The 220484-nt window shown below is 44.4% G+C and overlaps 3 protein-coding genes across 4 annotated transcripts; all 3 read right to left on the reverse strand.

The window, feature by feature from the left end:
• Nucleotides 1-10868: 10868 nt before the first annotated feature.
• LOC119176921 (uncharacterized) lies at nucleotides 10869-12581 on the reverse strand. The gene is made up of 2 exons (XM_037428260.2): nucleotides 12486-12581; nucleotides 10869-11793 (listed from the first exon to the last, which is right to left on the reverse strand). The coding sequence occupies exons 1-2, from the start codon at nucleotides 12564-12566 to the stop codon at nucleotides 11041-11043; spliced, it is 834 nt and encodes a 277-aa protein (XP_037284157.1). The 5' UTR covers nucleotides 12567-12581; the 3' UTR covers nucleotides 10869-11040.
• A 17118-nt stretch (nucleotides 12582-29699) lies between these two features.
• LOC119175528 (arylsulfatase B) lies at nucleotides 29700-65766 on the reverse strand. Its single transcript, XM_075878106.1, has 11 exons — nucleotides 65580-65766; nucleotides 51665-51776; nucleotides 50035-50086; nucleotides 49831-49934; nucleotides 43416-43602; nucleotides 41660-41828; nucleotides 39078-39175; nucleotides 36253-36389; nucleotides 34803-34979; nucleotides 31005-31135; nucleotides 29700-30002 (listed from the first exon to the last, which is right to left on the reverse strand). Exons 1-11 carry the CDS (start codon nucleotides 65725-65727, stop codon nucleotides 29818-29820), a joined length of 1500 nt encoding a protein of 499 aa, XP_075734221.1. The 5' UTR covers nucleotides 65728-65766; the 3' UTR covers nucleotides 29700-29817.
• A 3036-nt stretch (nucleotides 65767-68802) lies between these two features.
• On the reverse strand, nucleotides 68803-181923 carry LOC119176922 (beta-alanine transporter). Of its 2 annotated transcripts, XM_075878108.1 has the most exons (13): nucleotides 180076-181923; nucleotides 174874-175173; nucleotides 111344-111447; nucleotides 108914-109068; nucleotides 107913-108081; nucleotides 106979-107099; nucleotides 100297-100421; nucleotides 96296-96507; nucleotides 91605-91786; nucleotides 80357-80511; nucleotides 76950-77015; nucleotides 75847-75969; nucleotides 68803-70440 (listed from the first exon to the last, which is right to left on the reverse strand). In XM_075878108.1, exons 2-12 carry the CDS (start codon nucleotides 175162-175164, stop codon nucleotides 75879-75881), a joined length of 1671 nt encoding a protein of 556 aa, XP_075734223.1. In that variant the 5' UTR covers nucleotides 175165-175173; nucleotides 180076-181923; the 3' UTR covers nucleotides 68803-70440; nucleotides 75847-75878. The 2 variants fall into 2 exon arrangements, with proteins under 2 accessions (XP_075734223.1, XP_075734222.1); XM_075878107.1 differs by having other exon boundaries at nucleotides 174874-181923.
• Nucleotides 181924-220484: the final 38561 nt, after the last annotated feature.

The raw sequence follows: 220484 nt of genomic DNA on the forward strand, positions 1-220484 counted from the left end.
GAACACGAGAAAATCAAGCACTTCATCAAAGGAGTTGACGGTGATACCTTGCAGATGCTCGTCGCTAGGAACCCACAGACTGTCACCGACGTTGTCCAGCTTTGTCAGGAGTATGACTAGTTGCGTAAACAGCGTGTATCGACGCGCAGGGCCGCTGAAGATACAGCTGAAGTTTCCGCCCTCATGCACGACGTCGCTGCTGATCACACCGCCTTACTGCACCACATCAAACAATTCATTCGTGAAGAAGTTGCGCGTCAACTTTCTCTTGTGGCTGAAGCATCCGAGCCAGTGACCTCGTTAGACCCAGGTCTACGCCAGGTCATTGAGACACAGGTCACCCAGGCACTGTTTTCAACGCCATCTGTCCCTACGCCGCTGACCTACGCTGCCGTCATTGATAGAACCCCACCCCCACCTGTGTCAGGCGCATACCGGGGCACAGGGTCCTCGTACCCTACAACGCTGCCTACATACACGGCACCCCATCCTACTACGCCCCCTGCACCTTCTGTCGTTAACCCATGGCGCACCTTCGATAATCGACTCATCTGTTTTGCATGCGGGTTGTGGGACATATAGCACGCTACTGTTGCCGTCGCCACTTCCAGCCTCCGGACCGTGGGAATTCTGCAAATTAACAGGCTGCCCAGAATCCCCAGCGACCATCTTCCCCTATAGCCGACTCGTTGTCCCCACGTTGCCCTGTCGACTCTCGCCGGTCATTACCGCCCCGTCGCTGATCTGTCTCCCCAATGCTTCGGCGCACGATCCCCGCTTGAGAGGAAAACTGACAGCCGCAGTTCCGGAGGCAAGAACTGCGTCGTCGTCGAACTCTCCAAGACCTCCTCTTTGTCCGCCCAACCAAATTGATGTGCTAGTAGGAGGTGTTGCTGTACGTGCACTTGTCGACACAGGCGCCGTCTTTTCTGTAATTAGTGAAAAACTGTGTCGCGATTTGAGAAAAGTTACAACGCCACTTACGAATCTTTCTCTGCCTACAGCCACCTCCCATTTCATCGCGCCGACGGCTCAGTGCACAGCACGTGTTCTTATTCGACACGTTTGGTACGCTGTCAAATTTGTTGTTCTTTCACGTTCATCTTACGACGTCATACTAAGATTGGATTTCCTTTCTACCCTTCAGACCCTCGTCTACTGTGCTCGTGCTGAACTTTCGTTGACTTCGTGCCTTGATATCGACCACCACAGCCCCTCGAAAGTGTTTATCGTAGATGATGTCCACATCGCGCCTTTGTCCGCCGTCCTAGTGCCTGTGTTTTCCCCTGCTGCCACTAACTCGACGCTCCTGTTCCAACCAACTGCAGCTAGTGCGCACCACCGAACCATCGTCCTTCCGTTTGCTGCCATCAACTTTTCTGATGGTTCAGCGGTACTTCATGCGTGCAATGTCTCTGCTTGTCCATACATCCTGCTACGCTGCAAGTGTCTGGGGAGCCTCGAGACCTTAGATTGTATTTTCGAAGACCCGATGTACCCAGACAATCTATTTCTACCGACTTGTGCCATTACACCCGCAACTGACGTCAATGACCCTATGGGTGTATTCCGCAAGTCCATTGATCGCCACCTCACGCCTGGGCAGCAGGAACAGCTGATCAAGCTCCTCCAGCGTTTTCGAGCCTCGTTTGACCACAATCAGGCTTCCTTAGGTCGAGCGTCATCTGTTGTTCACCGTATAGATACCGGTCAAGAGACACCATTACGACAGCGTCCATATCGTGTGTCAACTGCCGAACTCCGTGTCATCAATGAACAGGTCGACGATATGCTGAAACGTGGCATAATCGAACCGTCAAGCAGTCCCTGGGCCTTTCCAGTTGTGCTGGTGAAGAAGAATGACGGATCCATCAGGTTCTGCATAGACTACCGACGTCTCAACCGAATCACGCGCAAAGATGTCTATCCGCTGCCACGCATTGACGATGCCTTCGACTGCCTACAGGGAGCGGAATTTTCCTCCTCTTTAGATCTGCGCTCTGGATACTGGCAGGTACCCATGGCAGAGCCAGGTTGCGAAAAAACAGCTTTCGTCACGCCCAACGGGCTTTGCGTATTCACAATCATGCCTTTCGGCCTCGGCAACGCGCCAGCTACGTTCGAGCGAACGATGGGTTCTATCCTTGAAGGTCTCAAATGGAACGTGTGCCTTTGTTATTTAGATGACATTGTCATCTTTTCAACTGATTTCACAACCCATTTAACCCGCCTCGAGAATGTCCTCGCTTGTATCTCCACCGTGAGGCTGCAACTGAATCGGAAGAAGTGCCATTTCACCGCTCGAAAGCTTACGATCCTTGGCCCCCCGTGGTTTAGAAGGACGGCATTTTTCCTGACCCTGCCAAACTTACAGCCGTTTCAGCGCTTTCCAAACCGACCACCATAAAACAGCTCCGAAGCTTCATAGGCCTTTGCTCCTACTTCCGGCGCTTCGTCCACACTTTCGCGACGATCATCGCTCCTTTAACCAAGCTCCTTGCCGGCTCTAGAGACCTTTTGGCCTGGTCTGCCACCGGAGACGATTCTTTCAATGAACTGCGCTGCCTCCTCACGTCACTGCCTATTATGCGACACTACGACCCATCGGCACCCACAGAGATACACACCGACGCTACTGGTGTCGGGCTGGGCGCTATTCTTGTGCAGAAGAAAGCCGGCTTCCAAGAGTACGTGGTTGCCTACCCAAGCCGAACTCTTAGCAAAGCCGAAATTAATTATTCCGTAACTGAAAAGGAATGTCTCGCCATTATTTGAGCGATAGAGAAATTTCGACCTTACTTTTATATGGGCGCCCCTTTTGACGTCGTGACTGACCACCACGCCCTCTGCTGGTTGTCGTCACTTAAGGATCCGAGTGGTCGCCTTGCCCGATGGGCGTTACACCTTCAAGAATAAGATATTCGCGTGATCTATCGCTGCGGCCGGAAACATTCGGACGCAGACGCCCTCTCCCGTTCGCCGCTACCCCCTGACCCGGCCTGCTGCGAAAGTCTCATCTGTGACGCCACTGCCGTCACCATCGCCGACATGCCATCTGAGCAACACAAGGACCCTTGGATTGCTTCGATTCTAGACATCCTGGCTGGGCGGACGGCTTGTCCCCCTATTTGCACCTTGCGTCGGCAAGTCTAGCTCTTCACCGCTCGCGACTACAAGCTGTACCGACGCAACTACGCACCCGGTGGATATCAGTGGCTACTCGTGATTCCACGTCATCTGTGATCTGAAATTTGTTCCACGTTTCATGACGACCCCCAATGTGGCCACTCAGGTTTCCTGAAGACTTATTCTCGCATACGGCTCTGATATTACTGGCGTGGCAAGTACCGTTTTATACGACAGTACGTTGGGGCTTGCTCGACGTGCCAGAGACGAAAGACTCCCCCTCATCACGCCAGTGGTACTTTATTACTCCTACCATGCCCATCTCGACCATTCGATCGTGTTGACATTCGACCGTGTGCACATTATTTATTCTGGTACTTGAATTAAAGTGAGCGGGAAGACCTGTAGATGCGTGTATCAGCAGCATACAGAACGAACGAGATTGGATGGTGACACATTCAAAGTCACGGGATCTGAAGACATGGGATCTCAAGCTAACCTCGTACCGTATTCTGTCTACAGGAAGCTTCGGCCAAATCGCTTATCAAACACACAGCACAACCACTCTGCGGTCTTACGATTGGACCATCATCAGGCACATAGGTGTCAACAGTCAAAAAGTAGTCATCGGTTACAGACGCCAGCTCTTTACCTTCTACGTCTCCAATAAAGAAAGACCGGCAATACTCGCGCTCAAAGAAAGTGAAATATTACGGCTAGTTACCCGTCGTGTCGACGCAGTAGCAGCCAACAGCTCAGAACAATTAAAGCGAGAATTCGGCGAGCTATTCGAAGGTACACACTAAACAAAAATGACCTGAAATAACCTCAAAAACTGGGTAAACCATTTGTCCTCTAGCGCATTACCTTTCCTGGGTTTTTTTACCACCTAATATCGAGGTAAAAATTTACTCTCGTGCTAACTGAGTTTTTGAATGTAGGGAGAGTAGTAAATATTTACCCCAGTGAGGTCTTGAGCGAGTATATAGAGAGTAAATTTTTACTGCCTTCACAAGGTTTTTGAGGTGATTTCTGGGAGTTATTTCCGGTGGTAAAAAAAATAAAAATTGACGGGTGCATTCGCTCAGAGTCGACAAATTTATTAAATAGCAGAATTGATTGAATTTATTAAACGGCAGAATTGGTGACACATAGATTCACATACAGCCAAACACGCACACACACAACAAATGCAGAATAATACACCACTAGAACAGACTGCACGCGTTGCTCAACTATACACTTTGACAATACGGTATATATAGGCACGACTTTTTGACCAGCCCTGTAGTACCGGTAGGAGAGCTCTTTTTTTGCATTGATTAACAACAACGGTTGACGGTGCAAGCGTAAACTTAAGGTGGGCTGCAGGGCACTAAATGTCACACCGACCTTTTATAGTAAATCTACCCGATCTCACCTTTTTGAGTATCCAACAATTACTTGGCACACCAGGCTCATGGCCCCACGCGTGTTAGCACTGCTGATGCACAAGTCCACAAAATATACCTAAGTACGCACAAACCATGGTAGCTCAATGATTTTCATTGAGCGACGGTGCACAAATACAGTAGCAGCACGTATTCATCACAACGGGCGTAGAGGAGTGGTGCACGCCTGCACACAAGCTTCTTACCGACGGCGCACTAGGCCTTTTCGAAGAGCACGGCAATCCGATGAAACACAGCTGGCGATCACAGAACTCATATCCTGTGCGAATTTCGTCGTCATTTCAGACACAAATGAACACGTGACCGCTATCTTACGGGGACGGGGCGGTGTATGCATACTTCCAACGAAAGATCACCGTCCGGGTTTCCTTCGTGCTCACCGGCAGCTGCTAGTTGGTTCCGTCTGCCTCGTATCGGCTTCGCGCTACATGTTTGAGAACAGTTGGTGCATGAGATGGGCAATTCGGGTGGCACTTTACTCACGCAGACATCGCCTACTCTGGAACAAGATATATGCGATGCTTCTTTCACCTGACCCGGCGACACACTCCCACTGGTCACTGGCGGCCGCGGCTCGGTGCCGCCGACAGAGTGAAGCATTTGGCTTATTGCTTCTCCATTACGCAAGCACGGACGATGACACCAGATTGATTTTGTTACCACTGGCAGATCTTCGCGATTCGGCTCGGAAGCGAGATATCCGCGACGTGCAGGTTCGGAGGCGCTCGGAAGCGCAAAATCGCTCGATGATGTAGGAAACACGTGAGATCCATCAGCCCAACGAGACACACAGGTACCGAGCTTCTTGCACCGCCGTCTGTCTCCAAGGCCAGCGCCGAGCAAAAGCCAACAATTTACGAAAATATGCAGGACAACTTTCCACAGCAGGTTTTCTTTCTTTTTTTCCTTCTTTTGAGATCTCTCCCCCCCTCCCGTCTTTTTTTCTTTTTCACTCGCAGAATGCTGTTCTCGCTTGTTGTGCTTATGCTGCCCCCAGTTCCAGTGAAAGTGTGTTAACTCGAGGTCAGTCCTGAGGCACGGCGATACCAAAAAAAAAAGATCTGTGGTCCTCGCGTACCTTCATGATTAACTGAGAGCGTCACAATGGGGGGCATGGGGCAAAAGCCACCGAAGCAGCTGCACTTTGCAGTCACGTGGTAATAAACTCTGAAACGCAGGTTAAAAATCACGTGATAGAAAACTCCCTACGTGGTAAAGCTGGATTTTGACATCCTTTTACTACTTGCCTGACCGGTGGTGGTAAAACTATGTCATGTACCATCTTTTACTCCTACACGAGGTAGTAATTTTAAACCCGAGAGAGTTTTCAGAGGTCATGAGCCGCAAAAACCCCAAACTTGGATAGTTTTTGCTTACAGTGTACCAGCTGCGCGCAACGACCATACTCGATGGTACTCTTGTCGGATGCTATCCTCGTGGTTCAAGCCACCCGCCGAGTCCCTTTAGCCCTGAAGGAACAACTTCGCAGCGAACTGAAGCGAGTGGAGCAAGCTGGCAATGTGACTAAAGTGAACGAGCCAACTAAATGAGTAAGCCAATTGGTAAGTATCAAAAAAAGGAGGAAAGTCAAGGGTCTGCATGGATCTCAGGCCAATAAACGCTAATATAAAACGGCAGCATATTGAGATACCAAGGCGGGAGGATGTCGAGGCAGAACTAGCTAAAGCAAAGGTGTTAAGTCGAATTGACGCGAAAGCTGGTTTTCATCAAGTGCCTCTTGACGAAAAGCATCACTCTTTTTGGGAGGTATATATAGGTTCTTGCGGATGCCTTTTGAAATCACAGCAGCATCACAAGTATTTCACGACTCTATACGAAATAATTCACCCTTTGCGGGGGGCGCATGTGTATGTTGATGACTGGTTGTTTGGGAAACCTCGCAAGAACAACACCACCAGCGCTTGAGACCAGTCCTCGACGCTGTCTTGGTAGGCAAAAGATGCTCTGCCTACCGCGGTTTTGGCTGGGTTTTCAATGGTGCATGTGGTGTTCTCAGTCAAGCAACGACCAAAAAAAACGGTATGCCAACGAACTGCGTTGTGGTTGGATGTGAGTCCCGTCTCACAACTTAGTCTTGTTTGTTGGTGCACATCGCAGCCCTCGGCACTTATGGCGGAAGTTACGTGCGGACGTCGCTATAATTTTGCCCATATTGTCGACACCGGCCTAACTGTGTTTCAAAACATGGGATGGGTCTATAAAACCTAACCATCGGCTGATAGAGTGTATGAAACAAACACCCATGCCGACAGATAAACAGGGAGTGCAGCGTCTTTTAGATGTAGCCAATTAATTTTTTAGGTACCTACCATCTTTGTCGCAGAGAACGGTTTCTGTGCACAGCCTAATCAATCATCATTCAGCATTTGCATTGACTCAAATCCCACAAATGAATCGCAGAGTATCTGCGACTGTTCCAGTAAGCAGCCATTGCTGGGAACCTTTGACCCTCAGAAGGAAACGACAGTGACGTCAGACGCGTTATGAGTGGTCTGAAATCGGCACTTCTGCAGTATCACGGAAGTGAATGGTGTCCTGTGGCGTACGCATCAAGGGCGCTGACTGACGCAGAACAGCGCTATTCGCAGATTGAAAAGGAGACATAAGCAGTGATGCTTGAATGCCAAAAGTTTCGTTATTTTATATATGGTCAACAGAAAATATTGGAAACTGATCATTGGCCGTTTATAGTTATAGTGAAAAAAACAATAGCTGATATGCCACCTCGATTACAAAGGTTTCTTTGCGCATCTGCTGAAGAACGATTATGTTCTTCGCTACGTCCTAGGGAAAGTTTCAGTTTCAGGAAAGAACTTTTCTCGGCGTACATGTTATCGTGAGCCACAGCCGTGAAGCCGGACGAGGACGATGTGGACGCTGACGTGAAAATACATGTTATGAGTACGGTTGCTGCTCTTGTTAGCAATGTTACCCTGAAATGGCTACAAGAGGAAACTGAAAAGGATCCATATTTACGCTCAGTAATACAGACCGTTCACGCTGGCGAAATTGTTGAAGGAGGGCCGAAGCCTTTCAGGGGTGAACTATCAGTCGTGAAAGGTATCTTACTGAAAGGTACCAAAGTTATAGTGTCTATATCCTTGAGGAGCTAGATAATGGAGCGAGTCCACGAAGGAAACATGGGCCTCAATAAGTGAAAGGCAAGGGCAAGAAGATTCATTTTTTGCCGTAGGTTAATGCAGAGATCACAGCCATGATCCTTAGGTGAGCTGTTTGCAAGTGCGCCCTCGCGCTTTTCGTCTTGCTGCAAAGTGCACGGGGCTGCCTGCTTTGTTCGGCTCCGGCAGCCCGCATTGAAGGGAGGCCCGGCGATCTTACCAGTATCTACGTATTTTCTAGTAAAAAAACACAACACCTAATACTTACGTATTGATGTTGCGCCTCATGTATGCGTAATATTTCTTTTTTATTGACAGTGTTCACAAGCATGAACGCAGCCACCAGTTCAGGATGACTGGGCGTTCAGTAAGGGCTTATACTTTTGCTGGATGGCTGAATCATGTGACAGACTCACACTTCAAGACATTAATTGCTTTGAAAGCACACCTTTTATTAAGTAAGCTTCAATTGAATTCTGATCCGCTGAAGTTATACTCACCCGGGTGCTCACTCTTAGACGAGTACTTATCAAAATTAAAACTAGCGAGGCCCCCTCGAATTCTTATATACTCAGCGTTTATATAATCCTACGCAGTTGAGCTCCCGTTCACTGAATCACACAGATATCGTATGACATAGGGCTTACTAAAGCGTGTACTCAAAGGTCGGTCTGAGTTCGAGTGAGACAGAGTCAGTCTACCGAAAAGCAAGTTTGCCGAATGATCGTCATTGCCACTACCAGCTTAAATCAATTCAGCAGCCTACTCTGGTAAAAACACGAATGCTGATTGGGTGAGAAATTCTGCTAATCGGTTGAGAGATTTTTCGCCATGCGAAAGTAACTGCCACATGTTCTCGTGGTCTTTTATGGTCGTGTAATTATTCTTGAAGTTACGCTGGAGCCTTATTGGCGGAAAAAGTTAGCTATGCAAGTGGGTTTCTGTGTGTTAAAATTCTTGCTGAACGTAGTGTACGGAGCAAAATTGATGTAATATATATATATATATATATATATATATATATATATATATATATATATATATATATATATATATGTAATATATATCAATATATGTTTTTCCCATATATATACGTATATATATATATATATATATATATATATATATATATATATATATATATATATATATATATATGGGAAAAAACTCTATACTTAAGGAATCGTTTTTCCGTGTTTTGACACAATATAATGAAATATAATAGAAAATTACACCAAAAAATATAGGGGACGTTGTTAGACCGAATGGTAAGGTAAATATGAAGAAAGACATGTAGGTGAAAAGATGACTTGCCGTTGGCAGGAACCAAACCTGCGACCTTTGAATAACGCGCTCAATGCTCTACCCCTGAGCTACCACGGCGTCTATCCCCCCAGCCATTTTATTGGTTATATATGTGGATTTAGTCGTGGGAGTGTCAGTCAGCGCCATCTGTAGCCATGGTGGCGAGTGTGGCGCACTTTTCATGAGTCTGTGTAGCGTCACGTAGCGCGTCAACTTATTACGAGCTGGAAGCTCACGAATAGTCCCTCGTATACAACCTAAGGCACCAAGTCTGCCAGTATGAGACCCTCGTTAATGAATAAGGGAAAGAAGTGTATACTCAAGGGCTCTTTTTTCCGTGGTTTAACAAAGTAATAATGAAATCTAACAAACAATAATGCCAAGGAAAGTATACAGACAATAATGCCAAGGGAAGTATAGGGGAGGATGTTACACCAAATGGTATAGTAAATGTGAAGAAAGAAAAGTGGGTGAAAATGTGACTTGCCGTGTCAGGAACCGATTCGGTTTTTGCCCAAGGCAAGTCATCTTTTCGTGCTTTCTTGGCAGGGCAGCTACGATGGTGGTGGCTTTACAATAAACACGTTTTGCTATCGGCCACAAAAACGATAACCACTCTGACTTCTTATCGCTGTTATGAGCCGGTGTGAGGGAAGCGTGGCATTCGTACGCGGAACGTTAGGGAGCACTAGAATCATCATGCGAACGTAGGCTTGAGCGGGTTTGTCACATTATATTTTTTTATTTCGCAGGCATTTGAAATTAGCAGAAAAACACTAATACTTAACAGATATAAAGTTCAAAACTATCTATTTGGACGTTTTGCAAATCGGTGTACAACTTATTCCTTTAAATTTTTTAATCATCTTCGTTCCTTCAAAAGTTAGTTAATTAAGGTAATCTAATTGAACAATATTTGAGACACAAAAAATAGGCTGACTAACTACAGGCATTGGTGAGCAACATGCATTTGGTCGCGTCATAATTACGTGTTACGGCATATTTTTAAACTCTGGCTAATGTTACGTGGTACACTCTGTATACGTGTTATGGCATTTCTAGAACCACTTGTAAACTCTCTTTCATCTACAATACAAGTACTCGCTTGCGAGGTACCCACTACGCCATTATCTATGATTATGCGGACAAACGGTGTACCTGCTGCACATTTTAAAAGCCATTATGTGCACCTAGTTGATGCAGCAGCTGATGATGATGAAGTATTACACCAGCACCCTTCCTACTAAGTTGGCATAATTCAACGATGAACTCGTTGCGCTATTCATATTGTGTGACACCTGGCTGCTATTTTGCTCTTCCACCACGCTATATCAAATGTGTTCGCGTGATTCCTTTTTTTTACGTAACCCCTGTGTAGAGTTTATTTGAAAGGAAGTTTTGAGCGCAGTCATGGTTCACTGGTAGAAAACTGGCCAGCCGTGGAGAGCTCCCAGGTTCTAATCCTGAATATTTATCCTATTTTGTTTTTGTTTTGTTTTTTTCCTAAAATTTTGTGCGAGGCCGGTTACGGACACCAGTGGCGGCGTCTGTGGCGGCGGCGGACAACTATTGTGCTGAAAACGGCCCTGTGAGGCATAACAGGTTTCGCTGTAAAATACGATCAATAAATACGCAATTCAAATTTATCAGGGTAGACGTACATTTGAGAGTGAAGTGTAAATATGAAACCAATGCCTGAGCACTAGATCACCTCTTTTAGGCTAAGTTTTTTATTGTGTGTGCATATTCAAGCCATGCTCAATAAAAAGTTCAGTGGCGTTTTCGAAGGAATGAAAAGCACTATTTAAAGACAATGTAGTTCAAATAAAAACAACACCAGCAGATATTTCCACCGAAGAGATCAACCTAGATTTTATTTTGCGACTAGCCATGTCATGTTCGAAATGAGGGTGACATTTGAAAAAAAGGTAGAAAGTGCAATACGTTAACATGAGCGATTTGTGCCGCAAGGCTCTGACGCATACGACGTTCAGGTAAACGGAGAGCTCATGCCGCATCTAACGACGACGGCGAATGTATCCCTTCTTGACACCTACTGGTCCATAGCCATAGGTTAGCCCAGCGCCGAGGCCTCCAGCTCCGGTTCCAAGTCCGAGACCATCAAGACCGGCAAGTCCTCCTCCGAGACCGTATCCGAGGCCACCTCCTAGACCTGCCAGACCAAGCCCATTGGTCAGACCCAGGCCTCCAAGACCCCCGGCACCTAGACCGCCCAAAGCAGCAGCTGCCCCGACACCCCCTGCGGTGTATGTAACCACGGGTCTGATAGTGTGTGAGACTGAAGCCACCGGTTGCCTAACGTAGTTGACCACCGGCTTGGTCACATAGCCAACGCGCACCACAGGCTGCTTCACGTACGACACAGTTGCCACGGGCTTAGCGACAGCGACAGGTGCTGCTACTGGGGCTGCCAAAGCGACTGGTGCAGCCACCACGGGCCCAGCTTCGACAGCGAGTCCTGGACCAAAGCCGCCAAGGCCAACACCTCCTAGTCCAAGACCTCCTAATCCCGCACCTCCGAGTCCCGCACCTCTGAGTCCCGCACCTCCGAGTCCCGCACCTCCGAGTCCAGCACCTCCCAGTCCAAGACCTCCGAGTCCAACGCCTCCTAGTCCGAGCCCTCCGAGACCTAGTGCACCTAGGCCTGGACCGGCACCACCGAGACCAGCGGCCCCAAGTCCGGGACCGTATCCGACGCCACCCACGTCACCAGAATAGGCGCACGCCACAAGGGCTGAGAGAAGTGCGAGCTGCGAAAATCAAAGAACAATGAACGCCCTTCTGATTATTGAAAAGTTTTAATGACATTCGAACGAATAACAATGAAGGGTACTAGCCTTCAATTTAGAACATTTCTATGGCTCACCGATCAGCATGCTCCGGTTATTGCTTGTGTTGTTAGATATGTACAAAAAGAATGTTAGCGCCTGCTAATATTTTCTCGCAGCGTGCTTAGCTAGTCTCTGAAAGTAAAGTACAAATAAAAAATCATACCTTACAGTACAGGTGCGCTTGAACTATTAAGTAGTGTAAGTTAATCGACCAGAAATAGATGCTGCGCCGCAGCTAGCAAAAATGAAGGAAGATGTCTCTATAGTACATAAATGCACCCGTAGTAGCGCTAAAAAGTGTTATCTAGAATTCATTTACTCGGGAATGATGCCACTGTAACGTTCTTCACCAATGGAAGGATGTTTCTTAACCTGGTGTCAGGTAAGGGCGTCAATTATCACAGGAAGCGGCATTGATAAAAGTACGATAAGGCTATACTGTTCTTTATTAGTTAGCTAATGATTTGTCGATGCTTCCGCATTGATGTTCAATGTCAGTGCGAAAACACCCAACCCGCACTCACGATTCCCGCAACGCCAAATTACTAATCCAAGGTCATGTTTAACTTTCTTCCAGAATATCGAACCGTTAACACAACGTCTTTACTTACGTGTGTGTACATGGCTGCTGCCCTGGTCAGTTCTCCGCAGGTCTTAAGAGAATGGTGTTCTCGCCATCGACCTGTGCGCATCTTTTATACGGGCGTGCACAGTACGTCACCAGACAGTTGAGGCTTCCCATTCGGTGCCGGGGTAGAACGACTAAGCGAGGAGAAAAAGCGCTGCGTCGAAAGCGGTCCACGCACTGTGTGGAGCCAGCAGATTGTACTTTAAAGTTCGGCACGTACGAGGCACGTACGAGGCCTCACCAACGAGTATAGGAGCACGCAAGCGAGTCACTTCTATATCCGTTCTCATCTGGCGACAGCTACGCTCTTTTTTTTTTTACTTCCGCGACCACGATACGGCCCAAGTTCTCCCAGACGCTGGTCGTTTCCGCGCTTCCGCCGCATATTCCTCCGATACTCACCTGTGTGTCCAATGATTCTAGTCCTTCTCAGGTATGCAGCGGGCGTTTCCTCGGTGAGTGTTTCCTGCTGCGTAGAGCTCTTCGGAGCGATATAGGTGTACCGTTAGCATTGAATTACTAAACGTCCGTAATGAACGTTCTCTCAACTGCGTCGTGAATTTCGGGTTCCTCTCTAGAAACGGGAAAACGTGACGATGGCCTCCTTCATCCTGCAAGAAGCCCTTCGCGACTTGAGCGGAAGTGTCAGAAAGGCAATTTAGGAACAACTACATGCAAGTGACTACAGGCACAACTCAGCGAATGAAACCCTGCGAATCTAAACAGGGCGCGAAACTGATGCACTCACTGGTGGTGGACGCTCGCACACGAACCAAGGTCGTTTGACCATGTACGAACACTACGATGTGCAAATGCATCTGATAAGGCATTGCATCTGGATTCGGTAAGTAAAACATCACAGATAAATGTGAAGAAGAACAACATGCGTCCATTGGCGACATAGCAGCATGCTGACGACGAGCCTGTTTTCAGAGCGCGATGAATGGCACCTCAGTAAAGGTCAAAGCTTCTCCTCCACCATCGTTTAAGCTTATCTGGTGCCATCGCAGTCTTTTGATGCGTGTATGTGCCACTGTATGTACCCACACACACACACGCACGTGCACACACGATAGTATATATATATATATATATATATATATATATATATATATACCGAAACTGTCAAAATATACTATTTGCAACGCTACGGCCACTTTCGCCACCAAAGCCTGCACACACACACACACACACACACACATATATATATATATATATATATATATATATATATATATATATATATATATATATATATATATATATATATATATATATATATATATATATATATATACGTAGTATATGAAGAGTCTGGCTTTGGCTGTCGTAGAAATAGAAAAAAGTAAATATACGATTCAAAAAACTGTTTATTTGTGACGTTTTGATCGGAGACCAATCTTCATCAGAATAAAAATTTACTAAGCCCCTATGCGCTTTTATGTCATCACCGAGCCGAGAGAGAGAAAAAACAATGTAGGGTCCACACAGATAATAGGTCACACAACCACGTGTGCGTGTGCGTACTTCCACATACCTGATCACGTGTATTTCGTGCAAAGAAAAAGGTAGACACACAAACGTGTTGTCAAATAACCCATGCATGTGCATAGACATCTAGATAATTTTTTGAGAAATATGGGTAAAAGTCAGTAAAAAAGAGAGCAGAGCAAAATTACCAAGTGGACCACTAAGTACGTCCCTGTGGCGCCCCCTGCATATACTCAGGTGTAAAAACCGAACATGTTTCCGAGAAGACAACTGAACTATCAACAAATATGTATGAGATATACATCTAGAGTCCAGGTCGATACATTAAGCACATCCCAGTGGTACAATGTCAAGTTTCACTTCTCAGGCTCACCCCTCATCATCTGCCCCCGGTAGCTTGATCGAAACACCAAAGTACATTCCTTGCGATCATTGTTGCGTCCCACTGATTCTACCAACCGCTTCCTTAGTTGCCTTGAAGCCTGTGGAGGAGGTTTGTGTCCGAACGAGGTGGTAAATGCTTAAAAAAAACACTGCTCATGCGTGTCAATTCTCAGCGCAAGAAGGAAAAACGTGAAATATAGCCACAGGCCAAGCAGCTACGATATCCGGTCTGTGGTTCAAGAATGTTTGAAAAACAATAGAGTATAGGTTTTTTTTAATTTTTTGCTGAGGGGGGGGGAGGGGTCGCATAAGTCATTCACTCGGTTGTCTGAAGAGTAATTGCATTAGGGGGGCAGGGGTAATTGAGGATTTTTCGACAGTTGCCCACCTTTCTTAAAATGCGCGTGCATATGTTGTAGGCCTGGACACGTGCTCAGGCTAATACCTGAAAAAAAAAATAAAAAGAAGTTTGGCTAGAGCCATTATAACCTTGAATCTTGAATCTGCAGAGCGCGAATTGATGACAGTATGCCTGGAGCGATATTTAGACCAGCTTTTATTCTAATAAATTTATAAATAACATACGAGTCGCACTGTTCACGTTCACTTGTACTGGAGAAATCGCTTTGTAAGAGTGTAACCTTAATTGAATCAAATTGGTGGTTTTCGGAGTTACAATGCCGAGACAGAGGCAGATCCGGAAGCGGATGGACTTGTGAATGGTGTTTATTGAAGTGAGTGCTCAAGGCCCGGTAAGTATGTCTTATGTATTGAATACTGCATATTCCACACTCGAGGAGGTATATTACATTAGAGCTGTCACAGTTTAAGCGTGAGTAAATGGAGTATTTGAAATTGGAATGTGTGCTTTCAGCAACGTTGGTTGCCTGTATGTGCTTGGACACATTGCAACAGGCTTTGCCGCATGGCTGACATACAGTTATGAATGTCTTATCAGTTTTGAACGCACAAAATAATTTTTAATGTTTTCCAGGCGTCAATACACCACTCGTGGAGGGGGAAGAGAAAATTTTAATAGCCGTTCACTCTGTTGAAGCATATTAGTGTCTCTTTGGGATTTTGTTTATGTTAGGGAGGTGGCTACCAAATGTTAAAACAGAGTTTTTCCGTGCCTCTTGTTTTCATTCTTTCTGCTAGTAAAGTAGGTGCTGACGATCTAGGTTTGCCGTTTTATGTATGGTGTCGTTCTCTTTAGAGGAAGAATACTGTGGCTTTGCAGGTACATTGTGCAAGTTCTCTGCGTTGGCCTCATAGTCTTCGGGACGAGAGCAAATTATTTCGAATCGATGGGCCTGGGAGTACGGGATGGACGTCTTGCAGTGACGAGGGTGACAGCTATCAAAATCAGGGTATTGCTGCCTGTCTGTAGACTTTTTGTAAACGTTAACAGTTAATAACCCGTATTTTAATATTACGCGGACGTCTAAAAATTTATTTTAGTGGTTGAGTTTGCATGAGTGAATGTTATATCTGGATGACCATCGTTGAAAGATTCTATAAAATAATTGGACTTTCCTGTGTATCCGTCCAAATAACGAAATATAATCGAGTAAGCGTCTGTAGAGAAATGGCTCAATTTTTGGGTTGATGAAAACTTAGTTTCAAAGTCATTCATCAAGATGTTTGCGTAGTTAGGTGCCATACGCGAACTTGTTCAGTTGAAGTACCAACTTAGCAAGGATATCAATGATTAATGAGTTGGGTTTGGTGAGTCATCACATTTAGGTTAAGTATAGGACTTTACTAATGCTATTTTGCCGATCATATATATATATATATATATATATATATATATATATATATATATATATATATATATATATATATATATATATATATATATATATATATACGGTGTTGACGGCATAGTTGTTGAATTTATATTTGTAAACGTTCGCTCAAGAAGTGGTGCAAGGAAAGAGCTCAATTATAATAGCATGGCAATGGCCACTGCATGGATGTATGAATGAATGAAAACTATATTGGGGTCCTGAAGGACTTCACCCCTGTTTTATAGGGGGGGGAAGCAAGATGTGGGGTAAGTGCTTGCGTAGCTGCAAGAAAAACTGCAAACAACAGCAGCACCAAAAATATTATGCATGCATTAACAGGAAGCAGGGGGGGGGGGCGAGAACAAGGACAGTGCTTCCATAGTGGCGACAAAGACGACAAATAACCACAGCAGGAGACAAATAACAACAGACATAGCCACGGGCATTCGAGAAAGAAGACTCGACAGTGTACGTACGTACATTTATGCCAGGGAGCGTTCGTTTTGAAACGGCCGGACGTGTGTCCGGGTGCTGCCTTGCGTGGATTTTGGTGATAAATAAAAGATTGGGGCGACTTTTTGTCTTTATATTCTATAACTGCTAGGTTAATAGCTGAAATAAAATAAGACAACTTTATGGCCGAATATGCTAGCTGATCAGTCATAATGCTTTAAAAGCCTAGTCTATCAGGCGTCAGGCAAAATAACACCTCTTATCGTAAGAAACACATGTTTCTTACATCGACTGCATATTACATCTTACAATCTTACATCGGCTGCATCTAGACGGCAGGCATACAAATAAGACAGGCTGAAATTATAGTTTCACATGGCCTTGCACTGAGTAGTAAGCGATAAAACAGCTTTTGTTGCATTTCGGTACACTAGCATGCACGTCTTAAAAATAATAAGCGCGAAACCAACGTAAGTGAACAATATGCATTCTTTTTTCCGTGTTCTCATGAACAAACTAAACGATAAAATAAAATATTTAGAACTGTAATGATGCTGGCTACTTTTTTTTTGCATAACAGTAACACTTTAAATATTACTGTAGGGAGAATATTCAAAGAAAAATATAACTGAGAAATGGTGTTAGCGTAAAAAAAAACCAATGAAACACACATACGTCTAAATTATTTGTACCTAAATGGAGTTTCTAGGTGTCTCACAATTTTATAACTAAAGATATGTCAAAGTTCCTGCGTGCGTAGTCTCAAGATATATAGTTTATAGTTTGGGAAGCTGAGCCATAAAGTTGCTTGGACGTGGATTCAAATGTAAACACACAGCGCCAGAAGGCTAGGCATTCCTTCGAATCAATTCAGTCTCCATGACCCCATTCGAATTCCAATTAGCGCTGACGTTGAAGCTAAGTCAGCATGCCATCAACTCATCCATACCACGTAGGTTGAAGTTGGGTCTTCAACCTGATCCTTCTTTCATGCATTCTTGGGGAGGATCACAATGTTCATCATGCTTACTTCATTTTGTTTTTTCTCTCTCTCTCTCATCTTACCGGAAGCGGATGGTACCTGCTTCTGCGCTTACCTGCATCTTACCTGCTTCTGCGCGATACAGGTTGGTGACAGCCAGCTCGTTTCAAGGACGATCACCTATCCGCCGGTCGATAACGTTCATTCAGCTGCCTGCTGATCGCAACTGCACGGTCACTACACGTGTCTGGGAAACCTGCGTCATCTGCGCTTGGTTACCCTCACCACCGACGGAAAAGACGTCACTGGACAGCTTGGCCTGCCACCCATAGGCGCCTTGGACCCTACATAAGGATTCCCTCTAGTCCTGGCTCGTCACTTTGGCAGCAGTGGTTGCGGCTAGAGGACGGCGCTCTAATTCCCTGCTTCTGCGCGATACAGGTTGGTTCCTTACTTATTGTTTTGTCTTGGAACTCCTTGCCGCTCCCACTGCTGCCAGCAGTTTTTGTAGTTTTTAGCGTTGTCTTTATTATACTCTTTTTTAGTGTTTTCTACTATTGCTGATGATTATTAGTGTTCTAAGCATTGCATCATGCCAACCACGGCCGAGCTTTCGAGGCAAATTGAGCTACTTCGTGCTGACCTTGCAGAAATGAAGAATAGCTTGCAAGTGCATAGCCAACTCTACGAGTCCGTTAAGAGCAGAAATGAAGAATTGTCCAAAGAAAACAAAGAACTCAGGGACGAGAGTAAACAACTATGTAATCGTCTGGCTGCCTTGGAGCAATACTCACGCTTAAACAATGTTGAGATAAAGGGTATCCCTGACACGAAAGGTGAAAACTGCCTTGCTATAATGCAGGCAATTGGTGAGAAAGTTGGGTGCCCCGTTGAGCCGACAGACATCGATGTCGTCCACCGTGTCCCGGCGAAAAATGGATCGAACATTATAGCGAGATTTTGCTCCAGGACAAAGAAAGCAGACTTTGCTTCCAAAGCACGGAAAGCACGAATCACGACGGGTGTCATTGGCTTTCGTAAAGAGACGGAAAAACCGGTGTTTGTTAACGATCACCTAACCCCAGAAAACAAGAGATTGTTTGCTCAGGCTTTGGAACTAAAAAAGGCGAAAAATTGGAAGCATCTATGGACAGATTCCTGCGTAATAAAGGCCAGAAAAAGTGATGACAGCCGCGTCTTTCGTATACGTGAAGCAGGCCATCTATCTGTCTTTCAGTAGATGGCTGCCTCTAAGATATCTGGAACAACCATGGATTCCTCTGTTTTGTCTTATCAGCAAACTAAAACATTTCTCAAGAATAAACCCCCAGCTTTATCATTGATTCATTTCAATGTCCGCAGCCTCAGAAAGCATCATAATGACCTCATACACTTCCTGACAGCAATCAATCACACGTTTTCAGTCATATGCCTCTCTGAGACATGGTTAACAAATAACGATGGTAATCTATATGGCATGTCGAACTATACCTCTGAGTACTGCAACCGCGATTCAGCCCGTGGTGGTGGTTCTGCGGTCTTTATTGATTCGTCATTGTCATATAGGCGTCGTCACGATCTTTCTTTTACTAACCTAAACTGTGAATCGGTCTGGCTTGAATTTGACCAAACGGTTTTTTCACTGAACGGCAGAAACACCATCATTGCATCAATCTACCGCTCTCCGTCTTCATCTATTGTTCATTTTTGCTCGCAACTTGAATCCCTTCTAAACCTTCTCGTTTTTGAAAACAAAAACGTCATCATATGCGGCGACATTAACATTAACATACTTGACCTTTACAGTCATTCATGCTCGGATTATGTTCGCGTTTTTCAAAGTTTTGGCTTCTCATCGTTAATCACAGCTCCTACTAGGTGCGATCCATCAGGCACGAATACACTGATTGACCACATTTTGTCCAGTTTGACAACGAGCGCCTCTGCGGCTGTAATAGACTATCAGTTTAGTGACCATTATCCTGTTTTTCTCAGAATAGAATCCGCTCTCTTGCCCCGTGCCACAAATCATAAACAAGTCATGAAAGCGGTGTTTAACACAGAAACATTTGTTTCCTTGATTAACCAACTAGACTGGACTGATGTCACACAAAACGAATCTGCTGAGCAAGCCTACGACTCATTTTCTGCTCTAATAGCAAACTGCATAACACAGAGCACATCGCATGTCCCTATTTCTTGGCGGTTTAAAGAGCGAAGAAACCCATGGATCACCAACGGATTATTGCACTCAATTTCAAAAAAAGATAAAATGCATAAGAAGCTTAAGGACCAACCATTTAACACAGTGCTACAAATTCGCTATAAAAAATATTCGAATACGCTTGGTGCAATTTTGAAACGTGCTAAACGTGACTATTTTCAAACGCGCATATTGCTTAATGGAACTGATACTAAACGAAACTGGCAGCTAATTAAAAAGTTTCTGAACAAAACCGATTCCCATGCACGGTTAACGAAAATAAGTACTGCATCCTGCACATTCACTGAGCCAATTGACATTGCCAATGCTTTTAACGACCATTTTGCCAACACTGAAAACAATCAACACCGGCCATCACTTTCCCACTTATCGCGCTGTCCGCAATCTTTTTACTTATATCCTACTTCTAGCGCTGAAGTTCGCTCTGTCATATCATCGTTAAAAACAACCGGGGCGGGTTTAGACTCCATTCACCCTTCACGAGTTAAGCTGATAATCGACTATGTTTCACCTGTTCTTGCTAACATCATCAACAAAATGTTCAAGGATGGCACATTTCCAACCTCCCTAAAAAACGGCAAGATAACTCCCGTCTTCAAGAAAGGTGACCGTGAATGCATTAACAATTACCGTCCTATTTGCATTCTTCCTTTTTTTAGTAAAGTAATCGAAAAGATTTTGTACAAACGCCTCATGTCATATTTCAAAAAATTCGACTTGCTCTCTCCCCATCAGTTTGGTTTCCGTCCAGGTTTCTCAACCGAACTGGCGCTCATTAGTTTCACGGACAAAATCAAACTAGCCATTGATGACGGTTCACTATTTGGTGCAGTCTTTGTTGATCTTACTAAAGCTTTTGACACTATTAATCATTCCATTCTTTTTCACAAGCTCGCATCTTACGGCATTACAGGACCAGCCTTGAGCCTTATTAAGAATTACCTAAAAAACAGGTCGCAAGTTGTACAAATCGACGGTAGTGTTTCCTCTCCCAAGGTTACTAATACAGGAGTGCCTCAAGGATCTATTCTAGGCCCGCTGCTTTTTCTACTCTTCATCAACGATTTGCCCCTAACACTTCGCCATACTGACTGCTTGTTATATGCGGACGATACAACCATATATTCATCTCATAAAAGCATCGCCGTACTGTTACAAAATCTAAATGTTGACTTAAAAAATGTAAGTGATTGGTGCAGTCGTAACTGCCTGCACATTAACCCCACAAAAACTACATTTGTAATATTTCATTCTCCATTATCAAAAGTGCCACCCGTGGTGCTCACGATGGGGGACAATGAAATACCCGTTACTAACAGCGCCAGGTTTCTGGGTGTGACATTAGATGAGCACCTAAAATATAATATTCATGTTCATTCACTAATGCATAAAGTTTCTTTTGGCATACACGTAATCATTAAATCACGTAATTATTTCGAAAGGCCCATTATTCGTTCACTTTATCACTCTTTCATTCATAGCCATCTGTCTTACTGTGTATCATCTTGGGCTAATACTTACTTTTGTCACCTCGATTCCCTTCAACGCCTGCAAAACCAAGCTATACGACTAATGACCTTCAGTAATGTTTTTACCCCCTCTAAACCGCTATACCAAAATCTAAATATTTTGCCACTCTCAGAACTACTTAAACAAAAACTATCTCTATTTATTTTTCGGCTAAAGAGATGTGGCACCTCCATTCCGGCTTACTCAAATGAATTTTTTGTCAACACTAACATTACGAGGTTCTCTTCAAACGACAATCTACTTCTTCCCGCCGCTCGAACAAATTACGCGAAACTAACAGCCCTTTTTTCAGGCATATCCATTTGGAATTCGTTACCATACGAAATTAAATCAGCATCCTCTGTACATACATTTCAAAGCCTTCACAAAAAATACTGTCTCGGCAAATTATGTGGGCAGGCACACTAACTCAGGGATCTGCCATTTTTTTTTTTTTTTTTTTTTTTTTCCGCGCATGCTTGATTTGCTACCATTACCGCTGAATATTTTGCTATCATTTGCTGAATATTTTGCTATCATTTGCTGAATATTTGCTATTATTACCGATATGAATTAATCTTGCTTTTGTTTTGTAGCCGTAATTATTATAGCGTTTGGTATTCACTATTTTATATGCTGCTATTGTGTTAAAACTTACTATGTTCACTTTGTTTTGATGAATTCATGACGCCTGTGTCATGAAGATTTCCCTTATAACTGTGTTTTTATTTTCCAGCGTATATTACAGTCATAGACTTAAATACCATGCCAGTTTTTTTGTTGCTTTTTGTCTTTTTTTTTTTTTTTTTTTTTGTTCATTTCTTGCTTTTACTCTTCTTATGTAGCTCCTTTAGCTTTCCTGTAAATTTTATACATGTATTTTTTTTTTTGCTATCAGAGCACGCTTTTTTCATGCTGCCCACGTTATTCAACTTACACATGTTCTAGTATTAGGAGGTCCCCCCGTCAGTTCCTGAAACTATGGGACCTCCGAATGTATTACTTACTACTAAAGATGTTACATTGTATCCAAAGAAGCTGAATAAATTGATTGAATTGATTGATTGATTGATTACCACATAACCATATTCTGATTCTAACGTTACAGTTGCCATATCACTGAGAGCGGAATAAGCATTGTGTTTTATGAAACAAGCGTTAATTAAGAGGCTTGTGCAACAAAGTGCGATATGTCAACAAAGCATATGTTGCTTAATAAAGCTGGGCGCAATGATAGAAATATTCTTATAGAATTCTTAATTTTAATCAGCCTTGCTAGATGTTCTAATTCTCATCAAACCTTGCTAGACACAATCTGATCATCTTACACTAGTCGCTTACAACCTAATAATACACGCTCCGCCCCCAGTAGTGTAGCACACCCATCATTCACCTGCACAACAGAGCGATGACTGTGATTTTCGTTCTAAATATAAGCACTCTTTCGCTGACAATGCAAATGCTAAGCATAGTATGTATTAAAAATTCATCATTTCTTGTTAAATGGTACGTTTGGCTCAGTAGAGAAGTCGACATTTTTTATTATTCTTCGAAAAAATAAAGATTTCCGGCTGAAAACTATCAAAATGAACACGTGCCTGTATGGGCAAGTCATATACCTAAAATACGTAGGAGGTCCTGACGACACGTAACTAAGCGACTGCTATTAGTGGGACACTTGCGAAAATTCTCTCTGGGTCTGACGATGACCAGTGTGTACGGAGCTCACATTAATTCTTACGCTGTAACCTACAATAGTAGCAGAAGGCGTGCGTTTCATAAAGACTTTGACCTTCCCTATAACACGAACAAACACCTGTTGACCTTAATAAACTTGAAACATATGTATCAAAATCAAGACGGTATGTAATTTCTTCATATTCGTATTTTGAGTAGTCATCAGCCTCATCGCAATTCAAGGTTGAATTGGGAACAACCTTGCAAAGTTCTGTCATATTTGTTCATCTATTTTACGCATTCTTGCGTGCACTGTGCAAAGTTCAAGTTTTTTGTTAGTTTTCCGGATACAACTGCGTTTTTTAGTAGTTCATGAATCCACTCTTACCTAGCTGTGCAAATCATAATTACTGATAAATCCTGGAAGGTTTTCTTTTCTGGCCAAAACCATGATATCGTTATGAGGCGCGCCCTAATAGAGGGCCTGAGAAAGATCGGCCACCTGGAGTTATTTAACGTGCAAAACAAAGCAAGTTACAGGCCTCTAGCATTGATCGAAATGCGACCGCCATAGCCGTGATCAAAACCGCGACATTCGGCTCAACGACCGAGCACCGCCATCACTCTTCCATCGCAAAAGCTGAGCAAGTTATGCGTAATGCGCAATAAATAAATTGTCTGCAAAACGCGCTTCAGAAATAGCAGTATATATTGTGTCATAATTGAACTCGTAAGCGTGGCTTTTTCTGTTGTTTTATGTTACACGACCGCGCACAATTTTTTTTTCTTTTTTTTGTCACCGAGGAAGCATTGTTTAGGACTTGATGTGGCGGTTAACAGCAAAGCAGATTGATTAGCTTTTTTCCTGATCACTAATTATAGCTGACTTTGAAGCAGCAACATGTAAATCTGTTCTATTTTGCAATCGCCGTCTGAGTTGCTACTGTATCACTTCATGCCATACGAGCAATGACAGATTCAAATCCCGGCTGCGGCGGCTGCATTTTCGATGGAGGAGGAAATGTTGTAGGCCTGTGTGCTCAGATTTGGGTGCACGTTAAAGAACCCCAGGTGGTCGAAATTTCCGGAGTCCTCCACTACGGCGTCTCTCATAATCATATGGTGGTTTTGAGACGTTAAACCCCACAAATCAATCAATCAATGACAGAACTGAACCTGCAGCAATCCCGACATCAAACTTGCAGTATCCGATTTCTTAGCATAAGCGCATTTCACCAACCAGATGTGTAGAAATTTTTATTTAGGCAAAGACTGCTTACTTCATGCCAACTGATAAAGGAAAAAAAAAAACACGTGCTGACCCACGAGAAGAAGGAGGAAGCTTAAAATGTGACGTCTGATACAAAAAAATGCTTTAAAATCAGCATGCGTTGCAATATTTAGGTTACACATTCCTGGTTTGAAAGTGTGTGTGCAAAACAAAGAAAACTTCATACAAAGGCGCCGAGCATCACGGAAACGAAAAGCACGGTTTGCAGCACCCCAGAATAAAGATAAGCGCCGAGATCACGTTGACTGCGCTCTCAGCTCAATGTGGGTGTTCTTAGGAGGCGGTGGCGAGAACAACCCTTTGGCGGTGTCGGCAAAAGGAAGCGATAGATAAGCTGATGCTCGTTTTGCTTCGTTTTGCTTTTCGTTTCTGTTTTCCCTCCTGGCATCGCGATGGCGCAGAACATGCTCTTTCCGAATCCAAGCAGCAAGTGTAGCGACCTTTTTGGAAATCCCTTGTGGTTAGCTAGCATCCGGCACTTCCGCAGCGCATCTTGAAGACGCTGCAGTCACATTCGGAAGCCCTGGCCATCTGACTACCAACGCTGCTGCCGACTCGTCATCGCAGCAAGCCCGAATGCCAAGTATTGACAGCCGTAAGCGGTCTCCTCATTCGAGACCGTAGTCATCTTTCGTTATTCCAAATATACGGCTCCCATAAGGCTACTTACAGCAAAGTAAACCCCTATAAAACCTTCTTGTCTTTGATGTTCTGCTTCTTGTCCGTTGTTTGATGCTCGGATTCCATGGCCGGATTCCATGATCAGTATGCGAAGACTCATAAGGAATTCAGTAACGCTCCCGTATATCGGGTAAACTATATGGTCATCGCTTCCCTGAAGTCTTGGGGCAAGGAAATGGTGACGACTTAAAAAAAAAATACGCTGAATGTAGTACATGGCTTCTATTTTTGATCAATGTCGGGGCGACATCAAGATAAAGCTCAATGCCACTTTTCTTGTTGAACATATTTGTCTGCGCTGGTGAACTGGTGTGGCAGCCGTACCGTAAACAGAATCGTCAGCGTCAATCTCGATAGACGTTTATATTTTCTTGTGGTACGGCTTTCGGAGAAATTGACGGCCATGACCGATGTCACTCGACCTAATGATTCTTCCTCTTCCCTCTGCAGTAACCACACAAGGTCGCGGGTTCGATTGCTAAATGCGATGTTTGTGTCATGTTGGAGATAGGATGTATGAAAAAATGCTCATCCAAAGCTCACTCAGTGCATGTTAAGCAGCGCCACGTTGTTAGAATTGATGAAGATACCTGCACTAAGAGATGTCACAAGGCCTTTTCAGGAAGCACACTTTCACTTTTGAGGGGAAAAATATTCTGCTTTCTTCAGCAAATCAGAAAGGAAAGGAAACAGAGGTTCTCGAAGACTATAAGCGTTGTACTTTGATATACGCATGAGAAAGAGAGATTGAGGAAAAGGCTGCTAGGGCAACCAGAATTGTAGAATCTAGATTGCAACCATGAACTCAAAACTCTAGATTATTGTCGCGGGTTATAAACCACGGTGGTTTTATTCAGGAAAGTAGTACTGGGTGTCGTACTCGGAGAAACGCTACAAGAGAGGGCCGCCAAGCACGTCTTCTTCATCACTAATTTGTGCTGTGCCTCTCAGGAAGATAAGTGGCATTTATAGTCATCGCTAGCGCACACCTAGACACCCCGATGAAGGTGACAATATTGCATAGAAAGACAGTGCCAGTGGGCTACCGCGGCGAGTGCTGGAAGGCCAAAGAAGCTAGATTCGGAATCAACAGAAAAAAAATATGTATGTATGTCAGTTTCAGTTTCAGGTGTTTTTGAGATGTGAGATTCTGGTTGTGCGCCTACCTGCATGCCTCCTACAGACAAGGAAGAAGCGAATGGTGCGGCAGCATCACTAGGTGGAAGCTGAAGCGGGCGCGGGGGGTATACGGCACGCGGCAGTGTAGGCAGATTAAAGATTAGATGCCACAACGCTTCAACGTATGTTGCCATTGTTCGTGATCCCCCACTATACATGCTAGCGCTACATGTACGAGTTACGACGAAATTATTCACGTATTCACAGCGTCGTTTTACAATGAAAAGAGAACATGTTCAACAACACAGTCGTGCGGTCGTTGTCAGACATTCTGTCGCGATGTTGCACCCGTCCGTGTTATGCGCCAGATCTAAACCTTTTTACCGACTAAGAAGACAACGAGCACAAGTCCTTTGTTACCATTTTTTGCCCTTCAGCTGTAAAAAAACATGGAACACCAACTGGCCTGCTCCCACACCTTGCTTCAGTATAGATCTGAAAACCCTGATTTTAATATCGCAAGCCCAGATATTTCATATCGAAACCACACAGCTCGAACGTGATCTGGATTATTTTAGGAGCGAAGCTCCTTAAGGCGTGGCTCGTGCATCCAGTTGCCGTATGTACTCATCTCCAGTTAATTTTTGAAGCGGCGGTAGAGGGTGGTACTTGTACTATATAACGAATGCATATACGCTGAAAAATGCCAGATGGTACATTACTAAAGGGTGTTACTTGTAGGAAAGATAATAATGAAAAGTGAGGTTTGTGAAAAGAGAATTTACATCACAGGTACAGAAGGAGAGAGAAATGTTTGCGCCACTGCGATCACGTGTTCTTCGGCGGCGCCGTGTTGGCGCACGCGCCAACAGAGGCTCGTCGACGGAGGATGAACAACGCTGCCCAGCGGCATGCGCGCAGGGCGGCGGTGGCTCGCGCTCCAAGAAGCAACCCAGCCGTGTGGGCGCGGGAGGCCGAAGCTAGACGTGATTCTGCGCGGCGATGCCGTGAGAACCCTGCAGTACGAGCGTGGGAGGCCGGAGCTACCCGTGATTCTGCGTGGCGGTGCCACGAGGACCCTGCAGTACGAGCTTCACCCACTCTCCATCATTCACACCATGGATATACTGGCAATTGTTTGCTTCATACCCCGCAAAGATCTCCTGGATCTGATTTACGATGACAGGGGAGCGTACTAGGCCCCCTTCTGTTTCTGGTCTACATTAATGACATTGTCAATGTATTTAGCACCCCGGTACAAATTCGTTTATTTCCTGACGATTGTGTTTTGTTTAGAGATGTAACCTGCATTAGTGACCAATGTGATCTTAATACTAACTTAGGCAATGTATCAAAATAGCGTGAACAATGGGGAATGCTTCTCAATGCAAACAAATGTGTGTATCTCCCCATAACGCGCAAAAAAGTCCCATTAGACTACACATACAATTTAGCTGAAGCACCTTTACTTAAAGTAGCCTCCTATAAATGCTCAGGCTTAACGTTAACAAGTACCTTATCCTGGAATTTGCACATAAATAACATCTGCTCTGCCGCTTTACGTAAATTATGCCTTCTCCGCCACAAGCTCAAGACTGCTCCGCCTAGTGTTAAACTCCTCTCCTACTTTTCCTTAATTAGGCCTAAACTTGAGTACGCCTCCATAATTTGTGATCCCCACACAAAAATTAACGTTCAAAACCTAGAAAGAATTCAAAGAAAAGCAGTACAATTCAGATATAGTAAATTTATGCCAACCGACTCCCCTACTGCATTACTAACGGTAAATGGTATAGAACTATTACAAATTCGAAGAAAAAAAAGTCGGCTACAGTTTCTTTCAGACATAGTGAACCACAGGCTACCCTTAGACACCGCAGCATACGTATCTCCCTTGTTAAGTAGACCCACTCGACACCACTATCCTTATTCCCTAACGCCAATCTTCGCAAGGACTGGTACTTTTCGGTACTCCATCTTCCCACAAACAATAGATGATTGGAATAAACTAACCGAAGCATTTCCTCAACGCCCTTGACCATTTGTGTAAATACTCTTCTTCCATGACTTCCTTGAATTGTATTATGACCTTGTTGTTCAATTGTTACTTTTTTTAAGTCATAACCCCTCTGTCTTATAGCAAAGAAATTGTGTAAAAAACGCTTTGCAACCTTGTTTCATTCTGTTATTTAGTGTGTTTCATGTATGCTCACCCTGCTTGGACTTTTTGTCCGCAGTATTGTATAAATAAATAAATAAACAATATGACAAACCTTTAATAAGTACGTCATGTTTCAAACCAGCATCCTTCAGAGACTATACCGTTATATTGAGCAATATTGAGAACCTCGCACGTGGGTATTGATTGATTGATTGATTTGTGGGGTTTAACGTCCCAAAACCACCATATGATTATGAGAGACGCCGTAGTGGAGGACTCGGGAAATTTAGACCACCTGGGGTTCTTTAACGTGCACCCAAATCTGAGCACACGGGCCTACGACATTTCCGCCTCCATCGGAAATGCAGCCGTCGCAGCCGGGATTTTAACCCACGACGTGCGGGTCAGCAGCCGAGTACCTTAGCCACTAGACCACCGCGGCGGGGCCGCACGTGGGTATGGTCAAGAGGTGAGAAAGTGTAGTCATAAAGGGAAAAAGAACCGTTTAACAGCAAAGTTCTTATCATCGAAGGTTGCCGTGTGTCATAGATAAAAAGCTACCGATCTTATGAACCGGCCATGCTTCCTTAATATTCTTCGTCTTCTTTTTATTATTCGGCTTCGCTCACAAAACACGTGCATCGTTTTGTCCGTTGTGAGATGCAATTACTTTGATGGACGAGAAAAGGAGTAAAAAGAGAGAGAGGGAGAAAAAAAAAGAAAGAAAGAAAGAAAGAAAGAAAGAAAGAAAGAAAGAAAGAAAGAAAGAAAGAAAGAAAGAAAGAAAGAAAGAAAGAAAGAAAGAGAACTTTAATGAAAAAATAATTCTTGGCGAGATTCAAGCCCCCCTACCTACAGTCCGCAGGCGAGTGTCGTAGACGCTCGGTTTCAAAAGTACGCCAGGATAGTATAGCATATAGACTAGTATAACGTAGAATGACAAAGGAATCAGAAAAGAAATTGAGGGATAGGGGGGTATGGGATGGTGAGAGGGAGGGAAAGAAGGAGGGGAGAAAGTAAAGCATAGCGCAAAAAGTAGGAGGGAAATGGAGATACAAAGATGTAAAAATACAGTGGAAGCAAGAAATTGAGAGAAAGAGAACGAAATAAGAGAAACAGAAAGACAGAAAGAGTGAGTAAGAGAACGAAAAACAGATGCGAAAAACGGCAAGCATAGCCACGTAAAGTATAGTATAGCAAGTGGTGGGAAAGGGAGAGGTTAGAGGGTAAAAGCCTAGCCAAGCCATCACCGGCTAGGGGCCCACTAGCTCCGCTGTGATGTAGCCCTACGTGAGTTAGTGCAAACTGCGCTAATAATTTTTTTTCAATCCGACTGCCGTGATTTTCTTGTGCAAAGAAAGCGCTATTCAAATACATCGCACCTCAAGTGTCGTAAGCGGACGTTGACACAATCGGCGGACGACACAATACGTTGTGTCTATACGTATTTATTGTCTCTCAATATCCTCGCGTTTTCCATCATTACTGGGGCACGGGCTCGTCTCAGAAGAGCTGTCACATCTGCGCACTCGTCACTTGAAGTTGCCGCGCTACCTGCGCGGCATGCACCACCCGGGCGTGTACACTCCGCCCCACCGCCGAGGGTCACCGCGTGGATCGGCGCTTGGGTTGTCCTCGGGAACCATGCTGCGCGCGAGCCTCCGCAGCCGTTTTTCGAGCAACTTTACGAGCTGTGGCTGCGACGACGACAGGTCATGCTTCTCTTCCGGGTCGGCTGCATGTATGAAGGAGATAGGAGTCAAGTTCGCTAATAACCAACGCAACAGATATGACCCAGGCCACAAAAGACTGTATTGCACAGGCCAAAGATTGCGGAGATCTGATAGAGCATGTGTGCATGGAAAAGCTGGTATTCAGCCGCTCTGCGCCACAAGCTCATTTTGAGTGCTCGTAATGGCTTCAAGCGAATATGGGTCTAGCTTGGTCGTGTCTTGTCTAGTCGGGAACAGTCGCTAAAAAAAAAAGGAGGCAGCATTCTTTGCAAACAGTGATCACAACTTAGCTTGATTCGTACAACATGTGAGCACTTTATTTATTCATTTTTCAAAACGACAAATATCTGAATGGTAAAGTATTAGGGGAAGGCAGCTGCTATGGTGTGTTATTTTGTTACAGTGAAATAAAAAGGGTGCCAAAAAAAGGAAAGGGAGGTCCACCAAAAATATAGTTTAGTTTGTCCAAACATCTTTTATCAGAGTGTCTGCACATTCCCCGTGCTCTCGTTCTTACACTGGCCTGTACGAAATCTTTTCCTTAGAGACATCAGGAGAAAGACGAATATATAACAGAACATTCTTAAAAGACGGTTGCAAGTCTGGTGAGGGACTAGAAGAGAGCAAGAACAAGAAGAAATATGCACGAAACCAAACTTATGCTTTGCAGTAAGGCAGAAAAAGATCACCTATAAAATCGTACTTTTTAATATGAAATATTCAAGTCAGATAGGGGAGGCAATAGACCAAACTATACATTTAGCATAGTGGCCCACAGGCTCCCACCGAGTTTCAAAGGGACGCCCACGGCATCATTTCATCAATGAATCCTACACATAAAGGGTAATCTACTTCCTGAGATAATAAAGTGAAGGGAGGACATAAAGACGTAAGCTAAGAACAAGTTGAAGTATTGCGTTCGCTAAAGAGAAGGAAACATGAAACTATGATGCATGTCTGATGAGCTACAGCATAAAGATATTTGCCGTTACTTCTTTACTTACTGCGAACATTGAAGAGGGCACGCGATATGTTCCCGAAGTCTTGCTTTTTAAAATGTTCATCGAAATCAGGTTCCGGATACCAGCCATTCGGGTGGCCAGCGTCACCTAAGATGAACTTGTAGTCGCCGTCTCTAAACAAAAGTATCAAACAGGTCATGCATGAGGCACAGTTCATGTCGCAAGTGGACAGCGCTAGTAAAAGTGAAAACGCCTTGGCTTTGTCTTTTATGCGCTTTAATTACAGGTATCTTGCCTGCTGCTCCAGTACAGTACAGTACAGTACAGCACCCTGTTTATTCAAGGGAGAATAATAATCATTTTTCTGCGTGAGCACGAGAACATTACTATATATTCAGGAAAATGCAAATTTCTTCAACACTTTGTGCTAACCCTGGTTCCCTGGACGAATTGGGCCTAGATCTTTATCAACATAACAGAGAAAGGAGTCGTGAATTTTACATTATAAAGGAATTACCTTTTTTTAAATACTTCCAAATGTGTTTATATCATGATCATTCACACTTCCAACAAATACGTTATTTTCACAATGACACATATATAATATAAATGAATACAACTGCGTCAAACAACAGGCATTTAAAATGAAGCTCATGTTACGCAGAAGTCCTAACGTTGCTCCTGATGAACATTGAGAAAAAAAAGTACCACAGTGCGTACACGTCCACATATATAAGCGTGAGTGTGTCTATACACGTACATACTTTGCATATATAACGCAACACGCTGCAACCAAAAGAAACGAGCTTCAACGGGAAAATAACGCCGTGCAATTATTTTTCGCTTTTGAATTGCCATCAAATGAACCGTGCTGTGAACGTACGCCGTGTTTACGGCACACGGGCGACTAACTCGCTGCTCGTGAGAGCACTTCTAAGAGCCTTTGGCTGCAATAACCACAAATCCATATGAATGAAACGAAATGGTGCCTCCGGCAGTACGTAGGTGGGGTGCTGGCATGAACGCTGTGGCACGCACGTTATCCAAAGCACGCGACCAATTTCTGTTCAGCACATATGTGTATGCTCTGGTCTGAGCAGTAACCGTCGAGGAAAGATTATCTCATATTTCACTGGTTTTACCAATTACAACGCTTTGCCGTCGTTCTCATTTTGTGCAATTTATGAGGCGTCTAGATCTGGAGTAAACGTTTGGAGGCATATGGCTCGTCCAGGGCGCCCTTGCCTCAACCCAGCAACAGTCCTCTTTCATGCTCAATCGCACCAGTATTCTCGCACTGATAGAAAGCTGCCTGGGGAATCGGTGCGATTCTGAAGCTTGCTGTAGCTGTCAACGATTAACCATTGGGTGAGACAAGCAACCCTCTAAAGAGGAAAACCATAAACTGGAAAGTTTGTGTCAGCACTACTTTTCACGTCTTGTCAAAATAGTATCGATACATATCACATCTCGAGGTAGTTGTGATATACCGTATGGAGAGGTAAAAGTTCATGAGGTTGACTTTAAGTCAAACTGGGGGCAATGTAACATTCTAGCTTCATTTGCTAAATGGTTACTCGGGAATCACAAAGTTTTCTGTTGAGAACATGCTCATAAGAGGTACGTTCTTATATCACTTTTAAAAAGTGCTAGTTTGGCCACAAACTTCATTTACATTGTGCTATGTTTTTGAAGGTTTTCTCTCAATTTAGATTCGCGGATGACCACAGGTTCTACAGTCAATGTAGCATATTTGTACGTACTCCTAAAAGAATACCTTGCCTGTTTTTGTTTTTGTTTTTTTGTAGCGGAGAGGCAGAGAAAGAATGAGCATCTGCTATATTGAGCTACAAAAACGAATTTATTTGGTTGGTTGGTTGGTTCCTCAACAACGTGGCGCAAACCACCAAGGGGGATAGGGCATGAATGGGACGATGGCTTAATTTTTAAATTATTTTACTTCTTTAAAGGAAGGGTTGAATTCAATAGTTATTATAAATAATATTTTAATGGTGTTGGATTTCAAACAAACAAAGAAACAAAGAAAAGCCTTGAAAAGGATAACATATAATAAACTTACACAAAAAAGAAAAAGGCTATACATAAAACAACTAAATTTATCTATGTTTAGTATTGCATTCTTTTAGATTCTCGTAGGAAATTTGTAACAGCGGTAAAAGCGCTCCTGTGGCTGAAACCAAATGCAATTGCACCAAATGAAAGAATCACCCGAAGTGTCAAGTTTAGGTCCAACTTTCGTAGAGGTTCTTCTAGCAATTTTTTCTTTTGACTTTTGAATTTTCGGCATGACAAAAAAAAAGTGCTCCAAAGATTCTCTCTCATTACAGTGAAGGCACAAAGACGACAGTGAAAGACCCGACCTGCGAAGGTAAAAGTTCAATGAAGAGACTCGACAACGCAGCCTTGTAATCACTATTTCTTCTGTTCTTTATGAACAGCACTTGTTCTTCCAAAGAAACTTTAGCTGTGGATAGTATGATAAAAACAAAGGAGATTTTTTGAAGTTACTGATTTATTCCACGGTTCCCGCGCACCTCTTTCGACTAATGTCAACTACGTAGTCGTCGCTGAGCCAGCACGCCAGCACCCAACATTTTTAATACTATGCTTGTAAAATTTGCTCTAAAAACTCTAACGTGGGCTAATTACAGACCGCATGAAGAGGGCCATGACGTTGTCACAGAACAGTTTGCGGTTTTCATGGAAGCATAGAAATAGAAAGTTTATTGTGCCTGTAAATGCTTGTAAAATAGACTGTAAAAAATACCTCAGTGCAAAATAAGCCCTATATAAATGTATATACAAGTAGATAAGACTGTTTAACGCGTGGGTTTCAGTGCGACCATGTTGGGCTGCTATCCTTTGTGTTTCTTACCTTCAGTAGCTAAATTCAAAGTGTTGCGGTAGACGCTTACGCATCAATACGGTTGGGTGTTTGCTTACGATGTTTCTTACCTTCATTGATTCTCGCCTCGATATGGAACGATCTTCCTGCTGACATCGTGCACCACTCCAGCATCGCCCATTTCAAAGAAGCCATCGAACAAATCATCTGTTTGTGAACTGTCTACCCCCTCATGTAACACCGCTTGACTGGGGCCCTTGAGGTATTATAAATAAATAAATAAAAAAATATTCCAAAACAAGGAATCATCGACTCAAGCTAAAGATGGCGGAGCCCAGGTGTCTTACGGAAAAGTCTATAAACCCAGCCTACCACAGGCGAACGTAATTTTCTAATGGCGTGAGTGATGCGCTGCATGGAGCGGAGCCACCAAAGTTTTTCTCGGTGCAAATTGTTCAATTTAAGCCAAGTTTAAGAAAAGCTGAAATAGCTCAACTGCACGCGCACCTGACCACAGAACTAAATCGATCGCCGGAATGCAGACACTCGCAGAGAAAGCAGCTTGTTAGGTCGTGTATGGCTGACCAGTCAGCCAGTGTTGCTCGACTATCGGACCATTAGTGCTTGCATAAATACGGTCAATGGAAAATAATTATTTTGTTTAACAAACGCATTAAAGTTTCGCCAGGTTCTTTGTAAACGCACAATAATGAACACACAGAACACGCATTATTTTCAAAAATCTAGTGCCATTGCCCCTTAAAAACTGCTTTATGCCACACAAACCGGGGTAATTACATTATAGGAAGCAGAATTGTCCGTGTCTTTGACAACAATATCACGAATGAAGTGTACCCAAAAAGATACCGAGCAGTCTGAATAAATGTAGACAAACGTTTGTTTCTAGTAACTCAGTTTCTCCACATCGAGACATAATGATATCTTTCAACAGAGCGTATCAATATGACCCAAACCTGATCGCTCCTTCCAAATGTGCGCGCTTTCGGATGTTGTAGACGAATCGGTGGCGCACTTGAGCTGCATCCTCGCTCAAAACCTTCCACTGGTTCACTCCGTCGATGCTTCCGGGCTCATCTCTCTTGCCGGCCGCGTCCAACAGGGTCGGAAACCAGTCGACCGCGTGCACTACTCTGCGACAAGTGATGCACAACCATATAGACACAGAGGTCTAACAGCATGATGCGTGTGCTGCGAAAAGCAACACTTCTTTGTGTTGACTTGTTGCTAACAGTGTCCAAAAAGAAGTATATATCACCGAGGCTTGTGTTTTATAGAACTAGTCTGACATGTATCATAAAATAAATGAAAATACGGATAGGCTTCAGCGCGATTCAGACGAGGACCATAGGAGACACACAGAACACAGATGAGCGCTGACTTACAACTGAGTTTATTTGCACTTTAACAAGCCTTTTTATGCAGCAAAGCCGGCCTGCTTTACCCATGCACAAAAGAGCAAGATATTCTTTTTGCTTATAGATGTTAGGTTCCGTTTATATTGTCTTTTATGTTGCGTGTATATGTAGGTAATACAAGCAGGTTTTGGCGCATAAAAATGCTTGTTCAAGTGCAAATAAACTCAGTTGTAAGTCAGCGCTCGTCTGTGTTCTATGTGTCTCCTATGGTCCTCGTCTTAATCACGCTGAAGCCTATCTAATAACTTGAAAACTCACCCAAGTCGAAGTGATTTTGAAAATGCGGGTTGTCTCGTTTAATGGTAAATCCCGGATACCTCCAATACTAATAAGAACAATGAAGAATACAAATATTTATTTATTTATTTATTTATTTATTTATTTATTTATTTATTTATTTATTTATTTATTTATTTATTAGGTGGTTGTACTCTTAGTAAGATGAAAAAAAGAACAGTTCAAGCCCGACAGGCATTCAACCGGAAGTCTCGCCACTTTTTTTTGCAATATAAAAGTTTCTGTGAACATATTAAACAATTAACTCTTCAGATTACAGTATACAAAATCAGCGCAAGTGAGGAGGGACACGAAGACGAGCTAGACTAAGACATGTCTGTCCGACTTCATTTGCACAAATTTCACAAATTGAAATTGCAAGACCAATTATATTAACCTGCTTTATTGTACCATGGCACATTACGTACGAAGGCGGGCTATGCAAGTTATTAGACCACCTATCGCTTTAAGCTGTAAAGGTAGTAGTGTAGGGTTTTCACGACGCCTGTCAATATTTCAGAAATAAGATGGGTTCAAGGTATTCCACTTAACTCTGCCGCCCTGACATGAAAGAAAGAAAGAAGAAAAGGAAGCCTGTTTGCAGCTTTATTATTCTGTTGCAGGCTGTGTTCCGCTCAAAATTATATCAGTAAGGTTAGCATGTCTACTATATTTACCACTTGAAACTTGCTTCATAAGAGCAGCAACATACTTGTTGTTTGTGTAGCCGGACTTCTTGAGTACTGGTCCTGCTACGAAAGCCGGCACTCGGGTACCACCCTCCCACAGGGTGTTCTTGTTTCCCCGCAGCGGCCAATTGTTCCCGCCGAAAAGAATTTGTCCACCATTCTGTAAATTGAGATTCTAGTTTTGATGTTAGGCACAACAGCAAAAGAAAAATTGAAGTATTGCGCGAAAGCTCCAGTAGCAAGAAACCGAGTACAAACGTTGGTAAATCATCGTGCGCGAATTTCGTGCGATAGCGTGTTTTTTTCGCAGCTAAGTCATGATTGATATGTGGGTATTACGATACCAAAACCAGCATATAATTATGAGAGGCGCCGTAGTGGAGGGGTCTTAAAATTTCGACTTCCTGGGGTTCTTTACGTGAACCAAAATCAGAGCATACGGGCCTACAGCATTTACGCCTCCATCGAAAATGCAGCCCTGATGATCAGGAGCCGTGACCTGAGGGTCAGCAGCCGAGTGCCTTAGTTACTAGACCACCACGGCGGGGCCACAGCTAAGTGGTCCGTACGCCATTATTCGTATACGTTTTTACGTTACATTAGAGGGTACACATTTTCGTAATTCTGCTTTAACAAGAGTTCACACATAAGTGATCTGTGTATCGAGAACCCTACCTCATAGAGCGACAGCACTGACAGTTACATTTGTCCAATGTCCAACATCCCGTATATAGTACTATATTACAAAGAAAAATATCTCCGCTTTTTTCAAGACGTAAATATTACTGCCCCGACGACATTATTAAATAAGTCACGAGCGTAAAGTTTTTCGGTGAACAAACAATCAGTCGATTCTTTATGCCGATTTGATAAATACGAATTACGCTTATAGAGCTGCCACGAAATGATATGTTAATGGGCCAGTGCCAAGCCAATCAACGGTATCGCCAGCAGAGAGGTGTCAAGGAACGTTGGAGCGAGCGTTACAGGAGCCACTCTACAAGGCCAGCGCACCGAACTAATTCCACGTCAATCCTTCCTTCTTTTCTTCGTGACGTTTGAAGCTCGTTAGCGAGAATGTACCAGAATGTGTTGTGTGCATGCACGCACGCGCATTGTGTACTTGCATACCCTCACGATTGATTCGTATGCCACAGCACGTTTTGCCATCGCTGTTATTCTCGTTCAGGCTGAACGGGCCCACAGCTACATCACGTGCGACCCAAATCCTTGTGCAACTAGCGCACGCGCAACTCCGTCCCTCTTTTCCTGTTTCCTATGCAAGATAAGATTGCACCGTTGAGACTTTGTATCAAGGATTCAAAGAAAAATAGTGTCGCGATCTATTATCATAAGTAAAACGATGCCAGAAAGCCACATTGATACCTGCAGTTTCTCCACCATCCAAAAAGAAACCAAGAAGTTTCCTCAAAAAGGTTCAGCCTCCTAATCTGGTAGTAAAGAAATAGGAAAAACACTAAAATAAGAGTAGCTAGCTAAGAAACTACCACGTTCGCTTCTCATAGTCCACGTAGGGTTTCGAATTGTGCTTCCTGTATGAAAGCCAAGCATAAGTGGCTTTACACAACTGTTGCATCAGAACTGTCTTGGATTTGATGGTTGGCGCCCTACAAAACACAAAACTGAAAACCCGCTTACATAACCCATATTGTTTAAATAACATTTTTTAAATGTCCCTTGCGCACTCAGAGATCTGTCAAAATACAGTATACCACACGAACTTCGAAATCGTGTAAACTCCGCACGACTTCGCTAACCTTTGAGTTCAAAGCTTCGTATGGTAAGAAGTTGGGAAATAAAGCTTGGACCGTCTCTCCAAACATAGGATGCGAAGCAGCAGCGGTGCGTCGGGTGTTGACCACGTTGAAACGGGCGTCGACGCAGGTGCTGCAAGAACGGCTCAATGCGAAACGCGGTAGCATCTACTCGAGTAAACGACGTTGCCATTCGCGAACGCGCTCGGCTTCGCTAACCCTCGCAACGCCGGCGACGGCTGGGTAAGGCGTAATTGCATCGGCGGAAATTTCTGCGAGCGCAGGAGTGTTGTCTTCCGGCGTCCTCTCTATCGTAGATAAACGAGCCGAAAGAGTGTTACCACTGGATGTGCGCTCGAGCGTTGCGAGTGGTGGAGAGGGTGAAGTGAGAAGAGGTAACCTTTAGAGCCATTTTTCAACGCGTTTGTTAGGCGCGCGTCAGGCTTATTGCACGTGAACTGACGAGTCGGTGGAGTAGCGAGCTGCATTCGCGGTAGCAGAGCCAGCGCGCGAAAGGCGAAAGAGTGACGTCAGCGCGCACAGCAAGGGGCGCGTGACGTCACTCGTATGGAGGGAGAGCTGCTTCGCATCTAACAAAAGCTGGAGGCTAACATGCGAAGGGAAGAGAAAAAAAAAAGAAGCCTTTCTTTTCTCCAGTTTTCCCGCCTTTTGTCTAGACAATCATATTTTTATATTGACCGCATGGGCATGTCCAATAGCATGGGTGGTGGGGTCACGTGTTATTTGAAAATGCCGTTATTAAAAAAAATTGATTATAAGCAGAAGAAAAGTTCAGAATGCGATTACTGGGTTGATTCTCAAAGACAACGGAGTAATTCATTATTTTTCATTGAGAAACAACCACCGATCCGGGAAATAAGCGTATTACAATATCTTTGTCGCCCAATTATAAGAGTTTTAAAGTAACTCACGTGAGAGTTAATGGGATTTATCTTCTACGCTTTGAATCCTTCACAGCACTAGTTTCTCTTTGACTTTCTGTTTTGTTTCTCTTAGTTTGGTTTGAGCCATAGAACTACCTGGTCATTTAGTTAAGAGTGAACATTACTTACATCACTGCTAAATACCAGCAGCGTGTTATTCCAGTATCCGTAGTGCAGAAGAGCCTTCTCGATTCTTCCTACAGCTTCGTCTAGTGCATTCAGCATGCCTGAAAACAATAAAAAAATATTTTTGAAGTGTGTCTTTCTCTGTTGTTATTACTTACAAATGTTATCACTATGGAGGCGCTTCACACATCTCTTCTTTCTAATACCACCTAAGAAAGGTCTGTCGGTTCGTGTAGAGTGTTTCATGTCCTTGCATCGGCATGGTGCCCTGAATATGCAGTATGAGCTTTTCGAATGAAGCATTATCTAAGAATGAGAATATAACACAAAAAAGGCGAAAAATATAAATTTCGCCTTTTTTAAGCAGGGAAAAAAAATTGACAGATTCCAAGTAAAGTGGGAATAGGTGATATGCGAAGCACGATTGAGGAAGGCTGATACGTGACTTTAAAGTCAAGACAAAAACTACAAGGTGGACGTAAGTTATGCCATACATGAATTTCATGTCATAATGATCATGCTTGCGCCTCGCATATGTGTTCGTCGTTCAATCGCGTCACATAATACCAATTTTGGTGTATATGAAGTTAGCGAAACGGCTGCGAGTGCGCTATGAGCGTGGCATGTAGTCATGTTTTTACATGACAAGCATGTCATGGTCATCATGTCTGCACCGGTCATATACCTTTGTCATCCAATCACGTCACGTAATACCAAATTTGGTACATGTGAAGCTAGCGAAACGACCGCGAGCGCAGTCATGCAGTCATGGCATACCATAAAAGTTTAGCAATACGTCATGTGAACGAAACCACTGCAAGAGCAGCAAGAACATAACACTTAAATCATGACAATCATGGCATACATGTCATGATATTTATGTTAAGATTATTCACTTATGCTCGTCATATAGTCATGTTATGCCACACCAATTTCGGTATGGATTCCATTATCAAACCGGACTGGAAAGCTAAATGTCGTAAGCGACTAGATAGATAGATAGATAGATAGATAGATAGATAGATAGATAGATAGATAGATAGATAGATAGATAGATAGATAGATAGATAGATAGATAGATAGATAGATAGATAGATAGATAGATAGATAGATAGATAGATAGATAGATAGATAGATAGATAGATTCACCGAATTTCGCTAAGAAATGCTTTGCAATTAGCAATTTACGCTGGTGAACAAGGAGAGCTTCTCAGCTAAAGCAACACGTTCTCTCAATATCGTGACAGATTAAAGTATATTACATGTGATTAGTGGCATGGTATCTTGCATCAATGCTGTATGCTCAATTACAAGAGAGTATAAAAAAACTCTAATGGCTCTCTACAGACAATGGCCTGTGAGGTAAATATTCTAAATGAGCACCAAAGTATGAAGCATGCACATTTACTCTGTCTGGCACATCGTATCATTTTTAATGTGTAGGGTTATTGCCCGACGTGTTTTGTATTATATAGTTGGTGATGTATCAGCGCGATGCAGTCTTATCAAAGCACGTCACTGCAACGTAACATGCGCTTAGTATAAATGCAAGTGGCTGAATAAACCATCGTTCTTGTTGTGTTATCTGGCTTTCTTGTAGTATCTGGACAGCGCTATAACAGTTGGAAGAGGACTGTGTTTATTTTGACAAAACAAATGCTATCATGATTTGTCATGATGAGCATCGGACACGTCATTCAAACGTCGGAGGTTCGGTTGCTGCCGGTGGCAAGTTATTTGTTCGTTCCCTTTTTTTTTTCTTCCCATTTACACTACACATTCTGCAAATAACATCTTCTACACTTTTATTGGCATTATTGTCCGTTAGTTCTCTTTACTATTTAATCTAACGAAAAATGAGCCCTTAATTTTCCATTTTCTTTCTGCACAGTCTAGTTGTAGTATAGCTCTGTCACCACAATGTGTTGCTTAAAGTTGGTTGTCCTGATGGCACTGTTAATATTTGTTGTTTGATCCGTGTACTCTGTTTTCTTTCCTGCACTTCCATGTACCCAAGGAATACGGGAGCTTCGCCAAACTGATTTCCAGATATCTTTATTCTCATATGCCTTTAAAGTATATACATAAACGTGCTGGCTTTAAATATTCAAAACTGAACTAAAGAGTATTGGTAGAGCCGGAAAGACGCAATAGGGCTGTGCAATTCCCTTGTTTTGTGTACTTTGAGAGTTCTCGCTTTTAGTAAAATATGTAATTACTCGCATGGGATTAACGTCTACATGTTACAGCTTTTTACTGCGCTCTTTCTTTTATTTCTAGAATCAATGGCCCAACAATTCAGCATTAACAATGAAAAAGCGTCGTATACCTAAGCAGTGAGTGAGCATGTGAATAACGGGAAGAGCCCGATATTGTAAGGCGAAATTGCGCTTTCTGCTCGCCTTTCTCTGCGACGCTATTTTGCTTGGTGCGCTTGACCGTTAATTTCTGCATTCGCGGTGAAGCTGCAGGCATGGAACGATTCCCTAGTAAGCTTGCCAGGCAGAAGCTGCATGTAGCCTCCTCCTACTACCACCAACGTCAGAAAGTTCATCAGAAAAGAAATAAAGTAAGAGTGTACGTGCCACAGAGTATGCGACGGTTCGTGTTTTGGTACTTGGTGCAGGGAACTTCGTATTCTGGTGGGACCTCGAGCGGCGCGTGTACGGCTTGGAAGGCCACGTACAGAAATAACGGACGATCTTGGCCTGCGTGATCGGCCAGCACTTTGATTGCGTTGTCCGCCAGGAGTTTCTGCAGCAGGAAACACGAGTGTGCGAATTTTTATGCTCAGGGGCCAGATCAACAGCACAATCATGCCTGCAAAGTAAATGAGTCAGAACTGCAAGTAATGATGGCCTGACGAGGTGATCATATCCTTCCACATGCGATTGTCATGTCTGCATCGTAGCGAAAGAGTACTGAAAAAATTGTCATTTACTACAAACAAACGTATGCGAAAGTGACAGGCACGACGAAATTGATCATGATTGTGACGTACAGCGCAACGATTATTTTAGCTTTCTACTTCGTTTATGCTTTCCGATTGCTTTCTAACTGGCCAGCTGGCGTGCAATGCCACGCCCTCGCTAGCCCAGTATAGAAAGAGAGCGAACGAATAGTAGAGAATGAGAGACAGGGTCGTTAACCAATCCCGGGAAACCGGTTTGCTACGCTACACGTGGGAACGAGATGGAGATATTGAAAGAGGGTGAAGAAAGAAGGAAAAGAGAGAAAAAGCACGTAACACAGCACACACACAAACATGCAGTCAGTAACACGTGTCTATCACGCTCGCGTGGTACGCGACATCACTGTCACAACCGCTTGTCTAAGTTAGTTTTTATTAGAACCTTCAGGAGTTCCTTGGTCGTCTACAGCTGCGATGCCCTCTGTTAAAGACATTCAATAATTGACTGAACAGAGATTCTTCTATTGTCATGGTACTCTAGAAAGACGCCAGTGACTGTCTATGAACAGCATATACTGGACTGTCCCACAGAATATGGCGTAGCATCTCCTCGTTGCGGCAGGTATCGCAGGAAGCGTTGTCGGCCATCCCAGTGTGAAAGGAATAAAATTTTATGAATGTGACACCTAACCTTCAACAATGAACCAGTGTGAAATCGCTTTGGTGAAGTCCAGTTGGCATATTGAGATTCCTCTAAGAACACAGGCGGTGTTGACGGTTGCTCTGTATGGTGAGACTGCTTGGTGAAATTAGAGAGAGCGTGGTCACCTCTGCAAGCCTTCAAAAACTGCTGGTACCATCAGACCTTCAAAGTAGTATGGCATTTTCCTGTGTGCCTTCAAGAGCTGCCTGAGTCGTATTATCGATGTGATCGTTTCCTATGTCGCCGCAATGATATGGAATCCACTCAAATGTCACCTGGTGCCCTTCCTCGTGGGCTGTATGAAGACGTCAAATTTCAAGTACAAGCTGCTCGCATGGCCCGCGAAGCAGTGCTGATAGAAGAGTTTGTGGGGCTGCCTTATAAAGCAGCCCCAAAAACTGTGCTATCAGTCTATAGACTCGCTAAAGAACGACTATGGCTGACGTGGTTCCTGAGTGACCAAACAAAGTGCCGTGCGCAGAGCAGCTAATTCCGCAGCTGTCGACGTCGTGGGAAGGTCAGTCCTTAAGCTGATAGTAGAGATTGACGGAGAGCACAAGGCTCCTTTGTTTCTCTTAGACACTGGAAGAACCCTTGAGCGTGTTTTCTAACCGACCACTTCGCAAGGCAAATAAGGAATAATGAACACAATTAAAGGAATTGGATCACTTCAGAGTAAGCTCACTGAACCAGTGAAGGACAATTTCGGCAGGAGTGCAGGACGCACCGAAGAGTACTGGTTGCGAGCATCCCAGTCGGGGCTGGCATTGGCACGGTAGTCGAAGCCTCCCGTATCTTTGCTGACCCAAGCAGTGTGTGAGTAGTGGTCCTGCGAGCCAAGATAAAAACCCGAGAACGAGTCGAAGCCTCGCGCTGTTGGCGTGTATGACCAGTTGCAGTATCCAAGGTGCCACCTGTGCCACAAAAATGAAACCGCTATCACAGCAAATATGCGTAATAGACGCTGCACTTTCGTATAGCTACTGGGCGATTCCACGTAAGATCGCTCAAAGCAAGGCCAGTCAACCTCTTGAATTTTTCTCACAATTTTATATATTGTTGTCTGATGAGTGTAAAGAAGAAAATTCACCACTGGTCTTGCCTGAAATTTTTTTGAGCCACAGTATATCAATAATGACCATGAGGTGGATTGCCACGCTTACCTGCACGGCTGTTTTCTTTTTCGATTTTGGTGATTCATGAGTTACGCAAAAAGATAATAAACCTCAAATTTGTCCACCTAAATCTGTGCAAGTTATCGCTTGCGTTCAGTTATTTTTTTGGGGTAGGGTATACATCTTGATAAAAGATCTGAAATTCAACAAAAAAAAAACGTTTTCATTTTTGCCGATTTCGAATGTTTTCATTTAAAAAAGGGTATATGTCTGAGCAGCGAACATATCGCATTACGTCCTCAGCACGCTTATTTAAAAAACTATCAAAGGTTACAATAATAACAAAGTTAAATAAAGAGATACAATTCCGCTAAACTGAAGAAAACAGCGCACATTAAAAAATTCCTAAGACGATTACAAAAAAGTTTTTTGGATATTTACTGTAAACTTCTCCTACTTATTCTCTTGCATATCAGCTTTGACAATCAATACAAATATGTTGCATAAATTGGTTTTACTTGCAATCACTGCCCATCAAATAAGGCCCTGACGGAATAACAGGCAATGATAGATTGGACTTCCTGCCCGCTAATTGTATGGAATGCAGGCTTCAGTTTTTTTTACGAGGCAAGCAGCCCTGAAATTACTGTCGGCTACACTGAGGACGCCAATTTCGAAATGATTTGGCCGTGGGAGCGGTCATGAGTGCCGGATTAACGAGCAAGCAAGTGCGCACAGTCCGGTGTGTTTCCGTGCCAAGAGGGCTCGTTTTCGCGTTCATAGACAGATAAGTTGCGATAGAGCCCAAGTAAGTTGAACGCATATGTGCATCAGAGCGTTGCTGTTTTATGCGCCCTTTGCTGGCATCGCAGCCACACGCTGTTTACACGGTGGAGGTAGATGTGCAGACGTATAGGACACTGTGTGGCTTTCTGTGTGTTCAAAGTGAAGGCAAACAAAAGCATGTCTACAGTACAAATTTGTATAAAGTTTTCTGAGGCGACTTACGTAACTAGGGCAAGGCTGTCAGGATCCCAACTCACGTGCTTGGCGCGTAAACAGAGGCGATCGGCCAAGGTCACAGATTCGCTGGCTGTAGCTCGAGTTCCCCAGCCGCATTCGAAACATTTCAATGCGTCGACGCGGAAGTTGAAATTTGAATGCGTTCGCTCAGTGATGCTGCTGTGGAACCCGGATGAAAACTCTGTCAGGAAGCTGAGGGAGCTCGCTTCCCACACGCGTACGACAGCCGCTTTCGCCAAATAAACTGCGCTGATTTTGATCTAAGGGAAAAGCATAAAAGTGCTACTCCAGGGGCCAAATCAAAAGGGAACAGACATAAAACTCTACGTAGCCAGATGCGCCCGCGCATCCCAGATGACGGCAGTGGAGTGGCCTGCACATGGTCCGCAGCTCACACTTCATTTGACTCCGATTGTGCTCTCGCTTTACTCCTGTGTGTCTCATGGCAGCAAAGTATAGCTCTGAGTCAAATTATTGTGCAGACTACCTTTCAAAGCCTTTCAATTATTTTGTTGCAAAAAAAACATTCACCGTGTTACCAATTTATACATCACGCCTCTATTCCACAGTGCATCAAGGAACCAACATGTCCGAAACTGATTTATAATCATTCACTACCGTGTCTCTCACAGCTATATTGCAGCATTGACATATAATTACTCCACAAAATATTATGCCAAATTAAAAAGACGATCACGATCAAAAATGTCATACAACCTTCAGACCTGCATGTTGTGCTCAGTCTAGCACGAGGGTTTTATTCAGCAGGCCCTCTTAGCACCGGAGCGCGCCGGACTGTGCGGGCTCGCTCGCTCGGTAATCATGTCCTCATGGCCGCTGTCGTGACCAAATCATTTCGAAATTCGCGTCCTCAGGGGAGCCGACCACCATTTAAGTGCTGCTAGCTTTTTGAGAAGCTGAAGTATAGGCCCGCATTCCATACACTTAGCGCGCAGGAAGGCCGACCTACAAATCCCTATCTTTGCGCAAAGTCCTTATTCTATAAGTCGTAGCTAGAAGAGAAACCAACCATGAAACATGTTTTTATTCGTTGTGAGAACTGATCTGCAAGAGAATAAGTCGGGAAAGTTTACTAAATATCAAAAATTTGTTTTTTTTTATATTTGCCGTCATCAGAGGTTTCCATTGTGTGCTGTTTTCTTTAAATTAGCACGATTGTGTCTCTTTATTTAAAAGGGTTAGTAATATAGGTTTTGGCAATTTGATAAACAATTATGCTGAAAATGTAATGTGGAATTTCAGCCACTGTGTCATGCGTCTTTCTTTTTTTAAATAAAGACCGGAAAAGGTGGCAAAAATATTTAAACATTTCCTGAGTCGGATTTCAAACTTTTATAAAAAATATCTTCTTCGAGAAGCAGGACATAACCCTGCACGCAAGCTAATATGTATATAAATATATATATATCTATATATATATATATATATATATATATATATATATATATATATATATATATATATATATATATATATATATATACCTCCACGTTTGAAATTCACATATTGCCGATGAAGTGGCTGGGAGGATAGCCGCTGTGGTAGCTCAGTGGTAGAGCATCGAACTCGTTATTCGAAAGTCACAGGTTGGGATCCTGCCCACGGCAAGATATCTCTTCACCCACATTTATTTCTTCATATTGACTTTAAAATTCGGTCTTATAACCTCCCCTATACTTTTCTTGGCATTATAGTCTGTTAGATTTCATTTTTATTGTGTCAAAACACGCAAAAAAACGAGCCCTTAAATATAGACATTTTTTCCTTATATATAAATATATATATATATATATATATATATATATATATACATACATACATACAACTTAGACATATACTTGGTACAACTCATCACAGAAGTCGAAAAAAAGAACAGGGCAGCGGAGCGTGGCAGTGCACCTTTTCGTCATCATTGATTCACTGTGCTTCGAAATGTTTTTCCTGGCAAAACTAATTGAGGATCTATTTTTCCCTCGTCAAGCAACAATATATATAACTAAGATAAACGTAGGTGGTCAACTGGCCATGCTTTGTTCTATCTTACATCTAATCATCCTACTATTCATTGCTTTCACTTTTGTAACTTTACCAACAGATCCCGCAATCAACAATTGTAATTGACAGTTTTTTCTCTCTGTTTTCTTCTTTTCTTGTCTCCTTTTAACTTTTTATTCTCTCGTTTTTTATTTTCCTTTCTTTCTTTTCTTCAACCGGAGGGGGGGGGGGGGTCACGGTTTAAACTTGAAAATATCGCAGGTTAATGTCCACGCGAGCGATAGGTGAATAGGTTTAATAGGTTTAGTGTGTGGATGCTTGAAGGTAAGGTGGTTCATGCCGCTTAACCTCCTGTATTCAAGGCAAAAAAAAATAGTTATGTTAGTTTTGGGATATTCTAGTTGAAATGAAAATACCCATCACAGCAGCTGCCTTTTAGCAGGTGACACCGCTTTCTAGTTTTTTCTTTTTATTTCGACAGAACGCAAAGAGAGGGAAAATTTGGCGGGCTATGATCTTAGCTAGAGCAGATACAGGTTCGCTATCCTGAAAAGGCTTGAACTTAAGTAATACAATACCTATTGATATATAAACATAGCAAAATCAGTAAAATAAAACGTAACCATTGTGCGCAACGAGACACCTTAAAAAATATGCATAGAAAAGCAGGACGATTACATTAAGGTAGCCTTGTACGGGGGAGAAAGGTAGAGTATATAAACAGGAGAATAGTGGAAGCCAGGTATATACAAATGAGCACCAACAATTTAACTGGGTCTGTTATAGGTAAAGGTCTATTACAAGGAGGAGGCCGTAGAGCCCACAAACTTTAGAGTGCAAATAAAATTTTCTGCACGTAATTGATTTATTTTCCACGCAGTAGCTTCCAAGGCGATTAAACCAAGAGAAGTGCAATATATATATATATATATATATATATATATATATATATATATATATATATATATATATATATATATATATATATATATATATATATATATATTTATATATATATATACTTATTTATTTGTCATACTGTTAACCCTCACTTGAGTTACATGCTTTTTCACTCAATATATTTACAACATGATCTCTATGGCCAATGAAACATTTCTAAAGAAACATACACATGAACACTGAGAACTATACATTCTTAACAAAATGCCTATCAAGAGCAACCTCAAAATCACTCAAAGTTCTTACTTGAACCATATCGTTCGGTAATTCATTCCACATAATAATAGCATCGGGAAAGAAGGAAAATCGGAAGATATCTGTTCGAGCATGTATTGGTTGTATGAATGTAGTGCATGTTGTTCTTAGAAACCTTTTGTAAGAATGCTTTAAATAATCATCCCTGTTTATTTTCACCCCGGCATGCAGGATCTGAAAAAGAAGTTTCAACCTTTGTTTCCGCCTTCTTAATTCTAGCGATTATAATTTACATACTTTTAACATTTCAGTAACAGAATCCCTTCTTCGATATTTGGAGCAGATAAAGCGAGCTGACATTCTCTGAATGCGTTCTAATTTATTTTTTAGGACCTTTTGGTGTGGGCTCCACACAGCGCTAGCGTATTCTAATCTGGGGCGCACATACGTTTTGTAGGCAAGCAGCTTGACATCTTTTGTGGCTCGGCTTAACTTCCTTCGTAGGAAGCACAATTTTTGACATGCTGATTGACAGATGTTATCGACATGAGGACGCCAGCTCAACTTATCTGTTATAGTTACACCCAAGTGTTTAAAATTACAGACTTTCACCAGCATATTATCAACAATGTTATATGCAAACGAAAGCACTTCCTTCTTTTTTGTAATGTGTGTGTAAGTGGATTTTTAATGTTAATTTCCATACAACATTTAGAACACCATAAGTTTAAGGTTTGTAAGCACTGAATGATATTCACTTGATCTTCTCTGCATGATACCGGACAATAGATTAGGCAGTCATCAGCAAACTGCTTAATGTTTAGTGGTGGTTGGACAACTGATGATATATCATCTATGTATAAAAGAAACAGTAGGGGCCCCAATACAGATCCTTGAGGCACTCCCGAATACACCTCTCGATTTCCCGACATGCACCTCCCACTCTAACTGCTTGTTGTCGATTGCTTAGATAAGCTCTGATCCAACTGAGAACATTCTCACTATCACCGACATTGCGAAGCTTGAATAGCAGCTTACGGTGTGAAACTCTGTCGAACGCCTTTGAAAAATCAATACATATAACATCGATTTGCATACAGGCATCTACAGCTATACACAAGTCAGGTATGGTTTCAACCAGTTGTGTGACTGTTGAAAGGCCATTACGAAATCCATGCTGAAATGGGCATAATAATTCATTTTGTTGTAAAAATTGCCGAATATTTTTGCCAATATATGTTCAAATATTTTGCAACATACCAACGTGAGTGAGACAGGCCTATAATTGTTCAATGTTGTTCTATCACCATCTTTAAAAATTGGGACAACAATTGCTCTACGCCAATCTTGAGGTAACGAGTGGCATTTTAAAGATTTCTCGAAAATAATCACTAGGTAGTACGACAGCCAGTCAGCAAATCGTCGCAAAATTGATTCGATATACCGTCAGGTCTACATGACGTTTTGGTATTTAATATATATGAGTACACAACACCAGACTTCCTGTCCTGTGAAGAAGATCCTTTGCTTCCTAATGATTTGACGTGCTTAAGATAACTCATGAATTACAATTTGAGTCTTCTGAGCCTGTAGTGTACTGGCCTAGCATTAGCTCTAGCAGAAATGTTTTTCAGGGGCACAGAAAGTGAGGCACCACTTTGATTTCAAGTGCGGGCCGGAGAAGCACGTGCGGTTGAGTAGGTGTATCTTTTGTTGCTCTGCTATGGCGAAAATATTTGAGGGGAGGGTGAACACGGGCCTGGTATGTTTTCCCCTGGCCACTAGCGCTTGCTTAATAGTTGTGACTGCAATTGCAATTTTTTTTGTGCCTACTTTCCCAGAGCATGTGTGGAGTATCCCAGGTGTGACAGCTCCTCTGCCAGAAGCGGCACTGTCGTTGTTAGCCCAGTGGGTTCCAGATGATCCAGCACGTGTCCCTAAAATATAAAGAAACAAGGTGCAAAGATGGTGTTACGAGAAGTTTTCCGTGTATTGGAGAGTAGGCTGATAGAAATTCCAGCTTCAAGAAGTGCTTACCTGCCGCCCAAGTTTGTACGGGTATCTGCCGGTCAGAATTGCTGCTCTCGTTCTGTGGCAAGACGAAGAGATGGTATTAATACTGAGAATACAAGAAACACATAACATATACGTAGTGATTACTTCAGGCTCTGTGTCCCTCCATTAATTTGTTCCTCATTCCGCATACCTTACGCAGCAGTAAAAGCTTGATTTATTGATATGTGGGGTTTAACGTCTCAAAAGCACCCTTGGCTTATGAGAAATGCCGTAGTGAAGGGCTCTGGAAATTTCTACCACCAGGGGTTCTTTAACTTGCACCTAAATCTGAGCATACGGGCCTACAACAATTCCGCTTCCATCGGAAATGCAGCCGCCGCAGCCAGGATTCAGTCCCGAGACATGCGGGTCAGCAGCCGAGTACCTTATCCACTAGACCACCGCGGTGGGGCGGGACATTGAAAGCGGAATGTCTACAAGATTAAGAGAGTAATGAGTATGCGTTAAAGACCACCCAATAAATTTGTATTCTGTCTGTCCGGGTATTCGTTATTGCATGACTTGTGTTGGAAGCTGAAGAGAATACAGACCGGCAACACTTACAGGATTACGTTTTTCCCGTTACTTATACGCGTGTATATATAGAACAAAAAAGGCAGTTCTTTCTTCGTACTAAATTTTGAACAGAAGGAAAACATTAGCAGCCAAACCATGCAATTCATCGTACACCAAGGACATTTAACCACGTCTTTATATTTCCCTCATCAGTTCACTAGTTTCTTTGAATTGGCAATGTTGGAGGCACTCCAAATACGTTTGTTTTTACATTTCTTGAAAATTGGTCTTGTGCATGTGCGACTAAACGTCCCACTTTAAGAGTCCACTTCTCTCTCGGTGACGCTGTTAAATAATTAGTTACGCAGCCTTTCTTGTGCAGCGTGCAGTCGGTCGTCGCGAAGGTCTTTCAAACAGCCAGCAAGATTACCTTCCTTGAAGTACTGAAGCTGCCGTATGAAAAGAATTATCTTGAGTTTCACATGCCAAATTACCATGTGATGACGAGGCACTCAATAATGTGGCACTCAGAAGTTTACCAGAGAGGGTTCTGAACCATGCACCTTATAAGCACGCGCGTAAATTTTCATTTTGCTCCCATATAAAGGGGCCGCCTTGACTAGAAACCAAACTCGTGTCCTCGAGCTTAGAATTTCAACGCCTTAGCCTGCTAACCTACCTCCGTGCGTGTGAGCATGTGAAGAAAGCATCGCTGGGAAAGGGCTGCTGAGATTCAGCAGCTGGGTAGCACCACCACTTAGAGCGTTAACCCAGAGCTAACGGGTCATGTAAACACGCATCCAGCCGCCGTTGTTCACAGAACCTGCGCTTAATATAACACGAAGTATAGAATATAATAGAATGCTTAAAGCTACTACATAAATTCGACTGTAACGAAGAAGCGAAGCATGAGCGCAGTTTTGGGAAGGTTGGAAAACAAACTCCTACGACTTGCAAAGCGTTTCAGAATGTGATTACACATAGAGTATCAGTATCTTTGATTTACGAGTGACATGCCGACTGCCAGGCTTCCTTCCTAAATATCCGTTCCTGATGCGCAGTGTTCATGCATATACCTACATCGAGCAATACTAACGGTGTGCAAACGGGCTGCGCGTAGTACTGCTCCAGGATGACGCCACCTGATGCAAGTCTGGCCAGATTCGGGCTGAACAGGGCCTCGTTGTGCCACGGGACATCATTCCAGCCTGCATCAGTGATGTCCAGTTCTTTATGAGTAACCAGGAATACACGATTTATGCTCATACTTACGGTCTTCTTTGACACTATTGGCTGAGGTGTGTACTTACAGAAATTTTTAGTTGTTATTTGTTGCCCAGCAAAAAGAGGCTAGGAACGCAGTGATTATTTTTCATTCACTCTTACTCTTTTACTAGAGCACGATAACCAACCTGATGGCCCTCTCATTAACCTCTCACCATTTATTGTTGTCCTTCCGATGTTATTTCATTCTTTCATGCCCTACCAGGCATTGATTTATAGTTGTCGACTACAAGAGAAATATTGCGAATTTGTACACTTCAAGCAAAACAATTTGTCTGGACTACAACATAACGCTATAATGTTGGGACAAATAGTTCAAATTTTAAACATAGTTGGCTTCAATCTTGAAAAACCAACACAGTTGATTTGTGCTGTGTTTTATTAAAAGTCGTAATTCAAGGTTAACTATGAATCAATGTGCATTTGACCCAAGGAGGGGGAAGAATAGGAGGTGTCGTGCTTAGTGTATACAGAAGACAATCTCCTCTGAAGCCGCTTGCTTCTTATGTTCATGTCACATTTCCTATTATGCTTCTATTTCATTTCTTTTCTTTTCTTTTGTAGGTTCTGAAAAAAATGGCCCCGTATCTGCATGTAATCCGTAAATGTCGAAAAATGATAGTCTTGCGTGTAGAGCGAGTGAACGATTAATTTGATGTTCTACGCAAGAAAATCGTTGAATGGTATTTTGGAGGCGCTGCGTTAGAGTGCCTCAAGCGTGCAGCGTAGGAGAACGAGCGCATCAAGTCACGTCACACGTAAGACATGAGCGCCACCTGGCAGTCTTCTTGGAAAACGTAGCGCGTGGCTTTGAGACGGGTTTGCGTGCCCGTCTCAAAAGGGATACGGTGAGGAACGCAAGGCGACGGGTAGGGGCCACCACCATCGCGCCTTGGCAAAGCGTTGGAAACAATCACCTTTTCGTGCAAGCATTACATGGTTAGCGCAGCGTGATAAGCGCCACGGTCCTTAAAATTACCTATGTAGGCATTTTCCAGTAAAAGATTCACATGCAGAATATATACATGTTGTTATGGTGCCGCAGACTTGCGCAATAAGTGTGTATTAATTGCCAATTGCGCAAGTATGAACGCTAAACCTTTAGCAACATTGGTGGGCGCTGTGGATGGGGTCGGCCGTTTCAAGAACCCAGGGCCGTTAATAGTGGACAAATGGACAAATGCACAGAAAGACCAAACTTTTTGCGTTGAAGGTCCCCAAGAAAGACTATCGTCTTTAAAATATTGACGCTAGAGGCGTAAGCCTCTAGCGTCAAAAATACAACCCCCTCAGATGCCCTGGTCAACATCCCCAGCATGCTCCGCTGTCAGTTTTTTTTTTTTTTTGATGGGCTTTCAAATTTGCACGTAACGCTCTCTGCTAGTTTTAGGAGCGATGTACCTTTGAGTGGAGACTTGTTCGTCCACGTCTGTAGCGAGGAGATGCGTGAATGTGAGACACACAAGTACAAAAAGAAGTTTAACGGTAGGCTCATATTAATAATAATTGCGACGGAACAATATAAACCACCTAGAAGCACGAGCACCTTTTACGAGTCGGGGATTTCAACATCGACATCATCCACCTTAGAACTACTCGCTTCGCCTACTCGCCATCATTCACATCGTATAGATGCGTAGATTTTTTTTTCATTTTTAGCACGAAATAATTTTATTCCGAGGACAATCAAGACTTCATTGATGTATTTTGGTCGCGAATATGATATTGTAAGATGTATACTAACAGACGACAAAGAAAAAACAAGAAGAAAAAATTTGCAGCAAATCTGTGTGCTGTCCTGCAAAGGACGCCGAAAGATGATCGGCTTCTGTATGTAGAGAGAGAATAAAACGTTTATTAGACGTTCTGTGTGAGGTCATCGGCCAGTGCTACTGCTACGTGAGACATGGCGCCATCTGGCAGTAATGTACATACTGCCATATCACATTTTCCGATTATTGGAGCACGGCACGCCGCGCAGACGCTCACTTTGAAAAAAAAAAATTCCCGCGCATGTTTCTTTCTCCTGACCAATCTTTCTCGTACGCGCAGTGACGCAAACTTGTCCATGGGTTACCCATGGGCAGTTTACGTACCACTTAGGTCGTTGATTGGCCATTTCTCCTACGAAACAGGGCCTTGACCCTGCAGTGATGCAGTTTCGGCTACGAAGTCTGCATTTTCGATATCCTGTGCTGCACTGTGCCGTATTGTAGGGCCTGAGACTATCGGGAGGAGTGGTATAGGCAGAAGGACAGCCTCCGAGATAAAGGGGCATCGCGATACTTTACCGCTAGAGGAAGGGTGCTCCTTGCATCGCGCCTCTTTCCCGCGGCCCTATGACACGTGCTCATGGTGAAGGGGGGTAGGGGACGCCCTTCTTGACCATTGGTTGCGCGCCGATGACGTAAGCTTACGTCGTGTCCCGTTGCTTAAGTAGGCTAAGTCACGTCGGATGAATGGATGGATGGATGTATCCGGCTGTGACCTTTAGATCAGGCGGCGGCTCATGCCACCTAGCCATATATTTATGTATTATCACTATGTGTTGAAGGATTTAATTTCACTCACGTCTTGATTGTAGCCAAAATCAGTAAGCCTCTTCCTGGTTATTTCTACCAATTTAAAGCCCATTTTGCCTTCACTGTCCCTAAACCCCAATTCATTAAAAAATTCCACGCCATTATCTTGGACTATAGGATGGATTGCTTTACAAAACATTATCAAATGTTCAGCCACTTCCTCATCCTCTCCACAGGCACTACATAACGTGTCTGCGCCTTTGTCTTTGGCTTGGTACGTCTTGGTCCGCATTGCTCCCGTTCTGGCCTAGAACAGCAGAGAACTGCCGCGAGAACTATAGTAGATCTTTTCTTTTGCAATTTCCTGCTCTAAAGTTCGATAGGTCTCCAGTGATGATTTCGTAAGCATTTAAATCTTTCACATGTCACTCTCTGTTTTCTCCACATTCTTCTTAACCGATGTTTCCTTTTGGCTTGGTATTCTGCTGTTGTCCAAATACTTGCTTGATATTTTTGTGTTCGCTTACTTCATTTAATATCAACATTTACCGCTCCTCAAATTCTATATTGGCGATAGATTCCCTGCACTGGAGTGACATCCATCCCATGTCACCCTGTACTCCCTGATTTCGGGTATTACGATGTGCTCCCAAAGCAAGTCTACTTATACCACGTTGTTTAATTTCTAATCTTGCTTGAACCTCTAATCTCGTGCACAAAACCGCATTGCCGAACGTAAATTTGGTACCACGATACCTTTTCTAATCCCTCTCACAACGTCATACCTATTCTAGTTCCACAGCGCCCTATTTTTTTTATTACAAATGCATTCCTCTTACCTTTAGTCATTACGTATGTTTCGTGCTCCCTCAGGTACTCAGCCCCATTGTTTATTCATACGCCCAAATATTTGTATTTATTCACTATTTCTAGCGTGACTTCCAGTACCTTATGCTCACTGCCTTAGTTATCATCAAAAATTGTAATTGCCAATATTTCCCTACTGGACTTCAAGTTTAACCTATCTCCCTAATTACCGCAGATGTCTGTTAATCGCTGAAGATTTTTCTTGTTTTTGGCTATTATTACTATTTCACCTGCATTCGTCAATGCTGTTATTGACTGTTAGAAGTGTTTTTCTTGCTTGGCAAAAGAGAGGCTGAAACCGAGTCAACTCCCTTTGAATTTGACTTCTAGTCCCTGTAGATACAGCATAAATAACAAAGGTGACAAGGGACAACCCTGTCGAAGCCCACGTTGTATAGGCATGTATAAGTCCGAATACCTGTTCTTTCTATTTTAAAACTACCTTGTTGCTTTTACAGATAACTTTTAGGAGATAAGTTATTCTGTCTTCCACATCTAGTGTGTCCAGTATTCCCCACAAGTCTTTTTGAATCACACTATCGTAAGCTGCCTTGATATTTAGAAATGCCAACTACAGGGGCCTTTGTTCTTCTTCCGCTATTTTAATACAGTTCATCAATGAAACAGATTGTCCTCCAACCTTCTTCGTTTACACAACTAATTTTGTAGTTCTCCCAGCAATCCTCATTCTCCACCCATGTCTGTAGTCTTCTTTACTATATGCATCACCAGCCTGTAAACTACTGATGTCACTGTTATAGGACAGTAGTTATCCATATAAGCTTTGTCCCCTTTTCCTTTATTGATCATGCTTATGCTGCTTAGTTTCCACCCATCGGGGGCTTCGCCATCTATTATTGTTTTGCTCGCTGGTTCTCTTAATGTTTGCTTAGAGCTTGGTCATAGTTTCTTTATTAGCATTCTTAGTATGCCATCAGGGCCTGTTGATGTGCTATTGGAACCCTGTTTGCCCTTTCCCACTCTCGTTGTCACAGTGGAGCCACTGCGCTAATTGTTTCATTGTCATTCGGTATGGTGCATGCAGCGCCTCCTTCGTGTTTAAAAGTTTCTGTCACCAATGTTTTTAAATATGATGGAGGTCTTGACTCCATCATATATAAGGTTATTATAGTGGAGGTCTCCGAAATTTTTAAACACGGTTCTTTAACGGGCATCTTATTTAGAGGGGCCCTGAAACATATTTCAAGTAACCACGGAATGAATACACTGGAAGAGCGTATTGCCTAACGAATTCAATGCCGCAAAAATTTTAAGAATCCGTCCACTGCGAGTGGAGTTTGTCGCATGCTTCAATTGCATTCTCTCATCTCTAGTCCCGACGAAAGCGCTGGAAGCTAAGCAGGGAGGAATGACAAGGCGACAAAAAAACGTCACGCACGCCTCGTGTCTTTGAGTATTTTTATCTTTTTGTTTTATTCGAATGCGCGGCCTTGTCTGTGCGATAGCGGCTGCACGCGGGGACAAGTAGCGGCCTCCATTGGCGATCTCTTTAACGACCGAGCATGCCATGTTCAAATCAGCCAATGGCTGATAGATGGGCTTACTACGAGTGATTTTTGGGCTTATTTCGTGATTTGTTGACAGAAGAGAAAGAAATTTTTAGCTGACTTTGATAATTTATTGTGACTTCCAGGCCGCGTGTTGCGCTATAATATTTGGCTCGCGTGTTGTCAGGGGCCTCTACTACTGATCGGCAGCGTTTTCTGATCATGTTGAAAAAGTCTTGCAAAGCCCCTTTTAAGACGCAGACCTGAAGTATTTTCACCTTCATCGAAAATTTGGCCAAAGTGGTTATAATTGCTGCTTTGAGCCACATGTTAGGTAACACCATATTAAAAAGCGGAAGTTCGTGGCCACATTTTGATAGACGCCATCTGCTTGAAGCCCGTGTGCTCAGCATAAGAAGCACGCTAACTGCACGTAGTTGAACTACCAGGCCCTCCACTACGGCATCTCTCACATTCAAATCACGTTTTTTTTGGACGCAACACCACCAACAATTTCAGTCATACATACGTACATACATACATACATACATACATACATACATACATACATACATACATACATACATACATACATACATACATACATACATACATACATACATACATACATACATACATACATACATACATACATACATACATACATGCATACTTTATTCAAAACAATTTACAATTGTCTTGGGAGATGCTGAGAAATGCCCGAATAGTGCCTGACTACGCTACATTACTCCGCCAGCAGTTGTCACAATACGCTGTTTGATTCACAACTTACATAACTGCAATAGCACTTGTATAGGAAGTATAACCGCTTTCTCAGCCCCTAGAGAATGCTAAGCAGTAGAAAGAAAGCTCGAAAAATACGCGTACGACAAGTTAACCTACGCTGCAAGCTAAGTAACCTAAACTCAACATTGCCAAATGCAATGTTGAGTTTACGACTGTTAAATCGACTGTTAATTCAAGAAATGTATGCCAACCCCTTCAAGATCAGCCATCAGCCTAGCCTGTCGACACGGTAAAAATTTGCTCAGCTTTCGACGAGCCGTGTAAGGATGGAGCAGAACAAGGCTAGTTTTCACTGGCTTGGTCGGGTTTGACTAGGCACACGTTCACTCACATGCTCACGCACAAAACGTTGACGCGATCACATTGCGGTTCACTAGTAATGACTAGGTATCGATCGGGTTTCAATGAGAATCGCTTCGAGATTGCAGCACCAAGTATTTTATTTCTCTAAATAAGTTATTGGCCTATTTCTCATATACGAGTCTTGACCTCGATTATATTGCATCTTATGGTAACCTAAGCTTAATTTGGCAATTACCCAAATTAGCACTAATTAGCCTCCGCCTTACTTTGCATTAGATTAAGCTCCGCACATCTTGCGTGGCACGAGTAGGCATACCAAAATTGCAGCTTTGCTTAAATAGGGTTTGTTACGGTGTAATTTCATTATCCTATTTATACATAGCTAATTAGATTTTAAAGTGCTCAACATGGCTTTATAAAGCTAGGATGTGGATACATGGATTTAGCTAGGCACAGCTGTGCTTAGTTTTTCTGCCACGCCAGCATGATCATGGTTTCTTTTCTCTGTCCCGAACTGTACAAATGGCGGGCATATAGACATTGATGTAAAGAAAAAAAGAAAAAAAACGACAGATTCCACAGTGAGAATCGATTATATGCAAAGTACGAGCGAGGAAGGTTGATATGTCACTTTCAAAACGGCACAACGTTACTAGGAAGACGTAAATTATACCATACATGACTTCCATGTCATGATTATCATGTTTGGACGTGTCGTTTACCGTCGTCCCTTATTCACGTCACGTGATACCTATTTTGGCATACGTTGAGCTAGAGAAACGGCCGCGAGTGAACTATGAGTGAAGCATGTAGTGATGTTTCACATGACATGCATATCATGTTTATTGTGTCCCGACGTGTCATTTACTTTCGTCGTCAATTCCCGTCATATATTAGCAAATTCGCTTTATGTAGAACTAGCTAAACGGCCGCGAGAACACCATGAGCGTAGCATGTAGTCATGTTTTACATGAAACACATATGGTTATCTTGTTTGGACGTGTCATTTACCATCTTCGTCTGTTAGCGTCCCGTAATACAAAATTTGGTACATGTGGAGGTGGCGAAATGGCCGCGAGCGCATCATGAGTGGGGCATGTAGTCATGTTGTTTAATGACAAACAATTTGTGATTATCATGTTTGCACCAGTCACCTGCGTCATCCGTTCCCGTGACGTGATACCAACTTCTGTATATGTGAAGCTAGCTGAAAGCCGCGAGAGCATCATGAGTGTGTTATGTAGTCATGTTGTTACATAACACGCATCACATGATTATCATGTTTGCACCAGTCACATACCTTCGTCCTCAATTCACGTTCCGTAATACCAAATTTGGTATATGTGAAGCTAGCGAAACGGCCACGAGCGCATCATTAGTGTGGGATGTTGTCATGTTGTTACATGACACGCATGTGATGATTATCATGTTTGGACGTGTCATTTCCTTTCGGCGTGAATTCACGTCACGTTATACCAAACTTGGTGTATGTGAAGCTAGCGAAACGGCCGCGAGCGACTCTTGAGCGTGGTATGTTGTCATGTTCTTACATAACACGTGTGCCATGATAATCATGTTTGCACCAGTTGTATACCTTTGTCATCCATTTACGTGCCGTAAGACCAAATTTGGTATATGTGAAGCTAGCGACACGACCGCTAGTGCACTAGGAGCGTAGCATGAAGGCATGTTGTTACATGACACGCATGTCATGACTATCCTGTTTGAATGTGTCATTTACCTTCATCGTCCGTTCACCTCATGTACAACACATTTGGTACATGTCAAGCTAGCGAAACGGCTGCGAGAGCGCATCATGACCGTGGCATGTAGTCATGGTGTTACATGACACGAAACTCGTGATTATCATTTTTGCACCAGTCACATACCTTTGTCATTCATTCACGTCACGTAATACCAGATTTCGTAGATTTGGAGCAAGCGAAACGGCCGCGAGCGCATCATGAGTGCGATATATAGTCATTTCCTTACATCACACGCATCTCATTATTATCATGTTTGCACCAGTCATGTACATTCGTCCTCCACAAACATCGCGTAATACTAGTTTTGATGTATGAGAAGCCAGCGAAATGACCGCGGGCGCACCATGAGCGTGGCGTGTAGTCATGACTTACATGACACGTATGGAATAATTTCCACGTTAGGGTCTTCCACTTGTGTTCGCCATGCACTAGTGTCATACCATACCAGTTTTTCAACATTTCATGTGAAAGAAACCACCGCAAGAGCAGCAATACCATGAAGTGTAAATTTCTGACATACATATCAGGATTTTCATTTATGCTCCTCATACAGTCCTGTTGTGCCGTAACAATTTTGGTATTGATACCATTAACAAAACGGCCAGGAAAGCTAAAAGTGGTAAGCTGCAAGATAGATAGATAGATAGATAGATAGATAGATAGATAGATAGATAGATAGATAGATAGATAGATAGATAGATAGATAGATAGATAGATAGATAGATAGATAGATAGATAGATAGATAGATAGATAGATAGATAGATAGATAGATAGATAGATAGATAGATAGATAGATAGATAGATAGATAGATAGATAGATAGATAGATAGATAGATAGATAGACAGACAGATAGATAGATAGAAAGATGATAGATAGATAGATAGATAGATAGATAGATAGATAGATAGATAGATAGATAGATAGATAGATAGATAGATAGATAGATAGATAGATAGATAGATAGATAGATAGATAGATAGATAGATAGATAGATCCACTCAAAGTCGCCTAAGCTCACTAAGAAATGCCTCGCATTTAAAAGAAAAGCATACGTTTGCCTGCCATTGCTATATTTCCGGTGGAACACGGGCAGCTTTTTTTTTTCCTGATGCGTAGAACGCTTTGTTGCCGTAGAATCGGAGAACGACTACCCTCCTTATCACTACAACTCGCCGGTCTTATACCCGTCGCTGTTGACGACAAACGGCAGAAAACCAAACCATGTCTTGAACTTTTCTTCTTTTGTTTTTTTTTTCTTGCCGGGACGCATTTCCTGGCACCGCGCGAGATTCGAAAAGGTAAATGTGATGCGGCACGTGGTGGAAAACAGGTCAACTAAACGCCGATGTCCATGAAAGCTTAATATGTGGGGTTTAACGCCCCAAAACCACCATATGAATTGGACAGACGCCGTAGGGGGGGGGGGGGGGGGGGGGGGCTCCGGAAACTTCTCCCACTTGAAGTTGTTTAACGTGCAACCAAATTTGAGCACATGGTCCTACAACATTTTCGCCTCCATCGAAAATGCAGCCGCCGCTTCTGCATAACTTTTAGCATTCCAACATTGGTATGCTACGCCCGTGGTGGTCTAGTGGCTAAAGTGCTCGGCTGCTGACCCGCAGGTGACGGGATCGAATCCCGGATGCGGCAGCTGCATTTTCGATGGAGGCGGAATTGTTGTAGGCCCGTGTGCTCAGATTTGGGTGCACGTTAATGAACCCTAGGTGGTCTAAATTTCCGGAGCCCTCTACTACGGTGTCTATCATAATCATATGGTGGTTTCGGGACGTTAAACCTCCTATATCAATCAATCGAATTTGACATGGGAGGACATCAGGCAAGCCGAACGAGTTTAGCACTTGAAAAATTGAATTGCTGCACAAAATTGAAGAAAAAACAAGGGAGACAGGAAAGAGCGCAGATTGAAGCAATACTTTTTTGGCAGACTAGTTGGTTCATACTTGAAAAATTGAATTGCTGCAAAAACTTGAATAAAAAACAAGGGAGACTGCGCTCTTTCCTGTCTCTCTTGTTTTTCTTCAAGTTTGTGCAGCAATTCAATTTTTCAAGTATGAACCAACTAGTCTGCAAAAAAGTATTGCTTCAACTGCGCTCTTTCCTGTCTCCCTTGTTGTTTCTTCAAGTTTGTGCAGCAATTCAATTTTTCAAGTATGAACCAACTAGTCTGCAAAAAAGTATTGCGTCAGTTTAGCACGTAATAACGAGAATAACGTGGCATGGCTATTGCCCTCATCAATAAACCCTTTTTATGAGTCGCATATGGCACTTATCCGTTTATCAAGGCCTTTGGGATAGAGGTGTGCGACACATGTAATTCGAAGTCAGTATCAAGTCAGAAACACTGAGAATACTTCAAAAATTTCCAGTCCTAAGTTGAGCAGGGCTCAGTCGGTCGCGCTCGCCGACGCGAAAGTATCTCACCCTTGGAACTCTTAATCGTCTCCATCCTGACTTTCCTTAGTCATGCTCTAAATGCTGACACGAGTCCTGCTCTTTTGACCATATCCTCTTAAAGTGCCCATTTAATGTGTGCTCCCAGCAAGACGAAGTGGGAAGAACCCTTTCGAAAAGCGGAAATCACTCAACTACGGCAGTCCATAGTGCCCGGGTCGTCGCCAAGAGTCCCCGCCCTCTCGCTACAGTCCTGGGTGCGACCATCTACATTGTGGGGAGCCTTAGTCCTCCCCCTTCTCGCATAAACTTTTTCAGAACTACTCAATAATATTTTGGTCACCGTCATAGCGTTAAGGAGCCGTGTACCCCAGAAGATGTGGTGCATCTGGAGCGTTATCAGTAAGAAAAAAAAATGAGATAAACGTAAGCAATAAACACCACGTTTTGAGCTGAAATCTTATCCAAGCATTCTGCATGACAGTCGAGCCTTCTACTCCAGAGCCATGCCAGAGCTTGTAACTATGTTTGGGAAACACCCTGTAAAGGCGTGATGTCGCGTCAAAACCAACTGTGTTTAGAAACTGTTGGCTATCAACTGTTATAACAGCGTAATCACCATTTTACATCTTCACTACCTACGACTACGCCACTGTAATCTGTTGCTCAAACGGAAAGTTGCACCCATAACCACTACCTGTATTGGGTCCATCATCTCACGGATAGCGTGCTCTACTTTTTGAAAAACTGGTATTCAGGCTCGAACCTGAGTGCTGACGTCATATCGGACAATAAACTTCCCTTCGGGCGTTAGTGTAGTTGATTTGTTTTGTAAGCTCACGATATATGCAGAACCAATCAAATTCCGGAGAAACGCCGATCCACCTCGCAACGCTGAACCTAAAGCAAAAAGCAAAGAGTTATGCGAGGTAGGGTGCTACTCACTTCCTGCTTCGCATCACATCAACTCCCGCAAAGCGTGAAAATAGCTGTAAATTTTTCTAAGGAGCTTCGCAGTTGTTTTTGCGCAAAACCAACAAATTATAATGGCAGTACGCACGTATCACATTTGGAATTTCCAATTTGTTCATCATGAAAGTGCCTTCATTTTTCTAAGTTTTTGTCGCCGGAGCTCTTGACCTCCGTTTTTTAGGTTATTCAGCAACACTATTACCAGGTACTTGTAAAGACAAATGGTACTGTTTGAATACATAACTTTGTTTTGCATGCTACTGTTGTTATAATGCTTCTGAAAGCTTCATGCTCATCATAACTTTCAGGCCATATTACATAAGTCCTGCATTCTTGTATTCTTTTGTTGTAATTATTAAAGAACCTTTTAAAGATAACTCGTGTCAAGTAAGCGAATTACACTTCTTTTCTGTCTGAATTACTGTCAGAAACGATCAACATTTGCTTGAAAAATAATGTGCATATTTTCTAATTAACTAAGTTTTCTTAAATTAATTTTGTTTTATTTAGGTTGCAGAAAATTTTGAACTTTCTGAGCTGCAGTGAAATCCTTCACAGATCATGTCAATTTTGAGCCAATCTTGAAGATTACATCCTTATAAAAAGACGTTCCTAAAGTTTACAATATAACACACGAGTGTGTAAATAATCTTTCCTTAGTATTTATTGTATCAAGCAGTGTCTTGTTAAAATAATATAGATCTGCGGCAGTGAATTTTTGTACCATATCTTTGGCTGCGCCTACCAGGAAACTTTCGATACTTTCCAAATAATTTTTCAAACCGATGTGCTTGCCAGCTGACTCACTTCAATGCGGAAAGTGTAATAATGTGATCTATAAAATGTGATCAGTGAATATCGCTAAAGATTAGTTTTATTTCAATTTCCACTGTAAAGTGCTCCTCTTAATAATATAGCCCAGCCGATAGATTTATGGCACATGATTTTTTATTTATCCCAATCATAGGATAAAACCCTTGGTCTATACGGTGCCGAAGTGCTTCATATATAATCTCCTAATGCATCTTGTAACATATAAAATCTCCTCAGGCATAGTTACGTTACGTCGCGAGGCTTTAGATTATTAGGAGTTTCATTTACAAGCAATCACCTGTTTCTAAATTCACTTTGCAAATAATCACTTCTTATCTAATAAAAAAACAAGCTACAACCCGCTCGCAGTTGATTTGAATGCAACCCTGTGACATGAAAACCAGCGTACTTATTCTTTACTGCTATGCTATCCTGGTTTATGAGACACGTTCGCTAAATACAGCTCGATCACTGTCAGGCCGGGAACACGCACCTTAAACTCCCTCTAATTCAAGCATCAATTATGAAACTTACTTCATGCTAAGGAAGTTCACTTTTATGCCAATGACAATTTTTGGCCGTCCTTGTTTTCCCCTCACCACACTCAGATGCTTATGTCGCCCATCACTCTCGTTTTTTTTTTAAAGACAGAGAAAGAGATGGTCTATTTTCTGCGGCAGATGTAACCAAGCAGAGCTATGTGATCGTATAGGTAGGCGCTGGAACGACTTTGGGAATATACGTCTCGTTCAAGTACTTCTGATACCATTGTTCTCAAAGTTATAGCGTTATATGAACGGGAAAATTGTGTGGAAGATAACGCTTCCCGGAAGCCACTTTATGAGCTATAGCGATCAATTCTTTCTGTGTACATAAAAAATGATTGCGAATATTGGAAATAGTACCCATTGAGTACCAGGAATTAAACATACGAATATTGGAAATTGGAATATTGTCAATATTGGAAATAGTACGCCTTGAGTGCTGAAATGCTCTGGTGCCGTCCATACGGTAACAGCGTTGGTGCCACAATAACAGCTTACAAGGCAACTGACCATAGTGCGCGACATTTAGCTTTCGCAATAATAATTTAATAAGACAGTTGTGCAAGAAAAGAACAAATGAGAATAAGTAAGTACAGTGATGCTAACTAGAAAGCTGTAGGAATACCTAATTCGCACTAATTAGCACAGAAATGACGCTATACGAGATAAATAAACATTCGCGCCAAAACGCTGAACCTAAACTGAATATTGACTTCGTGAAGCGTACAACTCGACGCATGGGCAGCACCCTCACTCAATGCATTTGAGATTTGTCTCAACTCTGCGATTCACACCAACTGCAGCTCCAACTTGACTGTGTCACATGAGCAACAAAAATGGTTTTCTGCGCTGCGAAAGTGAAAATTGATTTAAATGGAGAGTAATCGAGAAATGGTGTAGCAACACGAGAATCGGTGCTCTATGAAAATAATGGAGAGAGCGAGTAGCAATCCGGAAATCGGTGTTCAGTGAAAAAAAAGTATCGTCAAACAATTGCGGCGCTGCAACAGAGCACCCATTGCTCGTAAAGTATTTTGTTTCATCAAAATAAAATGCATGAAACCTTGGAGTAAATTTAATATAAATGATGAATATGCTAAAGAACTTTTGTACATACAGACGTTCTCACAAGGCCCAAATAGGCAGTCAAGCTGGGGCACGCTGCGTTGCTACTGGGGAGAAACTGTCGTTGGGGTCATTGTACACTTACCGACGTCGTCGGCAAGGATAAAGATTACGTGAGGTTGGCGGGCACCGCGAGCCGTTGTTCCGGAGGCCAGCAGCGCTGCCACCAGCTGGCACAGGCTCAGCAAACAAGGCCGGACTCGTGGCCACTCGTGGGTGCCGCGATTCGCCATCTCTGAGCCGCAGCCCAATACTCTACCGAGTCTTCACGAACCGCCGATTACGATAACGGCGTTTGTTTTTTGTGCCTGCGCCGGATAAAGACACGCCGATTCCCTGCAAGTGCGGTTTCCTTCCGGTTGACAATGCGACTCCTGCTAGGAGGTTGCGTCGCAGTCGGTTTCGTGCGGAATAATACAAAAACTGTTATCTACAAAGAACAGTATGAAGTATTTTAATTATGTGGTTTTACGTGCCAAAATCATGACTTGGTCATATGACATGCTCTGGTGGAAGGCTATTATTGAGTGCCTGGGCTTCTCCGACAAGCACTTATTATATAAGTACACAAGATTTTTCTCACTTCAATCCCACTGAAATGCAGCTACCGCGACAGCGTGTTTGTATCTGCGAACACAGCAGCACTCTACGCTATAGCCACCAAGCTATACCAGGACAGGCCAAAAGGTTACCAGATTTGATCTCTTGATATCAACTTATGCACTCGAAATAACCGTCTAACGTTGCTCTCTTGAAAACTATTTCAACATCAATAGATCGCACTTTATTATGTGCTGATTCCACTTTCAACAATCATTCATTAACAAAACAAAAAAGGTAACAGGGAATACCTTATTGTTGCAATAACAGTTAATCTCATGCTTTTAATGCGCTGCAGGGTATGGAAAGAACCAGAGACGACACAAAGTGGTGACGTCGTGTAAGACGTCTAGCCATGGTGTAAAATCAGTGTACGCCACGGTGTAAAATGTGCGTCACTCTGTGTCATATCTGTTTTTTTTTTCTTTACCCTGCAGCGCATCACAAGCATGAAGACGTACCATCTGGCACCCACTGCCGCCTTATTAGCCGGCATTTATTCTACACCGAAGGAGAGACTTCCGTTGCTTTTTCCCACATGTCGTCATAGAAGACCGTTCGCACTTTCGCCCAGAGTCAACATTTCTTTTCGAAACAGCTGCTCTCTACCGTTCATCCATCTGAAATGTTACTGAATTTTATAGCTCCTCAAGCACCGTCAATCCAACATAGTCGCATGTAGTAGTTCATTCGACGCATTTATTGAACCCTTCTTTAGGGTTGTTGCATTTCTAGAAGTTGTATTGACTCACTGCAGTCGCTCCATTTCCATTAAGCACTTCTGCATCCGTGTGCTGCATCCAAGTGCTGCAGTGCTGCATCCAGTTGCAAGCAAGCAAGTGCTCCATCCATGTTACTCACAGAAGCTTTTTATGCGCTTCCTTCGTTTCTTAACAATGTAAAAACCCTACGGCAATCTCAAGTTTATAACTTCTGGTGATATGACTAGGGTACATGCATTCAGCACAACCTCGCGTCCTGCCCATTACGAGTTGGACATTTTGGCTGATAACCTAATCCTCTTCAAATTATTTCATTCTTGCAATATACATGATTTCGTACAATTTCGTACGGCCCTTTCTTTAAAAAGTAATTATTTTTCTCGTTTAGTAACAGATTGTCATCCGGAAGCTCTGCAGCGACTGGCCAAGAAAATATGGTCGCAGACAACGCAGGTTGGTATCACGCTCGTGCTTGCTATCGGCGAGACACTTCCTTTCGTACCTCAATGTTTTTCTCGCATCTTGCTTTTCCTAGAGTGCAGCAATATATTGCGCATTTTATTCAGTACTGTGACACTTATACGAGCTTACGTAGGGCGTATTAAAGGAGAAAAAAAAGCGCATTATCACATGTCGCTGTATGTTACGAAACCATCTCGGCCAATATTGTGTTGTAATATTGCGCGATACCCGCACCTTTTCAGAGGAAAAAAGTCGTTTTAGGCTGCCGGAGGCGCAATGGCGCGCGTACAGAATCATATCTGAAAAATGAGTGAAAAGTTATTCAAGTAATATTTGTAGTAACAAAGCAAATGGCTCTTACATTTTAGACCACACAGATGTTTTTGTGTGTGTGGCTTCCCTTGAGGTATTGATGTGTCCTTGAATAAATATTCGGAAGTTTCTGCACGTGAAGTTGATAGAACTTACTCCCTAGTCGCGGGATTGAATCCCGGCTGCGGCAGCTGCATTTTCAATGGAGGCGAAAATGCTGTACGCCCGTGTGCTCAGATTTGAGCGCACGTTAAAGAACGCTAGGTGGTTGAAATTTCCGAAGCCCTTCACTATGGCGTCTCATAATCATATGGTGGCTTTGGGGCGTTAAACCCTACATATCAAAGAACTTACCCCGGTATTCAGAAACGCACCTTGACTTGAACTTGACTTTCCACCATAGGTCGGTGAACTCGCTCATGAGCTGACTCACTCAAGCTTACTCAGACTCAGATCAAGCCGCGAGTCTCAGTGAGTCCGGGTGAGTAATATTTTTGTAAGCGTGAGTCCGAGTGAGTGCAACTCAGGGTAATTTTTGTCAGTCTGAGTTCGAGTGAGTCCAAAGCTCAACATATATTTCACGAGTGAGCCTGAGTGAGCTCCACAAGTTTTGCTGACCTATGTATGTTTGCCACTGCTTTCTATGCAGCACTAACACGTTTAGAACGCACTGTCTTCAGGCGGTGCCAAAGTACCACACGCGTTTCAAACGCACTGCATTGAAGGCGGTGGCAAGTCGGGATCAACTAAATGAGCGCTTCCGAATACGGGGGTTAATATCAATGAGCCAACGCCGACACATCACCCATCTTCGGCTTTTAGAAGCTCCTGTCAAACCCTCGTTCATCGACGCGTGTTTCAGTACACTAAATAGGGCAGAAATAGAACTTCCAGCGGCCATCACGAGCTGGGGAGTCACACGGCCTGTTCAGTGACGTCACCTATGACGCCATGTCACCACCAAAATTTTAACGAAAGGGACATGGTAAGCCTGCCACTACATAGGTTTCACCATTTTGTTGGTGTCAGTGATTGGCCCGCGTCACTAAAGGACCAATAACCAACGCGGTTCTCACTATTTTGCCGCCATCACGACATCATGAAGCATGGTGTACAGCGGCGTGTCGTTCTTCTAATGATGTCATACGTAACGTTTCTGCTTGAGTCACGTGAACAGTGCCGTAAACGCAGAAAAATCACCAGGCGGGCAAATATCTTGCCATGGCGAGCATTTTATTTTTAAATGAATACAACAGTAACAACTAATGAGGTTTTACGGGCCACTACCATGATATGATTACGTTTTATAGAAAAAGTTTTTTTATTTTATAAACATTTTACTCGTGCACTGAAATCAAACGAAAAAAAAAATTAAGCATGTGCTTCAGTGCCAGTTCGGGCATCTGAACAGCACTGAGCTGCCAATGCTATAAACGATGGCAAAATTAGTTTAGGTGTATATCATAGGTAAGTTCTAACGTGGTTCTCGCAAACGTCATTCATGTTAAACTACCAAATGAAAATGCTAGCACTTTTTTTATAACCTTTGCACAGCGCAGTTTTTTTTTTTACTTCAGCTTCATTCCTCATCGTGCATAGCTGTTCAATACCCTTCCATAATTTACTTCACGGATCTCTCTTGTGAAGCATATTCATGACAACGAGTGATTTTCGGTTAAATAACCCAATATTAGTCGAGAAGTTGTATTCATGCCTCAGTGCGAATGGCTTCCACCAAATCGTGCACATACTAATGTGAACGAAAATTCTTTATTTGCGTGGTATTTGTAAGCAGCTCCTCCCTTCCCCCTCCTTCCATAAGCATTTGCGGCATGTAAGAAGTATCTTGTAGCATACATATTCCTCTTTTGCCCGTCGTTTCTGCTCTTTGAAAAAGCTTCAGAGTTGACTTTATGGAGAGTGTGCTACTTACTTGTAAACCAGTATGGTGCTTGAAAGAAAAACCTCAAAGGAGGGACACTTATAGGCACACTTATACCCCACATAACCTGAACACACGGGGGGAGGGTAAAAACGCTCAGAACCCCTTCCCCCCTAATGACTTTCGCCCCTGCACGTGGCTCTCCAAAATGTAATGGTGACAGAAGTTCTGCTGCTGCGCTTTTTAGGGCAATGAAACGGGTTTTGTCGACAAGTCCTGAGCATTTTCAGTGGATGTCCGGTGCAGATCATGCAGTGCTAACATTAAACGGCTCATGAGGTTTTCATAGTTTTAGGCCCCGGGAGTGGAATCACGCAACGATGCGTATTCCGAAGCTAATGCCTTTAATGCTTATAGTAAAAAAACAGTGCGAAAACAACAAGGAAGAGACAGAAAAAAACAGGACAGTGCGCTCTGTCCTTCTTCTCTCACTTATTGTGAACGCGCTGTTTTTTTACTGTAAAAGTGTACCAACCAACTCTAGTCACACGCCTCTCAAGACCTTTTATGCTGTTCGTGCTGGCCCATTGGTCAGTGAGACTGGTAGACCATCACTCTGACCAATGGGCAAGCGTGAAGCACTTTAAGCTCTACTTTTCGGGAAAAGTAACCGTTTCTAGAACGCTCCTGTCACGTACGCAAAGGTGTTGATTGCCGACGCAAATGCACACCGCATAAATGAGTAGGAGACTTGCCCAGTTTCGCGCTGTACCCATGATGTATACAAGATAATTTCGCGTGTACAGAACAAAAGTTTCTTCAACGTATGCCGTAAACACTGGACCCACAATGACTCAGCACAATGTATGAATTGGCAGGAAACAAAAGCTTCTGTTTGGTTCTTATTTGCTTCTTCTTTGTATTTCATTATCTTGGTGTTGACAGTGAAGATGGCAGTGCGGGCGTTCCTGCAAACAAACGGAGGTCGTATGAGCGTCGTGCCATTTACTTCCTGGCCTTACATTAGAAGGCTGCCAAAATTTGGAAATTATAAGAAAGCAGTCCAGTGAATTCTACGGCTGGCCAGCAAAAGAAATGGGGCAGGCATGTGCAAGCTGTTACACGGAGCCCTCTACCACTTTTAAACATGCCCTAAACAACAAGTCTCATATACATGTTTATTCAGCATATGTTGCACAGGATACACAAGATATGTTGAATCAGTACTGGTTCTCTTTATGTGTTTTAGTGACTTTTTCCAAGGTACTGATTACCATTGAAATGCATCAATTTGTAGAGCGTATATAGTTGGCGTAACAAAAAATATAGCGCTATGCCAATAATAGAGTAGATCTAAATGACTGCCAGTCACTGCTTACACTTCGTGTATAGATGAACAAAAAAGGATGTGATCCTGGAAGCCAGCATCCACAGTGGCTGCAACTTCAGTTTTCATGCCAGTCAGAAAAAGAAATGAACTGGAGCATAGACACAACTGACGCATAGACAACTGGCGCCTAGACATGTGTCAAAAGAACAGTCACGAAAATATGAAAAACACCACTCGTCGACTGACAGGATATTTCCTGTTTTTCGTTACGCTTCTCAGCAAATCGACATGCAGAGCTTAACTATAGAGAAGTTGTTCAACTCGTGAATACACATATTGCTACTGAATTCGATTACCTCAAGCCATACAGCGCTCGCACGCACTGCGTGTAGTCTGCAGGCATATAATAGCGTGCAGTGACAGTATTTATTTTGACCAGTAATGCTACTAGTGCGACACGGTTACGACTCGAAATGGCCGTCCCCGTTTCCCAAATCGTCTGCGCAATTACTCGCTCTGTTGGTTGTTTTAAAACGCCGTGGCCCCGCAGTTGAACCTCCCGTTCGCGCACCCAAATTGCTGATTTCCGGGTACCGCTCGGTGCTGTATAGTCACGCAGATTCATCCTCGAATTACATTACTTTCTTAGATTTCTGTAGATTGTCAAGGAAGAATCTGACGCACACTGTGGCCAAGACGAACAAACGTTTTCCTGGGATGCCAGCGACAACGTGATAACAAAACTTAGAATAAAATGCGTATACACTCGCTAGTGGAGGAAAACCAATTAGGGCCACATTCTTCGGCTGAATTAATTGATATGTGTGGTTCAACGTCCCAAAAACACCATATGATTAAGAGAGACGCCGTAGTGGAGGGCTCCGAAAATTTTGACCACCTGGGCTTCTTTAATGTGCAATCAAACCTAATCACACGGGCCTGCAGCATTTCCGCGTCCATCGGAAATGAAGCCGCAGCAGCCGGGATACGATCCCGCGACCTGCGGCGTCGGCAGCTGGGTACCTTAGCCACTAAACCACCGCGGCGGGGCATTCTTCTGCTAAACACATCCTTGCTTGATCAAATTTCAGGGGTGGTTAGATCATTTTTCGGAACTGCCGTCTATGAAATGCGACGTTTTTCTTTGCATTTCAGTGTAACCGCACAATGTTCATTGTTATCATGGCACTCACACAGAAAAAAAGTTGATAATGGCGAATAAATAACATCGCCCTTACATTACAAATAGGCTGATGGCGGGTGCCATTGAAAAGGTGAACTATTGAGTTTGTGTTGTGATAACGCGAAAGTAAAGACACAAAAGAGCGAAACACAGCAAGCACAAATCTTTTAGCCAGATTGTGCGCGTTCCCATACCCCAATTTTACATGAACCATCATGATTGATTGATATGTGGGGTTTAACGTCCCAAAACTACCATATGATTATGAGAGACGCCGTAGTGGAGGGCTCCGAAAATTTTGACCACATGGGCTTCTTTAACGTGCACCCAAATCTGAGCACACAGGCCTACAACATTTCCGCCTCCATCGGAAATCCAGCCGCCGCAGCCAGGATTTGATCCCGCGACCTGTGGGTCAGCAGCCGAGTACCTTAGCCACTAGACCACCGCGGCGGGGCCAAAAAACCGTCATGAGGCTCCATTGCGCTGAAAATTATGTTTGATCGTACTTCTTATAAAATGGGCTAGTCACCTGACATTGAGGGTTCTGGATTGGCTCCGCCCAATGAAAATTTTGTACATCGTGAGCAAAAAGAAAGAAAAAAAACCTTTTTGAAGAGATGTCTGTCACCGGTGTGCAACACAATGCTGTTGGATTAACTTTCGCGCTTCAGTACTAAGAAATTCTGGAGACATCTAGTAATTTGGTTAAAGCGGTCTGTATCGATAGAAGTATATCTGTTTGCATCCAGGCCAACACCACAACTCCTTAAATACGAGTTTGCTGATCACATAAAGCCTATACAATTGTTTTAGATTTCTCAAACGTCTTATTTTTATATACAACAGACCCACACATATATGTTGCTACGTTCTTTCAAGTTAAGTGTGTTAGTCGTCTCAATCCGAACTTTCTCGTTCTGCGGGCGAATTGCGAAATTGGTGTTACCTTCTTTAGACGTTCTGTGCTTCGTTCTATGGATGTAAATACTACAGTTTTCTTTTTTTATCAGGGAGACCGAAGAACAGCTATAAAGTATTTTTTTCTTCAAACGTTGAGTTGGAGAACACCAGAGAATGAAGGAGAGAGCCAAGGAACTTGGAAGGCCGCCACACTTCCTCTGTCTGAATTCGCACGGCAGCGACATACCCTGGAGCGTTCGTATGATGACACTCGAACAAGCAAAAACCTAAGGCTTGGCTTAAGGCTACGCGGGAATGGGCGCGCGTGCGTGCTCAGAGGCGACTATTGCGTTCCCAAGCGAGAGATAATAATCCCACTGTGCTCCACATTTCGTTATGTAGGCTCAGACCGCCTCACGCGTCGCGAATCGTGCATGCATGGGTGTGCGGTCAGAAACCGAAATGAAGTTGCGTCAATGAGGTTGACAGAAGTGTAAACCACCGTGCTTATCTGGAAGGGGCAGTATCGCCATGTGGTCCTAGCAAAAGACCCTGCATTCGGAGCTTGTTGTGTTTCCGGAGAGTACATAGCTGTAGAGCGTACACTCCACTGGACATCCCGTGCTCGCATGATAATTCAGAGTGAAACTTTCCCAAAAAATTTGAGAACTACGACTTGAGTGACCGTTTGAGTGCCATTGTAGGTTGTCTTCCTAAGAATCGAGAAGGCGATGCGCGCAGAATTTTTATTTGCAGAAGTTCGTCGAGTGGGATCGCTCCTCACACTCAGGTCCTTGCTCTTAAGGCTTTCTTGAAGCATAAATGGCTAGTTTGCTGCAAGCACTCCCCGCCGCGGGGGTCTAGGGGTCAAGGTACTCGGCTGCTGACCCGCAGGTCACGGGATCGAATCCAGGCTGCAGCGTCCCCATTTCCGATGGAGGTGTAAATGCTATAGGTCCATGTTCTTAGATTTGGGTGCACGTCAAAACCTCCGATGGTCGAAATTTAGGGAGCCCTCCACTACGGCGTCTCTCATATTATTTGGTGGCTTTGGGACAATAAACCCCACATATCAATCAACCAAATTATGCTGCAAGCACTTGCTGCTTAAGCTCAAAGTCAATGGTATTTCGGTGCATACATAGCCTTTCGTCGCAAGTCCGACACACAACTGTGGCTGCCTTACTTTATACATTTGAGCACACGTTAAAAAACCACTTTGTCAAGATTAGTCAGAAGCCATCTACACTGTTTTGTCACTTTGAGCCTAGGAATGAAACTGTGCTGAAACATTTATTGATTTCCATTTCAGCGAGTAAGGACTCTTTTTGAAAGTAGGTCTGATTGCCTCAAATATTTATGCATGCTCGTGTACCCTACGTCGACTTTTTGCTACCTACGTCGTACGATCTAAGTTGATTTTCTTGGAATTTAACTTGTGGCCCTATACCAATAAATATGAGCAACCTTGTACTCTTTCTCGGCGACATTATGAATTGCTTTTTTATTGCTAGCGACTACTTGGTAAATAGTGATTTCACTGTTTTCGGTTCCCAAGCAACACTTCACACAAAGCCGAACACGTACCCTTTCAAATCTTTTGAAGTAGTTATTAGATAAGTAACTGTGTTGATTCCCATAAGTTGCTTTACAATACGACAGTCTGATGCTCGATCCAAGTTTAGGACTGAATGTCCGAAGCCCAAAGCATTATCAACTGTTTCCAGATATGTAAAAGGTAGACGCCTCTAAGTTACACGGGTTAATGTTATTGGCGCATTTCACCCACGAAACAGAAAGTGAACCACTGAACAGCTGATTTGTCATGTTCTCAGCAGCAGCCCATGATTTACGACACGCTTTTACCTCAAATGATTCAGCAAACTTTTAGCGAATGTGAAAAGACCTCGACAATGGCACTCGCTTCAAATCGACTAGCACAAACGTGCCCCTAAATTAGCTAGAATCAAGAAATTTTTATTAATCGATGCTAATGAAAGTAGATTAAGTGAGTACTCAGTTATTGGAAGTTAATGCGTTGTCATTATTATTCATAGAGAATTAGTGAACGTACAACGTTAATATAACCGGTATGGTGATCAAGCGGTTATGGTTTTTGATAGCTGAACCGAAGGCTGCGCAATCAAATACTGGCCGCGGCGGCCCCATTTTCAGTGAAGACGAAAATGTCTGAGGCCCGTTCATTTATCTTTAGGTAGGCGTAAACCTTGAGACCACCAGATGGCCTAAAATTTTCTTATGCCTTGACTATGGCATTCATCACACTCATATTGTGGTTTTGGGACTTTAAACATAAAAGAGTTATTGCTATTACGTCAATATAACGAGGCTAATAAAAGAGCCACAACATATGGCTCTCGCCTATAGAGCAGTAGAAGCCGAATTCATAAGGCATATTGTAGTATGTTTCCTGAACAACACGTTGGGTTGTCTTCGATTGAGGTCAGATGCAAAACAAAGCATACACCGCGTAAAATTAGGAATTTTTTATAAAATTGTGAAATGATAAGCAACGACAACATGCGGCAGAATAACTATGCGTAAATACTCCTTATAGATTCAGGTATTGCAAGCCGATGTGCAAGCGAATGTATGATACGATCGCACGTGTGTTCATCAAAGTATGCAACGTGGCTAAAAGAAAGAAAACAAAACAAGACGCTACGATACGCCTGTTTAGTAGTTTTGAAATGGTCATATGAAATATATGGACTCGTCTCTAACGTTTTAAACGTTTTAATCAAAGATTTGGCTTCTGCAGGGCGTCATTGCCACCAAGAAAAATGATAAATTAACGCTGTATTCACCAAAATGAACGTTATTCATCAATGCATAGAATTGCCACTCAAAATACAAATATAATGGCGAAAGAGTTACGAGTTATCGAGTGAGAAATGCATAGACAAGCTACCTTTATCTATGCAAAAATATACCGACCTGTAAACGGGGGTGCGTTTGCTTCTTAATGCTCAAACGACAGTCACCCTGACGACCTCCGCCAAGCGTAGACGGACACTGTAGTGACCATCATGCTTTCTTTCTTCTTGTTTCTTCACTAGACTGTGGCGAAAAAAAAGCAATAAAGAACAGCGGTGAAAAGCGGTACTTTTTACGCTTTATAGCCTCCACCCTTTCCCCCTTTTTTTGACCATGATAACTGGAGCTCTCATATTAGTGTCAAGCGTATCTCGTACAAAAAAAAATTGACGGTATGATTGCATATATGTTAATAACCTTTCCCTCTTTTTACTTCATAACAAGTGTTAGCCTATAATTCACTGTGTCGCAATGTTCGATAATGTACAGTGTCGGAATACGCATTAAAATATGCTAATCCAGGAAATGTTGAAAGTACACGGGCGTCTATACCACCGCCTGCACGTTCTCTTTCACTTGAGCACGTAGAATGCACTTATCACGTATTTCTTATGCGCCGCAATGCAACTGCCTCGGCATGGAGCTTAACACTTCAGGAACAAGCCACCGAGGCCGCGAGAGCGCTGTCTGCGTTTTTACGTCATTCTGTAGTGCTCGCTTTGTGAGAGCATCGAGCGAATCGCCGCGATAGCACTCCGCAAACACCATTTTTCAGTTGCGGAAACATCGCAGCTCGCGCTGGAGGCGCTCCCTCGGCGGCACTTTGATGCCCGCAGCGCCACAAAAAGACCGGCACTCGCAAAAGCGCGCTCGATGTGTTTGAGAGTCGCCCTGTCCAACCACTGGAAAACTCCTAGAGCTCGAGGACGTAGAACGAAAGTAGGCTGCTCGGCTAGCCGATAGTGTGTTTCTTACGCTTCCAAAAGAATATATGTGCTGGAAATGTTAACGTGCCGTCTCTCAGTGGACTACAAGCAGCGAATCTTGCTTGCCGTTAGATAACACGAGAAAGGCGCTTTTAGAGACGCCAAGTGCCAACACATTAGCAATACTATATACCGAAACGACCGTGAACTCGGCTTTAAATTTCCAAGAAGGACCCGCTAAGGCACCACATTTGCTGCAGGGTACGCGTACGCTCCATTATTGCTGTAAATGCATACCTTGGAATGGGGGACGGAACCTGCGGATACTTGAACTGCCAGGCGATGCTCCGACATTTCACGTCTCTGCAAAACAGAAGTACTCACAAAATTTTACTACACCCGCTTTCGAAAAAGCTTTCGTAAACTTGTAGAGGAACGCTTGTTTATTTGTTTGTGTGTGCTATTAGGTGTGACCAGGCCCATGGATCTCTGCCAACTTCTTTGAAAAAAACCGATTCGACCACACGTTTATAGACATTTTTCCATGCGGCTATTCGTTTGTGTTCGCGTGTGAGTTTTCTTTCCTCTTTTTTCTCCTTTTTTCTTCCCTCCTGTGTTCCTTTGCTCCATGCCTCCCTTTTCTAAATGGAGAGCAGACACGCGGTGCGCCCCTATAGGGGGCAGTTGCCAACCTCTTCTCTTCCGATTTCTAGAGTGTCTTGTGTGTTGTGTTCATACAAACTAAATATTAGAATAATTTTTTATGTTTATTTAAAGCATAAGTTGAACACGTAAAATTAGTCGCAGTGGTTGTTAAATTGCATCAACCCGATAGTTTCTCCTCTAGATACGTAGGAAGTCGTTTAAACTCGAACTGCTTCCTCTGTCATGACACCAAACTCACAAATTTTCTGTGTCCTGATGCTGCGTTTTTGCTATTCGCGCAAGATAATATATGCATCAACACTATCTAAACTGCACAAATTTCAATGTCTTTTCGTTGAGCTTGACATAAGCAGCGTTCGTATTGCAGCCGGATGAACAAGATCATTTCCGTTCATCCTTTTTTCGCGCAAAAATTTCGCGCATCTATCGAAAGTAATTTAGTTGGTCGTTCTGCAAAAAAAAAATGCGTCGAACACACAAAACACAATTGCGATGCTTAAAAAAATTAGACTTAAACTGCAGTCGTTTCTAGACAATTGTTCGTCTTTTTTTCGTTTCGGACAATCGGAATGGTAAGTTCAGTGTATTGGTGGTCTTTTATAGGGTCCAATGCCTTACTTGGTTATGTCAGGTAGACATCAACTGAATGATGTTAGACAGTATAGACGGCAACTAACTTGGAAACATTGCGAAATTGTATAGAAAAAAATTTTAGCCCTGATATTATTCATCTACAGGTGTCAACTCGATAAATAGTTATCGCTAAAAAGGTATAATTTTGAGCTTGTTCACATGAACTCATCGTAAAAACGGTGCGGTGATACAAAAAAAAAATTCCTCTTGCCGTTCTTTTCTCGTATAACCACGCTCTTTACAATGAAATATTTATTGTTGCGTCAAAACAGGGCAAAAGAAACGCACAGCCTGTTTTGTCACGGGCGTGTATAATTTTTGAAAAAGCTCGTCAGATCTCTGTCACGATAGTGAAAAAAACATTGGGGAGGTCGTTCGCTACTGGAAAATTCTGAGACTCTCGTTATTTTACGAAATTCAGAAGAATATGGCAGGTGGCTATAGGAATCGGTATTTCAAAAAAAGTTAGGGAATATCACACACTAGAAAAGTGTGGCACAAATTTGTAAAAGTACAGATGTTATGCCTATATGCATGATAGCAACTTATTTTCGAAACAATTTTTTTTTCTTTCCTACCTTCGTCTAAGTTCTTTTTAGACTAATAGCACGGCTTTGAAAAACATAAACTCAATGCATTCGCTACATTCGTTTTATTGCCGTGGCTTATCACTGTCGTACTGTTGCCTTTCACCTTTCCTACTGCAAAAGAAAGCACTCCTAAGTTATTTACTGAGCACTCGTGCGAAAAAAAAATATTGAGTAAAACAAATAATAAATAAGTTATAAAAAATTATTTTTATTTACACTTTTATTTAACCAACCCATACCGTAGTTTCAAGTTTTTCCAGCAAATCTGTACGCGAGAAAACGCTGCAGCAGCTGGGTTAGAAATTCTCGCGACCCGGAAAAGGGGTGGAATTTTGAAGGACAAATTCCTGTCTCTGCCACGCTCCAGTATTACACGTTATCTACAGTCATATACCTGCACACTCCTTGAAGCCGTGATGTGTATTCGTGATAAGTTGGTAGGAGAGTGGCGACATGTGTCGTGAGTTGAGAACGAATTGACCTATGGTCCTGTGCCGTACACCAAAGATTGTATGATACTGGGGCTGTTCGATGTGTAAAGCAACCACTTTGTCGAAGAACGCGCCTTACATTATGCGACACTGACACCGAAGGTACGTGAGACAACTGCGCCTAACTTTGTTTCAAGTAAAGGGCGCAATTCCAAACTCCTACCACAGATCATTTAACAAGTTCAATTGCTCGAGCTTGCAAGGCACCTGGTCACCCATCTTAATCTGAAAGTGGCTATAAAAATGCCAGAAGAACTTGTTTCTCTCTTCTAGTTGTCTGAGTGTACACAATAAAAAAATCTGTTGTGCGGCAAGGGAAGCAATGAATGAGATAACAGCAAACTGGAATCTTATACAAAAAATATAGCGTTTAACTGTATTGAATCCGATGTCGCGTAACTCTGCAAACGACGCAGCACCTTCGCCACTCCGTAGCCACATACACACGGGTGCCCCTTCACGCTCCTTCACTAGGCTTTGCACGCAGAAGGCATGCATGTGCTCTCCGTAAGCGGAGGTGGCCAGCTCGTTTCGTTTCTACTTGAGCCGTGGTCATTCCCAACTATTGCGCGCTTTTACTAGCGCGTAGAACACAGAAAGTGCAGGCTGATGTTATTAATTTCTAGATTATAAGAAACATGATGGTGACCGCATTAACCCGCCGAAATGGTCCATGCAATTGCTGTTGCAATATTCACGATGTCGAACTGGACATCGATTTAATTCGCCACAAAACTTCCTCTTGGTGCACTTTTTGCGTATCACCATTGTAGTATATTGTGTACGCATGAAAACAAAAACGCTACAACTGTCTAACATTGTTGGCTGAGTGATAAGCAAACTTTACATATTCAAGGTAACAAAAGCTTAGGGTAACAAGAAGACGTGTCTGTACAAGGCAATGAAAATTTTAATAGGAAGCATTTCAGCAGCCCAGCACATGAAAGAACGGATGGCATATTTCACGCCACTTATAATACAAAAGCGAAGTTACCCTCAGTCACATGCAACAATGAACCAACAAAACAAACAAAAAACAGTTAGTCCAACTTCTGGGCCTGAATAGAACATCTTAAGGTGAATGTAAATTTCTCAGCAATACAAATATTTCCTTTACGTGAAAAAGAAAAAAAAGCGTTTTTGCATGCTTTCATTGTGGACTTTGCCCTTCGTCTTCAGCCTTCCCCCTTTTCTCTTTTCTGTCCTTCAGGGTTTTTCCTCATATACGATATTTTTCTCGAGAATCTAGCCGCCTCACTGTTTGCTTCAGTTTTCAGTACATTGTGCACCGTAGGTGCGTTGCGCGCAGCCGCGTTTCTCTCACCTGCTCTTGTCCCAAGACCAGGCTCCCCAGGGCCCATCGCGTCGCCACAGGCACCAGAGGCCACGGACCCGTCTTGTGTCGCAAGCGAGCACCGAGAGGGCACAGCTAACCGCCAGCAGCGCGCTCAACACGGCCAGCGTTGCCTCGGGACGGTCCTGCGCAACGCACAAGCACCTTCTTTGACCCGGCGCCGGGAAATATCATTGCGTCCGTCACGCCGATTCACAACAACGAGCCAAAGTATCCCGCTTTGCGAAAGAGGCACGCACGTAGAAAAGGTCTCTTCCCGCCTGGAACGTTTGTTTCCGCAGACAGTTAACCCCGTGCCTGACTGCGTTCTTTCTCTGGTAGGCTCCCTGTTCTTTTCTATGCTGTACCTCCCTTATCATCTCCTCTAAGCAAAATATTGTTATCACGCCTTTGTAAGATCTGATAAGATATTATTCACGGCAACATAGTTATCATTTCCTTCAAACGAAATCACTAAAGCCGAAAGAGATGGTATATGAAGACGGCAAGGTATGGTGCCTGATAAGCATTGGGTTTCGTTAGTTTATAAATAAAATCCGAACGCCTGATCAGAAAAAAATGTTTTCATCTAATATAAAACAAATATATTGGGATCACAAGCACAAAATGCTCGTGCCGTTCATGAAACTGCTGCACAACTCTATTTATTTATATGTATGTTGCCACTGTAGAAAGGGATCAAAAATATCTTGTATAGATAGAGGTTTTATTCTTAAAAATGTGTTTATTTTGCAAAGGACACATATCTGACAGTGATAGCGCAAGAAAATGGAGTTCATACGTGTCTCTAGTCGTTCCAGTTTTACAAACACAAGAATCCCTGCACTTTATGTACCTCCTTAATCCTGACTAGGAAGGACGATGCCATCAGACAAACTCTTGAAATACGAGTGGTGAGCGTGTCGCTGACACAAGCAGAACCTTTGCTTTCAACACAAAAGGTACCATCAACACTCTGGCAGCTGTTTCCTGCATATTCCGAAAATAGACACTCACCTGCGCAAATCATTGCGCAAGCTTTTAAGAGCGTAGCTCCCTCTCAGCACTTTTGTTGCGCAGAGTAGGGGGAACACAAATTATCGTCACCATGAACCGGTACGGGTTTGCTCCATCCTCTTTGACTCCTGCTTCGCTCCCACAACACATGAGCCGATTCTCCAGGCGTGGGAAACAGTAAGTATGATAGCGTGTCTGTTACGTGGCTTAATATCATGTAACATCCCGGAAAACTAGTTAATGGCTAAAACTACATAACGTCACGTGAAAACTAGTCACGGGACTAAAAATCACGTGACTTCACGCACCAACTGTAGTGAAGTCGCTAAAATCATCTAATGCCTCGCATCTAGTCACCTCACTGAAAATCACGTAGGATCACGTAACACCTGATAACGTGGCTAAAATAATTATCACGTTACTACACTTAGGTCATTATTAACCAAGTAAAATCACGTGACTAGTTACGTGAAATGTGACTAAATTACGCAAGCACACGTAGTAGCGGGGACACCTCAGCGTCTGCATTGAACTTTAATAAACTTGTACTCTTTCTCACGATGTGACTAAAATCTCATCAGGTAAAACTACTCTCGGGACATGTTCCCGTTATAGACAATGTAACAACTAGTCATATGACTAAAATCATGTAATGGCCGCTGTGATATCTCAGTGGTTAGAGCATCGAACGCGTTATTCGAAGGCAAAATCATGTAATCACACGTAGCAGCTAGCCACGTGGTAGGTTCCTCTAACACCACGTAACAGATAGCCACGTGACATATTCTTGCTAAAACTTCTACATCGCACTTGCAGAATCGACCAAAACTAGAAAAGAATAGTCAAGTCTACTAGCAAAATCTTCTCATCTCCAGCAAAATCTTGTTATTTCTAGTAAAACCTAGCTTGATCGAACACTTACTTCACCCATAGTTTGATCCCAACTTCCACCACAACTGAACGCTGAGCAGTTTTACTATATTGAAAAATTGCCGTGGTTCACGATATCTCAATTTTGGTTCTTATGGGAATGGACAAGGCCATCTGTTTGCAGGGATTTAACTTCACTGCATGCCTTGTTGTTTTAGGCAGACAGCCCCTTTGTTGCAGCAACTGTCACATCTACATTTACACTACAAGACAATACGCAGGCGTTGATCGGTGCCGTCGACGCAAACGCGCCGGGAGCTTCAATCTATCCAGCGCTGTACTGGTGGAGCTCAAGCCACCGTTTATCTTTGTGATCTCGCCGCACTATATATTTTCGCTGAGGCCATTCGGCCAGCGCTCCAAGAACGTACGAGGTGCGTAGAACGAAACACGTGATGAACGTGTTGATATCCTGGAGAAACGGGGCTTAATAAAAGCTTTTTCTTTAATTTCTTGGAGGGGTGAATGGGAGGGTGACGAGAAAAGGAGGAGTAAGTTCAGATTTTAAAGCGAAAAACTACATCGGCAGTTCTGTTATTGTGTCACTCTCCTTCGTTTTGCGCTGTTCTTTTTTTTTTCAAAATTGAGAAAAGTAGGCGCTAACTTGTGGATGAATAGATGGATGCTATGAGCATCCGCTTCCTAATGGGGCGGAGTTATATGCACTACCAGGTTCCTCTAATAAACAGCTCTACGAATTAGTGGGATGCAATGGGCCCTAAATACAACTAAGGTCCCCATTCGGTGCCCCTGGAGCTTTTATCCGGTACCCTATCATGTGCAATGCCTCAAGACGTCACCCAGCAAATGCCTACCGTACCGACCGCATGTCCCCGTGTTCCTCGTGACCATGACTCGACTGTCTTCACTGGCACGGATGGCACCGACGTGGAGGACTGGCTCGCGATTTACGAGCCTGTAAGCGCCCCCAATAAATGGAACGAGGCAGAAAAACTGCGAAACTTGGTCTTCTACCTACCACGCGAGGTAAATCTGTGGTACAAAAATCATGCGTTGGATTATCCGACGTGGTGGCTATTTCAGAACCGTCATTATCGACGAGTTTGACCCACCAACTGTTCGTAGGCTGCAGGCAGAACAGCATTTACGTGAATGAGCTCAGCAGGCCAGCGAATCCTTCAGTAGTTACTTCGAGGACATTTTCTACTTGCAAGAAAGCAAACGCGACGATGTCTTAGTCTGAAAAGACTGGGAATATTATATGAAAGGAATCGACGACAAGGCCTTCACCATTTCTCCCCAACAGCCTTCGCACTGTGGCAGAGGTAATCAGGCTGCGTCAATGCTACAGGGAGCTGCGCCAGCAGTGATTGATAATCCGTCGCCTTTCATCACGCGACGCAGATCTCGCTGCCTTGTCGGCAATTTCTGACTAATTCTCTTTGCTCGCTGAAATTAAGTCATTTGTGCGCGAGAAAATCACCCACCAGACCTCTCTACTGGCCTTCATTTTCGCCCACAGCCCGTTGAACAGCCGTCCACCAAATTCCTGCTTTCCCTCGGCCAAGCAATTGAGTCGGAAATTGCGGAGATCATGAATGGATACCACCAGTCCGTCCGATACTTGTGCCACAGAGCTACGTGCTAATTCTAGCTAGATTTCCGCAAGCGATCCCTATGGCTACCCCACTTAAATACGTCGAAGCCGTCGCCACAAATGAGGCCGTCGAAGCCAGTGTGTCGCCTTCCTTTATACGCTGATGTCGCGACGCCCTCTTAGTGACAAACTGGTGCATCGCCAGGCTGCTCTCTTTTTTTTTTTTTGTAGTCGGCCGTCCTTTCTAGCGCTTTCTAATGGATTATCTCTACGGCTCTTTTCTCAGCGAATGCCAATCGTGCTGGAAGTCCGTGCTTCCACTTGACTGTCGCCATGGCGCATTCTAACAGAGTGTTGTCTAATAAACACCATTACACTACATTAAATCAGAACAGGCTCTGTCAATTTCACAGCTTCCCCACCACGTATACACTTTTCTTAAGAAGGACAGATATTTAGGAAAGTTCATACTGATCCATGTCGGTATTCAAGAGCACAAAACAGACAAGATACAAGAGAAGGACTACATGCAACGAGCGCTCACGTCAAGCTAAAGCTTATTCGCAGAAGATGGTCAGCGTGTATCTTATGGCGCGTTTACACTAGAGAGACACGACACTGATTTGGGTCTCCGGTCTGTCTTTAGGAGATTCTTTTCTCTTCTTGACGGCATATGTACACTGCAAATACACAAAGATTTCGCCGGTGGTCTCTCAAAGACCCCGCCCGTGCTTTGTCGGGCTCACAGTCTTTCGTTGGCTAATTCTGTGGTCACATTGAAGGCACACGCAGGGACACCGATAAAACATGCACACCTGCACCTCATTTTCAGCCATGCTCCCTGCTCTGCCATATTCGCTCTCCGGCTACGCGGTGCTTCCCCCGCCATAATCCATAGTGACGAGGGACAGGGGTAGTGAACACAATAGAGAAGCGAAGGAACGACTTCCGTTGGGTGTTCAAGCTGCATATTCAGACGCTGCGGAAGCCTTGGAGAGGGCATTATCAACTCCCCCAAGAATGCCTGCCTCGTGGTCGTTTGAAGCAAGACATGGGCCAAATTTTCGCTAAGCTACAGATCTTCTGAAGACACGCCGACGGCAGGTCTGCGCATGCGTTTTGCTGGTGTTTTTGGTCTGCCATCATGTTACACTACAATTAAATGCTGTGTTTTGAGGCGGCGTCGTCATCGTGTGCCTAGTGTGACCATGGGGTCTGGCGACTTTGTCGTTGGGCGACTCGTTTGCCGATTATTTGTGTCTGCCTCGTGTCTTCGTCGGGGTCATGTCAATGTCGTGTCTCTATTGTGTAAACGTGTCTTCACACCCATACATGGAAACTCCTGCGGGAAACCACACTCTTAACAACTGGAGAACAGCTCTCAAAGTTAAAAACGAAACAAAAAACAATGAACTACCTTCTGCTCATAAGGTTCATAGAACAGATAAGAATCAACAAAGGGCGAAACCATAGAGTTTACTACATATCCACTAGAGGAAACTCTGGCACTAGTGTCTATGGAAGCTGCAAAGCATGGCACTTCAGCGAGCATGGCGATGATGGGAAGTACACGGATTTGTCTAATATTCGTACTTCTGGCTCGGTATGGCTTAGAGATTTTCTGTCACGAAATAAAAATCAGCAAAGGTTCAGCAGTTATGCTTCACCACCTTATTATTTTAGGCTAACCATTTCAAATTAGGTCACGAAGTTTCGCTGCCCGCAAGTACGAAGACTTGGCGAATTCGTGTACTACCCACCATTCCAAGGGTCACTGAAGTATCGCAGCGCAAGGGTCTCCTCTAGTTAATTTCATGAATCCCTATGGGCAAAACGACACTGCTCATGCCATGCGAGCGCCCAGAAGTTGCTGGTCTGTTCCCAGTGGCGCAAACTTATTTAGGTAAGCTTTTTGACTGTTTAGCAGGTTAATGAATGACTGACTGACGCACGCCCAAAGCTTAGCAAAACCACCGTTCTTTTGCGGCACGAAAACAGGATAACAAGAGAATAATGGACACCTTTCATATCCACAAAAAATGCTTCCACGTGCATCAGCCAGCTGTCCACTAATCCACTAACCAGTGAAGCGGCTTACCTAGATATATCAGTCGTCGACTCTGAGAACAAACCAGTGGCAGCCACGCGAACGCTTGACATGACCACTGTCGTTTTGCCCTCTGTGAGTTCTTATCTGTTTTGTGAACCTCGTTTACCAAAGGTGGTTGATGGGGTTTTCTTTTTTATGTTTCAAACTTTGTCAGCTATTCTTCAGCTGTTCATTAACATGATATATGAAGTTTTACGTCCGAAAAGCACCATATGATTATAGGAGACGCCGTAGTGAAGGGCTCCAGATATTTTGACCATCTGGGGTTCTTCTACGTACCCTCAAATCTGTGCTCACGGGCCTACAGTATTTTCTCGTCCATCGAAAATGCAGCCGCCGCAGCTGGGATTCAATCCCCCGACCTGCAGGTCAGCCACTTAGCCATTGGACCAACGCAGCGGGGCAACAGTTGTTAACAGTGTGGTTTCATACATGCATTTCTATATATCGGTGTAAGATGCCATCTTCTGTGACTAAACTTTAGCTTAAGTGAGCGCTCCCTCTGTGTCGTTCTTGTCTGTTTTGCGCTCTTGATAGATATGTGGGGTTTAACGTCCCAAAATCACCATATGATTATGAGAGACGCCGTAGTGGAGGGCACGTACTGCACGGTATCTAAGCATGTGTTGCAGCCAAAATGTAAGACTGGGCAGCATATTTATCTGGGAGCACAACACGCACAGCCACTGAACGGCCTACGCTGCATCGGGAAGGAGTTATGCTTTCTCAGCCTGCCAGCATAATTGAAACAAATGGCCCTAATTTAGCAGTATGGAATGGACATTGAGTGAAAGTAACAGGGTCACTTTATTGAATATTGAGGCTATGGCAAATGTGTTTGAAAAAAAATTGTGCTGATTTAATGCACTAAAAACAGTGAACTGCTTGAATAGTTCGGAGGGAAAAAAGTTTTTGGTCACGTGGTTGCCTTTTAAACATTCCAGACTGTTGTTTGAGTGTTGTTTGTGAAAGAAAATTACAAGTATCGCTCCTTTTTTTATATACCAAGTTTGGTACATGTTAAGTAAAGAGGCTTATGTAAGGTGTTTGAAACTCAGTAGTATTATTACAAATTTTCGGCCACATATGTCTGCAAGAATTTAGCCAAAATGTGTTATGTTTGCTTTTTCTCATTGCGATACTGCACTTTATACGAATATCTCAGCTGTGACTACTTACTTCACAGAAAAGATATTTTGATAAAAAATTATTTTTAGACATCTTAAGCTGTTAACCTCTACGAGAAAAGATCACTCATTTCACAGAATTGCCATTTTTGTCCGTATTGAGGCGCAAATTGCACCTTGTGGTTGTCCAAATAAAAATCATCTTTTATTTAAATTGAAAGCAAATGAACAGTTCTTTGTATGTGACAAGTTTCATCATTACAATTTCTATTTCAAGGAATAAAATATTTTTTGAATTTTCTAATCAACAGCAATGGGGAACTTCGAGGCGTCGGCTGCCGTATGGCCAAATGGAAAATGGGGAACGTGGAACTTCGAAAATCATTTAGGCAGCCCTTGAGGCCGTGGGTCGTTCGTTCCCTTCTCTGTAGTCGTACTTGTATTATGTAGCCACTTTATGAGTTGCACAATAGATAGCGTTAGTGGTTTTCACAGCATATACACGGACAAAATGATGATTCGTGGGGCAAATCGTTCGTCCGTACATTTGTGATTTCTGCCGTTCGTCTGTGCATCCATCAGTCCGGGCTTCCATGTGTTGGTCTGTCCGTGAGTCCGCCCGTCTTTCTGTCCGTCTATACTGGCGTCAGACTGTCTGCCCATCCGTTTGTGCGTCCGGATGGACGAAAGCTATGCCCCACTCATCATCATTCACTCTGTGGACATGCTGTGATCTTGTTCTCAAAACATAAATTGCTATGACAAAATTTGGCACATAAAAAGAACTGTTTATTTCCTTTCAATTGAAGCACAAAGTCTATTTTAATTCAACCACCATATAGTGAAAGTTGCGTCTGATTATAGACAAAACAACTATTTTGTGAAATTAGCAATTTTTTTCTCGAGAAGTTTGACAGCTTGAGAGGTCTAAAATATTTTTTCCTCCAAATATAGCTTTTGTGGATTAAGTATTCACTCCTCAGGTATTCATTCAAAGTGCAGTACTGATATAGAAAAATGCAGATATAGCACATTTCAGCTAAAATATTTGAGGCGTATGTGGTCGAAAAATGGTAATAATATTACTGAGCTTCAAACACTTTATGCAAGCCCTTCACTTAACTTGCACACCGAATTTGGCACGGAAGAAGAGGAACTTACGAAATATTTTTTGCACAAACATCCAGACGAGATTCCGGGTAGTTCATGAGGCAGCCACGTGACCGAAAAACTATTTGTCTGCGAAATATAGCAGTTGCCTTTTTTAATGCAGTAAAATCAGCGCGATATTTTAATACATTTGAGATGGTCGCCGAAATGGCTGGGGCGTCTGACGTGGAATGATCCAATAGCCAATTCTTCCATTATATAATCGTGTCAATGTGAGCCAGTTCAAAAACACTAGTATCATTCGCATTTTAATACGTAACTGTACGGTACCTATTTTACAAGTTACCTGCACTGAACGCATACATGACGGTATGCGCTTCTCAATGCGCATACCATCATGTGTGCTCAGTGGCATTGTGCTTTTGTGCAATACAGATAAAATATGTATATGTTGTTGCGCGTCGTACTGTATTCCTTATAATAAACTAATCGAATGAGTACCATGGTAGATCTGCAGGAATACACATGCAGCTGTGTTGATGCATACTTAGGCATGGAGGCTTGACATTCACTCAGATTGGTCGATGCATGCAGCTAATGGAACATTATCAACTTGGAGCAGCACCTTTTTATTTGCCTGGGCGAGCAACCTGAAAGGGTAAAGAAAGGTTCATATCTCCGGCACGGAAGGTATAATGATTCTGCCACAGCGCGCTTTTTATGGCGTTTATCGCTCAGCATACCTTTTCTAGCATTTATCACTGCAGTGGAGCCCGTTGCCACTGAATATGCTTGCTATGCACTCAATTTATACTTACAGATAAGAAAGCAGTTTGTTATGCAGGGTGCATACTGTGTGTTGCACTCTTTGTGAAATTTCAGTCATTGTTTCTTGTGTATTTATTTCAGGTTTCCGGGATTGAATTTCCTGTACAGAAAGAACAGCTTCGCCCCACTTCTCTCTAAGGCACCAGTCATCTCAGCAGCTGAAGATGATTGTGCAAGCAGCAGGGACGAGCTGTGGTTTTGCAGTTACAAGTATACCAACACTGACATTACATTAATACAACCCCAACTACACCACTTTGTCGAATGTTCCCATTTTTTAATGTCGAAATATATACTGCGAGATATATTAGGTTGTAAATGGGACTCCAAAAACTCGCTTATTCTTTCTACGTGTTTTTTCTATTGTATAGGTGTCAATCAACGCCATACCTCTCAGTCGTTTGCCCGACTAGCGCAAAAGTTTTTGAAAGTTGTGGGGATTTATTGTATTGAAAACAATGAATTTCTAGTATAGAGAGAGAAAAAAACTTGGTCACGTGAGATATTTCAAAATTTTGCAGAATGCCATCAGACTCCTGTTTGTCAGACTTGAATTTTTTCTATATTAAAGGCAGATGTTAACATATGGGCTTAATTGTTTTTTGCTTCGGCGTTATGTTCGGTTGAACCTTACGCTACAGGTTACTGCTTGCACTACCATGGTGCGTGCGTGCGTGCGTGTGTGTGTGTGTGTGTGTGTGTGTGTGTGTGTGTGTGTGTGTATGTGTGTGTGTGTGTGTGTGTGTGTGTGTGTGTGTGTGTGTGTGTGTGTGTGTGTGTGTGTGTGTGTGTGTGTGTGTGTGTGTGTGTGTGTGTGTGTGTGTGTGTGTGTGCGCGTCTGTCTGTGTAAGTGTCTTCCGCGTCCTACTTTGTCGTTTTCGGCCCAGTCAACCTACACATATATACACTGGTCTTACGCAGCTCATTAAAGACCACGGCCCCTTATTTATCAGCTGCATGCATGCAGGTATAAGTGCAGTGGGTGACACCAGTATCTTCCCTCTTTCCTGTCAGCCGCAGAAAAGGTTCATATATGCTTCTCCCCGAGAACAATTGAGGTTTGGGCCAGTCGGTGATGCATATTTGATGGAATGATGTGCTATGAACGGCTCTTCTCAACACACAAGACTAAGCGTCACCTCCTGTGTCTGCTTTTGTTGTCCCATTAATCGCGCTTCATTTGATCGAGTATGCTTATCCATATAACTGTCATCGTTTCAGGGGGGTTTTTAGTGTTACACCCCACTCGCATGGGTGTAACTTCATCGAATACCCATAGTTTAGGGGTGTTCATAAACATCTATTGAAGTAATGTGTAACGTTTCTTTACACCCTACGGTTTCAGGGTGTCTAAACACCCTATTGTTTAGGGTGTTCCTAGACACTCTAAAAGGGTGTTGCCCATGGGACAAAACAAATATACCCTTACGGGCGTAAAAATCTTTAGAGTGCAGGTGGTCGAACTTTCCGGAGCCCTCCGCTACGGCGTCTCTCATATTCACATGGTTGTTATGGGACTTTAAACTCCACTTACCACCACCACGATACCACGAATCAACAATAAGTTCAACGTATAAAAGGGGCCGACCACACTATCGCATGCTTTTTAGGGGCGAACCTCTTTAGGACGTGGGTTAGTCTCTCGTACATCGTAGTAGCCACCCTTGCTTCTTCCAATGGCGAAGAGAGGTGGCAGGTACGTTGAAGACGCTTGCACTAGGCTTCGTTTGCTGGCGTCTCATCGGTGTTGTTGGGGTGCTCGCTGCCTCTGTCGTAGACACCTGTTGTACCCAGGTGGCATAAATTTCCGGAGCCCTTCACTACAGCGTCTCATACTTATATGGTGGTTTTCGGACGATAAACCACACATATCATATCAATTTTAGTCGTCTTAGTCGTAGTAGCCAGTTGCAACGCATTGCATGTCACTAAAAATGGTGTCACAGCATATCTATGGAGGGAATGATGCTGAATGGGGCGAAGCGCCCATCCGTGCATCCGTCGGTAAGTCCGTCCGCCACCCATCCATCTGTGCTTCCATCCATGCATCCATCCGTCCGCGTGTCTGTCCATGCGTGCATCCGTGCATCAGTCCTTCCGTTCATGCGTGCGTCCATACGTCTGTTCGTCCACTTTGCCCCACTCGTCATGATTCACCTTGTGGATATGCTGTGATTTTTCGTTCAGTGCTAAACAGTTGACAGTGCTTCTGACGGCCACAGCAGTTATCGCAGTCGCGCCTATAAACAAGGACGGAAACCGCAAGGCAGGAACATCACTGGCGCCACGCATGCTCAGATATGGGCCATTTTGAACTCAAGGTGCCGCTCGTGTTGTTCCGAGCCCGACGCTCTATCAATATAGATACGTGTGGTTACGATTGCATCTAAGCGCCAACGTGTGCAATCTCTTTATACAATTACAAACTATCTTTTAAAGCAGATGCCAGTGAATCATGATGCTCGACATATTGAAAGCATCTGGCCAAAAATGAAACAGCAAATGTGAGCAAAAAAAAGGACTTCGCGAGTCAAGTCTTTAATGAAAACTAGCCCTCACCGCCGGGAAGATGAGCGGCACCACGGGGAACGCCACCAGCTCCGCCACTTGGGCCAGGTGAGTGAGGTGATGATGCCTGGTGCAAGGCGCGCCCTCAAGAAGCCAGGCAGGTAGTACTGCCAGCGAGCTTCCCACTGATGCCTTGGCCACCGCAAGCAGGCACAAGCTCAGGCAGGGACGCCCTGCTCAAAGACGCCCGCCACACTCGTGTTTTAAATGCGAAACATTTTTGGCGCGAACTTAGGCGACATTGAGCGTATCTATCTATCTATCTATCTATCTATCTATCTATCTATCTATCTATCTATCTATCTATCTATCTATCTATCTATCTACAACTTTAGCTCTCCTGACTGAACGTTTCGATAATGGTACAGATACCAAATTTTGTATGGCATAACATGACTGTATGAAGAGCATAATTGACAAGTCATAACATGCAAATCATAACATGTATGTCATTATTTACGTTTTATGAGCTTGCTCCTCTTGCGGTGGTTTCGTTCACATGACATATTGCAAAACTGGTACAGTAAGACATTAATGCATGGCAAACATAAGTGAAAGACCCTAACGTGAAAATCGTGAGATGCATGTCATGTAAGTCATGACTACACACCTCGCTCATGATGCGCGGCATTTCGCTAGCTTCACATATACCACATTTCGTGTTACGGAACGTGAATAGATAACAGGTAAATGAATAGTGCAAACACGATAATCATGAGATGCATGTTATGTAAGAACATGACTACATGTAACGCTCGTGATGTGCTCGCGGCTGTTTCGCTAGCTTCACATATACCAATTGTGGTATTACGTGACGGAAAGAGACGATGAAGGTAAATGACACTTCCAAACATGGTATTCTTGATATGCGCGTCGTGTAAAACATGACTACATGCTGCGCTCATAGCACTCTCGCGGCCGTTTCCCTAGCTCCCCAAATACCGAATTTGGTATCACGTGCACAGCGATTGACCAGTCCTGATTACTTTGAACAATTTCAGGTTCTTTGCATCCCACTTTTTGCATGTTCTATTAACTGGAAAACCCGCTTCATTCGAATATTTTTTACAGTTCTAGTAACTGCAAATAAACATGCAACTAACATGTATGTTTTATTAGTCATACAAGCAAGGCCTTTGAAGCCTTATAGCTTCTTTTCGGGGAGCGGCGATGGCGTAGTGGTTAGAGCATCCGCCTCGCATGCAAGAGGTCCGTGGTTCAAATCCCGGTGCCACGCAGTTCCCAACCGGATTTAAAAAAAAAATCCGCGTGTTGATGGAACTGCATTAAGAGGCCTGGGGTGCGGCCTCACCGGTAACCACAGCGGGAAACGCACTCCCTCACCAGAGAAGGATTGGCCACCTTGGTGCAGTATCTGGCCACTACCTCCCACATGCATACGTCAAATAACTCACGGCCCTCAGTCCCCAGCAGCTGCGAAGCAACTGACCACGGCGGCGGTCAGATCTGCAACGCAGCAGAGGGTGCTAAGAATCTCTGGATCCGGACAGGCCGCCATTGGAACCTGAACTTGGCAACGTTTAACGCTAGAACCTTATCTAGTGAGGGAAGTCTAGCTGTACTATTCGAGGAACTAGAGGGTGTTAAATGGGATATAATAGGGCTCAGTGAGGTCAGGAGGACAGATGAGGCCTATACTGTACAACAGAATGGGCACGTCCTTTGCTATCGGGGCTTGGCAGACAGAAGAGAACTGGGAGTGGGGTTCCTAATTCACAGAAACATAGCTGGCAACATAGAGGAATACTATAGCATTAATGAAAGGGTGGTAGGTATTGTAATTAAACTGAATAAAAGATACAAGATGAAGGTAGTACAGGCTTACGCACCTACATCCAGCCATGATGACACTTCAGTTGAAAGCTTCTATGAAGACGTGGAATCGGCAATGAGTAAGGTAAAAACACAGTATACTATAGTGATGGGCGACTTTAATGCAAAGATAGGGAAGAAGCAGGCTGGAGACCAGGCAGTAGGAGATTATGGCATCGGCACTAGAAACGCCAGAGGAGAGCTACTAGTAGAATTCGCAGAACGCAATATTTGCGGATTTTGAACACCTTCTACCGAAAACGACAAAACCGCAAGTGGACATGGAGGAGCCCTAATGGCGAAAATAAGAACGAAATAGACTTTATAATGACTGCACACCCAGGAATCGTGCAGGATGTGGAAGTGGTTGGCAAGGTACGATGCAGTGACCATAGAATGGTGCGGTCTCGAATTCGCCTAGACTTGAAGAAGGAACGACAGAAACTGATACGCAAGAAGCCAATCAATGAGCTAGCACTGAGAGGGAAAGCACAGGAATTCAGAGTGTCGCTGCAGAACAGGTACTCGGCTCTTAGTGAGGAAACCAACCTTAGCGTAGATACAATGAATGATAATCTGACGAGTATCATTACGGAGTGTGCAGTGGAAGTTGGAGGCAGGGTAGTTAGACAGGACACTGGCAAGCTTTCTCAGGAAACAAAGAACCTAATTAAGAAGCGTCAAATCATGAAAGTGTCAAGTACAACAGACAAAATAGAACTGGCAGAGCTTTCGAAGTTGATTAATAGACGTAAAGTATGCGATGTAAGAAGGTATAACATGGAGAGAATTGAACACGCTCTGAAAAACGGAAGAAGCGTCAAAGCAGTGAAGAGGAAACTTGGGATAGGCAAAAGTCGGATGTATGCACTAAGGGACAAAGAAGGCAAAATAACTACCAATATGGATAGGATAGTTAAAATAGCGGAGGAGTTTTACAGAGATCTGTACAGTAGCCGAGACAACCACGACCTTAATACTATAAGAACTAGCAGTAACCCAGATGACACCCCACCAGTAATGATAGAAGTCAGAAAAGCTTTAGAGAGCATGCAAAGAGGCAAAGCTGCTGTGAGGATCAGGTAACATCAGATCTGCTGAAAGATGAAGGACAGATTATGTTAGAAAAACTATCCACCCTGTTTACGAGGTGTCTCCTGACGGGAAGAATACCAGAGTCTTGGAAGAATGCTAACATCCTAATACACAAGAAAGGAGATGAAAAGAACTTGAATTACAGGCCGATCAGCTTGCTCTCTGTAGTATACAAGCTATTTACAAAGGTAATTGCTAACAGAGTAAACATTAGAATTCAATCAATCAAAGGAACAAGCAGGATTTTGAACAGGCTACTCAACAATCGACCACATTCAACCTATCAATCAGGTAATAGAGAAATGCCCAGAATATAACCAACCACTATACATAGCCTTCATAGATTACGAGAAGGCGTTTGATTCAGTAGAAATATCAGCCGTCATGCAGACGGTGCGGAATCAGGGCATCGATGAAGTATATATAAACATCCTGGAAGAAATCTACAGGGGTTTACTGCTACCATAGTGCTTCATAAAGAAGGCAACAGAATACCGATCAAGAAGGGTGTAAAGCAGGGGGACACAATCTCCCCAATGCTATTTACCGCGTGCTTACAGGAAGTTTTCAGAGGCCTAGAATGGGAACAGTTAGGCATGAGAGTTAATGCAGAGTACCTTAGTAACCTTCGCTTCACCGATGGCATCACATTGCTGAGTAAGTCAGGAGAAGAATTGCAACTCATGATTACGGAGTTAGACAAGGAGAGCAGAAAGGTGGGTCTTAAAATTAATCTGCAGAAAACGAAAGTAATGTACAACAACCTCGGAAGAGAGCAGCATTTTGAGATAGGTAATAGTGCACTTGAAGTTGTAAAAAACTATGTCTACTTAGGGCAGGTAATAACCGCTGAGCCTAACCACGAGATTGAAGTAACTAGAAGAATAAGAATGGGATGGAGCACATTCGGCAAGCACTCTCAAATTATGACAGGTAGATTGCCACTATCCCTCAAGAGGAAGGTATATAACAGCTGTATCTTGCCGGTACTTAGCTACGGAGCAGAAACCTGGAGACTTACAAAGAGGGTTCAGCTTAAATTGAGGACGACGCAGCGAGCAATGGAAAGAAAAATGGTAGGTGTAACCTTAAGAGACAAGAAGAGAGCAGAGTGGATTAGGGGACAAACGGGGGTTAAGGATATCATAGTTGAAATAAAGAAGAGGAAATGGACATGGGCCGGGCATGTAGCGCGTAGACAGGATAACCGCTGGTCATTAAGGGTAACTAACTGGATTCCCAGAGAAGGGAAGCGGGTTAGGGGGAGACAGAAGGTTAGGTGGGCAGATGAGATTAAGAAGTTTGCGGGTATAAATTGGCTGCAGCAAGCACAGGACCGGGTTAACTGGCGGAACATGGGAGAGGCCTTTGTCCTGCAGTGGACGTAGTCAGGCTGATGATGATGATGATGATGATGATGATGATGATGACGCGAATAGACGATGAAGATAAATGACACGTCAAACATGGTAATACTCTCATGGAAGTAATGTACGATGTCATTTACGTCCACCTCGTATCGTTGTGCTGATTTTAAAGGGACATATCAACCTTCCTCATTCGTGCTTCGCATATCATCGATTCCCACTGTCACGTGAAATCTGACAATTTTCTATGCATTCAGTGCATTGGATATATTGTGCGCATTCGTTGAATATGATGGAAATAGAGAAACATGCAGCCGTGCTCCACTTATGAATACTTCATCACATACGAGAGAACCCTCAAGATGGCGGCGAAGCAGGGATTCGTACCGGCGAAAGCCAGGTGGGCAAGACAGGCGGCTCCACCGGACAAGCAGCCACAGAAGACGACCAGGCCACAACCTGCGCGCTCGAGCAGTGTCAGTGGCGCCACACAAGCGGACAGCTCGGCACACGACATGAGCAGCAGGTGCAGGTACGAGTTGCCGGCTATACTTGCTGCCAGGTACACTTGTGTCAGCGACACGGCACCCGTCAGTAGTCTGCGAAGAATCGATGACAAATGGGAAAATTTGTTCAACTCTCAGGCGTGAGGACGCTGCTTGAACTACTTTGCGTGTAGTTTACACTACTTATTCCACGCTTCAAGCGTCGTATTACGCTGCCATTGAATATTTTGTGCTGAAACAAAACTGAGATTCGGCCTAGTTGTACAAATTCATCTTAAAGATTATTGTGTGAGCGCAACCAGTTTGGTAAATGCGCTACAGTTTTGGGATTTTTTTTTGTGGCTTTGTGCTATAAACAGGGGGTTGTCGTCTTTCCCTTTCTTGAACCTGAACAACCTTTGAAGGTTGTTCAATTGGCTAAAAAAGACCATAGCTGTGGCATTGCACGTACGCGTCCGCTTCAGCTACGGGAGGTGCGGGGTTCGATCCCCAGTGCCGGCCGGCCACCCACCGGTAGCTAAACAGGGTAGAGGCGGGCTTCGAGGGGCTGTGACGCGTCGCCCCAGTGGTGAAGCTTACTCTGCCTGGATACTCCCAACACGCTGCGTGGGGACCCCGGTACGAATTGGCTAAAAAAGAATCGTTGGTTGTTTTAGTGGAAACATTGTATTTTGAAAAAGCTTCTGCGGTGATGAACAAGTGCTTAAAAAAATACGAAGTGAGTGTGGAATGCATAAAAAAAAGTGGTGTTGAGCAACTAAAAATGAAACCTAGAAAATATTGCTTTGAGTTTAGAAATGCTAAAAGAATGAAACTGGTGGCGTTCTTCACGCCAAACACCCATAAGCGAGAAATCCCGTTTACGCTAATTGTTTCTGAAAGGGGAACGTAACAACGCCTCGTAGCGGAATGTCTGCAAAGAAGTTAATTCTTCGGACTTGAAGGATCTATTTTTGCTGGCAGTCTTTCAGAGGCCTCGTGAATTTTCTGACATCAGATAGTAGAAGAAACAATCAGAGAATCAGCATATATTTTCATGACTTATATTACTCGTTGCCGCATGCGCTTTTAATGCACTGTGTTCTAAGAGTGCATCACACAAGATAACGATGAGATGACGTTTTTCAACACGTGAGGGATGCTCACTGAGTCTTTCCTTGTGCTACTGTACTATGTTTAGAGACCACTCACGTGCTTAGTAACATATTTATAGGAAGCATAGATAGATACTTAGGAAGGTGTTCACAAGGTGTAGTTTACAAGGTCTGCATATATGTAGACGACAGCTTAATTTTATGATGTGCAGTTCACAAAGAGGACTTCAGAAAAACCATGGTAAAGTTATTCAATAATCTAGGCAAGGCATTAAGTTTCATTTGTAAAATACCGATGAGACAGCAGTTGAAATTTATGGATATCAAGCTACAGTTTTTGGCAGACCACCTGTATTGCACCTTTTTGTCTCGGGCTAAGAAGCCACTCATAAACTTCGCTTTAAATCACTTTGAGATTGTAAAGAAAGAATTTAACAAAAAATTGTTTTTTATCAGCCGTGTTAAAATCTTGTTTTCACACTGCTCATAGCGCGTTTCATGTTCAGGTGGTTCGGCTGCAGGACGCAGGGTACCTATTGTCTGTGATGCAGACTATAGGCACCAGGCTAATAAAGATGCATAAAAAGAAAAATGACACATTTTTGGAACAAGAAAGATTGATTCTTGCCCGAAACTGGTGGTGATCTCATATGGGCGTGAGCAAGCTATCTCACACAATAAAGCCAAAGTGGTAGCTGGAAGTTACGATGTCAAGGTGGTGTTCTCGGCCAAAATCGAAATTGGAGGTGTGTGCGCGTTGGTTAATCAGAAACGTGATAACGTGGACAGTGTAAAGAAAGACTGTGGTATTAAAAAAAGTTTGTTGAATGTGCGAACAATGGAGTGTACAGTATTCTTTTCACGTGTGGTTGAGTGACTGGCGCATGAATTAAAATGAGGCTAAAAGAACACATGACGAGTCTTAAAAATTGGCCAACTAGACATTTAGCACAGCATTGCAATACTTGTGCATGCACGTCATGTTTTAGTAGTGCCACCATCAAATACAGGCATCGCAATCAAACTTCAAGAGAGATAGTGGAGGCCATTTTCGTTGACAAGCAAAATAAAATTAGCGCCGTATTTTCTTGTTTTACTGCAAATGTCGTCGAAAGACGACAGTCTTTCGCGTGAAGAGAGTGCATAAAGCGTTTATTTGATGTTCTGCGCGAGAAAATCGGTGAATTGTATTCTGGAAGCGCTGCGTTAGAGAGCCTCGATCCGTGCAGCGAAGGCGAACGAGCGCATCGAGGCACGTTAGACACGAGCGCCATCTGGCAGCTATCTTAGAAAACAAAGGAAGGCGTGCGCGTCCACGGAGACAGATGCGTGCTTGTCTCGAAGGCGATAAGTGCAGAACGCAAAGTGATGGGCAGGTGTCACCACCGTGTCGTCTTAGCAAAGCGTTGGACACACTTGCCTTTTTGACCATCGCGTTGCACTGCCAGCGCAGCGTGATAAACGCTGCAGCCCTTGAAATTACTTGTGTGTGCCTTCTCTAGTATAAAGACACACATAAAAACATCAACGTGTTGTTAGGGTGCCTCAGAAATGCGCAATATTGGCTTTTTAGTAGACATTGACGCAAGTATTAACGCTGAAACTTGAGCAATATTGGCGGGCGCTGCGGTGGGGGTTGGCCGTTTGAGGTATGGTGCATTGTCGTTTGGAATATCGTTACCGCGAACAAACAGACAGAGAGACAGACCAAAATTTTGGCGTCGAAGGTCCCCTAGTAAGAAAGAAATAGTGTGTTAACTACCTCTCTGTCGCCTTGCTTGAGAAAGCAATTCACCCCTGTCATCTGTTCAATAGGGCATGTGATCAAAAGTTGTGCCATGTGCGCTGTTCATCAGTTTTTGTTACCAGATTGCGTAGATTTGAGAGTTAAGTGAATGTTCTAAATAACAACAATAAGAATCATAAATCAGTTGTTAGATTGCACCCGTTCATGTGTTTCTCTTTTTTGTCTCTGTGTGCACAAACATTGTAAAGAAGACAATATGCTAAAGTTTCTGAGGATGACGTCGGTTGTATTCGTGAATGACGTTTCTCTGAGAGTGCCGGCAGTGTGCTTCCGCTTCCGGCAAGGATCTTCCTATAGGCTGCAGCTACTGATGCCACAGTGGTAACACGCTGACAAAAGTGGTGGCTCCGCTGACAGCGAACACAAGCATGACCCATGGTTCTAACGCCAGGCTACATCATATTACAGCTCTTTATTTAACTCTCTTGTTTTCTCATGCCGCTACAAACAGCCTCTATATTTCCCCTTACATTTTGGGATCGACAAAGGGAAAGTGCGCTCAATAAAGTACTATCACGTTTTTGTCTTTCTTTTGTTTTTTGTTGTTCTTGCACGCACTATACGTCTCACTTATAAATGTAAACTTTTGTCCCCTGCGTTTATATATGAACCAAAATTAAAACGATAAAAAGCAATGGAGCATACGCGCAGGGCCCACATTTGCTTACTCGAACTTCAAGGCTAATTACGATACGTCCGACTGCCCTAATGCTGCAAACTCGGAAAGTTGGCAGCGATCCATGATGGCGACTGCACGACGGGGACAAAGGCACAGCTGTCAACCACTGCCCTCCTCCCGTCCCCGTTGCGTCTTTCTTTTTCTTCCCGTCAGCCGACTTTTCCTCGAGATGCGTCGTCGCCGTCTCCCTGTCGCCGCTGTCAGCTCGCTTGGCCGCATCTACTGTCGCGTGAAAGAGCGCGTCTCAGCCGAGACCGGTGCTCCTCTTTAGCGCACGAGAGGCGCCCTAGCGTCTTGCATACCCAACGATGAGGACGACGACGACACGCCGCCGCCTCGCGGCCTGGGCCCTGGCTGCTCGGAAGTAGAGGACTGCGGCGCTGTCGCTGCCGCCACGACTGCCCATGTGCGTCAGGGATGTCCGGAGCTAAGGGGAAGCAAAATAAGAAATGTGGAAACCGTGGTCAAGTATGATACACAGGGAGTAAACTCCGCGGAGCTCTCAGATTGTGCGTAGTTAATTCATTTTCTAAGCAATTTATTTTGTAAGCAGTAGGGCAAGTAAAATTTATTTTTTAAGCAGTAGGGAAAGGAGGAGCACTAAACTGCTTAAAAACAAAATGTTTTTTTTTTACTCGAGTTAAGTGAAAAACACGACAAAACCAGAAGTGGACGACACGAGCGCACCGAAATTTGGAGCGAAGCCCACGTATTTCGTGAACTCTCTTAAACGCCGGAAAAAAAATTGGCTCGCAGCATGTGCACTGCCACACATAAAAAAATTGATTGGTCTTTTTGCAATGTCTTCAACATGGTAACGAAATGTACCTGACCTAAAGTGAATGCCAGAAACAGCGCGTAATCGTCCTTAGTTAAGTATTTATATTTAATACAGAAGAAAAACCCTTGCGAACACCACATGATGGCGAAACCTATGTCTTTGGTTTTACTCAATTACCTCTAAGCACTTATTTAAATGTTTGGCTCTCACTACGCTAAACACCTCGCATATATTAAGTAACGAAAACAATGGTGAGATCATCAGTGATGACTGTATAACGAAAAGTTCCACAGCTCCAACACATAGATACAAAATAAATAAAGGTACAGAAGCTTCGCAAAAAAAACAAAAAAAGCATATACAGAGCAAAGAACATGCAGACAACATTTTGAGCTTCAATAATAACAATTAATAGGATTCAATGTCCGAAAACCAGGCTATAATTTTGAGAGACACTTTAGTGGAGGCCTCCAGAAATTTCGACCTCCTGGGGCTCATGGGCCTCGATCAATTTTACCTCCGTAAAAAACGCCGCTGGGATTCGATCCCACGATCTACAGGTCAGAAGTCGAGCACAATAACCACTAGGCTGCCATGGGTGGTCTTAAGAGCTTCACAGGTGGATGAGTAAAGAATTACTCCAAGACTTGCATTACGCTAACAACGATAATTGATTGATATGTGGGATTTAACGTCCCAAAACCACAATATGATTACGACAGACGCCGTAGTAGAGAGCTCCAGAAATTTCGCACACCTGGGGTTCCTGAACGTGCACCCAAATCTGAGCCCACGGGCCTAACCAAACAACGAGAGGACCAGAATATTTTCACATATCTTTATTTCTGAACTGCGTATACGGATACTTATAAACGCTGTTCCGATTCCCCGCATCGCTACTTCGAATGTATAAAAGTCAACCGACACATTGTATGTGTGTTACTAAAGACACGTCGTATCGCTTTGCCAGTATGGGAATAAACTTGCAAAATGAGGCACTGACCGACATTGCACAAGTGCTGTATGATGCATGAACGCAAGCAGTCGTGTGAAGAGGCATTTTCCGAAGATCTTCTTGTACATGAGACATGATTATTTTTTCGGAACAGCTTTTTAAAAATATATTATTTTGGTGAATGGAAAGAATTCATCGACGTGTTTTCATATCCTTCTTTTATTTCTCCCCCCCTTTTTTTTCCTTATGTGTGGCACGCCATTTATACACAACCATTATTCCTTAGAGACACACTTTAGTATCTTAATTTATTTAATTATGCTCTTCTGATTTTACTATCTTCGCCTTTTCTTTCTCTCTCTGTCTTTGTAACATATTTTTTCCAACATCTTTTACTTCCCTTCACCAGCACAGGGAAGCCAGCCGATCTGAAAACTAACATCCATGTCCTTCTACTTATTTCTTTTCTCCTTCTCCTCCTCCTCCGCCTCCACCGCCTTGTCAAACGAAAACAAAAGCAGGCTGTTGCCGACCGTGGATTCGCTGCCTGCGGACAGAAAAATGACCACACTCGATCGTCGAGTATGATTACGACATGCGGCTGTACCCACGCAGCAAACAGCACGCAGAGGTCGCGTGTGGGCCTCGCTTCATCAAAGCACACGAGGAAAACATTCCAGCTCCAGCGTATATATACCTATGGGCACATTTGCAACGAGAGCGCGATAAGCACCTTTCGGGTTAACGGCACAGGAAGGGCTTACGAGGGAGTCCGAATCGTACAACCAAATTTAATGGGTGGCACAGGTCCTTGCCTATAGTGATAAACAACACACAGATACCATCTATACAAACATACGTACGCGCAATGCCCGTCTATGCTTTAATCCCCTCCAACCCCTCTTGAATTTAAGCAACACCTTTGAGCGAATGCATAACACTGGTGCCACTAATACCACCCATGGTTAACATGATCGCAAGACCCCTTACTACACTTTCAGAAAGTCAATAAATGGTGTGGCGGAAATGGCATACGAATTCGCGCCCTCGTATCTCACTCAATGTTTTTTCTTCTCTTCCACCGGATGTTCGTTTGCAATAATGAAACTTAAGTACCAATATTGTCACGTGCATTTAGTAAAGAATAATCAGACTGCGCTGTCGTAATGAGTTCTTTACCAGCGTCACGCATGTGATCTAGTGCAGCCGTGCGGCATCATAATGCCCGATATGTTGCGACCACGGTGATAACAGTTACACCTTGGTTGCGACGCAGCGAACAGATAGGGGACCACTGCATCCACTGCCGAGCAGTCTGGTATCCAGTGTTCGGGCCCGCTATCCTGTATTTTTCACCATCACTGAGTTCTGGGCAACGATTCGGGGCCAACGGGGCTGCGGAAAACAGGGACGCGCCTGCCACGTATACGAAATAACAAAACATTTTTACCTCGCGCGAATACTATATCTACTCCCTCATCCAAAACTTAATATGCCACAGGCCTTTACACTCAGACTAATGCAGACTGACGCGTACCTTAACCTGAGGTCCCTTCACGCTATTTATCCTGACGTGTTCCCCAATGACACTTGCCCCGCATGTGGGGACGTAGCCACGCTGGCGCACACCGACACCAATTCAATCAGGTGGGAGGCGGCCCTACGCAGCTCCCTTTTGGCCGACCAACTTGGGCCGTCCAGCAGGCTCGTGGAGCGGCCGATAGGCTTGGCCTAACGGTCTCGACGTGAGACTTTCTCGCTGCGCGCTAAAGCGCGCCTTGCAGGAACACAATAAAGTTTCGCACCAACCAAGCAACCGAGTGGTGCGTGATTGATATGTGGGGTTTACGTCTCAAAGACACCATATAATTATGAGAGACGTCGTAGTAAAGGTTTCCGTAAATTTCTGCCTCCTGTGGTTCTTTAACTTGCATCTAAATCTGAGCACACAGGCCATCAGTCTTTTCGCCTTTGATTCCATAACCTGAGGGCCCGCAGCCGAGTTCCTTGGGCACTATAGACCCCCACCGAGGGGCGAGCGATTCGTGTTGGCTTCGTTTCAAGCGCAAGTCAGCCCAATAAATTACTTTTATTACTGTCGTAATCTCCATTTCTACTGATCCGTCTTATGTATTGCGTTCTGGCACTTAAGGCTTCAATAAATGAAATGAAAGTCTCTTCACCGGCCATGACATATGGAGGAGGTGCCGATTATTAGCACACCGCCATCACACCACGACACCATCCCAAGTGCCTCCCAAGCGGCGAACACTGACGAAGCCACCAGAATAGGCCATTTGTCAAGCAATCCCAGAACCCCCCGCGAGTGCGCAACGCACTATGGGAGAAGTGCGTACGTCGAACCAGTCGAGAGCAACGACTGTTCGCCCGCTGCTCCTTGGCGCCGCGCCGTAGGAGAACCAAACGAAAAATAAAAATGAAAGGCGTCCCCGATTCTCGACTATCATTACATTCGAAATACTATACATGTCTGAACGCACCTTCTTGTACATATAAGCATGAAATGCGATGCAGTCTGTATTCGAGCGGTTGTGCACGAGATGTAGCTGTTAAGCGGCATGTGAATGAATGATTGCGTGCCGATACACGAAGTCAAAACGTGCCATCGTGAGCTATGGGAGCTGACACCCAATTCATTGTTATTCAATGATTACTTGTTCATAAGTTGAACAATTATTTAATTGTTTGTGATCGTATGTAACCAAACTGCAGAGGTGTTTTACGGTGTTCAGGTACAATTAATATTTTATTTTAATTCACAAGCCACGCGCTATACAAAGAAGTGAGCACATTCTCAATTCGCTTCAAAAAAAAAAAAGAAATGGGACTTGCATTTATTTGTGAGCTTCCTTTTTTCTGATAATTTGCAGTTTCTTAGTACATGCTTCACAGTTTTTTGCGAGTTTATCGAAGCCAGCATTTCACGTCGGCGCATTCGAATATTGTTGAACAAGGCATTGTGACGTTATGCTACTCACGGCATCGGAAGTAAGGTCCGCTACAGTGGAACAGTGGCTATGGTGCTCTGCTGCTGACGCAAAGTTCGTGGATTCGATCCCGGTCATGGCGGCCTCATTTCGGTGGAGGCGCAGTGGTCGAGGCCCATATGTACTATTCAATGTTAGTGCATGGCAAAGAACACCAGATGGTCGAAATTTCCGGAGCCATCAACTACAGCATCTTCGAATGATATTTTGATGCGTAAAATTCTCTATATTTATAGTCTGCAATGACAAAAGAAAACTTCGGTCAGAGTGATGTCAGTTGTTTTGTTAGTTGTTGTGTAGCAGTTAAATGATAATTTTTCTTGCTTTATGTCCACATGTATATCGGCTAGACTTGTCGATGAGTTATTACGTGCGCCAACGAGCAAATGGAGCCGTCTCATCTCCCTTCGATATGTTAGTTATGCAAATGTGATACTGTCTTCAAAACCATAGTAGTTTTGTACCATCAACCTAATCAGCCAAGGGAGATATTCCAGCGACATGTTATGTTACAACCAGGATGATATCGTAACAGGCAATAATAGCCCAGATGAATTTGACATCCTAGCAGTAACTACAGCGGAAGCAAGGAAAGCTCCAAAAGAAATGTAAAGAAGCAAAGCCGCTGGTGAGGATAAGGTAACAACGGACCTGCTGAAAAATGGCGGAGAAATTGTGTTAGAAAAACTGGTCACCATATACACTGTCTCTTGACGGCAACGGTACCAGAATCTTGGAAGAACACCAACATCATCCAAATTCATTAGAAAAGAGACGTCAAGGACTTGAAAAATTACAGGCCAGTCAGCTTACCGTTTGCCCTCTACAAACTATTTACAATAGTAATGATAGCTAATAAAATTAAGGCGACATTAGAGTTAAATAAGCCAAAGCACCAAGTAGGATTTTGTGCAGTCTACTCCATAATAGGCCATATTCATACTGCCAATCAGGTAATAGAGAAATGTGTGGAATACAACCAGCCTCTATATATACCTTTCATAGATTACGAGAAGGCGGTTGACTCAATCGAGACATCAGCAGTGATGCAGGCACTACGGAATCAGTGCATCGATGACCCCTACATAAACATATATGGAAGAAATATACGGTGGATCTACAGCCACCACAGTTCTTCATAAAAAAAGCGACAGAATCTCAATAAAAAGGGTGTAAGGCTGCAGGGAGACACGATATCTCCAATACTATTCACCGCATATTTGCAGGAAAATTTCAGGGCCCTAGATTGGAAAAAGGGATAAGAGTTAATGGAGAGTATCAACCTGTGATTCGCTTATGACATTGCTTGATGAGTACTTCAGGGAATGAATTACAGCTTATGATTACTGAACTGGACACGGAAAGAAGAAGAGTAGGTCTAAAAATTGATATGCACAAAACGAAAGTAATGCGCAACAGTCTCGGTGGAAAGCAGCACTTTGCGACAGGTGGAAAGACGGTGGAAGTTTGGTAAAGGAATATGTCTACTTAGGACAGAAAGTAACCGTGAGGGCGAACCATGACAGCGAAATAACTAGAAGAATAAGGATCCCTCGTCAGAATTGCCTTGCGTGTGGGAATAAGAGGACCTAATTACTACTTTGGATGAGCTTACCAAATATCATAAATTGCAGAGGCGTGTTTACCTCTCACCTCACCATGTACTCAACCGGGCACGGTCTGTCCAATGGCGGCAATTACAAACCAGATCCTATAAGAATCCAGTGCTACTACACGCTATGTATCTTGAGATCTACACGACCGCTCAATGCAAATATTGTCAGTCACGAGCTTCCTTAGAACATATCCTATGGGAATGTCAGGGATTCAAAAACAGTATTCAGAACGCGGCCTCCACAAACCGCCTCCGCTCACGTTGGCGGGCCGTAATGCTCAGTTCAGCCTTGGAGAATCAACTCGGGGCAATCCAGTGGGCTGAGGAAGCCGCTAGGAGGAAATACCTTTCTAGCCGACACCTGGGTGGAAACCCAGCCCATTAACACGCCGGATACAAAATAAAGTTTTTGTTTTTCAAGATGCACTTTTGATAGTGCCGTTATCCTCGTTTCTTGTTCAATACGACTTAGATAAAACATAGAGGCTCCAGCTTAATGTCAGAGAGCTCCCATGGTTCACGATACAATATATTCGGCTTTTCGCCCTATAACTCAATTCACGGCACTACAGGACACGCGTCATACAAACACATTTTTTATAAAACACTGTATATCTCAGCCTACCTTTTCGCAGTACAGGTAGTCAACCTGTCTTCCGTTCGTATGGGCGATGGCGACCAGCAGTTTCTCCACATGGTCGAGCTTTCCGCGTGCAAGAAGCCACTTTGGGGAGTTAGGTATGATCCTAAAAAAGAATAATAGTTTGTTATGTAAGGCAAGAACTTCCCACGGTTCGCGCTCGGTAATCATTCGTGTCTTTGTCATTCTTTCAGTTAGCCGCATCTTCCGCTCACACACTGCTTAAGCAGGGTGAATGTTAATACCGGGATAAGGATATGAACAGCGCTTAAGTTTTGCACAAGTGAGAATATTGTTTTATTATTTGCGTTCATTCGAACGCTTCATGCATATACCCGGAAAATTTAGAGTTCGTGAAAAAAAAAGAATACGTGGTCGTTTTCGCCCTTTTCGTTTGTTGCGACCTCGGTATGTTTTGGCTTGGTGCTTATTTAAGTTGTCGTTCCATCAAGTGAGATTGACTTCTTGATTATTTCTTTCTGTTTTAGAGCCAATCGGCCGAGACATATCGTTGCATTGTATCCTCTATCTCGTCCCGTCGTCTGAATTGTTTCACCATGGCAAACGCAAGCCAACAAGCTCAGCTCAAAACTTGATTAATGGATACCCGTTCAGTAATATTTATTGGGGTTTAACATCCCAAAACCATCATATTAGTATGAGACACGCCGTATATAATGAAGGGCTCCGGAAATTTTAACCACCTGGGGTTCTTTACCGTGCACTAAAATCCAGGCACACAAGCCTCCATCGAAAATGCGGTCACCTGCGGGCCAGCAGCCGAGTGTTTTAGCCACCAGACCAACGTGGTGGGTGTACCGGTTATCAAGGCCCCAAGTGTTTTTCATCGGCACTCACTCGCAATGTGCACCGAATGACCGAGTGAACGGAGATGAGGAAGGATGAAATGGCAGGGCACCTCCAGTAGACGAGGAAGGCGACGAAGGGCACCGACGTGGCGGCTGCTAGGTGTCCCCAGCCTCGGACGGCCAGTGACACCAGGCCAAGCAGCAACAGGCCCAGTCCATGCGCCAGCCGCGAGCACACCAGGGCACCGGCCCGATGCCTCCGGCCTGCCAGGTCGCCCACTGCGAAGAAAACCATGCTCTATGCAAGCACTTTCGAATGTGAATATGACACAGAACTCCCGCAATAGGCAATAAAAGATGTAAAACAAGCGCGCGGAAGGTTTTTGTCATGTGTTTTACACATGACAAAAACACATACCTCCGGGACCTCCCGCTCATTGGCAGTGGCAGCGGGCTCGAAAAAAAAATCGACATGTGCTGGGAAACTTGAAATTTGTCAAGTATACATATCAAGAAACAGTGCATAAGTTACAACATGGTAGAAAAATTGCTGGAGCTGTTAGATGGAAGGAAGAAGAAAGCAGAGATTCCACAAATGATACATTAGTTTACCTTTTTATATATATATTCCGGAAATTCTGGTTGCGCAATTTGTTTCTGAAGCATAGATTTTACTCGTAATCACGTGCTTGTGTACATGTCCATTAAAGGACAGGGCAGTTAATTATTTGTGAGCATGCCTAAGTCTTGTGTTCATTGTTGGTTTGCTTGTATGTTTTGCTTGTTTTTGTTTGTTTGTTTGCTTGTTTGTTTGTTTGTTTGTGGGTAGCTAAATTGTATTACACCGAACAGGAGAATTCTACCTGTGCAAGAACGTCTAGCTCGAGCACCTGTCTTTTTCTACATGGCGCATTTTACTTATACATTGATACGCATCATGTAAACTGCAACTCGCTTGGCCAGAATCAAGATTTCGTAGCGCCGTTGACGAAATGTGCAACGACGAAGTATCCCACACTATAACTTGAAATGGTTGCTGTTTATAGTTTTGCACAACTTGTCGCACTTTGCAGATGGAAGCTAGTCTCTAGCTTGAGAAAAACGCACTCACCGAGTATAGAAAGTGAAGTCCACGTCCCGGCCGTTCCAACAGCCACCAGTGTTCGAAACAGCAGGAAGACAAGAAACTTCGACGACAGAGCAGCTATCATGCCGAATAGGCATTGGACGAACAGGAATGTCGTAAAAGAGGCACGTTGACCCCACCTGTGGAGCATTTGAAATCATGATTATATGATTCAGTTCTCGCGCAGGTGGAATCATTGCAAACACCTGTTATAGATATCTGCACGCGAGTATTTCAGCAGCAATACGCTGAAACATCTTGTACGCTTGTTGCGCAGCTCACTAAGAAGTTTCACACTACAGTGCATTATTGCTACTCTCACTGCAGCTTTGCTTCCTGTTCACGTGAATATGCGCCTTGGAAATCGATTTCGTAAAGTAGTGAGTGATAATTTATTAGAAGGCAGAGAGGTCGGCCTGAGCTAGTTCGCTCTAGCCTGCTACTCTACACAGGGGATAAGGGAAAGGGGAAAGAAAGAGGGATGAAGGGTGATGATGGGGACAAGAAGAGGTGGTGCGTATGTACAGTAACCACTTAGTATAGTACCCTACAGTCTAGTTTCTATTGCTTTCGTAAAGACTATCGCTACAACGCTGTGGGGGACGAATCTTTCAAATACCTAACGCATTCTATAGTTTAATTTCAGCATTCTTGGTTTTTTTTTCTTTTCTACTATCTTTTTTATATAGTTCCCGCTCTCAGACGGTAGTTACAGAAAACAAAGTGTTTGAAATGAACTTTAAAAAATGGTAAAGAGTACAATAAAGAACACCGCTCTCGGGTGTTTCTTAATTAACGCTATGACGACTGAAGGCAAAAGCTACTATAGGCATCTGTTCAAGCGTGCTCGCTGGCACTGCTTGAAAACTCGGTTATTGACGGGCACAACGTGTTATGCATGCTGCACCGGCACGTTACAACAAATATCTTCTATCTGGGGTTCTATAGGTTCCCAAACCAATAAAGACATACAAAAATTTAGGGGGGGTTGGGGGGAACTACATGAAAATACCCTGGTCCACACCACAAGTATAACAAGCTCACCAATGAGGACGAACAGCTAGATACGCAAGTTCGCGCAAGAATATATTTTTATTTCTATTACGTTTTTACAAAACCACCTGACGCTTCTTCTTTATCACCTCGGTTTGACGTTTTGTCTTTTAGCTTATTTCTTATAACTCTTTAAACCATTCGTGTTCACGCCGAATAGCTGATAAGGCATACGAGATTTAAACTTTAATGAATAACAGCTCTGAGACATGCAATGTGACAAGCATTGGCACTCAGCTAATGCTGGCCCGTTTTTAGGCGCAGCAACAATGCGCTGAAACTTCTGCTAACACGACTGCAACTGGAATTCACGGTCGTACTTCTTTGAACAACAGGTTTGAGCGAAAACACGTTGCTAATAGTAGACTTAATTTTGGCGAGTTCGTCGACACGCTATTGCTGTTTGTCTTCCCTTAAACAGAGAGTTTGTTTCTAGAAATTATATTTTCTCATACGTACATGTATTCGTTACTCTTGTTACACATATTCTATTGTTCTCTATTTTGTCTTGTTCATCGCTCTACATCCATCTATGCCATTTAATATATATGTTATGTACAAGTCTATCTGTGTCTTGGGTTAGGGCCTCCGAAACTCACAACCTGTATTGGGATTCTTTTCCTCTAGTGCATCCACCAAGTATTACGCCGGAAATGTAATGTTAATCATTTATTATTTCTGGCGCCTTGAAACACAGCTGGTGGTTGTTTTATTTTTTTCCTTTTAAATAATAATTACTGAAACCTAAAAGTTATAACTTTGTCTACAGAGAACTCTGAGATGGCTACATTTCCGCTCAACCGCAAATCAACAGCTCATGCTTTTCTGATGACTGTGTCCTTTATCTTCTTCTAATAAGCGTCAAGTCAAGAATGAAGTTGAGGCCACACCAACCCTCTCGTTAATAAACATTGTTGTACCGTCCAGGTGCGTGTACGCTAAACATTTTGACTCGTTAAGCATTGTCAGTCTGCATAAAACGATTTACAGGACAGAGTGTTTTGAATGACCGAACCTAGCACGATGTTATCGAAACACGAGAAACGTCCGAGTAAATTGCCTCACGTCCGCGTGTTCTTTGCCAACATTTCGACGTCGTTCATGCCTTCATGGCCCGATTCGCATCATAGACACACATACAGAGTGACCACGTCGGCACTCTTAAAGCGATTCGTCAGCTCAACGGATCGTGGGATAGATCTCATTCAACGCTCATTCCTTATTCTAGTACAAGGCCGGATCTAAGTGGCTCATGGGGTGGTTCAATGTCCTCCCTTCATTTGCCAAGCGTGACACGCTTGTCTCTCAGTACGCTTACTTTTGTCCGGCGAAGGAGAAAAAATAATAAGAAAGTGCCTCCACCTGTGTGACACGAGGACCGAGAGGCAGTGGCCCGCGAGAAGACCGGTGCCGAAGAGAAACATGCTGAGGGTCGCCAGAATTCTCCTGTTGCACACGAGGTCCCACTGAGTGCGAACAGAAACGAGGACAAGCTCCAATTAACGACTTGCTCAGGTCATCGACTCTGTAGTTTACCTCTATTCAAACCACTCGCATGATTACAATGGATTGAACAAAGCATACTCCAATAAAACGCCCCATAAATTTCGTGAAGTGACTTATTCGTCATCACTTTTCACTGACGTCCACTCTGAGTGGAATGGTCACTGTATAAATTGTGGGTTCAGCGAATAATGTGAACTGGCGAATAATGTGGAAACTGGCGATGAACTGGAGACTTCTGTCTGAAGCAATTCTTGGTTCACGCGCGCCAAAGAATGTGAATCAATCGAGGTCATTAACCATAGTAATATGACCGTAGCTTTTAACAGCCTATACAACACCAGCCTGGAAAACAATGAAAAACGAAATTTATTCCATCAATTCTAGACATGCTATATGTGCTTCGCGTGCCGTTCGTCATCGTCTCTATATATTCTGAGTGATTATTAAGCACGGTGAACCCTATAGGTGCCACATCGGGACAACACGAACTGCTTATAAACGCATGCAAAAGGCCTCCCCGAAACAGAGGCTTTAAAAGAGGAACGCCAGTTCGCCTGCACTTCATTTCTGTGCTTTCTACATAAAACTTTGGGATTTCTGTCTTATTCATGTCAGTTTTTCTTTCTTTTCTTCGGTTTCTTCTTTTCCTTTTCATTCTCAGTGCCGTTAGCTTGAAGTTTTTCGACTCCATCAACTCTCTCCGCACATTGAATGGGCGGCACATCATTGCCCGACCACTTCGTGCAGTCGTGCGTCCCCGCGAAAACCGAGGTCGCTTTTTAGGGCGAGTTTTGCGGCTCATCACCCCCCGTTCTGGCTGGAGGTTTACAACCAGTAAACTCAATTACGCAAACCACCGTGCGCTCACGAGTACCCTCTTCTTTCAGCGAAAGCGTCAAGTAAACCGGCACAAAAGCCAGCACCGTTTCTTCGTGACACTGCTGCGCCACAAACAGCCGGCGTTCTTTTTCTCCCGGGCTGAGAGAGATAGATAGATGATCGTATATTAAACCTCACACTCACTCGATTTTTTTCCTGCTCCCGTGAGGGGCTCCTGTGCGCAAGAACGTATACACAGATATGACGCGCGGAAAGGACAGCGAGAATGAAGTGCGGCACTTTTTTGTTGTTGCCCCTCGTTCATTCGTTCCGGTGGCTCGGCTAGAAAAACTTCGCAACCAACCGCCCCTCGACGAACCGACTGTCATTTTCTCTGGCTTTGAGCTAGTGCTGCGTGGCGTGCCGGTAGAGGCGGAATCGCAGCCGCCTTGGCCCGGGTCCAAGCACTTGATCGGCGTAACCCTCCTCGCACCAGTCCTCTCCCATCTCCATTTTCGCTTTATCCCCAGAGCTCTACTACACTGCGCACCGTGTCCGCTCCCTCTCTTGTCACCAATCATCTGGCAGCGTGACGCTGACGGCGGAGGAAAGATACCATCCTCGATTGCCACACTTCCGACACATGCGCGTCCCTATCGAGACGAGCTGAAATGTTACGCATTACAAGTGCGAGCAACGGGGGAGCGCCATATATTCTGTAACACTTGTGCTCGTAATCCGTGGTCGGATAAATGAATAGGAAACGCGGGAGGCTGCCGGTGCTTGATGGAGGGCCATCGCATGGCTGCGAAACGAGTGGACACAGAAATTTTCATCTTGATAACGATCATGCGAACTGAACTACGTAGTACTTAGACCGCTGGTAGTACTTAGCCTGTGGTGCAGTGTGTGTGATGCGTGCGCACGCGCGTTTGTGTGTGTGTGTGTGTGTGTGTGTGTGTGTGTGTGTGTGTGTGTGTGTGTGTGTGTGTGTGTGTGTGTGTTATTAGCTTACGTCAAAAATCAAACTCTATAGTCTCCGTCATGTCCTTATTTCGGCACCATGGGCAGAGAGAGAGAGAGAATTAACTCGTATAAGCGCCAATAACTTTAAACAGCCAACTTTGACTCTCCCCTTCACCACTTCCCACATCGTTCTGAAGCATACATCAAGTCTGATAAAACTAGTCTCTTGCTGTTGTTTGAACGCCCAGCTTTTATACTTTCAAGAAATGATGAATACGGAATGTATTGCTATATAGAAATCAAATTTAAAAAGCCGTAAGCTAGCTTCCCAGAGAATGCTTCGGAGCACTTCCTAGTATTTCGCCAGTTGCAGTCGCTACAGGCGAAGTGCTCAGAAGGCCTCGAAAGAAGGCTACATTACACGCTTATTCAGGAAGGGTGAACGAATCTTCAGATAATCTGCTAATCTTGCCCGCCTACCTAAACGAAACGAGTATCTTTCTTGGTCTGTGCTTCAATGAGGTGACTATTATGTGCTGTTGTTGTTTAGGCCAAGGAAGCAAACATAAAGGAAGAAGGCAGGGAGGTTAACCAGAAAGACTTTCACTTGGCTACCGTAAACACAGGGGGATATCAGGGGAGGGAAATAGAAAGATCAGAAAGAGAACAGAGAAGAGAAAAGAGAAATAGGGGTGGTAAATCACTCATGTCATCGTATGAAGTTGAATAATAATAAGAAAAAGAAGAACAAGAACAAGAAAAGTCTTAGTTTCTCAACATTTAGGTAAATAGCAGCGATCCACATAAAATTTACGGTAGTCAAGAGTTTGACAAAAGTTCGTCTTGTCAGGTATCATCATGATGATGAAGGTGTGGTCATTGACAAATTAAGGTGAAAACACAAAGACGTTTCGGGACCTGTACGGGGTTCCTTGATCACACTCTTACACGGTGATTTGCTGTGATGGAATTAGTGGAACTATATATAAAGTAAAGAGCGTAATGTTCAGAGCGTAGTGCGTGTGTGTGTGTGTGGGGGGGGGGGGGGACTGGATTCAGCGTCATCGTTTCGCCAGGCCCCAGACACTGAGCACTAGTTTCACTTTCAAGGAACATGCACGCTCGTAGCGGTTGGCGGGCATATTAAGATCCGATTGAACAGAGTGAGGTTGATGTGAATGTTCACATTTATTGGCTTTCGAAAGTTTTCACAAATAAAAAAAAGATGATACCCCTGTAAAAAGTTCTCTTCTTTGCGTCTTTTCTTATTCCTTACTTTCTGAATTTTAAATCAGGAGAAGCGCGGGAAGTGATTGACTTGCGTTCGTAGTGATTGCCTACTCTCCTTCTTACACCTCGATCAGCTTTATTAAAAGTTGCATCACGCTCTGTTATCTCTTTTGGTTGGCGTGTCAACTACGCGAAAGATAAATAATTTATTGATATGTGGTGTTTAACGTCCCAAAACCACCATATAATTATGAGAGACGCCCTAGTAGAGGGCTCGAGAAATTTCGACACCTGGGATTCTTTAACGTGCGCCCAAATCTGAGCACACCGGCCTACAGCATTTTCGCCTCCATCAAAAATGCAGCCGCCCCAGCCGGGACTCGATCCCGCGACCTGCGGGTCAGCAGCCCAGTACCTTAGCCACCAGACCACCGCGGCGGGGCTACGAGAAAGGTAAAGACAGCAAGTTGTGGCTGCAGAGAAGGAAGCCGCAGTGATCTACGCTGGACAGGTCGGTCATGCGTTCGCCAAAAATTACTCAAATGGACAACACATGTTTGGCGCGGCTCTGCGGTGTGATAACCCGGAAATTGCTAGTTCCACGAAGGTTCTTCAGCATTTCCTAAAGACAACGGGTAAACACAGGAATTCGGACCAATTTTTTGAGCAGCTATTGATTTTGCATGGGTACATATATAATTAAACCCAGTTCTCTGCAAGTCTGACTGCACTGAAAGAAGTGCAGTATCGCTTGTATAATTGGTGAAGACGACAGCTGAGCTCTCTTAAAAGAATGCATTTATTGAAATGCTTCGATTCTGGCTTGGCTACATAGTTTTATTTTTTTTTTATTTTCGGCGTGTATAATTCAAATGATGCCAAGTAAATATAGGTCGCTTAATGAAATTCTTCTAGGAGCAGTTTGAAAATGCGTGAGTCTTCACTTTTAATAGTGTAACTCGGACACACGTGATGGACTAAATGCTTCTAAAAAAGTATTACAGAGATTGTCGTGGAGGCTACGTTTTGACAAGCGAACTTTACTTCGTCAAAGCAACGCTGCTGCCCTTACGAAGACAAGTCATCTTGCCGAAACACTGTTTCCAGCGACGTTCTTTCTCGATAAACGTCTGATCGCTTCAAGCCTTTGAACTTCAGTCTCATTTGGTACTCAAGTTCGGTAAGAAAACTGTGCGCATCCTCATAACTAACGTCATTGAATCAAATACAACGTGTCCTACTCGCGATTGCTCGTAATTTTTTCATTGGTTCGGATATTGTGGGCTGAACGATTTCTCATTATGTCCGTATGCTGTAAGTTAAAGCAGCTTTCATATATTCACACTTTCACACTACGTTTATGTTTGTTTTTATACAAAACGTGCAATAAAAATCATTTTATTTGTGTTGACCAAGTTTTGTCTTACTGAGAAATCAGTCAGCTTTACTTTAGTCTCTTCAGAAAACACGAACGAAATAAAAGTTAAAAAACAGATTACGAATGGATTACAGATTACAGATTACGATTAAAATTTTACGAATGGTTGTATTGCCCGAGCAGCCAACGGACATGAAAAAAGGCACGAGTGCATTCCGCTTGCACGCCACAGTGGCTAAAATAGGCACTGTATGCACGCGAAGTGGGAAAAGGCGGCTTCTGCGGCAACCATCCAGCTCACGGTTTTTCTCCCTTTCCCTCTATTTCTTAACGTCACCAGTGACGTCAGGAAATACATTTTATGTTCCTGATTTATTTCTAGTAGGATGTCTGGCAGCCACCAGGGCTAAAATTGGCACTGTCGCTGCCGAGAGCTAATACGTGGGAGGTATAGGGAGTTGCCACCCCCTTGTTTCGCCTTAAAGTAGATGATTTGATGCCGGTAGCAATCTGTTATTCAACTATGCGATTTACGTGACATTCACTTTCTATGTAACGAAAAAAATACTAGGACCATCTCCCTGAAGGAAACCCTAATCGGATGCGAAGCAGCAGCGGGTGCGCATGGCGTTGACCCGGTCGAAACGGGCGTCAACGCGGGTACTGGGAAGAATGGTTTGAAGTAAAACTATGTGTAGCGTTTACTCGAGTAAACGTTTCTTTGAAACGCAAAGACACGGGAGGCGGGACGCGTTGAAGACGCTGGCGCTCGGCTTCCTTGGCTCGCGCCTCGTCGGTGTTACCCGCGCGCTGTCTGTTTTCTCGACCGCGATCGTTGTTCTTGGCTCGCACCTCGGCGGGTGTCGCTAGTCTTCCACTACTGACGCTTGCTTTCGGCTTCCCTGGCTCGCGCCTCGTCGGTGTTGACGCTGCCATTTGCGAACGCGATCGGCTTCGGTAACTCTCGCAACGCCGGCGACAACAGGGAAAAATTTATTGATTGATTTGTGGGGTTTAACGTCCCAAAACCACCATATGATTATGAGAGACGCCGTAGTGGAGGGCTCCGGAAATTTAGACCACCTGGGGTTCTTTAACGTGCACCCAAATCTGAGTACACGGAACAGGGAAAGATTCACGCACACTATTAGGAAGCATGCCACGACGGCGTCCCGCCCGTCAGCGCAACTGCGCGGCAAGCAGCGGCGTGCTGCCCACATTATCAGCGCTGCGATATTCTCGAGGTGCGCGCACACCCGAAGGCTCGTGGCTTCTTCTCGCCAACAGATGGAGAGAGGGGGCACGGGTGAGATAATGCCCACGGGAGGAATGGGCTTGAGCGTTGCGATTGGTGGAGAGGGTGAAGCTAGTGAGAGCTGACACGCAGTGAGCGCGTGGCAGGCGAGGGAGAGAAACGACACTGCGCACTGTTGGAAGGGCGTGAGCTACTTGGCACCGTTCCAACACCTGCGGTGAGGGAAGCGGTGTGGACGGAGGGACAGCATTACACAGGCTGGTCAAAGTGCTGCTTCGCTTCTAAAATGGTTTGACGCGTGTACGGTAAACGCATCTCTCTCGATGATCTTGAACTTTGAATGTGGCAACACGGGTGTCGAGAATGGCGCAAGGGGAAGTGAGCAAACGCATCGCGTCGCCTCTCGTTTCAGTGCATCTCCGTAACTTTGCAATAACGTGGCCTCCAGCGCTGAGCTATCAGAAATGTAGCTCACACGGCTCGTTGCGGGGGAATAAAAAGGGGAAGAGTGTACGAACTACATTTTTTCATTTATCCGCTGTTACAATCGCTGCGTGGAGCAACGGCGCTGCCTTGCCACGCGGAGTTCACTGAACCACGCTTCGCCTGCACACCTCCCAATACTCCGTTCGTGCCACGGTGCAACAATACTTTAGGTGAGCGAACGCCGGGACAATCCTCTGCCCGATAAGATTCTGCTTCACTAGGAGCCTGGTAGATGGCGCTACAAACTATGCGCCGGTATAGCCCCATTATCTTGGGGGCTTTATGTCTCGGTTTCCACTCCCCCCTTCTCGGTGTAGGAAAGCCCCGTGACGTCGGAAAGAAGCGGTGCTGATTTATCGTCGCCACTCGCCAAAACACCCTCGCCACATCGTCAACCTCCTCTCTTATCACTTTCTCTTTCGCGGCGCTGCTCTATGCGTGTCGCGTGGTTAATATCGCACAATTACCCGGTTTTCTCAGATTTGGAAACCGTCGCTCACGTGCCGGATGTGCTTTGCGTAATTTTCCGGCAGCCCGCCACGATCGTCAGTCCGGTGAGCCATCTATATCGGCACGCCACAAACGAGAACATAATTGGTCCCTCCCCGGCAAGCGCTCGCTTCGCGTCGTTCACTCACCTAAAGTATATACTGGCGCCATGGTTCAAGCTCACATTTTCCCACGATCCCACAGCGTACCCGTGTGTAGCAACGGCAGGATCTCACTGCACCCCCAACATTGTGCTCTTTCGGCAGATTGAAGGAAGGGGTCAAGTGTAAAGCTAAGCAGCCTCACTTTTTGTGATATACCGTGTAATATGAACCAAAAAGCCCAATATTACTATTTTGTATCTTACTCCAGTTGAACTTTTCAGGAAAGGCATGGCTTTGGCGAATTTTCGCTTGGGCCGTACGCGTACACTTGAAAAAACTCGGAGACCAGAAAAAATGTTTCTCATTCGTCACGTTTAGACTCAACTTGCTAATTTTTGTCAGTCAATGGCATCCAAAAGTATATTTACCTGCGTGCCCGATAATTAAAAAGAAAACAGAAACATGAACGCCTGCATGTATGTCGCTCCCGATTTCCCATGCATACCATAATTCTTGCTCACGCACCACTCAAACTGATAATAAAAGTACCTCAAAAAAGCTCTTTTATGACTTTTTTGACAGTGACACGAAAAACTGCAATGAAGTTGTAAGTATGGCAGAAAAAAGAGGAACAAAATAGTGTAAAAGGCAGTTGTAACGATAGCCCGAGGTACTACCTAACTTGAGATCATGGGCCGCCCAACTCTACGCGTGGCGGGAATACATATTCACTGACTCGCTCACACGAATTCGCAAGGCACAGAACACGCGGGTCTGACTAGTGGACATGTTTACAGTAGTCGTCTTGCCCGCAAGTCACGAGCAGGCTTTGAATTGGAGATCATCCTTGTTTCTGAGCGCATCAACATGCACCACCACGCAATGCGTCATTGCCACGTCAACGCTAACAGGCGAAAAACTTTTTTTATTTGTCTATAAGAGAGCGACGGTGCCGTAACACGTGTCTTCATTTCCGTTGTGCATTCGGGACACGTTGTGGCTGCAAGCTTGGCCCGTTTGCTCTCACTGCGTGTATACATAGACACCCTGACCGGACGCGCGACCCGAAGGAACATCCATCATTGGCCATGGAGGTGTCCCGCCACGGTGCCTTCCCCTTTGCCGCCACTTCGCTATAGGAACGCACACTATATTCATAGATATATCTACACGCAGAGGTTTTAGATAGGTGCAATTCATCTTGAATTAAAACACTGATAACTGGTACATAGCTCTACAATCAGCGTTGTCATGGTGCATGTTTCAGCATATACTGAAGATCAATTTATCAGTGTAGCCTATAAATGTTAGGCTGCCAAATACAAGACACCAACATTATTATAAGCATCCAAACTAAACAAAAATGATTAAGTGTAAAATAATAGCCCCTGTTGAATTGACATGTGAAAGCTAGAAAAGTGGCTTGAAATAGCTGTCTTTTTATTTTTACAGAAGTTACTGAAGGTGCCCCCAAGTACTCCTAAGTCGGATAGCATGTCCAGATTCTTTGAAGATAACGTTGCAGGGTGGAGCTACCCAATGAGTAGGCCATAAACTGCCCATTTTAACGCGGGTGAGAATCGAAGTTGTTTTATAAAAAGAGGGATGTTGAAATGATGTAGTGAAGGGATTATTAGGGTTTTATGTCCTAAAAGCACAATATGATTATGAGAAACGCAGTAGTAGAGAGCTAACAAAATACTGGCCATGTGGAGTTCTTTGCAGAGCGCTGCGCTCTGCGAAGGTGCGTGTGTGTGCGTACGTGCGTGCGTGCGTTCGTGCGTGTGCGTGTGTGTGCGTGTGTGCGCGCGCGCGCGCGCGTGTGTGTGTGTGTGTGTGTGTGTGTGTGTGTGTGTGTGTAGCTTACGTCAAAAATCAAACTATAGTCTCCATCATGTCTGTACGTCGATGCCGAGGGCACGCGGTGACATTTCGGAAGCTCTGTTACTCCCCCATCTCGTTCTTTCTAACTTTCTTCGCTAAAATAAACTGAACTCATTTTATGACTTTATTTAGCTCGGCAGCTTCATGATCCCCTGAGGATTTCAAAAGAAAAGGGTGGCAAGTTTTGCCGCTTCGTTCCCTGTCGTTTAGTCTTTTTGCTTTTTTTTTGTCTATGCTGTGAACACTTTCGACGTCACGGACCCAAGAGTTGCGCTCCCTGCCTTTCAATTGCTTCATGCTTCTTTTCTGCTTTCTTACTTATTACTTCACTTGCTGTTTGTTGCGTACAAGGCTCGCTGCAAACAACCTTACTTCGTTTTCGCGCCTGTCTGGCAGCCAGGCATTGTGATTTGTGGCGACGACTTTCATTATCCCTTCAAAAGTAGCCATCCTAGTTTTTAGTTTTGTCTTTCCATTTTAGTCAGGCTTCTCGTACGGATAACTTGAGTCACTTCAAGTCGCTGGTGTGATCTTGAGGGGACACGTCCTGTCGTCGTTGATGTTCACTTTTTTTTGCGAGTTGCTATACACTCTCAAGCAGCAGCCAACTATTTCGATCAATGACGTTACTGCAAGGCTGCATCGAACAGCCAGCCCAAACAAGGTATTTTACGCATTTTTTTCTTCTGCCAAGCACATCGATACCGGGCTGGTTTATAACTTGGACTTGTTGTGTGACTGCTCATACTGTTCAGCTTATTGTAATTAAATGCTTTCGGGACCCAAGCGTGACATAAAAGATTGACAGATGCCACATACCATGGCAATTGATGTCATGTGAAGCATGTGTAAGAAAGGCGACGGTGGTGTAACTTTTTATTGAGCGAAACAATACTAAATAACGCTAAATATATGTACGGATGTCCTACGCACCACCTTATGTTGAAAAGTCGCATATAGTTTATATAACAAGTTTCCAGTTGGGTAACGATGCCAACAGCAACGTGGGCATTACGAACACTGGGAGAGGCAAGCTGATAAGTAGCGCTTGTGCTTGCTAGGATGGTAGACCTGAATATCACTACATAATCCAACTTCAGCGGATGGCAGTTAATTATACTCTTGACGTAAACTCGACGTGACGCCTGTGTCACAGCAGTACATATTGTCACGGGGTTGTTACGTGGACGAAGGAAGCAAACTGTAGATTGAAGATCAAACTGTTTATTTGGGGCCGTCAGACGAACAGTAAGATTACAGCGGTACACACTGACACCGATAGTGGCGAAAACAGCGCCGGCCGTCGATCAACTGGCAGGCGGTTAAGTGCGTCGGCCTTAACACACGTCCCGCCAAATATCCTAAAGTTATCGTGAACGGCCACGTAAATTCTAAAATAATCTGGAATGTTCGCGAAGTGGGCGTAATCTCAACGAAATTATCTACTTACAGTGCCGATGCTTCTCTAACACTGCGGGCGCGCTGTGCACTGAGAATTACGTATGGTGTAACAGGGCGATAACAAAACTTGAGAAAATAACGTGGTGTTACCCCTCTCTGAAAATGTCATCGTCCAGATGCTATAACAAAATACGAAAGTACAAAAATAATGCAAGAAAATACAAGCAAGAAATTACCGTACAGAATAACAACAAAATGCACTCCTTCAGTTCGCTAACGCCTATGAAACGGCTTGAGGCACACGACATGGACGACTTCAGGTCACAATCGGCGTCGAGTTCGTGACGCCGTCTGGACAACCTCGTATTCGAGTGAGCCGAAATGTCGAACTACCTTGTTTGGTCCGAAGTATACCGTCGCAGAAGTTTTTGACGTCGGCGTATCGGTGTCTACACCCAGACACGTTAACTGAGCTGGTATTCCGTGAAGCGTCGTCGAAGATTGTAACGGCAGCTGTCGGTCATTTATTGGTTCTTGATACGCGGAGGCGGTCGAGTTGTCGGGCTTATTAAGTGCACTGAAGGTACTCACTCACCTCAAAGTTTTTTTTTTTTTGGATAACATAGCGTCGAGCGTCGTTGCCGCGGTCCTTCCATAGACCAACTTGTACGGCGTCATTTAATGTACGGCGGTGTTGGATGTGAAGGTCACGTATGGAAGGACGGCATCCCATGCACGTCTTGTGTTTTACGTCGACGTACTACATGCGCAGCATATCGGCGATGGTCTTGTTTAGGCACTGGGTGAGGCCATTGGTTTGTGGGTGGTTCGCTGTCGTATACGGCGTTGGCTTGTCTGGCCATATATCAAAATTGCTTGGGTTAGCTAGGCAGTAAATGTAATACCTCAGTCGGTGATGAAAACCTCCGGGGCGCCGTGACGCAGGACAATGTTTTCGACGAAGAATTTGGCTACCTCAGATGTACTATCTTTGGGCAGGGATTTTATCTCAGCATCGCGGGTAAGGTAGTCGGTATCTACGACGATTCATTTGTTTCCGACAGCCGAAGTCGGCAACGTGCCAAGTAAGTCCACACCGATTTGCTGGAACGGATGGCGAGGTGGTTCGATGGGCTGCAGAAGTCCTGCTGCCCTTGCCGGCCGTGTCTTGTGTCGTTGGCAGTCCCGGCATGTCCTCACGTAGTGAGCGACATCGGCGGCAAGGCGGTTGCAGTAGTATTTCACTTGTACTTTCGCGAGTGTGCGGGAAAAACCATGGTGGTCAGCCTTTGGGCCGTCGTGCAGAGCCTGCATAATTTCTGGTCGCATTGCCAAATGCACAGCGATAAGATCACTGGCTCAGACCGGAGAGAAACCGGAGAGAACCTCTTCACGAGGATGTTGTTCTTCAAGAAAACTGATGCCAGTCCTCGCCTGAAGACTTTTGGAAGGACACTCATCCGGCCCTCGAGGTATTCCACTAGCCTTCTGAGTTACGGGTTGGCTCGCTGTCACTCGGCGAAGTTGTTGGCACTCATGGTTCCCAACAAGTGCTGCGGTGGTGGGTCGAAAGGGGCACGAGACAGGCAGTCGGCGTCGGAGTGTTTCATTGCAGACTTGTACAGAGGGGTCCACTGTTAAAGGGAACATCAGAGAGTTTGTCGTCTGCCCGGCGCCACCGCCGGCCGACCGCGGCTACTAGTTTCGCGCAGGAGCTGTGGGCGGCACTTCATTGTCGTCTGCTACAGTTGCGGCCACGCGAAGCGTAGTCAAAGTCGCGAAATTTTAAAAATATTCGCCCTTTTTTCAGATAGGTTGAAATGTGACCTGACACATCAGCCAGATTGCCATCTTTCGTTCGCCTTCTCGCTAAAAGAGTTTTCCGCTTTGAGAAAGCTCTCTGCTGGCGTCAGTTAAATGCGCTATTTGCTGAGCTTACGCACTGCAGCAGCTCAAATCTGCAATAGCGCACATAAAATACGCGCTCCACAAGGAAAAAAATATTCTTTATTATAGTTATGCTAGCTCTGCCATGGTGGTCTAGGGGCTAAGGTACTCGGATGATGACCCACAGGTCGCGGGATATAGTTACGGCTGCGGGGACTGCATTTTCTATGGAGGCGAAAATGCTGAAAGCCCATGTGCTCAGATTCGGGTGCACGTTAAAGAACCCCAGGTGGTCGAAATTTTCGAAGCCCTCCACTGCGGCCTCTTTCATATTCATATGATGGTTTTGGGACGTTAAACCCCACATATAAGTCATCAATATAGTTATGCTAGAAAAATACATGCCTAAAGAAGTCATGCTTCTTCAACAACTAAAACATCAATGGGGTAGCAATGAACGTAATCTAATTACCTCTCAGCTTTGTCATAGATTTCCATCTGAGTGTGGTCATGCAGCCTGCGGACAAGTTTGATAGTGTGAAGATAGTTGGCTTCGCGACGAGCTGAAGCGTGGCCGCCGATGTAGCAGACGACAAACGAGCGCCGTCCACTGCTCCTGTGCGAAACTATAGACGAGAGCACGCCTATCTCGCACCCAGGTGCCTTCGACGGTATACCCTCACTCCCAGAGACGCGATATTTTGTTTGCAACTGCGAAGGCGCGCCTCGCTACCATGGAATGCAGTGGCTCTGGCCGTTTAAAATGCGAAAAAGCGCCTGTTCACGCTGTGCCCACTTATAAGATGTCATCTATGTACTACTGCTCTGTCATCTGATACGACAACAACCAGCGCAAGAGGAAGAAATTGCTGAGCACTGCCTGTGAAGTTCACAGGGCATCGCGGGAATTGTGCCGGTGCAGTGTTTTGCGATTGCACAGATTTCCGTCCACAAAGAAAAACGCCGAACTCCGCCGCCTTAGGATATAATCACAATCAGCAGGAAAAACTACGAACCCAGTAAAGTGTACAAGTAAGTATACCCATTGCGTTTATTCAAGCGCGACTCCAGATGTTTCACTTTACAGCAGCGATTTGCGTGCAGTATGCCTATATTATGAGGCACAAAACTATTGCCGTACTCTTTCGTAGGTCACATGTCAATACTAGGATATACGTATTACGACGGACGCGTGGATGTACGCACCGCGCATGTTTAGTACAACTGCAACGGCCTACTATCGCGATGCGTGAACGGCGCGGAAAGCATGACTTTCGACTCGGTCGAACTGCGACATGCCCTGACTGTCACTAGGCAAATCTACACGTGCTTTCGGCCAGCGTCACCATAGCATTTCAAAATCTTGTTCTGGCTGGCACTGTTGCAGCGCGTGTATGTTCGAGTGCCCGGCAGGACTGGTAATTGATACATATGCGGTGCATGAACGTAAGTTGGAACCAGATTCTAGCGCTACGTTGACGCCGGCTTACAGAACAAGTTCTACCTTGATGATGATGATGATATATGGTGTTTTTTGGTGCAAGAGCCATTTAATGGCCAAAGAGCGCCAGTTCATGGGACAAAGAATGTGGACAATGATTGTGATTAGCGGCTGTATAAAAGCCATAAAATTTCTCGCAATAAGGCGGGTAAATACATACAAGTAATAAAATCATGACCATGCGTGAAAGGTGTGGGTGGTGTGAATAGGTGACAAAAGTTGGTGATAATGAAAAACGATGGTGGAGATGTATGGCATTAGCACAAGTACCTCACTCGTTCATACCCTTGCGTCCAAGGGCCGTGAGGCAAGTGCTTTCCTGTGTAGCCACCGCAGCAATAACCTCTCTAGAGAGGCCGTGCTACAGTATGCCCGGGTATATGATATGAAAATTATGAATTTTCTTTAAAAACGCTAACAATGATTTATGACTAAAAAGCGGTTCCCTACCAACGAACATTGCAGGGTGTAAAGGTATATGTTGTCGGTAGGGTAATGGAAAGTGTTGTCTTCTTAGAGTGTCTAACTGCTTACATTGAATAAAAACGTGAAGAACTATTAATGCCTCACCACATTTATCACACAATGGTGGATCACCACCGGACAAAAGATGTGTGTGTGTCGTGTATGTGTGTCCTGTCCTGAGTCTTGTTAGTGTTACCTCTGTTAGGCGTGATTTTTATACTGGTGGCCAATGGCCAAGGTGTGGCTTCATAACGTGTAGTTTGTTTTGTGTGTGTGTATCCCACTTGCTCCGCCAGTAGTCCCTGAGGTTTCGTTTGAGAGACGGCTTAAGATCAAGGGCCGGGATTAATATCGGTGTAGGGGCAGTGCTTTCGTGGACGGATGCAGCGAGCTGATCCGCCCTCACGTTGCCTTGGATCTCACGGTGCCCTGGCACCCAGCACACTACAACATGTTGTTTGAGTGTGTAGAGTGTGCACAAAATAGAGTAAAGTGAGACAAGGACCGGGTTTTTTGTTTTTTAAGACTGTGCAGAGCCGTTACCACACTGAGGGAGTCTGTATAAATTACTGCTTTTTGTATTTGTAATTGCTTGATGCGTTTAGCTGCCACAAGTATCGTGTAAGCTTCCGCTGTGAAGATAGTTGTGCCTGGATGTAGAGGGCCAGCATCCAAAAAGGATGGGCTGACAGCAGCGTAGGACACAGAGGAGTTAGTCTTGGAGGCATCTGTGAAGAACTCAGGACGTGTGTATTTGTGTTGAAGTTCCAGAAAGTATGTTCGGATATGGGCAATAGGTGCATGTTTTGTAACTTCCAAGAAAGACACATCGCAGTCTATAGTCTGCCACTGCCACGGTGGCGGGTAGGCTACAGGAGCCATTAAACTGTGTTCAAGTGAAACTTCAGTTTCTTCAGCTAGACACTTAAGGCGAACTGAGAAGGGCTGCCTCATCGAAGGCCTGTTTTGAAAGAGAATGGAGCTCGACAGATCATTAATAGTAGAGTACGAGGGGTGATTCTTGTCTGCTTTCACCTTAAGAAAATATACAAAGGAGATGTAAGTTCTCTGTAGATGAAGCGACCATTCATTTGACTCAACGTAAAGGCTTTCTACAGGGCTGGTGCGAAAAGCACCCGTAGAAAGGCGAATGCCCAAATGGTGCACGGGGTCCAGCATTTTCAAAGCACTTTGAGTTGCAGACTGATAAACAACGGCCCCATAATCTAAGCGGGTGCGAATGAGGCTTCAATACAGATTCATCAGGAATTGCCTATCACTACCCCAAGTAGTACGTGACAACACTTTTATAACATTCATGGCTTTTAAACATGTTGTTTTTAAATACTTGATGTGCGGTACGAAGGTCAACTTGTTGTCTAAGATCAAGCCTAAGAATTTATGCTCGGCTTTGACGGACAGACGTTGCCCGTTCAGTCGAATGTCAGGTTCCGAGTGCATGCCTCTCTTTCGAGAGAACAAGACACACGTGCTTTTTTGTGGGTTAAGCCGAAATCCGTTCTCATCTGCCCATTTGGAGACCTTATTTAAACCCAGCTGAACCTGCCGCTCACACATGGCCAAGTTGCATGAGTTGAAGCCAAGCTGAACGTCGTCGACATATGTAGAATAGAACATATTGCGGGGAATGGACAAGTGAAAAGAATTCATTTTGATAATAAAAAGTGTGCAACTAAGCACACCACCTTGTGGCACGCCTGTTTCCTGGACAAATGTTTGGGAGAGCACACTGCCCAGACGGACACGGAAAGTCCGGTTTGACAGGTAACTTTCGATTATATGAAACATTCTTCCGCGCACACCAAGGTGGGACAAGTCTCTTAGAATTCCGAAACGCCATGTTGTATCATAAGCCTTTTCGATATCGAGGAACACAGAGAGAAAATATTGTTTATGGACGAAGGCGTCTCTGATCTGTGCCTCGATACGAACAAGGTGGTCTGTGGTGGATCTACTTTCTCGAAACCCGCACTGAAATGGGTCGAGCAAATTGTTTGTTTCAAGGATATGTACAAGTCAGCAGTTTATCATTTTTTCGAATACTTTGCACAAGCAGCTTGTAAGTGCAATAGGCCTATAACTTGAAGCTAAAGAAGGGTCCTTGCCCTCTTTCAAAATGGGAATAATAATAGCTTCTTTCCAGGAGGTAGGGATAGTGCCAGAAAACCAGATAGCATTGTACAAACAAAGTAAGGTTTTTCGTGTTTCGGCTGGTAGGTTTTTTAACATTTCATACACCACACGATCAGAACCGGGGGCAGAAGTACTGCAGGAGTTTAGAGATGTTCGGAGCTCAGCTAGACTGAAAGCTTGGTATATGCCTCGTCTCTAATGGATTTGTGTTCTAGTTTCTGCTTTTCTATTGTTGTTCTGTATTTTTGTAAAGTGTCAGTATAGTGGGACGAGCTGGATACCCGTTCAAAATGTGCCGCGAGGAAGTTTGCCTGATCTTCCAAGGTATCACCTTGAGTGTTTACGAGTGGAAGTGTGTGTACTTTTTTCCCTGCTATCCTACCGACCATGTTCCAGACTTTAGCCTCCTTTGTGTATGAATTGATCCCTGACAAAAACTTTTGCCAGCTTTCTCTTCTGGCCTGCCGACGCGTTCTCCTTCCTTGAGACTTTATTTTCTTGAAGGTGTCAAGATTTTCGGCTGTTGGTGAGTTACGAAGCAATCTCCATGCCCTGTTCTGTTACTTTCGCGCATTACGACACTCTGTGTTCCACCATGGGACGTGTCGTTTGCCGGGCATTCCAGATGTTTGCCGTATGCACCTGGCTGCTGCGTCAGTTAGAAAAGCTGTGAAGTACTGCACAGCTTCATCTATGTTTAACCTACATATGTCTGTCCAGCTCAAGCGTGTAGTGTTGTGGAACTGTTCCCAGTCTGCTTTGTTTATCAGCCATTTGGGAACATGTAGAGGACATTCATATGTTGTTTGTGAACTCAACACTACAGGAAAATGGTCACTTCCATATAGATTATTTATGATTTTCCATTTCAGTAGGGGTAGGAGTGAAGGTGATAGAATGCTGAGGTCTAAAGACGAGTAAGTTTTGTTGGCAACGTTATAGTATGTTGGCTCTTTCCTATTCAACAAACAGGCACCGGAAGAGAAGAGAAATTGTTCAATGAGACGACCTCGTGCATCAGAGCGAGAATCGCCCCACAGTCCACTATGTGCATTTAGGTCCCCAAGAAGCAAATAAGGTTCAGGCAGTTCGTCTATTAAGGACTGGAATTCACGTTTTTCAAGACGTTGGTGGGGAGGTACATACAAAGAGCAGATGGTGACGAGTTTGTTTAAAAGTACCGCTCGAACAGCCACCGTCTCAAGGGATGTCTGGAGTGGTAAATGTGTACACGCTACTCCTTGGTTAATAATAATGGCTACGCCACCGGATGACGCCACAGCATCATCTCGGTCCTTTCGGTATATGACGTAAGCACGTAAAAAATTTGTATTGGAGGATTTCAGATGTGTTTCCTGTACACACAGCACTTGAGGTGAGTGTTTGTATAAAAGCTCTTGGACGTCGTCGAGGTTTTTAAGCAGGCCTCTGACGTTCCAATGTATAATTTGTGTTTCCATATTGGAAGTAAAGTAGTGCTGTGTGTACGTTAAGGGAGTGACTTGTTTAAGCTGAAAGGTTGAGCTCAAGTAGCAGGGCTATTATCAGGCCCTGTTATGAGCTTTTCAGTTTTCTTGGTGCGCTCCAGAGAGCCGCGCCGCTCTTTTGGCACCAGGGGTGCCGCCGTATCCATTGCCTCCTCGGAGGCACTGGATGCCCGCTCATGCGAGCTGGTTTTACGAAGCTTGGGCCTCGCCTGGCGAGGTGAGGCCTTGAGACCCGAGGACCCTGGAGTCCCTGTTCTCTGTTCAATAGTAGGCGGAGTAGACTCAACTACTGCCGCCTTGGGGGCAGGCGCCACAGCCTATGGCTCGCTCTGCGCAGGCCGAAGGAGTGGCGAGGGCTGGTGCGACACTGCCCCTTGGCGCGGCATCAGCATATGTGGGGCCATAAAATGGCGAGACTCTTTTTCTTGCTTCTTTAAATGTAATGTTTTCTTTTATCTTTAAAGTGGTGATCTCTTTTTCTTTTTTCCAGAAAGAACAGGAACGTGAGTACGCGGCATGATTACCGCCACAATTCACACAGTGTGCAGGTGCTTTGCAGTTGTCGGACGCATGGCCCACGACTCCACACAGAGCACAAGTTTTCCGGCCACGACAGCTTTGCGAGCCGTGGCCATATCTCTGACATTGGAAGCAACGGCGGGGGTTGGGAATATATGGCCTCACAGATGTCTTCGTATACCCAGTCTGAATTGTTTCCGGCAAATCGCTCGAAGCAAAGGTCAGTACTAAGTGTTTTGTTGGTATTTCCTTTTGATCTCTTCTTATCTTAATACGCTGTACGTTTGTCACGTTCTGGCTCTTCCATCCTTCCAGAAGTTCAGCTTCGGTCAGGTCAAGCAAATCTGCGTCCGATACGACCCCGCGAGATGAGTTCATGGACCTGTGTGGCGTAATACTGATGGGTGTGTCTCCAAACGTTGTGAGGGTGTTCAGTTTATCGAATTGGTCTTTGTCACGTATTTCAAGGAGTAGATCTCCACTGGCCATTTTGGTAACCTTGTACCCGGCACCGAGAGTTTCGGTTAAGTATCTAGCCACTACGAAGGGGGATACTGTTCTGGCTTGCTTGTTAGTTTTTTCGCAGTGTATAACGTGGAAATGAGGAAAGGTTTGTCTTGGCCGGATGAAAAAATTGATATCTTCGGTGCGTACCCTCTTTGAGGAGGCACGATCACTAAGTAAAGGGAATGCTTTGTGCATGCTAATTGTATGTTGTTCAGTAGCGTTGGCGGCCACCCACCACGGAGCCCAACGAGGGGACGCTGCAAGTTTACGGATGCTGAAACCTGCAGACGCCAGCTGTACAACGTCACTATAACCCAATGCGCCTAGACCAAGGTAGGCTATTTGCACAGGGTTAACCCTAGCCGCCAGGAAGTTTGGAAGTAAACGGAAGAGAGTAGAAGACAGGACAGATAAATAGTAAGAGATAAAGACGAAGATGTAGGGAGAGAGAGATAGGAAAAGGCGACTGCCGATTTCCCCTGGGTGGGTCAGCCCAGGGGTGCCGTCTACGTGAAGCCGGGGCCAAGGGGGTGTGTTGCCTCGGCCGGGGGGCCTTAAAGGTCCAATCACCCAGCGTCAGCTCAACCCCCAGGATCCCCTTTTCCCCGGACACGGCAAAGCCACGCACGGCTAGGCGTGGGAGGGAGTAGAAACTCCCTCGTTAGCTCGGGTCCGTGGTGTCGCTACACACCAAACGCTTGCTTGCGCAGGCGCCCCTGCGGGGAACAAATTCTACCTTGTCACAGCCAAGGTACGCCACAGTTCGACCAAGTCGAAAGCAACGCTTTCCGCTGTTTGCGTTTTTTTTTTCAATCGCAATAGTACGTACCTGATGAAGCTGCTTCCGTAGTCTGCAATTCACGTGCTGCAGATTCTGGACTGTCGAGAAAGGTCTCCTCGACGTTTCACACGAAGTCAGCATAAAATTCCCGAACAGGAAAAGCGCGAAACATGCTTACAGCCGAACTCAAGTTGTAAAGTTTCGCGTTTGATTTGCAGAGCGTCTGCTCGCCTGGCAGTTGAGAGTGTTGCTTCGCCGTGCTTGCAACAGACAGCGCCACACGCTTTTCAATATGGCAGCAAGCAATGAACTCGCTGTGTTCTGATATATAGTTGCCCGAGCGGGCTGGCGGTGACGCCAAGCAGACGACACTCGTTCCGGGGTTCCCTTTATTAGTAGACCCTCCCGTACACGACGGTGATGTCAAATTCATGAAGTCTTAAGCTCCACCACGCGAGGCGACGTGAAGGATCCTTCAAGTTAGCTAACCAACACATGGCGTGGTGGTAGCTCACAACTTTGAAAGGCCTGCTGTATAGATAAGGACTAAATTTCGACGCTGCGCAGATGATGGCAAGGCACTGTTTCTGTTGTGGAGTAGTGTATCTCGGCCTTGGATAGTGACCGGCTAGCATGCATGATCACTCCTTCCTGGCCGTCAGTCTTTTGCACAAGGACGGCGCCGAGTCATACGGTGCTTGCGACGGTGTGTATTCTGTTTTTGACATATTCGTAAAAATACGCAAGTAGCAGCGGTGTCTGCAGGCGTCATTTAAGTTTCTGGAATGCATCAATTTGCACCGTTTCCCACTTGAAATCGACGACGGTACTCGTGAGCTGCGTCAGTGGCTCGGTAATATGTGAAACGTCCTTGACAAAGCGTCTGTAATACGTGCACAAGCCGGGAAATTGGCGCACAGCCTTCTAGCCGGTCACGGGGTGGCGGGAAGGCGGCGGTGGCAACTGTTTTCTGCGGGTCTTGGCGCACTCCAGTCTTGCTGATCTCGTGACGCAAAAACAGCAGCTCATTGTACGCGAAGCGACATTTCTCTGGCTTTAGAGTAAGTTCAGAGTTCCTGACTGCTTGAAGTACAGATTCGAGGCGTTGGAAGTGTTCGTCAAAGTTCGACGACAACACAGCGGGGTCATCCAAGTAAACGAGGCAAGGAATGGTGCAGGTGGCACAGCTGTTGTCAGTGTCGCCGTGGTGGACGTCAAGGTTTTGGTCTTCGGAGTCTTGTCAGGTAGAAGCCAGTACTCCGGTGACAGGCCTTATTGCCTGCGCCTAATTCGCTGCTCGTGGCTGGCGTCGGGGTCCTTGCGACATCGGCTGGGTTGACGTCTTCACTGGTGTGTCCGGTATATGAAAGAAGCAGCACCTCCACTAGATGTCACTGGGTAATGACGCGATCGAAGGGAACAGACTATAAATCAAAGATGAAACTGTTTATTTTGCCGACCTTTTAGCCGAGAAACAAAAAAGTAAGATTACAGCGATACAAACTGGCACTGATAGCGATGAACAGAGCATCGGCCTTCGATCGACTGACAAGTGGTGGAGCGCGTCGGCCATTATACACGTGCCGTCGAATATTCTAGCATTATCGCTAGCGGCCACGTAGGTTCCAGAGTAATCTGTAATGTTCGCAAAGTGGGCAGAATCTTAATGATCTACTACAGTCCCGAAGCTTCTGGAACACTGCAGGCGCTGCTTGCACTGAGAAATATGTACAGTGCAAATGGGCGAGAAGAAAGCTTGAAGAAGGAACGTGGTAATATGTATCGTTTATATAATTACATCGCCAGCACTGCTCCCACAATCGACGTTTAACCGACACTACATCTGCATATGGTGTTTTTTCCAAAGCCGTATCGAAACCTGGCGTGCCTAAGTGGTTTAATACGTGCTTACCACGCAGAAAGCTTCGGTTAGATTGTCACTTAGACCCTGCTACTTATCATTTGCGATTGTTCGGTCAACACTGCCAATGTCAGTTTTTCCTAACACTTTCGCATCTAAATTACCAAAGTCTGGCCTTTCCATTCCTGCGTGGCGGTAGTAAAAACATAAATATAACCAGCGGCGCATACCCGCGTATTGCGGCCCGAGGTAAATAGGTATTTGACCTGCGTGTCTGAAGAAGCAGCTTGACGACGTACGGGACAAGGTTGTCACGTTATTGATATCATGAACAGCCAGGCATATTCATCAAACCCTCTTACCCTCTCGAACTAGCTTTGGTCTACCCAGGGGAACGAGGTGATCACTAGAGCATCAAGGTATAGGTGGGTAGATAGATAGATACTAAAATGGAAAGTGCTCGAAGAGTCTGCAGTTCACTAAGTACTGCCTCGAATTAAAAAAAAAACTGTTGTACCTCGCTGGGAACCCTTACTTACGTTCAACGAAACAACAAAGCACTTCTATCTCACAAGAAGGATATTCTCTCTTCCACACCCTGCCTTGTGCAGGGCGCAGGCAGTTACCCTTAGACTATCGCAAGCCAGTGCGTATCCTTACCCTGCGGTTCTTCATGCCATGTACCCTGAACGGTATCCAAGTGCGAATCGCCCCACCTGTGTACTGTTAGCAACATTCAACCATGTGTCGTGAGATTGTGAAGCCATTGGCTCCACCCTCAGCGAGGACAGGTGGGCTGCGCTCTTACGCAACCCCGAACTTAACAATCAAACCTTGGTTGATTGATTGATTTGTGGGGTTTAACGTCTCAAAACCACCATTTGATTATGAGAGACGCCGTAGTGGAGGGCTCCGGAAATTTCGACCGCCTGGGGTTCTTTAACGTGCACCCAAATCTGAGCACACGGGCCTCCAACATTTCCGCCTCCAACGGAAATGCAGCCGCCGCAGCCGGGAATCGAACCCGCGACCTTTGGGTCAGCAGCCGAGTACCTTAACCGCTAGACCACCACGGCGGGGCAACAATCAAACCCTGGCCGTCCAGAGTGCCCGTGAACGGGCCGCCAAGCTCGGCTTGACGGTCCCTACGTAGGATTAGCCGGGTGGCGCGGGGTCTCCCCTACGTCTTCTCAGAACCAAAATAAAGTGTACATCAGTCAATCAATCAAACAGATCACTACATCCATTACTGAATTCGAGCAGTCAGAATTCAGTTCTGTTCTACAAAAGTAGCAAATACAGAGCATGCCAATTTATATATGCACGTCTGTGCGGCAAATGAAGAAAGAAGCATTAAATTCCACAGCTTCTTCGTTCCAATGATATACATTAATTTATTTGTTTTTTTTTTGCCACACCACATATCTGCTTTGTGAGCATTCATTAGCGATGACAGGCTTCTGAAGCAGGGTTTAGCATGTTACATGGGTATGTTATAGCCCTAAGATCGGGTTATAATTGGTAGCACCATCCCCACGTGAGCACGGATAAGCGGTTCGCAGTGCATATACAGATATACAGCCGCCAGCACCTTTAACTTGAACGCTCCGACGCTTGGCCTCGGCTCGCTTGCACCTAGGTCAACGCCGCCAAGCATTGAAAATGATACGCTTGCTGCAGTTAACAATAGATGCAGCGCACGTTGGTGTCGTTTTTTTTTTGACCACCTGAGGTTTTCTAACCTGCACCTAAATTTAGGTACACAGGCCCAGAAATTCAATTCGTGCTTGTTCTGAGCAAGGAAGATGCATGGACACGCTTCTTGAACCACACACCTCTTTTTAGCGAGCCTGCCTGATATTTTTCACTGAGACATAGGTTGAACAAAATAATAAATGCAGCTTTTATCAAAAGTAGACAGAACCTTTTGCACGTGCCACAAAATCGCAGGACCTTTCATTAAAGATATTCGCATGTATCCTTAGGAAAACTAGTTCAAAATGAAATGGTGGTGGTGGTGGTAGAAACATTTATTGACCGAAAATGGCATCAGTAGAAAACATGCATTAACAAGCTTTCTTCATTCTGCTGCTATTAAATATATGTCCAAGTATCGAAAATTGCTACCATTGTTCGCCCCGCCACAGTTGTCTAGTGGCCAAAATACTCGGCTGCTGACCCGCAGGTCTCGGAATTGTACTCAGGCTGCAGTGGCTGCATTTTCAATAGAGGCGAAACTACTGTAGACCTGTGTGCTCAGATTTGGGCACACGTTAAAGAACCCCAGGTGCTCGAAATTTCCGGAGTCCTCCACTGGGGCGTCTTTCATAATCATATGGTGGTTTCGGGACAATAAACTCCACATATCTATATATCTATCTACCATTGTTTGAGCTTCTCTTAGAAAAATAGCCTTTTGAATCATCACGACCACGCGGTGTGTGGGTGCGCGCACTTAACAGGAAGATGCGACGGGGTGACGAGTTATTGTAGGTGCACATTCACAGTGCAACTTTCTTGTTTATTCCTCCTATGATCAATAATTTTTTGCTCTTAATGAGTCGGTATTCTATTAGATAACATGGCAATTTGAGCTTTTACGTGATAATTTCGCACTTACATTGTTTTGTTTGTTTTGTGTCTTTGCGTCTTTCTTGTTGAGAACACGCATAAACATTTCGCTCCAAGACCACATCTTCCGTGATGCCTCAACCGTATGGGAAGGCACACTCCACATTGCTAGAACTGTTCAATTCACTGAATATAAGTAGTCTGAAAATTAATTATTCAGAGCATGAACAACGCCTCTCCCCAATTTCGTATTTAATTATTGTGCACGTTTTAGAAACGCCGTGTACTTACGTGCGTTTGCTCTGCTTTTTATACGTGTTGGAATTTGAAAGATGCTTAAGCTGCCGCACCCAATGGTTTATACTCGAGATAAATATAGGACCACGAACACCAAGGGCGCGCGCGATAATGCAGCCACGAGCGAAAGGTGGCAATAACAGGATGCCAAGTGAGTGCTTTCTACCCGCCGGTCAGATGGACTGGAAATGGAAAGGGAGTTACTAGTGCAACTGACGTGCGCTCCATCTATCGTTAACTGTAGCAAGCATATCGTTTTGAACGCTTGGCAGGCCTCGGAAAGTCTCAAGTTCTACACAAGGCCGTTGGGGGGGGGGGGGGCGAAAAATCAACAGCTAAAGAAGAACTATAGTAGCTCTTTTCAAATTGGTCCTCGGGAACGCAAAAAAATCTACTAGGGGCAACATAGTTAGCTCAAAATTCAAAACGAACATGATGGTGAAAATGAAAATATTTTATTATGAAAATTCAAGGAAAACGAGGAGGGTCCTTATTCCAGGACTCCTATGGTAGCGTTTACGAAAGCCCAGGCCCTGAGAATGAGGGCCCGGCATACCTCGGGCGTGCAGTCACGAAGAATGCCTTTCCATTACTCTGGTGCACGTGTGGGCCGAAGCATTGAAGAGAGCGGAATGAAGTAATTAAACTAAGAGAGCCAGCATTTTTGCAAAAAGTGCTCTTTTCTATATAATTGAAGGGTAACATTTGAATTCCGCGTTGTGTGTAGTACTTCTGAGAACTAAATTTGTTTAGAGATCGTGCTGCCATGTGATTTCCACTAATAATTCTGTTATCGGCGACGGTGACAAGGCGAAAAACAAATGATGCTGTGGTTAGCCGGGAGCAGAATCAATTCAGGGCCCCGCCCTGAATATTCCAAGACCCTGCTTGCTATATAAAATCGCGTGATTTAAAATTTCCTGTATACGGCAAGAACACACCAACTCTTCTGTTCTAAATGGCGCTGATTTTCACCACCTTAAGTTTCAGTGGTAGAGCTTATGGTGCGCAACAAGACAATTCGAAGTAAAATTTACTAAATTGCGATGCAGGATTCCCCCTTTAAACTTTTATTTATACAGAGCTGGTTTTATTTTTCCCCCATTGTTACTATTGTACACAAACAGTAACTATAGAGCTATTTTTCACCGAATCCCGCAGGTATCAAAATTTAAGGCGAAAATTTCTAGCACCAGCTTTCCGGACACACTGGCTTGAGCTGTCTGAAACGGTACTAAGGGGCTTCTGCACTAGGTGATCGCAACAGGGACATACATGTAGTGGTATATAACTAGATAGTAGAATCAAAATTTATACCATGCTAATGTCACAAGTACATATTCATTACTTTTTTTCGTCATTTGTCTGTATATCTGTTTTATTGTATTTGTTTTTAATTGACTTATTTTTGGACAATAATAGCTTGTTAGCACAATTAAGCTTTTTGTTCATCTAAAAAATTCTTCAGGCATCCTCCTCTTTTTTTTCCGAAATCCCACTACTGCGAGGTTCATGGCTGATTCCCCGTGGTTGGTTGAGCCATTCCTCTTAGATCCAAATAACCAAGCTGCAGCCGGGAGCAGCTGACGCACATATGCGCAGTTAGTTTTCATCTGAGGGTTGACGTGGTCTTCGGCGTTCCGTTTTCTTTCCAGCATGTTCTTATTCGCCTCGGTAAGTCACTGTTGTATGGTGTCGCAGGAACTGTTATACCGGCGAAGGCATCGATTTCTCCAAGTACCACGGCGATGGCAGGTAGACTACTTTTGCCTAAGTGCGCGTATTTTTTTTTAATTTTTTGTCGGTTATTTCACTTTCAGACCTTGTTATTGCTGTCAGTGTTCTGTATTTCTGCACTACGTTCAATTTGCACTGATCCTGCACGTGTTATAATGCTTCCGTTTCTCTCGACTATCGTTCTACTGCGATTTCATTGCGGGAAAACCAACCTCTTTGTGTCCTCAGCTTGACCGCACTATGTCGTAATGCAATAAAAGGTGTGGGGGTTAAGCCGTGCTCGGCGAAAGCAGGAGCTGCGATTCGAAGCTGTTACTGAAAGACCTCATGCTGATTTGTCCGAATGTTTTGGAATGATATTTATCCTTAACGAGACCCACTTTCATGTTAGTTTTGCCTCTGAAAACGGAGGCGTGCTGTTTGCGAGGCTCGCAATAATGCTTCTACCATGATAGTTTTTTTTTTTTAATCGAAGAATGGTTGCTGATTTGCTCTCAATAAGTATTGTTCCCCGTACTCACTCGTGAATTGTTTTTACTGGTTCCAGCTGCCAATGATTGCCTTTCGGTTCCATGTAACCTTTGTGCGCACTGTTACTGTGCTCCGAAGGGCGCTTTGGTGTGCTGCTGGGCGTATCGACGCGCCTAAATCAAGTGGCCGAAAGATAGTGAGACACCCGTAGCCCTGTGCGACTCCCGGTCTCTTTCGTCCACTCCTATTTAAAAAAGATATTCATAAAAAAATTGGCCCCGAATTGGCCTGTTACACTGCATATGTCGTCGCATGACGATAGTCTTGCGTCTTGACAGAGTGAACAAAAGGTTTATTTGATGTTCTGAGCAAGAACATCGGTGAATGGTATTCTGGAGGCGCTGCGTTAGTGCCTCAAGCGTGTAGCGGAGACGAACGAGCGCATCAAGGCACGTTAGACACGAGCGCCCTCTAGCAGTTCAAAAACGAAGGAAGGCGTGCGCGCCCGCGGAGAAAGATGCGAGCTTGTCTCGGAGGTGACAAAGTCTAGAACGCAAAGCGACGGGCAGGCGCCACCACCATGTCGCCTTAGCAAAGCGTTGGAAGGACTTACCTTTTTGAGCCTCGCGTTGCACTGTCAGCGCAGCGTGATAAACACTACAGTCCTTAGAATTACTTGTGTGTACCTTCTCTGGTATAACGGCGCACATACAAAACATCGACGTGTTGTTATAGTGCCTCAGATATGCGCAATAATTGGTTTTTTGATTGACAACCGCATAAGTATGAACGCTTAATCTTGAACAATATTAGTGGGTGCTGCGGATGGGGTTGGCCGTTTGGTGCCTTTTGAAGTATCGGTAAGGGTAGACAAACAGACAAATGTACAGACAGACAAACATTTCTTCGTTGAAGGTCCCCAAAAAGGACTATTGTCGTTATTGAAGGAACAGCTGAGGCAACCGCGTAAGCACGCACGCGCCTGGTACGGAATGAAAAAGCTGGCAATTTTTTTCCTGCACAAAAACAAAAACTAACAAATTTGTTTTCCGCTTCCTTTTTATTCAGCGCCAGCTCTTCGTTGCCCTCGGCAGTTTCATGCGCCACCACTGTTCATCTTGCGTCGTGTTGTCAAGGCTACAGTTTCCCCTAATTCTCTTAATTGGTTCTTTATTCTATGACTTGGCGGCACTCGGACCGGTTGACCTCAGTCCAAGCGACCTGAGGCCACGCGTCGGAGCGTTCGTGCTAACGGCTGTACACAACGGCACTTCGTTGTGAGTGGTTTTAGCTGGCTGGCGCAAAATAAAACGCGTTTACCACAGTCAACTGGTAGTACACACATTCTCCATTGCTGGAATAATGTACGAAGAGCCCCGAATCATTACATGACAACAGTTTTGAAAGAAGCACAATCTGCCAATGAATGGTCTGTTCACCCTGACGTCAGTCTGCATTTTCACACTGTATGACTTTTAACGGAGAAACTGCTTCAATTAGGCGAAGTTAGTGTGGTATACCATAAACCTATCATCGTCGTAAACGGGTATGTGCAACAGGAGTTGGGTAAATTCTTGAGTGCTCCCCCTTGGTCCACTAAAAATGAAGGAGGCAACAGCAAAAAAAAATGGCAGTGAAGCGACGGCAGTGAGCCGAAGACCCTCCCCCAGTCGGCTGCGAGAAGACCCCGAAGCGATAGAAGGCCTAAGCCAGCTATGACGGGCCCACAGATTATGAAGAGTGCGAATGATTGGTTTTAGCGCGAGTTTGTCTCTGGAGTTAGGACATCCGTGTCGTGTATGTGACTGTGTCTATAACGCGAACCTCTCCACACTGAGAATAAACGGGAAAACACCTTAGCACCACGTAGCTAAAGCCTAACGACAACCTAAAAACAACCTGCATCACCTAGATAAGGTCAAAACAGAACCTAGAAGCAACGAAGTTAGTCTTTAGACTCATCCAGTTTCACCGTTTCAAGCCTTGCGCAGCTTAGCGCGAGCTTCCCCTCTTTTTTTTCCCTCCGGCGAACACAAGCAACATGAGCTGCTTGTGTTCCTTGTGCTACGCACAACTGTTGCGCGGCTGGACAAATTATAGTGTGCTTCCTCATCTGGCCATCGAATAACACTTAGTGCTCTATGCGAACGTATACGCATCGATTTTTTTTTTCTTTTACAGCGAAAGCTGCTATGAAATCAGAACACAGGTGACGTGCGGCACCGTAGTTTTCCGCTACCGCCGCCGCTGGTGTCCGTAACCAATATTGGAAGAAATAATGAAAAAAAAAACTCAGGTAACAAACACCAAGGACACAATGGGATTTCAACCGGGTCCGCTGCGTGCCAGCCCCAGTATTATACCTTTGAGCAGGAGTCTAACCCCCGAACTTATTTTCGCCACGTAGCATAAAATGCCTATTTTAAGGGTGTGCCCCTCCAAAAATCAAGGGGCAGCCGCCTCCCTCCCCCCCTCCCCCCCCCCGAAAAAAATGTCTGGCTACGCGCCTGCCGCTTAGCCGCGCCGGCGCTTGCAACTCATTTCAAAACTGGCTTTAGGCAGGCTTGATGTCGGGAAAGGAATCACGCTAATATGACTAATAAAGCGTTTCAGAACATCAAAGTAACAACCAGGCGTCACACAAGCCCTGGCGCGGTGGTCTAGTGGCTAAGGTACTCGGCTGCTGACCCACAGATTGTGGGATCAAATCCCGGCTGCAGCGGCTACATTTTCGATGCCGACGGAAACACTCTAGGCTCTTGTGTTCAGATTTGGGTGCACGTTAAAGAACCCCAGGATGTTTAAGTCTTTGGAGCCTTCCACTACGGCGTCTCTCATAATTACAACACGGATTTGGGACGTTAAACTCCACAAATCATCACATAGAGGTCACACAATGCGAACTGCGTAAAGAGTGGATCGTCCATTGATCAAACCTTTTACAAAAGCTTGTTCTTGTTCACGCAATAATTGTGGCGCATACACACTTCAGGCATACTTCTTCATTGTCGTCAGCCACTGAATAAAAAAATATTGCACAATATTACTATGCATGTGTGTAGCGGATACCACGCTTCTCTGAAGAATGATGAAGAATGTCATAGTGAACTTGTGGTTAAATTGAATATTTTACGTATTAATGCCATTTCATTTCTTTATTTTTCGTTTTTGCCCCGTCGCGGTGGTCTAGTGGCTAAGCTACTCGGCTGCTGACCCTGCAGGTCGCGGGATGTCATCCCGGCTGCGGCAGCTGCATTTCCGATGGAGGCGGAAACGTTGTAGGCCCGTGTGCTCAGTTTTGGGTGCACGTTAAAGAACCCCAGGTGGTCGAAATTTCTGGAGTCCTCCCCCACGGCGTCTTTCATAATCATATGTTGGCTTAGGGACGTTAACCCCCACATATCAATCAAATATTTGTGGTTTTAAATTTCATAGCTTACCTAAAATAACATTTACCAGTCTCTTCATTGCATTCTTGGCCAATCCCCCAAAGTGAGTACGTGCCATGTATCTAGAAAAGCAAAGCAGAGCTAATTCCAGCCTACTACACAAAAATTATCAATATTTATGGTGTAGTGAATACCCAGCAAGTGTGCTTGTAGCAGTTACCCAAAGTGTGTTAAGAAAAGAAAAGCTGAGTCAGTGTTTCGCGTCTCGCTCAGGCCTGGCATTTTTTTAGTTATCCGTGATATAAGGAAGGTGATAACAACTTTCATCAGGCAAGTTATGCGGCTGACGGTGCTTTAGCACTATTAAGCTATTTTGTACGTATACTAATTTGTTTAGTTTGGGACGTTCAAACCCACATATCAATACTAACTTGTTTGTGCTGAAGTAACCTAACAAACCTAACAGTTCTGTAGAAGACTTCTACGATTGGTTACCCACATGACAGTAATGCAACAAAGGGGCGGCTATATTATGGAATAAAGTATGCTTTTCTTTCAATACGCAGCACTTCTTATCCAACTGCGGGCACTTCAAACATTTTTTGCCTTCTATCCATATACTTATCTATTAAGCACCGTGCGGCTGCTTGACTAAAAATGACGCTGCGCTTCTTAAGAATCACTGCTGATTATCGCTGAGTTCAATTGATTTTCTCTGCTAATATAAACGGCACTTCCATAGACTTTCTCAAGTCAAGGTTATATGATAATAATATTGGGAGCTTAATGTCCCAAAACTATGATATGATTACGAGAGACGCTGTAGTGGAGAGACGCATGCGAAAATGCAGCCGTGGCAGCCACAATTTGATCTTGTGACTTTCCGTTTAGTATTCGAGTGCCATAACCACTAGACCACCACGGCTGGGCTTAAAGCAACTGAAGTCCAGATGAAGTGTCAAGTGAAGGGACGAACACGGGGGTACGTCTGGGTGCTCTCGTGATAGCCTCCTTTGCTTGGGGTAGACCAAAATTAGTATTGGTAGGTAAGAGGCTCATACGAATATGCCTTGATGGCCACGAAATGAATAACATTAAAGTTCTGTCACGTACGTCGTCGAAACCTTTTTTCTAGACAGGTGTGGCAGATATCTCTTTACCACAGGGCACGGTATGCTGGTGTGCGCCACAGAATATTTACAATTCATAGCTCTCTAGAAACTGAGAGAAAAGACACTGATAGTTTTTATGGGAGAGCGTTAATTAAAAGTGACATTGACAGTGGTGACCCAAAGAATTCTAATAACAAATAAGACCGCATTTCGAATTGAAACTAAGCGTTGCAATAAAATATTCTATCACAGAGCCACGCCAGGTACTGAACTGCTTAAGAAAAAGACCCTGTGCCAACGTAATGTTGGTGAAACGTCAATGGTGGTTGCAGCGCTGACTATTTAATTTTTTTATTACGTACTCCTATGATACAGGTGTCACGTCAGGTTAACGTTGACCGTAGTTAAGCACCATCCACTGATGTTGGTCTAAGCACTATCCAGTGCTACCATCCTCGCAAGCGCAAGTGCCACTTATAAGTTTATCATTTTCGGTGTTTGTTACGCCATTAAAACATAATTTGGGCCTATTTGGTGCATATAAACACCTTTGAGAAAATCTTTTACAGTTTTAGTCTAAAAGTTAAAATTATGGTTTTGACTTGTAGAGCTTGGGAAAGTTTTAAGATTAAGATGAAGCAATAGCTTAAAATGTAAAAAAAATATATATTTATGAAATTCAAGAAGTGCCAAATTATGCATGTTGCGCCAACAGTAATAACTAAAAAAACTTTTGGCGCGACTCAAACGTGACTAGGCAGCTGTGTAGTGAGGACGCGACACGGTGCATCTAACCTCTACGACCATCATATCTTGACGCCTAAGTGCGTTACTATAAAAAGAGTGAGAAAGTTGATATTTGGCAAGGTTGTTTTGCGCACAGTTGGCCATAATACAAAAAGTTACGTTTTATTCAACAATAGTTCTGCTTGAATGCACAGCTCAATTTTTTGAGAAAATATTCGTTAGAAGCAGTTATCACTGTTCGCGTACCACGACCGTTCGAAAAATCACGTTTCGAGAAAAAAATTTTTTTTTTAAATTTGAATCAATGTACACGTAACAAAGAAGCATGCAGTACGCCTCGAATTCAGCAGGCTCCTAGCTTGGGGCCTCTTCCGAAGTGGTAAAAGGTTTTTTTTTTTTTTTTGAGAGACAAAAAGCTTTTTTTCCAACCTCGTTTTGTGTCTATAGGTGACTCTCATCCCCGTGCTCCACAGTGGGTCAACGCTTGGTACATTGAATTGCTAGCTTAAATTTACGCTTTCTTTTTGCCATATACTTCACCATGTTTTAAGAAATATGATAAATTTCTCCTTAAAAAGCCACAACTAAATCTAAGACCTCGAAGTGGCATAAAAAACAACACCGACTGCTGAACGAAAACCCATGCAATCGGTTTAGTGAAGCGCTGCAACCAAGTAGATAAAAAAAGTAAAATATAATAGGAATGTCATGTTTCGCGAGCTTTAAAACGTATTTAGCTAACTTATCATTACGCAATATTTATAAAAAATATTTATTACGAGATGGTAGATTTGTGGAAATGAAAACCTTCAGTTTTGGTTTCGTATGCATCTATATGGGGGTAGAAAAAAATGGTGATAACTTTTGAGCGACTCAAGATGTCTACATATTTTTTTTTTTGATAACTATTCTTGAAAGGACAGGGACCTCAAAAATGTGAAATGCCCTTTTTTTCGAAAAGATGCGTTTTTGAAGGTGGTGACCTACCTTAACAGCACGGACACACTAGGTGCTTCACGTGTGTCGGTCTTTTTTATATGTGGGCAGTCGTGTCTTCGCGCTGTTAATCTTACTTCTGGATAATGACCATGTTGCGGATGGCATCGTTACGCCGGTGTAAACAACTGGTTATATAGAACATATGCGACTGTTCAACATATATGTGTGCGCTCGACATTTGTGCACATGCTTAGAGTCATTTTCTGATGTTTTTTTCAATAAATAAATAACGCCCCAGTCACGTATACCCTCCGCATGTTCGCATAACATCTCATGCTACATGGGATCTGCCGAATTTTTAGAAGACGATAGTCTTTCTTGGGGACCTTCGACGCAAAAATTTTGGTCTGTCTGTCTGTCTGTCTGTCTGTCTGTCCATCTGTCCATTTGCCCGTCCTTAATGGTACAATAAACGGCACCAAAGTGACCAAATGACACTCCGAACGGCCAACCCCATCCGCAGCGCCCACCAAGATTGCTGAAGATTCAGCGCTCATACTTGTTCGACTCTCAATTAAAAGCAATTGCGGCGCCATAACGACACATCAATATTCTGTATGTGTGTTTCTTACTGGAAAAGGCATACATAAGTAATTCTAAGGACCGTAGCGTTTATCACGTTGAACTGACCATGCGAGGCTTGCACGAAAAGTCAAGTGATTCCAACACTTTGCTAAGACGACACGGTGGTGGCACCTACCCGTCACCTTGCGTTCTACACCTTATCACTCCTGAGATGTTCGCGCAGGGCGTGCGCGCTTTGTTTTCCAAGATAACTGCCAGATAGAGCTCATGTCTCACGTGGGACGTGACTTGATGCGCTCGTTCGCCTCCGCTGCACTCTCGAGGCACTCTAACGCAGCGCCTCCAGAATGCCATTCAACAATTTTCTTGCGCAAAACATCAAATAATCGTTTTGTTCACTCTCTTCAGACAGACGCAAGACTATCGTCTTTCGACGATATTTGCAATGTAACATGTGTATATGGGGGTCATTTCTTGTTCTTTTTTTGTTTCTGTTGAATTATATCTGGTGCCTTCCATCTGTATAACATATAGACACACAAAACATTATCTTCAAGATATTGTAAAAAGAGAAGTAAGTTAGCGTGAGATTACTACAATATGATTGTAAAGCATGCTCTTCAGAATAATTTTGACTATGTGGGATCTTTAACGAGAACGTACATCAAAGTTCACGTTTCTTTTATTTCATCGCATACATTTTGCGCCAAGTAAAAGATTACGCACCGTGACTAAGTTTTATCGCATCCGTGTCATTCTAATTTTGTTAATTTTAGGAAACCTTTCAAGTACCGGGCCACTGCTCTCCGGAACCTCAAGAGTTTTCTACGTTAACACTAGGTACCACGCCTCCTCCCATTCTTTCTTTTGTCTGCCGTAGTATATGGAGTGCAATATAACACCCTGCTATATGCTTACAGTGAGATGCATTCATTTACAGGCTATGATGAATTTTAGAGTTCAGAGACTGGGCAGATCATCACCGTTCATGCCAACTTCGATCTCCTCTTCTTCCACGCGTCCCCTCAGTATCGCAGCGATTCCCCTTTTGCTGACGATGCCTATCAGACAAGCTGTAGTCTTCGTTGCACTGGTGATAGCGTTTTAGACGGGCAACTTGGGCAATATTAGTCTTGCTTGAGTGGCAGCCAGTAAACAACAGCCAAGATTTCACGTACGTGGCATCCATGAGACGTTCCAGGACAACAAAGGGATCAGTGTAGTTGACCAGAAACTTTTGGCAGAGAACGCGTTTGCGAAGCGGGGTCCAAAGCCACAGTAAATCCCCTTTTTCATACTATACGTGCCATCGAATTCTGTTGTAACAGTTCTTAGAGTTTTTTTCGGGAATTTAAAGTGCGAAGACAGGCAATACGCCGGGCCTCTTCTGCGCGGAAAATGATTTCGGCAAGAGTAGGTTGGTTGGTTTGAGAAAACAGACTAGTAACAAAAGGTGGACGGGGTTGACGTGTCTAGAGCCGATAAAATGGACTGTATCTGCTAGTTTATTGCTGTGCAGTGTTCTAGGCGAAAGTTATAAATGGCAAGATGGCGTCCCAAGTTTCGTATAGAATCAACATACACGTAAATCATGTTGACGAGAGTCATATTATTAGTTCATTCAGTTAAATCATTAGCCTGCGGGTGATACGGGGCAGTAAAAAGAAGCAATACTTCAACTACATCGGCAACGAATTGCCGCCAGTGATCACTGATGACGGAACGCGGGGATCCATGGCGCAATATAACGTGAGCCAGCATGAACTGGGTAGCATGAGTAGCCGTTGTCGCAGGAATCGCCGCCATTTAAGAGTAGCGTCTGACGGGGTCAAGACCCACAATAATCTATCGGCTGCCGTTCATTGATCGCCGAAAAGGGCCAAGCAAGTGAACACTAACTACCTCAAATGGTGAACCTGGGAGTGCTATAGAATGAAGATGTCTGGCTGGCTGGGTTATTGTCGGACGCTTGTAGCTTTGACATTGCTCACAGCTCGCAACGTATGAAGTTACACTTCTACGCATTTTCGGCCAGAAGAAGCGTTTTTGTGTGCGAAAAAAGTCTAAGAAAAACCTATATGGCCATACATAGGGTCGTTATGCATTGCTCGAAGCACGTGTTGTCTCAAACATCTAGCCACCGCTAGAGGTGGACGGGGGCCTACGCCGGAATAATTGATTCTTTTTGTAAAGAACGTCATTCTGTACGACGAAATCACGTTGACCGTTCATTCCGGAGATAACGAGACTGTTGTCACTGCGTTGCTACACGCAAAAAGTGATTAGGTCAGGAAATTAGGCATCAACAACTGCTAAGTGTTGATGAAAGTTGCCTACATCACACTCGGTTGTTGGAAGGGGAAGCCTCAAAAAGCAATCAGTGTCGGCATGACTATGGCCACTCTTGTAACATACTTTATTGTCATCTTACAATCGTGACACCCAACAAGCAAGATGGCAGGTTGGGTCCCGTAGTCCAGTGGGCCAAGAGGAATTCGGTTCATGATAATTGAAAATCGGCGTCTATAGATATACGAAACTTCTGTACCACGAATATTGCCGCGAGGCATTCCTGCTTTGTGACAGTGTAGATTCGCTCCAGTTTACTTACACAGCAACTGGCGTAAGCGACGACGTGTTCAGCAGCTCTTTGGCGTTGGTTTAAGACGGCGCTGGTACCTACCCCACTGGCGTCGGTATGTACTTTTGTGGCAGCAGATGGGTCATATTGGCGATGCACTGGCCCTGACATAAGAACAAACTTGAGTTGCGAAAAAGAGTACTCGCATTCGCCGAACACCGTAAAGGCGCATTTTGTTGAGTTAGGACGTCAAATGGTAAGCGAGGCCGGCAAACTCAGGCACGAAGCGACGGAAATACGAGCATAAGCCCAAAAAGCTTCGTAACTCTCGTTCAGACTGAGGTTCTTTCAAGCTGCGGACATTCTGAGGGTCGGGTCAAACTCTATGCGTATCAACCAAGAACCAGAGTCTCATGGTTGCTGCAGAGTGGCACTTTTTAGAATTCAGCGTGAGCTTAGCTCTCTCAAGGCAGGTGAGAGCAATGTATAGACGATGGTTGCGTTCATCGAGTGTACGGCCAAAAATCATGTCATCAAGGTAGCAAAGACAAACTTCCCACCTAAGTCCCCATAATGTATGTTTCCATAAAGCGGTCAAACGTGGCTGGAACATTACAATATCTTTTTTCCCAGCCCCTACTTCAAATTAAAGAATCGCCATCCCCTCCTCTTGGGAAATTTCTGCCCACATCCTTGACGGAGGGACAGTTTTTTCTTGACCGATAAATTTATCTGTAGTTGAACCAGGACTGTGCGATAAAAGGACATCTAAAGCGCAGCAAAAGCTACTGCGTAACCAATAAACGACGGTTAAACAGTTATACACCTAGCAATAAGTGTGACACACGAGTGCATGGCTTAGAGCTTTTTTTCGTTTACCACGGGGTCGCTAAACTGCCGCATTTTCACAATATTCAGTAGCCTTTTCGTGAGGACGATAACAATGGCACTTTGCCATGTGTTTGGACCCCAAAACCAGACTGAAATGAATGTGACGAACAGAATGCACAACGAAAATACAAATCACTCGCAACCACTGTACTCAGTGATGTTATTGTTGAGCATATATAACCTAGCAATGTCAAATGTCTCCGTACATCGTAGGCATACGTACAAACAGCTGAAATTGCATTAGCACAACGGAACGAACCACCCTGCGACTGCGCTATATCTCGCGGGTAACAGCACCACTACGAATGCTCGGTTTAGTTTCAGCCGCAGGTAAAACAATGTGAAAGCGACCGTTCTGGGACATTTAAGAGGTCTACCACATGCATTAGCATATACACCGATGCGAACAAGCTGCAGCTACCGGAAAAGCCGTTTTCCTCTCCTTCCTCTCAGATTTACATAAGGTGACGAAAAGAAGAAACACAGATAGTTGGTGCAAGATGACAACGACCCTAAAGAGCTCGAAGTAACACGAAGTAAAGAGAAAAAAAGAACACAAGAGATAACTCTTCAGTTATACGGCCTGTCTTTCAGTACATGACCACTGTGCTGTTCTCAACGACTGGCGGCGCTCTCCTCCACTTGCACTCAATGCTAAGGATGGTGCCGAGGATAGGTAAGCCGCGGAGAGTCTTCTGCCCAGTCGCCAGTGGGTGGGCCGGAAACTTGACAGTGACAGATGGCAAGCTTGAGCCGAATGCGACGCTGCTGGATTCACCACAGTGCCGGGGCTTCGCCATGTCTGCTCTTGGCGACGCGATTCATCGGCACACAAAAGAAAAAGCCCCGAGGGCGCCCGATTGATGGTTTTGTGAGAAAATACTCTAAGGAGGGATAAAAGGAAATGCGGATAAAAAATGACGCCTATGCGGATGCGTGTCCATCCGCCATATATTTTTGGTCACTGTCTTTCTTTTTTTTCTGGCCTTTTCTTTTTCTTGTCCTGAAATATGCATAACAATAATAGAACAAAATTGTAGTAAGATACGGTAAATCATTCTTAAAAGACAGTGCATGGCTCGTATGAAGAGCACATGGTGTTAAACACGCAGGAATCGAGTTACTCTTCCGTATACGAGGAACAGCGTTTTTTTTTTCTGTTCTCGAGCTAACATTTTGTGATACCACGCGTCAGCAACAGCGTAGTGTTTTGATGATGTGCGAGAGCACGCAGAAACATGCTATTGAAGAGCCACGTATACCTAAATAGGATCAAGTCACTACAGGTATAAACACTTCTCAATTATTATTTACCAAAAAGCACCGTAGCATGACTGAGCGTTTCAAATGAAAAAAAAAGATCTAAGATGCAAACTGCCTGTTTTAAGAAACAAAACGAGAACGTTAAACCCGTCCGCTTCTTGGTTTGGAAAACGTGATTCAACATAGAAACAGTGGTGACTAATCAGTATTCAATATTAGGAGTGGACTTGTTGATATTACAGAAACATAAACTGAAGAAAAATATTGCAAAAGCCTCTAAAAAGCTTTTGCTATAATTCAGTCATATCGTAACTTCGAGTGCCCGCGTACATCACATCAACGTCGCAGAATGAAACAGCGCAGCGTGAAGGTGAGCATCGTGCTGTGTACCTGCAAGTCATTTAGCTACTATTGTGAAGAAACAGTCACAAGAGTCAACTAAACAGAATGACAATAATGCACATAGAAATGTGACATATAAAACGTTTAGATTTTCCAAGTGTAAAACCACTACAAAGCTCCACACAAGGCAGCGTCTTTCACGTAGCAATTGATTTATATACGGGGTTTAACGTCCCAAAACCACCATATGATTACGAGAGACGCCGTAATGGAGCGCTCCGGAAATTTTGACCACCTTGGGTTCTTTAACGTGCACCCAAATCAGAGAACACGGGCCTACAACACTTCACGTACAGTAACAACACCAACATTTATGTAGTACATCGGAATAAGATAATATTGATCTTAAGTGGAATTTGACGCAACTCGGAGCTTTAAACTCTGGAGGCAAAGTATACGTCACGATACATTAAAGGCAAGATGCCTCGTCCCCTCATATTGACGTAGGGTGAGAAGCGAATGTATGCTTGCGGAACAACTTTTCCCCATCTCCATCACGTGCCATGCTTGCTACAAATATTGCATTTAAAGCGTGACAGGGCACTTATCTTTGGTGAGGAAGAAGCCATAGAATCTTTTCTAAGAGACGATGCATATGCTAAACGCATAAATGAATTTGTTTTTGTTTGGTCTGTTATTTTTAGAGCTCAATCGCAGCTATCAAATAACATTTAGTGCGACTGTGAACGTGTATATTTGGGATCAAAGGAGTTTGCACGGGGCCTGCAAACCATCAGCGTTGCCCGCCCGCAATGAAGTCATCGCAAAAGACATCAGTCAGTTTGTTCTGCTTACTTTCCTCGAATAGGTAGAGAAGCACGATCACGCTTTTCTTTTTTTACGCTACAAGAACGTTTAATTTGACAATCATGTCCCAACTGCCACAACATAGCGTGCTATCTTCCTTTATCGAAAAAGCAATCGCACTCATACATAACTTAATGCATTTTGTTCCAGTATGAACGCATTTTCTATTCTCTTACACGCGCTAAAGAAAAACACACACACACTCCCAGAGTCGACATGTGTATGCAGGCGTATTGTTCGTTGAGCGCCTGAACAAAGCAATCCGTGCGGCTCACATAAGAACAAAATTGATTTTCAATTTGGCTCATGTTTCAAATGACTTTTTTGGACTCTCGGCCTGCAACAAATGACGACTTAACGTAGGTTAGGGCATCCGAGATCTCTAATGAGCGCACTAATTATCTCGCAAAGCATATGCCACGCCTCACGAAAAAAATATTTATTCAAATTAGCAGCAGACGGCAAACACGCAAAGCGCTCCCTCATATTAATCGCATCGCGTGAAATCACGCACTTTGCTCTCGATGTATTTTGTAGCTTTCCCTTCTCGCCAATAAATAAGCGAGTGTGCACACGAGTACCTTTTTTTCAGAAGTATGCGTCTTTATTACAAGCAGATGTCTGTAATGACTAAACTAAATACAACAATATTACCGACAATTACGATACTCCCTCATGTGCAATGTGAGCGTCAATGTACGCCTGTTTTGAAAAGGCGATATATTGATGCAACGGCTTTGAGTGTGGCATGTGTGTACTTTTTTCAAGGCTGTTCTTTAATATTTTTTGTGTATTTCACTTTTCTGTTTTTATTATTTGCTGCATTAGTTCTTTCTTTCCCGTTTTATTCTTTTTTTTTTGCTTTTTCTTTGGGCAAATAAGTGTGATGATGATGATGATGATGATGATGATAATGATTATGATGATGATGATGATGAAAACTTTATTTTGGTCCCGAAAAGACCCTGTGCCACCCAGCTAGTCCAATGAAGCTTCTTTACCTTGCCTCTTTAAAAGAAGGGCGTTTCGTATACCCTAAGAGAAGCCACAAGTGAAGGGCACCAAGAACAATAACAAGAACGTCTACCTTGCCTCTTTAAAAGAAGACCATCTCGTATAGCTCACGAAGTGTCTACCTTGCCTCTCTAAAAGAAGAGGAGCGTCTCGTATACCTCAAGGGGCGTGAGCAAGGAAACATTTCTCTGAGCTCTTTCGCTTGGTTAGGACGAAGGGTAACGAAGGATGACGCTGTACCCAAAAACAATCGCCGAAGAGCTGTGCTCTAGATACAGTCAAAGACAAACTTATGTTTAAATGGGCATTACATTAATTCTAACTAGACGTGTCCTCCCCACAGGTCGTAAAATAAATACTCAAGTAGAACAAATTCTGCGTCAATAGTTTTATTCACATTGAGGATTTTCTTTCGGCAGACTTGATGCCTTTGGTAGGGTGCGAACGCTTATTGGTCAGCTGCCCACTCATTAAAAAGAGCACGTGCTACGTGACGCAGCTACATGTAAAAAAAGGGTTTCACTCTCACGGTCATGGCTACGACAGGCGCTAACGAACACTCCCATGTTTTATTCACATAAATACAACACGATAAAGTGAACGGGACCACGACCACCGTAGTAGACCAACTGGTAGTGCATAGGAAGCCTACTTAAAGGTTGCAGGCTCCGTCCCTACCGGGGCAAAGTTGTCTTTCCTTCCACTTTGCTTTTTTCTTGTTTATACCACATAGTTACTTCAAATAAAATCGCCTGTACTTTCATGGGGTTGAATATGTCTGTTCTCTCTCATTGACAATCTGTGGTAAGGAATGCACAGGTTGTTAACCTGTGCGTTGCTTCGCCCTGTCAGGCTTGTGTTCCTTGTCTGTTTCTGCCGCATAATCACTTGTGTTCTTTGATGTTCCAACCACGTTTAGCGTTGTCCGTTGCTTTTGAATGTGCTTTTGCACAATACGTTATTTGGCTACGCCAAGCCGTCTATCATATTAACGTATTTGTTTCATCACACTGCAGCTGTTTTTGTTGCTGTGTTGTTTTTGTTTGTTTAAATTTGTACCTAGACGAGATATTCCTTCTTTACTTTAACCTAATGAATTTCTAAATATCTCATGTCATATCATTACCAAACAACACTATATTTAAGCCAAGTTCTTTGGCTGGGGGCCGCCATTATTTTCAGGACAAAATGATCCGCAAGAGTGTTCATGGTGTCTTCACTTTTACCACATTTACTTCAAATCCTACCTAAATTCATGCTCCTGTTCTTTCTGTGACTTCCTACAGAGCAGGTTGTCTTGTTGAGAAAAAACAATATATCAAAGACTTATTTACCTCCACGTCTGACGCTGCTCTCTGAACTGGCGCATGTTTGTTTCAAGATTCTTGTATTGACATGCCATGCTGAACTCACCAGCTCAACTTGCCGCGATGCAATATTTGATTGATGTCATCTATTGCTTATAATATATTGAATAATACTTAATTATTGGTTAATAACTAGCAATGCATGTGACTTACTCAAGCAAGTAATGTTTGCCACTTCCATGCTTTAGTTTGTAGTGTAAAGCTGTAGGACTACTCTTTCTGACATCGGCCTTCTTCAAAGCTTCGTTTTAATCTACCAGCAAACTACAAAGTTTAGTTCTTTTAGACTTAAAATGAGAGCCGGAAGAAAATTAGTACCCAAAGAATAAACCAATTCAGGTGTCATCAGGTTAAAGAAGAGAAATTTAAGATTGCAAATGAGAAATATGGCAATGCTTTGGAACAAAATTGAAATAAATTTATCGAGAACATGAACAAAATCGTAAATAAAATAATTCGTAAAGGAGCACTTGAAATAGGAGGTAAAGCATCAAGATAAGAATTAAGGAAACTATGTCAAACAACTGATCACTTCATAAAGAAAAGAGAACAGGTGAAAGTAATTACCTCACGATACAATGTAGAAGTTTTAGCTGTCGAAATTGATCAACCAAAGTAAACTTAGTAACATACAAAACTACAACGCACATTAGGAAGAGGCTGTAGTAAAAAAAGGCTAGTATTGTCAAGGGAACTAAAAAATAACTCTGTTGGAGAAGAACAATAATATATGCGGTCAAAGATAGGCAGAGCAATATGGTTAGAAATCTTAATGACGTAGTGAAGGTAGTCGAAAAATTGTACTCTGAACTGTCCATATTAAAGATAAGTAGCCCTACCTCGTGTGAAATGAAATTGTAACATGACAACAAAGTCTCGAAAAAGGTTCCAAGCGTAATTACCGATGCCTGCGAGGCATATCCAGAAGGAAAGCAGCCGAATAAGGCGGCATAACAACCTATTCGATCAAATACAAAGGAATCTTTTTTTAAGAAGCTCACGACACTCTGCACATTTGCCTTAATAATTCAAATGCATCAGTGAGTTGCAAAAACGCCCACAATTTGCTAATATACAAAAAAGACAGGCGTGAACGTCATTATAAGAGCTACAGACTAGCCAGTGTTCTTCCAGCATTGTACAATATCTTCACGAAAAGAATTTTGGATAGGACTACATCTAAAGCTTATTTGAATCAACATTGAGAACAAGCTGGCTTCAAGGATGGCTATTCGGCCGTGAACAATCTTCACGCAATTAATCAAATAGTTGAAACTCTACCAAATACAAAAATTTTTGATATCACGTTCAAAGCTTACGAAAAGTCACGCAACTCGGTAAATGCGTTGCGCTCACAACTTCGAAAAAATGTGAATACTATAGTCGATATGGGGTAGAGTGGGGTAAAATGCGACAAGAATTTTAAAATGCTGATTATTTATTTTAACAAGGAAGTGTTTTATCCGGAGTCCACCATGGCTCCGATGACGTGTTTCCGACATAAATATGACGTTGTAAAATATACACGAACAGACTGCGAAGAAAAATCGAGAAGGCAAGAATTCGTCGCGTGGGCTCAAACTAGCTACCTCTCGATTCTCAGCGCGCAGTGCTAAACACTACGCCATGGAGCGTATTTTCTCCGGAATGGTAACGGCAAGCCCTTTATATACACCATACACATTTAGGCAGTCTTCAGAGCTACAAACTCAGTGGCGAGATGGCGCGACGGGCTTGCATTGGGCGCACAATAACGTTCGTCGCCTCAACTACCTCCACGAATCGCCGCCTTCACGGAGAGTGGTCTCTCCTGCGCGCGCGCTTATCCGACTCGTAATTTGGGAGAGGACGAAGGCCACTTCACAAGCTGCGCGCCTGCGTTTACCGAAGGAGTACGCTGCTCACACACAACGCAGGAAGAATCGTGGCAGTTGTTTCTGCTTGTCCTGTGTATACTTGTGCGCTCGTTTTGTGTGTCTTTCTTTCTGTTTGAAAAACGTACTTTCAAGTGTAGTGCTCAGGTGAAAGTTGTTGGTCCGCGCTCATCGCGTGTATGCTGAGTTCACGCGTGCTTTCTGCTTGAGGTGTGCGCTGCAAGTTTTGAGCTGCATCGCGTTCTTAACGTGACCGAGATTTGTTGCTGTTCCTGAAACAATGCACAACAAACACAGAGCTATTCCTGTGAAGACACGTTCCACTATCGTGTTATACCAATTTCTATATAAGGGGGTCAGCCACGTTCTGTTTTATTTCACTTCTCACAATTGATCATCAATGCAGAAACTTTCGTTTGGGTACAAGGTATGTGCTACATAAATATTGCCCTGTTGCTACCATTCAAAACATTATTTTAAAATGAAATAAAAATGCTCCACATGTCTCATTTTGCCGAAACCTGCGAGGCAAAACGAGATGGTGCGTGGGGCAAAACGAGGCAGTGTGAAAAATTTTATTCCTTCAGTTCTTGTAGTAGAAAAACTTGAAATTCACTCAGTGGGCTGTTACGCAGCTTCAAGGAACCCAGTCCTTAAGCTCGAAGCATAGAATCTAGTCATAACACGGTGTTGTGTTGCTATGAAGCTTCTTGAAGATAAAACATCACCAGTATTTTTTGTGCTAATGTTGTCTTTTAGTGAACACTTGCACTTCATTGGATTATTGAACAATCGGAGGATAGACATGTTTTGACGTATCTTCTTCACCTTGCCGTTTCTATGCGGGATTGCTCAGGCGTTCCATGACTTTTAAATTCATCCGCGAGGCTTTATGAGACAATCAATTTAAAACTGAGCTAGATTTTAATTTCTTAGCGGTTGTTTTTTATTCACTTATAATTTTGAAAAAAACGTCGGTAAAACTTTGTCCCAAGACGTGTTTGTGAACGACTTTACTTGGAGATTCCAACATTTTTTACGCATCTTTTAAGAGCATGGTTGGGAACCCTGAAAAACTTTGATTCAGTGCGAATGAAAGCAGTCTTTTCCTGAATCAGAGCTTTTTCTTGTCGTTTTCTTCTCGGGAAGCTCTATATGATGTACTATTTCATGTCCTAACCCTTCTATACAAAGAAATATAATATATAATAATTTTAAGGCAATGGTTACATTATTAGGATACTCTTTAAGGTAATTATATGCCTTTTTGTTGCGTTTTGCTCCTCTAACATGTCAGAATTAGGACAATTTTCACTCTTTTTTCACAGGTATCAAACGGACTAAACTCATCGTTTTATATAGATTGTAGTATAATATAAAAAAATACCACACAGGAGAAGGTTCATGCACAGATCCGAAAATTTGGCCGAGCAGATTGTCGCCCCTTTTCGACGGGTCACTAAAACACTGACATGAACCTCGTAATTTTTCCCGCACGAACACTCTGAGCAATCATCAACTTTTTACACATAAAAAAGGTATACAAGGACAGGCACTTACCGCTGGAAAAGAGAGACAAAAAAATATAGTTTTTGTATTAGCTACAGTGACCGGCAAAGCCATGATGTCGCGTTTTGCCCCCCTGTCTGATTTTACCCTACTCTACCCTATACAGAGACTCCGCAGCTACTATGATTCACCTCATGAAAAGCAGAAAAATCCCGATAGGATGATGGGTCAATCAAGAGATACCATTTCTCTGGTGTTATTTACTGCCTGTCAAAAGGTGTATTCAAATCACACAGTGAAGCCAAAGATAACGAAAAGGATACTCTTCGTGCGTGGTTTTATTTAAAATTAGTACTCATAAAAATAAAGCCTCTTGGCACATTCTCCATATCCGTAAAATAGTTGAGTGTTGGGCGAGTTGGTGTTTTAACATAGAAAGCATTGTGAGTAGGACAACTAAACAAGACACAGAGAAAGGAACTGACGAGCACAAGCACACACTAAAACTGATTTTTTGGGAGGGCCAAGCTCCCTTTGCCACGGGTCCTGCATCCGCGATGTATGTAGTAGTAGTAGTAGTAGTAGTAGTAGTAATAGTAGAAGTAGTAGTAGTAGTAGAAGTAGTAGTAGTAGTAGTAGTAGTAGTAGTAGTAGTAGTAGTAGTAGTAGTAGTAGTAGTAGTAGCAGTAGTAGTAGTAGTAGTAGCAGTAGTAGTAGTAGTGGCCATCGTAGTAGTAGTAGGTAGCCACCTTCATGGCCGGACTTGAGGAGCGGCACGTGCGCACCCTTTTCAATTGAGGAGGAAACCCACGCACGTTATTTTTAAATAAAAATATGGTTGCTTCTGATGAAATAACTTATAGAGGCGAGCATTGGTGACTCAATATTCAATAAAATTTTCCTTGAGTTTGATGCTTACTAAAAAAACTAGTATCAGAAGGACGCACTTTGAGCACTATCTGACAGGAAAGTGTTGCCACGTTAAACTCGCTGCGCGTAACTTCCTTGGTTTTAGCAAGGCTTATCGTTAGCTGATGTGTCGATGCGCCGGCCCGAATGACATGCCAACAAGGAAATATGCGAAATGTACATATTCATGTTTCTTTTGTGCCTCTTGTTTACCTTGCAATATTCTTATGTGTATCTGTCCTTTTTTTACACACTTTTGTATGGCTGTGTTTGTGTGAACCATCGAATGTACATGTTCTTTCTACGTCATCTAATATTTATAAGTCTGTTTTGTCATCATCAACATTGTATATCTAAGAACAATATGTTCTATTTAAATTTTATTCTCGTCTCTGCCAATAAATTGTCTCTGCCAATTGTCTCTGCCAATAAATTTATTCTTGTCTCTGCCAATTCTTGTCTCTGCCAACCCTCGCTAAACCTGTTTAGAAAATTTATTGGCAGAGACAAGAATAAAATTTAAACAGGTTTAGCGAGGGTTGGGCCGCAGTGCCATGTACATAGTGAACTAGTATATAGCCGTGAACTCGAGGTGGTGAAAGTTGGGAAGTAGACACGAAGCGCAGGTCGTAAGAAAATGCGCGAGTGCCACCTCTCGTTTAGTCCTCGGAATGTCCGATAGATGACGGTAGTTCCAATTCTGAATATATGATGAAAAGATGCGAGATGGCGGTACTAGGAGTGTTCACAAGATAGACGGATGGATGGACGGACGAATGCAGGGGTGGACGCACGGATGGACGCACAGACGGGCGGACGCACAAACAGGCGCATGTACGAACAGATGGACGCACGGACGGTCGGGCAGATGGACGTACGGACGGATGGAAGCAAGAACGAACGGACGGATGAACGCTTCACCCCACTCATCATCATGCACTCCAAGGATATGCTGTGATTTTTTTTTTGAAGGCAGATCGACACCTTTATACATTTGTACAAAATCGTGCCACTATAGGTTCATTCACTCCTCATATTCATACGACATAGGCATATCATCCCTAAAACATGACATTGATGTTGCTAATCTTTCTGTGCGTCGCCACACCGCCAGCCTCTGTTTGATGCACAAATTTTTTCACAGTTCCGTCAATCAAGCACCTTACATCATCCCACCAACGCGCATACCTCACCGCACCACCCATCCTTATTCAATCGCACGCGCACGCGTTCACACTAGTATTTTTACTGCCTCATTTTTTCTTCGCACAGCAGTGGAATGGAATGGCCTTCCCCGTGACATTGCAGCCATCACGTGTTCATCAACGTTTGCGCAAATTATAAATGCATATTGTTTGTCAGAAGATCCCTCTCTGTATCCTCCATTTGTTAACCCACCCCTTATGTAATACTCCGTCACCGGGGTCTTTAGGGTAATAAATTGAAGTGAAGTGAACAAGCTGCGCAGGCGCACCGTGAGAACAACCACTATAGATGAAAAAAGAAAAAAATTCAAACAAAGCACGAAAGAAATTGCATTTTATCATTGTACAGTGCAATTGAATGTCGCTTACACACTCATCACCTGCTTTCTTAATGAAAAGTTATTCTAACGCTTCCCGAGCCATTTTTAATCTACTGCTAGCAAAGACTTTTGCAAACTGAAATCGCGGTTCACAATTTAAGCACGTCATGCAGTGCTCGCATGCTACCGGCATGCTACCTTTTCGGGAGCATATCGGTCCTTCTAGACTGGTGACATCTCTGTCTTTCCTTTTCTCCTGTTCTTTTCTTGATCGTTTGGCACATTCACGTTTTCGACCAATGTTATGTGCGATGGTGGACTCCGCCATCATTTTTTACAGATGTAAAATCACAGGTAATGTCTCACAATAGCCTGTAAAGTTATTTCGTGAAGCTTACTCTTATAGTGTCAAGGGGAGAGATATATACAAGGAGAACATACAGTAGTGCCGCCATCATATAGATAAACAGGTTACGCTGTACTGTACTAAGAGATAACGAAAAATAAAGGTGACAGAAAGAAACGGGAGCAAAAAAAAGAGAACTTCTGCCACGCTCATGTTCCCTGGAATATTGGCACAAGTGCTTGGTGTAGCTTACCGACGATAAAATATTTTGAATGTGTAATGAAAGCCAGCAATTCAATAGATGTGACATTACCACAAGGGCCCGACTACCATGTGAGGGCCTGACGTCCCTGTTCTAAAAACACCATCCTTGGCACAACATAAGAAGGAAAAACCTAAAACGGCCGTAATGAATTTTGCTCCAGATTTACACAGTGTGCCACATGACCTTCAATGATGTTACCATTGCTATAAAAGCAAGGAAAAAAGTTGAAGGCAAAACAGCCTTCGTTTTTTTTTTCTGTGGATGGGGTGGAAGGGGGGGGGGGGGGTAAAAGAATCGATTCAGTTCACTGGCACCAGCTCTCCCAAGCGCATCCTGCTTCTTGACCGCAGGGCGCTTCTCGGCGGTTTGTCCTCGCCCGGCTTCCTTAAAAAAATTATTTAACTTCTACGACGTTTACGGCTCATTTGCTCTTCGCTTCTAGCTATGCGGCCACACTTGTCCACGACGACGATGTGTCGAGGCTATAAAAGGAGGCACGTTCCGCTGCCAGCAGTGCTGACCGGACGCGATAAGTAATGGCATGTGTCCTTCTCCATCAACGCTCACGAGCACGACTCTTCCGCCCTGGCGCCGCTCTATATTTCAGGGCGGAATACCGGCGAAGGGAAGTTGTGCCTCAGCGTCCGCTTAGCCGGAAGGGCTGGCACCCCCTCGTCGACATCGCGGTCTTTATGGCACTTACGGCGGCAGTGTCAACATGACGTCTTTAGGGCCTCGACGATTGAGTGGGAAGCCGAGGCACAGCCGTCTACGCATTTCGCTCAAGCGGAGGAACGACGGAGTGGGCGCGTGAGTTCGTTCCGGTTCGCTGTTTAGAAGTGAGCGCGTGCAGAATCGTACGTGCCGGAAATTACGCGCGAATACTTCTGCAACTAGTCTTTCATAAATAGGTGACTTTGTGTTGTTTAGCACTCATTATACTCGAATCTTTCCGAATCACGTTGAAATTATTGATCCGGAATCACAGTGAGCGTTTCTAAGTACGCACGCCTTGAACTGGGACATGCACGGTGGGCATTGAAGGAAAAGTTGAACAGTGCGGCATCCTCATTCTCCGCTGTTTCGAATTTCTTTTTCAGTGGTTCTAGTCTGAGTGGTGATAAAAATCCACTAGAGTCACCCATAATTAAATAATGAACCATCTAGCATCTTTTTATGGCCACACCTTGGTCACAGCGTGACGACAGCCACGCGCCGCCAAGTTGGCGTTTTTTGCCCGCCCCTGATACATGGGCCTATTGAAAACCCGTTTTCCGTTTCTGGCATGTCAAAGACACTTGCTTTTGAGCTTGGTACATATCTCAATCAAGTAATAATCAAGTGAACGAGATGGTTCTTAGCTCCCCCGCCGCGGTGGTCTAGTGGAAGGTACTCGGCTGCTGACCCGCAGGTCACGGGTTCAATTCCCGGCTGCGGCGGCTGCATTTCCGATGGAGGCGGAAATGTTGTAGGCCCGTGGGCTCAGATTTGGGCGCACGTTAAAGAACCCCAAGTGGTCGAAGTTTCCGGAGCCCTCCACTACGGCGTCTCTCATAATCATATGGTGGTTTTGGGACGTTAAACCCCACAAATCAATCAATCAAATCATGGTTCTTAGCTCTGGCGAGTTTCGGCAGCTAAACTGAAACTCGGGGCTAAAGGACGCATACATGAGCGCATTTGTCTCCGCTTGTCACCGTTTTCTGTATTTTTTTTCATTAAATGTTTTGAAATTCGCTAAGGTATCAATGATTTACGCCATTCATCTGTCGTTATCGTGCTTGTTATAGAGTGTTCTTTTGCCGAGAAAGGACCCTCTTTAACGCAGAACAGATCGTGCGCTCAGTATTATAGCAGTCGTTCTTTATCTCAACGTAGCCCCCACACAGAGACATAAGGCGGCCTCACCAAAATGAAGACTTCCTTACTGAATGAAGGAACGTTTTGTTGTTGGGCCCTTAGGGTTTTCCTCTGTTGACACGTAAGACGAGGCTTACGCTGCGGGAGTCGGGCTTCCATGGTGGCGCAATGATATATAGACGCCCGTTCATTCAGATATAAGTACACGTCAAAGAGCTCCAGTAGATCAAAATTTTGCCAAGATTTCACTTCAGCGTGGCTCATAATCATAACGTGTTTCGGGTCTTGAAACACAAGAATGTTAGCAATGTTTCTTTCGACGTTTTGAGCAATAAAATTGAGTTTTTTTCTTGGCTTAACTGATGTTTTATTATCGATGCCCAGCAGCCATGCCTTAGTTAGAAATTTTCTCCTAGTTTTTTTTTATTGGTACTCTTGAATGTTCCCATGTTGCTTTTTTTGCGCTTACGACTTATATTCTTTACTTTTCGTTTTACTGTGTGATGTTATTATTTGGTACTTTATTCCATTTACCTCTTTCCCCGCGGAGGACGAGCTGGGCGAGACAAGCATGTTGAGGCGCCACTGTATATCTACCCTGATTCATTCTACTTTGTTCTCTTTGACTTGAACTGATGCAACAACGCAAATTTAAGAACTTGCTCAAAGCTTGAATTTCAATCCAGGAAAGACTAAAACTGGTGGGCATCCTTCTCTGTGTGTTCGCGTGCTGGCCACAGCTCCGTTCAGAATTTAAAAAAAAAGCAGTTTCGCGCAGGCCTGTCACAGCGCAAGCTCGACGAGTGGTGTTTCAGAGCCTTTTCTCAGCACTCATTCATTAACTGCTACAAGCACACTTGTTGAGAACCCACTGCGCCATAAATAACCAGAATTTTTGTGTAGTACGCTGGCATTCACTATGCTATCCTTCATCATTTTTGGAGAAGCATGGTATCCGCTACACACTTGCTAGGAATATTGTGCAATACTTTTATGCAGTGGCTGCCGATGAATAATTATGACTGAAGTGGGTATGCACCATGGTTAATAGGTAATCAAGAACAAGTTTTCTAATGGGTTGGGACATTGTACCACCCACGGGTTATGCAGTTCGCATTCTGTGACGACTGGTTGTTCCTTTGATGTTCTGTAACACTTTATTAGTCATATTAGAAAGATTTCTTTCTCGACATCAAGCCAGCTTAAGGCCAGTTTAGAAATGAGTTTCAAGCGCCGACGTGTCTCAGTGGTAGAATACAGGGCTGGCACATAGAGGACCCCAGTTCAAATCCCACTTTAGTGCTTGGTGTTTTTACTTCTTAAGTTTTTTCTCTTTTCTTTTACGATATTGGTTACGGACACCGCGGCGGCGGCGGACAACTACAGCACCGCACGTGACGTGTGTTCTGATATCATAAGAGCTTTCACTGTAAAAGAAAAAAAGTTCGGTGCGTATACGTTCAAACACTCAAACATTCGATGGCCAGATGAGCAAGCACATCATGATTTGTCCAGCCGCGCCACCGCTGTGCGTAGTAGAAGGAACACAAGCTTGACCTTTTATCGCTGTAAAAAAATCACAGCATATCCATGGAACGAATGATGATGAGTGGGGCGAAGCGTTCGTCAATCCATCCGTGTGTTTGCTCATCTGTGCGTCCATCCATGCGTCCGTCCGTCCGTGTGTCAGTCCATCCGTACGTGCACCCGTTCATTCGTCCGTCCGTGCATCCATGCGTCTGTCTGTGCGTGCTTCTGTGCGTGCGTCCATTCGTCCGTCCGTCCGTCCAAGTGTTTGTCTGTCTGTCCGTCTTCTTGTCTGTCCATTCATCTGTCCGTCCATATGATGAACACTTCAAGTACCGCCATCTCGTTTCTTTTCATTTTATCATATATTCACCATATACAAGTACCGCCATCCAGCGGACAATGCAAGGGCTAAACGAAAGTATGTACCACATTTATGCTGTCAGCACTTTGTTAACACCAAGAGCGTAATAATGACGTCGTGCTACGTTTTTGGTAACATGTGGGCGTGTGAATATGTGCCCGAGGGTGGGTATGTGCCACTGGTATGCGGGTGGCTACCTACTACTACTACTACTACAACTACATACCTCAGATGGTGTACAGACCCATGCCTTAAGGATCTTCGCTCCTAAAAAAAGCCAATTGCGTTTCTTTGCGAAAGTCTCTTGAAGGAAGGAAAATGACTTCATTTTGGTCCTGCGGAACGCGACCAAGTCACGCAGCCGGCTCCATTCCACGTAAGGACCGGCAAGCCGAGCCTGCCGGCCACCTCGCGGGCCCACTGGACAGCTGTGAGCTGATCAGTGCGAGCGGGGCTGCGTAGAAGCATCTCCCATGTCTCCAATTCGAAGCTTGAGTCCATGTCTTGGCACGTGCTGAGTATATGCTCCAATGTGGCTGTCTCACCACACGACGAGCACAGGTCGTTCGGGAAGACGTTCGGGTATATTTCGTGGAGAAACGCAGGACTTAGATTGGATTTGGTTTGAAGTAGCTGAAGTGTCACTGCTTGGCGTCTGTTAGTTTAGGTTTTGGGGGAAGGTGAACCCTCCGCGCAAGATAAAAGAATTTAGTCACTTCGTTATACGAGTACGGTGCGTCCCTGTGGCCGGGGTAAGGAAGGGTATCGAAAGCGATGTGGTCTGTCAATCCTTGCGCGGTTTTGTTCGCGACCTCGTTTGGGTTCGCGAGAACTTCCTCTACCTCCCCAATCTGCGTGAAAAACCAGCGTAAAGAGTGATAGGAAACGTGATCAGTTGTTTCCAGTACACGGAGAACTCCTGAAATGATGAATTTTGAGTTTTCTTGCAAGTGTGGGCGTGACAACACATAGTAGAAGTTTCTTTAAATATTTGCATTCGGACAGCGACCGCTTATTGACGTGTATTGCAAAGAACGCCGTTAGATGTAAGCAAATCCACTTCGGACACGACGTCTAAGGTTTATGTTCATGCACTCGAGAGGTATATATATACGTATATATATAGACACGTGGTAGAGCATTGAACGCGTTATTCGAAGGTCGCAGGTTCGGTTCCTGCCCACGGCAAGTTATCTTTTCACGCACTTTTCTTTCTTTGCATTTACTATATAATTCTGTCTAATAACTTCCCCTATACTTTCCTTGGCTATATTTTCTTTTGTATCTCATTAATATTGTTTCAAAACACGGAAAAAACGAGCCCTTAGGTATACACTTCTTTCCCTTACATATATATATATATATATATATATATATATATATATATATATATATATATATATATATATATATATATATATATATATATATATATATATATATATATATATATATATATATATATATATATATATATATAAGTCAAGTAGATCCTCCAAGAGAACGGTAACAACGGAAGTGTTTAATTCGACAGTTTCGGCCAGAGTCTGGCCTTCATCAGGAGTCATGGTACATTCTGTTTGCGCTCACATTTATAGTATTTTGGGTAAAAAATGAGAGGGAAGGAACGAAAAAAAAAAAAAAAAAAAAAACAGAAAGAAAGAAAGAGTTTGAAAAACGAGAGAGGAAAGGATATCCAGAAAGGACTGGACAACTACAAATATCTTTGCGTGTTTCAGTGAACCACTGTCGTCTATTTCTATTTCTCTGAATAACCGAACAATAGTTGCAAGCCCGACTTGTCGAAGGGTCACCGCATGCACAACTAAAAGCCCCGAACGTGGATTCCCAGAACAAAATGCAATCACTTCAAACGCCCCTTCTCGCCTTTTGGCAACCCTTCCCCGATTTTGGCAACAAAGCCCGACATCCACATACACAACTAAACGCCCCGAACGCGGTTTCCCAGTACAAAATAGCAATCACTTCAAACGTCCTTTCTCGCAGTTTGGAAACCCTTCCCGCATTTCGACAACAAAGCCCGACATATAGAAGGGCCACCCCATACACAATTAAAACCCCCAAACGCGGATTCGCAGAGCAAAATAGCATTCAAAACGACAGACAGCGCCTTAAGAAACATTTTCTCCCGCGCCGACTTCCTGGAGCCTCGGAACGCTGTCCCCGACGCCGAATTAGTGACGGTCTTTAAAAAATAAAAAATAAAAAGCATTTTTCGCGACACGCAAGCCCTTACCTTAGCCAGGCCCCGTCTACAATAAAGGGACCGCCACCAAACTGCACTGAACGCAATACTAAGAAAATACACACTGACGACGCCACTCGCGAAGCACAGTGGAACCTGGAACTTTCTGGATATCCTTTCCTCTCTCGTTTTTCAAACTCTTTCTTTCTTTCTGTTTTTTTTTTTTTTTTTTTTTTTTTTTTTTTTTTCGTTCCTTCCCTCTCATTTTTTACCCAAAATACTATAAATGTGAGCGCAAACAGAATGTACCATGACTCCTGATGAAGGCCAGACTCTGGCCGAAACTGTCGAATTAAACACTTCCGTTGTTACCGTTCTCTTGGAGGATCTACTTGACTTATTGCAACGCTACGGCCATTTTCGCCACCATGCCTGCCTATATATATATATATATATATATGATGACGATTATTGTTGTGGGACAAAAAGACACCCTTTTTACTCGATATTTTTAGAGTGAATAATGGTTGTGGCAGCCCCATTAGTCCTCAAAAGGACGAACCACACACCCTTTTAAGACCCGTTTGCCTTAGAGTGTAAGGTTCCCAAGTTTTCATCACAACATAAAGTGAAACATGTAGTTTTTTTTTTTTAAGGAAGAAACCATATCGTGACACTCGAGCTCCCTCACCTGTGCGGGGAAATATCAAAAGACACTCGTCGTGGGACGGCCGCGCATTGGAGCTTCATGCCTTGGAGCACCTTGGCAAGCAAGATATTGAGATACAAAGACGTTTTACGATATGTTAAGAACCAATTATAACGGGTCATAGTACAAAACTCCAAAGTGTATATATATATATATATATATATATATATATATATATATATATATATATATATATATATATATATATATATATATATATATATATATATATGAGTGTGTGTGTGTGTGTGTGTGTGTGTGTGTGTGTGTGTGTGTGTGTGTGTGTGTGTGTGTGTGTGTGTGTGTGTGTGTGTGTGTGTGTGTGTGTGTGTGTGTGTGTGTGTGTGTGTGTGTGTGTGTGCGGAGGGGGGGCATCGCATATGCCCGCGAGAGCACATATTGAAAAGCTGTCGTGCCACTACCTAGACCTTTTTCGCCGCTCCCGATGGGAAACCGACGCTCGATATAACCAATGAGAACCGAGGCGTGATCGCGCAACGAACGCCACCGATGCACACACTCGCTCAGTTCATTAGCTCGAACAGATTAGTACAAAGGGCACCGGAGGTGTCTAGGCGCTTTTTTTTTTTCTCGCGCAATCATTGCGGGTATTTCTGTCCTTTCAACCCAGCCGCCTGTCGTCGCCGCCTGACTTCATTGCGAACCCTTTCGAATAGTTGTAACTTAGGTTGTTTGTTTCTTTGCTGCTAATCTTCATATTGCTCGTTCTTTCTTATTTTCTTCTTTCCGTCAATCACTCCAACGTTTTTACTGATTTCTGCTCTGTTCGGTGCGTGCATGAGCATGAAATAAATGAAATATGGTAAATATCTAAGGATTTTATGATTCTACGAAAGTGAAATATTTGACACCACAGAGGAAAGTCTGACTATTACACACCTAAGCCTCGTAGTATGATTTCGCTGAACATTCACTGATTAATTAAACAGTGCGAGAACACGCACATGACAACAGTGCACTGGATGACTGCATACAATAGACAGCAGCCTAAGGAGCAAGCGGTGGACGGGAGCGCCGACAAAGGGAATCTCACGTTTTTTTTTTTTTTCGGAACTAGTGGTCAGGGTCATTGCGACGCACCCCCGAAGTTCATCAGATCACGTAACCCTCAACAACACACGCATGTTGAAACATGGAATGCTTCATCTTTAAAGCACCTAGACTTTTCAACAAACCCGCGTTGACCTCAGGCGTATGACCTGAAGCGTTTCCAGACCGACACATTTGACTATAGCTGACACCTACATATAGACTGTGTCCTTCACTCCATCCGTCACCCAGCTGTCCACGTTGCGGGCGCGAGACATCCGACATGGCGCATATACTTTGTGAGTGACAGTACGGGGCTCGCTGCCAGTACTCGGACGAGAGTGAGTGTATACCCCAGGATGACTGGCTAAGCGGTGGCGAGCCACTCTTTTTAACCCACGTCTAGTGGACAAAATGTAGGCTGTCCAGCGAGCCAAGGCTGCCGCCGAGGACATTGCATGATGCTTTCCGGACGACGGCTCCTGGAGGCCAAGCTCAGGCAAGTGATTACTTGTTGGATTTATAATAAAGTTCATTACCTACCTGCCTAAATTGAAAGAGGGACTGCGGATTTGGTGACGTAAGAGCTGATGGCGAGCGAGAACTGGCGGTAAGATCCGGCCAGACACTGCCGTCATTCATTTAACCTGACCCGCATCAACCCGCAAAATTTGGCTGCCCCCTACAAGCAATAAAAATCCAGGTCTATAAAAGGTATTACGATAACAGCTTTGTCGAGTTGGGCTGTGCATGCGTGGTAGCAGCCGGTACGCTGAGACAGCACCATCAGCGGAATTGTCTCCAATATCTGGGTAATATTTATGGCAATATTATATTTGTATTGCGGTAGCAATTATATAGAAACTCTCGGCTGATTTTTTCCGCCGGTGTCGGCGTCGACGTTTTAAACTAAGCTTCATTGAGATCCTCTATGAATAATCTGCAAGAATTAGGTACAGTTTTCAATATTATAAATGAGTATTCTGGGTTTGTGTGTAAGCAACAATGAATTTTGATTTGTGAATATGAAACAAGTGTATATTTGTAGCAGGTCCCTTTCAACATTTATTCAGCAAAAATTTTATGCTTGGCTACTACGTTTAGCCACTATTGATTAACAAAGGGGATTTTAGTGTTCCGTTTTCTGTTCCACATTTTTCACGAAACTTCTTGCGAGACCTTCATAAGCACATCATCAGCAAAAAAGAACAAGGAATGAACGTAAGGCACAAACAAGCAAAAAACACAAAACGTTTAAAGCTAACAAAAATAAAAACAAATTGTGACCCGCTAGCACACTAGTGTGAACTATGTCAACGCTCGTACACAAACTTACACAAAACTACGCTCACTAATTAAGTCATCTCAAAGTCAGCTGCCATTACACTAATGTCAGCTGCCATTACACTACATTAAGTCAGCTGCCATTACACTAATGTTTCTACTTTATTTGTCAGTACGGTATCACTGCCGCCAGCATACTATATCACCAGCGTGAATGCTACGGTATCAAGAATAGATCTCAAATCGGTGTGATACCCGCGATGGTAGTTTAACTTACCGGCTAAGGTATGTGACACTAAGCTCGAGGTTGTTGGTTCTGCATCCTGCCGCAGCAGTGCCATTTCGATCGGGGTGAAATGCAAGAACACCCGCACAACCCCGCCGCGGTGGTCTAGTGGCAAAGACCCTCGGCTGCTGACCCGCAGGTCGCGGGATCCAGTCCAGGCTCTGGCGGCTGCATTTTCGATGCAGGCGAGAATGCTGTAGGACCATTTGCTCAGATTTAGGTGCATGATGAAGAACCCCAAGTGGTCAAAATTTTCGGAGCCCTCCACTACTTTCGGGACGTTAAACCCCACATATCAATACCCATTCGAAAAACACCCGCATAGTAAAATTCAGGCGCATATTAAGGAGCCCTACAGTCAATTAGAAGTCCCCCACCATGGCGCGCCAAGCAATGACACTGTTGTTTCTTTCCGTAAACCACCGTAATTGATTTTTTCCCGGTATGCGCTAATGCAAATGTTTTGCGTGAAATGTTTTTGCGTGAGCACACAAAGGCGTGGGAATGGCTAACCACAAGACCAGAGCCTGGATCGTTTATAACTCTCGTGTATGAGACACGTGTACAACTTTAGTTAGCGCGTTTCGCTGTTTCCCATCCTCCCACGTGTCGGGCGCACGCTCTACAGCCCTAAACGGCTAACACGAGCAGCGTGACTGCGTGGGCCGCATCCTCTGGGAAAATGTCCAGCTGCATTCTATTCCTACTCGAGTCTTGCGTGGCTCGTTGTGGTATTCGACTCTTATCTAATGCTAAGAAACCATTGAAGAATATATATACTGTGAAAATTGCGCGCCGATTTCAATAGCGGAGTTCATCTCGTTATGAACGTCGGCAAGGTGCGTGCAAAAGGTGTGCTTTCTCCCTCAAGCTTCACCCTAAGCCAAGCTACACCCTGCAGTCATTTTTCTCCCATCTGCGATGCAACACAGGTTTGCACACAAAAAAAATCGCCCCGTATCTGCATGTTAATCTCCAAATCTCGTCAAAAGACGATAGTCTTGCGTCTGGAGAGATTGAACAAAACATTTATTTGATGTTCTGTGCAAGAAAATCGGTGAATGGTATTCTGGAGGCGCTGCGTTAAGGTGCATCCAGAGGGGAGGCGAACGACCGCACCAAGGCACGTCAGACGTCAGACATGAGCGCTATCTGGCAGTTGTCTTGGAAAACCAAACGCGTGGCTCTGAGGTATCAAAGGTTATAAGGTGTAGAACACAAAGCGACGGGTAGGTGCTACCACCATATCGTCTTAGCAAAGTGTTGGAAACACTTCCCTTTTCGTGCAAGCGTTGCATGGTCAGCGCCACGTGATAAACGCTTCAGTCCTTAGAATCACTTATGTATGCGTTTTCTAGTAAAAGATGCACATACAGAATATTTACGTGTTGTTATGGTGCAAGATATGCGCATATACTTGCTTTTTAATTGACAATGGCACAAGTATGAACACTGAATCTTGAGCAACATTGGCGGGCGCTGCGGATGGGGTCGGCCGTTTGCGGTATCGGCTGATGCCGTTTAAAGTTTCCGGTACCGCTAAGTGTGGACAAACGGACAGACAGACAGACAAAAATTTCTGCGTCGAAGGTCCCCAAGAAAAACTATCGTCTTTAAAAAAAAAATATCCTGTGGACGGCCACAGCTGCGGCTGATTCTGTTGGGCCACAACTACACAGTAGTATACTAAATCTTTCGACATGAGCCACTAAAAAAACACAGCATATCCACAGAGTGCATGATGATGACTAGGGCAAATCGTCCGTCCCCACGTTCGTCTGTGCGACCGTCCGTGCGTTCATCCGTCCGTCTGTGCATCCATTCGTGCGTCCGTCTGCCTGTGCGTTCATCTGTCCGTCCATTCATTCGTCCATGCGTCCGTCCGTGCATCTGTTTGTCTGTCCATCTGCCCATCCTTCCGTTATTCTAAAGAACACTCTAAGTACCTCTATCTCGAATCTTTCCATCATATAATCCGCATATGTAAGTACCGCCATCTATAAATTCCAAGGACTAAACAATAGGTGACACTCGCGCACTTTCTTACGGCCTGCGCTTCGTGTCTATTTTCCACCTTTCACCACCTCTAGTTCATGGCTATATATTAGTTCAATATATCAATGCCACTGTGGCCAAGCCCTCGCTAAACTTGCTAAAGCAAAGAAGTTTCACCCTGCGAGTTTAACTTGGCAACCCTTTCTGGTGAGATAGTGCTCGAAGTGCGTCCTTCTGATACAAGTTTTTTTTTTTTTAAGATCAACACGCGCGGGTTCCCTCCTCAATTGAAAAGGGTGCGCGTATACCAATCCTCTAGTCTGGCCGTGGAGGTGGCTATGTACTACTACTACTACTACTACTACTACTACATACATCGTGGACGCACAACCCACGGCTAAGGGAGCTTCGCTTCCGAAACTCTTCTTCATTACCTCGATCAGCTCCTTGGCACAATATAGCTGCTACGGACGCATGCACAATCATCTCATCATATAGACGCCAGCAGTATATGTGAGACAGCCATGCATATTGTGTACAGTAGACATGGTACAACCTGCAACACATGCACTGCTCCGTACGCACTAAACTAAGGTGTCCATGTGACGAAGCAAGTCATTCAATGCTGCCCCAACGACTGTATGAATTCAAGCAATTTTTTCTACACTTTAATAAGAACTGACGAGAGTATAAAAGTAGTACATGCACAGCATGTCGGACATTTCACACTAAAATGCTAAGAAACAGCCTCTTCATTCTTTATGCGCTAGAAGTTGGGTTTCACATCGATGGTTTTAAAGATACACGCTTGAGGAAAGTACACGAGCACCGCAAAAATAGCAAAATCTTTCAGAACTTCGTGGTAATGAGCATAACTCGGAGCCAGACGCTCAGCAACAGAACAAAATGTTTATTGCGCGTTCTGATAAATTGCAGCAAGCCGATGGCGTCATTTACACGTGGCTCGTGGCAGTCTAAACACAAATAAACAGAGTGGTGTCTGATGAGCTATTGGTGAGGGAGATCAAAGAAATGTTCAGAGGAGGAACAGAGATCAAAGAAGGAACAGTCCGGAAAGGACACCCGGGACAAGCTACCCCACATTCAGTGGCTGGAAAAAGCTTGACGGAGATGATGATGAGCAAAACATTACGCTCAGCATTAAACAAGCTGCATCCAGGCCGTTTGCACGCTACTTTTGACATGGTCGGGAAAGGATTTTGCATAAGATATTCGGTCAATGCCCGAAGCTTCGCTGTACGACCTTGATGGAAGTTAGACTAAGTTATCGAAGTAGGTTAAAGGGTTTCATTTTCTATCTGGCTTGGATGGCCAATGACGACATGCACCAAAGGCGTCGCAACCGACGACTGAGACGTGCATGGCCGACAGAGAAGCCTTCAGAGCCACTACCTGACCAACACTTCCAGCTTCCTCGGACGAGCACGTGTCAACTTGGAGCCCGTCGTCACCAGCCAAGTTTTCTCGGCACACCGGAGGAATCAAAACTGAGGTCTACTCGAACTCGAAGACCAGTCGTTCGTTATGGCTCTAATGTTCGCAGAAGATATTTAGGACTAAAAAACAATTTTTTAAACCTAAATAAAAGGAATGTTCGTGCGCGGCATCAAATGCCACTCTAATGTTCGGAAGCGATATCACACGCCCCTCTCTTCATTTGTGTTAAGATACACTAATGAGAAAGACGATTTTTTGTGCATTAAAGTAATAAGCAAAAATTAATACGCCCTGTTTCGTGTATCAGTAATGTACAGTTTCACAATCCTGAAAACAGTATTCTTACGGCGAGAAGACGCTTAGGGTAAGCGAGAAAACGCGCAAAAAGGAAATGCGAGAGGTGACGCCACCTTAAGATTCCCGCACCAACACCATGACGTCATAGATTTTGAAGGTTTATACTGCGTCCTAAGCCGCTTTTACTCGATAAAATTGAAGTACTTTGTAGTCTGTGGGTGGCATAGACCCCCTAGCATACGAAGTTTCAGAAGATTTCATTGAGCCAATGTCACGAAAACACTAAACATACATTTTGATACTTTTGACGTCACGCAAGATTGTTACGGCATAATATTTAAAGATGTGATTTCATTATGAACCAAGAAAATTAAGGTTGAGGTTACGATCGCGAAACTTATGACATTCTCAAAGAGCGCTTTATGAATTTAAACCAAGTCATTGAATTCTCTTCATTGTCCCTTTAAGACGCACGCGAGCCACGTGAAAATGACGTCCTCTGTTTGCCGCAATCCGTAGGAACGTGCAACAAGCAGATCAGAAATGTAATACCACTAAAGCAACACAAGGGACGAGAAAATAAAGGAGGCAGACAAGCGCTTGTCTGCGTCCCTTTTTTGGTCGTCCCTTGTGCTTGCTTCCACGCTATTATCAAAGAGTACCGACTAGCCCGATCCGCCACTTTTCTTCACTCTTAAAAGAAGTTAGTGAAAAGGTAGCAACTGCAAGCAAACAGGTAGTAACTGAAGTGGCTACTACATTTCTAGGGCTGTTACTACCCGTTTGCTACCTGTTTACTACTCATGCTAGTAAACAGTTACTAGCTGCAACCGTGAATAGCTTTTTCCGACCTGTTTATTACCTAAGTTTGTAAACATTAACTGGAATAAGAAAGGTAGTAACTGCAGTCGTTACTACCTTTCTTGCTTCGTTACTACCTTTTTGCTACCAGGATGTTGACTATCTAATCCAAAATTTTGTGTGATTCTGATTCTGATAACTTATGAGAGCAATCATCTCGACTTATCATCATTAAACGAAAAAATGACGCAGAAGATATTCATAGATCAAGAAGATACATTTTGTTTTAAGATCGATACGCAACCGAGATATGTAAACGCTATTCTGACATTGTCAAAACTGAGAAGCACAAGTTAACGATTCATAAGCAAGTGCTACACGCGTGATAATAGACAATTACAAAAAACTTAGTAAATTGTAGCAAATCAACAAGACTAGTAAATAAAATACCCAGATAATCACAATCAGCCCCGAGGACAGTCACCATTAATATACTGCGGAGTGTCTCCAAATACTATCATTGTTTTGGCGTGTCAAACCCTAAGAACGATTATTAGCTTTTCACCACTCATTTACTAGTCGTGTGAAGCATTGAAATGCACTGGGAAAGAGTTCAGTACATAACCACTCTACATAAAGCCTTTTTGTAGCACTTTTATATTGAATAGAAATAACATATAATTTTTATAAGTAAGGCGGATTAAAAGTCTTGTACCACGTTCCCAAACACGCCTAACCAGGTAGTAATATATAGTGCTGTAGGTTTGCCGTTGTTATAATTTATCCTGAAACACAAGTGCTTCCTTGTGCCAGACATGCACCTGCAAAGTAGAGGCTATATATACCATCGCTTACTTCATACTGTATGCGTAAAAAATAGTAAACACAATAAAAAAAATAAAAAAATAGTAAACCTGTTAGGTCAATGTATTTTTCGCAATTATGGTACACCACGTAACATTACCCGAAGTTGTGCAGTAAAGGAACATTGATTGACCAACATTAGCAATGGAGAAATAATGCGCCAAAATGAATGAACAGGGTACTATGGGTTACTACTTTTTTCTTGAAACCTTTAAAAGTTACAACCCATGGGTGGTAATGGCTAGGGTAGTAACAGTTATTAAATGCTGGTAGTAACAGCCAAGGTGGTAATCGTTACCACCCTTGCCGTTATTAACTGCGCTGACTATACGATGGTTGTAAAATATGTGACAAACCCTTACTACCCCAAAGTTAGCAAGTAATACTACTTTTTTTCTGAAAGTGTACGAGTAATAAAGCTTTTGTTCTTTTGGTGAGCGTCTGTCTCTGAGACACGTTCTCTTCACTTGGCACACTGCTTTGAAGTGTTAAAAGGACTCATTCTTCGCTGAATTCTGGGCTCGCTCCACTAAGTGCAGATTCCAGCTCGAGGAGGAGAGGTTGAGGAAATGAAAAGCTATCGAAGTTGTCTTTCTTCCTTTCCTCAACCACTGCTTCTCCTCAAGCTTGAATCAGGCGCTTGGTACGCCAGAAACTCACTATTGTGCTTTGCTTGTCATATACCCGCATTTTAGCTGTGTAGTCGCTGCAGTCGAATTAATGTAAAGTATACTTTGGTTATAGGTGTACCCACTAAACCAAGCTTTTTTTCTTGCCAAAGCAACGTCACTTCTTGCTTTATTAGCCGATAAACACCCGTTCTTCGTATTTTGTTTGCGAGTGAATAACCCTAATGAACAGGCTTGCTATTTGCGCCTGGTAATGGCAGGCAGCACCGCAGCTTCCTAACCTGTGTGACGGCGGTTTCATCATCTCCAAGAAAGCGACGATCGTACTCGTAGCCGTCGGGGCAGGCAGCCGATACGTTAGACAGTGATGTGCAGAGTTGAAGGCGCTCGGTGCCGTTGGCCCAGTGCTCGGGCGGTGGCGAGCCACGGCACCAGTGGTCAGGCTCGAGGAACATGAGCAGCTGGCCGTACAGCTGCGGCCCACAAGACACCTGGGCTGGGTACAGCACGAGCCAGAGCAGCACCCGTTGGTAGCGGCCGTAGCCGCATGCCTCGTCCAGCAGGCTGTCCATGCTTGACCACTGTTTCCGACACGCAAGAGTGAATAGTTCCTGCTAAAACAATGTACTTCGAACGCTTTACAAGACTGAACATTCATTCCGCAGCTATATTAGGACCGTAACACCGAAGTGTACAAGAAATACAATGATGGCTGTCCTTAATATGGTTCTTTGCCCCGTCATTTCAGCGCTATGTCTTAATAATAACTTCTGACCATGCCATGTTAGTGCTGTGTGTGTAACAACAAGCAAGCTTGCCCATGTTGCGGCGGACCCCGCAAAGCAGAGGCTTGCCAAGCAACTTTCCTAAAATGCAGCAACTGCAATGGGAACCATGAGACCTCATCCAAAGACTTCCCAGTACTCAAGAAGGAGATGAGCATTCTGAGACGAATGGTGAAAGACGGATCCTCACGAAAGGAAGTGGTAACGGTTGTTCAACGACGGCGTTGCTGTCGATGGCGGTGCTCGGAGAAAAAAAAGCAGTTCTGTACCGAATGTGCCTTCACTTACGCCGCAACCGACACCACCACCACCGCCACGACCACAGCGACCTCCCCCGCCCCCGCCACTAGGAGGGGTACGTCCAGAGATGCCGGAAGACACTGTGGCGCCACAGAGAACATGTGTCTCTGACTGGCCCGCTTTACCACGGGTACACGTGTCTACGGAACCACAACATCGACAGTCAACCACGGATATACCCTCAGCAAGCCGTCAATCCGCCCAAGAGGTACAAGTTTTTTCTGTATTGAGGTCGTTCATGAGTGTTATTCGCACTTTCTTGGCTAGTCTACAGATCCCTGCCGCTAAATGCGCGCAGCACATCTTGGACACACCAGAATCAATTGTGGCCGGACTTCAGTAACAAGATGGCACACCATAGACCACATCAGCCTTTACGAGAAAAAGTCAAACGTGCTTCCATAATTCAGCGCAACGCCTGAGGTCTACAGTCAAGAATGCCTGAGCTTAGACAGTTCATTTTCGAGAATAAGTTCCCCATCTCTGACATTTGTGAACCACATTTTCAAAAACGCCTCGACTTTTGGGCTATCAATCGATCGTTTCTTCATCGTGCTTTGAGCTTAGCCAAGTTGCTCTGTACATCCTTAAAGAACGCTTTTATGTTCGCCAAAGAGTAGAGTCTAACAATAGAAATCACTATACGTGTGTCTATATGTTAAAAATAAGGTGTCGTTTGCACTGATAGGCGCATATATAGCACCGTCACGTTGACAGAATCAACATATATTAAATGATATATTTGCAACGACTCCAGCATCTTGGATATTGATGGGTGACTTAAACGCCCATCATCCACTATGGGGAAGCATCAGGACAAATCCAAAAAGGCATGAACCTAATTGATCTCGCATCAGAGCACGGTCTTCAGGTGCTGAACGACGGCACCCCTACTTATCTCAGAGGAGTAACTTATAGCCGTTGCCTGGGCTTGATATTAGTGTCACAAGGTATTGTCACGAAAGCCCAATGGTTCACAGATATTGAAACCCATGGCAGCGACCACATCGCCACGTACGTGACAGTCAGAGGTATGGACGATTCTCCTTCCCCTGCATCCTCAAGACGTATTGACTGGAAAGAGTATCAGATATCAGTGGAAAGCAAGTGCATGCACGAACCACCGTAATCCATTGAAGTGATTTGTTGTGCGATGGAGACTTCCACGAAGATATGTTCGAAAGAATCGAGACGTACCGCACTTGACCAAGAATTGGAACAACTTCGAGTGGTCTGCCGACGTGCCGAAAGACGATACAGACGCACGAAATCTATCTATGACCTCAGAGAATCCAGGCGCATTCAGAAGAAAATCGAGCGTCGAATGCACAAACTCCAGCAACAACGATGGAAGAGTTTTAGGGACTCACTTAACCCTCGAAAGCCTTTGTCTCCCGCATGGAGGACTCTTCGAGGTGTTCACTCGCATCTGCAACAGCGTTATCCCTTCACCGCTCTGGCGCTACATCAACGTCGCTCACAGCTTGATGCTTCTAGTGAATTTTGTGCAAAGATCGCCAGCGACATCTCTATACCGATCGCTCTATTGCAACAGTACGTTCCAGTCGCACGAGATCAGCAAATGAAGGTTGAATTCACTATGGAAGAACTTCATGCAGCATTGAATACATGTAGACGTTCATCATCCCTTGGTCGAAATGGAGTGACCTATATTGCCCTACGTCACCTAGGCCCGAAGGCACAGCGCTGTCTCCTGGACATTTTCAATAAGTCTTGGCATGGTGGAATGGTGACTGATGAGTGGAAGTGCAGTCGCCTGGTGCCTTTGTTGAAGCCCGGAAAATCTCCATTGGATTAGACATCATACCGGCCTATAGCACTAGCAAGCCGCTTCGGCAAGATCATGGAGAGGATGCTGCTTACACGCATAGAATGGTACCTGGAACATTATAACATCTATCCTGACGCTATGGCTGGCTTTCGACGGGGTCGGTCCTCAATTGATAGCGTCATTGACTTAGTTACCTCTGTTCAGCAGCAGAAAGCTAAGAAGCGGCTGTCGGTAGCTCTGTTCTTAGACGTGAATGGTACCTATGACAACGTGACCCTTGAGGCTGTTCTCAATGCTCTTGAAGCAGCTGAACTTGCAGGTCGTGTCTTTTGATAGGTAAGAAGCTACCTCACAAAGATATCGATGTTCGTTCTAACTGAAGATGGGCCTACAAAAAAGCATTTCACAAGTCGTAGGGTGCCACTAGGCGGCGTTTTGAGTCCGACTCTTTTCAACATGGTTCTGGTGGGGCTCACCGAAATGCTGTCACAGAAGGCTTATATATCTCTCTATCCTGATGATATTTGAATTTGGGCGTCCGGTGTGACACGGCCTCAAGTGCGCGCAAGGATACAGAAAGCGTCAACAATGACATCGGCATACCTTCGCCAGCAAGGTACAGAAAAATGCGCAGGGGTGGCATTTGCACGCAAACCGATGTCTTTCTACCCATTGTGTATCAATGGCAGATTAGTCGCATATAAGAGCAGTCATAGATTCTTAAGTGTCATCGTCGATCTTGACCTAACCAGGAGCCCGCATGTCGCATACCTGAAGAAAAAGCTCATTGGCATTTGGAATGTATTCAAGTTCGTCGCCGGAAAATCATAGGGCCCATTCGTGCACTCCATGTTGCAGCTATATACAGCCCTCTTACTCGGAATTCTCCGGTACAGCCTTCCTATCCTGTCCAACACGTGCAATACTAAAATCCGTGCACTACAGAGCGTACAAGCCCAAGCACTTCGGAGATGTCTTGGCCTTCCAAGATGCTCATCGACAGTGACAACTATTTTTATCGCACAAGAACAGCCGGTCACAACGCACATCATTGTCGAGACGCTGAGAGTGCACTTTGGTATTTATCACGGCTACCATCACAATATTTAGCGCGTTTAACAGCGCTGACGCCCCATTCTTCGTTCTGCGGTATTGTGACAAAACAGCAGGACATATTACCGCCTGGCTTCAAACTTGCGATGTATCCAGCAGCTGTGTTATGGAGTCTCCGTCATCCTGACGTGCGCTTATCAGTTCCTGGAATCGTTAAGAAGGCACGCATGTCACCGCTAGCCCTGAAGCAATTGACTTTGCATCTGTTGGACGAAAGGTACTTCGACCGCATACATGTTTACACCGATGGCTCCACTAATTACAACAGCTCTACAGGAACGTGCACCCAAATCTGAGCACACGGGCCTACAGCATTTCCACCTCCACCAGAAATGCAGCCGCCACAGCCGGGATTCGATCCCGTGACCTGCGGGTCAGCAGCCGAGTACCTTAGCCACTAGACCACCGCGGCGGGGCAATTATTGCAGTGTAAGAGTCTTAAAACTTAACACTTACAGAATACAGAAACGTAAGAGATCAAAAGCCATATCAGTGCATATACACTAATTGAATCGGGCCCCATGGCCACTGCTAAAGATTGACGCCACGTAGCCGTGGCTTTAAAGTTTTATCCAACCAGGGCGAGCGAAAACCAACAGTCTACTTAGGACTCTTCCTAAGTAACCCCTCCACCCCTCCCACACAAAAAAGAAAAATTATTTTACGCACAACCTGATAATTACACATCTTTATACTGCACCAATAACAAAGGAGTTTGCGGAATGATGGATTGTTGAGTAAGTTAGTACGGCGTTCTACAAGAGAGCACTAAAATGAGGACACAAAATATACGAAAGCGCTCGTATTGTTGCCTTCGTTCCTCTTACGTCCCATTTTATGTGCTTTGTGCAATGGTGTGGAAATTTAGGGACAAACAATCTTTCTACATTGTGGCGTTTTTTAGGTCATCTTTCTCTGTTTGTAATAACAGAAAAAACAGAACAAAAACGAGATCGTAATATCAGGTTTCCTCTTTCAAGAAAAGGTGTATAACCACGGCTCAGAAAATTCATGCAATATGAGCATGAGTTCAGCTATCTCTTCGCTCTTGCTGATAATAAACTTACCAATGTAATCTTAAATCATACATATGTACTTCATTATTTCTATTTTAAAGTTATCGCATGCTAAAAATCTTGAAACGCGTTGAACAACATGCCACACGTGGTGCTCAAACACTTCATAATTCTGTGAAAAGTGCACCCCAAATCCGAATCCAATCAAATCCCAATTTTTGTTGACTGTCACAACACCGCAAAGTAAGTTCATTTTGTCCATGAAGACTACGCCTTTGTTCATAAAAAACACCACCTCGCCAGTAGTAGCTTTTAGCATCTCTAAATTGCAGCTTTAAAATTTTGAACAGCGCTACTTTCTACAGCTCGTTAGAGACGAACGCTCCATCGTCTCGCACGATCACAGAGACACCGCGCCTGACAGCGAGCGTAAACATAAACAGTGAACGAACAATTTTTGGATCGGACAAAGCTTACCTTCCCGAGACGAGCCACCGGCACCGGCGAGTGATCCTGGCCACACGCTACACGATCCGGGCGCGCAAAACGGCCTGCTCTGGGCCAGCGCGCCAGTCAGGACCGAAATCTGGGCGTCCGAAATCGAAAGCTGCGCTTCCCTTTCTTTCACTCTCTTGACGGGCCCGAATCCCTCTTTCCCTTCGCAGGAGAAAGGATGGGAAGCTGACCTCGGGCTCTTCTCCTCTCATATCCCCTTCTTCATCCTCCTTTTTTTGCTTCTCTTTTCTGTCACGTCTCTCCCGTTACAGATAGAAAGGAGAGCTTCAGTGGTCGAATGAAAAGTTGCAGAGGATAAGGAGGACTTTTCTAAGCAGCGCTGAGTTGGCTCTGCCTCGTATCACCACCGGCGATGATCGAACCGTGAGTCGGAGTTATATCCGTCTTGTGTCGGTCGAAAGCAGCTGACAAGGCCATTATACGCGATGTAACTGCTTGCTGCAGCAAAACGATTCTTTCTTTATCTAGAGAACACATGCTCTCTCTAGAACATGCCTACAACATAGCATTACGAGTTTCTCAAAGAGTCACAGTGTAGAAGATACAACACCGGAATCTTAACACACTTTTTGATCTCTAACTTCCAAAAAAAAAATGAGGGAAAAACGTAGCGTTAAAACTATAGGGATGCGGCTGTCTCGTCGAAAGAAAACGCTGCTAAGCGCAATGCAATCCTGTCCCGCAGTTTACGCTGATACGATAAAGAAAACCGAGTGCTTGACGGGTCCGAAGCTAATTTGGTGTTTCGGCAAGGCACACGCCTACATCGGTGCCGACTTATTATTCCGTGTAGGATAACATTAAGGCCCGTGCAGAAAAATGCAACAACGCGTGGAAGACGGTAATGTAAGCGTTCTTTCTACACTTTTCCTCTCGTTTTCCCACTGTAATTTGTTGGGAGATATATAGTGACAGTTTGTATAGTTACACCAGACGAGTATACGAATAATTCAAGCGACTTGCCATAAACAATACCATTAACAAACATGCCCCGCCGCGGTGGTCTAGTGGCTAAGGTACTCGGCTGCTGACCCGCAGGTCGCGGGTTCAAATCCCGGCTGCGGCGGCTGCATTTCCGATGGAGGCGGAAATGTCGAGGCCCGTGTGCTCAGATTTGGGTGCACGTTAAAGAACCCCAGGTAGTCAAAATTTCCGGAGCCCTCCACTACGGCGTCTCTCATAATCATATGGTGGTTTTGGGACGTTAAACCCCACAAATCAATCAATCAACCATTAACAAACATGCATATTTTAGGTTGTGCTTGAAACAGCTAAAGTTTATTCGTCTCTGTGGAGCTGCATGAAATCAAATTTTGATATTACAACTGCAATCAAACTAAGAAATCTCATGTGAACTGGACACTCCGATCAACAGTTATAAGACTGTGGCATTTCTGACGTTACAGTAAATGTTCGAAGCCTTATGGAACAAAAGCAAGAATACACTCACCAATTATCTTTGATAGAATTTTCTAAACAAACAGCCTTGCTCTAAAAACGAGAGTAAATGATGGTGCTTCTTCTGCGACAATTTTCGTGTTCCTTTAACTAAGTTCTTCCGCTTCGTATTAGAGATTCCACTGTGCGCAGTTCCATGGCATAGGACTGGCGATGGCACAAACGACTGGAGGGGTACATGTCGTGAGTTCATAAAACATTTTATGAACAAACTTGGTCATTTATAACTACTGATAGTACGTCTCGATGTTGCTCAACAGATAGTAGTACCTTAGCCTGGTAAATTACCCTAATTTATTATCAATAAGTAATAACTTGGTTAATTATTTATTATTAATTTATTCGGTCAATACTGCCGACTTCTATGCGAAGTCATAAGCAGGAGTGGGTACCCATATATATATAAATATATATATATATATATATATATATATATATATATATATATATATATATATATATATATATATATATATATATATATATATATATATATATATGTGACGTAAGAAGGCAGGGAGCCGCTTCATCAGTGTCTCATCATCGACGCAGTTCTACACAAGACGTCCTGACCATACATCGACTACGGAATCATCTCCTAGCCGCACACAGAGACCAGCACCATGACAGAATCATCGACCGACCTTCCCATTCCCAAGTACACCGGAGTAGTGGACGATGGACCTGTACAGGACTGGTTCGACCTGTTCGAGTGGCATAATGAATGCCCACGACGCGCAAGCGTTTCCGCCCTCTCCACCAACCAGGGAAACGAGGAGGGCGACCCAGAGTTCATGTAATTCAGTTTGATGCCCTCATTAACGGGTACCCTGTCAGCGCTACACTTGATACCGGAGCTACAATTACCTGTATCAACGAAGCAGTGCTGAAGGCACTTCACCTGCAAATAATGAGGAATTCATGCATCTCAGTTCAACAAGTCACATCATCTACCAAAACTTTGGGTCGCGTTAATCTAAAGGTACAGATAGGAAAAGTGACAAGAGAAATTCAGGCTCATGTTCTACAAGGCATGAAGAGCAACTTACTTCTTGGCTTGGATAGTGCTTGCCTCTTTAACTTGTCGCTGGACCTTGACACTATGACTCTACGCCAAGGGAAAGACATCCTCCATTCTCGTACACAGAACCAAACCACGGTTAACAAGGGCGCGTCTTTGCAAGGTGTTGAAGTTTGTGATGTACTGCATCTAAATAAAACTCAACAGTTGGCATTGAAGCAGCTTATCCACAAGTATGATGACATTTTTTCCAAGTCACAGACAGACATTGGTTGCATCAACGGCGAAATGCATCGCATCCATCTCAACAACAATGTTCCCATTCGTAGAGCTCCCTATCGATGCTCCGAAACTGACAGCGTTGAAATGGACAGACAGATCAATGAGCTTCTCAAGCAAGGTGTCATACGACTATCTACCTCCCCATACGCTGCGCCAGCACTTATGGCAGAGAAAAAAGGGGAAGGACGCACGCGCTTCTGCATCGACTACCGCAAGCTGAACGAATTGACGGTGCCTGATTATCAGCCCATCCCTCGCATCGATGACGTTCTCGATTCTCTGGGGAAATCTACGTACTTTTCGACATTAGACATAACGTCAGGTTACTGGCACGTGAAGATTCACCCTGATGACATTCCTAAAACGGCGTTTGTCACACGTACCGGTCACTACGAGTGGCTCGTCATGCCTTTTGGCCTTCGGAATGCTCCGGCCACCTTCGAACGGGCTGTCAAATTCGTATTAGCAAAACACCGTTTGCAGAACGTCACGAATTACTTCGATGACATTGTTGTCTACTCTGACACGTTTCCAGACCATCTGAGGCATCTGGAGGGCGTTTTGAAAGCTTTCAAAAGCGAAGGCGTCAAGCTGAAATTAAAGAAATGTCAATTCGCTCGAACCTCCATTGAGTACCTGGGACACAAGGTTTCGCATGGCACCGTCACTCCAAAGCAAAGCAACGTGGACGCAATCTTACGGTTTCCGACACCATCACGCCCTAAAGAGTTGCAGCGTTTTCTCGGCACTGTCAATGTTTACCGGCGATACATCGACCACTTCAGTCAAATCGCTCACCCACTGACGCGCCTGCTCAGCAAAGACACCACCTGGAACTGGGATGCGGAGTGTGAACTGGCTTTCACTCAGCTCAAGAAATGCGTGACGGAAGAGCCAATCCTTAACATCTACGATGCCACTAAGCCTTGTGTGCTATACTGCGATGCATCCAACAGAGGTATCGGCGCCGTCTTGAAGCAGGCTGATGATGAAGGTAGAGAGCACCCAATCGCATACCATTCACGAAAGTTACTAAAACACGAAATTAATTACGCCATCACAGAACTCGAATGTTTGGCAATTATTGACGCCATTGATAAATGGCACTGCTATCTACACGGGAAACCTTTCACTGTGATCACAGATCACGCAGCGTTGCAGTGGCTTAAAAGCATCAAGAATCCCCGAGGCCGACTTTTCCGGTGGTCCTTGAAACTCTCCATGTACGACGTGAACATCAAACACCAAAAGGGCATCGACAACATTGAAGCTGATGCACTATCCCGAAGCCCGGTAGTTCAACTCCTATCTGCTGAGCAACTGCGAGAGCATGACAACGACAAACCACCCGGAAAGCATACCATTGAGAACGGACTGAGTATAGTGACACGCAGGGGAATACGAAAAGTCTATGTGCCTTTTGCCCTCCGGTCTTATCTTCTCCAAAAAGCTCACGACGCTTTCGGTCATGTCGGGGTAAAGAAGACGCTGCGGCTTCTCTCTCCACAGTACTATTGGCCCGGCTCATGCTCCATGTTTATTCTGTCTCACTTCTTTCTCATCTACTTCTCCTAACCATCCCTGCCTTCTTACGTCACACGATTCCCCCTCCCCCGAAAGATGGCACCGGTTACGAGCTACAACAAATTGCAGAGAATAAACAAAATAATGGCCAAATTCACAGTTTGACGTCCCGACATAGTTTCACAATCTCACTAAATCTTCAAGGCCGAGGGAGCAGTCCGGTGATTTTTATGACGACTCTGGTGGTCGAGCTTGACTGTTGCGTTCCGGACAGAGCGGGCTACACATGGATACCGACAATACTGCTTGAACTGTTCTGGGGACTAAGCAAGGTTGGAACGCATCCTTGCATCGGCAGCTCGCACGTCGTCGGGGTTGTATTTTTCGTCGTGAATGGTGCAATTCCGGTGCTTCTTGCTTTCGTGCTTTTTGACCGACTGTGACGAAGTGCCTGAGTGCTCGCGGTGTGCAAGCAGTGCTTTTGCGTCTTTCTCGGCGTTTTTTGTGGTGGTGCAGTCGGTGTAATAGCAGGTGCAGGGAGCGTTTCTGGTGACTTTTCTTTGTGCGAAATTGCCTGACGTCTTGAATCGGTCTTTGGTTTAGAGATCTTATTTTCCGATGTTCTTTTATTGGTGCGTGCGCTTCCGTTGAATTTCGCGTTCGTCGATGCCCTCGTTGCAGTTTCTCTCGTTGTAGCATGGGTTTATGAACTTGGCTTTGCTTGCTTGGCTGAGGCTGCTCAAGAGATGGCTGTAGTGGCGCCCGTTCAGGAATGGGGAATTTATTTCGTTCAGTGTTTGACGCGTCCTGTAGACAGCTGATGAATGGTGAACTGGTGTCTTGCTTGTCGGGCATAGTTGGCAATGCATCATCATTGCTAGCATGCTCTTCAGAGGCTTCGGTGACGGGGTTCATTAAGGGTGCTTCCGATAGACAACTGTGTACAAGGCTTGATGTATCATGCACTTCTGAATTTGTTCGATTCTTGGATTGGTGACCACTGCATGAAGGTACCACATGTGACATGGCATTACTAGGTTTGAACTGCAAATTTTGGCAATTCTGCGGTGCCGTAGAAATGACAGGGAGCTCTTCAGGGGCTTCTTTTTCGCTGTTCACTGCGAGTGGTCCTGGCGCCTGGTAGCGTGCGACGTTCGATGCATCTGAGCGTTCTGTTTTGTTTACACTGTCGAGGGTGTGTGCACCGGACGGTGATGCATGAGCCCGGGCGAAAGGAGCATGGATCGACTGGGTATTTTCTTGGTGTGTGAACTCGTCTATCGTGAACATGGTTTCCTTATGAGGCAAACGGTGAGCGTCAGGGGCGCTTGAAGAGCCGCGTGATGGAAAACCGCGTGGTGGACCGCGTATGCGAGACGAAGAATTACGAGCATCAGGTCGGTGGGCAATGTCTCGCGTCGTAGGCTGGAGTGAGGACATTCGAAATGCCGGCTTTTGTGCAGAAGGGAGGCGTGCTTGATGGTTAGGCTTTTTCCAAAACACGCATGGTCTTCTGAAAGTAAACTCATGTGCCACTTCGTCTTGAGGCATTTGTCGATTCGCGCTGGACTTTCGAATGCTTGATGACTGCTTAGGAAATTGACGATAGTGTGCAGTTGTCTCTAGATGGTTGGCAATGAGTAAGTCTTGGTCATAGTCATTAAAACGGGTAATCATCTCCTCTTTGATTTTTTGCCATGACTCGTCATTCTCGAATATGTGAATTAGGTAAAATTTGAATGCCTCACCGGTGACGTAGTCGCTGAAGTTCGTAACCATCTCCCGTTCCGACCAAGATGCAGCGGTAGCGTGGAACTCAAACAGGTCGAACCAGTCCTGTACAGGTCCATCGTCCACTGCTCCGGTGTACTTGGGAATGGGAAGGTCGGTCGATGATTCTGTCATGGTGCTGGTCTCTGTGTGCGGCTAGGAGATGATTCCGTAGTCGATGTATGGTCAGGACGTCTTGTGTAGAACTGCGTCGATGATGAGACACTGATGAAGCGGCTGGGAGGTCTTCATCCTGTCGACTTGTGTGACGCTACGATGAATGGGTGACGTGGCCCGGCTCATGCTCCATGTTTATTCTGTCTCACTTCTTTCTCATCTACTTCTCCTAACCATCCCTGCCTTCTTACGTCACATATATATATATATATATATATATATATATATATATATATATATATATGCCCGACAAGCAAGACACCAGTTCACCATTCATCAGCTGTCTACAGGACGCGTCAAACACTGAACGAAATAAATTCCCCATTCCTGAACGGGCGCCACTACAGCCATCTCTTGAGCAGCCTCAGCCAAGCAAGCAAAGCCAAGTTCATAAACCCATGCTACAACGAGAGAAACTGCAACGAGGGCATCGACGAACGCGAAATTCAACGGAAGCGCACGCACCAATAAAAGAACATCGGAAAATAAGATCTCTAAACCAAAGACCGATTCAAGACGTCAGGCAATTTCGCACAAAGAAAAGTCACCAGAAACGCTCCCTGCACCTGCTATTACACCGACTGCACCACCACAAAAAACGCCGAGAAAGACGCAAAAGCACTGCTTGCACACCGCGAGCACTCAGGCACTTCGTCACAGTCGGTCAAAAAGCACGAAAGCAAGAAGCACCGGAATTGCACCATTCACGACGAAAAATACAACCCCGACGACGTGCGAGCTGCCGATGCAAGGATGCGTTCCAACCTTGCTTAGTCCCCAGAACAGTTCAAGCAGTATTGTCGGTATCCATGTGTAGCCCGCTCTGTCCGGAACGCAACAGTCAAGCTCGACCACCAGAGTCGTCATAAAAATCACCGGACTGCTCCCTCGGCCTTGAAGATTTAGTGAGATTGTGAAACTATGTCGGGACGTCAAACTGTGAATTTGGCCATTATTTTGTTTATTCTCTGCAATTTGTTGTAGCTCGTAACCGGTGCCATCTTTCGGGGGGAGGGGGAATCGTGTGACGTAAGAAGGCAGGGATGGTTAGGAGAAGTAGATGAGAAAGAAGTGAGACAGAATAAACATGGAGCATGAGCCGGGCCACGTCACCCATTCATCGTAGCGTCACATATATATATATATATATATATATATATATATATATATATATATATATATATATATATATATATATAACGAAAAAGGTGTATACCTAAGGGCTCGTTTTTCCCAGACAATAATGCCAAGGAAAGTATAGGGGAAGATATTAGACCAAATTGTTACGTAAATATGAAGAAACGTGGGTGAAAAGAGAACTTGCCGTGGGCAGGATCCGAACCTGCAACCTTCGAATGACGCGTTTGATGCTCTACCACTGAGCTACCACGACAGCTATCCCCCCAGCTGTAGGATGTAGGATAGCTGGATATCCCCCAGCTGTAGAATAGCTGTCGTGGTAGCTCAGTGGTAGAGCATCTAACGCGTCATTCGAAGGTGGCAGGTTCGGATCCTGCCCACGGCAAGTTATCTTTTAACCCACTTTTCTTCATATTTACATTACAATTTGGTCTAATGTCTTCCCCTATACTTTCCTTGGCATTATTGTCTGTTAGATCTCATTATTATTGTGTAAAAACATGGAAAAACGAGCCCTTAGGTATACACTTCTTTCCTTATTCATTAACGAGGGTCTCGTACTGGCAGACTTAGTGCCTTTAGGTTGTATACGAGGGACTATTGGTCAGCTGCCCACTTGTAACAAGTTCACGTCCTACATGACGCCAAACAGACTCAAAAGAAGGTGCCACACTTGCCGCCATGGCTACTGGTGGCACTGACTGACACTCCCACGTTTAATTCACATATAAACGCTATAAAGTGGCTGGGGGGATAGCTATCGTGGTAGCTCAGTGGTGGAGCATCGAACGCGTCATTCGAAGGTGGCAGGTTCGGATCCTGCCCACGGCAAGTTATCTTTTCTTCATATTTACATAAGAATTTGGTCTAATATCTTCCCTTATACTTTCCTTGGCATTGTTGTCTGTTATATCTCATTAATATATATATATATATATATATATATATATATATATATATATATATATATATATATATATATATATATTACATTTTAAAATTCAAGAAAACTACAGGAATGACGTATAACAAAAACAATGCGTAAAGGGGAAAAATGAGAAGAGTTCTAACTTGGAAACATTTAAAACATGAGCAATGAAACACGTTTTGCCCCTTTTGGACAGAAGGAGTGAGTCCCATACAGCAAGCGCGTATTCCAGAATGGGTCGCACGTAAGTTTCGTACGCCAACATTTCAATTTCCTAAGTAGTCTTGCCAATCGTTTTTCGTAAGTACCCTAGTGTTCTCATTGCCTTTTTTTGTGTATTCTGTGTGTTCAGTCCACCTTAAATTGGAGGAAATTATATAACACCTAGGTATTTATACCTGTGAATGAAGACATATATAGTTATTGTTAATGAAATAGGTGAAAGGCGAGGGACTTGTCTTACGTGTAATTCTTATTGCGACTGTTTTTTTTATAAATGTTCATCTGCCAAGTAGAACACCATGAGTGTATCGTATCCAGGGATTTGTTTAAGGTCGTCTGGTCGTTAGGCCGATTGATTACATGGTACAAGATGCAGTCATCTAGAAAAAAAGTCTTATCTTAACAGGTCTTTTACAGAGTATATTATTAATAAATACCAAAAACATAAGTGGGCCAAGGATGGAGCCTTGCCGTATATCGGAGTTGACTTGTGTTAAGGTGGAGCTTACGTATTCTACAGAAACACTTTGGTACCTATGGGAAATGTATGCTCGAATCCATGCTAGCAAACAATCATTTTTGAGAATTGGTTTTTTATTTTATAATCCTATGCAGAGTTTCGTCATGTGTGATTGGCGCTTCATGTGTACTGTGATGAATGGAGCTTATATTCCAACTTACGTCAACATCAAAACACTGTCACTCATTAATCTGTCCTAATTGTGCCATTAAATGAGTTGACAAAGCTGAACTTGTGTGAAGAATATGTAGCACATAACGCTACCGCGAAGCGACCGTTAAATGTGCAGCGAGCAGGACCAGAGATTGCCAGGGGCATTCTTTCTATTTGTATTTTCCTCCCACTAAACCTCAGATTTTGACCCTGTTACATTAGCGGCAGTGATCTTGCGAGTGATCTTGTTTAGCGCACGGTAATCTACGCATAACCACAAAGAACCGTCTTTTTTTTTTCTGAACTAAGGCGACAGGTGATGACCAAGGGCTTGCAGAGGAGCGTATTTTTTTCGCCTCTAAATGTCGTCAACGTTTTCTTCAGTGACCTTCCGCTCGGAAGCCAACAACGAACGATGGATGTACCGTCGGTCTCGATTCAATGCGTGGTGATGTACGTCCGTCCCAATATGAAAGAATGGACGTCAAATGAACCCCCATGCTGAGTCAGCAAGGCACGCAGCTGGTGGCTCTGCAAATGGGTTAGGTCAGAGCAGATGGTAGTTTTGAGGGCGTAAATGGATGTGGAACGTTCAGAAGGGGGATCTTCAGGGGAAGCGTCTTACCGCCGTATTCACAAACGCTCCTTGACTCGACCCTTCACTCGAAACGCTCCTTGAGTGGCGTTTTCCCATTCACGAACTGCCCTTCACTTGAAACGCTTCCTTCACTTGAGAAAATCTCGAGCGTTTTCTCGAGACTGTCAAAGAAGCGATCGAGCTACCTTGAATCGTCCCTCGAGTGAAGTTTCTGCGCCAACACCGCGTCCACGGTGGATCCCAGCTCGCTTTGACGGCGTTTCTCGATCAATTAGGCGGCCACCACCGCGTTCTTTCAACAGTGACGGTGCGCATTCACTACGGAGCTGTTTTGGAACGGTTCGACAACGGCTACATGGCACTGGGGCAGGCGAACGTGGTGTCAAGAGGAGCGCTCGCCAGTGCCGTGATGTGTTGTGTTTCATGCATGAGCCAGAGGATTACCGGCCTTCGGGTGTGCGTATACTCGTCGTGCGAGGGCTCCAAGACTTACTGCGGATGCCAGTGATTTCAAGTGTTTTGATGAAGCTTGCACACCACACCAGTTCAAGCGTGGTGCGAAAGCTAGAAAAACAAGCGGAGAGCAAACGTAATAGCAAACTTCCGTTGCGCTGCATTCACCATACTCCTGAGCGGCTTCCTCTCCGGTGAATTTTTGCTACCCTAGCTGAAATATACGGCGAAGCACACTTTCATTAGATGATCGTCTGTATCTTCGAGAAGGTAAGTTCTCTTTTTTCTTTTATTTTTTTGTTCATTTTCCCCTCTGCTCAGGTCAGATCACTATTAAAGACAGTTTAGGAAGAATAAAACACAATGCAATTTGGCCCAATGAGTGTATTGTTATTGCTAATACGCGTGAAACATAGCTTCAATGTACAGTGTCTATGCAGCTCACAAAACCAATGAACAACCACACCCAGCTTTAGATAATGAAACAGAGGCTCGTGCTCTGTGAAACGTGCACGTACATACGAATGCATGAAGTGTGGTATAAAAACGCAAACATACAAAATAGAAATACAGCAGATACATTATAAGGTCGTTTTTTATAGTTGAACACCCCCCTCCCCTGCCCCAAAGAGATATTGCTGGCTACGTCATTTATTCGTGCAATTAGGTTATCGAATTATATAACCATATGCCTGGTGAGATGCCGAAGTGCCTGAGCCAAACATGTGTCAAAATAGGCAAAGCTCAATAACTCGACCACGTCGATTCTTTAACGCAAAAAATAGAATGAATTATCACATCACAAGAAATAAAAAAATGCGGCTTTGGTGTTCTAGCTATTACATTTTTCTAATATTATGTTTTGCCTCTTTTGTGCAGGGGCCAGGATGCCGACAGCAGAACACAGAGGAAATATTTCCTAAAATTTGCCGTATTTGCAATGCATTGCAGTGTTTGCACGACCTTATACAAAATGACATAATCTGCAGTGAATGCGTGCAGCTGCACTGCATAAGACACGCTATGGTGTCTACTACCTTGATCCTATTTATGATGTCTTACAATCTCGAAATTTATTTCCACAGTGTGTCAGATGCATATGCTTGATTGATGCACACTTGGCTCTTCATGCCACATGGCTATTCATGAGCCAAATGTAATAAAGGATTATTTTGCCATTTGCAATCTCTACTTTGTTCATTTTTGAATACATAAATATCTTCACGTTCGTCTTTTCAGGAAGACACAGAATCCCGAAAACCTCTTCTCCGATTCTACAGCAGAGGAGTTCTACAAAAATCAAGCTTGTTTTATATACACCAGCACCACTCCCCGTCCGCGAAACTGAGATGGCGTAGTTCCAGCGTGTAGACATGCTAGTGTTGCAACAATAGCGGATATTTTAAGACGATAGTCTTTCTTGGGGACCTTCGACAGAAACATTTTGGTCTGTCTGTCTGTCTGTCTGTCTGTCTGTCTGTCTGTCTGTCTGTCTGTCTGTCTGTCTGTCTGTCTGTCTGTCTGTACATTTGTCTGTTTGTCCGCCCTAACGATACCTCAAACGGCATCAAACGGCCAACCCCATTCGCAGCGCCCACCAATATTGCTCAAGGTTTAACGTTCATAGTTGTGCGATTGTCACTTAAAATGCAATTATTGCGCATATCTGAGACGCCACAAAAACTCTTCGATGTTTTGTATGTCTGCCTTTATACTAGAAGAAGCACACGCAAGTAACTATAAGGAATGTAGCGTTTATCGCGCTGCGCTGACAGTCCAAGGCGATGCTCAAAAAGGTGTTTCTAATGCTTTGCTACGACGTTACGGTGGTGGCACCTGCCCGTCGCTTTGCGTTCTACACCTTTTCATCTCCGAGACTGCCGCGCATTTTTCTCCGTGGGCTGCACGTCTTCGTTTCCGAAGATAACTGCCAGATGGCGCTTGTGTCTAACGAGCCTCGATGCGCTCCTTCGCCTCCGCTACACACTCGAGGCACTCTAACCCAGCGCCTCCAGATTACCATTCACCGATTTTCTTGCACAGAACATCAAATAAACATTTTGTTCACTCTCTCTAGACGCAAAACTATCGCCTTTCGACGACATTTGCGGTGTAACGTGCAGATTTGGAACCAATTTTATTTATAAGGGTTTGACCAGATGTATCCGCAATGTCTGCAATATTCTTGAGCTTTTTGGCCACTTTGTTGCACTGGTCTTCGTTAAATCAGCAGAGTAAAGTACTCTGCTTCTTGACGACACTTTCTCCAAGGTTCAGATAACCACCACGGTTGTTTTTAAAAGAGAACAGTGCCAAAAGTAAGAAGTGCCTTCAATTTTATAATTTCCAAAAGAATAAAACATCTCCTATAAGTTATGTACTGGCGTGGCTTTAGAATGAAGTACGGAAAACATGATCATTTTCAAGATGTATTCCGGCTATTATATTCTACAAACAAAAGCCAAAACATAGGTGCAAAGGTCATTCTTGCATTAGCGAATGTGCTTCTGAGCTTGTACGTAAAAAGACAGGACAATAATTTAAAGACTGGGCCACTGTGTGAGCTTGGAGACGGAAGCTACAGAGATTTAAAGGTTACGTCTATTCGAGTCTGTCATATTAGAGCATCCACAAATGCGGGGCGAAAAGAAGATGCAAAAAAAGAACTGCTTACTTAGGCATGCTTTCAAGATTGAAATGTTACAATTGAAACACAAAAACACAAACACGCATTGTTAACCAAATATATATGCTGGCAATTGAAGCAAACAATAACTTTAAAATGATGTTTTCGCCATTATTTGAAGAAAGGCACACGATCGCTTTTCTTAATTTGCATAGCAGTCTAATTCAAGCGCTCAGCCACGAGTGTACCATGCCTACTTTTTAACGCTACCCTGCGTCTCTCATAATGAAATGGTGGTTATGGGACGTTAAATTCCACATATCACTCAAATCAACGCTAACCTGGTATAACACTGAATAGAAGTTGCGAGCATTGTCTTCCAAAATTTCTATTACATGCAGAGGAACAACTACGAAAGTGCCGCGTTGAAATTCGCAGTAAATGAGAAAAATGAACATAGCGCAGCCCCTTGAAATCAGGAACTGTTCATGTACTCCCGCAGCGAGAACGAATTCACGTACAAGTAATCTTTGTCGGTGGTGAATCCTAAAGGCACACCAATGTAATGTGATATAAAGTAGAAATTAATCACTCCGCCGCGTTACACGTTCGGTGGCTACACTAGTGATCAGAAGGCTCTCAGCAAAACGAAAGTAATCAAAGCAACAAACCATATGTTCTGCTTCCTGTCATCACTCACGTAGTTCGTTAGTCACACCGGCGATAGCAGGGTCTCAAATATCCACGCAGTCACTACCGTAATTATAAACTGCAATTAATAGACGCATATGAGACGAAATTAACTGAGCACGTAGAAACTTTCAGCAGCAGACGAAACTCCATCAGCTGTTCGTTCAGCTGCCTGGGCGCAACTGTTGCCAAACATGAAGCGGGAGTTTCGCTAACTCTACCAGCTCAAGGCTTAGGGAAACCCCGCTACCACTCTAAATGCATGTATTCTGCTGTAATGTCAATTCATAAAAAATAATGAGTAAGAAAGCGTTCATTTATTACACAGAAATAGGCATTTATTAACCACAATTACGAATACTCTCGTTATCAGGCACTTTTATCGGCCCATGCAGTTCACTCACGTGAAGGGAGCATTTCCGAGGCCTCTCTTGGTGAAGGTAGTGTGCAGGAGCGTTCATGAAATGCAGCGGCTCCTTGAGTGGAGGAGCACGCTCCACCTTGACTTCGTCAAGTCGAGAGGAGCCCTTGAGCGTAGGAGCGTTTGTGAATACGAGCCTTAGAAAGTAACCACAGATAGAGGCTCCGGTGTAGTAACGCAAGCTAACGATAAGCCCTTCAGAACCAGAATCTTTTCGGGCGTTGAGTTTGTTGCATAGTAAGGCGGGTTTTGCGTGCTGTGTGCTAGGGACGCCACGTGGGGTGGCGTCGTCGTCAGTGGATTCGATGGAACGAAGGCTGGAGTAACTGCGGTGACTTGGGCGTGAGTCAGTTTGGCTTTAGAGACCTGAGGGCCTATGCACGCTGTACCATTCATAGTCGCCAACTTCTTAATAACGATGTCACGTAAATTTCTACTGGGTGCATCAGAAAGAAACTGGCATACTGAAAAACAACGTGACTGCAGTTCTTCTCGTACGATTGCGCGGATAATGGCTCGAAACGAGGGGCTGGAAGTAGGGTTGGCTGGGATAGCTGCAGGAGAGTTTTCCGGCTACAGCTGCGTGGATTCGAGCTCGCATTGACACTTAGCTGCAATGCCAGCAACGGTAGTTGGGTCCTTTACGACCAAAGCATTGAAGGCAAAAGGCCCTATGCCTTCGAGCAGATGACGTTATATTGTCTGCCTCAGTGATCGAGGTGTTAACGCGTCCACAAAGATAGAGAACATCCTCGATATACGAGGTATAAGACTCACCTAGTTGTTGTTTGCGGCCATCAAGTGTTTGCTTCGCCAGGCTTGCTCGAACTTCCGGAGTAGCGAAGACTTGTCGGATATGTTCTCTGAAGACGTTCCAGTTGGGAAAGTCGATCTGGTGGTTAAAAAAAAAAACAAGCATTCACCATGCCGGTAAGATAAGAGGAGACGTGGTGAAGCTTTTCCGTTTCGTTTCATTGGTTCAACGCACTCACAATGTCATATTGGTGTAGCCAGCCACCCACGTCCTCATCGCAGAGTCCAGCAAACAGAAGGGGCTCGACAGGGGGTCCGCTGACGATCCAAGAGGAAGGAGCTGCGACAGTCGTTGCCGGAGGGTCAGATGAAGAAACGCCTGAGGGTTCGTCGTGCGACATTCTGGTAGACAAGTGGCCCGTACAGTGACCTCAGCAAAGCTCCTGGCGGTAAAGCAGGCGAGCAGGAGCAAGGAATCGAGGGGCAACCACCACCGCTTGCGACGTAGTGTTTTACACGTTTTTATTTGGCCCGTAAGACGTGGCCAAAACAGTCACCTCCGAGGCACAATATACACACACATATATATATATATATATATATATATATATATATATATATATATATATTATATATATATATATATATATATATATATATATATATATATATATATATATATATATATATATATATATATATATATATATATATATATATATATATATATATATATATATATATATATATATATATATATAAAGATGATTTAGATGATCAGAGTTTCTTTCAGGTACCGTAATAAAAGTTATAAACCTCTCACCTGGCAACTCGTCTCCCGGGTGCTTTTATTTACTACCCAAAATTCACAAAATTAACAATCCCGCCGACCTATAGTTTCCAGCAATGGTACTGCTACTGAAAAAATCTCTAGTTTCATTGACTCTCTCATTAAGCACATCCCACAATCATTCCCATCATATATTAATGATACCAGTCACTTCCTTGGAGAAGTCTCAAAACTTGTGCTACCCCTAGAGTGATACTTGGTCGCCATGGATGTCTCATCACTGTAGACAAACATTCCCCACACCGAAGAAATCGCCGCCACAATCGCCGCCTATGGAAAAAGTAACTAGACGAGTGAGTTCGACGAAAGCGCTTTAGAGGTGCTCCTAATTCTTGTACTTAAACATGATAACTTTGAATTCGACCAAAAACATTACCTACAAGTAAACGGAACTGCCATGGGAACTAAAATGGCCCCAAATTACGCAAATATTTTCATGGCGTCTTTGGAGATTGCTTTACTCGAAAATTCTCCATTCAAACCGATATTCTACCGACGCTTTCTCGATGATATATTCTTCGTGTGGGCTGATGGAGAACATAACCTTTCCAAATTCATTTCTGATTTCAACTCCCTGCATCTTTCGATAACATTCACGCACATGTATTCGCAGAAGAGTGTTCACTTCGTGAATGAACACTGCAAAGCAGGTGTTCCTTACTCTCAAGCCCACAGATACAGAAGAGTTTGCTCTGAAATCACACAATTTGAGACCCACGCACAGGAATTGAGAGCAGCCTTCTTGCGTCAAAAGTACCCCGAAAAAATGATTGACAATGCAATTGAGCGCGCTCGCTTTTTGGACCGAGAATCAACAATGGGCGAAAAAGGCGGAAATAAAGATATAACTTCAGGGGCAAATTTATTCCTCACATACTCCGCCGCCGCCCCTCGGGTAAATTCTATACTAACCCGCCACTTCAACGTACTTAAACAGAGTAGTCGCCTCAGACTCCGCCCAAGGTGGTTTACCGAAGACATAAAAACCAGAGAGACTTACTGGTCAGGGCGAGAACACACAAATCCGACCACCATCAGGGCTGTAGACCGTGCGGGAAACCTCGCTGCAGGGAGTGCACACACATGGTGACTACAGGTACGGCTGAAGCCTCCTGTTCAGACTATATGTACAACATCAAAAACGACCTTAACTGTGACTCGGCCAATGTGGTATACAAAATTCGCAGTGAGGTGTGCAAACAGGAATATATTGTACACACGGAAACCGTGTTCCGTTTGCGTTTCAACAACCACAGGGCACACGTAAAGGGCCTCCCCAATTTGCCGTTATTCAAACATATCAACCTTCCTGGTCACTCTTTCGAAAGCATAAGTGTGATACTTCTACAATCTGACTTCCAGAACACACGGGAGCACGAACAACGGGAGACATACTTCATAAAGAAATTCATATCACTTACCGACGGAATCAACGAGAGCCCTGGGCGACTGACGTGCCTCCACGAAGTTTCGTGAAACACAGAAAGTGAATTACTCAATTAATTTATTTATACATACGTGAAGTCGCACACATGGATATATAGCGCGTGAAAAAAAACGAATTTGATGCTATGTGCACCAACCAGCGCGTGTTAGTATTGTTAGATTTTATTTTTATTTTTAAGTACTTTCTTCTTATTAGTATTAATTTATTATTTTTCATTATTTTTGTTTACATTTTTGTTTGTTTATCCTTTAAAGAATATCCATAAAAACTGCTTGCATACACTTCCCTTGTGCGATCATTACTTGAATACGGTAATATTATTTGGTCACCATTCACAAAACAGCAAATCACGAAACTGGAAGGAATACAAAGGAAAGCTATGAGGTTCATTTACAACAAGTACAGACATACAGATTCTCCGACTAAACTAATTAAAAAAGCTGGATTACTTACTCTAATGAATAGAACAAGGTTATCACGTGCAAAATTCATACATGAATTAATCCATGGTCATTTAAACATTGATGTATCCGCCTATCTTACGTTTGATCAAACTAGAACAACACGCCAAAAACACCCAATGAGACTTAACGAATACTCCTTCAACACAAACTGCTTTAAGTACTCATTCTTTCCGATAGCCACTAATGAATGGAATAAACTGGATCCGAGTATCTCCAGCACTACCGAATTAGCAAAATTTCTAACCCTTGTCGGTAACAAAGTTCATCTTGTCGAAGATGAACTTTGTATTATGCGAACGGAATCACCTGGTTGATTTTAATATGAGTGTTCGTGTGAACATTGTACGAGCGAAGTATCATGTCATCATATTTTTTCTTTAAGCAATTTTTAATACTGAATCCAGGTGAAGAGAAATCGCTCTGTTGATTCTTGAACATATTTCTGTTTTTCAGTGTGTATAAATTTGCCCTTCCTTGAAATACTTTGCCATATTGTAGGGTAGTTTCTTATTGCTGTAATTTCTTGTTGTGTTTCTTGATGCATATGCCAATATGTCAACCAATGTGTCAACCAAGTCGCTGCATTTATTTTCTTCTGACAACTTTTCTTTACACTAATGTTTTATGCCTTCTTTGATCTGAAATTGTTAAATGATCCGATTCTGTTAGTTTCATTCTGTACTTTATCGCGATGTATGTCTTTATTGTGTACTTATTCGAATTTTTATGTTCACGCCCTTCCTGCTAAAATCTCTGATGGGATTGGCAGTATGTCGAAATAAATAAATAAATTCGTTCATTTTGAGTATGACTGGTTCTACACTTTTCTGCAAGGGAGGGCAGATGGTGGGAGGGGGGAGAGGGCACATTAGCTTTCCATCGTGTCCAATATTTTCCTAAAGCTGGAGCGGGTCGTATGCTTCTTGTGTGTGTGTGTGTGTGGGTGTGTGTGTGGCCCGATGCCACGGGCCAGCCACCGAACCACGTGAATTATAACTCGATTCATGTGTGGGATGCGTGTAAGCGGAAGTATGTTTCACTTTTTCCCTTTTCCTTGGTATCCTCCGCTGGCGGCGCGTCTTATCTACCCCTAGCAACAATGCAGGGATTACCCGCCCGCTTCCGGCGGCTCTCTGTCGCTCCTTTTCTTTTCCTCTCCTTCTTGTTGTCTGTTGCTGCCTCGTTCGCCAGTTTGTCTTCTTTTTTTGTTTTTTTTTTTTCTTCATTTCCTTTTTTTCGTTTTGGGGGTCTTCAAACTGTGAGGGTGGCCCTCTGCGACGGAAACTTGTATCATTTTGCTTAGATCCTCCGAAGAAGGCTGGTCCACAAGCTGAAACTGTTAGGATTAAATAAGTATTGTATTGTATTGTTTCCTATACTGCCCTATTCTTGAAGTATATATATATATATATATATATATATATATATATATATATATATATATATATATATATATATATATATATATATATATATATATATAGTTCGGTCTAAAACGAAGAGCTCATCCAAGTTTTCTGGGGAGATTTTCTTCTCTCCCGACTGGTGAATTTTCTTCAGTTCATTGCGAAACTGTAAAAAGCTGCTTTATAGGCTGGCGTTTGCTTTTTCACGTCCTACTTTTCAATCACTTGCGTGTACTTCGCTTTCTTTCTTTCCACTGCCAACTCCAAGCAACACTGGACTCCAGGCAAATCAATTTCCTTTTCATTGTAATGCTGAGTTTGATGCAATAAAGCGGGTCATTTAAAGCACAAGCTGGTTTTTTTTTTCAGTCATCGCAATTCAGGAAGCCCAGGCGGCTTTCAGTCATTACGGATTATCAGATTTGTGTGCTCAGATTTGGATGCATGGTAATGAGCCCCAGGTGGTAACACTTCCGAATCCTTCCACTACGGCGTCTCTAATATTTATATGTGAGTTTTGGGACGGTAAAACTCATATGAATGAATTATCAAGACAGGTTGTCGAAAGCCTGGCACTTTTTTCTCTTCTTTTTGTTTTGTATCTCTCTCTGTCTCTCTCTTAAGGTCTTCCTTTTTATCACGTCACTGTTACTACGTACTTTATGATTGCGAAAAACAGCCATTTTTTTTTCGCGATCCTGATCCTAAACATTACATTTAATTTAGCTTTGTTGTTACAAACACATTCAAATTTATAAAATCATCTTCAGAAAAATAGGTTTAAAATCTTTCTGGTGCACAGCAAAGAACGTACGGCACCGCAGTCGTTTACGCCGGTAGCACGCACAAGTGTACTTGGCCTGCACAAGGATTTGGCAAGAATATATTCGGTTCTTTGTAAAAGACTCGCCAAAGAAGTTCACCAAAATCTTCAATGTTCGCATTTCTTGGGTGTAATATTGTTCTGTAATGCAAAATTTAGGATGGAGCATGTGGTAGAAAAAATGCAATAATATTATTCAGCTTAGGGTACCTTACACGAGTGTCTTTGCTTTAGAGGTAAACGAAGTTTTCCATTTACACGAGAAACAATATTTGATGATTAATTTTCGGAGAAACATAAATAAGAGGACTTTCTACGAAAATTGCAGAGCTGTCACGTGACGAAAAATTTTTATCTTCAGAGCAATATCATAAATTCGGAGGAATAAATCAGCGCAATGTGTTCCAATACGTTCGACATTGTCGCTAAAATGCCTGGAATCCTTGGCGTGAGATCAACTTGATGCCAATTACAATTCATTACTAACACTCGTATAAATTAACGAATATATGATGATTGATAGTTAGGGTTTAACGTCCCAAAACTACCATATGGTTATGAGAGACGCCGTGGTGAAAGGCTCTGGAAATTTCGACCACCTGGGGTTCGTTAACGTGCACCCAAATCTGAGCACACGGGCCTACATGATTTTCGCCTCTAGTGAAAATGCAACCGCCGCTGCCGGGATTCGATCCCGCGACCTGCGGGTTAGTATAAATTAAGATGACCCGTGAGTTACTGCCTTGGAAAGCAAACAGTAGTGTCTTATAATAATATTGCAGTAGTGTATCCTGAAAGTGAATGTTTTCAATAAATAAACGAGCGGAATCTTTTTTTTTTTGAAAAAGAAATTGATAGTCGCCAATATGGCCTAGACTTTTTTCTAAGAATTTTTGTAATGCAAATGATATCCCTCTATTTTCTTTTTTGGAAAGTAATAACTGCAATACCTTCATCACAATATGTGTATTGGACACATCTGCAGGCAATTCATCTGAATCCGCGCGTGAAGGAAACCTGACAAGAGTTCAAAAGGCGCCGACACTGGAGGTTTCTTATTTTTCGCTTTATTTTTCATTATATAAGGTACCACAATTTTTTGCACTAAATCATAAGCTTTCTACGCGTTGAGTTTATATTTTAACCTACAAATAATAATTGCTTCTCAGAAGGCATTTCAAGCCCGCCCACACCGTTAGCCGGAACACAGTGCCCGCCTGTTGATGTATTTGCTATCTCCTGGTAGTAAATATGCTAATCTCAGAAGAGTTTTGGACATTTTTTGCGAGTCTGTGGCAAGTTATTTTCATGTGTTCTTATATGGCTCAAAACGCTGCGGCCTATAAACGAACGTGTATATTCCTTAAATAGTGAGTCACTCAAAGAGAACAAAAGAAATCATGTACTGCCCAACAAAGAAGAGAAAGAACTCAGGATGTGCACAACCCTGGTGGCTTATCTGAAAAAAAGAAGAATGCAGATTATTTTTGGGATGTTTAGGGTATTTTATGCGAATAGCCGCGGCACAATGTTACTTTCGGTGGCGTGAATGCTAGCTGAAAATTTGGGAGAAAGCCTTCACAATGATGTTACATCCTTCTATAAATTTCATATACTGCTTCTTCATGGGGAGGGTGTCGCTTCACTCAACGAAGCAGAGAATAAGAATAAGATTTCACACTAAGTCCCCGGATTCGAATATGGTTCTTCTTTTACTACGCAACACGCTAAGCTGAATTTTCATGGAAGAAATAGTATTCCTTGAATGGGAACTCCTCACGGGAAAAAAACATACCATAAAAGCTTGGACACCAGAGATCATGATAAATTTTGGGTATTAGTTTTCGCAACAACTGCGCTTCATTATGTTTTCTCCGCGTAGCCTTTTTATATTTCGCGAGATGCGTTTGTGTACCGGTTTTATTGCTCTGTTTTTCTCGCAAATCGGGAGTGCTCATATTCTCCAGACTAGCTATGGTTTCATTCCGGTATGTGACAACGAAGTTGTCGTTGTTGCTGCTGCTGTAGCATCTGAAATGGCTCATACCCGAAAGATTGCTTAAGAGTCGAAGATATGATTTGGTTAACCTTTTTGACGACTAAATTTTGATAACCAATAGAGCAACGTATATAAGTCAAAAAGAGTACAATAAATGTTTTTCATCCATTTAGATAGACATAAAATGTCCGTTAAATATAAAACAAAAGGACAGAAAAAAATAAATCACAAGTTTTTAAAATAATTTAATACTTCAATAATACAAATACACAGATGGAAATTTAAACTTGGATTCCTTCCGTTTTTTGGAGATAACTACAAGCGCCCTCAAAAGCGTTCATGCGGTTGAAACCCGGACTATAAGCGCCAATGGAAAGTATGTTGAGCCCCATGTTAGGGAATGGTATAACAGTAATGGTAATGTGTAACAGTAATGGAATGGTAACAGAATGGTAATGTGTGAAGTTGAGCCCCATGTTAGGGAATGGTATAACAGTAAGCCTTTTTTTTTAGTAGACTGTAATGGCGACATGGCAAAAATAGTTCTCTGCCATTTTTATTTCTAAACGAAAATTGCATTGGGTGACATTACCAGACCAGCAATGTATGAATATATATTTAACCGGTAGACACGACATAGTATTCTGCTTATCATGACTTCTAATTGTCTAGAATGACACCACTGAATCTTCCACAGAATTTTTAAACACCTATGTCCTGTTCATGACTTTGCTGATTCCAAGGCATCTGCATAAAGCGAAAAGTTTTTGTAACTCGTTGCGGTTATACTATCCACTATAAGAAAGACCGAGAGTATTGAACCATTGAATGCCGCTCGGGCTAATGAGTCAGTCATTTCATTTATTTCAAATCCACAATTCCCCGGTACCCTTAATTATTTTAGTAACTTCGGCTGTAGAGGGACTGGCACAAAGAATACTTTTAATGTAATTGAATTTGATGAAGTTGTAAGCGACGTACTTATAGGCAAGGAGTCAGTAATTATGCTTACATCACTGGCGTTCATGGCTACTTTCCGCAGCGCTAGAATAATTGCTAAGATTATAGCTTCAAAAATAGGAGAACAGTTAGGCAATCTTAATTAAAAAGACCATCCAAGTACATGGGAGTACATATACGTACACCTATTTTTTTTCGTTCATTACTGAAGCATCTATTGTTACTATATTTTCTGTTCCCACGTGAACAAGATAATTATGCAGTCGACTATTTAGAACCTTGTATGAAGAAAATTTATACTTGGAGGAAAAAATCTCATCGTATTATATCATAAGATTCTGATCAAGGAGCCTGAGGCACATCCCAATTTTTCACGCTTATCCTGTCTTGTTTATTGTGATCCAAATTTATTTTATGTGTATAAATCATGGCGAATAGGCAAGAAGTAAAAAAGTATGGAAGTGGACGAAATGAGTCATGAATCTTTATCTACATATCTCCCTTTAACATCCCTATCACACGCATAATTATTACTGAGGGTTTATGATTTATTTCTGTATATGACGTAATCCCCTCGTATATGGAAATAAATAATAAATACTACGCAAAAATAATGTGTAGAATAGGGATGGCAGAAGAATAAAGATAGATAAAGGTGCCTCAGTGTGACGAAGGTTCAAGTCCCGTTTCAAAAGAACGCTTGGAAAGCACAAAAACAGCGAAAATTGTTCGTAGCGACCGGGAAAGTGAACATTCAATGTTTACCTTTTGGTGCTTTTAGAGCAGACCGTGTCTCTTTTCACCCGCAGCTTAGCCTTCGAATGTGCTCCAACGCAATTATAGCAAAACGAATACACCTTCTGAACGCATTTTTGTAGGCCCGATTTGTGAAAATCGTTCACTATACAACTCAGAATAGATACGGCTAAGTACATCAATCAGCATGCAAACGTATGTGAGAATTGGTTACCAAAACGAGGCACTGTTTTTTACGTACTTCGATTGCAGTGTATGCGATTACGGTGGTTCTGTTACGAATGACACATCGTGACAAACTGTATGATATTATAAAAGTACAAATCATGACCAAAAGTCATGAGCAAAAAATGCCCCCCCCCCTCCCGCATCTTCCCATGGGGGGAACTTGAGTAAATGCATCGCAGAGTGGTGGAGATATCGCGTGAATTTTGCGTAACTTGGTACGGCTTGGGAATTCTCAATTGTCATTTTGGGCTACTGTGGGCGCAGGTTAGCCAGATGAGGACAGAGGACGTTCGAGGACAACGAGAGACTTTTATATACACGAAGACGGACAAAGAGATACACACAACATAAACTCACACAGATATACACGCGCTCACGGTCCTACGCGAAGGGAGTTAATGTTCTTGTTTGTTCACTCACATTCTACTCTTGGGGCGTGAACGTTGCGCTTGACCTTGAGCTCTCTGGTAGTCAGGAAGTGGTGTGCCATGTGCTTGCGGAGTTCGTACCGAGGTGGGGCCCGGTCTAGAAGATAACCGCCAGGGGCATCCCAGTACGGTGGTCAACGCCTGGGCTTGCCTGTACACTACCGAGAACAGCGTACCGCCCGTCTGTCGCGAACAGACCTGGGACAGCGTCTCGCTCCGAGACCAGAACAGCAGCTCGTCGTGACGAACGCCGCTTCAGACCAACGTGGGGGTGAGGTGGGGCGATGCTCAGTCCAGGACGCACCTGAAGACTTCAACGCCGAGACGAGGCCCGGACACGGAGGGTCAGAACGAGCAGCCGGGGCGTGGCCCGAACTTGTCCTTGCTCTCTGCTCTCTGGGGTGAGGTGGGGCAATGCCCAGTCCAGGAGGCACCCGAGGACTTCAACGCCGGGACGAGACCCGGACACGGAGGGTCAGAACGAGCAGCCGGGGCGTGGCCCGAGCTTATCCTTGCGCTCTGCTCTCTGGGGCGAGGTGGGGCGATGCCCAGTCCAGGAGGCACCCGAGGACTTCACAAACCTCTTGGTTTCTGATTGAACACCTGGCCAGAAGAATTCGGCAAGAATACGGTCAGTTGTTCGGGATATTCCTTGGTGTCCGGCGAGGATACCTTCATGGGCTAGTTTGAGCACAGTCTCTCAAAGTTGTCTCGGTACGACCAGTTGTTCGAGTTCCTTCTCCGAGAGTAGCTTGTGCTTCCGATACAAGATACCATCTACAAGAAAGAAGCAGGTTTCGCGATTCTTTACTATTAACTTTTTACCAAGACTCTCATAACAATGCCGTAACGATGGGTCATTTCTTTGATATTCCTCAAGCGTCACTTTATCTATGATTGGGGTAGTGGCTTTCAGAACAGGTAGCCTGGCTGTGGCGCGTGTTTCTTTCACTGCTGCAGCACTATCACCGAGTGGTACTTGATCTGCGGGTCTATGAGGTGTGCAAGTTGTCTCTGCTGTCATTGGTAAGTAGCCTGAATCGTTTCCGACATCACTTTGCGTGTCGTCCACGATGATGGGCACGGGCGAGTTAGCGAGTTTTCTGACTACCTTCCCTCCGCTGTAATCACGATGCCTCTCACGATGCTGTTGAGGCTTGTGCGAATATTCTAGCTCTGTAGATCGGGCACCTTCGATGTTGCCTAGCACGACATCGTATAGAGGGTTCTTCATGCATTTAACTCGCACGACACCGGTGAAGAACGGTGTGTCAATAGAAACGATTGCCTCCGGCAAGTGGTGCACTGTTCTGTCGAGCAGAAAAACCGGACTTGTAGTCCCCGTAAACTTCTCTTTCGGGACAAGCCTTTCTCGTACCACTACCGTGTTGCATCCCGTATCTCGAAGTACAGATACAGTTTTGCCCTCAAGCAATCCTCTCACTACAGGCAGAGTTCCGACATCAGCCACAGTTGGGGTATGCGTCGACGTCATATTCACGATCGGGATAGTCTCCCCAGTCTGGAGTACGACGTACCCTTCATCCGGTTTCTCCGGTGTGTCAGCGTTGTCTCCTTCTTTGGGTGACAGCGTGCACGACGCCAACGGCTTTTCCTGGGTTCGAGTTGTCTCCACAGACGAACCGTTTCTGCCACTCGACCAGCCTGTTGCTGACTGGTTATTTCTTGTCCGAGACCAACATTCAGACGCCCGGTGCCCTGTCTTATTGCACAAGAAACAGAGACTTTGGCCCTTGAACTGGCGCTTAGCAGTTTCTGCTTTACGAGCATCTGCTGAGCTCTCCTCAGATAGCTTATCCTTGCCCAAATTGAACAAATCTTGGGCTTCCAGAAAGCAGTCTGCGTTCTGCGCTAAAGAGTGCAATTTCTTACAGTTCCTCTCCTTCAGAAATACCCTCAGGGTGGGTGAGCATCCCTTCATGAACTGTTCTGAAATCATTACGTCGCGAAGAGCGTCATATGTTTTCTCGACATTTGCCAGCTCCATCCAACGGTCGAAATGACCTGCTATGCGAGAAGCATATTGGAGCCCCGTCTCCTTGTCCTCTGGTCTCGCCTTGCGAAATTTCTCTCGGTATCCTTCAGCCGTATACCGGAATCGTAACAGCAATGTTGCCTTCACCTGATCATAGTCGGTGGCGGAAGCAGAGTCAAGTCGACTAATCACGGATAACGCCTCTCCCGTCAGGCACAAGCTGAGCGAAAAGGCCCATTTGCTCTGAGGCCACTCCTGAGACACCGCGACGCACTCAAAACGCTGCAGATATGCGTCGAGGTCATCTCGCATCTCGTTGAACGGTGGCAATAGCTTGTGCGGGCCACAGCTATCCATTACAGCTGGGGACGCTGCGTCATCGCTTGCCGGTCTCCCTATCTCTCCCGCGTTCGAACCAGTCTTCTGCTCTTGCAACTTTAGCTTCAACAGCAAAACGCGCTCCTCGGCTTGCAGCCGTCTTTCCTCCAGCGCTATCTTTTCTCGCTGCTCGTCGCGAACTTGCGCACGAAGGTCCCTTTCGATAACGCGCTCCGCGTCAACCCATTCCTGCAGTGCCGATCCTGTTAGACCCATGTCCGTTCCGATCGCGTGCAATTTCTCTAAATCCATCAGTTCGTCCCGCCCGTCTGGCTGTCGGCAAGCAGGTAAGGCCGATCTATCCTGGCAAGGCTCGCCAAAATTTGTGGGCAACTGTCATTTGTCATTTTAGTCTTTATTATTCTCATTTATTAAATGAACGAGAAGCGTTTCTTCAACGCCAAGCGAAAGTCAAGTAAAGAGGACCTTGATCGAATTCCGAATAAGCGATCCAGTGCCTACATGTTCAGGTTCCCAGTTCAGGTTCCAATGACAGCCTGTCCGGATCCAGAAATTCTTAGCACCCTCTGCTGCGTTGTAGATCTGACCGCCGCCGTGGTCAATTGTGTCGCAGCTGCTGGGGACTGAGGGCCGTGAGTTAATTGACGTATGCATGTGGGAGGTAGTGGCTGGATACTGCACCAGGGTGGCCAGTCCTTCTCTGGTGAGAGAGTGCGTTAGCGGCAGCGGTTACCGGTGAGGCCTCACCCAAGGCTTCTTATTGCAGTTCCATCATCACTCGAATTCTTTTTTTTTTCTGTAGGGAACTGCGTGGCACCGGAATTCGAACCATGGACTTTTTTCATGCGAGGCGGATGCTCTAACCACTACGCCATCGCCGCACCCTGAACCTGAACCTGGAACGTGAACGTGGCAACGTTTAACGCTCGAACCTTATCTAGAGAGGGAAGTCTAGCTGTACTATTCGAGGAGCTAGAGGGTGTTAAATGAGATATAATAGTGTTCAGTGAGGTTAGGAGGACAGATAAGGCCTATATGGTGCTACAGAATGGGCACGTCCATTGCTATCGGGGCTTGGCTAACGTAAGAGAACTGGGAGTGGGGTTCCTAATTCATACAAACATAGCTGGACAATATAGGAATACTATATCATTAATGAAAGGGTGGTAGGTATCGTAATTAAACTGAATAAGAGATACAATAAGAAAGTGGTACAGGCTTACGCGCCTACATCCAGTCTTGATGACGCTTCACTTGAAAGCTTCTATGAATACGTGGAATCGGCAATGAGTAATGTAAAAACACAGTATACTACACAGATGGGAGACTTTAATGCAAAAGTAGGGAACAATAAGGCTGGAGACCAGGCCGTAGGAAATTATGGCATCGGTACTAGAAACGCCAGAGGGGAGCTAGTAGTAGAATTCACAGAACGCAATAATTTACGGATTTTGAACACCTTCTACTGAAAACGAGGAAACCGTAAGTGGACATGGAGAAGCCCTAATGGCGAAAACAAGAACGAAAAGGACTTTATAATGAGTGCACACCCAAGCATCGTGGAGGATGTGGACGTGGTTTGCAAAGTACGATGCAGTGACCATAGGATGGTACGGTCTCGAATTCGCCTAGACTTGGAGAAGGAACGACAGAAACTGATACGCAAGAGGCCATTCAATGAGCTAGCACTGAGAGGGAAAGTACAGAAATTCAGAGTGTCGCTTCAGAACAGGTACTCGGCTCTTAGTGAGGAAAGCAACCTTAGCGTAGATACAATGAATGATATTTTGACGGGTATCATTTCGGAGTGTGCAGTGGAAGTTGGAGGCAGGGTAGTTAAACAGGACCCTGGCAAGCTTTCCAAAAAAAACGAATAATCTCAATAAAAAGCGTCAAATCATGAAAGCCTCAAGTACGAGAGACAAAATTGAACTGGCAGAAGTTGATTAATAGGGGTAAGGTACCCGATGTAAGAAGGTATAACATGGAGAAAATATAACATGCTCTGAAAAACGGAGGAAGCGTCAAAGGAGTGAAGAGGAAACTGGGGTAGGCTAAAATCGGATGTATGAACTAAGGGACAAAGAAGGCAAAATAACTACCAATATGGATAGGATAGTAAAATAGCGGAGGAGTTTTACAGAGATCTGTACAGTAGGACAACCACGACCTTAATGCTATAAGAATTAACAGTAACCCAGATGACACTTCACCAGTAATTATAGAAGAAGTCAGAAAAGCTTCAGAGAGCATTCAAAGAGGCAAAGCTGCCGATGATGATCAGGTAACATCAGATCTGCTGAAAGATGGAGGAGAGATTGTGCTAGAAAAACTAGCTGCTCTGTTTAGGAGGTGTCTCCTGACGGGAAGAATACCAGAGTCTTGGAAGAATGCTAACATCATCTCAATACATAAGAAAGGAGATGACAAGGACTTGAAGAATTACAAGCCGGTCAGCTTACTCCCCGTAGTATATAAGCTATTTACAAAGGTAATTGCTAACAGAGTAAAGAAAGCATTACAATTCAATCAACCAAAGGAACAAGCAGGATTTCCAAAAGGCTACTCAACAATCGACCACATTCATACTATTGCCACGTTCCATTTCACAAGTTTTTGTTATCGTTCCGAAGCACCGCACGATTCTCGGCGCAAGCCGCGCCTGCAGGTTTCTAGAGGGTTCCGGACTGTAGTAGATTATTTCGATAAGATCACGCCCACTGTGCGAACGGTACAGATTGTTCCGGAACCCACGCCACCGCCAGCGATAACGCTAGAACATTCGACGGCAAGGGTATAAATGCCGACGCGCTTCGCCGCTTGTCAGTTGTTGATCGAAGGCCGACGCTGCGTTCGCCGCTATCAGTCCGAGACTGCTATCTGTGCAAGACTGCTGCTGTAATTAGACTTTCCCTTTACCGGGCACAGGTTCGCCCAAATAAACAGTTAAATCCCAACACTAAGTTTTCTGTCTTTGGCCTCGTCACGACCCCGTGACATCTGGTGGAGGTGCTGCTTCGTTCATGTACCGGACGCCCCCGTCAAGCCGTGAACCCAGCCCCCTTCGCGGAGAAGACACCGACGCCAACCAAGAGCAGCGAACGAGCCGCCGACAGCAAGGTCTCCCACCGGAGTACGGCCTGCTACAAGACAAGCCGCGGAAGACCAAGACCATGACCTCGACGGCAGCGACAATGACAACCGGAGCGTCCCAGCCCGCGATCGTCATTCATCAACCCAGGGAACCACCAACGTTCCATGGCTCATCGTTTGAAGACCCGGAAACCTGGCTAGAAACATACGACCGTGTGGCCGCCCTCAACCACTGGGACAACGAAGAAAAGCTCCGTCGTGTGTACTTCTACCTGGAAGACACCGCAAGGACCTGGATAGAGAATCGGGAGTCCACGCTCCGAACGTGGGATGTCTTCTGCGGCACATTTCTTCAAACGTTCGCAAGCGTCGCTCGCAAAGAGAGGGCCGCTGCTCTACTCGAGACCCGGGTTCAGCTACCAAACGAAAAGGTTGGAATTTTCACAGAGGAGATGACCCGCCCATTCCGTCACGCTGACCCAGACATGCCTGAGGAAAAGAAAGTTCGTTTCCTCATGCGAGGTGTCAAACAGGAGCTCTTCGCGGGACTAATGAGGAACCCACCGAACACCGTCCAAGAATTTGTATCCGAGGCGACCACCATCGAAAAAACGCTGGACATGCGCACCAGACAGTATAATCGTCGCCTGACTCCAGAATGCGCTGCTGCTCAAGCAAGTGACTCCGACGACCTGCGTGAAACGATCCGAGCGATCGTGCGGGAAGAGCTGCGCAAACTGTTGCCTTCGGCGCAGCCTCAAGTGGATTCAATCGCCGACATTGTGCGAGAAGAAGTCCGGCAATCGCTTCGAATTCCCGAAACACCGCCGCCCGAGCCAGAAACTATGAGCTACGCCGCTGCAGTGCGCCACAGCGCTCCTCCCCGTCCACGCCAAAACGCCGCCCCGTCACACTTCCGTCGCCAGACGCCACCGCCGCCACCACCCCAACCGACGTCCTACCGTTCCCCAGCGGGCCAGCGCAGTGCACCGAGAAAAACGGACGTTTGGCGTGCACCTGACAACCGCCCGCTCTGCTACCACTGCGGCGAGGCCGGGCACACATACCGCCGTTGCCAGTACCGACAGATGGGACTGCGTGGCTTCGCCGTCAATGCACCGCGTCCGCAGCCAGGAGATCGGCCACGTGACATCGCCGACTACCTGGCAGGAACTCAATGGACACCGCGAAGTCCTTCCCGTTCGCCGTCGCCCAGCCGCCGCATGTCACCACACCCCCGGCAGTACTCTGGCCCAACGCGGGGCCGGTCTCCTAGCCCGTATCCGGGAAACTAAGGGCAGCAACCGATGGAGGTGCGGTTGCTGTGCGACGAACTACCGAAGATCCTCCGACGACGACGCCGACGCGACGGAGCTTTTTGAACACAACTCCAACCAGGAAAAGCCCTGAAGGCAAAAGCTCACTTACCGAAGGTGGCCGGACGACGCAACATGAAAGCAGCGGAACAAGCCGACGCAGCCGTGACCCGACGCCACGCCCTAACTGTAATGCGAGACGGCGAACTAGCGACCTCGACGTTCATATCGACGGCCACAGTGTGACCGCTCTCGTCGATACTGGAGCCGACTATTCTGTCATCAGTGGGTCGTTCGCCGCGAAGTTAAAGAAAGTTAGGACAGCTTGGAAAGGCCCTGAAATCCGCACAGCCGGAGGTCATCTCGTAACGCCTGCAGGAATCTGCACAGCGAGAGTCACCATGAACGGCCGTATTTATCCTACAGACTTCGTAGTCCTACAGCTTTGCTCGAGAGATGTCATCCTTGGCATGGACTTCTTATGCCTCCATGGTGCTGTCATCAACCTAAAAACAAGGTCGATAACATTATCCACAGAAGAAGCACTACCGCCGCGCACGCAGTCAGGACACCATGCCTTGAATGTGCTGGAAGAACAAGTCACCATTCCGCCTCGCTCAAGCGTCATTATTTCAGTCGGCGCTCCTAAATCACCTGACTTGGAAGGCGTCGTTGAAGGCAGTCAGCATCTGTTGGTCACCCGAAATATTTGCGTCGCAAGAGGAATTGCAGAGCTGCGGGGAGGCAAAGCAACGGTTATGCTCACGAATTTCAGCAATGAGTACAAACATGTGAACAAAGTAAGAATAGCAGACTGGGCTTGTTGGTTTAACATATTTGCAGCTTAAGGCGCGAAAACGACACGGACGAAGAGAGACAGTACACACACACGGAGCGCCACTTCCAACAAAGATTTATTTCGAAAGAGCACAGAACATATATAGACACCGCGCGCGCCGAGCAATGCCTGAATGATAGGCTAAGACAGCATAATAACAACGTCAGAAATGGCAGAGAGGGCCACCTCGCAATTCACTGCCGGGATTGTCATTGCGTTCCTAACTTTAGCGCCTGCGCGGTAGTCGCCCGAAGCCCTGATAAATCAGTAAGACTAATCATTGAGGCCAAGAGAATAATCGAATTAGGTGATCTGTGTGTCAGCGTAGCCTCCATTTCTTTATCGCCAAAGGAGTTACGCTACTTAAATGCGGCTGCGCATTAAGGCACGGTGACGGCGCGCGCGGTGTCTATATATGTTCTGTGCTCTTTCGAAATAAATCTTTGTTGGAAGTGGCGCTCCGTGTGTGTGTACTGTCTCTCTTCGTCCGTGTCGTTTTCGCGCCTTAAGCTGCAAATATGTGAACAAAGGAACAACGGTCGCATACATCGAAGAAATTGTCGAAGCCACTAGTGCTTTCGCCCTCGCCGATTCTGCGGAACCTGCTCAGAGGAACCAAGCCCCTCCCATAGCTTTCGACGTCAATCCCAGACTTCCGAATGATAAGCAAGAACAGCTCAAGGCCCTGCTCCTGCAATACGAAGATTGCTTTTCGTCGTCATCAAAAATTCGGCAGACCCCAATCACGAAACATCGAATCATAACCGAAGAAAATGCCAGACCACTCCGCCAGAGTCCGTACAGGGTTTCGACGCGAGAACGTGAGGCAATGAAGAGACAAGTTGATGAAATGCTGCGAGATGACATTATCCAGCCGTCCAAGAGTCCGTGGGCATCCCCCGTGGTGTTAGTGAAGAAAAAGGATGGGACCCTACGTTTCTGCGTCGATTATCGCCGCCTGAACAAAATCACAAGAAAGGACGTGTATCCTCTCCCACGAATAGACGACGCCCTTGATCGGCTCCACAACGCCAAGTACTTCTCGTCAATGGACCTCAAGACTGGCTATTGGCAATTCGAAGTCGACGAACGAGACCGAGAGAAGACGGCGTTTATAACACCGGACGGCCTCTTCGAGTTTAAGGTGATGCCCTTCGGCCTTTGCTCAGCGCCTGCAACTTTTCAACGCGTTATGGATACAGTGCTGGCAGGATTGAAGTGGCAGACTTGCCTTGTGTACTTGGACGACGTCGTCGTGTTTTCCTCGAGTTTCGACGAGCATCTTCGGCGCCTTGAAGCTGTACTTCAAGCCATCAAGACGTCCGGACTCACACTGAAGCAAGAAAAGTGCAGATTTGCGTATGAGGAGCTCTTGTTTCTGGGACACGTTATCAGCAAGTCTGGAGTTCGTCCCGATCCACGGAAAACAGCCGCCATCGCCGACTTTCCGCCGCCCACTGACAAGAAGGCCGTGCGCCGATTTCTGGGCCTGTGCGCCTATTATAGGCGGTTCGTGAAAAACTTCGCCCGCATCGCCGATCCTCTCACTAACCTTACCAAGGCCGACTCGGAGTTCAAGTGGGAAACGCCACAGGAACACGCTTTCCAGGAGCTTAAACATCGCCTCCAGACGCCTCCGTTACTTGCCCATTTCGACGAATTCGCCGAGACAGAAATACATACTGACGCAAGCAGCGTAGGTCTTGGCGCCGTTCTTGTGCAGAAGGCTGACGGACTTGAAAGGGTTATTAGTTACGCCAGCCGATCGCTATCCAAAGCAGAAGCAAATTATTCCACAACAGAAAAGGAGTGCCTCGCCATCATCTGGGCTACGTCGAAATTTCGCCCCTACCTCTACGGCAGGCCCTTCAAAGTTGTGAGCGATCACCACGCCTTGTGTTGGCTAGCCACCTTGAAGGACCCTTCAGGTCGCCTCGCACGATGGAGCCTGAGACTTCAAGAATATGACATTACTGTCATTTACAAGTCCGGATAAAAACACTCCGACGCTGACTGTCTCTCTCGTGCGCCTGTCGACCAACCGCTACCCGACGACTCGGATGACGACTACTTCTTGGGAACGATAACTACCGACGACTTCGCTGAACGACAGCGGGCCGACCCGGAACTTAAAGCCCTAATAGAATACCTCGAAGGCAGGACCGCCGAATTCCCGAAGGTATTCAAGCGCACACTTGCGTCGTTCGTTCTACGAAACGGCCTTCTACAAAAGAAAAACTTTTCACCGCTTCGAGCTAAGTACCTCCTTGTGGTGCCTTCAGCTCTGCGACCAGAACTCCTGCAGGCCCTGCACGACGATCCGACGGCAGGGCACCTCGGTGTTTCCCGCACGCTCGCGAGGATACAAGAAAGGTACTACTGGCCACGTCTTACCACCGACGTCACTCGTTATGTGAGGACATGCCGGGACTGTCAGCGACGCAAGACACCGCCGACAAGGCCAGCGGGACTTCTGCAGCCAATTGATCCACCTTGCCGACCTTTCCAGCAGATTGGTATGGACCTACTGGGGCCGTTCCCGACGTCGGCTTTCGGAAACAATTGGATCGTGGTAGCTACCGACTACCTCACCCGCTACGCCGAGACAAAAGCCCTGCCAAAAGGCAGTGCATCCGAGGTAGCTAAGTTTTTCGTCGAAAATATCGTCCTACGTCACGGCGCCCCGGAGGTCCTTATCACCGACAGAGGAACGGCATTCACAGCCGACTTAACTCAAGCGATCTTGGCATACAGCCAAACAAACCACCGCCGGACGACAGCGTACCACCCACAGACCAACGGCCTCACCGAGCGGCTTAACAAGACGATCGCGGACATGCTGTCAATGTACGTCGATGTCGAACACAAGACGTGGGACACCATTCTTCCGTATGTGACCTTCGCAGTCAACACGGCGGTGCAGGAGACGACGCAGATATCTCCATACAAATTGGTCTACGGAAGGAGCCCGGCAACGACGCTCGATGCCATGTTACCCAACGTCACCGACGAAGAAAACCTCGATGTGAGCGAGTACCTTCAACGCGCCGAAGAAGCCCGACAACTTGCGCGTCTTCGTATCAAGACAGACGACCGACAGCCACCGTTACAACCTTCGACGACGCTTCGTAGAATACCAGCCCGGTGAACGTGTTTGGGTGTGGACGCCGATACGCCGACGCGGACTAAGTGAAAAGCTTCTGCGACGGTACTTCGGACCGTACAAGGTGGTTCGACGTCTCGGCCCACTTGATTACGAGGTTGTCCCCGACGGCATCACGAACTCTCAACGACGCCGATCGCGACCTGAAGTCGTGCATGTCGCGCGCCTCAAGCCGTTTCATGGACGTTAACAAACTGAAACAGTGTTTTTTTGTATTATTGTTGTATTGTAATTTATTCGTTGTACTTTCTTGCATTATTATTGTACCTTCATCTTTAGTTAAAGCATCGGGACGATGCCTTTTTTCAGAGGGGGGCAATGCCACGTTCCATTTCACAAGTTTTTGTTATCGTTCCGAAGCACCGCACGATTCTCGGCGCAAGCCGCGCCTGCAGGTTTCTAGAGGGTTCCGGACTGTAGTAGATTATTTCGATAAGATCACGCCCACTGTGCGAACGGTACAGATTGTTCTGGAACCCACGCCACCGCCAGCGATAACGCTAGAACATTCGACGGCAAGGGTATAAATGCCGACGCGCTTCGCCGCTTGTCAGTTGTTGATCGAAGGCCGACGCTGCGTTCGCCGCTATCAGTCCGAGACTGCTATCTGTGCAAGACTGCTGCTGTAATTAGACTTTCCCTTTACCGGGCACAGGTTCGCCCAAATAAACAGTTAAATCCCAACACTAAGTTTTCTGTCTTTGGCCTCGTCACGACCCCGTGACACTATCAATCAAATAATAGAGAAATACTCAGGATATAGCCAACTACTATACATTGCCTTCATTGATTACGAAAAGGCGTTTGATTCAGTGGAAATATCAGCAGCCATGCAGACACTGTGGAATCAGGCCGTCGATGAAGCATATATAGCCATCCTGGAAGAAATATACAGGGGATTAACTGCTACCATAGCGCTTCATAAAGAAAGCAACAGAATACCAATCAAGAAGAGTGTAAGGCAGGGGGACATGATTTCCCCAATGATATTTACAGCGTGCTTACAGGATAATTTCAGAAGCCTATAATGGGAACAGTTAGGAATAAGAGTTAATGGAGAGTACTTCAGTAACCTGCGCTTCGCCGATGACATTGCATTGCTGAGACTCTATGGGGATGAATTGCAACTCATGATTATGGACTTAGACAAGGAGAGTAAAAAGATGGGTCTTAAAATTAATCTACAGAAAAGGAAAGTAATGTACAACAACCTCGGAAGAGAGCAGTGCTTCGAGATAGGTGATAGTGCGCAAGTTGTAAAAAAGTATGTCTACTTAGGGCCGGTAATATGCATGGAGCCGAACCACAAGATTGAAGTAACTAGAAGAATAAGAATGGGGTGGAGCACATTTCGCAAGTTCTCTGAAACTATGACAGGTAGATTGCCGCTATCCCTTAAGAGGAAGGTATATAACAGCTGTATCTTGCCAGTACTTACCTACGGAGCAGAAACATGGAGATTTACAAAGAGGATTCAGCTTAAATTGAGGACGACGCAGCGAGCGATGGAAAGAAAAATGGTAGGTGTAACCTCAAGAGATAAGAAGAGAGCAGAGTGGATTAGGGAACAAACGGGGGTTAAGGATATCATAGTTCAAATCGAGAAGAGGAAATGGACATAGGCCAGGAATGTAGCGCGTAGACAGGATAACCGCTGCTCATTAAGGGTAACTGACTGGATTCTCAGAGAAGTCAAGTGGGTTAGGGGGAGACAGAAGGTTAGGGGGGCAGATTAGATTAAGAAGTTTGCGGGTGTAAATTGGCAGCAGCAAGCACAGGACCTAGTTAACTGGTGGAACATGGGGAGGCCTTTGTCCTGCAGTGGACGGATTCAGGCTGATGATGATGATATTGATGATGATGATGATGATGCTTACATGTCCAAGGGGGCCAGTGAACGGTTATGCAGCGCGAGCAGTCGTAATTTTACTAGCAGACGCTGCTGTTTCCTGTCCTTTCTAGAACTAGCTGACGGACCCTCTGGCTAGCTCTGGCTGCCAGAGAGCTGCCACAGGCCTGAAAATTTGAGAGCTCCACTGCCCACCGGCATCTCGGCGACTCTTCAAGCCCGCTTTCGTAAAGTATTCGAAGCCTCCAATGTCATTAGCGAGTATGCGTAACCATTTTTAGACTATTTGGCAGCATCATGAATAGTAGGCGAAACCTTTGCACCATTTTTTACATTCGTAAAAGCAAAGTCTAGCTGAAATGCCCTCGAAACAACTTCAACGCGGCTAAGCCTACTCAGATTTCAACGCCGTTCATATTTATCCAACAACGCTAAGCTTACTCCTGTGTTTTCTTCTAGTTAGCCATCCCCACAAGATTTCGCAATGCTCGGAATTCGCTACCATCAATTGGACAATGCCACAATGTCCCACCTGAGTGTTGAGCTTCACCGAAAAGAGCTCGAGCGACACAACTTATAAACGACCGGCACGAAGAAATATTGTTCTGCGTCTGAACAATGGCATCCAAAGAAACCGTGAGTCGACTCCGACACCGGAGCAAATGCCATGGACCGCTGAATTTTATTGGATGCACTATTCCAGCGGCCATGGCCTTGTTGCAGCAAGTGTCCTGGCTTTGAATGGTTGTAACGACACTTCCCGACCTTTCAGCTACAATGTCACACTTCGACGAATCTTCTTGACAGAACTTCCAAACATGGCTTCATGAAGCGCGTTGCGTGCAACAACTTTCAGCCTCGATTCCGAATTTCGACGAATCTCCGAGACAAAACGTCCACGCATGGCTTTATGAAGTGCGTCACGCGCAACAACTTGCCTCTTCGGATGACGCTACTATACTTGACACATCGCGTCATGCCAATTGAAGGGGACAGCTAGAAAGGGGCACTTGGCGTTTGTGACCATTTTGAGACATGGCAGGAGTGGAGCAATGCACTCAAAAGCACATTATAATCGGAGCTCTTTTTGATCGACTGGAAGGAACGCGTCCTCACGATTAAACAGCACGCCGATGAGAATCTTCACTAATAAGCCTTCACTAAATTGCGAGTGGTGAACTTCACTGAACTGCGAGTGGTGAATTCTGCCCTTCAGACACCTGTCAAGGTGCCCGAAGGGCAGAATATCGACTACCTCATCAAGGCTTGCGTGACGAACACGTTAACGCCGCTATCGCTGCCAGTCACCGTTACAGTCATGCGCTTTTATGAAGACGTGGGTCAACCTCGACAAAAGCACCCAGCACGTTCAAAAACAGCCCTATTCCTGACCGTTGCCTACCGAGCCCCAGCGTGCATCACAGAATGCTTCCCCTTCGAAGTCTTCAGCACCTAACATCCCAGACCAGCCACCTCCCAACTCCAAGCCACAGCCAACCGCACTTACGCCTTCAAGCAGGTCACCGATTGCCTTGTTTATTCGCTCTGTAAGGCCGTTGCTGAGTGGGTGGTAGCAGTAGGTTTTCTATGTACTGTTCCGCTAAGCTACATGACGTCTTGTATCATCCGGGCGGTAAAACCTGTGCCACGATCAGTTATGACAACTGCTGGTGCTCCACGTCGGAGGACGATGTTTTTGATAAAAAAAGTGGGCAGTCTCAATCGCGTTGCCATGTTGTAATGCATTCATTTCGCAGTAGCGCTTCATGTAATCAGTAACGACTACAATCCAGCGGTTGCCGTCACGAGACTGGAGAAAAGGTTCTAGCAGACCCAGGCTAATTTGTTGGAATGGCTGCGTTGGAAGAGTGACGGGCTTCAAAAAGCTGGCTGGGCGCTGATGTGGTGCTTTACGGCGCTGGCACTCGTGACACGTTTTCACGTAATGCTTCACGTCCCGATTGAGCTTAGGCCAGTAGTAGTATCCGGGCCAAGGTACGTGTGAATCCTAAGTGGCCCGAGAAAAGCTCATCGTGACAAGCGGACAAGACATCGGCTCGTAACGCTGGCGGGACGACGAGCAGATACTCAGTCGCATAAGGGTCGAAGTTTCTTTTATAGAGGATATTTCTGCGAACGCAGAACAATGATTGCGAGCGTGCAAATGCTGGTGGTGGATGTGGCCTGCGTTCTTAAAGGTATTCGATAAATTGTCGAAGCTCGGAATCGTTCTTCTGCTGTTCAGCCAAGTCGGATACAATAACGGCGCAGAGAAAACGGCCGTCGAGATCGTGATCACCTGACGCCGTCGTAAGAGGAGCTCGGGAAAGGCCGTCCGCGTCAGTATGCTTCCAGCCAGACTTGTACACGATTGTCAAATCGAACTCCTGAAGGCGTAAGCTCCACCTGGCCAGACGTCCGGAAGTGTCTTTCAGGTTCACCAACCAGCAGAGCGCATGATGATCAGTAACAACTTTGAACAGGCGACCATACAGGTATGATCTGAATTTAGCTATTGCCCAAACATCAGCTAGGCACTCCTTTTGAGTGGTTGTGTAATTCGCCTCCGCATATGATAAAATCCGGCTCGCTTAAGCAATAGGACGTTCGACGCCACCTTGCCGCTGAGCGAGGACTGCACCAAGGCCGATGTTACTGGTGTCTGTGTGTAGTTTAGTGTCGGCATCTTCGTCGCAGTGTCCGAGTAAGGGCTCAGTCTGGAGACGCTGTTACAGCTCGGAGAAAGCGTGTCTTTGTTCAGGGCCCCACGTGAAGGGAACATCTTCTTTTGTCAGACGAGTGAGGGGTGCGGCAATGTTTGCGAAATTTTGCACAAAACGTATGTAGTATGCGCAGAAATATAAAAGTTGACGCACATCAGGTTTGTTGGCAGGTGGTGGAAAATCTGCGACAGCCAGTGTTTTGTCTTGGCACGGCCAAATACCATCGTGGCTAACAAGGTGGCCGAGAAACTTTATTTCATTGTAACCAAAATGAATTTTTTTGGTTTAAGTGATAGGCCTGCCATGATAATTGCAACAAACACAGATTTAGGTCGCTGCAAGTGCTGCTCAAACGTTTGTGATAAGACAACGACTCCATCTAAGTAAACAAGGCATGCTTCCTACTTGAGACTTGAGAACACTATATCCATTATCCTCTGGAATGTCGCAGGAGCAGAACACAGACCAAACGGCAGCACTTTGAATTCGTTCAGACCATCAGGTGTTATGACTACTGTTTTTTCTCGGTCGGGTTCATCAACTTCGATCTGCCAGTAGCCTCTGTGTAAATCCATGGAGGATAAGGGGGTGCGTCGGAGGCGGTCTAGTGAGTTGTCGATGCGCGGAAGAGGATAAACGTCTTTCTTTGTCACTTTGTTGAGTTTGTGGCAATAGACACAAAACCGAAGAGTAGGATGCTTCTTCTTTACAAGTACGACATGGGAAAACCATAGACTGTTCGAGGGTTGGATTACGCCGCCTGCGAGCGTCTGCTTCACTTGAGAACGTATTGCTTCTTGTTCGTTTTGTGATACTCGGTAGGCGTGCTGACAAATGGGTCGTTCATCATGGTCTGTGACAATACGGTGCTTTACGGTTGGCATTTGCTTTATCTTGGAGGTATACGCGAAACAGTCACTAAACATGTGGAAAATACCGCGCATTTGCTCTTTCTG

The sequence above is a fragment of the Rhipicephalus microplus genome, chromosome X (assembly GCF_043290135.1).
Source record: "Rhipicephalus microplus isolate Deutch F79 chromosome X, USDA_Rmic, whole genome shotgun sequence".
NCBI classification, from domain to species: Eukaryota; Metazoa; Arthropoda; class Arachnida; order Ixodida; family Ixodidae; genus Rhipicephalus; species Rhipicephalus microplus.

What these genes read in the sequence shown, in the direction of transcription:
- LOC119175528 (XM_075878106.1), bottom strand. Translation starts at nt 65,727, where the DNA reads ATGGCGAATCGCGGCACCCACGAGTGGCCACGAGTCCGGCCTTGTTTG. An exon ending in GAACCGTCGCATACTCTGTG is followed by an intron (nt 39,176 to 41,659) that starts GCACGTACACTC and finishes TATTGTTTTCAG; the next exon opens with GCATGCTGAATGCACTAGAC. An exon ending in CATTTGGAAGGAGCGATCAG is followed by an intron (nt 31,136 to 34,802) that starts GTTTGGGTCATA and finishes ACTTTTGTTTAG; the next exon opens with AGACGGCGACTACAAGTTCA.
- LOC119176921 (XM_037428260.2), bottom strand. Translation starts at nt 12,566, where the DNA reads ATGCGCACAGGTCGATGGCGAGAACACCATTCTCTTAAGACCTGCGGA. An exon ending in CAGCAGCCATGTACACACAC is followed by an intron (nt 11,794 to 12,485) that starts GTAAGTAAAGAC and finishes TGATTTTCGCAG; the next exon opens with CTCGCACTTCTCTCAGCCCT.
- LOC119176922 (XM_075878108.1), bottom strand. Translation starts at nt 175,164, where the DNA reads ATGGACAGCCTGCTGGACGAGGCATGCGGCTACGGCCGCTACCAACGG. An exon ending in ATGAAACCGCCGTCACACAG is followed by an intron (nt 111,448 to 174,873) that starts GTTAGGAAGCTG and finishes GTTCGCACTCAG; the next exon opens with TGGGACCTCGTGTGCAACAG. An exon ending in GTTCCGTCCCCCATTCCAAG is followed by an intron (nt 75,970 to 76,949) that starts GTATGCATTTAC and finishes TTTTCGCCACAG; the next exon opens with TCTAGTGAAGAAACAAGAAG.